The sequence below is a fragment of the Crocodylus siamensis genome, chromosome 8 (genome assembly GCF_052110815.1).
Source record: "Crocodylus siamensis isolate JL-2025a chromosome 8, ASM5211081v1, whole genome shotgun sequence".
Lineage (NCBI taxonomy): Eukaryota > Metazoa > Chordata > Crocodylia > Crocodylidae > Crocodylus > Crocodylus siamensis.
The window spans coordinates 55,104,163-55,371,139 of record NC_143402.1 but is presented as its reverse complement, the minus strand read 5'-3'; the positions used below and the strand labels follow the sequence as shown (position 1 = coordinate 55,371,139).

The following is a 266,977-nucleotide window of genomic DNA, read 5'->3' as shown; positions in this document are numbered from 1 at the left end:
GCCAGGACCCTTGTTGCTGTCCTGGTTTCACAAGACACACAGGAAGTGTGTGTGTGTGTGGCGGGGAACGAGACGGGGGGGGGGAAGGAGACCCAGTGGCCAAAGTTTGTCCTTCAGGAGCCAAACAGCAGGTCCCCAGATGGCTCCCAGCAGAACTGCACAGCTGCACCCTGCCCCAGCGCCCCACTAGTCCACACTTGAAGTACCTACAATTTCTGGGCACAAAATCCAACCTCTGGCCTCCATCACTACACTATTATCCAATGCCTCCCTCCTGGCTGCGCACCCCAGCCCCCTCCTCTCTCAAGGGGTTTGCAGTTCCACCCTCCCCCACCCTCTCAAGACTCATCCCTTCCACCCAGGAGGCTACCAAACCCTGGGGTCTCCTCTCTCATGTCCTTTTACACCCAAAACTCCAGCTTCCCTACCCCAACGACCCCATCCCCCTTACCCGTATCTCACAGCAGCCCCCTCCAGGCCAGCTCACCTGTGCCTGCAGATCAGCTCCTCCTGTGGATGGAAATGGTTCTCCCTTAGTAAGGATCTATCCAGGGCTACCCCACACCCCTCCCACCTCCTCACAGCCCTGCCTTGGCCCCCGCCTCTCCTTCAATCACAATGGCTTCATGACGCCCACATCCAGAAAATTTCTGCACCGCCCAGGAGGCCCATGGGCATCCCACAGGACTGGCTGCCACTCCCTGTCTTCACAGCCTCCATATCAGCCAAGGCTGGTTGCTACTAACTCAGCTACCTGTATAGCAACAGGTCCACCCAGCTCTGTGCACCTCACACCATGTGCACGCACCAGGTCTGGAGGTGCTGCCTGGGTGGTGGGTCTCTCTCTGCAAGCCTTGGGGTGCCCCATGACTCACAGCCTAGGGGTGGAGGAGATATTTGACCTGCCATAGCCTTATGGTCCCTCCCCCAGAACTGGACCTGCCCCACTTCCAAGGACTCCCTGCCAGGCTCCCACTGCCTGTCTCACCCATGCTGAACCCCTGACCTAGCTGTAAGGATCCAAAATGCACTGGGGTCAGCACTACGGGGTTGGTGCCACAGAAGTGAAGATAGCACCTGCCCTAGAGGCTCCAAGCCAACCAGGGGGTGCAGCCGCACAGTGGGGCCTGGCCAGGTGCAGACTGACCTGTGCTGGCCTCTGGCTCCAGCCTTCTGGGGGTTGTGTGGGTCAGACTGAGGGTGTTGCATAGTGAAGCCCAGGAAGTGGGGTCTGCTGAGCAACACTGGCACCTCTCTGCGCACCTGGATGAACCAGCTCCTCAATCATGCTGTTGGGAATAGGCTGAGAACCCATGAGCAGCAACAGAAAGCTGGTCAGTGTGAAAGTGCAGGATGCAGGAACCATCTGGTAGAGCTCGTCCTTGACCAGGAAGTTCTTGGACTGTTTCAGGAATAACTTTTTGGTACACATGGTGGAGAGGCCAATGAGGTGGGAAGATGCTCTTGAACATGGAGGACTTGCTCAAAAATGTAAAGGTGGAAGGCAAGTTGGACACACATACAGGAGGGGAGAAGTGAGGCTGTAAGGCTGAAGATGTGTAGAAATCAAGGATAACGTAAGCAGGACCAAAGAGCAGAGCACATACTTTGCTTCACACTTCCGTCAGGCTGAGGAAGGAACTGAGTGAGGGAAAGAAGGGAAATGGCTGAAACCACATGAGCAGGAGGATCATGGGTGCTGAACTGGCTCCATTTGAGATGGAGTTAAAAAAAAACCCATGGGAAAAAAAACACAAAGCGGCACCCAGCAGGTTTGCCATGGCTGCAGCTCCAGGAAGCCCCCAGGTAAGGCTGCTGGGGCATGCACAATGCTGGCTCCAGCCTCCCCTATGCCACCCAGGGCAATTTGCTGTGCACCAAAGCACATGTGGCATGGGTTTTCCCCAGGAACAAGAAGTGGTGGCACAAGGTGTACTGCTGCTATTTGTCCCCTGGGAACCAAATATCCATGCACATTTGGATGTGTCCTGTGAGGCTAATACGATCTTGTGCAGAGAATGAGATAGATGACTTAAGTTATGATTTGTGGTCCTGTTTGTTCTTTGAACAAATAAGAGGAAAATGGATCTCTCCATTAATGGAAACTTTAAATGCTGGGCTAATGAAGATAATCAATTTGGCTTCCCTCTACTAATTTGGAACCTGTGGTATACTTTTAGGTGCATTTGCCATTGGTATTTCCTGTGCTTCTATGCTTTGCTGGTTGCCCCTGCCCCCACCTTTCTGCTGCATGTCAGGGTTTTTAAGCCTTCCTCAGAGGCACTGAGTGTTAGCTACAGCCACAGCTGGGGACTTTGACTGAGCTGTACAAATGTTCCTGCTGGGACCAGAGCCAGAGATTCCTGGCTAGTCTTATCCCTTCACTTAGGGTCAGACATATGCCATATCTGGGGTCAGGAGGGAATTTCACCCCCTGGTCATTTTGGCATGGACCATGGTGGTTTCTGCCTTCCTCTGCAGCAAGGGGTGTGGCCCTCTACCTGGGATCTCTAGAGCATATTTGGGCAACCTTTTAATAGGACATTGGTGGCCATGGTTCTCCTACTTTACCTATGGCAGGTTCGGGCGTTTTGTCTTGTGTTGCGTTAGGGCTTAGGGTAATCTTATGAAGAGTTTAGATTATGGACTGTATAGTATGGTTTGGATAGAGCAGATCCCGCCTCATGCAGGGAGTTGGCTTAGATGACCTCTGGAGGTCCCTTCCAGCCCTACTTCTCTAGGATTCTTTGATGGGCTGGGTCAAGGGCACTGAGCTACACTCAAGTGATTGGTGATATCACATGAATAATCATGATCCAGATGTTAAAAGAGGCAGAAACTTTGGGGCTCTAAGGGACTGATAGATATCCCATCCCCTCAGATCCATGCTGTGGCAGGGAAGATATACTCAAGGCTCCTGTTTTCTGTTCCTGAGTGTTGGTGGGGACTCAAGGTTTCTAGTCCTCCTGGGGTTGGGGCAGCTCCTACCTTAAGGAGTGGCAGTAGTAGCTGAGCACTGGGGCCATCCTTCCCAGCTGGGACAGGCTGTACGGATAAGCCTCCAGCTCCCGATCTTTCATGCTCTGCTGACTGAATTTGGGTTATTTTGCCATTCAGGAAGCATTTCAGCATCTTCAGGGGAACATACATGACTAAGCTAAAGCCCCCCAAGCTCATGGGGGCAGAAGGGCAGATGCAGGTACATACTCCCATCCCTGCCAGCCACTGACTTCTGCTAGCAACGGGAAGCCCCAGAAAACACAGCATGGGAGCCTTCACACCTCCCACTTTCTTCAAACACCCATCTGGCCCTAGCACAGCCTGGATACTCCCAGACTTGCACCTTGTTCATCCTGATGAAGCTCTGGAGCCTCCATTAGGCACATAGAGCCAATTCACTCAGCTGAGCCTTGGGCTTGGAACTGGGGTGCACTGATATAATCGGTCCATATTGTATCGGCACTGATAAAAGGAAAATTGATATTATTGGCAATTGGCTTTTTTTTGGGCTAGTACAGCTGATAAAGTCACCGATAAATGCCATGTGCACGTGCACAGCATGCACGTGGCCAGGAATGCAGCCTAGCAGCTTAGAAAATAGTGTCCAGCCAGTAAGTCGGGGGGGGGGGGGCATGGAGAGAGGGGATGGTGGCAATTTTTTGGGGTGGCTGTCCCCTCTCCCCATGCCCCCCCCCTTACTTACTGGCTGGATGTTGCTCTCCAAGCTGCCAGGCTGTATATATCAGCCATCGAATTGGTATTGGCTGATATGGCTGGTTAATAATTGGCCATTAGTATCAGCCCAAAAAAATCTTTATTGGTGCACCTCTAGTTGGAACAGCCCACCCAGCCCCATTGGCATCCCTCCTCTCACCCCAGATATTTGCTGCGTCTCCCCAACCATGTTTGGAGCACCTAGGCCAAGGGCCTCTTGTTCTGTCTGGCACCCTTTGTCCAGCCCATATACCTACCTGATAATGCCCCTGTAACAGGGAGCCAGAAATCTCCTGTTACTTTAAAAGGAAAGTGTAACAGATTAAGCTGAACCAGGGAGGACTGGCAGCTAGGAAACCAGCTAGCTGCTAATGAACTGGCTGCCAGCAAACAGACAGACTGCGAGTCACAGGTAGAGGCTAACCCTGGGAAGGTAACTCACCCAGGGAATGGAGGCAGAACAGTAAAAGGTGTCAAGGGCAGGCAGGGTGGCAGCCCAGAAACAATGGGCTGCAGACAGCTGAGCCAAGTCCTAGGAAGGAGAGCAGGGGGCTCATCATCAGGAACAGAAGAGAAACTCCTGTGAGTGACTGCAGAGTCACATGACACAGGATAGGGCTCCTCTTAGGAGCTTCATAAAGTCAGTGGCTGAGTCCAAGCTGGCAGGCTGGCCCTACAAGCTACAAGGTGAAGAGCTCCTGCCATGGAAAGCTACAGAAAGAGGCTCTGCGGACTCCTGGAATGCCCTGATAATACCAGTACGGCACTGGATGCTTACTGCAGGGGGACAGGACCCAGGGCAGGGAAGAAGCCAGTTGGCTTGGAATTTTGTTAGAGCCAACACATTCTACACATTTCAACACATCCCCAGTACGAGAAGATGTCCTGGTTTGGCTTACCCTCAGATTCCATCAACCCGGGGGTTTAATGCTGCCTCCAGAACTTCCAACCTCCTCACTTGTGTTTCAGGTTCCTTTTCTTGTCCCTTTGGTCGCTTACTCCTGTGGAAGAAATCAAACTTCGTGTTGTGTTTGAATCAGAACTGACAGAGCCAGCTTCTCTTTATTTAGGGCTATACTGTGATCACAGGGAGGATTTCATGCAGCAAGGGGAATCACCCACTTGTCTGTTTCAAAGGATTTCTCAAACCCTATAAGTTTACAAGCATATTTATGCTTAAGACAGAAAAAGAGAAAAAAAAACCAGCCTTGGAGAAACAAAACGATAGTAAATTGCACACAGACATACAGGCAGTTTACTTGAAGAAAACATCCGTGCACAGGGTAGTATATCAAGACAAAACAAGGCATGCAGGATTCCTTATCTCAGAACATGTAACTGAAATAAGCAGTATCAGCACTTCTGGTCTCTGTCTGTTTTCCTAGTCAAGCAGGCCAGAAGCCTGACCAAATCCACTACCACACTCCCAACAATGACTAAATGTGCATGGTTGTGGGGCGATAACTGAAATCAGTGTCCTGGAAGTCAGAAGGGATGTCTCTGCCTTCCATGCCAGCTAGTGGGGGCCTGCTGAAGAAGCAGTTTTTTAATGCTGAAATGAGGCTCTGCCTCTGCCCCTACAGCATCCTTAAGCTCCAGTGCCAAAACAAACAATCGCTTCTGAGTCCTTGGCCCGTTCCATTTCTGATTTTCAGGAATCCAAGCAGCTCCTTGTGCAGCTCCTGGGACATCCTCAATGGCAGCTCTATAGAGAAAACATAGTCTACACTCAAAGTTACAAAAGTGTGGACAATGGTGGCTGGGTCTGAATTTCAAAGAAAGAGTTGCAGCCTTATCCTCAGACAGACTTGATGACGGCACTTCTATCAACTGCTGGCAGCTGAGAATCCAGGTGTAACAAAAGGTCCGGGAGCATGCTAAGGCTACAGATATAAGTAACAAGAAGAAATTCCCATCAGTGATGAGAATCCACATCCTCACAAGTCTGCCAGTTACTATCACCTCTCTCTTGTCCAGGTATTCATCCTTATCTGGTCCCCAGTTGTAGCCAGGCACTGGGTAAGGACTAAGACTGGGTCAGATGAACACAAAAAAGAGGGACAGGTGTCATCCATATACTGATAGCACCTACCTCCAAATCTTTGCACAGTCTCAGACACATGATAAATAAGAGTAGTGCCAGGATGGATTCCTGGGGAACCCCACAGGAAGGTCCCAAGGGGACAACTAGCACTTACGCATCACCACCCTCTGGAAGCTCCCAGGTAGGAAAGGGGAGAACCAATTAAGGGAATGTAACAGGGGGCCTGCTCAGGGCTGATCTCAGTGTGGCCCACCCACATTCTTACCCACCACGTCTTGTTGGTAATTAGTTAATAGATGTTAATTAAGTGGGAGGCTGCCCATTTCATGCCCTGATGCCAGGAGGTGGTATCTGCGGCTCCTTTCCTCCCCTACACCGCAGCTCAAGCCTCACAGATAGCATCATGCTGCTACATCATCACCGGCCCCAACACTGGGCCCCAGAATCCTCCTGATTAAACCCCACCTAGAATCCTCTCATCAGGTGGCCTCTTCCGCCGTCATACTGGGCAGCATATCTCCCTGAGCTGGTTCCCCTTCGGGTGTGATCCCCCCACCAGGACCTTTGGCTACTAGCCCTGGCCCACCTCCAGGCCAGTTGGGACCCCAGACCCTCAGCTCTGGGCATCCCTCACAGTGGGCCCCTGGCCCTTCGACCTCCTGGTCCTGGTCCTGGTCCCAGCATGGGCCAGTCAGGGGAAACTCAGACAGGCCTGAGTCTATGGCCCTTTCCTCATTCTCTGAGGGTCTGCCCTCTGGGCCCTCCAAAACAAAGGGTAACCCACCCAGTCATGGGGGCTAGGGGTTAAGGCACCCCGACCCACCTTTCACCAGGGTGGTGACTGGCCTGGCATTTCCTGGGGGCTCCCATGCCACTGGGAGCCCCACCAGGCCACCCACTCCTGGCAGGGTGCAGTTTTTGGTCATGCCCAGGGCCAGGAGCCTCCTATCCTTCCCCAACAGCTCCTCCCTTACTTCCAGATGACATCAGCAGCCTTCCGGCCAGGCGATGTTGTTGCCTGGCCTCCAACAGCAGAACTGCTCTATTTATATGGACAGCCCCAGATCCAAAATGGCTGCCCTCATCAGGCACCTGGTGGCTGCCAGCTCCAGGCCTTTAAAGTGGCAGGCACACACAGTTCCTTGCCACAGGGAGGTTCTGTGAACACCCATCAGGTCATACTACTGGGACATCATGATGAAGGGTATTGAAAGCCACTGAAATATCTAATAGGATAAATAACGTGTGGTGTCCCCTGTCAATATCCATGTGAAGATCACTGACCAAGGCCACAAGCACACAAGTATAGTTTCCACCCTGTGCTGAGGATGAAAACCAGACTGACAGGGGTCCAGGAATCCAACAGCATTCAGATGCACCCATAACTTTTGGTCAACCATGTGCTGAGTGAACTTGTCTGAAAAGAGGGGTTGGGGACAGGGCAGTAGCTGGCAGGGGAGTCAGCAGCAAAAGACTCATAGACTCATAGACATTAGGGCTGGAAGGGACCTTGGAAGATCATCAAATCCAGCCCCCTGCCCCAGGGGCAGGAAGTCATCAGGGATCATAGGATCCCAGCAAGATAAACATGCAAATGTGTCTTGAAGGTGTTCAAAATAGGTGCTTGAACCACCTCCAGCAGCAGTCTATTCCAAACCTTGGGGCCTTGGACAGTAAAGAAGTTCTTCCTTATGTCCAGCCTGAAACAGTCATGGAGGGGTTTGTGACCATTTGGCCTTGTTGGTCCTTGGGGTGCTCTGGTGAACAGATGTTCCCCCAGATCCTGGTGAGCACCCCTGATAAACTTATAGGTGGCCATCAGATCACCCCTGAGCCTGTGCTCTTCCAGGCTGAAGAGTCCCATGGCTCACAGCCTCTCATCATAAGGTCTGTTTTCCTGACCTGATTATGTGCGTGGCTCTCCTCTGCACTCTCTCTCAAGATTTTCCACATCCTTTTTGAATTGTGGCACCCAAAACTGGATGCAGTACTTCACCAAGGCCGAGTACAATGGGAGAATGACGTCCCAGGATTTGTTGAGAAGCATCTATGGATGCACGCCAGCGTTTTGGTTGCTTTACTAGCCGCAGCATCACACTGAAGGCTCGTGTTCATCTTGTGGTCAACCATGACCCGCAAGTCCCTTTCATTTGTAGTGCTAGCCAGCATAGCACTGCCAAGCCTATAAGCATGCTGCAGGTTTTTCCTCCCAAGGTGGAGAACCTTGCATTTTTTGGTGTTGAACACCATCAGGTTCTCATCTGCCCATTTCATGAGCCTGTCAAGATCTGCCTGGATCACCCTCTTGTCCTCAGGTGTGGATGTTTTACCCCAGAGTTTGGTGTCATTGGTGAACTTGGCCAGTCTGCTTCTGACACAAATGTCCACATCATTAATGAAGATGTTAAATACTATAGGCCGTAGAATAGAGCCTCGTGGGAACCCACTGGTCACAGCGCACCGTTACAATTGATTTCCATCAACCATCACCCTCTGGGTTCTACCACGGAGCCAATTCCCCAGCCAGCTGATCGTGATGAGGTCAAGGCCGCAGTTGGCCAGTTTTGCCAGGAGGTGATCATGAGATACCAAATCAAAGGCTTTTCTGAAGTCAAGATATATGACATCAATCTCTTCTCCCTTGTCCAGGTGATAGGTCACCTGGTCATAAAAGGAAATGAGATTGGTCAAGCAAGGCCTACCCGCAACAACCCCATGCTGGGTATCCCTCAGGATGTTGCCGTCAGCCAGTCTGTTAAGAATGGCCTCTTCAATAATCTTTTCCAAGCCCTTCCCCAGGATAGAAGTCAGGCTGATGGGCCTGTAGTTTGCTGGATCTACTTTCCTCCCTTTCTTGAAGATAGGTACCACATTGGCCTTCTTCCTATCTTCAGGCACTACGAGTTCTTGAAGATCCATGCCAGGGGCTGAGCTGTGATGTTTGCCAGCTCCTTGAGTACCCTGGGGTATAAGCTGTCAGGGCTGACTGACTTGAAGGTATCCAGCCTGTGGCAGAAAGCCACCTTGGTTTCTCCCCAAAATCTCTGCCCTGTGACAGTGTGATTAAAACTCTGTGCTGTGACCATTTGATGAGGATGAGCCCAACAGAGGAGATGCACCTTAGCCTATCTTTTTAGGTAACCTGAGCTGGCTACACTCCTGAGGGAGGGGGGAAACCTGCTCCCTCTGCCTACGTGACTGGTATCGGCTACCTGGGTGAGGGGCATCTACCTGGTGGGCTGGAGTCTGCCCGGCAACTAGTGATGTATTTCAAATTGGTTGGCTAACAGCTGACTGGAGCTGGCCTCCACTGGACCAGGTGAATGAGGTCACAGGGGATATATAAGTTAAGACTGCCCAGGAGGAGGGGGCAGCAGCCATGCGGGGGGACTCAGAGAAGTTTTACCACCTGAAACTGGCTCTCTCCCCATAACTCATGAGCAAGAAACTGCCTGCCTCCAAAGGAAAACTTCACCAGCCTTTGGAAGATGCTTGTGAGTAAGCTACTCGAGATCTGATTAGATATCTAGCTAGCAGTAACTCAGACGTGTGATCAAAAGGCTACCTCAGCCAGACTGTTTGCTCTTTAGGATTTTTAGGATATTGCTCAATCTTGCACCCTATCTTCACCCTACCCCTGTAATCAATAAAGTTCTCCTTTGTGACCGGTGTGGGAGACTTATTGAGGGGTGGGTCTAAATTATGCCTAAGAGACCCCTTAGGTCTGCGGACTAAGGGAGACTGTACTTTTTGCCCCCGGACTTGGGGAAGTGCCCCAAGTGCCTGTACTGGGTCGAGTACCCGTAGGACTTTAGGCCTGTGTTTCCCCGAGGACACAAGGCCGAGAGTGAGTCCATTCTCGGGGTGGTGGCAGCTACGTTACCCCCAGGCTAGCGAGGGTGCTCCAGGAAGGGGTCGGGCTGGATGTAAGGTGCCCCCAGGGAGGCATTCGGAGCCTGGCAGGTGGGCGGGTGCAGGGAGGTGGGCGGCTCAACGCAGGAGTGCCCCCTACTGGCCCACCACACAGCCTGTCAAGGTGTTCCTTCACGAGGTCAGCATTGATGGAGGGTAAGGAATCCCCCTCACCCGGGCCTCCCTGTCCCGTAGTGGGTGAGGGCATCCCATGGGACTGGTGAAAAACTGATGCAAAGTACCCATTTAGCAAGTTGGCTTTTTCCTGGGCATTGGTTGTCAGTTGTCCCATCTGGTTTAGCAGGGGTCCAATGTTGCTCTTGCTTTTCCTCCAGCTCCCCACATATCTAAAAAAGGACTTTTTATTGTCCTTGATATTTGTACGTAGCTGGAGTTCCATCACAGCCTTGGCTTTCCTGGTTCGCTCCCTAAAGGTCCAGTTCAGTGCAGAGTATTCCTTCTTGGAGGTGGATCCAGTCCTCCATCCTTTGTAGGTCTTTCTTTTAAGACACAGGAGGTCTGCTAGTTCCCTGGAGAGCCAAGGGGGCTGCTGTGCCCTTTTGCTGCCTTTCCTCCGAGACAGGATAGACTTTGCTTGCACATCCAGGATTGCTCCCTTGAGGAGCAACCACTCATCCTGAACTCCCCTCTCCTTTGGGTTGTGGCCCTTTAGGGCCTCACTGACAAGCCTTCTTAGCTTGTCAAAGTCAACTTTCCTGAAGTCGAGGATTTCTGTATTACTGACTGACTTGCCAGCTTTATGGCGGATGGTGAAGGTGATCAGCTTGTGGTCGCTGTCACCCAACTTCCCTTTGACCATTATGTTGCTGATTAGGTCATCCCCATTTGCCAGTACCAGGTTGAGCAGTGCTTTACCTCTCGTTGGCCCATAGATAGTGCTTGTCCATCTCATCAGCATCAGATAGAGCTCTTCCATGCATGAGAGAAAGCTTTGCAACCACTCGGATTTGGCGAAGTGCTCTTCCCACGAGATGTCCTGGGAAACTTCAGCTATCCAGACAACCATGCACTAGGAGCATGCGGCCTCAACCAATTCCCTGGCGAACTCCTGGTCAAGGTCTTGACTCTGGGTAGGGGGTCTGTAGTAGATTCCCACCATTGTGTCCCCTGTGCCATGTTCTCCACGGATTTTAACCCAGAGGGTCTCTAGTCGTCCACCCTGGACGCCAAGACATGTTTCTGAGTAAAGGTCAGACAATTGCTGATTTAAAAATATCCAATACTCACCTTCCCAAAGGGAGACACTGCCAGTTCCCACAAAAAGAGACCCTAATCTCCTCCATCTGTCTTTTACAAGCAAAGATCACAACTGGTCACCCTCTTCCCCTGAACACATCCTCTGCACTGATGGATGTTATGACCACTGGGACTTGCACCCAGAGCAGCCAAGCCAGTAGGCAGAGGCAAAGGCCACAGCACCATCAGACCCAGTCCAACCTGGTCCCTTTCATGGGGACATTGATGAGGAGTCTGTTGACCAAGAGGAACCTATAGGAAACACAAGCCTTAATAGGGGGACTATAAAACCCTTCCCACTTCCTGTGGGATTTGTCCCAGCAATAAAACTCCTGTGTGTGGTCCTGGATCTCTATCTTGCTCCAACCCAACTCCAGCCCTGTTCCTGGTTGCTCCTGCCTGATCCCAGCCTCACCATAATTCCTGCTCCTGCACTGTTCAGACCTCCTGGCTCTGATCTTCCATGCACCCTGACCATAATACCAGCTCAACCCTTGGTCTAATGACTTGGACTGCACCAGATGTGGTATCACCCCAGCCTGCCTATGGTGACTCATTAAGTGACCACCTACAGCCGAGTTAATCCTGACAGTGGGCAACAACAATTGAAACTCATCCACAGAAGCCAAACCAGAATGAGCTTCTCCCAACCCAAATTCAGACTCTGCAGCTGAAGTAGTGGTCCCCAAGATGTGCTGGATATGAGCAATTTTGTCTGAGAAGTAGGTGGCAGACTTGCCACAATGGACTGTCGATGACTCAGTTTCTGTGGAGACAACCTGGATTAACGGGCCATTCACCCTCTGGAACAGGCATAGTTTCATAGTTTCTAGGGCGTATCAGACTCCACTTTGCATGTGATGGCAGTGGAGAAGGAAAGCCCCTTTGCCATTGCCACTGCCATGGCAGAATCCTTGAAAGGGATCTCCTCTATGGTAGGTCATGTTTGGCATCTTTAGACTAGATGCTGTTTAGTTCTGGCTGCTTATCCTGTGACATTAGCTAATAGAATTTTGCTGAGGGGCTTGAAAAAAGATACTCTGATGACCTCTTCCTTCATCTTTCCAGGGGCTGAAGTCAGACTAACCACTCTTTGTTTCCCCAGACATGCCTTCTCTGCTTTTTTAAAGATAGGAGCCATATTTGTCCTTTTCCAGTCATCTGCAGCCCAGAAGCATAACAGCACGACCAGACGCAAGGGCAGCTGCCACACATATCAGCAGTGGCTGCTTCAAGGTTGTCACCACAACCTCCAGTGTGACTGTACAGCTGTGGCAACAGCCATTTTTTTTTCTGTCTCCCCTCCAAGTCATTGCCTGAGACAACAGTCCCAGTCATCCCGTCCTAGTTACATCACTGCTGGAACCTCACTTAATCCACACAAGTTCTCAGATATATTGTCAATAGCCCTCTAGTTACCTCAGCTAGTTCCTTGGGATAAAAGCTAAATTTAGCCCTGTTGACTTGAAAACACCCAACTTCTGTAAGAAATCCCTAACCTGTTCTTCCACTACGCTAGGTTGTTTATCTCCTTCCCTATCCTGCTGCCGGCTGTGCTTCTCATCTGGCAGCTGACCCCATTCATTAAGACCGAAGTAAAAAAGTCATTAAAAAATTCTGGGCTGCCTTTATTAGATTCCTTTTTGCATTAAGTGACCTACACTTTCCTTGGTCTTCCTCTTTCTTCTGCCATATTTGTAGAATACCTATTTGTTATCTGTTATGTCCTGTGCTTATGAACACCGCATGCCCCCAGAGGCTGGGGGGAGCACAGTGAACTTCCACAGGTGGTCGCAGCGCTGTCAGTGGTGGGAGCGTGGCAGTGGCAAATGGTGAGCTCCCACAGATGGCCATGGTACTGCCAGGGGCAAGGGGTGGCAGCAAACGGTGACTGCCCACAAGCAGCACCCGCAGTGTCAGCGGCATCTTTTTGCATGGGGTACACCACCATGCTCAGGGGGTGCACGTGCACCCACATGCACCACCTGCACATTGCCAATGCCTTTGCTGGATGCATCTTAGGAAAGCCAAGGCATGTGTTGATTTTTCTCCCTGCATGCCTGTGCTACACGTTTTGTGAGTTTCAACTCATTGGATAGCCTGCACTTCCTGTATTTTCTTCACATCAGGGTATCTTGCTCTTGCATACTTCATATGGCCTCACTAAAGTACAACTAACTCTCCTGGACTCCTTTTCCATGCAGACTTGCCTCCCAAGGGATCCCACCAGTCACCTGAAGTCTCCTTTTCTGAAGTATGGTGTCTTTATTCTGCCGCTGTCCTTCCTTCTTTTCCTGAGGAACCTGACTTCATCACTGCATGGTCACAGTCACCCAAGTTCCCTTCTACCATCATATTTTTAAGCAAATTCTTCTTTTCCATGAGCCTTTGGAACCAGACCAATATTGTTACTTAAGAAGAGGTCTCTTTCCCACCTACCCCCCCAAAAAACCCACCACTGGACTCTTAAAAAACTTAACCAAAAAGTTATTTCTGTACCAAAAATGTATGCCTTTCAGACTCTCCAGTGCTCCCACCACATTCCAACATTTCACCAACAACATTTTCTGGGATATCTTGGGTCAGTTTATGGTGGTCTAGCTGGATGATTCACATTTCCTCTGAATCCTAAGAAAGATATGACCATATCCACCTTGTTCTAGAATGGCTCCACTAGAACCATATGCATCAACATTAGAGAAGTGCAAGTTTGACTGTGCTACAGTGTTTTTTGGGGGCTATATCCTCAGTCCAGAAGGACTATGAATGGACCTCCACAAGATAACAGCTGCAATGAACTGTCCTCCCATCCCCCAAGCAATGTGTGGGGAATCCACTGGTTTTTGGGTTTCACAAAATTCTACCCTCAGAATTTTTCCAGGAGGGTCAGCCCCATACAACTGCTTCTCAAAAAGGGTCTGGTTCCAATGGATGCCAGCTTGATCTGCATTTGACTTCCAAAAGTGGGCTTTTACCTTTGCACCAGTCTTGGTGCATCCAAACCCAGCCCTCCCTTTTAGAGTAGAAAAAGATGCTTCTAACTTTGCCACCAGAGCAGTACTATACCAGCTCCAGGGGGCTCAGAAACAGCTATACCCATATGTTTTCTACTCCCAGAAGATGATCCCTCCCCAGACTAACTGTGACATTTGAAACAAGGAACTGTTGGCCATCAAAGAGACCTTTATAAAGTGGAGCCATGATTTGGAGGGATCCTGACACCCACTAGGGTCCTGACCAACCACAAGAGTCTGCAGGACCTCCACTCAGCAAGGAATCTCAGTCAGTGACAAGCGAATGCAGAAGGCAATCTAGTCATGGATGATGCAGAGAAGGCTGAAGTACTTAGTACCTTTTTTACTTCAGTGTTTGTGAAGAAATCAGCTACCAGATGACTTGGGAAATAGCAGCCAAGATTGGGAAGGAGACAAAGAGCCTCAAGCAGTGAAAGAGCAGGCTAGGGATTACTTAGAGAAGCTTTCAAGTCGGTAGGGATGGATGGGATACACCCTAGAATACTGAAGGAATTGGCTGAAGTAATTTCAGACCTATTTGCTATCTTCTTTGAGAACTCAGGGAGGTTGGGTGAGGTCCCAGGTGATTGGACAAGAGCAAATATAGTACCCCTATTTAAGGAAGGAAAAATAAAGGAGGATCTGGGGAATTACAGACCAGTCAGTTTGACCTCAATAATTACAGGGCAGGTCCTCAAAGAATCTATTGTGATGCACCTAGAGGAAATCAAAAATATCAGGAACAGTCAGCAAGGATTCATTAAGAGAAAATTATGCCTGACCAACCTGATAGTCCAAAACCAATGAGACAAAATTCAACAAGGACAAATGCAAAACCCTGTACTTTGGATGGAATAATTGCATGCACAAATACAGATTAGGGAGTGATTAGACAGGCTGCAGTACTGCAGCAATGGTCCTCAGGGTTATAGTGGACCATAAGCTGAATATGAGCCAATAGTGTGGTCTCATTGCAAAAAGAGCCAAGAGCCAACTAGGCTATATTAACAGGAATGTAACTTACCATACAAGGGAAGTGATTCTTCCACTCTCATGCTGCTGAGGCCTCACCTGAAGTACTGTGTTCAGTTTGGACCCCACTTTTCAAGCATGATGAGTACAGATTGGAAAGAGTCCAGTGGACAGCAACAAAAATTATTAGAGGCCTGGCAAGACTGAGGGGGGATTTCATAACAGTCTTCTACTACCTAAGGACAATTATGCAAAGGATTGAGATGTGCTTTTCTCCATGGATGCAGGGGACAGGACTAGGAGCAAGGGCTGCAAATTTAAATTGGAGATTAGGAGGAACTTTCAGACTATGAAGGTGGTCACACATAGGAACAAGCTATTGGGAGAAGTTGCGGAAATTTTCAAGAATAGGATAGACAGACAGACACTTGCCTGGGTTGCTTTAGTCAGGGATGATCTCATCTGCCTTGAGCAGGGGCTGGACTAGGTGACCTCAAGGAAGTCCCTTCCAGCCCCACTGTCCAATGGTTCTAAGACACTACAAACCGCATGCCACCGCTTTCTCACCCGCAGCCAGGTCAGCAGCTCCTCAGCCAAGAGCTGACGCCTTAGCAGCAGCCATGAAAGGGTTAATCCTGAACTGCATCTCTGCTGCTTCCTGCCTGGAAGGGACTGAATGGGTCTCATTGAGGCCTTGCAGACTTGAATTTAGGCTTAACCAAGCCCAGGACTGGTTTGGGGGCTTAATTAGGCCCAGGGTTGATTTGAGGGAGGATTCATTAGGCCAAAGACTGACTTGTAATTCAGAAAGTTCATGAGCCTTTGGGATCTATGGACCTGAGAGTCCACCAGCAGTTGGTTGCGTGGTCCTCCAGCCAGTGATCTCAGCTAGGCCAGACTTGGCAAAAATAGGGAGTTTTCCTAAGGAGTTGCCATGAGAAAAGCAGCTTTTTTGGAAGCTGGTGACTGGTGCCCTAATGTTTAGCTAGTGTCTGGTGCACGTGTGGCATTATTATTATTATTATTAATATTATTATTATTATTGGCCCCCCACCCTTTCCCTGAAGTGACTGATTAACAGGGCTTGCTCTGTGTGAGGCTGTCCCCCGGGAGCCAAGAAGGCACAAATGGCAACTGGGTCAGCAGCTGTCACCTGCATGGGATATGCTACATTTGTGTTCCTCCTGGAGGGTCAAGACCACGTAATCTGCACCAAGTATAAATTGGTGTCTGCCCTGGAGAAAGATTCAAAGGTTGGAAACAGGTATTCACGCAGCATTTTATCAAGAAAAATGAAAATTATTTGGACAGGTGTTATGAGAGGCCAGCACTGGAGAGACAAAGGGAAAAAAGAGGTGGCAGCATGCAACTACTAGAAGAAAGAGGGTCCCCAAAATTCAAGAGGAACAGATTTAAGTTAGCAGCTGCTTTCAGGAGAACAGAAAGTACAGGGCCCCAAGGAGAGGGGGTCTAAAACCGCTGCACCAAGAAGGAAGAGAAGGGAAGAGTGGTGGTAGTTAGTGACTCCCCAGTGGGAGACAAAAGCACCAGTTTGTCATCCAGGACATCACAGAACTGGACTGTCAGAGCTCATGCATCCCTCAGACCTACCCTTTCCTGCTTGTCCATAAAAGCACCAACTATGGTCATTTATACACATGCTCCAGGAGTGTGTGTGTGGGGGGGGGGGGACTTTAATTAGAACGGCTCCAAGAGCCACTCTAATTAAAGTACCCAGAGCATCACATGGATCAGCATCCCTGAGTGGAAAAATGGTGGAAGGGTTGCTTTAACTAAAGCTTGTAAAATGAGCTTTAGTTAAAGTGCCCCCGCTGCCATTTTTCAGCATGGGCACTGAAACACGTGATGCAAAAGTCTGCTGGAGCATGGTAATTACAGTTTTGATTAATCAGGTCTGCTCTGATGCACTGTAATTATATCACATCCAAGCAGCCTCACTGTACATGTATAGGCATCCATTGATGCCAGATATAACACTGAGGAGATCAGAGGATACTACAAGGCTCTTGGCAGGAGGGTATGTGTTCTCATCAGTCCTTTCAGTAGAAGATAGAGATGGCAGGTTGGCGAGAAGCCTTTGGATTCTTTGCCAATGGACAAATGTTCTGGAGAGGAGAACTGCTATCAATATATGGGATCCATCCAAATTGGAAAGAACTGGCAATAAAACTTTTGGGTATCCTCTGGCCAACCTAGTAAGGAGGCCTTTTAAATAGGTTCCATAGGGGACGGTGAACAAAACCCTCAAGCAACAAAGCAAATAATCCAGAGGGGAAATGACTGGAAGAAGCAGCTCAATTGTGAAATAGGGCCGGAAATCTACAGTTCAGCAACAAGTAATGCAAAAGGGAAATAAATAGGTTGAAATGAAAAATATATCCAATGTATGTTTATAAATGTGAGCAGTCTGGGGATTAAACAAGATCAGCAGGAAGGCACAGCCTGTGAAAAGAACTATGACCTGATTTGTATCACGCCACAGAGACCTAATAGAACAGCTTTTATGTCTGGAACATCAACACTGAAGGTTGCACTCTGTTTCAGAAGGACAGAGTTGGGAAAAAGGGAGTGCTATCACCTTGCATGTCAAAAACATATACACTAGTTCCCTGATTCAGAAGGAAGAAGATAAAAGATCAGAATGTATCTGGGTGAAGATAAAAGGTGAAAGATAGAACAACAATATAATGGTGGGGATTTATTGTAGGCCACAAAGTCAGGAAGAAGTGGGTGAGGCACTCTCCAAGGAGGTGACAACATTATTCAAAAGCTATGAGATGGTACTGATGAGAGACTTCACAATTCTGGACATCTGCTAGAACAGGGGTTTCCAAATGGTGGTACATGTTCTCCTGGAGGTATGCAAGACATCTCTGGGGGGGGTACATGGGAGAAATTTTGTAATGGATTTAATTTTCATAGATTTCATAGACATTAGGGCTGGAAGGGACCTCAGAAGATCATCACGTCCAGCCCCTGCTTCAGGGGCAGGAAGTCAGCTAGGGTCAAAGGATCCCAGCAAGATAAATATCCAAATGTTTCTTAAAGGAGTCCAGAGTAGGTGCTTGCACCACCTCTGGAGGGAGTCTATTCCAGGCCCTGGGGGCTTGGACAGTAAAGAAGTTTTTCCTTATGTCCAGCCTAAAATGGTCTTGAAGAAGTTTGTGACCGTCTGACCTTGTCATCCCTTGGGGCGCTCTGGTGAACAGGTGTTCCTCCAGATACTGATGTACACCCCTTATATACTTATAGGCAGCCACCAGGTCACCCCAGAGCCTGTGCTTTTCCAGGATGAAGTGTCCCGTGGCTGCCAGCCTCTCATCATAAGGCCTGTTCTCTTGCTCTCTGATAATGCACATGGCTCTCCTCTGAAGTCTCTCAAGCTTTTCCACATCCTTTTTAAACTGTGGAGACCAGAATTGGATGCAGTACTCCAGCTGTGGCCTCACCAAGGCCAAGTACAACAGAAAGATGACATCCTGGGATTTGCTTGAGAAGCATCTATGGATGCAAGCCAGAGTTTTGCTTGCTTTACCAGCTATAACATCGCATTGGCAGTTCATGTTCATCTTGCGGTCAATTATAACCCCAAGTCCCTTTCGGCCATGGTGCTAGTGAGCGTAGCACTGCCGAGCCTATAAGCATGATGTGGGGATTTTTTTCCCCAAGGTGGAATACCTTGCATTTTTCGGTATTGAACGTCATCAGGTTTATATCCGCCCACTTTCTAAGCTTATCCAAGTCAGCCTGGATCACTAGCCTATCCTTAGGTGTGGACACTATGCCCCAAAGTTTAATGGCATCAGAAAACTTGGCCAGTGCGCTTCTGACACCAATGTCCACATCATTGATAAAGATGTTAAAGAGAACCAGTCCAAGGATGAATCCTTGGGGGGCATCACTGGTCATGGAGGGCAATAATGATTCACTTCCATTGACACCATTCCCGGGCTGGAGTAGGTATGGATTCCCTTGGGTGCCCTAACCTGCTGGTTATGCAGTAGTTGCCTAGTGGGCTTGCACTGGCGGTTGTCCACCCATCCCCTGGCAGGCTTAGTTTAAAGCCGACCAGGGAATGGGTGGATAACCGTCAGTGCAAGCCCACTAGGCAACTACTATCATGGGATAAACCACTTGGGGGGATTGGCAAAAGTCATTTTTTTCAACTGTGTGCCAAGCCCCCCGCCTTCTTCCTCTTCTTCTCTTTTCCTCCCTCCTCACATAAAAATTTTGCAGAAGGAACTCACCAGGGACGAGCCCACAGGCCAGTAAGGAGTAAAGTGAACTGACTGATGGTCTCCAAATAACATTTTTTATATATATGTTTATTTTTGTTACATTTTGTATTTATTTTATTTTTATATAGATTGTCAACTTGTACATAGTTATTTTTGCTATTCATTTTTGTTTCAGTAAAGTTTTTTGTTCTACTATATAATAGATGTGTCATGTTTTCTTTGGGATGGTTGGGTTTGTTTTCAGAGACCGTGCCTGCCTCAGTAGTGAGGAAGCTGTGCTTGGTCGGTTTTAAGTCATGGTATTACTGGAAAGACTGGCGAGGAGTTGCAGGGTGAGCTTGTTAAGGGTGCGGACCAGCAATCAATTCCATTGAGAAATCGCAATAAAGCTAAAACAGTATGGACTTTCTACCCCCTATTAAATCTTTGGGCCCCCATGCCACCTATAGTGTATTCCCTCATGTTATGTACCCAAATCTGAATTAGGTGGTAGGTACATGGTCAGTAACCAGGTGCAGGGCAAGAAGACTATATGAAATGAGCCTGCAGAACTTGTGTGAATTGAGCTCATGCTCGGGCCAAAGCCAGTGAAGAAGCCACAGCTTCTGCCACTGCAGTGGTCAAAGCTAACCAGGAGGTGGGTAAGAGGTCTAAGGCAGAGACCAGGCAAAGCAACCAAGAAGGCCACCACAATTCAGAGGAGAAACTCAAGCTTTTTGTGGGGAAGAAGGCACCACCTGCAACCCGAGACTTCTGCCACAGCAAGGATAGCTCACGATCACAGCTTACTTGGTGGTCAGCAGTGACTCCAAAAACACAAGGGTGCAACGCAGAGGTGTCATAAGGCACAGGGCAAGTGGGGCAAAGAGGTCTTGGCCAGCGACTTCATAGATTTCATAGACATCAGGGCTGGAAGGGACCTCGGGAGATCATCGAGTCCAGCCCCCTGCCCAAAGGGCAGGAAGTCAGCTGGGGTCATAGGATCCCAGCAAGATAAGCATCCAATTTACCCTTGAAGGTTTTCAATGTAGGTGCTTGAACCACCTCCGCTGGCAGACTGTTCCAGACCCTGGGGGCTCAGACAGTAAAGAAATTCTTCCTTATGTCCAGCCTGAAATGGTCTTGCAGGAGTTTGTGACTGTTCAACCTTGTCATCCCTTGGGGCGCTCTGGTGAACAAACGTTCCCCCAGATCCTGGTGGTCACCCCTGATAAACTTATAGGTGGCCATCAGATCACCCCTGAGCCTACGGTCTTCCAGGCTAAAGAGTCCCATGGCTCTCAGCCTGTCATCGTAAGATCTGTTTTCCTGACCTTTGATCATGCGCGTGGCTCTCCTCTGGACTCTCTCAAGCTTCTCCACATCCTTTTTGAACTGTGGAGCCCAAAACTGGACGCAGTACTCCAGCTGCGGCCTCACCAAGGCCGAGTACAAGGGGAGAATGACGTCCCGGGATTTGCTCCAGAAGCATCTATGGATGCAAGCCAGCGTTTTGGTTGCTTTACTAGCCACAGCATCGCATTGCAGGCTCATGTTCATCTTGTGGTCAATGATGACCCCCAAGACTCTTTCTTCTGTAGTGCTATCCAACGTAGCACTGCCGAGCCTGTAAGGAAGCTGCAGGTTTTTCCTCCCAAGGTGGAGATCCTTGCATTTTTTAGTGTTAAACACCATCAGCTTCTCGTCCGCCCATTTGCTGAGCTTGTCCAGGTCAGTCTGGATCACCCGCCTATCTTCTGGCGTGGATGCTTTGCCCCAAAGTTTGGTGTCATCGGCAAACTTGGCCAGTCCACTCCTGACTCCAATGTCCACATCATTAATGAAGATGTTGAACAGTATGGGTCCAAGGACAGAGCCTTGAGGGACCCCACTGGTCACAGGGCACCACGATGAGTGACTGCCATCAATTACAACCCTCTGGGTCCGACCACGAAGCCAATTTCCCAGCCAGCAGATTGTGGTGGAGCCAAGGCCACAACTGGCCAGTTTGGCCAAGAGGTGATCATGGGATACCAGATCAAAAGATTTTTTGAAGTCAAGATATATGACATCAATCTCATCTCCCTCGTTCAGGTGATAGGTCACCCGGTCATAGAAGGAAATGAGATTGGTCAAACAAGACCTACCCGCAACAAACCCGTGCTGGCTATCCCTTAGGATGTTAGCCTGGGCCAGTCCATCAAGGATGGCCTCCTTAATAAACTTTTCTAAGATCTTCCCCAGGATAGAAGTCAGGCTAATGGGGGACAAGGCTAACCGGGGCTGGTCTGAGGCCTCCACCCAGACCGAGCCCATGGGGAAGCTGATGTCCCCCTACCTCCCAGCTTGCGGGGGATCCCCAGCAGGGCCGGGGGGGGCAGAGATTGGGAGCCCCCACACCTGTCCGGCAGGTGCCCGGCTTAGGGCTCTGGAGGCACAGGTGAGGGAGCTCCGGGAGGAGGTTAGCAGGCTGAGGGGGATCAGGGAGGCGGAGGAGGAAATTGACAGTTATTTCCTTTCCCTGCAGGACCAGGCACCCAAGGAAGAAGCAGCCCAGGGAAGGACCTCCACGGCAGAGTGGCAGACGGTCACAGCCAGGACCGGAGCGGCTCGCAGCGAGCAGGTACAAGCTTCTCCAGTCCGACTGGAGAACAGGTACGAGGCCTTGGCGACTCTGCAGGAGATGGAAAGGGAGGAGGAAACCCTTGGGCAGGAAGAAATGCCACATTCTTCACATTCCAAACAGATCAAGAGATCCGAGAGGACCCAGAAGAGGAGGAGACGCGTGCTCGTCATAGGCGATTCCATCCTGAGAGGTATGGAAGGGCCCATTTGTCGCCAGGACCCTTCAGCACGAGAGGTCTACTGCCTGCCTGGAGCTAAGATTCAGGATGTGACGGAGGTAATCCAGGCCAGGATCAAGCCCACCGATTACTACCCCATGGTCCTTGTCCATGTGGGTACTAATGATGCGGCCAGGAGAACCCCCGATCACCTGATGGCGGACTACCAGGCTCTCGGCAGCGTGCTGAGGGAATTTGGTGCACAGGTGGTATTCTCTTCCATCCTACCAGTGAACGGACGTGGAAGACGGCATGAGAACTGCATCCGAGAGACCAACTGGCGGCTTCGGCAGTGGTGTCTCGAGGCAGGCTTCGGCTTCCTGGACAATGACCCACACATTACAACGAGGGACATGCTCAGCTGGGATGGGCTTCACCTGTCCCCCAAAGGTAAGCGTGTGTTTTCTTCCAGGTTGGCGGATCTCCTCCGGCGGGCTTTAAACTAGGCTCGTCGGGGGGAGGGGAAGATGAGGGTGGGGGAGGCTGTGGACCACCAAACCAGGTGGCACCCACAAGGACAGCCCAGCCTGAAGAAAGAGAGCTTTGGGAACGTGAAAGGCAGGGGGTGGACAGCAATACGGCACAGGTAAGGAACGGGAAGGTTAGGGACAAAAAGCCCTTTAGGACTTGGAGCGAGGGGGTAGCAAAAGCACCAGTCACAGGGCTCAAGTGCCTATATACTAATGCTAGGAGCATGGGGAACAAGCAGGATGAACTAGCGCTCCTGGTTGCACTAAACGACTACGACTTAGTGGGGCTGACGGAAACCTGGTGGGATCCATCCCACGACTGGGCGGTACATATTGAGGGCTATAGATTGTACAGAAAGGACAGAGTGGGGAAAAGGGGGGGAGGGGTTGCGCTCTATGTTAAGGAGCAATATACATCAACCCTCATCAAGACAGAATCAAAGGATGAGGAAGTAGAAGGACTGTGGGTTAGGCTACATGGGGGGCAAGGAGAAAAGGATTTGGTGGTAGGGGTCTGCTACAGACCCCCACATCAAGGGGAAGAAATAGATTTGGGGCTCCTGAGGCAACTCTCAGAGACCATAAAAGCTAAAGAGGCGGTGGTCATGGGGGACCTAAACTACCCGGACATCTGCTGGGAGACACAGACAGCAAAGTCCCACCGTTCACGCAGGTTTCTAACCTGTGTACAGGACCTCCACCTGACGCAGGAGGTACATGGTCCCACTAGGGGGAATGCCTTACTGGATCTGGTATTGGCAACGGGGGATGACATAGTAGGGGACCTACAGATCGGTAGCCATCTGGGGGACAGTGATCACCTAAAAGTACAATTCAACATAAGGCGTCGAGTGGGTAAGGTAACCAGTAGGGTGAACGTGCTGGACTTTAGGAAAGCTGATTTCAGCAAACTCAGGCGATTAGTGAAGGATGCACTGCAGAGTAGCAGTTTTGAAACGATGGGAGCCCAAGAAGGGTGGCTGTGCCTTAAGGAAGCTATCCTTCTCGCACAAAGCGAGACGATCCCCGTGCGAGGTAAAAGAGGGAAAGGGGCCAGGAGGCTTCCCTGGCTGACCAGAGAAATCCAGGGCAGACTAAGGGCCAAAAGGGGAGCACATAAAAAGTGGAAACAGGAAGAGATCACCAAAGAGGAATATACCTCTTCTGCTCGTGCTTGTAGGGAGGCAGTTAGACAGGCCAAAGCTACCATGGAGCTGAGGATGGCAACCCAAGTAAAAGACAATAAGAAATTGTTTTTTAGATATATAGGGAGTAAAAGGAAGGCCCAGGGAGGAATAGGACCCCTGCTAAATGGGCAGAAACAATTGGTGACGGACAGAGGGGACAAGGCTGAACTCCTCAACGAGTTCTTCGCCTCAGTGTTCCTAAGTGAGAGGCATGACAAGTCTCTCACTGGGAGTGTAGGGAGGCAGCAGCAAGGCACCAGACTTCCATGCGTGGACCCTGAGGTGGTGCAGGGTCACTTGGAGGAACTGGATGCCTTTAAGTCGGCAGGCCCGGATGAGCTCCATCCGAGGGTACTGAAGGCACTGGCCGACATCATTGCAGAGCCACTGGCGGGAATATTTGAACGCTCGTGGCGCACGGGTCAAGTCCCGGAGGACTGGAAAAGGGCCAATGTGGTTCCCATTTTCAAGAAGGGGAGGAAGGAGGACCCGGGTAACTATAGGCCAGTCAGTCTCACCTCCATCCTTGGCAAAATCTTTGAGAAAATCATCAAGGCTCACATTTGTGAGAGCCTGGCAGGACAAATTATGCTGAGGGGAAACCAGCACGGGTTCGTGGCAGGTAGATCATGCCTGACCAATCTAGTCTCTTTTTATGACCAGGTCACAAAACGCCTCGACGCAGGAGGAGGGGTGGATGTCGTATACTTGGACTTCAGGAAGGCCTTTGACACGGTATCCCACCCCATACTGGTGAACAAGTTAAAGGGCTGTGACTTGGATGACTGCACAGTCCGGTGGGTGGAGAATTGGCTGGAGGGTCGCACCCAGAGAGTCGTGGTGGATGGGTCGGTTTCGACCTGGAAGAGTGTGGGCAGTGGGGTCCCGCAGGGCTCGGTGCTTGGACCGATACTCTTTAATGTCTTCATCAGCGACTTGGACGAGGGGGTGAAATGTACTCTGTCCAAGTTTGCAGATGACACTAAGCTATGGGGCGAAGTGGACACGCCGGAGGGCAGGGAACAGCTGCAAGCAGACCTGGACAGGTTAGACAAGTGGGCAGAAAACAACAGAATGCAGTTCAACAAGGAGATGCAAAGTGCTGCATCTAGGGAGGAAAAATGTCCAGCACACCTACAGCCTAGGAAATGACCTGCTGGGTGGCACGGAAGTGGAAAGGGATCTTGGAGTCCTAGTAGACTCCAAGATGAACATGAGTCGGCAGTGTGATGAAACCATCAGAAAAGCCAATGGCACTTTATCGTGCATCAGCAGATGCATGACAAATAAGTCCAAGGAGGTGATACTTCCCCTCTATCGGGCGCTGGTCAGACCGCAGCTGGAGTACTGCGTGCAGTTCTGGGCGCCGCACTTCAAGAAAGATGCGGATAACCTGGAGAGGGTCCAGAGAAGGGCCACTCGTATGGTTAAGGGCCTGCAGGCCAAGCCCTATGAGGAGAGATTAGAGAAACTGGACCTTTTCAGCCTCCGCAAGAGAAGGTTGAGAGGCGACCTGGTGGCTGCCTATAAGTTCGTCAGGGGGGCACAGAAGGGAATTGGTGAGTATTTATTCACCAAGGCGCCCCCGGGGGTTACAAGAAATAATGGCCACAAGCTGGAGGAGAGCAGATTTAGATTAGATATTAGGAGGAACTTCTTCACAGTTCGAGTGGCCAAGCTCTGGAACGGGCTCCCAAGGGAGGTGGTGCTCTCCCCTACCCTGGGGGTATTCAAGAGAAGGTTGGATGTGTATCTAGCTGGGGTAATGTAGGCCCAGCACTCTTTCCTGCTTATGCAGGGGGTCGGACTCGATGATCTATTGAGGTCCCTTCCGACCCTAGCATCTATGAATCTATGAATCTATGGATCCACTCTCCTCCCTTTCTTGAAGATCAGTACCACATTGGCCTTCTTCCAGTCTTCGGGCACTACACCAGAGCGCCAGGAGTTTTCAAAGATCCGTGCCAGGGGCTGGGCTATGACGCTCGCCAGCTCCTTGAGTACCCCGGGGTGCAGATTGTCAGGGCCAGCTGACTTGAAGGTATCCAGCTTCTCAAGGTGTTCCTTCACGAGGTCAGCATTGATGGAGGGTAGGGGATCCCCAGTGCCCAGATCTCCCTGTCCCACAGCAGGCATGGGCATCCCATGGGACTGATGAAAGACTGACGCAAAGTACCCATTTATAGGTTGGCTTTTTCCTGGGTGTCAGTTGTCAGTTGCCCCATCTGGTTTAGCAGGGGTCCAATGTTGCCCTTGCTTTTCCTCCGGCTCCCCGCATATCTGAAAAAGGACTTTTTGTTGTCCTTGATGCTTGAAGCTAGTTGGAGTTCAGTTGCAGCCTTGGCTTTCCTGGTTTGCTCCCTGCAGGACTGGACCAGTGCAGAATAATTCTCCTTGGAGGTGAATCCCGTCCTCCATCCTTTGTAGGCTTTTCTTTTTAGCTGCAGGAGGTCCACTAGGTCCCTAGAGAGCCAGGAGGGCTGCTGTGCCTTCTTGCTGCCTTTCCTCCGTGTTGGAATAAATTTAGCTTGTGCATTGAGGATTGCTTCCTTGAGAAGCAACCACTCTTCTTGAACTCCCATCTCCCTGGGGTCATGGTCCCTGAGGGCCTGACCGACAAGCCTCTTGAGCTTGTCAAAGTTGGCTTTTCTGAAGTCAAGGACTTCTGTGTTGCTGACTGACTTGCCAGCTTTACGGCGGATGGTGAAGGTGATCAGCTCATGGTCGCTGTCACCCAGCTTCCCACTGATCACTAGGTCGCTTATTAGGTCGTCCCCCGTAGCCAGTACCAGGTCGAGCAGCGCTTTGCCTCTCTTTGGCCCATAGACTTCTTGAGTCAGGTAGAGGTCATCCACGCATGAGAGAAAGCTTTGCGACCACTCAGATTTTGGTGAGTGATCTTCCCACGAGATGCCTGGGTAATTGAAGTCACCCATGACAACCAAGGTCCTGGAGCAAGTGGCCTCAGACTTAGAAGAAGGCTTTGTGGCAGTACCAACTCCAGAGGCACAAGGGCCAAGGAAGGATGCTGAGGTGTATGACACGGGACAAGTTGTACAAAGAGCCTACTACCTAGAATGAGAAGTAACCTGCTTCTTGGCCAGCAACCAAGAAGAAGGTTTGCAAGGGACAGAAATAAGGAACAGAGAAGTGCAAGGCACAGGGCAAGTACTGATGCTTGTGCCAAAGCATGTGAACAAACCTCAGCTTCTGCCACCTCCCAAGGAGAAAGGTGGGAAGCAGACAACACTACTCAGACCGCAGAGGTCTTGGCCAACAACCAAGATCTCCTCCGCAATTCAGAGGGGAAACTCAAGCCTCATCTTCTTCCTTAGTGGAAGGTCCCCAGTGCAACCTGAACCCTCTGCCACTGCAATGAGCACAGCTTGCTTAGTGCCCAGCAGCAATGACTCCAAAGCTACAAGGCTGCAATGGAGAGGTAGGTGCAGAGGTGGGCAAGTGGAGTGAAGAGCCCACAGTCCTGGTACAGATTTACCATGACCTGAGGAAAGCACTTTTTTTTTAATGGAAAAACTAAAATCTAAATCCTCATAGACTACTGTAGCAAGAATTATTTTTAAAGGTACACATGCTACAGTAGTCTATGAGGATTTTATGTAGCGATTTCCTCCAGTGCAGAAGTGCATTTTCTGAGACATGTCCAATAACAACAAAGGACTTGCTAGGGAGGGAGTATGCCAGAGCACCACCCTGGGTGCTAAGAGCCCCACTCATGGGGCAAGAGGGAGCTAGAGGTCTTGATCAGCAAACAAGAAGCAGGCTTCTTGTGGCCAGCACCAATTGCAAAGTTACAAGTGTGCAACAGAGAGAGGTCAGGTCAGGACGTGTCTGCTTAGTTGCTGAGGTGTAAGGCAGAGAGCAAGTGGGCCGAAGAAGAGATCTTGGCCAGCCAGCAACCAAGAACAAGGTTTTGTGGCTAGCACCAACTGCAAGGTTCCAAGTGGGCAATGGAGGGGAGGTCTTGGCCAGCAACCAGGAAGAATTTTTGAGATTAAGGAACGGAGAGGTGTTGCTTGTGCCAAACTGTGAACAAGCCTCAGCTTTTGCCACTCCTCCCAAGAAGAAGGGCAGGAAGCAGTCAGGGTCTTCCCCACACTCTAAGACGCTTTCCAGGTATAAGGCAGAGGGCAAGTGGGGCGAAGAGATCTTGGCGAAGGTCAGCAACCAAAGAGAAGGGCTCCGCCATTCAGAGGAGAAACTAAGCTGCAGGTTCCTTAGTGGAAGTCCCCCGCTGCAACCTGGGCCCTCTGCAGCAAATTCTGCAGCAATGAATGAAATGCGCTTGCACAACTTGTCCAGCTGGTATTGGTGCAGGATATGGCCAGTAACCAGGAGGAGGGCGAGAAGACTATGTGGGCCTGGAGAACTTGTGCACACCACAGCAAATAAGTGAAGCTGCCCAGCTTGAAATCCTATATCAACAGTACTGACTGGTTGGTTTACAAAAGTGGTCAATGGGCAAGATGCAGGGAGGGAGGCTAGGTATCTGTTCTATTCAATTCCCACCACCAACAGCCAACAAGAAGAGTTTGTGGCCAGCACTGATGGAAAAATATTCCAAGGGTGCAAAAAAGAGGTCTATATAGGCACAAGGCAAGTGCTGACACTCGTGCCAAAGCCAGTGAAGAAGCCTCAGCTTGTGTTCCTGGCTCCCAAAGAGAAGGCCAGGAAGCAGGCAGTGTTTTCACCACCCAGCAAGAAGCTCTCTCTCAGCAAGGATTCCAAAGGTAGAAAGTTGCAATGGAGAGGTGCAAGGCACAGGGCAAGTGGGCCGAAAAGCCTACTACCTGGAACATACAGGTCTTGGCCAGCAACCAAGAAAAGGCCTCTGCCATTCAAAGGAAAAACTAATGGAAGTCCTGCAGGTTCCTTAGTGGAAGTCCCCCGCTGCAACCTGGGCCCTCTGCAGCAAATTCTGCAACAATGAATGAAATGCACTTGCACAACTTGCCCAGCTGGTACTGATGCAGGACATGGCCAGTAACCAGGAGGAGGACGAGAAGACTACGTGGGCTTGGAGAACTTGTGTAAATAGATCTGATGGTCGGGCTAAAGCGCCTCAGCTTCTGCCAACCATGAAGGAATTGCAAGGGAGGGAGCATGCTAGCACCACGGTGCTAAGAGCCCCAGCCATGGGGTAAGAGGGAGCTAGGGAGGGTGCCAAGGGTGCAATGGAAGGGAGGCCTTGGCCAGCAACCTAAGAAGAAGGTATTAACAAAAGGATTTTAAAAAACCTTAAAAAGGTATTTTCAGATTTTACAAGAGATAGATAGCTATAAGGTAAGATTTTGACTTCCTGCTGAAATCAAAATATTATTTAATGTGTTCCTGGCTCCCAAGGAAAAGGCTGGGAAGCAGGCAGGGGTTTCCTCACACAGGAAGAAGCTTTCCCCCAGCAACGATTCCAAAGTTACAACAGTGCAACCAAGAGGTATAAGGCATAGGGCAAGTGGAGCAAAGAGCCAACTACCTGGCCCACAGAGATTTTGGCCAGCAACCAAGAAGGTAGTAACAAAAGGCATTAAAAAACCTTTAAAAGGTTTTTCCAGATTTTACCAGAGGAAGACCACAAGATGACATGAGCCTGCAATGTGATGCTGTGGCTAGTAAAGCGACCAAAACGCTGGCTTGCATCCATAGATGCTTCTTGAGCAAATCCCGGGACGTCATTCTCCCCTTGTACTCGGTCTTGGTGAGGCCGCAGCTGGAGTACTGCGTCCAGTTTTGGGCTCCGCAATTCAAAAAGGATGTGGAGAAGCTTGAGAGAGTCCAAAGAAGAGCCATGCGCATGATCAGGGGTCAGGAAAACAGACCTTATGACGACAGGCTGAGAGCCATGGGGCTCTTTAGCCTGGACAAGCGCAGGCTCAGGGGTGATCTGATAGCCACCTATAAGTTTATCAGGGATGACCACCAGGATCTGGGGGAAAGTTTGTTCACCAGAGCGCCCCAAGGCATGACAAGGTTGAACAGTCATAAACTACTGCGAGACTGTTTCAGGCTGGACATAAGGAAGAATTTCTTTACTGTCCGAGCCCCCAAGGTCTGGAACAGCCTGCCATCGGAGGTGGTTCAAGAGCATACATTGAACACCTTCAAGAGCAAATTGGATGCTTATCTTGCTGGGACCCTATGACCCCAGCTGACTTCCTGCCCTTCGGGGGGCTGGACTCGATGATCTTCCAAGGTCCCTTCCAGCCCTGATGTCTATGAAATTTATGAAATCTAAGACATTAAGTAATATTTTGATTTCAGCAGAAAGTGAAGCATCATTGTAAAGAATGCTACAGCCTGAAGGTCAGTAACCAGGAGGAGGGCAAGAAGTGTTTGCTATGCATCAGTGTGCTATGCATAAAAGCATCAGTAGCGTTGTAATGCTACAGACTGAAGGAAGGTGGGGGAAAGACCTTTTATTTTCTCCGCAGTTCAGAGGAGAAACTCAAGCCTCATCACCTTCCTTAGTGGAAGGTCCCCGGTGCAACCCAAGCTCTCTGCCAATGCCATGGCCATAGCTTACAAGAACAGCTTGTTTTGTAGCCAATTACAATCTAAGTTCAGACACCAGGAGGTGACCATTTCCTCCACCCCACTGGGGGAAAGAGGCAGGGAGGGTGGGTGCATAATCACCTGCCTTACACTCAGTATCTGCTTTCTCATGGAAAGGAATTGAACTGTAATTGTAATTCTATATTAGGCCTGTGGGAAGCGGTTGATATTCGCTTTGGATTCGGCTGATTCGGGGGATAGTGATTCGATTTGTTTATTCAAATCACTGTCTCAATTCGATTTGGCCGAATCCGATTTGGAGAGTCAGCTGCTGCGTTGCACTCTGACTACTGAGGACTCCGCCTCGAGCAAGGCTTTGCAGGACCCTCTCTGCTTGCTCCGAAAATCTCTGCAGCGCTCTGCTGAAGTGCAAGCAGGGCACCGTTCCCAGTGGCCACGGGTCGCAGCGGCTGGTAAACAAAGAAAAAAACAACGGTTGGCTTCCCCCCAAGAGGGGAAATGATGCTTTGGGACACTGTGCCTGAGAATTGTAAAAGAGAGTTTTTAAGTTTTAACACAATGTTAGAAAAACTCTGTTAGACACACACTTGGATGGGATGGTTTATGAGCAGGGGCTTAAGTTAGATGTGATCTCCTGCGGCCCTTTCCAGACCTACTTCTCTTTGATTCTATGATTCTAAGCCTTTTTTCCATGTACCCTGTAGTCACCCCAAATAACAAAGCTATGTTTACACAAAAATATGGAAATCAAAACAGATCAGTGGTGTTTGCATCTTGGCTGTTAAAGAATTTGTCTGTTAAAGTATGAATGATGTGAGGCCCCAGGCAGCCTCGGGACATGGCAGATCAGGAAAGGAACCTTGTGAGATTCCTTTTGGCCCAATCCTCCGAATCGTCCCAGCTTGGTGTCATCTGCAAACTTACTGAGGGTGCACTCTGTCATCTTCCAGGTTTTGATGAAGACACTGAACAAAACCAGCCCCAGGACTGACCCTAGGGGCACTCCACATGATACCAGCTGCCAACTAGACATCAAGCCCTTGATTACTATCCGCTGAGCCTGATGATCCAGCCAGTTTTGTATCCACTTTGTTTTCATGTCCAGCAGCTGTAGTTACTAAACTCATGCCCCACCCATTAGGCAACCCAGCTACACCAAACCCAGCAGATCCACCCTTCTCCAGGTCAAGGATGCCACAAGCCCCTCCCCAATGAACACAAAAGAGGAGCTGTAATTCTTGGGGCTGGTGGAAAATTCAGTCACTGCATGTGCAGGACAACATCCTTTCATGCAATATCAATGAATTTAGCTATTGACTGGTTTCAAGCAGTTGATCCAGTTAGTCTATACAGGATTCTCAACCAAGGTGCCACAGCCCCCTGGTGTGCCATGAGATCCTCTAAGGGTGCCGTACAATATTAGTGCTGCTAGATGTGCAAACACCTACCCATAATTCACAAGTTCAACCTAGAGCTTTCAAATAAGAATCCAGGGTCAAAACCATTTTGACCTATTGTGGGTTTTCTGAAAACTTTATTGCTCTATTATTTTTTCACAGTAATGGAATGAGTGGCAGCTAAGACTTGAGATTTTTCCGAGGGGTGCCTTGAGTCTAACAAGTCTAATAATGTTGAGAACCACTGGTCTAATAGAAGGAAAACATGAAGTACAGGATCAATAGATAAAGCAGAGTACCTTTTGCTGATCCAGGCAATGTTTGGAGTGTATCTATTCATATAAAAATGTTCAGCAGGAAGACAAGGTCTCACATACTGGTACTTGGGTAACGGACGGAAGTGTTGGCAAATATATTGGCTATGGTCAAGCACTGCTCACAGCTTCTGCTACTAACCTCTCCCAAGTAATCTCCTCTCACGTGCCTACTGATGTTCTTCTAGAGGCGTGACCTATTTTACAGCCCTGGCCAGCCTCAGGCCTACTCTTCTATCCTGCATCTGAATCCATGCTGGAAAATGTGGGATGGCTCCATTCCTGTTACAGTTTCTCAATTTCCTATGCCCACAACATGCCCTGCAGGTTATCAACATTGGTTTAATAAGGACATTCATTTTACTTGTGAATTGTGTAACAACCCTCTTGGCCTGATCACAAAGCCTGGGGTTTGACCCAAAAGAAACGTGGCTGATACAGGGATTGGCAACCTACGGCCCACAGGCCAGCTTGGCCCATGGAGCCATTTTATCTGACCTGTGGAACCAGGGCGGGCTTTGGTGGTGTTTCTGCAGCAGAGGCCTCCAGCCGTGTGGTGGCAGGGAGAAGCAGTACCAGTGGAACTGAGCGTGTTATGGGAGCATGGTGACTGATTCCAGCTCTGATAGCACTGACCAGGTTGCAAGCAGCCTGCACACACAGCTAAGCTACGCTCAAGAGACCGCTGCCCTAATCCTCCTCCCCCCCAACCCCAGCCACCCTGCAAAACATTGCTGAACCCTGTGCTAGGAGGCTCTGGCTTAGGCATGTCCCCATAGAAGCTTTTTCAGGGGGTAAATGCATTAATTAATAGTCTCGTTAACAGTACAGAAGAGTTGCTAGGACAGGTGCTGGTATTAGCAGTTTATTACATAATCACCAGTATTCCCTCACAATTGATAGCATGCATTTAATAGCTCGAAATTTCAAATATGTTCCTGCAACTACTGTTGCTACTATTAATAGCTTGCGGCATAACAGTATTTCCTTAGCAACTTCATGTGAAATGTACAGTCATAGAGTTGTTGATTTAGGTCCCTGGAAGATGTTATATTTAACTCATGATTAAGGTGTTAAGCATGAAATAAATTGTAACATGCTACACATTCAAGCAATTTATCACCCAGAAATGAGTCTAAAAATGGTGGTCCAGCCTCAAAGATGTTGCTTGTTAAATGTAAGGTGTCTTTGCAGCTTGTTTATATCAGGCTTTCAGTTGAATGTGTGGCAAGACATACATAGGGTGACAACGTTTGCCAGGTCCTCCAGCATCCCAGAGCAGACTGCACTTTCTCACCCCACCTCCTTCCTTATGATGACTCTTTGTGACTCATGCTGAACTCTGCTGCCTTGGCTCACTTCCCCTCCTCCCTTTTGCCAAGGAGCCCTCAAGGCTGTTTTTTTCAAAGGAGCCATTTATTACCTCTTCCTTGTGAAAACCAGTGTGTGAATACACTCAACATGCCAAGGTTTACTGGCACAGATAGGAATCAGTGAGGTGGGGAGAAAAGTAATTCAGAAAACTGTGGTCAGGACAAGATGGGGAAGAGAAGAACAGCATAGACAAAAGCATCTGGAACAAAAGTCCCAGGAAAGTGCTACTCCTGTTTGTCCCCTGTCCACACACCCCCACTCCCACCCTTCACCTTCACACAAGTCTCCCCTGCTTTCTGCAAGGGTCAAGGGGACAGCTTCTTCACCCAAGTTGGGTTCAGCGCTTACTTCTCATTAGGAGCATAACTGAATTGGGGATGGAGGGAGTAACAGCCCCTGCCAGCAGCTCTCCATCTCTCCTTGCAGTCAGTTTTCTCAGATGTGCCACATTTTGACATAGGCACCATCTTCCACTTGGGTTCACCAGAGGATAGAGATAAAAGCCCAAAGGTCAGGCTAGCAGGTAATCAGTCTTTGCCCTTTACTGGGTGCTGCAAACATGCAGAGCAGGAAGGCAATCCCAGCACCAGGAATGGTAACTGTGCCTATGCAATGCTGCCTGGAGAGATGCATGACCCTCACATCCACAATGATTAGTGCCATGTTCACCAATCCCCCCAGTTGTGTCACATAGCCCAGGGAGTGGGGTGAGCTGGACAGACATGGATGAGATGTCTCCCTAGAGAACTGGCAACCATAGGTCAGCACAGGGCTGGGGTCTGGGAGTCGGCAGTACCTACTGCAATTAGCTGCTGCCTAACAGGGAACTCCCAGCCCTGCTCCCTCAGAGATTGACTGGGCCCTGTTCCCAGCACAGATGCTGTCAATAGATAGAGCCCATTGGGGTCACCCCTGTGTGACAACAGACCTTTATTACCAAGCCAGCAAGCAAAGCAGGACACTGGGACAAAGACACCAAGAAAGAAGACAACAACCCCCCCATGGCACTACCCAGCTCAACCCAGGGAGAGCGGCCCAGGGCTGGGTGGAACCAGGGCCCCACCAGACACCATATGCATTGGGCACTGCCACTTGCCAGCTGTTCTAGTACTATCTTACAGCAATGTTAATTAGCTTACTGCAGCCTAACACCATTGCATGTGTCGATGGTGACACTTTACTCCACAGCTAATTAGTCTTCTCCACAGTACAGCACACATGTAGACATGACCACTGCATTACACCCTGCTCTCTTCAGCAAAGGAGAAAAAGCTGCCCTTCAGATATCTGTAGATTGCTCTCAGCACAGTTGGCAAACCAAGAATTTTTTTTTTCACTGACAGTCTGCAAACATGGTACTGAGAACCAAACTTTTTAGCCACATGCTTTTTTTTTTTTTTTTAACTGATATATGTTTTACATAATCTAAAACATAACTCTTCTGCTAGGCCCTGCTCTGCTGCCAGGCCCCCGTTAGAAGGTCTGCGTTCAAATTTAGGTCTTTAACACTAAGCATAGTTAAAAGTTTTGTTGCTAGTAAAAAGTTTTCTGTGTGTGTGTGTGTGCGCACACACACATATATACACACACACGTACATACATATGTACATATACATACATATATATATAGAGAGAAAGAGAGACAGACAGACAGAGACAGAGTCAGCAACACTGCTTAGCTACAGGAATGATTTTACACCATGATGTCCCTGTCTCAGGAGTTCCTTATTCATCCCCACACCCTGATGATCCTGACCAAACCCTGCACCATATTGAGCCCTTCCCCACCCCCACACCTTACCATCAACCAATCTCACTCTCACCCCAACCAAGGTATGGACTTCCTGAAGTATTACAGGACTGGATGCAGCAGCAGCACATCGCTAAGGGGGAGAGGTTTACAAAGCCCTGAGAGAAGGTTTGCTGCAGGGTGATGCTCTGCTGCTCAGACATCAGGGAGAGGGCATACAGATGCCATGAGGTCACAGGATGCACCACCACAATGTGTCCCAGGAATCCAGGTAGTGGCATTGCTGTAGTCTGTCTGTCCTTCAATGAAACTGGTTCTCCAGCCTTGTTCCAAGAAGTAGCTTCCCTCAAGTGCATCAGTCAGCAGCCTTGTGTTTTCACGGGCAGCTTAACTTTGTTTATGGATTTTACTGACAGACATTTTTAGACTTTTTTTAAACCAACTGTCAGTAAATTTACATGCAGTTGGAAACCCTAGCTATTATGTCCATTTCCCACCCCCACTCCTTATCATAAGCACCTTTTCTGCAAGCTAAACATACCTAGTTCTCTCAGCTTCTCCTCCTATGGCTCTCTTTCCAAGGTCTTCATCATTTTACTCACTCACCTTTGGGTCCTCTCCGATTTCTCCACATCCCTTTTAAAATTCAGAGTCCAGAACTGCACAAAATGCTCTTGATTAGGCCTAACCAGCACTAAGCAATGGCAAGATCATAGGCAATGCATAAATGCTGCCAGTGGGGGGGGGGAGGGAGCACAAAATCACATTGCCACCGCAGTGGGGGGACACAACTTTGCACTGACACTGCAGCCACCACCACTGCCCCTGCTGCAGTTGGACATTAGGTCCAGCTGGGCTGCAACCCCACACCCTGCTGTTGGTGCCAAAATCATGCTGCTGCTGCCATCCCCAACTGCTGCTGGGCCCTGGCTCTGACCAGACTGCAGCTGTGCGCCCCATGCCCTGCTGTCAGTGTAGAAATCTGGGGGGGAGGGGCGGGGAACACATGTTCTCCCCATTGCATCAGCAATAGGCAAGAGCACCTCCCCTATCTTATGTCTAATACAACTTTAGTTGGAGCCCAAAATTACATGCATAGCTACATCACATTTCAGACTCATGTGAAGTCTAAGGTCCCCCAAAATGCTCAGCTCTTTCACTGCAGTGCTACCACCCAACCCATTGTCAGCATTTGTATTTGCACTTTAGATTATTCTTTCTGCACCTTGTATTTGTCTGCACTGAACTTCATCCTGTTGTCTCTAACCCAGCTCTCCAATCTGTCAAGACCTGGATGTTTTTCTTGCTGGGATCCTATGAGCCCAGCTGACTTCCTGCCCCTGGGGCAGGGGGTTTGACTCAATGATCTTCTGAGGTCTCTTCCACCCAAATGTCTATGAAAGCTATGAAATTCTACTCCCATCCTTCAGTTGTTTGCAAACTTTCCAGTTTTGTGTCATCTGCACATTTGCTCAGGAAGCTCTCAATTCTGGCATCCAAATCATTATTAAACATGATGCACCAGATAGCACCAGACCCTGTGGAGCCCCAGGAGAAACCTCCTGCCATTCTGACACTGATCCAGCTATAATTACATAATGCTTGCAGTAATTGAACCCATTATCCATACACCTTGCGGTAATTTTATTTATTCCACATGGGCACGTCAAATATGCTTTCCCAGCAGGCAAGAAGAACACCGGGGATTGCACTCCTAGCAGCGCAGTGCCTCTTCATGGGGCAGGAGAAAACTTGTGGGGCTGGAGCTGGAGTGGCTTCTGCAGGAGACAGTTATACAGGGCCTCTGAGAGCAGGTGCTGGGCTCCATGAGCCAGGGGCACTTCCTCTCCCACCCCCAGCCTGGACGGCACACATGCTGCCACACCGCAGAACACCCTGCCCCAGTTCAAAGACAGATGGGAGGCACGCAGGGCCAACACAGGAGCCAGACCAGAGTGGCTTTGTGATCTACCTGGACTGTGTTTGGACTCCAAGAGAGTGGGCAGGAGCACTGAACTCCCTGGCCACAGCCATGTTGATCTCAGCTCCCCTGCACCCACAGGACAGCAAGTCTGGCTCATGCAGCCCAGCCCAAAGCATCTGCTTGGTGGCCCTGGAGCTGGGCAGGCTTGGCCTTGCATGAGGCCAGGCCATGTGATTGTTGCCAGACAGGCTGGTGTGAGTGTCACGTGAGGAGAGGACTGTTCCAGATCCCTCCAGAAGCTCTCCAGCACCTGGGCAGCTCCCTACCAGGCCTATCACCAGGACTAGCCCTGAGTACTCTGCCCAGCACAGGCTGGGACTTCCCCACCCCCATGATGCCATCTTCTCCTGGAACCTTGCTCTCCCAGGTGTCTTCAGCACAGGGTGTTAATGAGCTCCTTCTCCAGCAATCACCAAAGCACCAGCTCGGAAGGCAAAAACCCTGGCTCAGAGAAATCCCAGGATTCAGCACCCCCTCTCCCCCCTGCCGCCCCAACCCTGCTGGGGAGCTCTTAAGTGTGAGCGTGTGTGTGTGGGGGGGAATCTCCCCTCCCAGACTTTCCTGCAGGGAGCAGAAGGGGGCAGGAATAGCACTGATAGGGGGCTAGCCATTTGTACTTGTTCAGTGTCAGGTACCAGCCTGTCTGAGACCAGCCTCTGCCCCAGGGCCCTGGCACATCCTGTACTTGACAAGCTGCTTTCCTCCACCTCCCCAGGGCCCTAGCAGCCAGTGCTGCAACCAAGCCCCCCCAGCTCTTGTGCATGTATGGGCTGACCCTCCCCCCAAGTCTGCACCTGGAGTACTGGGGGCAGCAGCATGGAGCCCTGGGCTAAACAAGAGCTACCAACGCCTCTACCCTCCTACCCATCCCCTTTCGCCCCCCCACCTCACCCCTCTCTCACCTCAAAGTCAACCAGGTTCAGAAGGCGCTCAGCATAGCTCTGGAGCTGGAACAGGAGCATGTAGGAGAGGCATTGCAGCTGCAAGGGGTGGAGCGAAAGGTACTCTGCAGAGAGGGGCACACAGATGCCATGAGGTCACAGGACCCACCACCCCAGTGTGTCCCAGGAACCCAGGTAGAGGGAGGATCCCCTGGCTCCAGCGGGGCTCAGGGTCTGAGATTGGGAGGGAGACCCAGCCTCTGAGGGGCGGGGAGCCCTTGTGCTGAGATGCCACCAGCCCCGACTCTGCTGGGCCCAGAGGCAGGGTGGAGGGGTAAGGGAGGGGTTAGGGAGTCACCTAGGAACAAGGAGGGCTGGGTGGCGTTCATGAGGATGAGCTTTTCCACCAGCTTGGGGTACTGGGTGGCCAAGAGGCAGGTGCAGAAACCGCCCAGGTCGTGTCCCACCACAATGGCCCTGGTGGCCCCTGCAGTCAGGCAAACAGACATACACATGGACAGATGGGGTGGAGCAGAGATAGCAGTGCAGAAGGGCTAGACTGATCACAAGTCAGAACCAGACCAGCACCCACTGCCATTGGGGACCCCCTCTGCCCTTCCCATTCCCTTCCCCACCGTCTTCGCCCTGGACAGGGAAGCTGCTCTGCCCCTTCTCTCCACTCCCATGGGGGTCCCTTCTGCTGCAGGGACTTGTCTGCCCCTTCTGGGGCAGGACTGTGTGTGGGGAAAAGGGGACACAGCAGAGTCCTGCCCCAACCTGGGTTGGGTTGAAGCAGCCTCTACTCCCTGCCCAGCCCAAGCCCCAAGGCAGCCCCCAACCACAGCACACACTCACCCTTCTCATTGGCAGTGCCCAGCTCCTCGATGACCTCCCACACATCCTCCACCACCACCTCTAATGCACAGTCCTGCTCTTGGGAGGGTGCGTCCGAGGCACCGCAGCCCCGCAGGTCCAGTGCCACGACCTGGAACCACTTCTTGAACTCCTGCAGCTGGTGGTGCCAGCAGAACCTGGCACAGGCCAGCTCACACGCGTGTGGGTCAGTCAGTGGGGGGGCCTCCTTGCCCACAGAATTGTCAGGGCAGGAGGCTGGACTGTGACAGATGGAGCCCCATGGGGGATCTGCCCCTCACCACAAGGTTTCTGCTGGCATCAGGGCAGAAGTAGCAACTGGGGCTGGTAGGCTGAATATTTGCACCCCTCCCCCCATCTCCCTCCCCTGCAACATGAGCTCCTGGGCCTGGCTTCAGGGACAGACTCCAGAGGCCCTGTCAGACCCCAATCCCCAAAGCCAGCAGGAGCCTCTGCCTCAACAGGATCCCCCTTGTGTGGGTGAGTTCTGCCCCTTCCCCACAGCCCAAATCACAGGCCCAGCCTGCAAAGCCTACACCACGGCCCGGAGCCTGGCAGGCTGGGCCAGGCCTGGCATGGGGCTGGGCCAAACCGGGCAGTTATTGCCAGACAGGCTGGCACAAGCATCCCACATGACAGTGACTGCACCGCTCCCCTCTGGACGCCCTTGCTCCGCCCAGAGGCCGTGCCCTCAATCTCTCCAGCAGCATGGCTGAGTCCCCGCTGCCCCCACCACCTGGGTTGCCACCCCCCACACCCCAGAGCAGCTGCCCATGCCCCCCATGAGCCCCCCCCATCTGTTCCTTGTACCCACAACGCCTGGCACACAGGAACCAAGCTCAGCCGGTCCCTAAAGGAAACCTTCCTCAGAGGAGAGGAAAGCCCCATGCCCATCACCCATCTCCATTCCTGTGCCCCTGTCCACCCCCACCCTGGAGCAGCTGAATGGACCTACCAGTTCTGGGGGAACCCGTGTAGGAACAGCAGGAGCGGGGCCCTCTCCGGGCCGGCTGCGATGTAGTGCAAGTGCAGCCCCAAGCCCTGCAGGCAGGGAAAGGGAAGGGTCACACCATTTGCCATGCAAACCCTGCTGCCCCATATAAGCCACAGCATCTCTACTGAGACAGGCACAGTCCCCTGGGTAACTCGCACAGACCCTCCATATAGCACAGGAAGGAGCCATCACCACCTCAGCCTTCTTCCCAGCTCAGACCCTGCAGCAAGGGTCTCACAGACTGCGGGTGTGCCCTGGCTCCCCTACCCCAGACCCCCAGCCACAGCATGAGAGCCCAGAAAGCTGACTCAGCAGAGGCCTCAACCATGAATTTCAGCCCAGAGGCGGGTTACTGAGGAGCCATGGTATGAGGACCCTCCCATAGTGGCTTCAGTGCCCTCCATCCAGCCCTTGCGATGCAGCTTGAGCTACAGGTAGTAGTGCTCCCCGTAGGAGGTGTCCACGAGGCATGGTGGGGGGGTCTCGTGCGCATCCTAGGAGCTAACCTGCCACAGCCCCTTGGTCAGCACCAGCCACAGCACCCACAGCCCATAGGCAGCACCCACCAGGAGAGTGCCGAGGTGCACGGCCAGGGGGTGCAGCGCACAGTACAGAGCACGGCGCAGCCTCTGCCCCAGTCGGACGGGAACCAGCAACTGCTGCCTGACGAGCACCAACATCTCCAGAGCCCCAGGCTGCAGGGACAGAACAGCGGATACTGGAGTGGGCACTGGCACGAACCTATATCGTTTGGGCTGCCCCACCCTGGCTCCCCCAGGCCTTGTTGGGCCTGTGCTGCTCTGGTCAGGTTGCGGCCAGGTTGAGTGGACATGGCAGCCATTTGACCTGCCTCAGGCCTCTTGGCAGAGGTGAGAGATGGCGGCCATTTTGCCTGCTTTCAGGCCCCATAGGAGAGGGAGTTGTTGCCATTTTGGCTCAGGCCTGCGCTGCCCCCGGGACTGGTTCACACCCAACTGGTCCCACGATGCTGGTTCTAACCGTGCCTGGTTTGATGGTCAGGGCATACCCAACCATGTGGAGACAGCAGCCATTTTACCTGCCATAGGCCTGATGGCAGAGGTGAGAATCAGCACCACTTTGCATCAGGCTTGTGCTGCTCCCTGCTGCATTTGGGGTTGGTTCATACCCAGCCTGTGACGTGACCCATCACCAGGTTTGGATCCAAGCATGGTGCAGCCCCAGCTGGAAGCAAGGGGAACACGTCAGCTGCCGGCACAGGACGGCCCCAAGCTTTGGCCCGGGGCTGATGCTTGGCAGGAAGATGGCAGCAGCTGAGCACTCAGCTCCCAGTGCCCTGCTCCAGCAGGGCTCTGAGGCTGCAGGGAGATGCTCTGCCCCCACCCAGCATGTGCCAGGCCCCACTGCCCGGCACTGCTCACAGAGCCCATCCCTCCATCAAGACCAGGGCTTTGTAGCACAGCCCCGCTAGACTCCAGTGCTCCCACCCCACTCCCTGGGGAAACTGGCCAAGGACTAATGCACATCTCCATGGTCCTGCTGCCAGGCTGGGCACACACCATTTCCCTCTGCAAGGGGTGGGGGAGACCACGGAGCTGCTCACCCACCAGTGAACCATGAGCCCCCAGCACCAGTGTGTGCCAGTGCACAGCATCTGGCGAGGGAACTAGCAGGGGAAGGATACATCCCCCCAGAGCTTCCGCACATGCCAATGAGGGGGCAGCTGCACAAGGCCTCATCTACAGCAGGTTGGGGAGATGCCTAGCTTCCCATGGAGCCACTGCTCAGCCCCCGCCATGGGCTAGGCTCTCCTGCCACTCAGCTGCAGCTCTGGCAGGTGCTAGGCCCCACACTCAGCACCTTTCACACCCAGGACAGCAATAAAACAGGTAGGAAGTGGGAGCCAGTGGCCAAGGCTGGCACCCCAAGAGCCAAACAGCAGATTGCCCAGCAGAGCAGCATAGTTGCTCCCAGCGCCCCCATTACCACACAAATGAGGTATCTACAACCACCAGCCCCCCAAATCCAATGCCCACCCCCTTCACTAACCTCTCACCCCAACCCATCACCTGTTTCCTGGCTGGGCACTGCAGGCTTTAGCACCCACTTGCCTCACTTGGGTTCAGGGCTCAGCCCATCCACCCAGGAGGTTGCCAGGCTGTAGATCAGCCTCTCCCACACCCTTCCCCACCCCAAGCCACTCTCCCCCAGCTGCCTCCTGCTCATCATCTCCCTCCAGCCCAGCCTACAGTGGCTGCAGACGAGATGCTTCTGCACCCAGGCTAGAGCCAGAGAGATGGTTCTCGTTCTCTTGGGTTCTGCGAGGGCCACTCCATGCTCCTCCCAACTTTTCCCAGCTCTGCACCTGTTCCCTTCCCCCGCTTTCACCCACTTGTGGTTTCACAAGGGTCACGTGCAGGCACTTGCTGCACCAGACCAAGGGATTGGCTGCCACGCGCTGCCTTCTCAACCTCCAGCTGGGCGGGGCTGGCTACTCTCAACTTGGCTCCAGTACTGTACAACACTGGGCATGCCCAGCTCCGTGCACCTTGCAACACTGGTATGAACTAGCTCTGGAGGCAGAGCTCATCCATGTTCTGTCCACCTGGGTGGCAGTTCTCTGAGTAGCCAGTTATTTTGATGTTTGCTGGACTCCCTTTTGGTCTTGGTTTTCATTTTCTTTATTTGTACCCTGATAAGAGATTTATCTGAGTTCCAGTTTCTATCTGAAATTAAACCATTGTCCTATGCACTGCCATGATACAATCCACTCCCACTCAATGATTTGGCTCAATTCTATGACACACACAAGGACATGTGTACACACACATACACATATTACACACACACACACACACACACACACACACACACTTCTGGTATTGCTCTCAACTCCATACACTTGAAGATTTTGTTTTGGGGAACTGGAATGCTTGGCAAAATGATTCAGTTTCCGTTAAAACAGAGCTCTCCAAATGCAATGCAACATTTCACACTTGCTACTTGTCTTCTTGTTTGCTCTTTCTCCCTTAGCCTTGTTCTTCCCCATTCCTTTTCTGGCCACATTCTTTCTGGCCTTGGAAACCCTTTTTGTTCCAATAAGCTCTGCAGCCTGGGCCTTCACTGCTTCTGCTGCCCTGCACATTTGGGTAGGCTTTTCTAGGCACAGTCTCCCTCACACAACAGCCTTTCTTATAATGCAGTGTCTGCAATGCCACAAATAATCCTCCCTCTAATCTAAGACTGTGTTGTTCCCAAAAGCACAGGTCTTACACTGTCTCTCTAGTCCAGTGACATACCGATCTATACCTGGTCCTGGTAGAACTCTGGCAGCTCCCCAAGGTCTTGCAAAGGTAGGCCTCCCAAGTAGAAAAGCTGCTGGTCATATCAGAGTCTTTGGAGGTTGTGGTGGATGGCATGTCCTATGGGGCACCCCCCCGCAATTACCAGCTGTGGGTGTGGATGCAGACCAGACCCTGCCCTACCTCATGCAAAGGGAGGCTCAGGACACCTGCAGAAACCCAGCGACATGCTGGCCGGAACAACCTCAGTGCCCATCTCTGAAGGCTGGCCAGGAGCACGGACAGGGTGTTGAAGCAGTGTTAGAGCGTGGACCGGACCGGCTGGTTGCTGATCAGCACTATCCCTGGTTAGACACCCTGGTTTTGAGTTGATCTGGGTTGGTGACAAGAACCTCTCCAGCACCAATCCCTCCCTCTCCAGCTGCTCTCTGGCTATGTCCCTCTGCTCGGTGAGCCCCTGGGGGCAGATGTAGCACCAAAGCCTCACATACACCTTCTCCAAATCTCACCAAGGGAAAGATCCACTACTGCTCACGCCAGGCCAACCAGAACTCCTAGAAGGAAGCCTCAAAGCTCACATCCTTCAGCAGGTGGTTGTTGAGGTGTTAGTAGGCCAGCTCCAGGCACTCAGGCCACAAAGCAACCTGAGCATTGGCTAAGTAACAGTGACTGAAAGGGACTGGCCGAATGCCAGAGGTCTGGGCTTGGGCAGGATCTTAGCAGGGGGTGGTCTGCTTAATGCTTCTCTACCTTTACAAGGGGGGATGTGGTGTTGTCAGAAGAGTGTCAAGTATACCAGGCATCCATCAAGGAGTGCTCAGTAATGACCATCTCCACCTCCTCACCCTCCACCCCACCAGGATGTCTGCAGTGGCCTGGCTCCACTCCCTGACAGTTCAGTCCTGCAGCTTGAGGGCAATGTTAAAGTCACTGCCAAGGACCAGGCACTCATAACGGCTCAGGGTGCTGATATCATTGGTTACCAGCTGGTAGAACCATGTCTTCCCCAAGTCTTGAAGAGCAGTATTGGCGTTGACCAGTTTAGGAGGAATCCCCTATATTTGGGCTGAGACATGGAGCAGGCAATGTGGCACCACTTTGATCTCTGGCTGCAGGCCCAGGGAGAACAGGAGGGCCACCCCACACGATGTTTCTACAGGGTGGCTGAAGTAGACTCTGTCCTCCCCACTCCAGTTGCCAGCTGGTTTCAGCAGCCAGGGGCATGTGGGTCTCCTGCAGGAAGGGCAGAAAATGCCCCACCCCCTCCTGGAGGTGGGAGAGTACCTGGCATCTGTGGGGGTGCATCCAGCAGCCACAGACTTTGAAGCAGGGGGGCAACGGTGAGGCTCCTAGGGTTGAGGGGGGTGGACTACTCCATGAAGTCCTCACAAGGGGCAGGGCCAGTTGCTAGGCAGTGAAGCAACCCCTGCAACTTCTGTTCCTGGACAACCGATAGAAACAAGAATAAACATGGATGAACATGACTTGTTGGGAAGGAATCAACATGGCTTTTCAAAGGGAAATCACACCTCACCAACCTACTAGAGTTCCCTGAGGGTGTCAATAAGCAGGTGGATTGGCTGCAGTTGACAATTGATACAGTATATTTGGATTTCTGAAGAGCCTTTGACAAGATCCCCCCCATCGGAGGCTCTTAACTAAAGTAGGTAAGTCATGGGATTATAGGGAATGTCCGCTCATGGATTAGAAATCGGCTCAAAAATAGAAAGCAAGGAGAGAGTATAAATGGTCAGTTTCCAGGATTGGAAAGAAATAAACAGCAGGACTCCCCAGGAATCTGTGTTGGGACCAGGGCTGTTTAATAGTCATAAATCTCTAGAAAAGAAGGTGAGTAGCAAGGTGGCCAAATTTGTAGATGACACAAAATTATTCAAAGCAGTAAAGACCAAGGCAGACTGTAAGGAACTACAGAAGAATCTGGCACAATTGAGTGAATGGGCAACTTAAATGTCAGATGACCTTCGGTGGAGGTAAATGCGAAGTGATGCACATGGGCAAAAATAACCTACATTCCACCTACATTGTGATGAGCTCTACATTACCTGTTGCCACGCAGAAAATAGCTCTGGGAGTCACTGTTGACAGTTCAACAAAAGCATCAGCTCAGGGCTCAAGAACCATCAAAAAGGCAAAGAAAATGTTAGGGATTGTTAAAAGGGCATTGGAAACAAAACTGAAAGTATTGTGATGCTCCTTCATAAATCCATGGTGCATCTGCACCTGGAATCCTGTGATCAGTTCTGGTCCCTGCACCTCCAGAAGGATATAGAAGAACTAGAGAAGGCCCAGGGAAGGGCAACAATGATGATGAGTCCACTTGCTGGAGTGTCACCTCTATCAAGTGGAGTGCCCCAGGGGTCAGTCCTGGGAGTGGTTTTATTCAATATCTTTATTCAGATCATTAATGGTCTGGAAGATGGGATGGATTGCACCCCCCAGCAAGTCTGTGGATGACGCCAAGCTGGAGGGTGTAGTAGATACTCTGGAGGGTACGGCTAGGATTCAGAATGACCTAGACGAATTGGAGGATTGGGCCAAAAGAAATCCCATGGGGCACGTCCACACATGCAAGCACATGCGCTTACAGCAGCTCAAATAGAAGCGGTGCAAAGTTGAGCCAGGGCTTTTTGCCCCAGCGCACATGCTCAGACATGCGCTTTGTTGTGGAGCAAATTGTGCCACTTGGGGCAAAATAACCCTGCCTGGCTCCTCCTGGATCTGCAGCCAGGGGGAGCTAGAGCCCAGCCCAGCACCTGTGCTGTCCCCAGCAGTACAAAAAGCTGCCCTGGCAAATAGCTCAGGGCTACTCGCTCTCAGGAGCTTCTGGGGCCCAGCCAATTGATACCTGGGGACACTGCCCCTTGTGCCAGCTGGACTGCTGAAACAACCCCGAGAGTTCCCTGCACCCTCTACCCACTGCAGCAGTCTGGCAGTGGGGGCTGCGGCCTGGCTGTGACCTGCTGCGCACCTGCCAGAGCGGGATGAGGCATCTCCCCTCTGGGCCAGCTGCCAGTGAGGTGTGGCTGTAGGGTTGGCCTCTGTGCAGCACTACTGCCACGTGTGCCCCCTTCCTGGCCACCTGGGCAACTATTGCCCGGAAGATGTTCCGAGTGTGGTGGCCTGCTTTGTACTATCAAAGCACGTTCTCCTGACCCCACTTGGCCAGGTGGTCAGCCACAGCCAGCTCGGTCCCAGGTGCCAGTCTGAGCAGACAAGATCCTGCCGTTGGCCTCCCTAGCAGGAATTCAGGTGTTCCCTATTGGAAAGCTGAAAAATCCCTGATAAAAGAAATCCCAAAGTCACTCTGTAAAATACTGCAGAGGTCCAGGCTGAGGTGAGCAGGCTGTGGGGGATTCGGGTGGCAGAGGATGAAATTGATATGTTTTTTTGTTCTCTGCAGGGCCAGGAATCCACGGGAGAGACCCCCTGCAAAATGCCCAACTAAACGATGGCAGCAGGTTCCTGGCAAGTCCAGGGCCAAGGTGGTTCAGACTATCGCTGTGCCTGCTCAGATCCCCCTTGTGAACAGGTATGCAGCCCTGGCCACTCAGGAGGAGAGGGTAGAAGAACATATCCCCAGTCATTGAAGCTGCTCCACCCACATCGCAGGCGGTGAAGAGGAAGAAGACACACAGAGTTCTGGTCATCGGGGACTCCATCCTTAGGGGAACTGACGGCCCAGTCTGTCGCTCCAACCCCTGGTAGCAGGGGGTCTACTGCATGCCTGGTGCGAGGATTCAGGACGTCACAGAGACCATCCCAAAGATCATTAAGCCCTTGGACTATTACCCTCTAGTTGTGGTCCATGTCGGGACTAATGATGCATCTAAGGGTGAGACTGACTCCATCATGGAAGACTACAAGGCCATTGGTCATCTACTTAAGGAGATGGGAGCCCAGGTGGTATTTTCCTCCATCCTCCCGGTAAGTAGACAGAGTAGACGCCACGAGGCCTGTATCGGTGTAGTTAACCGGCGTCTTCGGAGCTGGTGCTACGAAGCGGGCTTTGGATTTCTGGGCAATGACCTGTATTTCTGGGCTGAGGGCATGCTGGGGTGGGATGGACTACATCTCTCACCCAAGGGTAAACACATTTTTTCCTCTAGGTTGCCTGATCTCATTCAGCAGGCTTTAAACTAGCTTCATCAGGGGAAGGGGCCACTCAAAGAGGAAGGGATGTTTCGCCAACTAGCAAGGTGACAAGAGAAACAGAAACCCAGGTAAGCAACAATGGGCACAGCAGTCCTGGGAGCAGGGGGGAGGTACGTGCACTCTCAGGAGGCCTCGCATGTCTGTACACTAATGCACGTAGTATGGGGGGCAAGCAGGAGGAACTTTACCTTCTGATAGCAGGGAAGAATCCAGACTTAGTGGGGCTCACAGAAACCTGGTGGGATCCTACCCACGACTGGGTGGTGGGCATTCAGGGATACACACTATATAGAAGGGACAGGACAGGGAGGAAAGATGGGGGGGGGGGGTCACCCTCTATGTCAAAGAGCAACTCACATCATCAAGAATTAGCTTGGGGCACAGGAAGGTCAGGCAGAGGCACTATGGGTCAAACTTCAAGGGGGGCAAGGCGACAGGGATCTTATGGTGTGTGTCTACTATAAACCACCCTGCCAAGGGGTTGAGCTGGACCAGGATTTCTCAGTACAGCTTATGGAGGCAGTTGGGTCTAGGGATGTCATTGTCATGGGGGACCTAAACTACCCAGGTATCTGCAGGGAGGAGCTGTCAGCCAGGTCTGACCGTTTGCATAGGTTCCTAGCTGAAATACAGGACTTCCACCTTATCCAGGAGGTGCACAGCCCCACTAGGGGAGATGCCTTGTTGGACCTGGTCTTGGCCACTGGGGATGACCTGGTGAGGGGACTGCAGGTTCTTGACCACCTGGGTGGCAGTGATCATCTCCTGCTGGAATTCACCATCCAGCGCAGGGTGTTGAGGGCTTATACCAAGACTAAAGCCCCTGACTTCAGAAGGGCCAACTTCAAAGAACTTAGGAGATTAGTGGGGGAGGCACTGAGAGCCCAAAAGGTAGAGGATATGGGAATCCATGAGGGATGGTCATACCTTAAGGGGACGATCCTCCAGGCTCAAAGTTTGACCGTCCCCAAGAGAAAGTAGGGGGTAAGAGTGCTCTGAAACCCCCATGGCTCAGCAAAGGCATTTGAGAATGCCTGAGGGCCAAAAGGGAGGTGTACACCTGGTGGAAGAGAGGGGCCATCACCAAGGAGGAATACTCCTCCTTGGCCCATGAGTGTAGGAGGGACATTAGGAAGGCCAAGCTGGGGGTGGAGCTCAGGCTAGCGACCAGGATTAAGGACAACAAGAAGTCCTTCTTCAAATACACAGGGAGTAAGAAGAGGGCACCGGGTAATGTAGGGCCCCTATTAGACTCAAATGGTAATCTTGTGGCTACGCCAGACAAGAAAGCCAAAATTTTTAACAAGTTCTTTGTCTCTGTTTTCTTGGACAGGGACCAGGACAGCTCTCCCACCACAGGCTGGGGCAATCTTGGGGCTAGCACTGCCAGGCCTCGGGTCTGCGCAGATGTAGTTAGGGATCTTCTGGAAGGGCTGGATGTTTTTAAATCTGCGGGCCCTGATGCCCTCCACCCACAGGTGTTGAGAGAGCTGGTGGGGGTCATTGCTGTGCCCTTGACCTGGCTGTACGAGCGATCGTGGTCCACAGGCCAGGTGCCCAGAGATTGGAAACTAGCTAATGTGGTCCCCATTTATAAGAAAGGGAGCAAGGAGGACCCAGGAAAATATAGGTCCAAAGCCTCACATCAGTCTTGGGGAAAATCCTTGAAAAAATTATCAAGGATCACATCTGTGAGGGGCCAGCAGGGGAGATCATGCCCAGGGGAAATCAACATGGGTTCATCAAAGGCAGGTCCTGCCAGACCAACTTGATGGCCTTTTATGACGAGGTAACTAAATCCCTGGATTATGGTGTCACCATGGGCGTAGTCTTTCTGGACTTTAAGAAGGCTTTTGACACTCTCTCTCTCCCCATTCTCATTAATAAATTGAGCGACTGTGGCATTGATGCCTACACATTTGAATAGGTCAGAAATTGGCTGATGGGGCGCACCCAGAGAGTGGTGGTGGACGGGTCGTACTTGACCTGGCATGATGTGAATAGTGGGGTCCCCCAGGGCTCAGTCCTGGAGCCTGCACTGTTCAACATCTTCATCAGCGACTTGGACAAGGGGGTGGAAAACACATTGTCCAAGTTTGCCAATGACACCAAGATGTGGGGAGAGGTAGGCATGCTCGAAGGGAGAGAGAGGCTGCAATTAGATTTAGACAGACTACAGAAGTGGGCGGATGGTAACAGGATGGGGTTCAATGTAGATAAATGCAGGGTGCTGCACCTGGGAGAAGGAATCCACAGCATACATACAGGCTGGGGAGCTCCCCCCTTGTGAGCACAGAGGCAGAACGGGATCTTGGAGTCACTATTGACTCCAAGATGAACATGAGCTGCCAATGCCAGACCGCAGCCAGCAAAGCCAATCACACCTTATCATGCATTCAAAGATGCATCTCAAGCCAGTCCAGAGAGGTGATACTCCCCCTCTACATGACATTGGTCAGGCCTCAATTGGAGTACTGTGTCCAGTTCTGGGCACTGCACTTTAAGAAGGATGTGACCTGCCTTGAGAGGGTTCAGAGGAGGGCCACCGGCTTGGTTGGAGAGCAACAGGGCAGGGCCTATGAGGAGAGGCTGAGGGACCTGAACCTGTTCAGCCTCAGCAAACACCAGCTGAGGGGGGATTTGGTGGCTGCCTACAAACTTGTTAGGGGAGATCAGCAGCAAATAGGAAAGGCCCTATTCCCCTCACCTGGGGTGACGAGCACCTGGGGTGACGAGGAACAATGGCCAGAAGCTGCTGGAAAATAGGTTCAGGTTAGAGATTAGGAGGCACTATGTCACTGTCAGGGTAGCTAGGATCTGGAACCAACTTCCTAGGGAAGTGGTCCTCGCTCCTACCTTGGGTAAATTCAAAAAGAGGTTGGACGAACACCTGTCTGGGGTCATGTGATCCCAGCATGTGCTCCGGCCATGTTCCTCCACAATTAAAACAAAAGACCACTATAAACAGAGAGAGAGAGAGAAAGTGAACCAGAGAGACAGCGATCAGTTAGGCAATGTTTTATTGATATATCTACAGTGTCAAAGTACTGGCTGTTGGGGGCCTATGGCCACACAGGGGTTATGGCCATCCAACAGGGGCCAAATGGTCCCTGCAGTGGCTACCCCCTGCAAGGCCCACATGCCCCACCTCAGCCCCCCAATTGCTGCCCCACCTGGCCCCATCCCTGCCTGCTGCTGCAGCCCCCCTGATAGCTGCCCCTCCCAGCCCCACCCCCCGCTCCCCCAGATTCCCCAATGGCTGACCTGCCTGACCCCACACCCCATTTGCACCCCTAGGCCCCCAGGTACCGAGGCTGCCCCCCAACCCCAGGCACCATCACTTTAAAAAAAAAAACAACCAAAAACAACCAAACAAAAAAACCAGAAAAAAACCCAGGAAAAAAAAATGGGGGAAAAACCCTCTACTCACCTTAGAAGCAGGGGGGTAGGGGGGGCTCCAGGGCCTCCTGAGACCCCCCCCCCACTGGGCAGCACAGGACAGCAGGGGACAGGAGGCCCTGGGCTGGGGCCACTGGGGCTGTCCCTCTGCCCTGCACTTTGCGGGTGGGGCTCCAGTCAGCCAGACGGCAGCTCCAACTGCTGGTAAGTGCCAGGGGGTTTTTTGTTGTTGTTTTTTTTAAACTATAGGGTGGAGGGGCAGGTATTGGGGAGCTTGGGGGGCTGAGGAGGATGGGGCTGGGCAGGGCAGAGTTTGTGGGGGCCTGGCAGGGGGAGGGGCCGGGCAGGAAAGTGATCGGGAGGCCGGGGGGGTGGGGCCAGGCAGAGCAGGGCCAGTGGGGGTCCCCCCCATGGTCCCCTCCCTTCTTCTCCAGCCCCCCCAACCCCTTACTTACAGGCACTGGAGCCGTGGTGCTGCAGCACGCTTTCTGGCCGGCCGCGCGCTTCAGCACCAGAGCAAGGGGCCAACCATGGAGATGTTCTGGCAGCCTCCAGTTGCCTGCCCCACTTTTTTGAACTTCAGTTTTTTTGCAGTGCAGAGAACATTTTTTTGTTCCTGCACATGCCTCTTGCCCCACCTCAAAGAGGTTTGAGACAGGGCAAGAGGCATGTGCACGCTTGTCTGAACACACCCATGAGGTTCAACAAGAATTAAGTGCAAAGTCCTGCAGTTAGGACTGAACAATCCCAGACACCAGTACAGGCTGGGGGCTGACTGGCTAGGCAGTAGCTGTGCAGAAAAGGGTTAGAGTGGACAATAAGATGGATACGAGTCAGCAGTGTGCCCTTGACTTCTGAGGAGAGGCTGAGGGAACTTCCGTCTGCAGAAGAGAAGACTGAGAAGGGATTTAATAGCAGCCTTTAATTACCTGGAAGGTGGTTCCAAAGAGGATGGAGCTAAACTGTTCTCAGTGGTGGGATGACAGAACAAGGAGCAATGGTCTCAAGTTGCAGAAAGGGAAGCTTAGATTGGATATTAGGGGGGGGAAAAACTGTCACTAGGAGTGTAGTAAAGCACTGGAACAGATTACCTAGAGGGGTGGTAGAATCTTCATTCTTGGTGGTTTTTAAGGCCCAACTCAACAAAGCCCTGACTAGAATGATCTAGGTGGAAATCAAAGAAAAGTTCAAGCTCCCAGAGTCCAGGGATGCCAGGAAAACCAAGGCCATCACTCACAGAGCCCAAACTGGTATGATTTGGGCCCTGGGTAAAAACCCCAGTGGCCTGGGTCCCTGTGCCATGCTCCCCTTCTCCCCAGCCTTCCGAGTACAGGATCCAGCTGCTGGAGAGAGATGGGTCAGTGCAGCCAGCGGCCAAGGGACAACTTGCCCCTTGCAGCTGCTAATGTTACCTGCCCCTCTTAGAGAGCCACCCTGACTCCCATCACCACAGGGGACAGACTGATTGGTTTTGCCACCCTGTGTGTGCCCCTGGCACTGGACAAGCACATGCCAGAAGAGACTGCTCTGTCAGAAGGGGCCAAACTCAACTTCTGGCAGCACACACTGCACTCAGATGCATCAGCCCCAGAAGTCCTGGAACAAGCTCTCCCAGGAACAGAGGAGCTGCTGGGCTGGCACCAGGCACTCTCAGGGCAAGGCGCCCATCCCAGATCTGCCACCTTTGCAGGCTGGAGTAGTGTTCTCAGGCAATTTCCACCCACAGGTGCTGCTCCCTGTGGGGCAGGGGTTAACTGAGGTAAGTTGGGCTATCATGCAGGGCTGGAGCGTGCCCAGATCCCTCCTAGTGATCACAGCAAGACATCAAAGACAGAGCCACCAGCCACAGCTCCAGCTCAGAGCCTCCCTCCAGTCTCCTCTGCTTCATTAAAGGGCTGAAAGTGAGCACAGCTGGGAGCCAGGGAGCCAGCTGGCTCTGTGTGCCTGTGTGTGGGAAGGTGACATGCAGCTCAGGGCTTACCTACTTCAGTAGCAGCAGGATCCAGTCCCACACCTGCCCTGTCAGCTGCATCTGCTACAGTCTAAGAGCTGAGCCAACTAAGCCAGGTGCTTTCCTCACAGGAGTGATGGAAGCCCCTGTGTCTGGCTCCTGGCACACGTGTTGGCACAGAGAAGCCTTCACCATTGCAGGTGGCCTTGCTGTCCTAGCTACAAAGACCAAGGCTATGATAAACCCCATGAGATGGGGCCTCATGATGTTGCCCCACCCCAGCCTGCTGGAGCCCCAGCTCCCATCATGGGGCCAGCTCACACCAGGGCAGTTCTCAAGGGTGGCAATGGCAGAACTGGCTGTGTCAATCATTGGCTCATGGACCCAAGGGCCCAGGAGCCAGTACATGAGCAGTGACTTCTGCCTCCCAGATGCACTCTCTGGCACAGGGGATGTAGGCACAGGCCTGTTTTCCAATTGGGCCACTGGGAAGGTGTGTACATAACCTGAAAGAGGTTGGGAAGGGGATTTGGGCTAAGCTGGAGCCAGATGCTGAGGCTCAGTCTTACCCAACAGGCCTTGGGATCTGGTTGCCCTTTCAGGCCAACCATGTAGCAGGGCTCCTGGCTCCCATCACTGCCATGATCTGGAGGTGCTAGAGGAGCATGGAAGAGCAAAGGTGTTATTCTCTCTCACAGTTACCAACCACCATCCCCAGGAAAGGGCAAGTAACTCAGTTGAGGCCATGGAGCTTGACAGTTTCAGAAACCACAGGTGAGACTGGGGCTCTCACTATGGGTCTGACAGCTCCCCATAGGGGAGCAGCTGCTGGTCAGAGTCCCTGGGGACTTGGGGAGCCTGAGAGGCTGCCTCAGCAGGGAGGGATTCTTGGTGGGCTCGGCCTTATTGGGGGACTGAGTCCTGTTGAGGGGGTGGGTTCCCCTGTGCGCCTCCCACATCCCTTCTCACCCTGGACCCTGCCCAGGGGGGCCGTGCTTAATACATAACCCAAGGGTTACCAGGGCTAGCACCAGTCACACCCATGACTACTTGCTGGGGTGTATAAGCAAGCCAGGAATCCAGGGCACCAGGGCCATCTTGTGCTGTGACCCCTGGTGGATCTGAAGCTCCGACCTGTGGGCCCACGGCCATGCCAGGGATCAGATCCTCTGTGTTTCCTGTTTTGGAGCCCTGGGAGCCAAGACCACAGCAGTGCTCACTGCCGAAAAAGCCGCTGTCACTTGGTATTCAGTACAAATGTTTATTTTTGCAATGAGAACCGCACAAAAAAAACCTTTAGTATATAAGTGAAAACTCTATGAATTCCCTTCTACAAATGTCTAAAGTGTTTAATACAAGTTTCAAATTCACTGACATAATTATTTGCCAAGCGTTCCGTGCAAAAAGTACAGTGGGATTGTACATTTCTTAATCTTTTGTACAGGACTAAAGGGGGGGATAAAAGAACCAGGATTACATCATTTAGACTAGACTTCTATAGCCAGAGGATGCATTCTAATGTTCATAACTGTTAAAATCATACACAAGGGCATGGGGTGAGGGAAATTAAATAGTGTATTATCTGTCTGAATTACAACCCAATTATAAACACACAAACATAGTAAAACAGAAACCCCATGAGAAGAGAAAAAAATACCTTTGGCAGAAAAAAAAAGAGACAAATCAAACAACCCAAGTGAACGAAGGGGTTCTCCAGCTAACGTCACCACTCTACTGTAGTCATCCAGCCATGTGGAAAAACAGAAACACACAGGATAGAACAAGGAAAGCACAGCTTCAAAAAATATAGTTAACGTTACAGAGTATGTAGGTGCAACCTGTAAACATTTCCAGAAGTTTGCAAACAATACAGAGGGGAGAGAGAGGGAGAGAGAAAGAGAGCGAAAACTGAATTAACCCACGAACCTAAAAACGCTACTGCTACCTGGAATTTTCAACTACTGACAATAAAGGTTTGGCAAATTTCAAATGCAAAAAGGGTTAAAACATTAAAAAAAGGACTAATATCGCTACTGACTAGATACAGGGGGTTTGTTCTTTGAATACATATAAATTATATAATATTTGTTTTCTTTATTTTACAACCTAGGGTGCTCTCAGAAGCTCCAGCACTTCCAATGGGTTTCTTGTTTGTGATGTGGTGGGTTTTATGTACAATCTCAACGAGTGTGTGTGTGGTCACTCTTACAGCGGATCCGCACTTAAAAGTACCCGGAAAACCCTGAGCTTAAAATTAAAGGAGGGAGATGACGATCATCCAAAGTGCTTTTGTAGGAAGAGGAGAGAGCTTGGGAAGAGAAATACTGCGCAAGGGGCGGAGGCAGAGGCAGCCTGCCTACAGGACTGCTGTGAGGTTCAGGGAAGTCGTTGGAAGAGGTTAGAGGAGCCAACGGGTCAGTTTTCCTCTCTAGGATCTCACAACACAATGTGTGACTGAGACGTGTCAAAAGCAAGCTATGGACCAGGGCACAGGTCTGCTCCGGGACAGATGCTGCTGGAGCCCTGAGAAAGGATGACTGGGGAGAATCAGTTGTTCCTGGTTCTGGGACCACAGACATGGCCCATTACCTACTTCTCTTGTCACTAGCCGATGCTGTGGGTTTCTACTCCTGCCAAGCCCTGGGGCTCAAACTACAACCAGGGCAGTCCTATTCCACTGGTTTGGCATGGCAAACAGAATCCACCCCAGCTGGGGAAGAGACTGTACCTTGCCCAACCTGCAGCCAACACCAGCCACTTGCCAGCAGCATTCAGGTGGTGCCTGACTTGCATAAAGCCATGTCCATCACAGCCATCCTCAACAGGGGACTCTGCTCAGACAAAAGCTGTCCCAGCATGAAATGCTCCTCATCAGGCCCCTGCAACATCCCAGAAGACCCACAGTCCTTCAGATGCTAGAGAAAGGTAGTTACAGGTTGCATCATATAGACCCCAAGCCACATGCCAGTACACAGAACCTAAACAAATCCCCAAGCTCCAAGACTAAGCTGCAGCCAGTTACCAGTCCTTGGGTCTCTGCCAACAGGGATGCCATGGCTTGTAGCCATGGGCAGCCCACAAGCCAATGGAAAATGGAGCCCTATATCCCAAACCAGATGTCTTCACCAGTGCTGAGCAAAGCAGCTCCCTAAGACCAGACAGAACCGAGACCCAAGCTCACACCAGTCACCAGACAGCTCCACACCCCGCTCCCTTAGGTTCACAGCATGGGGATCTTGCATGCTGACTCAGCTGATTTGGCAGTGCACTGCCTACCAACTCTTTAGTGAGGGGGGTCTGAGGGACTTGCCGGCTGTGCTGGGATTGTCTGCTGACCACAAGGGGTAGGTGCAAGCCCATCAGCAACCTCCTAAGTGACAGTGAGAGAAGGCTGTCGAGAGGGCCATAAAGTCATCCTTTACAAGGATGGTCGAGCCTACTGCCCTCGCCTTGGGACGCTAACAGGGCCATGCCCTTCACATGCATTTAGCCCCTCCCCCTCCCCGGGCAGTAGACACAGGAGCACAGCTTAGAAAACACTGAACTCAGCCCATGGCAGAAACAAGCCCTACAGCCCAAGGATGCTGCTTGGTCAAAGACAACAGCAGAGTGTTACCCCCTGCCTTGCCTAACTCCTCCTGCACCCAGCTCACACTGAACTGGGTCTGGAATGTGAAGAGAAGGCCCCCCCTGGCCGTTGGCCAAGCTCCTCCCACCCCTTCCAACCTAGAAAGCAAGCAGCAGGGAAGCCGCCCATACTCACTGCAAGCCAACAGCCTGGCCCCAGTGCACAGTTCCAGCACTGGCCAGGCTCTGGCCTTGTGCTGCATCATGCTACTATGCCTGCATCACAACTTGGAAGCAAATGCACTAGCTGAAAATCCTAGGGGTATCAGTGCTGAGTGTCCTGGGGCTGAGGGGAGAGGGCAGCCTGCTGCAGAATGAGGCATGACTATACCTTCTCCAGGGCTGCTTTACGGCAGCACTGCAGTCCCCGTGGCCTTGCAGGGGAGGACACAAACTGGGGCCAATACTGCCCCATGATGGTATCGACCTGAAAGAAGACCTCCCCACCTCCCGATCACCTCAAGGAGACAGGGCCAAGCTGTCCTAAACAATCCTCATCCTGCTCGGTGGCTTTGGCACAAGGAGGGTGGTGGAAAGAAATGTCAGTACAACACCAGCTTTTAAAAAAAAAGAGATGAGTTTATTCCATGATCAGTACAGACCAAATGCATATTCACCGTATTAAAGTAAAACCAATCAGTGACTCCAGAGCTCGCCCAATACTGACACGCCAGTATTGTACTGTATAGTGGGTATTTATGGCACATAACGTTCAACAGTTCAAAGAATAAAATTAAAAGAAGAACACACGCTGAATAGTGCCCAGGGTGGCGCGCTGCTGGCCAGGGGGCTGGGCCGGGCAGGGAAGGATTCTGGCACCGCAGCCCCTGCCCCACTCTGACCCTCCTCGTAAGTATAAAAACTTTTTTCTTTTTTTTTTTTCTTCTTTTTAAAACATATTTTATGACAAAAAAACCCAAAATGCAGCTTTCTGGTTTTACAGTTAAAAATATAGACTAAAAGTTTGAAACTGAGCAAAATATAAAGCAGTGTCTTTACACCAAGTTTGGTGGGCTCAGCAGAAACCTCAAACAAATATATGCCAACTATATTCACTATACAATACAGCCACAGTCAAACACTAGTGACAGGGTGGTAGCTTCCCCTGCTGTTACTGCTTCCCCACTCCACTCCACTCCATAATGAAGAGACAAATAATACCCAGGCAAGAGTTGAGCAGTGCCAAACTGTCTGGAGGAAGGAAAAGAGAGAGAAAAAAAAAAGGAAAAATAAGACAGACTGAAAGAAACTGACTTTGGTTGGTAGTCTAGCTCCGAATCCCGGACCTCCACACAACGCTAAAACAAAAACCTCACTCAAATGGCCAGTTACACTTGACACCTCCACTGTACTATTCCCTTTTTCACAAGCGAACACTTACAGAGAATGGCTCCCAGCTAAAGGCTTGTGGGAAGTTAAGTTAAAGGCAAAGCCAGTGATGAAAGGACCAGAAACAGCTCGGGTATGTTCCCAGCTGGACCCCGGGTCTCCTGTGCAAGCCAGGATTCTCTTGAACATGGCCTCAGTGAAGAGCGTCTTGTGCTGCGGTGACCCAGCATTTAGTCAGAGACATTCTGGAACGTAGGGCCCTTATGGATAGAAAAGGTGTGAAGAGAACATGACGTCCCGGAGATACTGTGAATACGTTTGGCATAGAGAGTGTCAGGTGATCGGGGGCACCCTTCCCAGCAGCTGCACGTCCAGTCACACCTAGCATGTCGTTGGCTTGTCTTGGTTGATCTTTCGTCAGTGTGAGAGGGGGCGAAGGTCAAACTGTAAGGCAGACTCTGCTGATCCTTCTGAGGCCTCGACTGAAAAATCCGCGACGGTCATGCATGCAGAAGGGCTGCAGGAACGCTCCCCTCCCAGCCGCTGTTAACACTATGGAGAGTCAAAGATTTGCCGGGAAATTAAAGAGTCAGGAGAAGAAAACCAGGCGCTATTAGAAAAGATTCTCTTCGAATATTGCCAACAAATCGCTCTGGAAATTCATGTCGATAGTAGCTGCCATCTGAAGGGAGAGGAGACAGGGTTAGTACAATGTTTGCAGCAACCGGCACGTTCAGGGTATGTAGCTTCACAGCACGGCTACAGTCCACAGCTCACTGGGGGCAAATGAGAGCCTGAGTCTACTATGCTACATAAGCTTATGGCCTGCTCCCTTTGCCCTACAGAACTGGCCCCAGGGGCCTGGCCCAATGACCTGCCACCCCACGTGAGTTGGGAGCTTTCATCTGGCTCACCAGGCCCAACAACTGGGGGAGCCTCCCAGCCTGCAAAGTGATATTCTGTCCCTTGAAACTGCCCAGTTGTTTCCCCTCAGGATATGCCAGCCACAGTGCTTGCGACCCTTCCCCTCACTCACCGCCTCCCTGCGCCTCCGCTCCTGCTCCCGTTTCCTGGCCATCTCTCTCTGCTGATCCAGCATGGACTGAGAGGACTGTGGCTGAGAGCTCTGTGCTTGAGGTGCAGAGGCTGCAGCTGACACCTGCTGCTGCTGCTGTTGCTGCTGCTGTTGCTGCTGCTGCTGTTGCTGTTGATGATGTTGCTGCTGCTGCTGCTGCTGCTGCTCCTGGCGTCTCCGCACTTCTTCATGGACTCGGCGAGCTTGCTCCATAGCATCCTCATCATCGCGACTCCTGCTGGAACCAAAAGGATGTGAGAACTCGGGGTCATTCCTGCAGCCACTATGCACCTGCAGGTGGTGGGGCAGGCTCTCCTCTTGCTCTCAGGGAATCCCAGGATGAGAATAAGCATCTCTGGGGTTCCTCACTGCAGGGTTTGCTGGAGTTGAGCCTCCCTGGCCTTCTGCAGACCACACTGGTCAATGGAACTGTGGACTCAACACTGGCCAGCAGGGCCCCAGTGCCTTGAGTGGGGTAAGCTAGGAACAATCAGCCCCTGGAGCTCCACTCTGCACAATGGAAGATGAAGCTGAAGTACTGCATTGGATAGGAGCACATCTCAAAACCCTATAGCACCTGTTCTCAACCTTACTAACTCAAGGCACCTCTCACAAGACTTAAGGCCTCCCTTTATAGCTTTTGCTCCCTTGAAGAGGGCCCTGGGGATCAGCCTGGCAGGGACAAACCTAAGCCTGAGTTTAATCTCCCACACCTCACGGCACCCTTCAAAGTTGTGGCATCCTGGCTGAGAATCACTGCTCTATTGCTGAGAACCACTGGCTGGAGCCCCCAGGGAGAAGGAGACGTGCAGGCCTCTCACCTCATTCTCTCCTGCTCCCGCCTCAGCCTCTCTTTCTCCTTTTCCACCTGCTCTGCCTGAGCTTTCAGAGCCTTCTCCCGCTCCTCCTTCTCCCGTGCTGCCCTCTTAAACTGCTCAAAACTGTCGCTGGAGGACTTCACTGTAGAGGACGGAGTTGTTGGGTGTTTCTGGACCAAACTTGCCCAGGAGCCCATGTTCTTGATTTTCAGATCCTGTGAAGGAAAGGAAGACATTTTGTTGAGGAACTGGCCACTCTTAGCTGACAAAAACCTCACAGCAGCAGCATAGGGCATGCAAAGGAGTGCCAGCCACTGCAAAAAGCCTGTGGCCTATCCAGATGGCCCTGAGGGCTCTGAGCTGTATTTGGCAGTATCAGATTCTCTTTAAGTCATTTTTAATACTGAACACCTGGCCCCAAATCCTGTGCTCTGCATATGTGAGAGCCAAGGGTATTCCCAGAGGATCTTGTATAAGCCAGTAGCAAGAGGCTCTCACACAAAGCTGGATGGACTCTAAGTGGGACCCCATGGACATTCCAACCCCCAATGAAACATACATTAAGAGATGCCCTTGCCACAGCTTCCCCAGCCAGGAGGGTTCAAAACAGGTCACAACTGGCTGTCCCTGCACCCCCAGCTGCTAAGATGCAACAGAGAAGTGTCACTGATATAGGCCATGTCAAAAAGGTACTCTGCTATAACTGGCCTCCTGTGTGAAGCAGGCTGCTCTGCTCCAGCAGCAGGCCAGGAGAGCCCTCTGCTGGTAGTAACAGGCCCACGGATACAGTCCATTTGGGAGCCTCCTCATCTTCTGCTCACAAGGACAACTGCTGCCATGGCGACCAGCAGGAAAGCAGAGAGGAGCCCCGGCCAGAATGAAGTGGAGGGCACAGCCCAAGAGGGCTACTGAGTAATCACACCAGGCCAAGTCCACCTGTGGAACAGAGACTCCCTCCTTGTCCACATCACTACCAGGCTGCCATGGGCAAGGTGTTGGTTTTGCCACAAATCAGGCAGCACTTCGCACAATCTCCAAAGGGTTTTGCTCTAATTCCCACATCTCAGAAGCTGCTGCAGGGCCAGACACTCAGTGACTGACTGACAATCAGGAAGGGAAAATACTAAAGCTAGATTTGCTCTAGGGAGCCTTTGGTGACAGGAAGCTAAAAGGTCTGATGAGTCCAGTCCTGGTGTTCTTGGGGGCAGCCGGCTGTACCATACATACAGCAGCACACATAGGGACCAGGGATCTATCTGAGCTGACACCACTGTTAGGGCCGTAAACAGCCCCCAGAACTCGAGCATTTTCAGGGATTCTGCATTCCTGACGCGCTCCCACAAGGAGCCAGCTCTAAGTGCTGGAGTGCTGCAGTTTAGACGAGGGAATTAACTGCTACCTGACCCCAGAGGGTCTGTATCCTGGTGCAGCAGACTTACCTTTTTTGGAGCAACAGGTGTTTTTGGTTCCTGCTTCTGCCTGTCTTTGTCCTGTACGCCAGGTGGCGGTGCAGTCTGCTCAGGGGGTCTGATCACCGGCCGCCCGCCCTCTGTTGACTTCATCTCTGCTCCTGCAAAAATTGTCTTGGTAGGAGACTGCCTTCGCAGGGTGCTGGAACGTCCTAGAGCTAGCCAGGGAGAACCTGTCCCTCCCTCCCACCCTACCAGCAGGCTGAAGCGTGGGTGCTTGCACCATACTGGACAATCTGCTTTCCTGGTATCCCTGGTGTTGGAACACCCCAGCCTGCGGTGTGATCAGAGCAGCACCAGTTTGGACTCACTTTGTTGGATATGTGCAGGAGGCTTGATGCTCTCAGGGTGCTTGGGAGGGTCCTGCCGCAATGTGGGGCTGAATGTTTCATTTCTGATGACGGGCGAATGCATCTTCTCCTCTTTCACCACCAGAGGCTGGGACTGTACGACAGAGGCTGCTCTCATCTCCTGCCACAGGAGAGTATCGAGACACATCAGTCGCAGCCCGGACAAGCCCCTTCCTCTAGCTAAGCCCATCTACACTGTAGAGCCATCAGCTTCCTGAATAACCCACCACAAGGGGCCCTCGGTTAGACTAGCCCTGTCTTCATATAGGGCCTCAAAAGTCTGTGCATCTGTAAGCACACACCCTACTTGCCCACACAGGGAAGGGCACAGTGGCCTGAGTCTGCACTCAGACTCTGCCTTTCTTTACCTGCTTCTTCGGCTGGATGTTTTGTTGAGGTGGTGACTGGTGGACCAGACCCTGGAACTGTGGCATCTGCGGGGAATGCATCATGAGAGGAGAAGGTGCTTCCCTCAAGTGACCTGCAAAAATTCAGGACCAGATGGTTATCCCGTCATCATGACTGCTGTGTCAAACATTCACCAAGAACTGGCCCTCAGGCTGGGCAGCATGCTACACTTTAAGGCTTGCCATGCTACAAGCTAGATGTGATCCACGCCAGTGGCCTAGCCGTAGGAAGACCCTGCACCAGCATAGCAGTATCCCCACCGCAGCATTACCTCCCAGGCACTACCAGCTGCCACAGGGCTGCACTGACATAATATGTGCTAATTCAGAAGCAACCTCTCAACTCCAGGCTAGTGGATGGATGGACAGATAGACAAGGAGGCATTTAATCATGGCTTTCTTGGCAAGACAAGTACCACTAGCTCTAGATCTCTGATGAATGAACATGAGTCACCAGTGTCATGAGGTAATAAAGCAAGGCTAACCGCACTCTTTCTTGTGTCAGCAGGTGCATCACAAGCAGGTCTAGGGAAGTGATAATTCCCCTCTATGCGGTATTGGTGAGACTACAGCTGGAGTACTGCGTCCAGTTTTGGGCACCGCACTTCAAGAGGGATGTGGATAACCTTGAGAGTGTTCAGAGGAGGGCTACTCGTATGGCTGAGGGCCTGCAGGTAAGACCCTATGAAGACAGACTGAGGGACCTGAATCTCTTCAGCTTCCACAAGAGAAGGCTGAGAGGTGATCTTGTGGCTGTCTACAAACTCATCGGGGGCAGGGGGCAGCAGGGAATAGGGGACACTGTTTACCAGGGCGCCCCTTGGGGTTACCAGAAATACTGGCCACAAACTGAAGAATAGATTTAGATTGGGCATAAGGAAGAAATTCTCTTTAAAACCCTTTATGGTAAGGGTTGCCAAAATATGGAATGGGCTTCCAAGGGAGGTGGTGCTTTCCCCTACCCTGGAGGTGTTCAAGAAGAGATTAGACAGGCATCTGGCTGGGGTTACTTGACCCCAGCACTCTTCCCTGCCTGGAGCAGGGAGTCGGACCCAATGATCTACCAGGTCCCTTCCAACCCTAGAAAACTATGGAAGTGACCTAGAGCATGCTTCAGATTTCATTCAAGGGATGGCACCTCAGGATGGGATGCACAACTGAAGAAAACCACCTTCCAGATCACCAAGGGGGCACTAACATTCCCAGCAGTATCTGCAGCTGCTTTGGAAAGCTCTTCCCCAAGTGCTATCCACCAAAACCCTGCTTACCCTACCGAGATCCCAGCAGCTGACCCACTTGCACAGTGCAATGGTGAGAATGGGAGGGAAGCTGAAAGCACATCCTAAAAATAAAATGTTCTACCAACCACCGAGATAAGTTATTCAGCCTTTTAAAGTAATGTAAGCATAAGGCTAATCAGCCTGCTGGCCACACTAACATTCTGACACAAGGAGACAAGTCCAGTTTTCTTAACATGAGGGCAGAGAACCCATCTCCTGGCACCATGCTCTCCTAAGTCAGTGGAATAGGGATGGCACATAAAACAAAATAACAGTTTTGCTCAAAGCATTCCAGAAGTGCAAGACTACAGCACAGGCCGCTCAAATGATCCCAGGGAGAATCTGATAAGGAACTCAGATTACAACAGAGACAGAACTTCTTGCTGGGGAGAATGCACTCCTGCTGTACTGCACTCCAAGAGCTGTAGCTCCAGTGCACATGCTACATCTCTAGCAAGCAGGAAGTATTCATTTTCTACCATGCAGTGAGAGCTCCCTCCCTTTCTACAGCAACCCTGGGCATTTACATCTTGTAGAGGGGGAAACTGAAACAGAAGGTGAGCAAGGGAACACATTCTCACAGGCAGAAACGGGCCAATGGAGATGGCTCAGCAGAACCTCCTAAGACAGGCCGGCTCATTACGTCCCACGTGCCTAACTCAACATCTGGTCAGCATGGCAACCCAAAAACAGCTGCTTTCCCAGACATTGCCCATGGGTGAGAGGGATCAGATACAAACCAGAGGCACGCACAGGAGGCTTGGGTGGAAGCACTCTTAGTCCTGGGCTCTCAAGGCCTCGCACACACCTGTCAGTGCTGCAGCATCTGCTCAGCTACCTCTAGGAAGGTCAACCTTTCCCAGAGACTGTCTGCCATCAGTCTAATACAACAGTCAGCTTCCCTACCTTGTCTGCTGTCCTCCCTCTTACTGGACACTGGCCTAGCAATAAAGCAACTTTCACTAGGAGCTTCCCACCATACTGCAAACTGCAGAGCACAAAATCCACAGAGAATCTGGACCCCGGGTCTGCTGCTGGGGAGGAAGATATTTACACAGCTGCTGTTCCAGTGGCTTCCACTCGTTTCTTGACTACAAAAAATACTAAAGCAATTCTTCTGTTGAAAAGAACTCAGATCACAACATGGCAGGAAGCTGTTCCTACTGGATATCACTGGGTTGATCTTGTGAATCATGCACAGATGTTTGTACACCTAACAGTACTAATGCTGGGGCACCCAGTGGCACTCTCAAAAGGATCTCAACAGTACCTGGTTGAGAATCACTGTACTATGTAATCACAAACCAAGCCTCACATCAAGGTGACCCATGGGACCCTTTTCTAAACTGAGTTTCCTAGCTGTCAGCTGAGCTTCAGTGTAGAAAGGAGCTGGTTAAGCCTGAGCAGAGAGTGGCAGCACCAGCTGAAGAGCTTGCTCTTGCCCTGAAACCTTTACAACCATCAGGTTTCCCCTTTGGAAAGAAAAGCTCAGAGGCCTCACCAGCCTCCTAGCTAGCAAAGGATCCTTCAGACTGAGCATAGCTCTCAGATACCAAGCCCTGCTATAGGGCCAAGGTGAGAAGACCATGACAATGCTGCCCAGCAGCCTCCCCACCCCAGTCCATTACCAACACTAAGTAGCTCTTCTCTGGCCAAGCATCACTCACCAGTCGAGTAGGGGTCTGGCTTGTGATGCCGTGGTGAAGGGTGGTGCTGGATGACTTGCTGAGGTTTTGCCGGCTGCTGTGCTGGCTGCTGTGGTGGTGGCTGGGGCTGCTGCTGTGGTTGCGGTGGCGGCGGCTGCTGTGGTGGAGGTGGGTGCTGCTGTGGAGGTGGCTGTGGGATGTGGGGAGGGAACTGCATGGGCTGCATGTGCATGGGCCTCTGCTGCGGCTGGTGCTGCAGCTGCTGCACTGAGGGGTGAGCAGGAGGCTGCAGGGGTGGCTGAGGCTGCGACTGGACCTTCACTGAAGGGAGGAGAGGCGTCTGTGGCTGCACTTTCTGCAGCTGCTGAAGGTAGAGCTGCATCTGACTGGTGCTCAGAGACAGGCTGTGGTGAGGGGCAGGAGGCTCCTCGTCCTCCAGCAGGACCTGGGGAGGCTGAGGCAAAGGCGGCTGGGGGAGCATGGGCTGCTGGCTTATGGCTGGTGACACGGCCGGTGGACGCGAAGGCTTCGGGGGTAGTGCTGCAGCTCGGTTACTGGGTCTTGAGGGCTGCTGAGGCAGGGCATTGTGCAAAGCTGGGGATGAAGAGCATGGACACATGGCATCACGCAGCAGAAGGGGGAGAATGCCCCACTCAATGCAGGAGCTGCCACTATCCCACCCCAGTTCCCCTGGGCCCAACTGGGGCAGACCCTTCTACCCCAGTTCTGACAGGCCTGCCCATCCTTCCTCCTCCACCACGCCCAATCACACCCCTGCTCTGCCTGGAAGACAGTGGTGCAGATGCACAAACCCAATTCTGCAGATGAAATGGCCTGAGTAAAACTCTGAACCATAGGACTGGCCATGATGTGCTCACCTGGAGGAGAGACCACGGCATGTTGGTTCAAGTGAGGAGGAGTGCTATGCTCAGGCTGCTGGGGAAGATGGGGAGGCATCTCGGATTGAGGAAGATGCATGATAGGCTGGGTGAAATGTGTCATAGTGTCGAACATGTTCCCCTGGAGCGGGTGCTCCATAACCGGGACCTGCGCAGGGACAAAAGGAGGCGGGGAGGACTTCATCGGAGGCGGTGCTTGTTGGGGGACAGGCAGAGGTGGTGGCGGCGGCGGCTGTGGTTGCAGCTGCTGCGGCTGCTGCTGCGGTTGCTGCTGCACCTGAGGATGGTGGTGATGGTGATGCTAAGGAAGAGACAACTGGTGAGATGAGCAGCTGTGGGGCCCCCCACACCCCTTACTTTACTCCCTGTCCCACCTCCTCCTAGCAGGGCTGGACCAAAACTATTCCAGGAATCAAACTGGACACTGAAATCCTACCTACAAGGGAGCCCAGAAAGCAGTGTACAATTAGCTCAGCAACTCATTGGCTTGGCCTGACTGTCTCAGTGCTGACTTGTGGCGTGGGCACTAAATTTAATGCCAGCTGAGGAAAGCAGCCTCTGCTGTCACTCACCTTTTTTTGCTCTCGCCCAGAATGCCCTTTCTTCTTCATTTTTGGTGCCATCTCTGTGGAGAGAGGAAGAGGGAATAACGAAGAGTTAGCCTCTAGGTACTGCGGGGCCAGGAGTCCCTGACACTCGCACAGGAGTGAGTGATATTACTGATCTCAGTCTTAAAGTCATCCAGATCAAGGCCTCACTGGTAAAACGCTCGGAAGCATGCACCAAGCAGCTTTTCCCAATATTACATTTGGAACTCACTAGAGACTCCCCAAGGATAAAAACTGAGTTCCCTGGTCTGCCTCTTGTTCCTACACAGAACTAGTCAGGATCCTCAATTCCCAAACATTAATCACAATTACAAGGAGCTGCTGCAACTGGACTGGCAAACAGCAGCTTTCCAACCACTGGCTTCTATCACACATGTGACAAAAACACACAACAACAGAGCCTTATCTCTACTAGATATTGCTGGAAATCTTCCATCGTTTGCAGCTCCAATGGGAGCTAAAGTAGGAAAGCTCAGGCAGAGGGGGCTGTCTTGACCTGCTCTGACTAGTCACACAAGGGTGGTGAAATCACCAGGGTCCTGCTTACTCGGGACGCTTCCATCACTACCCCCAGTAATGATAAAATGGTGGGAGCTGCCTCTGGAGTTCAATCAAGAAGCATAAGAGCCTTCAGCTGAACAATACAATGGTCAAAATGATGAAGAACAGGAAAGACGTTAATTTGGTGGGAAATATGATAAAACAGAGAGGTGACCCAGAGACCTCCCTCCCAACCAGAGAGCAGCTGAGTTTGGGAGAGGGGGCGGGGCCTTAAAGGCACTACCACAGAAACAGCTTCTTACACCAGACCCAAAAAAACCCACATGCAACCACCAGCAGCTCTGGCTAAGCCACAAACTTTTGCCACTGACATTTGTTTATAGAGTACAACTTCCCAATTTGATACCTCCTAGTCTTTCCCAACAATGCCGTGAACAAACTGAGCCACTAGGCTTATAATTATTTCCTGGTAAAATCCCAGATCAACAGCTGGATCATCCACCTGCCCCTAGCTGGTGCTATTCCACCTGTATTAGGCATGCTTAGCAGCGCAAAGTCATGGTTCAAGCACCACCTCTGAATGTGGTTCTAAAACTATCCCTGCCAAAACTGACCTTTTCCATTCACATCCCAGGGATTATTAGGTGGACAAGCAAAGGATTCCTAGTTTTGTCATCTTAAGCAAGTATTCTAGAATTTGTACTCTGCATGGTATATTTCCATAATCTTATAAAGGTCTGTATGAAGCCAAACTCCTCTGCAGCTAAATTTAAAACCTAGTTAGTCTTTGCACCCACCCAGATCCAACACTGCTGTCAGTGCAGACAAACAAGTAGGTCTGTTTCTCACTCTGACATGGCAATTTTGGCAGCTCAGAAATACAGCCTCATGCCCAGTGAGCCTGGAGGGTTTAGAACGATGCGGATTCCCTGAGCTTTTCAGGAAACTATCAGACTTCAACTGTCAGTTAATGCCAGCCAGCACCTATTCAACTGCTCACATTCTCACCGGCTCAGACGGTTCTGGTGACCACAAGGTTGGCACTAGAAGAGCTTGAGCTCAGCAGCATATCTGAACATGCGCCTGAGATGGCAAGGATTTGGGTAGGAAGATGGCACACATTCTCAGCTGCAGGAGCTGAAATGCCAGTGTTTAGGATGAGGGTATTAATTTTCTGAGGACAACTGTAAAGATCTGATGCTTTGAGAGGCAAGTTCAGAAAGGTGCTGCCCTGCATTGAGGCTTATTGAAAGCAGCACTGATGGGCTAATAAACTGACTGCCTCATCAGCCCAAAGGCAGTAATACTTTTGCTCAAAGAAAGCCATGTCATATGATGCCAATGGCAAAGATGGGAAAAAGTGAAACACCTGTAGAGGTTAAATGTCTCCACAGGACCGCATGGGAGAGCGGAGAACAAAATCTATCCAGTGCACTGACCACTATCACAGATCAACTGCTTGCAAACATCTGTTTTCAAATACCAGTAGCTTTTGACTTGGATGTGCAAGCACCTTATTCAGCCTGACATTATTTTGCCATAGCAATTCCAACCAGAGTGACCTACATTTTCTGCTTTTAAAAATCTGCCCCCATATTGCCCGAGTCAAAGAGTAGGTACTAGGCCAAGAGGAATGAACATGGTAGAATTAGCCAATGGGAAAAAAAAAACCTGTGGCACTCAATGATAGAATCACCACCAAGATACAGGAAGGCCAGAAGAAAAAGCCCAACCGCACACAGGCCTTTCAGAATAATTATGCTGGACTACAATTCCCTCATGTTCTTCAGAACTGGCATGTCAAAAGGCCTAATGCAGGTGGCAGAATTTGGAATGCTTATGCTAACTGGTACTTGAAAATTGTACTTATGAAAGGAGAGATAAGGGGACTGACAAGGGCCCTGTAGTACTATTGCATCCAAGACACTGGGCTGTTTTGCTGTGCCTGAAACACTGGTGTAGTATGTGCTTTGTAGCCCATAACTGGTACATTCCTGTATGCTACAAGTGTAGTAATGTAACGGGAAGAGAGAACACCATTTTCTCTCTTTTATACATCCTACTCACCTAAGGCTATGGTGATCCAGGCTTACCATGCCTATACTGCAATATATCCCACCCAAGTCAGTACCCATCCAAAAACCAAATGGAAACTGAGCAGGCTGTGTTGCCTGAAGACGACAGGATTGAAAGAACCAATATTCCTGCTTGTTCTGTTTACTCAGGAGGAAAGGACAAGACTGATGAGAAAAAAATCCAACAAGACCAAATGCACACAAAAGTGGGGAGGAAAAGGAGCCTAGAACAAGGATTCATCTCCCTATGAGAGGAAGAGATGCCAGAATCTTAAAGGATTGATACTCCTTTTGCAAATCTCTGGGATCTGAGAGAATTCTTCTCCATAGCTTTCAGACTAGCTGCATGTGTCAATACACAAGCTGAACTAAGTAAACATTAGCAGCAAAGAGGCAGTTAAGCCCATGCAACTCCTGAATGCTTGAGACTAGAAATGGGAGATACCCAGACAATCCCCAGGTTCAGGAGTCAGACTGACTGCTCTCCGAGCTCTCATCTGTACTTTTATGGCAGACACATGGGCGGAAGTATCAAAAAGTCTTATAGGGATGTGTGCAACTACCAACTCCAAAGAGCTCTGAACTGCTCCCAGCCCCTCAAACTGGCGTAAGTATTCCTGGTGCCATTCTGCTGCTCTTCTTTGTAGAGGTAGTAGTGTTTACTCCTGCACCCAAGCTGTGTGCTGGTTAGCTAGGCCCCCAAAAGGGAAGTTATGGTGTTTGCTTATTGGTGTGTATATTCCTTATACTGATACCATCCTTGGTTTAAACTAAGTGAATATATGACACTAGCATGTCCGATGACAAGATCCTGGACCATTCCCTGCCAGCAGGTAAATACAGCTGTTTCCATCCATCTTGTCAATGCCACCCTCCCCTCCCACACCTCAACCAGATTATATTTTATAGTGAGCCAAAGGCAGTGCACAATTCACGGCTTCTCAGAGATCAGCATTGCTGTTTAAGAGTGAACAGTACCATGCCTGTGAGTTAAGAGACTGAGAAGCTAAATCACTGTTTGGCTTCATTTTAGCCACCACAGCACACAAACCTCCTGGCCAGAGAACAAGTAATTTTCAGAAGCCTCCAAATGAGTCAAGGTAGTAATAAAACTAAAAATGCACAGTATTTCTACACCTAACATGCTGTTTTACTCTGAAGAGTAATTATGTAAACCAAGCCACAAACCACCCTTTCTGACTGCTTCCTTTCCAGGGACATACAGATCATGTCAGCTGATTGTAAAGATGAAAGTTTACTGCTTTCTATAATTGTAGTTCTGCAGAGCCAAAGACTGAGTGGGCTGCTGGCTGCACTCCCTGCTGTGCGCTTACAAAATTTGGATGCTTTCCAATCACTTACATCTGTGTAAGCCCACAGAATGCAACTGGGCTGACTGGTGCCCTTGAGAAACTAATGTCCCAGGGAATCTTTATGATTGTTAAAAGGCCAGAATCACAAAAAAACTGATTAAACCCTCAAACCCAGACTAGGCTTAAAGCTAGCAGTTTTTTGGGGAGGAAGTGGGGGGGGGAAACACACACACACACACAACTTCTTTACACCTATTCACTGCACACATGGAATACGGTAGCCAAAATGCAAGAAACATGGGACTCCACTACAGTCTTTCAGTTTCCAGTAAGTGAAGAAGCCTCTGCCTACCCTAAACTTTCTCTGTCTAATCTATGCCCATCCTGTATATCCCGGTGTGTTCCCCCCCCAACTAATACATTTTTTCAAATGCTAAGTAGTCACCTCTTCATGCTTTCACACGATTGCCTCCAATTATGTACTTGGCAAAAATACTCTTTCCATTTTGAAATTGTTAAAACTGTAATTTCATTATACAAAAGGTGCATTTTCTGTAGCAAGCCAAACACTTTATTTATTTTTATTATTTAAAAACAAAATTATAAAAAAACTATACAATTTGTTGGATTTTTTTTTAAAGAAGATTGTGGTTACATTACTGTTAAATCAAAAAGCATGCAGATAAAATATAAAAATAAACAGATTTGTATAAAGTAATTATTTGTAGAGGATAAATGCTAACTGAAGTGCCTTAAAGAAATCTGAATAAAAATGGTACGAAGACAGTCCATTCGTTGTCAAATGCATTCTGACTTTCAAACAGTTCACACTTATGCATTAGAGAAAACAGAATTACAGGTTTGCTAAAAACATGCAGTTATACATTCCAATAAAAAAACCAATCAATCAATCAATCCCACACCCTCTATAGCCCATAGAAAAATAACACACATCAGAAACAAACATGTGATCTGGAAAAAGAAAAAAACATTTTAACATTGCTAAAAGAGACTCAAGTTAAAAAAAAAAAACTTTACAAAATAGTTTTGTATAGAGAACTTCCCTTGACAAAAAAAAGAGAACCCCTGAAATTCCTCCAGTATGTTAGAACAGCTCCAAAAAGTGAGGCCCTTAAGTGCGACTTCCGGGCTCAAGACAAGGAAGCTTTTTCTTGTGGTGCTCTCTTAGCTTTGTGGTGGAAGGCATTAGACTTCACTAACGGATTCCCTTCCTCTCTTGCGCAGGGACAATGGATTAACTCATCACAGCACAGAGCCATGCAAAGGGAGCAATTTCCCTAAAGTGGTGGCTAGAGAAGTTGCCAGTAACAGATGGAGCATGAAGGCCAAGATTCAGGTTGACTTTGGATAGACATCTCAAGCTTTACACAGAAGGGGCAATGAACATCACTGGCCTATCCATTTACTACATATCAAAGGGAACTATCACTTCAGTAAATGAATGACATATTGGAGAAGCCTCAAACTTACAGGGCAAAATAAAACAGCAGTGGGACCCTCCCAAGTTCCAATTCAAGTAATTTAAAAGACTAGTCCCATTGCCCTGGAAGGTGCAGAGGGTTGGTTTGCACTGCAGTTCTGAAGAACAGCCAGAGCATGGATTGGCATGCCTGAGCTAGCATGACTATCTAGCCTTGGCACTGATAGCAATGAAGACACAGAAACATGGGTTTTAGCACAGGGTAAATTGTCTGACCATATACCCTGGGTCTCAGAAAGGCTTGTGCCACCTGTACTGAAGCCTGTGTGTTGGTACTAGTGCTGGCTTGATTAAACCTAGCTTGGTTGAGTCTCCTCTCCCAGATGCAGTGCATACATCTGTGTACTTGAGCAGCCCCACGTTACAAAACAGGACTTGTGTTGTGTACAGGTATCCTGAACTGGGCCCTATATGGCATTTATAACCCCATGTACCTTACTAGTTAGTTCTGCTTCCCCAATACAAAGACGCTGGCAGCAGTAAGCAGAAAATGGACGTGCAAGAGCAGATCTATACAAGAGCTATGCTCTCCTCCTGGCATCCAGTTACAAATTAAAGCTAGTCTAGGCAAAAACTGCTCGTAACTATTCTTCTCTTACCTCAGTCTACTGGAACTGGGAAGGGGCTACTTGGGCAAAGGACGGGTTGGAAATCCTGTCTACATTAATCTCACTGCCATTCTGGAAAGCATTTGCTTTTGCTGTCTGTTTCACAGCAGATGTCAGCCAAGCAAGACTTTGTAATCAGCTATAGTGAAAGTGGCTGACCTCACTAGAAGCCCTATTCACTTCCACTTAAGTCAATACAAGAATTCATGTTCTACAGGGGGCAAATGCAGCCCTTCCCTGGCACCTTCATTCCAAAGAAACTCCTCAGACGTGGAAGGTTGCTAGTAGAACACACGCTCCTTCCTTAAACTCCCAGCAAAAGAGGCTATTTAAAAAGTCACTAAGTTAAAATAGAATGATGAACGAAATATGATACAGGTAACAAAATAGGAAGGATATGAAATGTAATCAGTCAGGCAACCTTTGCTGTTGAATTATAATAGCTAACTTCTACAACTGCAGCGTTATAGAGGCTAAGAATTCAACCTGTTAGTCAACAGAAAACTGACTTCTTCCCTGATCTAAGATGTTATTACAGCTTGCACCTTAAAGACAGAAAGAAAAAACAAAGCTTTCACAGCAGCCCTGAAGAACTCCCCCAACCTAACTTCGTACCTAACTTTCTGTAAATGGCTGTGAAATAGAGCTGTTCCAAGTACCTACTCATGTGGCCTTCAAGATGGAGACAGATATGCTCAATCCCCTCTACTGACACACAAAGAAGAGAGCCCCTCATATCGCCCATCCAGGGTACGGATAGGTGAACAAGCCACACAGCTTTAAAGGCGGGAATGGGATGGGCGGGACTTCCATGTACTAACTGTTCTCTAGTAAATGCTCCATGTCCTATTCTGTATTAAGTGGAATCTAAGCCACAGTAACTTAGCCCTGTTTGATTCAGAGGAACAGCACCCTAGTTTTGCTTCCACTTATACTGGAGCTAGAGCTGAGGCGTAAAGTAGCTACCACATGGTGGCTGACATAGCACACCTTCCCTGCACCTTCACTATCATAGGACTGGTTCATCTGTCCACACCCAGGATTAATCCTAGACATTACTGAGAGCAGATTTATCTCCCCTTTTCCTCCCCTGGTTTAGTGCCATTCAGGGAGACATTACAAAAGGAAGTCTGCACAAGGTCTTTTTGATCTGGATGCCCAGTGAGTCCTGGTGAATTCACTCACTAGAGCTCTCATCATTAATAGCTTTTCAAAACCACACTGAAGCTGGACTGAAAAAGGCAATGTGGGCTGAACAGGATTCTATACTAATCTGAGTTATTAAAAAGCTACCTGATGCCTAGCAAAGACAATACAGATGCCCATTAAATTCAAATGGACAGTCCCTTTGAAAAGGGCTGTATTTTCCAGATTCATACCCTCTTCTTTATTAGAATCTGGCCCCATATAGGGTCTGGATTTTGAAAGGTTAAACATTTTACAGGAGGCATAAAAAGTATATTATAAAACACAGAAGTGCTTAACTCACAGCTGAATAGATTTAAGGCAGAACATCTCAAACTTTTACCTCTGGGCTGGACAGCAGCTTAGGTCTCAGAACATAAGGAAAACTTGTAAAAAGCGTAGAAGAAACAAGCCACGTAAAAAGTTGAGCTCTTGTGCTTACTGCAACAGAAACAATTTCAGGTGGTTGCCAAATTCTCTGAGGCCTTCCCAAGAGACCTTGGGTCTGCTAGATAAAATCTGGCCAAAGTAATACATGAAGGCTTTTAGGTAAAGTATGAATCAAAATATCACTTCATTCAGCACTAAAGCCATGAAAGATGGGAGAAAGGCTGTGAAACATGAAGACTACTCTTTGTTCTGAATGAAAAAAACAAAACCAAAAAAAGCGCATTTCTGCATTGCTTGGTTCACCAGAAGCATTAGTTCCTGCATTTCTAGAGTATCAAAACCTTGAGCTTTTCACCCTGTACTGAAGAGGAAAGGGACATACTTATGCCAAAAGAAGCTAAGCAGGCTCTCAGTTTTTCTAAGAGTTAAGTGTTACAGGATCACTGCATACTTTCTCACTGATGTACACTTGGTCTTGCCTACACTTCAAGAGCCAGCATGTACGATTGGAAGAGGCAACTCATAGTAAATTAATAAAGGATGTCAGGAAGTGAGGATGTAACTTCCAACTAATCTGATGGCAGAATGTAGTCTGTCACCAACCATGTTTTCAGGGTGGATTTCAATTTTGTTACAGATCATCTTGAGACTGCTAAATCCAACTGAGGATCAATTATACTACGCTCTTCATTTGGCACTGACTTTCACAAATGTTAGAGCTAAGATCATCCAGCCTGACATTCTGCATAGCCCAGGCCACATCTCCCCCTCTGGTATTAGTTTTTCTACTATAGTTCTTGATCTTCACCATACAATACCTGCAAACACTGATTTCTAATAAGCGCTCATGACAAGAGAGAATGCTTAACAAATTCAGTCAGAAATTCTAAACTGATGTTTAAAGACATCAGATTAATAAGAGTGAGTTGGGGAAAAATGTCAACCCAGAACTTTCCACAAGCTCTGGACTACAGAAGAGTCAGACAGCCATAAGAGACCACCACTCTGCTAAGTGAAGCAAAACCTGTGTGCTGTTTCTATTGAGAGCAATCTGGAAGAGACTGGGACAGAAGTGCAATTTCAACACAACTTTTTCACACTTGTTATAACATCTGTGATATGATGTTGCTTATACATGACAAAATTAACTATCTTGCATGTTTACATGTATCAAAGTGCTTTATGAGAAGCCAAAGCAAATCCAAGCCAAGGTAAAATAAATTAAAGTATCAACATTTTTAGCTGATTTAAGGCCACAAATAGATTGCACAAAAACAAAGTAATCTCACCAAGCAGCGGCTTAGTGGGCAAAAAAGAAGGAAAAATTAAAGCAAAGTCATTATATAAGAGAGCAAGATACCAGATCTCAAATTGTGGTACAATTTTTGGGATTATCAGTCAATTTTAAAACTAATTTTCCACTTAGCCAGTGCAGGTGTTTCCAAGATCATCCTATTAGCAAATCAATATATTTTACAACAGAAAATGACAGCTTCTTCAGACTCATGCTGCTCACTTAAACATTACAGAGAAAAGGAAACGGAAGGGGGGGCAGCAACAGGGCTGTTACAATAAAGGCATCGTGAACTAACAATATGATACAAAGTTACATAAAGTTATCAAACATACAACTCTAAAAACAGTTCAACAATTACATTTCAATTCATGGGAAACAGCTTTCTATATGTTAATAGTGAAAGTTACTACCCTCTAGTAAAGGGTCTTCAACGACTTTTATATTTGTCAGAAAAGCAAGAGAATTTTACACACACACACACACACACACACACACACACACACCCCCCCTATGCAATCTAAACCAGGAAAGGTTTCATTTTTGTGGGTACCTACATATTATAAAATATAAGTATTCATCTCTATATATTAAAACACTGTATATTAAAAAGAAATTCTGGAGACTAGTTTTACTGTTTTGGTTTTGTACCTGAACATTTGATAAAGATTCATCCGTTATCATGCGAAGCTGCTACGTTCTGAAAAAAATAGTAATGGAAGAATGATACCGTAGGATTCAGCTTTTTTAATAAAAAGTGGAAGTTTAAGCCAACAGAAAAGCTGTTAAAGGATGTATCTGACCGGAAAGATTCCATTTCAAACTCCACCTGAGAAAGAGGTGGCTCACAAAAATACTGTTAACTGTACCAAAAGGCACAGTATAATCCATTGGCTCTGATGAAAGGACCTAATTTCTCCAGCAATAACGTTGTCAAAATACCTGCTATTTTGGTGGCCATTGTGGCCTATCTTGGACTTGACTTGTAGAAATGCTGAGCACCAAGACTGCCAACTCAAGTCAGAGATGCTAGGTAGGAGGTGCTAAGAACCTCAGATAACTCAAGCCCAAGATGGACACATATGGAGTGAGGCAACCAAACTAAGGAGGCCAGTTTTGAAAAGGGTAGCCTGGTCACCCCTGAAATGGTATCCAAGGTGCAAGAGAGAGAGAGGAGTGGTTATGGGAAAAAGAGTTTTACTGTCAATTTTGTTGTTATGGAAATGACAACACCAAGAAAAAGGCAAAATTCTTCTTCAAGCACTTCCAAAGAAGTGCAGCAGAGTACACTGGAGGCACTAATGTCTGTGACAAGTTACACAGCAAGGAAACTGAAAGCTGCACACACTGTCAGCTTACAGGAATACCGCAGACATCAAGCTAAACTTGCACACAACTAAGGCTTTAATTACATCTGTCTAGGAACTCCAAGCTGCTATGGTACTCTGCCATTACCAGAGAACCCTATTGACACATACCATTTCAAGTACAATTGGTACACATTGTGCTTATGTTAGAGACCTGGGTATCTGTCTATACGAAAACCCCAGAATCATAACTAAAGAAGACACGAAGCACTTATTTTTCATTTAAAAGGAGAGGCTATCTGGGGCTCAAGTCGGCTAAGAATAAGCAGGAAAAAAACACTTTCCTTTAGTTTTCATCTGAAAGTGAAAGCTTAACTAAATATCTCACACAAACTAACTGGATGCTGTGCTTTCTTGTGATGCTGAGACTGTGCCAGACAATGAATGCTGCCTGACTTGCAGGGGCATCTATGAACACACTGTTCTAAGTGTTCAGAAAAATAAAGGGCTTTGGGCAGAAAAACAGGAGGTTTTCCCTCCGCACTAACTGCAATAGCTGGAGCCAGTCACAGGGCAGCAAACAAACCATTCAATTATATTTCTATCTACTCAGATGGATCAAACTGCAGTGCAGCCAAAGGAGGCTTTTCAGAACAGCTTGTAAAGCAAGCCTTTTTGCCGAGGTAACTTCTGCTTGCTAAGAACGTTTACATAAAAGCAAGACTGTTCTTTGCTTTTCGCCCTACACTAGCACCTTATGGCTTATACATTGGTTGTCTAGTAGTTTAAACTCTACTGACTTCGTTAAAACTGGCCACGGTATCAATGCTTGCAACTCTGCAGATAATAAGACTAGGCTGGGAATAAGTGGCGGGAACAGAAAGGAAAAGCACCCTGTTATCATACCCACATATCCAGAATAGAATGACTAAAGAAGCAAAGAGAAGGAAAGACAGAAAAATCTAAAGGTTATTCTAAAATTTTTCATGGGAGCACTGGCAAGTCTCACACAGCATTAACCATTTGACATAATGGAAAAGAAGCCACTGAAATAAAACAAGCATAAAACACCTTTTGCAAGAGTGTACAAGTGGCAGCTCTGATTCAAGTCTTGTCTAACAGCAGAAAACCATTTTTCTATATCACACTACTATTACCACAAGGGTAGGATTCAGCACCAATAAAAGGTACCTTTTGACCAGCAGTAGAGGGAATGGCGTCTAACGCATCAAATCTCTGGAGTTCCTCTTAAATGTATACTAAAAATAGACAAAAGCATGCAACTCAAAATGTGTTCTGTTTAAAGACAGTTTTAGTCCAGATTTGTTCCAAAGAAAATACAGAGCTGGAGTTTGTTGGAAGTATCTCCAAAAAGGTTCCAAAATTACTCCAAGAAATACTAAATGCTGCTCTCTGGAGGGCAGAGAAGGTATTCACGTGACATTCATGCCGGGCTTGTTCTGAAGTTTTGGAACTGTGGCCTTACATTCCTACTGGCCAAATGAAAGACCTGCAAGCTTATCCTCTGGCCACAGCACTTCTAACAATGCAAACATGTTTTATGGCAGGGGAGGGTGTTGCACCTTTTTTGCACTGCAGAGCCAATCCAGCTATGGGAAAGGAAGCAGGATTATTTTCTGTCTTATCCAACTGCAGACTCAAATAATTTCAAGTAGTAGAATCTTTGTTGCTGGTGATTTATGTGGCAGAAAGAGCCTGGTTTAACTTTCAGGATCCATCTGAGTTGGCAGCTAGAGAAAAAACACCTTAACTATGCAGCTCCGCACACTAAGACAGACAGGGAATGCTATAACCAGTTTACAGGAACATACACATTACACACACACTCTCTCTCTCTCTCTAAAAATCTTATTTCAGAAGTGTGAAAACAACCTCAATTTAATGTGCCCAAATCACAGAAATTGGAGGCTGTATCCATTCTAAAAGGCTAAACGGAGTAGTTTTGCCCTCTACCATCACACTTTTTCCAAAAAAGGAGAAGTTTGGAGTCTTTATTATTTCTTGGACACAAATCCATTTCTTCAAGCATTCTCTAGCAGACAGCTCTGGTGCAGGAGTGTTTTGTTGTGAGAACACTTTACACCCCATGAGCAAACTATACAGAGAATGAAGCTCCTCTAGAAATATGAATCTAAGTCTTGGGCTGGACATAGGTACCTTGGCATATATTGTAGGTTGGCTCCTGCAGCCCATCTGGCTCAGAAGAATAAAGCTATAAATGATTTTGCGGTGCTTGGAAAATGCCAGAGGCAGCCCCCTTATCTCCAAGTTTCATAGGTCGGGTCCAAAATGGGTAGTTGCAACATGCAGAATCTACACTGTGTACATTGTTCCAATTACAAAGATAAAAAATTAAAGACCAAGCCAGTACTGAAAACATATTTATTTATACAGAAAACAGGTATAGGACCGAGTCTTTAAATAAGCTGCATCTAACCTGTTTCTGAATCTTCACTGTCGGAGGAGCTGGACTCACTGGTGCTCTCAGACTCTGAGGAGGAGAACCCCTTCATTTTAGAGGAACCAGCAATTACATCCACTTTCTCTGCTGCAACAAGATAATAGTACAATATTGTCAAAGTGTGACAAAAATAACCCAGAATCCAGTCTGTGCTGTGTGGTCTTCCCACATCAGTGCTGCTCCTAAAAACAATTCCAAGGCTTGGAGACTGCTTACATGCTCATGTTTCAGGGCTGGGGTCATAGCTAGCTGGCTAACTAAAGTGCTGCTGCAGCTGAGTACAGCAAACTCACCGCCTTGCCCTCTTCTCCTACCTCTTGAATGTTGGCAGAAAAGGAGTACTTGCCTTCCTGATCACTTTCCTGGCAAAGGAGGCAATAATGCAACTTGTCTCTAAATAACCTTAAACATACACTTAACAGATCCTCAAGAAAGTAAAGTGTGATAGAAATATTAGAAGAGTGCTATTTACCCAGTGAACTACAGTGGCTCCAAAACTCCATAAACATACTCCTGGGACAGAAGCCAGTCCTTCTGAAATCTGTGCTAGAAAAAGCTGATCATGCACTTGCAACAGCTGGCATTTACACTTCAGCATCTGGGCTGATTTTCTTTCCAAAACACTAAAATCCATTTACAAGTGTTGCTAAGGCCAGTAGCCACCATGTACTACTAAGTTTGACATTTTAAGGCTGGTGGAATTTCTATTTTAAAATCCCCAAGGTTCTCTCACAGTACAAAGAAAACCTCTAGAAATGGGCCGAATTATTTTCTTCTTGCATTTAAATACTGTGACTTAAGGCTCAGCTATGGACCCACTGGAGGGTCTTCTACAATCTTGCTAAGGCCCCAAGCCCTGCTGGCCAGTCTTGGACCCCTATACCCGCATCCATATTTGACTCTGTAAAAGGATTTGTTTTAACTTTTAAAACACTTATCTGAGCATTAGCTACAGACTGGCTCATTAAAATGGAAAAAAAAAATCTTTGTAGCTCCAAAATCTGGTGGGGGAAAAAAAGTGTAGCATAGAACAGCTCATACCCGAGAAAACGTAACTTTCAAAGACGCAGGGTCAGGGTTATGCATTTGCAAGCCATTACACATACTAGGACCCTAGTCTGGCATGGAAGCACATTTCCATTATAGGAAGTATGAGGTTTTGGCAGGGAGGGGAAGGAGGTTTGCACGTTCTTATAGTGAGTTTGCAGCCCAGAGCAGTGTGTTGCACATTAAAAAGAAAAAAAAAAAGGTTCTCACAGGAAAAGGCTGCACAGATTGAAACAGCATATAATATTCCACTTTAACTAGTGCTATGATAGGTGTTCTTTGCATTGATATTGTTCAGAGTAAAGGAACTATTTACAGTACAGCTCAAAGTACAGGGACACTAAGATCTAATGGCCTGATATGATGGGCTGAAGTCCAGCAGTAAGATTTAATGCATATGCTCTTATGCTGTTAGTCAAATTCATGTTTTGACTGAAAAGTAGCAGTTTTTAAATCAGATCCTCTCTTTCACTGAGCCAAGGTATGACACCTATATACCCAGGATGGGCACCCATCTGTCTCTACACATGCCCATGTCACAAGATTGGAAATACATCGCTGGAATGTGAAGTAAACTGCTTTGAGGGTGAAAGGTACCTTGAGGTTTCCTCTTCTTCCGTAAACATGATGTTACATATCTCTCCAGCTCCCGTAATGTGGATGGCTTTAATGTCTCAAAGTCAATTTCAATCTCATCCGGATTGGAGTTTTTAAGTGAGGGTTCTCTCGACTGGATGATATGGACAACTCGGCCTAGTTTCTCACCAGGGAGCTTATTAATGTCCAGGCTCAGCTGCCTCTTCTCCTCATAGGACATTGGCTTACACTTCTCCTCCTCCTCAGACTCGTAGGCCGGAGGGGGCTTGCTGTTCTTCACTGTCACAGGCTCCTTCTTACTACTTAAGAATAATTATAAAACATTATTATAGAAAACACTAAAATACTGTGATGTTCAAAAAGCTGCTCCTTGGCACTAATCTGTTAAATGTAACCTTGACTACATTACATTAAGCTGTAAATGTAACTACCATGTCTGGTAGTTGTTTGTTCATAGCTTGTTAGTAGAAGTATAGCAGGGGTTTCTGGGTGAGAGGGCAGAGGATGATGACCAGGTTCTGCCTGGTGACATTCACTTTCAGTTTTAAGCAATTTAGATACCTCTCGCTCACATACTGGTAGCTGTGTGATAGGGGAAGCAAGCAGCAGAAAGCATTAAATAAAGGAAAAAGGAAAAAGAATCTTCACAAATCAGGAACAAGCTGTTAGGGACTTGCAATACCGTGGGACTCTGGCTTTACTCTGAGAACAAGGAAAGTAGATCTGTTAAGGACTTTGTGACACTAGGTTTATTTTATGGTTACAAGGCAGCCCAGTTAACTTGACAGACTTATTTTGGCCAGATTCCCAGCACACCAGCACTAATGCATCTAGTATGAACAGCTTATTTTGCCAGAGGCCTATGGCATTAGAGAAGGAAGAGACTGATGAGGTCAGTCTGCTTCCGTGCAAATGATTTACAGCTGTGCCCCCACCAGATCTTTTGTTGGTTTCATCTAGTCTGAATATCTGAAGTGGGAAGTGGGGGCAGAGTATAAGGAAAGCTCCATCCCTTATGTGGGGGCAAAGCTATCTTCCTACCTGAAGGTTCTTCATTTTAAAATGTTTGTGCTCACACATCAACATTTTTCTCTTTCTACATTGCACCCCATCACTGCCTCTATTGCACCCTAGCTACTGGTAACCTGTCTCTGTGTGGGTTTTGTACCCTTCAAATACTTGAAATTATCATGTTCTCTTGTGCTGTCACTTGGGAAGCTGTAAATATTTAAATCTTAGCTCTTCCTTCATGGGTTAGTCCTTACAGTTCCAAGAAAGGGGTGGGGAAGAAAGCAAGGGAACTTCAAGAGTCTGGGATTCAGCAAAGGAAAAACAACTGCAGCTCTCTGTCATGTCTCATATAGTGGCAGCCAGTATTTCATATCAGATACTAATGGCAGCTTCCATTAATGAAGCACATTCCAGTACTCCCACCATGCAATACAACCACCTGGGTATTGCACTTGCATTTGCTATCTGGAATTACAGTATGAGTGCCAAGGTCCTTCCTGAGGCAAGAACATTTGCAGCGAGGTAGCAACCTAACGTAGCCAGGAGGTGTTACTGTTCCAAGTGATCCCAACAAGAGCAAACCAGCTAAATTAAAGCATCTGCAACACTTCCTATTGTTTGCCAATGCAGCAAAACACAAAAACTGCAGGATGAGAGAGACAGGGCTGACCTGGAGTTACTGCTGTTGCTGTTACTTTTCTTGGCCTTCTTGGGTGGTGGTTCCTTGGTTTTGCTTTTCTTACTCTCTTCTAATTCTTCCTTCTTTTTGTGCTTCTCTTTTTTCTTTTCTTTCTTGTCTTTCTCCTTTTTCTTTGGTTTGTTCTGCTGTGGCTGGGACAGGGCAGCAAGCTGTTCATGCACTGCTTTAAGCTAAAGAGGCGAATACACAAAGATCAAGATACTTTTGCACAGTCTCACTTCCTCATCCACGTTAATTACCTTTCCCTCTGATGCCTCTCCCCATTTCAGTACCACCGTCTCTTGTTTCTTTATACCTCTAATGCTAAATGGGCAGGTTTTTTGTTTGTTTTTTGTTGTTTTGGGGGTTTTTTTTTTTACCGTAAACTGATTTTTGTATATGATGTCTTAAAAGGGCCCTAACCACCTTGCCAGAAAGCAGGCAGTCTAATCATCTGTTACTACCTCCCCCATCAAACAGGCTGCTCATCCCCACAGCACCAGCTACACTCTCTATGCTAGTGCTGAGGATGTGATGGATTGGGAGGGAAGCGGAACTGAGAAAGCCAGCTATAGCAATCCAGACAGAGGGCTTCTTGCCTGTGTGCTGGACTCGCTGGATATTCTCCCCAGAGGCAAGGGTAGCTGCAGACCACATGCTAACCTTTGGGCTTCAAAGTCCAGACAGTCCCCCACTGCTGGTAATGGCAGAGAGTTGCTGTGATTTCTAGACATTTTGCATGTTCTGGAAGGTGCTGCAAAGCAACACCTTATGCTTATACAGTACTTTGCCTATTGTTGCTCTAAATGCTAGAGGCTGCAAGTGGGAGAGGAACAGCTGGAAAAACCCCAATCATATACTGTTCACTCTCCCTTTCAGCATCCACTCTGTCACTGTGCAACACAAGATACTGGGTAAGATGGACCTTTGGTCTGACCAGTAAATGGCAGTTCTTATGTAAATCGCTTTCAGCTAAGGATTTCAAAGCACTTAATAACACATGGGAAGTTGTCAGCTCTGATTTACAGACAGACAGACAGACTAAAGCACAGGGAAAAAGCAAACTGTCCAGAGTCCCAAGTCACTAGAAGAGTCATGACTCCAGCCCTAGACTCTCACACCTACACCCAAAAGAATACAATACCTGTTCCTGGAGTTCTGCCAACCGCTGAGCTCGCTCTTCCTCAGAATCGTCCGATGAGCTGTCGCTGTCGGAGGAACTATCACTGCTGCTATCGCTGGATGAAGGGGGAGCCACCTTGGTTGGGGGTGGGACCACGACCGGAGAAGAGGCTGGAATCACAGGTTCTTCAGGTTCATCTGGCATTTTAGCAAAGCGCATCTCAAACACATCCTGGGGGAGAAGCACACAGCAGGGCAGGACATGATGATGAATTTGGCAATGTACTGCACAAATTCATACTTACAAACTGTCTATATAGGGGCAGTTATTTCCAAGCCATCCAAGGTGTGCACACGAGCCTTTCTTTTCAAAGGGAAGAAGGAAAATAGACTATGGTTCAATGGGCCTTACATAATGAGGACTATGTCTGCACTACTGGGATGCTGCTGCTTTAAGAAAAGCAGCTGTATTCCAAAGCCAGGCGCTAAGTGTAGATGCAGCTGAGCCAGCAGGGTGGCAAGCACATCAGGGGGTTGGACACCAGAACCATGCTGGCTAGGGGATGTGGCAAATTCCCTAAGTGAATTCTCGAGTGCTGGCAGAATTCTAATGTAGATATGAACTAAAAGGAAAAACCAGTTTAACTGATGGTACAATCTACAGAAGAAGTACAAACAAACCTATTGGAAAAGCAGGACAGCTCCATGGATTTGTAGGAGCCACCTTTTGGCTGGCCAGTTTGGGACAGAACCCATGCTGCTTTCTGGAAGATATTCCAAAAGAAGACTACTACCTCAGACTGCTGCTACAGCCATTATCCTCAGACCCTGGTTGCAGTGACATGCTGAAAACTTTAACTGATTGAGCACAAAGCAGGAGATTGCTTACAGTGCATCACTTGCACACTCCTTTTGCTTGTGTGCCAGCAAAGGTTGTGATTCCTTCTTGAGGGCAGAATTCCAAGTTTGTGACTCAGGTGATCAGAAAAAGTCTTATCAACTTATCCACAGTCTGTTGCAGTAATTCATGACCAAAGGTCAATGTGAGACTGGGAGATATGACAGAAAGCCCTTTGGGTGAATTACAACTATAACTGCAGGGTCAAAATCCTAATGCAAACCCAGTAGAAATACTGCAGTGTCAAAGACATTTCCCTCCAAATATCTAGCACTTAACCTTTATTAAAACTTTTCTCCAACAAGTTTGGTATCTGGGAAGAATACTCACACTGAAAAAGCTCCTCCCCAGTGTGAACTATTCCTCATTTATGGTTAAACAAACTTCTCTGCAATTATTACTTAAATCAGAACAGTCCGAGCTACTTAGAGTATGATTCACACACACAATGCAAAAATGGCATTTTCTTACTCAACTGACCTCTGTACACAGTATGCATTGTGCATACTCAATAACCAAATAAGATTTTACTATTGCTATTAGGCTTGCAAAGCCATGGAGGCCATGAGGGTAGGGTGGGTAGTAGGACAGATCTTTATTCTAGTTGTCACCATATTCTCAGTTGCTCACTAAATTCCAGTTGCATATTAACTGTTAGCAAAGCTAACCAAATATAACTATCTTAACTTTCCACTCCCCAACCCCAAGCTGGCATTTAGAAACACTACCTTTGTATATGTGAATCAAATTAACATATTATGAAGTCAATGAGACAGAGCCTGGGTGGATGAAAAGTCTACACCTGTGAGATAAGCACTAAGTTGGTGTAAATAATGGCAATGGACAGATGAGATAAGCCCCTAAATCAGGGTAACATCCTCAGCCGGGTGAAGAATTACCTCTGAAAAAAATGAGGGATAAAACAAACAAAAAAACTCCCAAACCCTCTATACTGGTGTGAGTTAGAGCAACTTGGGATTTTCCTGCCCACTTTGATCTTGAGGTAGTAAATGGCTAACAGACTTTTTACCAGTTATAGGTGAAGGGCTGTAGTAGCATGTGGTACCCAGAGTGAGCCAAAAATCTCTTCCTCCCCTATCCTGTTGTATTCTATTCAATCTACAAACCCAATGTAAATTACACAAACGCATGTGAATGTCTGGTCTCCACTTCTGAGTGGAACTCAGAAATATTATTTACAAAGAAATGAACTTTTCAGAGAATAAAATCATTTTCAACTAGATTCTCAAAAGCACATCCTGATTGCTTAGCCAAGGTTAGCTGCCTCTAATTGTTATGGAAGGCTAGAATTCACAGTAGACGCAAAGCGCCTCCTTATAGTACAGGAGAGAACAGCATAGTCCCAGGCTCTGAGTTACCAGTACGTTTCAGCAAATAAAGGATGGGCCTGGTATTCCTTTCAACCAACCAGACAAGAATTTTCTAGTGCGTGTCTAGAATCATATGGCTGAAAGGGACTTAAAGGATCACTCCCTGAGCAGATATGCAGCACATGCTATTCCTAAGCCATCTCAGATGGAGACCTATCCAGGTTCTTCTCAAGGTTGATACCCAAACACTTGCATGTAACTGGGCTTTACATTCAATTTTAAGTAAAAGCTGATAAAAGGGAATACTGCCCTGGCAGCAAAGTTAAAGGCCAAGATCTCAGACCCTACTGCACGATGGTCTAGTTACCATTCTGACATTTTAGTTTTGAAATGCAGGATCCCAAATGCACTGGCTGTCTCAGCACAAATATTGAGGCTCTTTGAAGTTGAGTATGTATCACATATTACAGTCAAGGTAATGTCTCCAAGACTTTGCATTGACGTTAAGAGTACAGCTACAATGGCTTTGAAGGAAATGGTAATAACAACAGAGAAAGTGAAGACAACAGTTAAAAAATAAACTAAAGAAACCCAACTCCTTTGGCCTGCTAAAATTTTCTACCCCAAGTTGGGCCCTCTATGAACAGACAACTCAAAACAGGAATTATGCAAATAGCCTCAACACTAGCACTACAGCAGCAGCTGTTTATGGCTTTTGTCAGCAGAGGTAACAAGCACCCTTTCCCACAGATAAAATTGTTACTGTCAACATCCAAGTGGTTACAGAAAGTGAATGCCACCTCAATTACATTTACCACTTGAGCAAGCAGCTTTCAATTATCCTTCCAGTGTGAATCGGAGCACGATGCACAGGGCAGTGACTCTAATTCTCACACATGGCAAGTTTTCAACTAAACAGTAGCACTCGCACATAAAAACACTAAAACTCAAGTCAGTAATCTGACAATAAATTCCAGAGAGCTACAATCTTAAAGGGAGTCTCATGTGAAAGCCAGGGTATATGTACTCATCAATACCTATACATTTTGTTTGAAAGGTTAATTGCAGAGCTGGTCTGTCCATCCCCTACCCACCACCTTTAATACGCCAAAGGGAAAATACAACCAGTACCACTCGCATAGGATTACAGCAACATTTGAGACATCTGTAAGTATTGTTAAATCTGGCTGAGGACATTAGCTTTTTATTTTACACCAAGTATTCTTTTCTCTTTCAGAAAACACCAAATACCTGCATCCGATAAAACTGACCTAAAGAGCGCAACTTTGCTGGCACACATTTCCAAACTAGAAAAAGGCTCTCTGTCCCGGGTGCTGGAGGGGAAGAATCAAAACAGGTACATTTTAACTTAACTTTTGGAGCTCAGTTTTTAATCCCTTTCTACAAAATAAAAAAGATTTTACAGATGACATGTAGTTTATGAATAAAGCCTCTTAATCTGTAAGTAAGGTTTAAAAATACAGGATTTATTTCAAGCAACTTGTTTCTAGTTTTCTGATCAAGTGTTATACAAAGAGAAAAGATTCCTGATGTGACTAGAATGTAAATAAGCAATGATCAGAAACCAAAACAAATACATGAATAAAATGGGAGTGAGAGGGCAGTGCTGATTAACTGCTTTTGCAACACCAGGAAGTAAGAAATTTGGTCCTATTAAAAAGCTCCTCCTCCATGCATTAAGTTTTCAATGAGTTTTAAAATGTAAAGCAACAGTTCTCCTATAAAAAGCTTAAATTTTTAAAACACATACAGAATGTTAAGTGCTTTAATTGTACTGAGATTAAACCCCTTGGGACAGGGTGTGTCTGGTTCTCAAAGTGCCAAAGACTCTGTTGGTATATAATACATATTTAACAAGTACAAGTTTGCAAAACTCATTTTATATCACTCACCCAGTAAAATATATAACAGTATAAAATCTGGCATTCTACACAGTAAACACAGTAAAATGAAATAAACCAATAACCTCAATTCACTAAGCAGCTCTTAAACAGTATCAAGAAGAATGTTTGCACAAGCAATGAATGACTCCTTTGAAAAATGTTAAAGGGCTTTTTTAAACAAGGAAACTGAATAAGAAATAGCCAGCTTCTCCTTTCTCTTCACCCTGCATTAGAGTGTCTGCAATTTTCCCTACCCACACCCACCACTCTGGTATCTGATACATGCTTCGTTTTTTTTCAGAAACTTCCCGCACTTTGAGCACAGTCTCACCTTTCTCTGAACTAGCAGTAGCATAAGCATCAAAAACCCACATCTGGATGACACCCAGCTTCTCTGTGTTCCAAAATTGACTGCAGGTTTGAATCATCACAAATTTTGCAACGGCTGCTACCATCTAGTGGCATATAAAATTAACCTGTCAGCAGAATTCACTTACAGGAGCAAACATATGTACCCATTTTTTCTGAACATGAAACAGTAAGCCAAAAAGGTCAAAGTCATAGAATCACAGAAAAATAAAGCTAAAAGAGATCTCAAAATATCATCTAGTCCAACCTGTTGCTCTGTCTTGGGCATAAGGGAAGACAGCACTGCAGGAAATGGAGCACTAATGATCTGAACTGTAATAGCAGCAAAATGGACAGGATATAAAAACTCTAGGAGCCAAAAAGCCTACAGACAAGTAGGTACAATCCTGTTTGTATTAGCATACATTCATTTTCCAGCACTTACAAGGGTTTCTGAGTTCCATCTTGTGCCAAATGAACCCAAACCAGGCCCTTTTCAAAAAAGCAGTGAATTAATGTGTGAATTCCTAACAACTCACCATCCACAAACTAATAAAAATCCCACAAAATGGAAATTAACCCAGAACCTACTTTGAGCTTTGCCCAGCAGGACAACGCTGATGTAACTTCGTGTGTTTCTCAAGAAAATGCTTACAGTTTAGGCTGTCTATAGAAGAGACCTGGCCTCACTCTTCCTAGCTCTATAGCAGGACATAGCCACATGAGGAGGCTGGCCCCAGACTAACTTTCAGATTCATTCTTTAAGCATCCAGAGAAGAAAGAATAAATAGGAGGGTGCCTTGAATAAACAAAGGAGGCTGGAGAGGGCCAACAGTGACTTTCATGCAGTCTTTCATCTGGCACAGCACTTAGATGTAGGACAGTGTTCAGAACTGAGCACTACAACTGAAATTGGAGGGTTCTGTCCCCCGCCAGATACATCTAACACTTCCAGCTTCTGTGGCAAATCTACCAGTTCCATCTCAAAAAAATACATCTTTTTCCTTTCTGGCAGCATCTCTGAGCTGTAAGACAACCTAAAAAATTAAACAGAGCACTCAAGGGTATAGAAATTCAATGTGTGATTTTAGCTACCACTGTAAGTAGACACTCATGATGATAAATTGGCAAGAAGCTTGAGAGGCCCTATGCACTGTGCTGAAGTAGCCAAAAAGATTCATACTACTTGGTCTGGATTGCAGAGTTCTTTATACATGGTTTAAGGAGAACATAAGTAACTTAAGTAACACCACCACATAGTGACAGGATACAGCATGAGAAACACGAACTTTACATTCACAAAAGGTGAGTAAGAAACATCAGCAACACTTTCCATGTAGTTTAAAGACCCTGTTTTTAAACAGAATTTTTTTAGGCTTTATAAATGAGAAGTAAGCCCCTACATATAACCTACTCTGACTTGAATCTGGAGGCAGGACCACTGTGCAGGTGAAACCTTGACAATTACAGTCACCAATGACACCAGTGGTATTTTGCCACTGATTTCAATGCAACCAAGATTTCAGACATTGCTTCTGGCTGCTCAGCTCAGGACTTTAAGCACAGCTTGGTGAAATTAAGAATTGATGCGCTTTTAGCGCAGCTCTTCAGATCTATTTAGGCTTAGGTAAAAGTGATTAGAGCTTCAGAATCAAACAACTGGGCTTACTCTTGTGTTAGGAAAAGCCAAAGGAAGCAGCAAAAAGCAACAGCATTAAAAGGGAAGCAGGGTCTAAAAATGTAAGTAGCAAGGAGAAGAGAATGGTCTTCAAATTTATCACCCCTACTTGCTTTGGAGTGCAGGATCCAGCACAGATTTGCTGTTGTGTGCTACTGCTCTTTGATCTCAAATGCTGCATTCCCAGTGACTGCTTTAACTAAGGAATGCAGCTTGACAGGTCCATCAGAAAGTAAGCCTGAAAACCTGTGATTGTGGTTCAAGGTGAAAGCTGTTCAATAAACTCTCTGGGGGAATTCCTGTTAGTGGAAACTCCTCCACGTTGCATGGGTTTCCCACATAAATAAATAGCTTCACCCTGCATTTACAGCCGCCTCAGGGATTTACAGGCCAAAAGTGACCAAAACTTACATAAAACCTTCTACAGAAATCCTCTAATGCTGCAGAAATTGGAAGGTAGTTACTCTCACTCTAAGTGAGAAATCAGCAGCCCTATATGACATTAGGATGTGCTCTGTTCTCTGAGGGGTTCTGCTGGAGACAGATGCCTTTATAACTTCTTGTTACTCAAGTTCCTACAGCACTGTGCTGAACATTAGCCTCAGCACCCTGGCCAGCCTCCTATTTGATCAACTGCATTCTGCTGCCCCCAGTTCTCAGTCACTTGCAGCTGAATGCTGGGCTCTACTTCTTATGCCAAACCCTGGTACAATTTTGCTGCCTGTGCTTTAAAGCACTGTCACATCCTACCATAACAGTTCCTGTGCATGCAACCTGTAAGTCCTGGGCTCCTTTTGAATGATAAATTCATAGCTCATGCAGTAATATGATGAAGCCACTATTTTTCACATGATGAAAACCTGGTTTTTACCCTTAAAATACAAAAAGAACCATTTTGTCCATAGCACCCTAGCAATTATTTCCCTGTACAGAACAGAAATAACACTGCTCCCTCAATAGTTCACTCTGAAGTGTGAGAAGGGCTGTTACCTCTTGAAGACATAATAGAAACGGGTTTCAGTTTGTAGCTCTGGTTAAAGACCACAATTTGCAGGAATGCAGGACTGGAAAGGACCTTATGGGTCAAGCTCAGTTTCCTGTGATCAAAGGCATATGATTCTTTTCATGACATAAAATCCCTTTCAGAAACCAAGATCCACCTTACATTTAGATAAATGCTTTGCTTTACTATTCTTACCAGGGCCTTGCTGCTCTGATTGTTAGATACATTTTTTGATTTCCAGACCAAATTTATTCATGGCCAGATTATAACCAAATTTTCTTGTGCTAACACGATTCTTAATCTTAAATTGCAGTTCTTCCTCCATGGTGTTCACCCTACTGCTGTGTCCAGGCTCTTGTATGACCCTTTAGTCTTTACTGTGCCAAGCTGAACAGCTCAACTCTGAATTTCAGTATGTTTCACACACTCCCCATTCTCCTGATCATGGAAGCAACTCTTCTCTGTGCCTGTTCAAATGATTTTTGCTTGAGCTGTGGTGACAATAATAGTATACAGTATGCCAGATGAGGTTTCATTGGGACTTTGACTGATGGCATTACTATCTCCCTATCTTGCCCCACACAACAAATCCATGCAACTTTCTTCCCACTGTATGTTCAAGGTGTACACAACAAGGACTGCGAATGCTCTGAACAGCAATTAATTCTTTAACTAAATCCTATAATAATATGGTAGAACCTAGATTTTTCATAGCAAGATGGTTTGGCAACCCACTTTGTTCACGGAGGGCACGTCTACATGTGCACATTAATGTGATGAAATAAACTTCAGTGCTTATCGCAGCACACTGAGTTGGGTCAGAGCAGCCCTGGCTGGCGGTGGGTCCAGGGGAGTCAGCCTATGGCTCAATGTGCTGTGGAGGGGCTGTTCCCCATGGCTCAATGTGCTGTGGAGGGGCTGGCTGGGGCACAAGGGTGCTTTAGTGCAGGAAGCCCCCACAATGAAGCCTCCTTGTGCTCCAGCCATCTGAGGCAACATCTACATGAGTGTTGCCATGGAGTAAAAACTCTGCACCAGGACAGTACTTGTACGTACAAGTATTATCTTGCTGTGGAGTTAATTAATTTACTCCAGCCTAATTGGGGCATACATGTAGACATGCAACATTTACTGCAGAGCTAATCAGTTTACTGTGCAGTAAATGTCTTGTATAGATGCGCCCAGCATGTTGAAGAAGTAAGAGTGAGCCACTCAACTGCTTTTATTTCAAAGGGCATCACTTCTGCAGTTAGCTGGAGACTGCTGCATCCTGCACAGCTGATGGAAGAAGCACCCTGTAAAATAAAAGCCACAGCAAACAGCTGGCCCATCTCTTTGGTTCCAAGCAGCTGTTAGCTGTATCTATACATATGCACTCCTGGCTAATTTGCAAACTTGCACCTTGACAGGGAAAAACTTAACCCCAGGAAGAATCTGGGTTCTACCAAATAGCAGAAACCACAAAAGCACCAAACATGCTTTTGAAGGCAAGTAAAGAGGAAGCAAGCAACCAGTGTGGAAGAAACTAAACAGTGACAGTTGGACTGGCACTCTAGTCCCTTCTAAGTAGCCTAGGTAGCATTTTTAGCAATTAGCTGTAGGTGGCAGACAGCTATGCATGCATAGCTTGGCATGCACTGACCAGACACAGCTGGGGCACATATGTACACACCTCTTGTAGACACTGTGGTCTCAGGTGCCCCAAAACATAGTTCAACCAAAACCAACCATTAGAGTCATTGTAGACTTCCATCTTTCACCCTAGTAGCTGAGCAGCAAATACACTCAACTAGGAGACTCCTAGGATCTCATCAAGGGGACTTGAACCTGAATCTCTCTGACTTCCTAACACAGCACTCTAACCACCACACCATAGGTCAGCCATTACCTAGGCTTTTCTCCAGTGCTCCTTGTGAAGCTGGCCCCCTGGGCACCCCTTAGATGGCAGTCTGTGGGAGATATATTGGGGCCAAGAAACAAGCAAGCCAGAGAACATATAGCTTAATGAAGTGACTGCTGGCCTAGAAAACAAATAGCCCTGGGTTCTAGTCTAGGCCCTTACTTGCAGTGAGCTAGAAGCTTCTGCCCTGAACTTCCTTCATTCAATTTTTAACAAGTAACTCGGCTTCAAAAGAGCAGGAGATAGGTCAGACTTTAAATCAGTGCTGTGGTGCAGTGGTTACAACACGAGGTTAAGAAGCCAGAGACCCAGGTTCAAACCCCCACTCTGTGTACAGAAGGCCCATGACCCAGGTCTACTAGTTTTCCCAGATGGATGGGAATACTCATTCATTCAATCTTTTTGTTGCCAGTGCATCATGTGCAGAGCTACATGGCCAGAAACAAAACTCTTACCTACACGCAAATGCTAAAAATACCACAGACAAACAACTCTAGACATTCGGGCAAAGGGAAAGAGAACAAAATTGCACCCTTTCTGTTTACATTCAGAAGTTATTAAAGTCTTTAGTCCAAACAGATCTGCTGGAACTTTCAATTTCAACACCAAGATTTCATTAGTTGGTAGGGGTGGAAGGGACCTGAGCAGATCATCAAGTCAGACCCCCTGTTATGGGCAGGAAAGAATGCTGGGGTCAAATGACCCCAGCTAGCTGTTGATCTAGCCTCCTTTTGAAGACCCCCAGGGTAGAAGCAAGCACCACTTCCCTTGGAAGTTGGTTCTAGATCCTAGCCACCCTGACTGTGAAGTAGTGCCTCCTGATATCTAGCCTGAACCTACTCTCGATGAATTTGTGGCTGTTATTCCTAGTTACTCCGGGTAGCGCTCAGAGGAACAGGGCCTCTTCCATTCCCTGCTGGTCCCCCCCCAGTAAGTTTATAGACAGCCACCAGATCCCCTCTCAGCCTTCTCTTGTGGAAGCTAAACAGGGTCAGGTCCCATAGCCTCTCCTTGTAGGGCCTGCCCTGCTGCCCCCGATCATGTGAGTGGCCCTCCTCTGGACCCTCTCAACACTTTCCACATCTCTCCTGAAGTGCGGCACCCAGAACTGGACGCAGTACCCCAACTGTGGCCTGACCAATGTCGTGGAGGGAGAGGATCACCTCCTTGGACCTGCTTGTGATGCATCTGTGGATGCATGACAAGGTGTGGTTAGCTTTACTGACCACATCCTCAGGCTGGCAGTCCATGTTCATCTTGGAATCAGTAATGACTCCAAGATCCTCTTCTGCCTCTGTGATGACGAGAAGGGAGTTCCCCAGCCTATCAGTATGCTGCTGGTTCTTCCTCCCTAGGTGCAGCACCTTGCACTTGTCAGTACTGAATCCCATCTTATTCTTATCCACCCACCCCTGAAACCTGTCCCAATCTAATTGTAGCCTGTCCCTCCTTTCTAGCAGGCCTCTCCCCACATCTTAATGTCATCCATGAATTTGAACAAGGTGCTTTTCACACCCCCATCCAAGTCGCTGATGAAGATGTTAAACAGTGCGGGCCTGAGGACCAAGCCCTGGGGAACCCCACTGCCCACATCCCTCCAGGTTGAAAATGACCTGTCCACCACCACTTTCTGGGTGCGGCCTTCTAGCCAATTTGTGACCCATCTGACTGTGTAGGCATTGATACCATAGTCACCTAATTTTTTTTTTAATGAGAATAGTGTGAGAGACAGCGTTGAAGGCCTTCCTGAAGTCCAGAAAGATTACATCCACAATGACTTCTGCATCCAAGGATTCTGTGACCTCGTTGTAGAAGGCAACCAGGTTGGTCTGACAGGACCTGCCCTTAATGAACCCATGTTGGTTGCCCCTAAGCATAATCTCCCCTGCTGGTCCCTCGCAGATGAGCTCCCCTGCTGGTCCCTCGGAGATCTGCATTTGAAAGCCTGAAGAAATCACTGAGCAAAATCTGAAGAAGGCGTGAGGAACTTCTGACTGACTAGTCACAACTTCAACATGACCATCCAATGGCTGCTGTCTCCTGGAATGTTTTCCCAAAAAGAGTTTAGTCTCTCAAAGCAGGTCTTGGAGTGATCCAACACTACATGATTCTGAATTGTGGTAAATGCAAAATTCTGACCAGGAAAAGGGTAAGGTACTATGGGGATTTTCTTTTTCTCTTGGAAAGGAGGAGAAAAATACCAAGCAGCCAGTAACCTCCAAACAGAAGCCTCTGTCAAAGCCATCCTGGTGAGGAGATCGAGTCTTGGCAGAAAAAAACCTCAGGTTTATCAGAGTACTCAAGAATACAATATAGTCTTGCGCACAAACCAGCCCACTGGAGTAGATCTCATGCTAGTTAAAGGAGGCCTAAAAATATTCTGATCTAAGGTTGAGAGAATATTCGACATTCTTCTCCAACAATATCTAGAGGCACCAAGCCAAAATGCCAGGTGTACATTATGTGCCAAAAACACCACATGCGTTGTTAAGTATGCTTTCTTTCTGAAAGCACTCACTTTGGGAATTGTTCCAGAATGCTTTGTCCTTTTTGTGCTGTCATTTAGGGTCTTCTTCCCATTACAGCATAGCAAGTTGAGCCATTATGCAAGAATGTGAAATTATTGATAAATGAATGACTGCTCTGCCACACAGGCACAGATAGGAAATCCAGTCCTGTTGTTCTGAATTAAGGGACCAAAACACTGGAATGCAAGTAGACATTTTCTTGGGAAACTTGTTTCTGTATTGAATGTAAACTGTCTCTTTTGTAAGCTATACTATTCATAAACCTTTCACCATGAGAGAGCCAGTGGAGAGCTAAAAGGTTTGATAAGCAGCTCTAACAACATTCAGTAATTCTCCAAGTCAAAACTGAGAGTGATACAAAATAGTGAGCAGAGAGATAAAGTTATTGCCATGCTGCTCAGCTTTGTCAAATGGGAAGAGACATTAACATTTTCAATTCAGTTAAAATGCTAGCCACGGAAATCAATCTTTTTTTTTTTTTAAATGTAGCTGGAAAGCACTTCTTCATGCTAGAACTGCAATCTGAAGGACTAGCCTTGAAAACTGCGTGCATCATTCTGATATGGTGGTATATTCAAATGTGTATTACTTCTATGGCTGGTGTGTGAGCTACAGTGGTCATTTAATTAAACAATTTAGCATTCAAGCAAAGCTGGCTCTTTACCTGCAGCTTTCGTGCCATGGCTACCACCTCATGGTCAGCAGGGTTGTATTTGTAACAATTGGAAAACATCAATCGGACATCGCCTGCAAATTCCTGAGCATCTCTGTATTCCCGGCTCTCCAGCTTAGACTAGGAGAAAGGGACAAAAATCTGCTATTAACAGTGGAAATAGAACAGAGAAACTTACAAAAAATGGCCAACTACTATAGTATCCATAGAATTTGGGGCTTACACCAAGTCTCTATCCAACCTGCAGCATCCAAACCCTTGCCAAAATGGAGGGCTGCAGTAAAAAGCTGCTTAGACACAAAATCCCAAACTGTTTGAGAGAGTTAGAGATATGGCTAAGGCCAGTCCATCTCAGCTGCGATAACCTGGCTATAGTAATTATAGATCAGGACAAAGGACCTAATAATGCCAGCATTTAAGGCAACAGTCTTCACCTTTTCTGTCAGACAAGAACACTGCCATAACCAGTTGGATGCAAAGCTTTTGAGAGTAAGAAAGTAGTGTGGGGACTACTACTACCTCCTCTAAGGTGCTAATGATCAATTGTGTACCCACCTCCAAAGAAGAGAAAGTGAGCTTGACCTGAAAGACAGTTTAACCACCCCGGCTTAAGTCTGACCACTGCATGAGACTGTTTGGTACTGGAACAACAAGTCTCAAAAATGTACCTCCCACACAGCAACTATTTTACTCTGGAGAGTGTGTAGAGGTGCAAAGCCCTGGAGCATGCAGACTTCCATTTGTCAACACTACATTTTTGCCTGAAAGAACCAGTGGTAAGGGCAGTTCTGTCTTAATGGCTCATTCAACTTTGCCTTTCTGCTATGCCTGCTAGTAACAAAGCCAAGAGTGATGATGTTTTTGAAGTGGACATGTGACCACCAGCAATAGAAACAAGACATTTCACATAAACAAAGCAGCTGTTGCGGGAAAAGATATTTGCTTCCAATTAACCTGAAAAATATTTAAGCCAGTGACCCAAGATATAGAGTACCTTGTTACTCCATTATCAATGCTTGAGCCATACAGGGTCTTTTCTGTACTGAGATTTTGAAAAATTTCAGCACTGATTTCTGTTCAATTCGGAGAACACTGCAGAATTCTCCAAATTATTACATGCATTTTAAAAAAGAAGAAATACTTTGTAGAGATATTGGTACCCAGTTGATCTTTACTAGAATTATTTTTTCTTTCACTCTGGTTATCCCCTTTATTCACTTCATAAGGGAGATGGGGGAAGGATTTTTCTCTGCACTATGCTTAACATTTTTTTAAAAGAACTTATGCAAGTTGTATGAGTAAACAGGTTCCAATTTAGGGAAGTGCACTATAAAGATGCATCCATTTTTAAGTTGTGAACCTGTAGTTGCAAACAATGACCAGACACTTCCCACAGAAATAACTGCTTTGCATTAATTCTGTCACTTAAACCCACATGCTCCACTAGGGGGTGCTAGGTGTCTTGTAACAGCAGTAGGCTTTTTTAAAATCGAATACTTTTAAATAAAAGGGAAAGGGGCTTATTTATTTATTGGCTTTTTCTTTTTAAATTCCCCTACTACAAATGTGCTGATAAACCCTATTACTGAGATTGAGTGCATTTAGCGTTAATTAAAACAAGAGGGCAAATTCTATTATAAAATACTCAGGCAACTTTAAAAAAAAAGGCGGCTCTCCAAATAGCAACACGCCATGGACAGAGGGGAAAAAAACCCCCCACATCTACCAGAATTCTAAGCATCAGTTAATCACAAATGAAGTTCCAGAGGAAAATCCCATCCTTTATGCCACAAATTTTGGGTGGAGAGCTGAAGAACACCAAGCATGCAGCTACATCTGTGTGCAGACACCACACACACACACGCAGTGAGAGACAGGCAAATAAAATAGCCTTTCCCCAGAGAAGTTATTCCTCCTGCGTAGTCCATTTCCCCCCCTTTATTTCAGTGTGAAGCTGAGCTTACTTTGATTGTGCTCAGATCCATGGGATGTTTAATGATATCGCAATAATCATGCAGTCCCAGCGCTTCCACATCCACAGGTTTGTAGAAGGGCCATGCGTAGGCAGCATGCTTCTTGGCAAACATTTCCTTAATAATGCTACTGCAATGCTTTAACTGCTCTGACACTTTGCTGCTCTTCTCTACCACATGCTGCTGAGAGTCCGGAACATCCTTCTTTGGAGGTTTCACTGGCCGGCTGCTTTCCCTTCGGGGACCCAGCTTGCTGGTCTTGGTTTCAGTGGGCAGTGATGACGATTCGTGAATTGGGTCTATTGTTGTTGGTGTCGTGGTGTCTGCTTTCCTCTTCACCCCCTTTTTTGTCTGTACAATACCGAACAAGTCAACAACATTATACTGCAGTTATTTTGCCTTCAGTTCTTTTATCATTCTTTATAATATTAGCAGGATTCACTTTTGCTTGTATATGGAAGGATCACAACTGAGTAAAATGTTCAAGTGAACAAGGGTATGGATAAAAAAAGGTTTCTATAAAAGCGCATACTGGGATCAATTTGTACCAAGTCCTCTGCAAATGTGCAACTATAAAATAATTACCATTATCCAGAGCCTTGCCAGTCTAATGGCTCAATGAGGTAATTCAAAACCTCTTACTTAAAAGCTATATAAAGGATCAAGTGAGTCTCCTAGTACAAGTTCCTATACTTTATACCCGTGTTGTTCCAGAGATCCTCTCTAAACGTTAGGTGGAATTTTGAAAAGCACCTAAGGGAGCTAGGCAGAATCACAGATTCTACTCAACTTCTTTTGGAAGTAAATGCAACTTGGGAACCCAGCTCCCTTACACACTTCAGAAAATCATACCTGTCAGCCACAAAGTGCAGTGCCTGAGGGGCAAAGAAGTAATGTTGCAGCAGTAAGACTGCTAATGTCTTCAGTCAAAATAACAGCCATCTAGGTAGATTCAGTTTTGCTGAAAACCTCTGGCTGTATCCTTAAAAACAGCTACTGAGATTCTGGGTGCCTAACCATGTAATTAAGGAGCCCAAACTTAAAACACTTTCTGAATACTAGGCCCTTAAGACACGCCAACTTGAACATCCAAACAGACAAAAATGGTGGTACCAAAAATCACGAGTTGCTTTTTGAAAGTGTTTTAGCTCTACAGTGACAAGCTTTGCCAAAAGACGACCCAGAACACAAGCACTAGTCCATCCCTGTACACTAAAGTTGCTGGCTAAGTGTCCAGTGGCAGATCAGACAGGCAATTTCTCCTCTTCTCAACAGCTTTGCTACTGTCAAAAAGCTGTGGCATATGCAGATTCTACTTTTAGCTGATGAGCCAGTGCTTTAGTTTGGGGCGTCCAACTTATGCACGAGCAGACATCCCCTCCACAGCTCAATGGCCACAGGCTCTCCCAGTACTACAAGTTGTGTCATGCTACCTGGGACAGGCACAGAAAGCAGATCCCAGAGTGGAAGCTCAGAGCCCCAAGCTGCTGCTCCTGTAGCAAATCGGGGAGTGGTGGCCAGGTGGGATTGCAGGGCTGTAGATTAACCTCTGGCAGGGTGGGTGCATAAGCCTGCAAGCTGCCTGCTGGACAGCTCTGGTCTGGTAAGAGCAAGAGGAGTAGCAGGAATCAGAACTCCTGAATTTTAAACGGCGGCTCTGTCCCAGGCCTGCCATACAAACTGGAGAAATGGTCCGTATCAACCAAATGAGATTCAACAAGGACAAGTGCAAAGTCCTGCACTTGGGATGAAAAAACTGCATGCACAAATATACACTGGGGAATGACTGGGTAGGTCGCAGTATTGCAGAGGAGGACCTGAGGGTTACAGTGGCCCATAAGCTAAATGAGTCAACAATCTGCTCTTGTAGCAAAAGACATTAGCAGCATCCTGCGTTGTCACAGAAGGACCATCACTTGCAAATCAAGGGAAGCGATTCTTCCACTCTATTTGGCATTGGTGAGCCTCACCTAGAGGTTTATGTCCAGTTTTGGGCCTACACTTCAAGAAGGACGTGGACAGTTTGGAAAGAATCCAGAGCAAGGCAACAAAAATTATTAGGGGTCTCAGAGGCAACTTAAGAGGAAAGGCTGAAAGAACTAGGGTTATTTAGCCTGCAAAGAGAAGCCTGGAGGCAGATTTGATGAGTCTTCAAACACTGGATGGGAGATTAGGGCAGATAAGATGGAGATGGGCTTTTCTCTGTAGCTGTAGGGGAAAGGACTAGAAGTAATGGTCTCAAGCTTCAGCTGAGAAAATTTAGGTTGGCAATTGCAAGGAACTTTCTGCCTGTAAGGGTGGTCAAGCATTGCAACAGGCTGTGTGGAGAAGCGATGAAGTCTCCATCCAAGTTTTCAAGAGCAGGTTGGACAGACACTTGGCTGGGATAGTTTGGTTAGGAATGAACCTGCTTTGAGCAGGGGGCTGGATTACATGACCTTTTGAGGTCCCTTCCAGCCCCACTTTCCTATGATCCTGTATGACAAGTCATGCATGCCAAGTCATGTATGCCAGGTGGCATTTTCAAAAGTAAATTAAGTATTTAGGAGCCCTCATCCCCTTATGCTTCAATTTCTCTAATCTAACATCTGAAAAGTAATTGTAAATGGTGGATTTTAATACAAGAAGCCGTTACATTTCCAGCAGTAGGAAATATACACTCCTTGCAATGAGTGGAACCTAAACACAAAGCAATCCTGACATAACTCAAGCATTTTTGCTTACTTACCTTCACAGGCTGTGCAGCCGTGGGGATGACAGATGGGTGTGCTTGGATGGGTTGGGGGGCTGGGGCTGGAGGAACAGAAGCCGGGGGAGCAGGTGGAGGAGGTGCAGGTGGTTGTGGAGGCACCACTGTCATTACTGGCGTCTGGACAATAAGGTCAGGGGTCACAGAAGAAAAGGAATGAGCTGCCTGTGCAGACTGAAGGTTCTGTTGTGGGGGCTGCGTCTGGACTGGGGATGATGCTTGAGTTGTATTCTGTACCATAGATGATCCTGGCTTGGATGTAACTGCCAAAAAGAAAGAATAACATTTTATTTAACACTTCAACTCTGCCAAATCTTGGGTGAGGAAAAGTTCTTGTTTCACAGTAACACTGTGCTCATCTGTTCAGTAAGTGGGAGCTCAGGCAATGACCCTTGGAGTGCCCTTCCCCAAGGAGTCAGATAAGGAAAAGTGCTGCTACAATCACTTTTTAAAATCGAGGTGGTTTAGATAGGACTGAAAATGCCAAGCTCCAATTCTACTAGAATTGCCCAAGCAGAACCAGGTCTGAAGACATGCCTTCTTCCTCCTGGGAGCATGACTGGGAGAGAAAGAATAAAGCCTCCTTTTTCTGACTTTTTCCCTGCAGTTCTGGTACAGGATAGGATAGAACTCTAAGGCCACAATAGAGACTGCTATATGCTGACAATGGACAGCAGTCTCACCAGTCCTGGAAAAAGAGCACTCAGTAGAAGATGGCAGGTCCACGCACTATGTCTGTCAGGTACTGATAAGCTTAGGGCTTCCTCATCACAGTTATGGGAAAGGCACCCTGAAACATGCATCTCCAAGTAACTCAAAAGTTCCACCATACTTTATGCTTTCCAGGACCACTGCCTTGTGCTGACAGAGTAATCTAATCCCAAGGAAGCAGAGCTTCTAGAAATGACTCCCAGCAATGGCAGCTGTTACAGGAGTCTCTCCTTGCAGAGAGATGCATTTCATCATGCTTGCTGTCAGCTTCATTCACTCTTATTTACCATGGTTCATAAATACATTCCACCTGAGGGATCCCCCATTCTCCAACTAACTTCAACCTCTGACTATTCTACGAGCTCTGCTTTCCTCAGTCACTAAGACAAACAACTTATGAGCAAAGAAAAAAATGCCTGTCAATGGAAAGAAGTCCTAACTAAGGCTATGACTGAGATGGTCATAGAAAAAGGCTAGTTATATTTGTATTTTAGCTGCTGTTACCCAGCACTGCTCTTTGGACTGTGCGGTGGACACTCTTGAGAGCCATAGGTTAAGATGTTGCTGCATTTTCTGCTTTAAAAACCCAGATAGGGCTCTCCACTTCACTTCTCCAAGCAGCGATGCAGCCAAATAGATTTTGTCACTTAAAAATCTGGTTATAACTCCAAGTCTAATATAACAGCACTACATTTGGGACAGTTCAAGTGGCCAAACTATGAGTAACCAAACCAATAACAGTAGAAAAAAAGCCAGCCTTAAAAACCCCACCGCCTCAAGCTCCAAACTAACCAACAGAATGGACAGAAACACGTTCTCCTACTCTTACCAATAAATGGGTCCAGTACAAGAGGAAACAAGTGAACACACATTTACAGCTGAATCAAGGCACTGAGAATAAGAGCAACCCAGGCACCGGAGGATGCTACAAGACAAAAAAAGTCTGTGATGGCCCCAGGCACCAACAGCAGGAGCTCAGGCAATAAGAACTAAAGCATCCTATTTATGAGCTTACCCTACAAGGAATTACTGAAGCCTGTTGAAAAGATCTATAGGACTAAAATGTTAAAAATCCTTGGTTATAAAACATACTTATGACGACTATGGGGCACATACTATACCCAAGTGTCACCTGTACTGAAAGACAGCACCTGTTTCCCAAGTCACAAGCTGATCTTATAGGATTATTATGGATCACTGTCTTAATACAGTGGTGCTCATGGTTTTGGCCCCATAGGTCAGATGAATAGTGCAGCCTGACTGGGCTCCAGCTGGCTCTCACTGCTCCTGCCTAGCCCCTGCATGCTAAAATTAGGTCTCACACTGCCCTACCTACAGCACAGGGCCACAGCCCACAGAGCCCCACAGGTCACATGACATGGTGCCATGGCCTGGGTCTGGCTCACAGGTGGAGGGTTAAGCACCTCTGTTCTAGTAAGTCACCCACAAGACAGGGTTATAGTTGAGAAAACAAAAAAACCCAGATGACTGACACTTACCCATAATGCAGAAAAGAAAACTTGTGTTATGAAGGATTTACGTGGAGGATCTAGAGTGATTATGTTGGAGGCTCACAACATAGCACTATGGTTGGTTGTAGCCGTGTTGGTCTAAGGACATTGGCAGGCAAGTTTCTTTGGGTAGATGTGATATCTTATATTAGATCAACTAAATAGTTGAAAAAAGTAGTAGGCATGAGTCTCCCTATGCTTAATGAAAGGCGTTTATGCCTGAAAACTCACAAATAACCTTTTTCCAACTATTTAGTTGGTCTAAAAGAAGATACAACATCTACCCAAAAAACCTTGCCTGCCTATGTACTATCACATTCTCAGAAATTCCAAGTACTACAAAAAACAATCCTCTATCTCAAAAATAGGTCTCCAACGCAGGGGAAACAACTGTAACAGAACTCACTTAGATAAAAGGAAATTAAAATCACAGAACTATAAACCCATAGTGGGGGCAGGTATGAGTGGTCCCAATTTGATTACCCCGATTGAGCATGAGAAATGTCAAGTCTCACACACCTGACACTAAGCTACTTTCTTCAAGATGCACAAAACCAGGCAATACAGGCAGATCCATCAAATCAAAATGTAGTACCATCACTAGAGCCCTAACCCACCAAGAGCCTAACCCAGTAAGATACATATCTGGCACCTAAAAAGGTAATTTCAAGAAAGCTGAAAATTATGAATCAGCACAGCAGGCAAGGAGAATATGAACAGCATAAAATGTCAACAAGGATGAGAATCATGTCTGAACAGTTTACTAGATGCCCCAAAACCTACAGTTGAGGAGATTGCTGTTGCTGATTAAAAACCCACTGAGGTTAGATGGGAAAGAGAAAGTAACTATCAAATGTTATTTAGACTAGCAGAGCACAGTGTGGTCTGTCCATTACTGGGACTTCACTGTGCCATGGGTTCAGTAAGCAAACAACTGGGAAAGTAGGGGAGGCTACTAACAATGAATAGAGCAGGCTTGTCTAACATATGGCCCGCCAAGGCATTTTCTGAGGCCCACGGTGCTGTAACAGGAAACAAAAGTAAACAGTTTACTTTTGTTCCCACCCTTCGTCCCTCCCCCAGCCCCTCAGCAGCTTCCTAATGGCTGCTGAAGGGCTGGGGAAGGGACAAGGTTCCCACATGCACCACATTAGCTTGATGTTGTCGACACGATGCATGTGGGAAGAGGAGTAGCCATGTGCCTCTTGGGACAGGATGAGCCCAGCCGGAGAGGCAGGGGCTCAGCTGCACTTGCCCCCTACCTGCTCCAGTCAGACCCAAGCGGCACACGGCTCTGCTACCGCCTCTGCCAGCTGGTGCCGACCTGGGTGGATCTGTCCCATCTGGAGCAGCATGCAGCTGAAGCTAGCTTCCCATGTGATGCTGGGGATGGGAAGAGGCCAGCCAGGTTGGCACCAGCCAGCAGAAGCAGTGGCGGAGCCATGTGCCACTCAGGACTGACCAGTGCAGGCAGGGGGAAAACGCAGCTGAGCCCCTGCCACTCCGGCTGGGCTCCTCCTGTCCCAAGCGGCACACGGCTGTGCCGTCGCTTCTGCTGGCTGGTGCTGACCTGGCCAGCCTCCTCCCGTCCTCAGTACCATGTGGGAAGCCAGCAGGCGGGATCCTGGCGTGACCTCTGTGGGGCAAGGCAGCGGGAGCCGGAGTCTGCCAGACCCCGCGCTCCAGGCTTGCAGCGCTGAGGCCACTGGGGCTGCGTGCACGGGCAGCCAGGCAGCACGGTGAGCAGGGCCGTGCGGGCAGGTGGGCAAGGGGCTGCGGTGCAGCGGCCGCCTCGCTCCAGCCCCCCCTCAGGCAGCGCCAGCTCCTGGGGCTATGCTGCTCGGGGGATAGAGATGTGGAGTTATTTATTCCTCCCCTTCAGACTCTGTGGCAGTAGCTAGCTGAAGAATGGGTCCCTCCTGCCCCTGCCCACCAGCAGCTACCATGAACCTTGCAGTAACAGGCAGGTGCAGTAAGGCTACACAGGCAGGATCTCTCTAGCCCAGGACAGTGTGTTTGAATATGGCTCGGCAGCCCACTGGGTGACAAAAAGTTCATGATCTGGCCCCACATTCAAAAAGGTTGGACACCCCTGGAATAGAGATTACCAGAGAAAAATACTCATAAGGGAAGCAGAAAGGACTTAAGGAGGAGAAGCCTGTGGCCAACAGACTGGAGGACAATAACAGTATTTGTTTTAAGCTTGTTCTTACATATGTTAAAAAATTACTTTTAATAGCCTCTGTTCAATTCTATAGGAAAAAGTATTAGACCTGTCAATAAAGATGCAGAAAAGGCAGAAGTTGTCATAAAAACATTTCATTTCTGAGTTTGGGAAAGAGATATATAATCTGCTATGAGTGCACCCAACCCTTTTCCATTCCAAAAGTGATTCTGAAGGATATTAAAATGACAGCTAAAGCCAGACATTTCTAAGCCAGGAGGCTGGAAAACTTTCACCCAAGCATTAGAAAAGGGGGCCATTGCACTGATGTCGGCGTTGACTCTCAGTGAGTCTTCAAGCACTGGGGAGGCTAACATCATGCTAATACTTAAAAAGGGTAAACAGGATGATGCAAATAACCAAATGCCTGTCAACATGACACTTATCCCAGGCAGAACAGAGCAACTAATACAGAGTTCAAAAATTAAAAGGAGGGTAATAATTACAACAGTCAAAATGGGTCTATTAAAAAAAAAGATGCTGAGGTTTTTTGACAAGTTGATCTTTTTTATTTACAATTAAATTATATCTTCAAATCAATCAAAGCTGCAACTGTGTTGATGTGGCATCTTTAGATTTCTATATGGCACCTGCCTTTGTACTACATTCTATTTTGATTAGGAAAATAGAAATAATACAAAATCAACAGGACATGATGCATTATTTAAAAACTAGGCAGCTCACCAATAATTAAGTCCAACTGCAAACAGGGAATCACCACCACCAAGCAGTTATGTTTTTTAGTGTGGTTTTACCACAGTTTGTCACTACACTGTTTAACATACATTTTTATTACTGAACTAGATACAGACAAACAAACATAACTATTTACCAATAAAGTCTGCAGAAGATGAACAGATTTGTAGGAAGGGGAAAAACAGAGAACAAATCACTAAAATGGAGTGATCTGAACCACTGCCACACAATGCTTGAGTTTACGTGAACACTGACACAAACATAATCCACATTTCAATCCAGTCAAATGTGGAGTCTGGGACAAAGGAGTGTAGCTTTACTTACAGAATAAGAAATTCTGCCATGCAAAGCAGTAAGGTTTGGGGACACTGGGGATAAGTCAGCTGAACATGAGGGCCTAGTGTGATGTTATGGCCAAAAAAGGGCTTATGCAATCTCTAGAAATATAACCAGGGCTTGGGGAGAAGAAACAAAGCTACAATACCTCTGAATTTGGCAGGGGTGACTGCTGGTGAAACCCAGTTCTTATTTCCACCATTCAAAAATGCAAAATGTTGGAAGATTCAAAAGAGCAGCACAGAATGAAATTAAAAGGATGGAAAACATGCCTTATTACTAGAGTTGAAGGAGCCTTATCTATTGATCATGTGGAACAAATATGAGTCTTCACTTTAACAGATAACATAATTAAGGGAAAATGGCTTGAGTTGATACAGGAAAAATGTAGGCTAGAAGTAACAACCTTCACCAGGAATATTAACTGCTGAACCAATTTACTGAAGACTGCAGAATAACTCTCCATTGCTGGCTTTTTTTTTATTATTATTATTATTATTAATCTAGGCTAGATGGTTTTCTTTTAAAAAAAAAAAAAAAAGTAGTTTAGTTCAAACAGAAGTTAGTTCAGGAAAGTCCCACAGCCTGCAACAGGGTACTTCAGACCAGAGGATCACAACAGTTCCTTCTTTCCCCAGAATCTATATAAACCTGTTACTAATGTGTTCTAATACACAAGACCACACAAGAACACGGAGTTTTAGTTTATATGAACTGTTTTACAACCTAGAATGCAGCATGTTGAGAGCTGTTTAGCTCTCCAGTATCCAATGTAGAGATGGTAAAAACATAGCCCAGCAGGATAGTCCCAGTAACCCACTGTAATTTTTAATAAAATGAGAAATAATTTAAGCAACTGGCTAAGCTGCACAGGCATCTGCACAAAGCCTAGTTTCCCACCTGCAGCTGTGTTGAAGGCTGACATCTGACCACAGGGTATCTACCTACCCTAATGGCAGCTCTTCAGATGGGAATGTACTCTGCAAATGGCTCTGACAGCCTGAGTTGTGCATCCTTGACATAACTCATTCAAGCTGACATAGTACACCATGCAAAAAACCAATGTAAGACTAACATATCAACACAGCCACCAAAATAAGGCTCAACTGGGCTTTAAATGTGGTGCAGCCAGGTGTAAGATGCTGGCACAAACTTGATTTCATGTCTACTGAAAGTTCAAATCACAAAAAAACCCAGCAAAACACTCAGTTTCCAGTAATGTCAGATTATTACAAAAAACAAAGTTTATACATAATCTTGTCATCAGTGCAAGTGGCTCTTGGATACAGAGCAGGTTTGGTGCACTGTAATGCTCCGATCTCGGTTTTCAAAGAATCCCAACAAAGCCTTCATAGAATACTGGAGTATTAGGGACCAACAGGGTCATCATAAAGCCTAGCTCCCTCCAATCTCAAGTGTGAAATACAAAGCAGTAAGTAAAAACATCCATGGCACGCCATAAGCATCCCCCTCAGCCATGCACAGTGCCTGAAGCTCAGGGACCCCAAAAACTACAATGTACCACAAAAAGATCAGGAAAGGATAAAGGTATCACCCATCATGGGCTTCTGCAATGACAGGGAATGTGTTCTGTAAAGTATGCCGGATGATCTAGGACAGGGATGGGCAATTATTTTGCGCGGGGGGCCGCCTCTCCAGTTTTGGCAGGCTGTGGAGCCTCACATGGGTAGTCCCGCCCCTTGACAGGTGTCCCACCCCCTGGTCACTATCTTGGGACCAACGTCCCAGGGCCAGCACTGGTGGGGTCCAAAGTGGGGCACAGGCTGGCAGGGGTCTGTGGAGCCAGGCTGGGCTGCACTAGCAGGGAGAGGGGGGTGCTGGTGCAGCTCCATATAGCCCATGCCAGCTGGGACCCTGCGCTCCTGCCACCGTGCTCTGGGCCCCAATGGCACTGGCCCCGGGGCACCAGTGCAGGCCCCATGCTCCCATTGGCTCCCCACCCACTCACATCCAGTGCTCCCCAACCCCGTAGTACAGGCAGGGGGCAGCGCACAGCCCCAACCCCCTGCTTGCCAGCAGGGGAGAAGCTGGTGCTGAGCACGGAGAAAAGCGGCCCCTCACCCACCCCATGGCCAGTGCTCCCTGCTGCAGCCACTTGCAGCCCACGCAGGGCTGTCTGGAGCAGGCACAGGCAGCCCCACATGGGCTGCAAGCAGCTGCAGCGCAGGGCACCAGCCACATAGTGGGCAAGGGGATGCTCTTCCCTGTGCTCAGCACCAGCTTGTAACCCAGCCCCACTGCCAGCTTGGCAGTGGAGCCAGGTTACAAGATGGTGCTGAGCACAGAGTCGGGGGAAGCAGCCCCTCGCCCACCCCATGCCTGATGCCCCATGCTGCAGCTGCTCGCAGCCAGCTTGGGGCTGCCTGTGCCTGCAGGCTGCAAGCAGCTGCAGCAGAGAGCACCAGCCATGGGGCAGGGGAGGGGCCACTCTTCCTGCCATGCTCAACTTTTCCCTGGGTTCCTTCCCTGCGCAAGCGGCCCCTCGCCTGCCCCATGGCCAGCGCTCTCTGCTGCAATTACATGAAGGCACAGTAAGACTCAAGGTAATGACAAACATGGCAGACCCAGCTCATCTATTTTGACTACTGGAAGCTCTCACTGAGGTATTTTACAGGGCACAGTTGGTATATTTAGCAACAAACAACAAAATGATAAATCACTCTCATTACTAAAGCTCTTAGCTTGGAACCTTTGTTGAAAACTAGAGAGTGTTCGCAGATACAGCTCCCTGGAATGTAAGCACCTGGTATCAATACTGAACATTGCATGCTGGAGGCCAGGTACTGCACCAAGATGAGGGTGGCTGTAGCTTTAGTTATCTTATATAAAATTGTCCTTAAAAACAAACTAACAAAACAAAAAACCCACAAGTGGCCAAAAACAAAAAACAGTCAGAAAGAAGGACAAAACTCAGAGCAGTCAGTCAGTCCAGTACCTACCTGCTTCCTTCCTCCCACGTCCTCTTCCTTTCGTCTGGGATATTACAATTTCCGTTTCTTCCTGGGTCATTTCAGAGATTTTCTGCAGGAAAAGCTTTTCTAGAGCTTCTGCCATTAAGACTATGTCATCCCCTGGCTGGAAAAACAACAAATAAAATGAGCGAGGCATGGTATGCACTTTAAAGATTTGTATTAGATTGTACCCTATATTATGGTCTAGAAAAATTAAAGTGTCATGTTTAGGATTTTTCCTGGCGTTTCACTCTCTGATACTGAATGTAATCATCCCTGGGAATTCAAAATTCAACACAAAACCATCTTAGCACAGAGGCATCTTTCATTATAGTCTGGGCGCTATAATACTTCCTGATCCCACACATGTGGTTTCTCTAACTTTACTTTAAAAAATATTTTGCTCTTCTTAGCAATAGTGTTTACACCAGGGGTGGGCACAAATACGGCCTGTGGGCCACATCCAACCTGCAAGACCATTCTATCTGGCCTGTGGGGCCCCTAAAAATGTTTTGAAAATTAAAATTTATCTGTCCTTGGTTCCTGTCAAAAGTGACAGGACACAGGGGCAGTAGGACCCAGGAGAATCCTCAGCAGGCTCCTGCACCAGCAGGGCCCGCCTGGCCTTGAGTCTTTGAGAAAAAAGGTCACGTATTAGTTTACCAGTGCAGTTGGCAGCAAGGATATGGGAGGAGATAAGCAGCCTAGAGTAGTGGAAGAACAGGTTGATTTGTTACTTAGGGAAAGTAGAGGCTTCCAAGTACTTCAGGGCTTGATGGGAGGCATCCTACAGTACTCAAGGAATTAACTGAGGTAATTTCTGAACCACCAGCTCTTATCTTTGAGAAGTCCCAGAGGTCAGGTGAGATACTGAATGAATGGAGGAGGGTAAACATAGTGCTCATCTTTGTGAAAGGGAAAGAGAATGCAGGTTAATTACAGACCTGTCAACACAACCTTGATACTGGGCAAGATTATATGGTAGAGCAAAGAATGTATTTCTAAGCACCTGGAAGAGAACACAGTCTTCAGGAACAGCCAGCATGGACTTATCAAGAGCAGGTCACACTTGACCAACCTGATTTCCTTCTACAAGATGACAGGTTCTGGAGATGGGGGAGAGCAGTGGATGTGATAGATGGCATACCTTAACTTTAGCAAGGCATTTGACACCATCTCCCATGACACTGTCATTAACAAGCTAAGGAAATACAAACTAGATGAAAGTACTGTACAGGGTATACAGCACAGGTTAGATTATTCTCAATGAGTAGTCATCAACAAGTCAACATCTAGCTCAGAGAGAGGATCAAGTGAGATTCCCCAAAGGTCTGTCGTGAATCCAGTATTATTTAATATCTTCATTAATGATATGGAAGATGACACTGAGTGGAGTGTATATTTAGCAAACTTGCAGATGACACCAAATTGGACAGAGTTGCAGACACTCTGGAAGGTAGGGCTAGGATCCAGAAGGACCTGGATAAATGGTCCAAAATTTGAAGCTCAGTAAGGACAAGTGCAAAGTCTTACACTTTGTATAGAACATTTGTATTAAAATACAAAGCAGGGACCAACTGTTTGGCCTGCAGTTCTGCTGAAAGAGATATGGAGGTTATCACAGACTATAAGCTGAATCTGAGGGAAGTGTGTGCACTTCCTGCAAAGAAAAAAAAGGCAACAGCATACTGAGCTGTACAGTTAGGAGTACAACACAAAAGTCAAGGGAAGTAACTCCTCAACTGTATTTAGCACAGTGAGGCCTTGGACCTAGAGGGCTGCTGCCGGTTTTGAACACTGCACTAGAAAGTGTTCAGCAGACAGCAATAAAAGTGATCAGGTCTCAGAATCATGACTTACGAGTAAAAACTGAATGAATTAGGATTATTTAGACAAAGGTGAATTAAAAGTTACATTTTTAAAAAGCATTAAATAAATCTGCATTTTATTTAAATTAAAAAGTTTCCTTTTTAAAAATAAACCATCTGAAAATGAAATATGAATGTAATACAGCATACGTATACACTTAGTACAATCTATTAAAGTAATTTAAATAAAATCTGTTGAGTCAATGACCTTCTACTAAAAACTCTGTGGAGTTAAAGACTGATTTTCTTCTATGTAGGAAGGAGGGAGAAAAGACATCCAATCTTTGAGGTTAAGTTTTAAAAATATGGCACAATATCTCACATATTAGAGACCTGACCCTGCAAGGGATGCAGGGTCTATACTACAGGGGATGCAAAGGATCAGCAAAGCCATCACAGGTGTTAGAACCTGGCCTCTAACTCCAGCAGACATCATCACATGAACTCCTTGATCAGGATTATCCACTGAGCCCACCTGGACAGTATAAAACTTCTATTTTATCCTCTCTAATCACTCTGATTAGTTCAGCCTCAAAGTATGAATATTTGATTCTGCACGCAAAATGGAGGCTTCTTCTCTAGCTCATGGAAAAATACAGTTAGTTTGCTCAGTAACTACCAACCCTCAACTTCTGAATAATTCTGGGTATTTCAGTCTTTCTTAGTCTCTTTGGATATATAGGGAAATGTTAACATTAACTTCAAGTGCTCTATCCATGTCTCTATACTAATATACTGCAGCATGCAAGGCCGGGGGTTACATTAGTACAAAATCATGGACTGTCAGGGGAGAGGCTTTTATTGTTTTGGGGAGGGTGGGAAGGATAGCATGGTGGGTTATGTCAGGAGAAGGAATCTTGGATTTGTTCTTAATTTCCTGAAGTGCTGGTTTAGTTTGTTTAATTAAAATTCAAGTTACCATGTTAATGCAGCTTGATACAAATATGAGCAAAGAGTAAAAATATATATTTCACGATTTTATAGCATAGTAAGTTGTTTGGATTGTTAGAAATCCTACATGTTAAGATGGATCTACCTGAATCCATGTACCTTGGAAACGTGCATCCCAAATCTACTGTTAAAACTATTTAATTGTAAATCAACATGCTTTAATTATATCAGTTAATAAAAAGACACCTTTCTTTAAAAAAAGGTATATAATGGGAAAGTTGATAAAAATTATTTAAATTGGGCTTTCGGTTTGTTGATTTAAATCATGATTTAAAAATCAACTTGATTAATATGAATCCATTCTGATTTAGTTTGGAAATAAAGACTGAGGGGGGAAAATCATAACAGTCTTCAAATACCTTGAAGTGTGCTTGTAAAAAGAAAAGGATGAACCATTCTCTGTGGCCACATGGGACAGGACAAGGGAGGAATGGTCTCAAATTGCCATAAGGGAAATTTTAGTTGGGTATTAAGATAATTTTCTTGCAGTGAAGGCATATAAGCGTTGGAACAGTCTGCCCAAAGAGGCTATGGAATCTCTAGCCTTAGAAATTTAAGAGCAGGCAAGGCAAACACTTGTCTAGCATAGTTTAGTCAGGAATCATCCTGCCTTGAGCAGGGGGGTTAAACTAAACTTCTTGAGGTCCCTTCTGGGCCTGCTCTCCTAAAATTAGGAGTCAGCTAGATCAATGAAGCCAGGTGGAGAATCAAAAACAGAATAAGAGAACACCACACAACATATCAGCCTGGAGACAAAGGGATAAAGAGCAACTGGGCAACAGTCTGGCAGGAAAGCTGGTAGGCTAAAGCATGGTTTTAGCACAAAGGAAAGAAATCCAGGAAGAGTGGATTTAGACTGAGTGAACTGAGACACTGGGAAAGCAGAAAAACGAGAGGGTAGGATCACCTGGTAACAGTGGTGAGCAAACAAAAGGCCCTTGTACCAGTGACTGAGAAGGAGTATGTACTAGGATAAAGGGGCAAAAACACGAAATAGCAAATACTGCCTGATTTTACTGAGGTTGATTGAAGATATCAGCAAGACCCTGTGTGGCAGCTACCTTGCTACCTACGGAGTCTACCCATTGACAGAACTGTCAGAAAAAAAGTTTCTCTTGAATATCGAGTGCCTGGTTTAGCTTACACTTGTTTATACACTATTATGCTTTCCAAAAATTTGCTGACCTCTATTTTCTACCTCCATAGTTTCATAGTTGGTAGGGTCAGAAGGGACCTGGGCAGATCAAGTCCAAACCCCTGCCATGGCAGGAAAGAATATTGGGGTCGAACAACCCAGCAAGGTGTTTATCCAGCCTCCTTTTAAAAGACCCCCAGGGTAGGAGCCAGCACCACTTCTCTTGGAAGCTGGCTCCAGATCCTAGCTGCCCTGACAATGAAGTAGTGCCTCCTGATATCTAGCCTCAATCTACTCACTGCCAACTTGTAACCATTATTTCCAGTCACTCCTGGGAGTGCTCTGGGGAACAGGGACTCACCCAATGCCTGCTGGTCCCCTCCGACTAGTTTGTAAACGGCCACTAGATCCCCCCTCAGCCTTCTCTTGTGGAGGCTGAACAGGTTCAGGTCTCAGCCTCTCCTTGTAGGGCCTGCCCTCCTGCCCCCTGGTCATGCAAGTGGCCCTCCTCTGGACCCTCTCCATGTTGTCCACATCCCTCCTGAAGTGTGGCACCCAGAACTGGATGCAGTACTCCAGCTGCAGCCTGACCAGTGTCGCATAGAGGGGGAAGATCACCTCCTTGGACCTGCCTGAGATGCATCTGTCAATGCATGACAAGGTATGCTTGGCCTTCCTGACCGTGTCCCCACACTGTCGGCCCATGTTCATTCTGGCATCAATAATGACTCCAAGATCCTTTTCTGTCTCTGTACTGACAAGAAGGGAGTTCCCCAGCCTGTAGGTATGCTGCTGGTTCTTCCTCCCCAGGTGCATCACCCTGCACTTGTCAGTGCTGAAACCCAACCTGTTCTCATCCACCCACCCCTGTAACCTACCCAGGTCCGATTGCAACCTATTCCTCCCTTCTAGCGTGCCCACTTTTCCCCACATCTTAGTATCATCTGTGAATTTGAACAGGGTGTTTTTTACCCCTTCATCCAAGTCGCTGATGAAGATGTTGAACACTGTGGGCCTAAGGGTCAAGCCCTGGGGTACCCCACTGCTCACATCTGGGGCAGAGCCAGGACTAGAACACAGACGTCTTGAGTGTCACTCCCACACATTCAGACCTTGGGGGCTCAGAACAGCCTGCCATCGGAGGTGGTTCAAGCACCTACATTGAACACTTTCAAGAGTAAATTGGATGCTTATCTTGCTGGGATCCTATGAACCCAGTTGACTTCCTGCCCTTCAGGTGGGGGGCTGGACTTCATCTTCCAAGGTCCCTTCCAGCCCTAATGTCTATGTCTATGAAATCTATGAAGAGCGGCCTTTTAGAGCTGTCCTTCTTATTTTCTGTATCTTTACTAAAAGTCCAGAGAATGGGATGCTTGAGACTCTAGGTTTGGTGGTAGGGAAGGGTGACAAGTGGGGTGCTGTAGCGAGCAGTTTTGGGCCCAGTCACTATTTCCATTTTAAGACTGGTGTCTGGGAACCATATTGCAGCAGGAGTGTTAACAAATTGGGGCAGGGGAAGGGAACCCAAAAAACGAGAAATTCATAAGGAGGGAGCAGGACATTTATACATGAGATAAGCTTGGGAGGGGAGGGATTTGTTTCTCTAAAACAAGTCGGAGAACTTGGTTGAAGTCTGACATTTGGTCCTCAGGTTTGACATGTTGGCCAAGAACATCTCACAACATTCCCTCATTCAAGGCTGTGCTTGAGATGCCTTCCAAACAAGAACACATGGTTCAAATTTCTGTTTTAAGAAATGAGAATATAGCTTGTAAATTCAATTGACAATTATCCAATAATTCTAAGAGAATGCTGAGGATTCAAGGCCAGACTGGGCTCGCTCTCTTTACTTGAGAGAGATCTGAAATACTATAAAATTAAAAACAATCACTTTGATTTAGAAGCCTTGCTAACCTTAAATCCTTTTATAGGACTGTTACTACAAGAAACACATGAACCTACAATACAGAATTCTGAAACCATACCAAGATTGTGGTAGATTCCTTTGGCAGGCTTCCTACCTTATTGTAGATGTAACAATTTGTAAACATTGTATTGAAGTCCTGGATACATTCTTGAGCATTCCAGTAATAGTTATTCTCCAAGCGTTTCTTTATTGTTCCCATGTCCATAGGAGTTTTAATAATCTTATAATAATCCTGCAACAATTACAAAAGGGTAAAATGTCAGTTTGGAACCTGGAACTATCATAGAAGTCTGGTTCATACAAAGTGCATTTTACTAGTACTACTATAGTTAAATGTAATGCTTCAAAACAGAACTAAGGTGCAAGCTAAACTTTACTGAAGACCCTCATCATCACCTAGGAGATGGGAAGCTTTTATGTGAAAAACCAGTTCTCAAAAAACAACATTGCGCTGTGGCTCTCAACAGAAATTTACAGTGAGTTCTACAGACACTTTCAGAGAGATAATTAGCCATGTTAGCCTGAAGTCAGGCAGAAAGCAAGTTAAAGGTTCACATTATATACTTACTGAATCAGAGATGCATAAGTTTTTGAGAGCCACAGCTTATTTCATCAGATGCTTATGCATCTTGGTTTAGTTAGTCTATAAGTGCAGACATTTTCAACTTCCAAACTGAATTTGAGAAACAATACAGCAAGAAAGGGAAATAATTTCCACTCCAGTGTTCACATTGTGATTTCCTGCTCTCTACAATAGGTGAAGACCACACGATTAAGTGAGATTCCCTTGTGTTAGAGCAGGGATGCTCTAACCCTGGCCCACAGCACCACATCATCTGGCTTCTAGGGTTCCCCACAGATTTTGAAATTTCGCAGCAGGGGAGTGGTGGATCCATTCCTCTGCTACGAAATTTCCAGACCCATAGAGAGCTCTTTGCCCCAAGCACTAAATGGTATGCCTGATCCCAGCACACTGGGCCAGGCAAGGGCAGTGCCAGGCCCCAAGACCCAATCATGAGGGGTGGGAGGGGGCAACACTAGGCCTGCAGAACCCAATCCTGGCACATAGGAGACAAGAGGGGGTGGTCCCAGGCCCTCAGAAATCTCACCACATGGGGGGTGAAAGGGGACAGTGCCAGGCCATGAAGACACTGTCCAGCATATACCATTCATCCAGCCTATGGGGCCAAACGGTTAAATGTCACTGTGTTAGAGCACTTTTGGTAAGAAGTGCCATACTGGGTCAGGCCAATGGTCCATCTGCCACTACCAGAGGCAGGATACAGGGCTAGAAGAGCACTAAACAAGGTATCTCTACAGGGATCTTCAATACTCTCCCTGGCATCTACCATTATAGGTTTCAAAGTATTAGAGGAAGCACTGCCATCCATTCTATTTGATAGCCATTAATGGATCTATCGTCCATAAAATTTATCGAGTCCCTTTTGGACTCTGGCTATGTTATCTACCTCCACCACTACCCATGACAATGAGTTCCACAAGTTATATTTTTAAGCAATACACAGCAACTCTCTCGTTAGTTTTAAACTTGTCACCTACTCATTTCCATGGGTTGCTCCTAGTTCTAGTATTCTGGAACTTGGTGATCAACAATTCCCTGTTCACTTGGTCCATACCCTGCATGATTTTATGAACCTTTATCATATCCCTTCTCCCCCCACCCAGCCCTCTGCTTTCCAAACTAAGCCATAGCCTTTTTAGTCTGTCCTGGTATGGCAACTGATCCAGGCCCCTGATGATTTTGATTACACTTTTCTATATCTTTTGCTAGAACACAACAGTAGTTTCATTTCTAAGTAATAATTTCTCTGTGCAAGTTAAGCCACAAAGCTGTCCAAATCTGGTTATTTGGTTTCAAATGGAACCAACCAATTTATAGAAATCTTGCCTGAAAAATAAGCACTCTTAATTCCCAAATGTAAACAGCTCATACTTCTAAAATAATGTAACAGAACAGTGGAGGAACATCAGATTTACTACCCTTTTAAAGCTTCCTGCTAGACGGAGCAGCAACAGATGCTCCTACTCTAGCTGGAGCTTTTAGAAAAAAAGAACATTTTTTGTTTCTTACAGCACTGGTATCTTTGCAAGTGCTACGAAGAGGTCATAGTTTCAGTTGGTAGGGTCAGAAGGGACCTGAGCAGATCATCAAGTCTGACCCCCTGCCATGGCAGGAAAAAATGCTGGAGTCAAATGACACAGCAAAGTGTTTGTCTAGCCTCCTCTTAAAGAACCCCCCAAGGTAGGAGCCAGCACCACTTCTCTTGGAAGCTAGTTCCAGATCCTAGCTGCCCTGACAGTGAAGTAGCACCTCCTGATATCTAGCCTCAATCTACCCTCTGCCAGCTTGTGACCATTATTTCTAGTCACTTCTGGTAGTGCTCAGGGGAACAGGGACTCACCCAATGCCTGCTGGTCCCCTCTGACTAGTTTGTAAACGGCCACTAGATCCCCCTCAGCCTTCTCTTGTGGAGGCTGAACAGGTTCATGTCTCGCAGCCTCTCCTCGTAGGGCCTGACCTGCTGCCCCCTGATCATGCGAGTGGTCCTCCTCTGGACCCTCTCCATGTTGTCCACATCCCTCCTGAAGTGCGGCGCCCAGAAATGGATGCAGTACTCCAGCTGCGACCTGACCAGTGTTGCGTAGAGGGGGAGTATCACCTTCCTGGACCTACTCGAGATGCTTCTGTGGATGCATGACAAGGTATGCTTGGCCTTCCTGACCGCATTCCTATATTGCTCGCCCATGTTCATTTTGGCATCAATAATGACTCCAAGATCCTTTTCTGCCTCTGCACTGACGAGAAGGGATTTCCCCAGCCTGTAGGTATGGTGCTGGTTCTTCCTCCCCCGGTGCAGCACCTTGCACTTCTCCATGTTGAAACTCATCCTGTTCTCATCCACCCACCCCTTTAACCTGTATAGGTCTGACTGCAGCCTATTCCTTCCTTCCAGCATGCCCCACATCCCCCCACATCTTAGTGTCATCAGCAAATTTGAACAGGGTGCTTTTTACCCCCTTGTCCAAGTCACTGATGAAGATGATGTTGAACAATGCGGGCCAGAGGACCTAGCCCTGGGGGACCCCACTGCCCACATTCCTCCAGGTCAAAAAATGACCCATCCACCAGCACTCTGGGTGCGGCCCTCCAGCCAGTTAGTGACCCATTTGACTGTGCAGGTGTCGACTCAAGTCTCCTAGTTTTTTTAATGATAATGGGGTGAGAGACAGTGTCGAAGGCCTTCCTAATGTCCAGAAAGACTACATCCACTGCTACCCATGTCCAAGGATTTTGTGACCTGGTTGTAGAAGGGCACCAGGTTGGTCTGACAAGACCTGCCTCTAATGAACCCGGGTTGGTTTCCCCTAAGCATAACCTCCCCCGCTGGCCCCATGTGGACATGTGCCAGGATAATTCTCTCAAAAAACTTGCCCAGGATCGAGGTAAGACTAACTGGCCTATAGTTTCCTGGGTCCTCCTTCCTCCCTTTTTTGAAAATGGGAACCACACTGGCCTTCTTCCAGTCCTCTGGCACCACACCAGAGCACCACGAGTGCTCATGAAGCCATGCCAGGGGTCCCGCAATGACCTCAGCTAATTCCCTCAGCACTCTGGGGTGGAGATCGTCCGGAGCAGCTGATTTAAATACGTCCAGTCCCTCCAGAAGATCCCTGACTAGATCCCCACTGACCCTAGGCCTGGGTGCACCTCCCCTGGGGCCTGAGGGGGGCCTGGTGGGGGGGGCTGATTCAGTCCCTACTCAGGAAAATGGAGGCAAAGAAGTTGTTAAATAGGTTAGTTTTGTTGTCTGGTGTGACGACCAGATTTACTAGCGTGTCTTGCAGGGTCCCCATGTTACCCGGTACCTTCTTTTTGCCCCCTCTGTTTTTAAAAAAGGACTTCTTATTGTCCTTGATCCGGGAACCTAGTCCCAGTTCCATCTCCTCCTTGGCCTCCCTGACTGCCCCCTGCAGCCCCAAGCAACCAAGGCACAGTCCTCCCTGGTGATGGCCCCTCCTGAAAAACATATACACAGTCCCCCCAAAAAATATACAGAGTCCACTATCGTGCAAATAACTGAATACATTTTTAAAATATGCTTTATGAAAAAGCAAACTTATTATCCCTACGATGCATTTCCTAGAGAAGAAATTAAGGCAGAAGAATGGAGGACAAATCTCTCCTAGTAAGCAAAAGGAATGAGCAACGGTTTTAAAGCTTCCATGGCCATGTCTAACTAGAACATAAAAACCACTTTCTACAAAAACGCTCTTACACGTTGGGCTTTTTTGCCCTTCTCTCAAACTTCTCATGTTGCCTGGGCTCCTGCAGAAAGAGAAGGGAAGGGAGCAAGGTACATGTGTCTAACCCCTGTAGATGCACATTCTCTGATGAAGAAACAGGGTCCCCATGTCTCTTCTCCATTGGGTGATGTCTCAGTTAAGGCTAACTGTAAATTTGACAACATACCCAGAAGCAATTTTGAAGGTGAGCAGATAGGAAAGCAGTCAGCATGCAAGCAGAAAAGGACTTTAAGCAATCTACTAAAAACTTATGTTTAAACATCTCCCTTCATAAAAAATGCTGGATATTACTGAACAGTGCTAGGAACCACTACAAGCAGAGCTGCAAGCAGTCTGCAGGCTCCAGCAGCACCGGGGGTATTCTAGCCTCTACCAATGTCTACACAAGGTAGAGGGGATCAAGCAAGAAACTGTGAGGAATACAAGACTTTATACAGAGCTAGAAAAGAGAGAGTTCAAGTCCAGCTTAACAACAACTTTACTCTCCTATTAATTCTTGCTACATTAACCTACCTAGACTGATATAAATAAGAGGGAACAATTTTAACATACTAAACTACTCTGAAAATACATAATCCTACTTAGTTTTCTGTCTACTTCCTACCCAGAAAGGCATTATTCCAAACTTATAAATATGCAGGCCACCCCCACAATCTACAGACCAGCTGAGTCATTGAAAAAAGTTTCCTCCTCCCCATCTCCATCCCCCAAAAGACAGATTCAGTGATTCCAGAAGCAGGGAGGAAGTGCACTAGACACAAAGTGCTTCATGCTTTAGATGACTTTACCCACATAGTGAGTAATCCAAGAACAGCAGCAGATTTCTCAATCTGTACTTACAGGGAGGTTTAGCTTGACAGCATCCACAGGCTGTTGGAAAGGCCACGCGAACTGGTGTTTCCATAGTGTCTTGAGCACCACTTTGAGCAGATACTGCAGTTGGTTGGTCTGTCGCTTGGGCTTGTTAGGGTTGGAGGTCTCTGGTGGAGGAGGGTTAACGCCTACAGTACTGCCTTGCTGAGGTTGGGCCTGTGACTGAGTTGTAGACATTTGGGTAGTTTCTAGTCCATCCCCCATTACTGGTAAATTTCTCAGTCTTGTCCCAGGGCCACTCTCCACAGACATGCTATTGATCCCATCGCATTCCTCGCCAGGTACTCTGCAAAGCAAATGCAACAGTGATAACTACCAGGCAGCATACTACCTGCTGTTTAAATAAAAAGAAATGAGTAGATCTCTACAATCTTCAGAGGTACCTGGATATCTCTGTGACAGCCTGCACCCAGCATACATGGTGCGACTCAGTAAAAGCATTTTGTTGTTTCATAGCAGCTATTAGCTGAACAACTCTCATTCCCCCACACTGAAAAGCCATCTGGAGCCATTTATGGTCCAATTTCCTTCTTTTCTGAGATGTAACTAGCTATTTTCTTCCAGGTCTTTACAGAACATCTTAATCGCTCAATTTGCCCATGTTGGAGCAAATTATTGCCACTGAAGAACCCAGAATTAAAACAGAATATTCCAGCTCTACTCTCATTAACAGTCTTGCCTCCTGTCTGGTCTCAGAAACAAGAACAAAATTAGCAAGGCATCATTAGCACCTACTCAGATGAGGTTTGATTAACCTTACCATTTAAATCCTTTTATCTTCTGTGAAGAACAAGAAATTACATTCTCATAGTAAGCTCTATGCTAGGGGTCAGCAACCCCCAGCACATGCGCCGAGTGTGGCACACAAGGCCATTTTGCTAAGCACGCTACCACCAGCCTGGGTTCTAGGCAGCTGCTGCCAGCCACGAAGCTCGGGCTGCTCCCAGCAGCCGACTGGGCAGCTGCAAGCCCTGCTGCAAGTAGACTGGGCTCCATGGTTGGCAGCAGCTAACCAGAGCCTGGGCTGATGGCAGCTAGGAGACTGCAAACATCTGCTCCAGGCTCCAGCATTAGCTCCATACTGGCGGGTGCACACGCGCCTTGAAGTGGACAGTGGAGGGCAGGGCCTGAGGCAGCACAACCCCAGCCTCTCCCCTACTGCTGGCACAGAGCTGATGAGTAGGCTCTGGAGCCTGGCACACCTGTTTGTAGCCAGCCTGGGCTCTGGGCAGCTGCAAACAGCTGCGCCAGGCTTCACAGCCCCAGCATCAGCTCCATGCTGGCAGCGACTGAACGCAGACCTCAGAGTGGACAGCAGGAGGGCTGTGCTGCCTCAGGCCCCATCGCCACCATCTGCTCCGAGGCATGCATGCACCCACCGGTATGGAGCTGATGCCAGAGCCCAGAGCAGATGTTTGCAGCCTCCTGGCTGCAACCAGCCCAGGCTCTGGGTAGCTGCTGCCAACCACAGAGCCCAGTCTGCATACAGCAGGGATTGCAGCCGCCTGCTGGGAGCAGCCCAGGCTTCATGGTTGGCAACAGCTGAGCCCACCTGACTCCCACCCGCTCTGAGCCCATCATTTGGTTCTGGGCTTTTGCCTGCCTCTGTCTGGTTCTGCATGTCTGTGCACACACACGTGTCTGGTTGCAGATGTTTGTGTGCATGTGTCTGTTCTGAGTGTGTTCTCGTTCTCTCCCTGCTTTCCTTTTTTTCCTCTCTCTCTCTCTCTCTCATTGCAACATGCTCAACAAAAAGAAATACAGAACAAAGACAACATTTCTGATTATTAAATATACTAATATGCAGTGCGTCCTACCATGTACCCCTCACCCCAGCCCCTTAATTTTGTTTTTCTGGCATGCCAGCACTCCAGCACCTTCCAAGGCAGACATATTTTTTTCAGCACTCTGGCCAAAAAAAGACTGCCTACCTCTGCTCTATGCCTTCCTACCTACTTGTCTACGTTAAAGAGAGAAGCTGAGCTGGGGTCAGCTAACATTACTTATCACAACTAGTCTTCCCTCTCTAGCACAGATGCAGGTTTCAGCTCAACCAGCTCATCAAAAATGTTAGCCAATCCCTACCCAACCACAATGCGTCAGCTAAACTCAACATTAAAGCAAAACACTTTTCCTAATTTAGACGAACCTTATGGGAAGTGCACCTTAAAAATATCTGTAGTGTTTTGACTGAACTAGCCAGCAGATGTACACAGAACAACCCATCTGCTTAATCTGCTAGTCCCTATCACTTTTAACATTAAAAAAAAAAAGACGACAGAAATGCTTCAAGCTACAGAGTTCTAACAGACATTGAATATTTTAATTTAGCAACTTAGTCTCAGTTTAGCTTTGTCTCGTTAGTGTGTTCAAGAACCCCAGGAAGTCAGGAAAGGAACTCTGGGAACAGATCAGTGCTGCTCATCCAGTTTATTAAGTATTTACCGCCCAGACATTTGTTGTTCTAAAGCCTAGCCCTTCTCTTTGTCCTGTGGTGTTACATGAAACAGCTGTGGTAAATGGGAATAACCTGCATTCCAATAGAGGCTATATGGATCCCATCTGGGCAAGCTATGCCTCTGAATTAAACTTCTCCCTCATAACTGCCCAGCTATATACACATTAAACGTCATACATCACATCACCCTCTTCAAGATCCTCATCTAGCCTCCAGCCTTTGCTTTAAATTCATCTGCTTTTTCTTTCATGCTTATTACATGTAGGAATGTTAAATGTACCCGACTCACAGACATACATACTGGCCTCTGCCTGCTTTACTACTCCATCCAGGAAGAGCACAGACCATCTGCAAATGCTTCCTCAGCCTAAAGGGTGTTTGTGCCCAAATGCTTGCTACGAAGAATTTTTCCAACTATATCAGTTGATCTAATAAAAGATACCATATTTATCCATCCACAGACAGGAAGCTTTTCATCTTGAAAAGTAAGACATGCTAAGCAACCATCACCTGGCTATGCTGTTCAATCTCTTCTATATGCAGTAAAGCACATCTTGCCTTCACTAGACAGCAGAGGACAACCATAGAAAAGTGGCTATTATGACACTTTAATGTGGCACGAGGAAGTCAGTCATCTGACCATCATGGTTCTCCCCATCAGTAATGCACTTAAAGTCTTTCCACTCCACAGCTCTGTGTTATACACCCCTGTCCATAGATTGGTCTCAGGAGAGAGAGCTCTCACTCCAAGTTGGAGGGTCAATGACTGGAGATTTGCCTTAAACATTTTTTTTTTTCAATTTGGCATCTAATCTGTCCAGGTTACATTCCACAGTACCTACAGCATGAGAAATGAGGAGTGCCTGGCTTTAAAATGACAAACCACCCCTTTTAACTGGCTATGCAAAAGCATTCACTGCCTATCGCTACTTTGTCACATATCTTGCTGCAAAACTACCCCAGAAACTTTTTTCAGACACCAGAAGATGTGCATCTATCATCCATGGCTTTCAGCACAAGCACCTCCTAGATACTTAGGCTTGGCAGGATTCATAAACCTTGATTTCACCTCAGTCAGACAGAAGTGAAGAATAGAAAGAGGTCACAGAAGTTTAGAGGATCAGTCTCTTTAGAGGAAAAACAGTAAATGGGTGGGTGGCCTAATGACTCATCAATTAAGCAATTAGCTATTTGTTCACAAGTACCAAGACATGGCTGGAGGGAAATAACAGGCTACTTAAAACCCTACAAGAGGGGGTGGAAAGCAGAAGAGCATTAGAGCTGGATGGAGAAAAGTGTGGGAAGCAGTTTCCTGATGCCTGAGTGGGACAACTCAGCTGCAGAGAACTAGGAAGAAATTGTAAAGTAGGTAAAGCAACCTCCTTGTGAGACTGGTAAGTGGAAAGACTCCAATTAGAAAGGATACACATTTTGGTGTTTTCTTGGCTTTACCTTGGTTTTTTTGCCATCCTGGGAGCAGAAGTTCTTTATATTATAACTTTTATATAACAGATAAATGCTTAAAATAGACAAACATCAATATTATCTGCCAAAATAATTTTAAGAAAAATAGAATCCTGCCAAACCTAAACATACTGCATCTAATGCAACAGACAGCCTATTTAAACTGAAGGCACTAAAGCCATGAGTGGGCAAAATGCAGTCTGCTGGCCCCCAAGCAATTTATCCCGTACACTGCAGGAACCTCAGCCACACCCAGCCCAGGCACAGGGGGCAGACCAGGCCAGGCCAGAAGCCCCACCTACCCTGGGCATACATGTGCTGCCAGGCACGGAGCACAGCCTGCCCTATGCCCATGTGCAGCTCTTGGGCACACCAGGACTTGTAGCCCATGGGGCCAGGCAGGAGTGGTGTAGCAGCCAGACTCTGCTTCCTGGCAGCCCCTTCCAGCTGCTACTGTCATTATCTCCACTGCCACTAGTGGAGAGAGTCCTGCTGCATGGGGACCCCAGCACCCACCCACCACCACAGGCACTGAACAGAGTAGGTAGGCAGGGTCTCCACGGAGACCAGCCTGAGATCCCCACAGGTAGGTGGGGAGTGCTGTCCAGCAGTGGGACAGGTAGGGAAGACCAGGGCCAGTAGTGTGGTGCAGTGACAGCTCAGGGCTGAGGCCTGAGGCACAGCCAATGGTTCCCTCCCCATACATCTGTGATAAGCACCAGTTCTGTTGCAGGATCATGCAGGCAGGGGACTGCAACTCTGCCCCAGGCCCCAGCCCTGAACTGTCACCACCACGCAAGCCCAGGTCTGCCCACTCCCAGACATCACTACCCACCTGCATAGCCAAGCAAGCCCTAAACACAGGGGCCTGGCCCCGTCTCCATCCAGTGCCCCCAGCAGTGGATAAAAAGCAGACAGACCCAGGGTCAGATAGAATTAAATCCCCCCCTCCCACCCCCCAACATGCCAGGCAATGTAAACAGCCATGACAGGGAGGAGGGGTGAAGCCAGGTCAGCACCAGTCCCACACCCTGGCCCTCAACAGCTTACCAAAACTCCTTAAGTGGCCTTCCAGCCCAAATAATTGCCCACCCCTGCATCAAATGAACAGACCAGAAATAAAAGATGTTGCCAGGGAAGCTGTATTAATTATACAACTTGTCTAGTAGTCAGGCAGGACAAAAGAACAGGAATCTACAGACACTTGCATCCTAGCACTGTGCGAGTCATTTGTAGCACTCTCTTCATTGCTTGATGCAGGAAACAGACACCATATTCTGTAGCACTGCCAAGTTCAAATTTTTGCATGAAGGATATTGTACTAAACTTACATATCTCAAACTAAGTCATCTTCTCTTGGATATGACCTTAGCCTTACTGCTGTTTAAATGAAGGCAGAAAGCTCTGTGCCACAGGTGCTCACTCATTTTCCAAACAGAGATAAAAACTGACCAAAAAAAAAAAAACAAAACAAAACCCAAAACCACTTTTTCTCTAATATCACATCATACAATGAGAAACATTCTTGGCAGACTTCTACTTCTGCCACAAGGAAAAAGCAGAAGCCATAGATCAGAGACTTGCTACGTGCACATAGTCCAACCACCCCAAAATCCTACCAGAAGAACTAATCCATCCCATACCTGGTTCTTACTGAAGCCCCCTGAAGAGGACTCTTCTTGAGAGAGCAGAATGGGGTTGGACAATTTTGAGTCCAACAGAAATCTTAAAGATCCAATTAATTGCAGATTTAGTAGAACAACAGTACTGTGAAGTAAAATTTACAAATAGCAGCCACATCGTGATAAAAAACACATGTTCTACTATGCTTTAAACTAGCCAGTACACCTGGGTTGGGCAAAATACAAAGCCATTCTATCTGGCCCATGGGGCCCCTAAAAATTTTCTAAAATTATTATTTCTCTGCCCTTGATTCCTGTCAAAAAATATGACAGGAACCAAGGGCAGTAGGGCCCAGGGGAAACAGGGCAGGCTCCCAAAACAGTAGGGCCTGCCCAGCCCCACCTGGAAGCCCCAGCTGGAGCTTCTGGCCTAGGACCACATGGCTGCCCTGGCAGTGCTGGAACCACGGGGAAGGGGTGGGGAGGACCTCAGGGAAAAGCTGAAAGGGGGGGGGGGAACCAGCCCCTCTGCTGCCCTGTGGTTGGCACCCCACACTGCAGCCTCTTGCAGCCTGCCTGGGACTGCCTGCACCTGCTCCGGACAGCTCTGTAGGCTGCAGCAGTGAGAGTCAGCCACAGCTGCATCCTCCCCACCACTCAGCTTTTCCCCAGGCTCCTTCCTGGCACAGAGGAAAGCAGCCCTTCCCTGCCCTGTGGCCAGCACTCCCTGTTGCAGCCACTCACAGCCTGCACAGGGCTGTCTAGAGCAGGCACAAGACAACCCCATGCAGGCTACGAGCAGCTGCAGTGCAGGGCACCAACCACAGCATGGGTGAAGGGCCACCCCTCCAGCACTTGGCACCACCTTATAACCTGGCCCCATGAGCCTGGGCCTTGCACTGGCTCCAGGCTCGCCCATCAGGGCTGCACATGGCAGCAGCAGCTGTGGCCCCCCGAGTGCCACGCTGGGTAGTGTTTGCCACCTGCCTCTGGGCTGCCCAGCATGCGAGCGGGCTCCGGGCGGGCAGCAGCAGCTAACACTGCCTGGCACAGCAAGTGGGGGGGCCACAGATGCTGCCGCCGCATGCAGTCCCAATGGGCGAGCCCAGAGCCAGCGCAGGGCCCAGGCTGGCAGCAGGGCCGGGTTACAAGCTGGTGCCGAACGCAGGGAAAAGCAGCCCCTCATCCGCCCCATGGCCAGTGCCCCATGCTGTAGCCACTCACAGCCAGCCTGGGGCCGACTGTGCCTGCTCCAGACAGCCCCGTGTGGGCTACAAGCAGCTGCATCAGGGAGTGCCGGCCATGGGGCAGGTGAGGGGCCACTTCTCCCCACTCAGCACCAGCTTCTTCCCTGCCAGCTAGCTGGGGGTGTGTGCTGCCCCCCACCTGTACCACAGGACTGGGGAGCACTGGGAGTGAACAGGTAGGGAGCCAGTGGGAGCACAGGGCCTGCACCAGTGCCCTAGGGCCAGCACCAGTGGGGCCCAGAGCAGGGCAGCAGGAGTACAGGGGTCCCAGCCAGCAGGGGCTCTATGGAACCAAGCCAGCTCCCCCCTCTCCCTGCTGGTACAGCCCAGCCCAGCTCCACAGACCCCTGCCAGCTTGGGCCCCACTTTGGGCCCCACCGGTGCCAGCCCTGGAACACTGGTCCCAAGGTGGTGACCAGGGGGCGGGGTACCTGTCAAGGGGCGGGGCTACCCATGCAGCCCTCAACAGCCTTCCAAAACTGGGTAAGCTGCCCTCCACCTGAAATAACTGCCCGCTCCTGCAGTACACTAACTTCACTTTGCACCTGTCATCCCAGGATAAAAGGGCAAGGTACTAAACAGCTTAACTGGCACAAATATGAATTTGTGCACCCATAAAATATTAAATTGGTCTACCTAATAAAAAAAAATATTTTAATGCTTAGTTTCTCCGTTGACAGTGGGAATTCCCCACCCCCAAATAAGTGGGGGGTGGAAATCAGGGAAGAGTTGTTGCCTAGATAAAGTATAATCAAGGGGTTCAAAGAATTGCTGCTGTGGCAGGATGTACCATCCCTACAAGGCATGGTATGAAGGAACCACCAAGGAAGGAAAGCTGTGCTTCAAGCTGGCGAAGCAAGGGCTGATGAAGAAACTGAAGCTAGCTGGGATCAGCCAAGTAGATCCTGAAAAAAATGCTACTGGGAAAAAAGAGAAGAGTTGTGTGTAATGGGTCTGAAAAGAATGGCTGCGTGCAAGACAAGGCTGCAAAAGAAGACTCATCTTCTGATTTGCATTTGTGTGTTGACCAGAGCTGGTCTGGAATGCCTTCCTTCAAAAGGTAGATTTACTAGCCAAAGAAGAGAAGTCCATATAGCCAGCCATGCTGCAGCTTGCTCCTCAGCGGTTTATTACAATTCTTCCAGCCTGTCCTGGAGTGTTCTCAGAGTGTTTCCTAACTCTAGCAAAGTACATAGCTGCAATATCTCATGTCAGTCAGTAGAGGGTGCTGACACTGCACAGAAAAAAAGCTCCCACCAAAACGTAGCCATGTTAAAGACTTTGATGATCCATGAACAGAGTGGGGGAAGGTGGGGGGGGAAGAGAAGATACAGGCACACACGGGTGATCACAGGGAAAAAGGAAAATTGGGACATCAAGGCTGCATTCTTGGTAGGGTGACAAGCAACAGTTAAATAAGGAGGGAGAAAGTTCTGAAGCAGTTTGCTTGGACAATCTGAGGCTGCTGGTACCCACCACAGAGATCTATGGGGAAGGGAATTTGAACATGGAGCCAGTGAAGCAATGGATGAACACTCTCAGAAGTTCTGAATATAGTGGCGTGGCCAGAAGTGATGGGATGTGGCTGGAAAGGCTGGGGCACACAAGTCTTGGCCATACTCAATTTATGCTGACAGAACATCCAAATACTTTGAAAAACTGCAAAAGTTAAAAAACAAGGTTAAAAAAGACAAACAAAGAAAAACAACTGCCAAATGGAAAGAGAAGGAAATGCAGCAATCCAGCTGTAAAGGGCCATGTTAGGACTGCTGCAGCAGGGTCTGACCAAATGAAGTAAATTTGGCCCTGAAAATTATGTTGGAAAAAGCAAAGCTCCTAAAGAGGGTAGCTTACAGGTGCAGGTATAAGGAAGAACTCCTTCAGTGTCACACATGCCAGTTATTTTAGCTCTGCCAAAAAAGGGTATAAAGCTGCAAAACTGCCTTAAGGTCACAAAGCCCCTATTTCTGTTCTTGACCTGTGCCTCAAGGGTATGTCACCAACTCATACCGCATCAATAAAATCAATCAGAGTGGGTGTAGAGAAAGGGTAAGGCTCTACCAGGAGACATGCTAAATGAGTCATCATTTATGCTGCTAAACAGATCTAGGAACAACAGCAGAGGCTGGAGAGCCAAGTAGTGCCAGGCCATGCGTAGTGTTCTAGAGACAAGTTGGTGCTTCTGTACATAACATTCAAAGGTGCCGGTCATTTTTAAAATGAGAAAAGAGCCAGCATGCTGAATAAGCTGTCTAAAAATACTTGTTCTTTTTATCTGTTAGAGCAAAAAAAGCATAAGCCACAAGTCTGAGACTACTGGTAACTAGCCATTAAATGGACTCAAGATTCCTTCAGCTGAGCTTATCTGAGGCTGTTTGTGCTCCAGCACCATATAGTGAAAGGGTCCTTCAGGGTCCACTTTGTTTTCAGGTGGGTGCTAGGATGCATCTAGAAAGCCAGCAATCACTCACTTGCAACTCCTGGAGACTTAATTTTCTCAACATATACACATGAAAGTATGATCCTATCTATCCACACTTGGAAGTTTAATGCAGATTATTAAGGTAAAGTGCAAATTCAAAACTACTGTTCCTGATTAGCTGTGTGTGTGGACACACTGGGTGCGTCCACACATGCAAGCACATGCGCTTGCAGCAACTCAAATAGAAGCTGTGCAAATTTGAGCCACAGCTTTCTGCCTCAGTGCATGTGCTTTGTTGTGGAGCAAATTGTGCCACTTGGGGCAAAATAACCCTGCCTGGCTCCTCCTGGATCTGCAGCCAGGGGGAGCTGTCCCCAGCAGTATAAAAAGCTGTCCTGGCAAGCAGCTCAGGGCTACTCGCTTTCAGGAGCTTCTGGGGTCTGGCCACTTGGTAGCTGGGGACACTACCCCATATGCCAGCTGGACTGCTGCAGCAGTATCCCAAATCCATTTTTAAAACGTGTGTGTGTGGTACATGTGTGTGTGTGGGTTCTGTTTCAATTGGTATATTTAAAATGTTAAAGCAATGCGGAAGCCTACCAGTGTCTCTATCATGATGACAAAATAAATTCTAAATATCTGTGTGCTGATGTGTACTTTTGGTTGTCTTTGCACATGATGGGTGTGTGATGGGGGGGAATGTGGTGTTTGCAGGAAAAGGGTGGGAAGGAATGTGGAGGAAGGCAGGTGGGTGTGTGTGGACGGATGTGGATAGGCATGGAGCAATTGCTGGGGGGATTGTGGGTGTGGGGACCTTGTGGAGGGCTGCTCAGGAGGGGTGGGTCCCCTGGCCCCCACAGCACATGGAATGCCCCCTCCCCCCAGGTCCCAAGGCACCCTGGAGGGCCACATCCCTCCCCAGCCCAGGCCTATAACTTACTTTTAGCAGCAGCAGCAGCAGCAGCAGGAGTGGGGCACTCCAAGCCATGGTGGCAGGACCTGGCAGCAGGCACCAACCCAGGTCCCTGCATGCCACACCATGTCCTGCCACCAAGGGCCCGGCCTGGCTGGGCAGCAGAGGGGCCCCAGGGCTGGCAGGACCCAGCACAATCCCCATGCACCATGCCAGGTCCTGCCTCTGCCCTGCTGCACCTGCAGGGGGGTGGCACACAGAGGGACGCGGGCCAGCCCCATGCGACTCGCTAGTTCAGCTTTGCACCAGAGCAGGTCACATGGCTCCGGAAGACATGCGTCCTGTGCGTGCATCCTGGTGCCCTGCAACCCGCTCCAGTGCAAAGCCAGACTAGTGAGCCACACGGGGCTGTGTTGGGTGCATCCCCCCGGCAGCCCCAGGGACATCCCCCCCTGCCATCCCTCACCCACCCACACCCATGACCCCCCCCACCCCCCTTACCTTGGACAGCGCCAGGGGCCAGAGGCAGCAGGAGAACAAAAGAGATGCTCTGGCCAACAACAGAGCTTCTCTTTTGGAGGACTGAGTCTTTGGCACAGTCTGGGACCATACCTTGCTCCACTCTTCTGCAGAGCAGTTTTTTTAGACCTCTGGATATCCAGGGGTTTAATTTTCTCCCCGCACTGCAAACGTGCAGCACAGGGAACCTTTTTTTGTTCCCGCACATGCCTCTTGCCCTGCCTCAAAGTGGTTTGAGATGGGGCAAGAGGCACATGTGCGCTTGGTCTGGATGCACCCCACTTATTCCAGAAAAAACACCTTGCTTGTGTGCCTACATGTGAAGCTAATCAAGAATAACTCCAGGTCAACAAGAATATTAAATTCTTGTCTATACCAGAACCTCAACCACCTCAATGATTTGTATTCATGACATGCTTCTACAGCCAAAAAACCCCAAAACAGGCCACCCCTACAATGGACAGAACACCCATCCCCATGTATTTTCAGTTTAACTGACTCTTTCAGTGGTGAGACTGAGCCAGAAGGGCCCATCTGTAATTTAGGGGAAAAGTAACAGCAGCAGGTTCTCTCTCTACCTGAACCACCCCCACCCCCCGCCCCCGATGTTTTCAGAAATGCTCAGGAACTCTTAAATACCACTTCCAGAAACAACTGAAGGTTTTGGGAGCTTTTGTCCAAAAGCAAACTGAAGATGTAACTTTGTCATGTAAATGCCAGCCTATGTTACACATTAACAACAATGTAGAGAAGCTGGTACAGGCTGGCAACCAAAGCAGGTACACAGGATCCCTGGAGAGCCTGTGGACTGGCTGCCAGCCCACATGCCATACCTCCACTGCTACTGTTCCCTGAAATGCCTGGGTTAAGATATACTTACCTGTGCCACAACTGCACTTTCATTTTGTGGTGCGTGTGCAGCCTTAAAGTTAGTGGGACTTATGTGATCAAACTACTTAGGGTGATGATTTTTTTTTTTTTTTTTAAAGAGTAAATGCCATGCTTGGGCAATGATTACAAACAGATGCATTTGACAACATCCATTATACACACTAGTCTGTCTGCAACAAGTGAGATCAAAAGCAGTTACCAGCTCCCCAGAGGCTACCAGAAAGAAAAGCCAGTGCAAGTGAAACACCTCCACTCTAAAGGAACCAGGGAATGAAGCACTAGCCCCAAGTAAACAGGAAGCACTGTCCTCTGGTTTTAGCCTAAGGTTCTCCTCCACCTTTCTGTTCCTCTCAGCTGTCTCCTACAGTAAGAGAATGTGACTAGCAGCATGACTCACCCCCAAGTGCTGACTCACTCTGCCAGCAAAGGAACCCAGCCCTGCAGACTGCCATGACCTTAAAGCCCTCAGGTCATTTTATTGTGAGAGTAGGCTTCTATCACAAAAATAAATATAAAATAGGTGCATTTTAAAACCAAGTGCTGTTTTTCTAGTTTTAGAAAGACTGTTCCAATTCCAGGACATGTGTATTATTAACTAACTTACACTTACAATTCAGTGAAGGAATGCTTAAAGTTTCCGTCTTCCCCAAAATCCAAGTGTGCTTTGCTGAAGTCACACATGTCATTTGAGGAGCACAATACTGCAGGAATGGTGCCAACTGAAAGAAAAGGCAAATGTTGTTCATTATTAGCAACTTAGTTTTGTAAGGTAAAATTTAAGGTTTTGCCACATATATACTGTTCTCAACCACTTCACACATAACTAAGCAAACATGCCAGCTGCTGCCCTTTGAATGGGCTCCAAATGCAGTGTGCCACACCCTAAAAGCCCCATTGACAGACTGCAGCTCCAACAATACAAGTACCTACCACGATTCGCACAAGTGCTGTTCTGAGGCCTAGGAAACATTTTCTCAGGAAGCATCTTGCTGCTGTTGCTTTTGATATGCAGGATGCTGGGATGTGTGTGTTCTGGAAGGCTGAAGCTGACAAGCCATCTTCTAGATTTCAAGGACGACAGAAAAAACTACTCGAAGCAGCATTCAGTAGCAAAAGCTCAGACAGTAGTACACCAGCCAATCTGATTAACAGTTGATCCAACTTAAGGAAGCTCAACACATAATGACCCTGGGTTTGTTTTTTTTGTTGTTGTTTTTAATCACTCCCCAAAGTCATTCATTACACAACAACCCCTGTATTATACTTGAGTGCCCTCCGTCTTACACCAGTTCCCTCTGAGATGTTCATCTCCACTTGTTTCTTCTGCAAAGTTTATACACCTATACTTGCTTTTTTAAATCTCTGCCTCATTACCGAGTTTACTTTTTACATTTGTTCTGGATTTTTCAGCTGCTGCTTTCTCACTCCATTCTTTTAAATCACCGTCTTTTTGTTCATGAATGTGTTTTTTATTTTTCCCTTTAATCAGGTTATCCAGCAATCATGACTCCTTAGCTCACTATAGCTTAGTACAGGGGTTTTCAACCTTTTTTAGTTGGTGTACACCCAATGGCTAGTTGAGAAGTGGGGGGAATCCTCCGTTGGCCTGTAGACAATGGGGAGGGGAGGCCTGGAAGTGGTAGTGAAGCCACAAGTGCTGGATGTGTGCGGCACTGGTGAAAATAAAAGCAGCAGCAGTGCGTGGCAGCACAAAGTGCTGGCGGCACCACCACATACCCCCTGGGGCCTTCCCAAGTACCCCCAAGGGTACGCATATCCCTGGTTGACAATCCCTGGCTTAGTGCAACTATGGCTTAGTGCAGTGGTTCTCAACCTTTTTTGTACCAGGATCCATTTGTAAACATCCATGGCCAGTTCTGACCCAGTGCCCCCCTCACTCCCAACCCGCTGCCCCAACCTCCCAGCATGTGGAACAAGGGGTGGGCGTGTGGGGAATGGGGTGCCCAAACAGCCCCTTGCAGGCTGGAATTATGCTGGCCTAACAGGGGAAAAATCCATGGTTTCCTAGGTTTTTCTCCTTTAAAGGAAAATCCATTTTAAAAGTTTGTTCACAATCCTTTCATATATTCTTGTGACCCACTTGTGCGTCATGACCCATGGGTTGAGCAATGCTGGTGTAGCACAACCAGAACTCCTACAAATAAGTGCTTTACTCCTAGGTAGCATTCTTTTACCAAGACAAGGACTTAGACAGCCAGAAGTTAGACTGCAACCAAGGGTCTTTTGGAAAAAATGGATCTTGTAATTAATGGCCGCTGCATAACACACAAGCACAAGGTCACAAATACTAGTTGTGTGGGCAACCAAGACTGGCATTTTCTAATTTCCAAGTACCTTACCCTCACAACCCAAATAATACTGGGCTAATAAGGATCTTTATTTAACAATTCCAGGTTTTTGAAAAAGGGATGAAAAGAAGTTTTATTATGCATCCCTGTAATAACCACTGCCTCAGAAGCCATCAGCAACCTGTAACCCTCTGAACTTTCAGCATTCTGGTACAGACAGCCACTACTGAAGATGGCAGCAGTCTTGCTCATTGGTTGGCTGTTTTACTACAAGAAGGGAGATAGGCTGTTGGTCCAGTGTTTGAGCTGAAGGAGGAGAGGAGAGAGCCAGAGCACTAACCCAAGCATGGCAGGCTTCCTTCTCAAGGTCTGCTCACCCTATTCAGCCAGGAGTGGATGGGAATCTTGCCTTTTCAGAGGCCAGGTTGAGCTGGGGGTACTCAGGGCTTGAGTTCTTGGGCTTCCCCTTTATGAAGACAGGAAGCCCTGGAGATGCCTAGCTGGAGGCATTCATAGGCACACTTGGGCTGCATTAGAGCTATAAAGGTCTGGCCCTAGGACAGCAAGGCTGGGGTGCCCTGAAACAGCACATCCCCAAAACCTGGGCTTCTCAGCTGCTCACCGTAAGAGCTGGCAGGAAGCCAGGACAGTTTCCCCTGGCAACATGCCTGTGTCACAGCAAAAATATCTGTTGAAACAGGAATTTCAACAGATCAGCATTTCCCGCCAAAACAGCTGCATCCCAAAATGCCCCTCCAGCTCTATGTCATGCTAGCTCCACCTCTACTAAGCAGCACTTTTATCTTTTAATGCATGTAGTTCAATCTCTTCCACTACCACCTGCCTCTAACACACACAAGATTGCAAAGATATCCCTCAGGTACCGAAGTAGAAATGTGGGGAACAAAAGGGAAGGAAGCGCTGCAGTTTCCTGTTGCTGTTTTCACCTTGGTACCTTCTACCCATCCCCTTAATTCCAGAAGCAGCACGTCAAGGGGTTTGTGTAGCTCAATCCAAAACCTGCTGAAATGGCAGCATCTCTAACCTGTATGCTCTGCAAACATGGAGAGACAAACAACCAACACAGAACCAGGTGCTCCAGCCCCTAGCCAAGCTCCAAGAGCCAGCCAACATGCAGGACAAGCAACCCACGTACTTTCCTAACCCCTAAATCCCAGAGGCTCCTCCACAGCACTTTCTCTACATTCCCTCCCAGTACTCAAAAGCAGCTGTGATGTACTGAATCCTACTACTTGCCACAAAGGATTATGGAGTTTGGTTTGATCACAGTAATAAACGGTAACACCCACAAGAATTCTTGCAATAAATCATGACTGCTGAGGAAAACGAAACTGAATAAAGACTGCCTTTTAATATCAGAATAAGTGCACACCAACAGACTTAATATACCAGAGATAGGTATGCAAACCATTCTGTGTACAAAGAATGTTTTCTAGGTTGTGGGTTGGCAACCCGTAGCCCACAGGCCAGATCTGGCCCACAGAGCCATATGATCCAGCCCGTGGATATAGGGCTTCTGCAGCTGGACTGATGCACCTCGGGTCAGAGGAGCTGGCACTAGGACCCAGCCATCCCTTCTGCTGCTTTCCCCAATAACTGGACAAAAAAAGCGCCCACCCTTTTTCCTACAAAAGCATGGGGGATGTATACACAGCCAGCACTTGTCCCAGTGGAAGCAAGGGAAATCAACTACTGCTAAAGCCCCCCAGTGCTGTGGAGGAAGAGGGCCAGGTGCAGCACAGGCAGATTAACACACGGGCCAGCTGGGCCCAGGCCCTCCTGCCAAACAGGGGCCCCCAGATGCCTGGGGGGGGGGGGGGGGAGCAGCCTGGCACAGACAAAACCAGTGGCCAGGCCAGGCCAGGCATGTGTGTGTGACATGGCAGGCCATGGCCATCAGCTACCGGGTGGGACGCAACCATACAAGAGTCCTGGGAGCAGTCAGAGCCACCACAAGCAGGGAGGAGAGGACCTGAGCATGGTACACGACTGGGACCTGCTGGCAGTAGAGCAGCCCCAATGCAGCCAGGTCATAGCCCATCCACGATCCCACACATTGGCCGGACACTGCTGCAGCCGGACTGAGCCATGACAGGACAAAAAGCTGACTTCGGACCACGCTGCACGCACCCACAGACAGCAGCTACACACATCCAGCATCACCCGGTTGCAGGGAAATGCTGTGCAAAGTCCTGCATGACCAGTCCCAGGCTCCAGCTCCAGCCTGGACCTGCAGGCAGGGACGGCCATGGCTTCTACCCCAGGCCTAAAGGGAAGCATGTCCTATTCCAGCCACTGTTTCTGCTGCACTGGGTGGGGATGGAGCCTGTAGTTGTGGGGCAGGGCCATTGGGGGGTGCCGGGCCCAGGCCCTCAGTGCATCTTAATCCACTTCTGAGCTGCCAACACTTTCCCTACGCCACCCTACAGTAGGCAGTTTTCCCTGCGCAGCTGCTGGGTAAAGTAATAGTGGTGGTGGTTGGGTCCTAGAACCTATTCTCTCCCCACCTTCCCATCTGCCTCTGACCTGCACTGGAGTATATCTGGCCTACAACCTGAAAAGGTTGCCAACCCCCTGTGCTAGGCCAGCCAGACATAGCGAAGGCTGACAGCTGGGTGGATGCATCCCCCATTCCTTCCCCCAGCCGATGAAAAGATTCCATTAGTTGAGGGCCACAGGAAAAGTGAAGGCGAGAGATACTGAGCAAATGATTTACGGATCTGTCAAGCCAAACCCAGGTAAGTTAAACCAGAGGTGTCAAAGACACCATTATTTGCCCCACAATGCTATCTGTGGACCTCTGACTGACCCCCTTATTCCACATACAGCATGTTCCAGACTGATCCTGCATGCTACAAGAAGCATGCACAAGTCCCAGTCCCAAGTGCTGCATGCAGGAACAGTCCTAGGTAAACTGTGCATGTGATGTGCTGCACTACACCCAGATCAGGGATCACACAGCAGATCCAGCAAGCAAGGCCAGTTCAAGGCACATGCTGCACATGGACCCAAACTGGGCCCACAGAACAGCCTCACATGCCAGATCCAGGATGCAGGGGAAGTCCAGGGCATGAGCTGCATACAGTGCACTGGATGTGGGCCTAAACTGGGCTCTTAATCTGGAGCATATGCTGCATGTGGGCCCCAGGTTAAGCCCACAGGCTACCAGGCCTGTGTGCTGGATCCAGAAGGCAGCACTGGTCCAGGTCGCAGGCTGCACAAGGTTGCCATCTGGGGCATGGACAGCATGTTTCACAGAGGCCTGGATGAGGCTGACAGGACAGCCTCATGCACTAGATCCTGCATGCAGCACCCATACTGGCCCAACCCTACAACCTGGAGGCAGTGCACAGGGCCAGTCTAGGTGCCTAATCTGGTCCATGGACCAGCCCCAGTCCTCTCGTGTGGCCTGCACAGCCTGATGAATCGACATCCCCGATTTAAAAAGTCCTGTGCGGACTAGGTCAGGTGGCAAACCTTCTCACAAACTTGGTTTGCAGATTCGGTACATGGGACTGGGGAAAAGGATCTCCCTGCAATGGTTAAGCCTTGGTTTTTGCTTGTTTGCACTGAAATAAAACCACCAATGGCAAATTTATATTTCTAGTACTGCTACTGCCTTCCTGATACCAACTGCAGCCTAAAGATAAACTGAAAAGGAGAACTTCCCAAGTGGTACTTCCAGGTTTGTCTTATTACCCTGCCCTGCACCAATAAGACAAGCCTGGAAGCATCAATTACATTAAATTAAGTGGGTAAAAAGGGTACCATGGCTTTACACAGCAGGGCAGGCTGGGAAACCTCACCAGACTACACAGGCAGAGTTAACAAGCTGCTACTCAGTCTGGTGCAAGCTCTGGTGAAGAAAGGACCGGAAGGCACAATTTGACAAGCACTAATAAAGGTTACAGAGGTCTGGATTGTGCCTGCTTTGTCTTTTTCATCTTGTGGTTAACAAACTGGGCTTGCCCTTGAATCTTTTGAATTTGTGAACTCTGAACTAGCTGTGAAATTACTTGCCTCATCTCACAGCAAGAGTTATCATGACTGCCCATCTCATTTTAAATTACAGTTGGTGCGTCTGATAAAATACCAGCATATGTTAATATGCAGAGAAGGTTAGGGGAAGAGATCTTTAACAGTCTTTAATTGGGGGGGGGGGGAGAGGAGCAGTGAAGAAATCTTTAATAGTCTTTATTTGTGCATCAAATAATGGAAAAGTGGGATTCATTCAGTTGTATGGTGCTAAAATGAACAGCAAAACTGAACCAAGTGAGATGTATAAGCTGCTGCTGCTGCGAGCCAGCCGCTGGATCATAAAGCTATGTTGGTCAGAAGGAAAGGTGCCATTACGTTTGCATGCAAGAAAATGTTGCATCAGAGTACAGTGAAATAATGGATTTATTTCTTATTAAATACTGTGGTAGCCGCCAAAGGGTGAAAGGTAACATGTCTGCTACTAGTTGTGGGCTTCACTTAGGCAAGAGAAGAATCCAGGGCTCCAAAATGAGCTGAAAACAGGACACCTAAGAAAGAAAGAAGCTGAACTATACAGCTATCAAGTGGCTGCAAGACAAGCCACTTCAGTTTCTATTTTTCAGGTAGCTGCTAGATAAAAAACAAACACACCCTTACATATTGGGGGAAAACCACTGTGTACAGAATGAGCAGCTATGAGCTCAAGTTTAATTCTGGGTACAGCTGCATGTTAAGTAATGAAGGTTGGAGACATTACTCATCTATTGTTCAAGTTTATAAATCAGAAAAAATTAAAACCTATCCCAGACACCCAAGAGCTTTCTACGAGTGAAAAATAGTGATGTATAGGAGCCTCTTATTAACAATTCCGGCAAAGAGCAGGAAAGGCCGGACAAATTTCTCACTTTGGGAATAAATCACACTAGTGGATGCAGCCAAATCGCTGCTCTTACCGAATTATGGAATTCCCCTGAGCCTGCCCCTTCTGGGAGAAGTAGGTCTAAACCAAAATGCTTGGATTTCTCACTATTTACACCTGGTCTTCCAGAACACAGGCACAAACCTCTCCACTAGTATTAAGTCAATTTAATTTGGCTTTAGATTCAACAAACAATAACTGCAGGGGTAGACAGGGTAACTACTTGAAGTATGGTTCTTCTGCTCCCCCATATCCACTACCTGGCACAGCTTGACACCACCACCTCAGGTCTCCTGTGTGAAGCAAGTTTCATTTCCTTGTTGCTGCCAAGTGATTCCTTAACAACATGCCCCAATGGTGGTGGTCTGTCACTTATCTTTAGCGCAGCACCTGCATAAAGCACTAGGAGCTTAATAGTTATACCACAGCGATCTTCTCCAAGGACTAACAACAGGGCTTTCATCAGAGTGACAAGGGGGCATCTTCACAGATCCAAATATAGCCGAACTTAAACCCAGAGCATACATCAGCCCTTCAAATCCAGTCTCAACTTTTGCAGGCTTAGTGTTAGCCAGGGCATATAAAACCTGGTTAACTCAAAATGAGCAAACATATGTACCGTAGTGACAACACTGCCACAGCATTTAAGACTCATTTTGTTACCAAAATGAGATGAGCGAGAATTCAAGTTTCAACTTAGCAGTGTTATTCATTCCTGAATTTGGTACTGCTGTAAAGGGATGCATGTGTATGTGGTCACATACAGCATCAGAAACTACTGCAGGCTTCTGCCTTATTTTTGTGATTTTATACTTTCAGTAGGCACACGGTCTTTCTACATAACGTAGAAAGCTTTGAACACAACTATGAAGAATCTCACAGCGATAGGTTTGTACAAAGACTTAACACACAATAGGAGCAGGCAGTTTCGTACTGGCTGTGCCATGTTGTGGGTAAAGAAAACAAGATTTTCACCTAGTTGTGCAGTTCCACAGCTGCTTTCTGCAGTGTTTGTTCACTGCTACACAGTTAAATTACATAAGAACAGACAGATCCTCAGAAGCCAACCTGTCTATATTTGTAATTACTGTCGCATGGATACCTACCAATTTTGAGGTTCAAAGAATTTTAATTGCATCTGAAAATAACTGAATTAAACATGCCTGCAATTTGCAGATACCAGAAGGGATGTCAGGCCTGGTGAAGCTTCAGCTGAAAAATTCACCTGGCATTTATTAGGATAGTATCAGAGCACAATTACAAATCATCACTGGTTGTACCATTCTTGTGTGGCACGACAATTCCACAAATGTGACGTATACACAAACATTTATCTTTATTTTAGAGGGGGAAAAAACCCAAAACTAGAGCAGTAATATCACTGAAGACTGAAATGCTTAGTAAATCTGAACAATACTTAAAAATGGGGAGGATTTTTGGGGGGGGAGAGGGGGGGGATGCACATGTGCAAAAAGGAAAAGTTACTTTCCAATAAACAGAAGAAGGCTTTAGAGAGAGATTCTAATGAGTTGTTACACCCATTCACAGGAGTGGTGAAACTGCCTTCTCAGACCATATAGCCGAGACAGAAACAAGTTATTTTGACAGGCACAGGTCTGTGGCAGAGCTAAGACTAGAACTCTGAACTCCCATGTATAGGACCACACTTCCTATTACTGGCAAAAACCTTTAAAATATTTAACCTTATGTAGCTACAGGGATGTTTAAAGACCCAGCAATAAGCATCAAATTGTAGGTCTATTTAAGTATTTATCCATCTTTCTCTCGTGGAAAAAATCTGTGTCAACTACACACATCTAATCTTTACCGCAGGTCTAAACCCACCCATAGCTTGTCTGTTCAGATGTAGCTTCCACAACTGTCTGGGCATCTGCTTGTAACAAAAAGACAGTAAAACAGGGTTTGCAGTGAACTGCTGCTTCAACTGCACTGCAAGAATCCTTAAGGTAAGCTACATGATAAATGTCAAAGCTTTAAGATCCAAGGCCACAGAACTGAAGAAAGCTTTGTCATTTTGTACAGTATAATTTAGTAACATTTGGCATTAGTGTGGTACTCATGGACTTTTTTGTTCCAGACCAGGGTTGTCCAACCATAGTCTGTAGACCCCTGCCATCTGGCCCCCGCTGCTGCCCCTGGGTCTGATCAGACCCACACAAGGCATGCCCGTGGCACAGGGCAGTCCACAGGCTGGATCCAATCTATGGAGTCCCTCCCCTTTCCCCAGCATGCCCATGTAGCAGCTGGAACACAGCTTGTGCAATGAGGCACCCACTCTACAATGCTACACAAGGCACTTAATTCCAGGCACTCTGGGACCCATGCTACATGTAATGCTTATAGGCAGTGTGTGTAGCATAGGTCCCAGAGCTGCTAGGGCAGTCACTGTGTGCAGCGCAGCTGATGATCCAGCTAGCCTGTACTGTACACAGCACCTGTTCTGGCTCCTCCAGGATCTGCAGTGCAGATTCCAGAGCAGCTGGAGCATCTACTGGATCATGCATGCTGGGAGAAGCGGGGAGGAGATCCATGGACCCCGATGTGGTCTGCAGACTGGCCCCACATCACTCGTCCAGCCCACGGGGCCAGATGAGTTTGAAGCCCCTATTCTAGACAAATCAGCAGTCTCAGCAAGTCTCTTGAACAAGATTTAAAAGCCTCTTGCCCCTTGTGATTATTAAACATCCAGTAGCACCTTTGGTAAGAACCTGGATGTTTAATGCAATGCCCAAATTTCAAGTTGGGTCAGTGGCACAAATTTGTACACAATCTGTTAATGTAAATCACTGTTACTACATAACACAGTTGCTCCAACATACTGACATCAAGAAATTTAAAGATATGTACATATTTAACAGCTGGAAATAAGGGTTACTTTCTACAAGTCACCAGCAAGTCTTCCTTGGACAAATATTCAAGAATCCTCAGCTTAGGTCAGCAGTAGCCATCTAAATTGGCGTGGCAGTTTCAACTGCAAGTAACACTTTTCATCTGTTGCCCTTCACTTGCATAGCCTTCCTGGGTGCCATTTAAAACAGTTATCATACACCAAAGAGGATTCATTTGCAATCTTTGGCTATAAACACAAAGTTTAATAAGTTCCAGCTACTAATATTTCATTTGCCCCAATTTCTTGATAATTCCTTTCAAGAGAAATGGGGTGAGCTTCATGTAAAATTATACAAAAATAATTCGTACACCACTAAACCTGCACTGGATACACGTCCATTAGTTAAGCCAGTATCAGCACAATTTCACCTCAGAAGTACAAGCCCTCAAATAAAACACTACTACTAGCTCATTCAAATTCACAGCAGACCTTCCCCATTTTCATTACGCAATCCATGTCAGTGAGGAAGCACAAATAGGATTACTTTTCTATCTGACCAATTTAGGCAGCTGGTGAGAACAGCATTTGTGCCACCAGCCAGACTGCATTGTCTGGAACAAATCCAATAGTCACACACTGTTATTAGAATCCTTAATTCTTGCTCCTGTGGCTGTGGAAGCTGCCCTCTACAGTTACCTGCATACTTTTTCCTCTCAAATGAACCATACTGATAGATCTGGTACATGGCTGTTACTGCTCACCAGTTTAAAAAGTCCTGTTGCCCCACAAGATGCAGACTGCTCCATGCTCATGGTACAAACTCCTAAAACTTCAGAAATTAAAACATGAGAAAGTCCTAGGGTCCTAATCTTAAGTGCCTGAAATGGGGCTTCCCCTCTTCTTCCTAAAGAGGACTATCCATATCAGAAGACCTCATTGCTAAATGAAACAGAGAAGACACTTACCAGTAATTCAAGTTTAATGTGCAATGTTCATATGCACTTTCCACTATTGGTATGTGCACCTTAAGGACTCCAAGTCAGATTTTCAAGATAACCTCCCCTCACCCCCCATGTATTCTGCTCGAAGAAATTGCTCACTGCCAGACTGTCATCTAGGAAAGGGTAGGAACTCCAATGCCTTTTCTCCTGAAGTGGTTGGAAGTCCTCAAGACTTTCTAGAAACTGACCCAGGAGAGCTGAATTTGTAAAGGTCTTACCTACCATAAAGCAGACATATTTTCAGTGGCAATATGTAACAGGTGTGCTACATAAGTGTCCTGAAAACGGAGATGTAAGCCAGTGCCTTGGTCCCAGGGATAGGATTATCATGGCTAGAATTAACATCTTGAAAGTGTGCTTGTAAATGAAGGAGTCAAGCTTCCTTAAACCCAAGACTAAATGCCATTCTCCTTTTCATTTTGGGATCAAGCAGCAACTGCCACAAAACCCCTTTCCTGTGCATTACAGAGGTATTTCTGTGGACAATAATGCTATAATAGAAGTAACCTCCTCCCAAAGCAACTCTGAGAAGGGCCCCTTTAAAAAGTGCTGGAAAAATACATTAGGATTAGACAGCATGTTAAGCTAGACTGTTTAGCCAACAATGTCAATGTCTAAGATCCACTGGGGTTGTCACACTGCAGACCCATGCAGACCAGAAGCAGGCCATGCGGTTGCCAAAGGGAAAGGAAGGAAGTGATAAAGGCTCAAGAAGCTGAATACATCAAAAGCTCCTTGCTTCGAAAAAACTTGGTGAGTTAGGGGCTACAGGAGAAGAGTTCTTTTGAAAGCTAACACTTGGAAAAACAGAACACTAGAAAGAGGCTGTGATAGTCCCTGGACTGAAACATGGCTGCCGTTTATGATCCCTCTTCAGGACAGAGCTGTAAAACTTGAAGATCCCAAAAAGCAATCTACAGTCCTGGCTTCATAAGTATACATGTAGTGTTTCATCCAATTTTGAAAGGGAAAAACTTTTCAGTTCTAAGGGAAGGTTCGGTTCTCCACAACATATTGCAACTCCCTAGTAAATGCAGAAAACTGAAGCCAGGACAAGCATCTCATGAACACAACAGCGGCAATGGTCAAAAGATGCATCATCAGCTGTGCTCAGGCTAGCCTGAAGCAAGACTGTAAGAGATTCTCTCATAAACATACAGATTTTCATATCATACCAGATAAATAAAGTCTGCTAGCTTGCAGCTCAGAGCACAACTTTTTTCCCCCCAAAGAATCCATTTCTGGCTCTGTGTAGGCATGTAGAGCAACTCTGCTTTTTGCTTTAGTCTGGCAGCTGCAAAAGAAGAAAATGAAGGTTGAATACAGACTCTACATGCCTAGAAGAGACCTGACAGTTTTGAATCAACTGCACAGAAGCCTAATCAAGGTAACAGGAACCAACCATACAATTCTTTAAACAAACAAACAAACCCCCCAAATACACACACACACCCCTGACAGAGAGGACTATTCATACTGGGGTGCAAATTACTGGAATATACAAGCCTGCATGTAGGCTCTCTAACTTTCCTAAGTATTTCCAGGATTTAATTACCCTGAATATGCCTCTGTCTGTGGTGCTGCAAGAAGGACAACTACTTCCTCAGAGATGAAGACTACAGCAGGCTCTCATCCAAGAGATCATATTCAGATTCCTCACTTTCCAGAGAAGCAAGAACCAGAGGGTGAGCCTGTTATACTGGAGGTAAATGGGATCTTAAGTGGCACAGAATCTCCCCAGTCACTCTGACGTGGAAGGACTACACCAAAAATGTCTGCAATAAAAAGCAGGAAGAGACCCAAAGACACCTGAGCTAGAAATGAGACAGGAGACAGCAACAAAGAGGTCCAGGACTTCTATCCAGGAAGGGTTTCATAGCCCCTGTAAGCAAAGGAGAAAGTGTAGCCAAAGCCATGGTCACTGCCAAATGAAAAGTGAAAAGGCATTCCAACTTGAAACCCAGGTCATTCACCTGAATGGAGTTAGAACTGGTGGGCACATTATATCAGCGACTGGTGTCAGCACAGCAAGGGAAAGCAGCAGACTAAAGTCCCAGCTGGATCACTAAGTTACTCAGACCCAAAGATACCAGTATAGAATCATAAAATCAATGAGTCGGAAGGGACCTAGACAGATCATTGAGTCTGACCCCCTGCCATGGGCAGGAAGGAGCACTGGGGGTGGCAGGGGTCATAAGGCCCCAGCCAGGTGCTTATCCAGTCTCCTCTTGAAGATCTCCAGGGAAGGTGAGAGCACCACCTCTCTGGGAAGCCTATTTCAGGCTCTGGCCACCCTTACAGTGAAGTAGTTCTTCCTAATATCTAACCTAAACCTATCCTCCCTCAGCTTGTGGCCATTGTTCCTGGTGACTTCAAGGGGGGCCCTGGTGAACAGACTTTCCCTGAGTCCCTGCTGCTGGCCCCTGATAATGTTGTAGGCAGCCACAAGATCCCCCCTCAGTCTCCTCTTGTGGGGACTGAAGAGATTCAGGTCCCTCAGCCTCTCCTCATACGGATGGCCACGGAGGCCCTCAACCATATGAGTGGCCTCCTCTGGACCCTCTCCAGGTTCTCCACGTCCTTCTTGAAGTGCAGCACCCAGAACTAGACACAGTACTCCAGCTGTGGCCTGACCAGCGCCACATAGAGAGGGAGCAAGACCTCTCTGGACCCATTAGTGATGCCCCTGTTGATGCATGACAGGGTGCGGTTGGCTCTACCTATTGCTTCGTCGCATTGGCGACTCATATTCATCTCTGCCTCAGCGCTGCTGAGACGGTCAGCCCCTAACCTATAACCATAATGCTGGTTCCCTCTCCCCAGGTGCAGCACCCTGCACTTGTCCTTGCTGATCCGCCCACTTCTCTAACCTATCCAGGTCTGCCTGGATGCAGTCCCTGTCTGCCGGTGTATTCACTTTACCCCACAGCTTGGTGTCATCAGCAAACTTGAACAGGCTGCTCTCCACACCCTCGTCCAGGTCACTAATGAAGATATTGAACAGCACCGGCCCAAGGACCGAGCCCTGGGGGACTCTGCTGCCCACACCCTCCCAGGTCGACATCAACCCGTCCACCACCACCCTCTGGGCGCGCCCCTGGAGCCAGTTTGCCACCCATGTGACTGTGCATTCGTTAATGCTGCAGTCCCTCAGCTTGCCCACCAGAATTGAGTGGGACACTGTGTCGAAGGCCTTCTGGAAGTCCAAGAAGATGACATCGACTTCCTCCTTCACGTCTAAGCTCTTTGTTACCTGGTCATAGAAAGAGACCAGGTTAGTCAGGCAGGATCAGCCTGGCACAAACCTATGTTGGTTACCCCTCAACATCACTTCTCCTGCAGGGCTCTCACAAATGTGACCCTTGATAATTTTTTCCAAAGACCTTCCCAGGATAGAAGTGAGGCTGACTGGCCTGTAGTTGCCAGGCTCTTCCTTCCACTCCTTCTTGAAAATAGGGACCACAGTGGCCCTTTTCCAGTCCTCAGGAGCTTGGCCCGAGCACCAGGGGTCCTCGAACAGCCGTGCCAATGAATCCGCGATGACACCAGCCAATTCCCTCAGCACCTGTGGATGAAGGTCATCCAGGCCTGCCGACTTGGACACATCTAAGCCCTCCAGGTAATCCTTAACTAGGTCTCAACCAACAGTCAGGGGACTCACATCCTTCCTCGGCCTCTCTACGCTATCACCCAAGAGCACCCCATTCTCAGCAGACAGGAACACGGAGCTAAGGATGTGAAGGCTAAGGATGTGGTAGTCATGGGGGACCTGAACTTCCCGGACATCTGCTGGAAAGAGCAGGCAGCCAGGTCAGATCATTCACGTAGGTTCTTAGAGTGCAGGACCTCCATCTAACCCAGGAGGTGCACAGCCCCACCAGGGAAGATGCCTTGTTGGACCTAGTGCTGGCCACGGGTGATGACCTGGTGAGAGGGCTGCGGGTGCTCGACCACCTGGGCGACAGCGATCATCGCCTGCTGGAATGCACCATCCAGCGCAAGGTGGCAAAGGCAGGCAGTAAGGCAGTGGCCCTAGATTTTAAGAGGGCAAACTTCAACAAGCTAAGGAGGATAGCTGGAGAAGTGCTGAGATCCCAGAGGGGAGGGGAGCCAGGTGTCCAAGGTGAGCGGTCGCTCCTTAAGGAGACGATCCTCCATGCCCAAAGGAAGGTAATCCCGACAAGGATCAAAGGGAACAGGAGAGAACACAAGCCTCCATGGCTCACCAAAAGCATCTGGGAATGTCTCCTTGCTAAAAAGGAGGCTTACACCCAAGGGAAAGAAGGGGTCATCTCCAGGGAGGACTATTCTGCAGTTGCTCAGGGATGTAAGGGGGTAGTTAGGAAGGCCAAGGCAGACATGGAACTGGGACTAGCTTCCCAGACTAAGGAGAATAAGTCCTTTTTTAAATACATAGGAGGTAAAAAGAAGGTCCCAGGTAATGTGGGGCCCTTGCAGGACGTGTTGGGAAACTTGGTTATTACACCAAACGACAAAGCTAACATGTTTAACGATTTCTTTGCCTCCATCTTCCTAAGTAGGGACCAGGACAGCCACCTCCCTGCTGGGCCCACCTCCGGCCCCGGGGGAGGCACACCTAGGCCAAGGGTTAGCGAGGATTTAGTTAGGAAGCTTCTCGAGGGGCTGGACGTTTTCAAGTCAGCCAGTCCGGATGATCTCCACCTTAGAGTTCTAAAGGAACTGGCCCAGGTCATTGCAAGTCCCCTGGCATGGCTTTATGAGCACTCGTGGTGCTCTGGAGAGGTACCGGAGGACTGGAAAAGGGCCAATGTGGTTCCCAACTTCAAAAAAGGGAGGAGGGATGACCCAGGAAACTATAGGCCAGTTAGTCTCACCTCGATCCTAGGCAAGCTGTTCGAGAAAATTATTCTGGCACACATCCACGAGGGGCCAGCAGGGGATTGCATGCTTAGGGGCAACCAGCACGAGTTCATCAGTGGCAGGTCCTGTCAGACCAACCTGAGGGCCTTTTACGATCAGATCACCAGATCATTAGATGCAGGGGTAGCAGCAGACAGTCTTCCTGGACTTCCGGAAGGCTTTTGACACTGTCTCTCACCCCGTTCTCATTAAGAAACTGGAGGGCTGTGGCGTAGACACCCACACAGTCAAATGGGTCGCCAACTGGCTGGAGGGCCGCACCCAGAGGGTGGTAGTGGATGGGTCCTTCTCAACCTGGAAGGACGTGGGCAGTGGGGTTCCGCAGGGCTCGGTCCTTGGGCCTGCACTGTTCAACATCTTCATCAGTGATTTGGATGAGGGGGTAAAAAGCACCCTGTTCAAATTTGCTGATGACACCAAGATGTGGGGGGGACGTGGGCACACTAGAAGGAAGCAACAAGCTACAATCAGACCTAGACAGGTTACAGGGGTGGGCAGATGAGAATAGGATGGGTTTCAACACAGACAAGTGCAAGGTGATGCACCTGGGGGGGCACAACCGGCACCATACCTACAGGTTGGGGAACTCCCCTCTTGTCAGCACAGAGGCGGAAAGCGATCTTGGAGTCATCATTGACTCCAAGATGAACATGGGCCGGCAGTGTGGGGAGGCAGTTAGGAAGGACAGCCGTACCCTGTCATGCATCCACAGATGCGTTTCAAGCAGGTCAAAAGAGGTGATCCTCCCCCTCTATGCGGCACTGGTCAGGGTGCCGCACTTCAAGAGGGATGTGGACAGCATCAAGAGGGTCCAGAGGAGGGCCACTCACATGATCAGGGGACAGCAGGGCAGGCCCTATGAGGAGAGGCTACAGGACCTGAACCTGTTCAGCCTCCAAAAGAGAAGGCTGAGGGGGGATCTTGTGGCCTGTTATAAACTAGTCAGGGGGGATCAGCAGGCATTGGGGGAGTCACTGTTCCCCCGAGCACTGCCAGGAGTGACCAGGAATAACGGTCACAAGCTGGCAGAGGGTAGGATTAGGTTAGACATCAGGAGGCGCTATTTCACAGTCAGGGCAGCTAGGGCCTGGAACCAACTTCCAAGGGATGTGGTGCAGGCTCCTACCCTGGGGGTTTTTAAGAGGAGGTTAGATGAACACCTTGCTGGGGTCGTTTGACCCCAGTACTCTTTCCTGCCATGGCAGGGGGTCGGACTAGATGATCTGCTCAGGTCCCTTCCGACCCTAGAAACTATGAAACTATGGAGCCAAAGAACTTGTTGAAGAGTTCTGCCTTCTCTCGCGCATCCGTCACCAACTGCCCTGCCCTGCCCTGCCTCGTAGGGGTCCAATGTTACCCCGAGACTTCTTCTTGCTACCTATATACTTGAAAAAGGACTTTTTGTTATCCTTCATCCCAGAAGCTAATCTAAGCTCTAGTGCTGCTTTAGCCTTCCTTACCAAATCCCTACACGCTCAGGTCAGGGAGGTGTACTCCTCGATTGTCCCTGCCCCCTGCTTCCACTGCCAGTATGATTTTTCTTTGCTGTCAAGCCAGCCTGGATATCTGTGCTCAACCATGAAGGTTTCTTGGACCCTTTTCCCACCTTCCTGCACAGAGTAATTGCACCCTGCTGTGCCCCAAGGATAGCCTCCTTGAGGAAGGACCACCTTTCCTGGACCCCCATACTAGCTACACCCTGGGCTCCAAGTGCCTCCCTGACGACTGCCCTGAGCACATTGAAGTTGGCTTTCCTAAAGTCAAGCATTTGCACTGTGCTAGTTACCCTCCCCACCTTTCTCTGAATAGCAAACCAGATCATTTCATGATCCCTGTCCCCTAGTCTCCCTTGTACTAGCACCTCCCCCACCAGGTTGTCCCCAGAGGCTAACACCAGATCCAGTATGGCATTTTCCCTAGTGGGGACGAGTACCTCCTGCACAAGGTGTAGGTCCTGTATGCACGTCAGGAACCTCCATAAGTGGCTAGACCTGGCAGATGAGATGAGAAGCCTCCTTCTACCCTAGGTCTACTATCTCTCGAAGTAGCCAATGCCAAAGTAGCAAATCCATGAAGAGAAGATGATAGCAGAGGCAAAAAAGAGTCCCTCTGGAGCTTATATTGGTGCTGCTTTGGTATCACAGAGATAGCCTCTCTAGAGAGGTACTAGAAAGGCTCTGCACCCTACAATAAGAAGCCTATTTCCATGAATTTACCTGGAGTCTGACCTAAACCAAAAACCATTACTGAACCACTGTTGTGTGTCCCAGCCCAGCCGGGAAGAGCCCAGCACAGCCCCCAGCCCCAGTCCAGTGGCAGCCCGCCCCGTGCACAGATGTGGGGGCACATGTCCCCAATGCCCTCCCAGGGTACATGCAGCAGTGGGAGGGCTCCCCCCACCTCAAAAATGACCCACTTGCAGCTGTCCTACACCCCAGCTGGGCAGCGCCTGCCAATCCCACTCCCACCCTCATCACGAGGGCCTTGTTCTGCCCCCTCACACACATACCTCTTCCTTCTCCCCACCCCTTCCCCACACCAAACTTACCAGCCCAACGCTGGTTTCCACGTTGCCCTGCTGCACATCAAAATCAGATTGGTATCGACCAATACAGTGCCTTTAAAAAATAAAAATAAAGTTGGCCATCGGTATCGGCCAAAAAAAAAAAAAAAAAAAAAAATCTATTGGTGCACCCCAGCCAGAGACCAAAAGCTAGAAAGAATAATTTTCAAGGAGAATCCTAAAACAAGCAAGCAGGAAAACCAGAAAGGAGAAACAAATGAAGGGCCAGGAAATTAACACCTTTTCTGACCTTGGCAGAAGGTGCACAGAGAACTGCTAAGGCTGCCCGCCCCCCCCGCAAAAAAAAGTCTCTGGGTTCCTTCTTGTATATAAAACATCAGTCTGCAACATCTTGGCAACACACCCACATACCCTTGTTACAGCCCAACTGCACAAGTAACAAAAGCCATGGATGCCACTTCTTTAGTGAAATGATCATGTTTACTGTATTCTGGATGGCTGGAATGCACTGAAGACAACAGATCTTAATATAATCAGCAGCAGCTTGAACAGGATCTACAATGCCCAAAGACACCCAAACAAGCAGTAAGGTTTACCCTGGTAACAATGTACCACTCAGCAAAGTTCATCTTCTCCAACTGGCTTAGAATGGAGGAGAGTTCTGTGCATGCTGATGACTCAGAACTATTCTGCACACGTAGTTTTGAGATGGAGGCATTTTCTGTAACCTCATGATCCTGGAAAAGTTTTACCACCAGTATGCAGTTGGTCCAGGGGGAAAAAAAAAAAAAAAAGATATCACCCACAAATATCCTTGTCCATCATCAAGGACATCTATAGCTCAATAGGTAGAAGTGCTTCCTCAATGTTTCATTTGTACAGTCACCACATGTGTCAAGATACACTGTTCTCTAATGGCACAGCCACCTCTCCCATTGGGGCATTCAACTGAATAGGACACCAGCACTCTCAGGGTACAAAGAAACAATGAAGAAAAAAAATTGCTCCTTGAATAAATCTACAGGGAGGACGATTCCATGTGCCAAACCTCAACACTGGCCCTGGTACACACTCCTGCTGAATACTGCTTTTGTGGGGGGCAGCTGCACACACGAGAAGAGTGGATGCTCAAACAACAATAAACAGTGTATGCTCACAGGCTGCCTTTGTACAACCCTTCTTGGCTACTAACTAGTTCTTGCTGGGGCCCTTCCTGTAGGCCCTAATATGCTTAATGGAAATATGGTTTATACAGTATTTGCATGCATACACTTGACCAATGATTGGTTAAGGGAACAAGCAAAGGAAATTAGCAACAAGAGAATGACAGGTGGGAATAATTTTAGAAAGTGCAGGTGAAGTCCAAAGTAGAGTAAAGGTGATTTAAAGTACATTTAGTTGTTTTATGCCAATTAAATCTGGTTTACAACAAAGTATAGCTTAAATAAGGGACAAAAATAAACAGATGAATATTTAGAGTAGAACCTATTAGAGAACTTTAAAAAAAAATGTGGCTTTATTTAGTAAGTTCACCTAAGAATCTTTGTTCTTCAGCCTTGAAGTATGGTTTTTGCTAAACAGCCCATGTACCAATGAAGCAAGGAGAAGTGCTTTTTTAAAACTTAAATTTTAAACCTTGCTCTTTTTCTTAACTGGCTTGTCCCTCCCCCCCCCCCACACTGAAAGGCTTTCCAAGACTTAAAGTCTTTAAGTTCAAGATTAATGTGTCTCAAATGTTATCAAAATTGTTATTGCTTTAGAACAATGCACATTTTACAGATTATAATCATTTGCTCCCTGTGCCTTACTTGTACTGTTTGGTCAATTATATCTTATCTGCAATTCATTACATAATTTGCTATTAGCCTTTATTTACATTTATGCTGGTATTTAATTTTGTGGGACTGGTTCTTCAAATCTTTCTGTGTTCCCCAAATACAAGGGGGAGTGTTGACCCCCAAAAGTAAGTTGAGAAGCCTTTATTAGACAGGCAGATTTTATATCATTGTTCAGGAGACAAGTTAAATTCTCCCCATGCCTAAAGTTCCAACCACCATCTGTACAGAAGAGAGATCTGTCTTTTTACACCTAACAGCAGGCAGACACCAATGGTACACTAGCAGATGACAGGAGGAACACCTACCTAAACTGCATTACCTGGGTACAAGTGCCTGCAATACATGCACACCTACAGTAGTATGTTCATATATACAAGCATCTGAAGGAGAAACTATTTTATTCCAATTGCCCTAAATTGTTCCTTGTTATTCTCCCAAGGTGACCATATTTGTACCTTTCATTTATTTCTAGGCTTATTTTACCTAAGCCCCATAAAAGAATAACTTTATTCAGGAATTTGAAGGACTTCATAAGTACGTAAGCAACCCTAATTCATTCTGCAGTAGACCAGATCCAAGTTCTGTGGCATTATTAAAAGGTGAGCAGTAAAAAAAGACCAAGTTGTGGTCATTATTTTGCTTCTTTAGGGGCATTTCCCCCTCAAAACAGCTTAATTTCCCCCCAGTAGTTGCAGGATAAAACAAAACTTCCCCATATTGAAGAGAACAGACATGGGGAATCTCAGCCTGTACTCAGAAGGACAGTGTGGATGCTTTTTATGAAAACAGTTCTCCCTAATGATTGAGAGGTAAAGCTTTAATTTTAGTTTTAAACAGCTTGAAATTTAAATCACATCCTCCGTCAAAGATTCAGGTTCTCAAGGCTGCCTTTCAGCAACAGGGAAGTAGAAGGTCTTTTATAAAATAAAAGCTGCTGATTTAAAGTAACTTTTTTTTAAAGCTGTATACACCTTTCAGGCTCACACACTGAGCTTGATACCATTTATTTGTAGTGCTATAACACAAAGGAGCTCACCCATATCAGGTCTCGATTATGCTAAGGACCAAATAAAAAACTTTAAAAAAGAGTTCCTGCAAAGAGCTTGCAAGTTCAGTAATAATTATAATTTTCCCTATCATAAGCAAGTGGCTAAACAAGTCTTTAAATCATTGTAAAAAGGTCAGCAATACAATACTGTCTCTTGTTTTAACATTTAATTAAACCAGTTCTGACCATCTCTAACATACTTCCACTGACACTTATATTTACTGTAGGTCATTATATGGGTCAGTACTGTTCTATAAGCAACTAGCAAGGGAAATCTACATTTAGCAGTCCAAGAAAAGAAGTGCAACTCAGATGGAGGAGTCATTCAAGGGAGGAGTAGGAGAGAGCCTAGCTATGACCTCCAACACAAATCACAAAGAAATGGGATTGGGAAGAGGGGCAGAAGGAAAAAGAGATCCTTCTCCATGGGGCGGGGTTTGAATGTCCAAGAATCCTGTTTGGCCCAAACAACAGCTCAGAGCTTCCATGCAGCTGACATCTTTCTTCCAAAGACTCCTGGATGCCAACACTGCTATTTCACAAAAATGGGCCCGTGCTGACTCAGCCTCAGAATTCACATGTGCAATTTCTACAACTAGTTAGGTATCATTTTATCTACTACTTCTTTCCAGGCTCATCTGTTAAATACTTTAGTCACTTATTTACAACTGACTTGTCCTCAGTCACATTCAAGACCCAATATATATTTCAGCAGAGTGCTCATTTTAACTGAATATATGAAGAACTCCAGAATTAACTAATGACTTCAAGTGAAGACTGACTTATTTGAAAACTGAGGAAATTCACCCCAGTGTGACACCAAGAGCAACAGGTAAAAGCAAAGTGATATAAGAGTCAGAATCAGAGATCACGTTGCACCAAAACTTTCCAAAGTGCCTACCATAGCATCTCCACAGAAAAAAAAAAAAATTAACAAGTAATGTTCATTTGCTTTGAGACAAAGAATGATTTTGCTTCAAAGAAAAATGTAAATTAACATTTCTTGCTAAGAGCGATTTGTGTAAAATACTCCCCAAAATTAGATCTTCTACTGACGATTTGAAATAAATACTCTCTCTTCAACACCACCCACCTATGCTACATCTACTCTCAAAGTCTAAGTTAACTATCACAGTACTGACAGCGAGTTGAAAGTAAAAATGAGCAGAACATTCCTCAGATATTTATTCCAAGACCACAGACAATCAGAGCTCTCCAGATTACCTTTGCAAGTATGTCAACCCACTCAAGTAAAGAGGCAGTTACTTAGGAAAATCTTAAATTCATCTTATAAACAGGCCCTTGGGACAAGATCCACCATTGTCCATCATCTATACTAAAACAAAGCAGGTATAACATAGTACAGGTCAAACTATTCCTCCCCGACACTGAGGGAACTGAACAAACAGATTTAAAAAATAAAATAAAATAAAATAAAAATAAATCATGAACTCTGGTTTTATTCCCTCCCCCCCGCCCCCATCAAGTGGTTTTCTGTGCATTACAGAACATGGTCTCAAAGTAAGGAGATGGAGCCAAGGCAAACAATATGGGGGAGCGAACTCTGAATTTTGAAAGCACCACAAAAGGTGCCAAGCCCATATAACAAGACAGCATAAATTCAAAAACAGGGTAGTATCAAAATACAAATACCCAGCAGGACAGGACTTACTGCAGTGCTTGGTATGATTAAACAAATACACAGAACTGATGTATGAAATACAGTCTTATGTCTAATTGACAAAAGTTGCAGAGTCAGGCTCACCAGTAGCAGCAACAAGAAAGACAGGAGGCAGAGGCTGGGAAAGAAATTAAGCTTGTTATCCTGTTCTTGTGTACCACTCAGGCATGCATTAAACAATGCAGAGAATCCTGGCACTTTGAAGTATAGTACGAGACTGAGACTGATTTGTTTTCTCTGGTTTCATAGACCTGTTCCTCTTTTCGCAGTGGCAATACAAATAACGCTGTTACTTTAGCTATATGCCTCAGTACTGAGTAAGAACAGAATTTCCAATACATGTCTTTAGTCAGATTATTTTGCATTTGGCAAAGCACAGAGAAAGTCTGATCTCATATGAACACTGCTCCTACTCTTAGTTACATCGGTGAATGCAAGACTGCCACTCTGCGAAAAGGTTCCAGCGCATCTGAAATCACATAATCAAGTCCCCATCTAATTATGTCAACATAAGCCAATGCATTCATCTTAGCACAGGTGCATAAATTGTATAAGTAACTCACAAGCCAAGGTAGTGAAAGGATATGCAGAAGCTCCAAATTAAACACAACTGCAAGCATAACCATCACAATGAGAAAAGCGAGATTCTGAATGGCAACATATGCTCATACGCCATGGGTCCCAAATGGCACAGGAAAACCCAACAATAAAGTTGCATTTCCATGAGGAAGTATTATGGCCAGACCCACAAAGTGGTAAAATTTATGACAATTACCTTGAATAAGAGCTGACCCTTGTGTGTTCCGTTTTTCTTCAACGACATTACCCTCTGACCTTCATTTTTATTTTATTTTTATTGAAAAAAATATCTGAAGAGAAAAAAAAAAAAGATATATTTTACATGGGAATCAAGCCTAATGATGACAATCATTTAAGATGCTCTAATCTTGACACCACTTCCTTCATAGACCCATGCTGTCCCTTTTAAAAGTTTCACTTCAAGGCAGGCTAATGTGACTGTACTTGTGAACCAAAAGCAGGCTGTTTTATCTTGCAGAACAAATTATGAATAGGCCCTATTACTAGTACATTTCAGTCCAAAAGGGTGACAGCCAACTGGTGAAGAGAGAAAGGCTTTCAACACTATTGCCTGCTGTGGGTAACAGGCAAACAACATGCTGTTAAAAGCATATTCAATAAGCTCCTAAAAGTTCAGGTCTGGTCTGAAAACCAAGTAAGTCACCTTGCTCACAGAGACCATCTGAACCTACATGGACTGAAGTCCAGTATGTTACAACCACCACAAGATGCACTGCTCAGCATCACACCTCATGAGCCATACACAGATCTTCCCGATCTTTCAAGTAATTAGTACAGTCACAGACTGGGCTATTTAATCTTCCTACAAAGGTCCTCTGCTGTAATAGGAATTATAGTTGTAATGTGCACTAACTTTCCAAGCACCCAAGAAAAGCCCAATTTCTACAGCTCTCTATGAAGCAGTTTCTAAGAGATGAACTCAGATGGGATTTAAGCAACAACTGTACTGATAATTTTTAATTACCTTAAACTACTTTCGTTTTCCAGCCAAAAAAACAAGCAATACACCTGCAACTATTCCTATGAGAGAACTGCTCATTCTCAAGTGGCTTGGTTGGAAACCTACAACTGCAATTGATTTTACTTGTGGAGGCTGATGACTGCAAGGCACTAACATTGAAAGCTAAAACAGGCTTGCTGGAGATGTACAGCAGCATTACTGTTCTGCAGGGGGACTGAGCCAAAGAACAAAATCAGAAAAAAAATTTAAGCAGCCAGTGGTATATATGTGCCAGAACAGATCTGATCTGCCTACCTGCCTAGACTATCATATACTCTAGCAACAAAATGCACAGAATATGAAATACCTATTTCAGTCACCTTTGGGTCTTCTATTACCTATAAAAACTGCAAGGGAGAAGTATTTTACAGAAACATTAATACACGTTACAAAAACTTTCTCCATTGAGTAGCATATTTCAAGGATTCTAGAAGTTTATATAGACATCAATTAAAAATGCTTAACTTATTAAATGAAACAGTACAGTATTTGTTCATTATAAGATTCACATCCAATAAGCATTTGCTTTTGTAAAACTGGCACCTAATGATTTAAACACAGGAGACAGTTAAAGCCCTATTATCAAGCAGGTTTTTGTGGGCAGTTTTTTAATTAAAAGAAGACAAGACACTACACACATCTTTTGCTCCCAAGAGAAAAGGTCTGCTACACAGATGTTATGACCTTTTGGAACACACAGCTGATTCACTTCATACTTTTTAAGCCAGGGGGTCAAAACTTATCTAGCCTACCTGCAGCAGGACCATTGCATAGTACATCAGGCACAGTGGCTACACCCAGTTCTGCAGGTGCTAACTCCTGGCACCAGAAGCCAATACAGGGCATGCATTGCATGCAGTGCCTGCCTAGACAGCCCTGTGCACTGGCTCTGGCACAGCCCAATCTGGACCAGCCCTAAACCCAGCGCACATGATTGGTCCAACGCAGGTGCCCCACACACCTTTTGCCCCAACCCTGTCTCACAAGCAGTGTCTGCAGTACCAGGTCCAACACACAAGCCTGATCTGCTCTGCATCCAGCATGCAGGTGTTAATCCAAGACCCACAAATCAGATCACAGCTCTTCAGGCTGGATCCACCCCACAGGCTATGTTTGAGACCCTTGTTTTAAACTAAAGAAAAACTAAAATGGAAAAAGAAGTTATCATGATTTTCATTGACAAAACACATTTATTTTGTTATGGTTTTAAAAAAGAAAAATAAAAGTGTGTCATTACAACCACTTTAGCCTTTCAAGCAACTTCCAATGAACTCTATGGCACCTCTATTCTTTTTACTTTTTCCTCCATTTCCCTGCCTCCTCACAGACACAAATTCGCTATGTACCCCACAAGTAGAAAGACAAGTTTAGACATGTTAGTCTGAAAGCAGGATAGGGTAATAAAGCAAGCTGTCACCTACAAAAGCTTATGCCTTTTTGAACCAGTTATGTTCTAAGATGCTACGCTACCCTGTTCTCTTCATAACCTGGTGCTTCTCAGACTGGAGTGGGGGGCATTTATTTATACTTTGTGCCCTTCCACTACTACAGTATTTCAGAGCCAAGTTTAAAAATGCTATAAATGGTACACAGGTTTAACTCGGTGCAGACAGATTTTACTGGCAAAAACAGTTTCCTTTGCAAGTAATAATCAAACAGTCAATAAGAATTCATTAACTAACACTGCTGTGAAGAGCTGAAGCTTCTAATACAGGCCTGGCCCAAGATGAAAAATGAATGATGAAAGACTTCCATAATTACCTAACTGGAAGAAACGTTAGGAGTAAATAAAGGCAATAATGGATTGCTAGTTACATATATGTAAGAGGTATCAGTAAACTACTCCTTGATTCTAAGGTCGTCTATCTTGGCACATGGCACCCACGGTTTTACTGGAGGTTTTTTGGGTTTTGTTTTTTTCTTGGGGAGGTAGGGGCTGTTTTTAAACAAAGATCATCCATCTTTTGGGCAACAGGGTGCTTTACTGACAACTTCCAAAACTCCTAGGATGCACTTTATTTCTACAATGATGTTAAATCTCTCTGACAGGAAGGCTTATGCCGTTAAAAGCGTATGTTCTAGAACATATTTTTCCATGTTTGTCATGGTACATATCAACTGTTTAAACCAGCAAATAGTAGTACAGATTTGGGCCTGCAAATCTCTTAAAACGGAAATGCACAAAATGAGGCCATTCATGGCTCACTGGCTGGTCTAGTTTTATATAAAGTCAGTTTGGGGGGGGGGGGGGGGAGGCGGCGGTGCAGTTGTTTCTGTTTTTTTAAATAAACCTCCTTCAGCCTTTAAACAATCTAACACTAATATTGGATACTCCAGACATTGCATTCTACCTTTAAAGTACTTATCATGCTTGCCTGAAAGGCATAAAAGTTTGTTAAGAGTGAGCGATTAGAGACTCCTGTATACTATCCTTCCAGGTCCTACACACAGCTTCGTATGCTATGTTAATCTATGAAATGTAAACAGCACCACCTTCTCCTCACAAAAGAATCTCTTGTTCAGCTAAAGTAGTTTTCTTAATTCTCTTATATTACACTACTGGGAACAGTGTGTGAACAGATCAACAAGCTAAGCCACAACATGAATGGGAATTACCCACAACATGAATGGGAATTACCACATCAGGTGTCCCACAATAATTTCTGTGGGTCTACTCTATCCTACAACACAAAAAAGTTAACTCCCTGAATTTAATGGTTACTTCACTCAGGGATAAATCTACTGTGGTTTAATTTCCACTTACCATGAGACAGAGTGGACACACGAAAAATTACTGCAGACCATCTGACATGATCAATCCCCTCATTTTCTCAGTAAAAATTTGTTCATCTGTCCATGTCCTCACCTTTTCCTCTGAAGCTTCTTCACTGATACAGCTGTACAAATGTCAGCAACCAGAAGACTGCCAATGTAGATGAGAAGCTAATGACAATTAGTATTTTAGTTACGTCCTCCAGACCAGGGGTATCAAAGTTACAACCCACAGGCTGGATACAGCTTGTGGACCCCTATTCATCTGGGCCCCAGTACTGTCGGTGGTTCAGTTTTACTCCAGCAACTCCAGGGCCATGTGTCCTGTCATTCAGTATAGCAGCAGGAACAGGCCAGCATCACTGATGATCTACTGAGTCCATTTCAACCCTAAAAGTCTATGAAGTCGCACATGGTATCAACTGGATGCTCCAGATACAAACTGGATCTGGCATGTGGGGCTAGGTGAATTTGGACATCCCTGACCTTGATCATCTCAAAATACCACTAGCTGTGTTTTAAGTGACAGTAACTGCTGGGATTCCATCTATATTAAAAGTTCCCACTGTTACTAACAGAAGTGACACTGCTCCAGAAAAAATGACAAATTGGAAGGGTTATGAAGAAGGGAGGCTAGAACAGACATTGGTACAAGGGATTAAACAGTTTCAAATATATGCAGGCAAATCACAAGCCTGCAGAACAATAATCTCAACAAGGAAGCCTCAACTGTTTCCAAATATGTAACTTCCCACATAACACTACATCTGTATAAAATAAGTCAGCAATGAGTTACTTGCAAGTGACATAATTTAAACAATGTTTCATGAATTCTTGTTTTCCATTGTACAAAAAAAGTCATATACTGCAGCAGAACAAATGCCAAAAGGCATCCAGTTCACTCCCTTGAGGAAATTTTGACATGCATTTCATGTTTCCTTAAAGCAAATATGGCTTACCCCAGCACAATTAAAAATGCACAGAACAATGCACAGGACAAGCTGCAGCATTTAATATTACTGTAGCATTTTCTTGCTTATTGAAAAATCACCTCCAGCACAGCAGCTATTATCCAGGCCCCATCCTTAGAATTTCTTTCCGTATTTGTTTAATATCAAAACAAACAATGAAAAATCATAATTAATTTACATGCGTTTGTGGCATTGACTTCTTACCTCAGTGGTCTGAAAGACTGTCACTACCTTAATTTACAAGGCCAGCTGGTCCTGTGCACAGAGCAGAGAATGGCGTAAAAACATGGCTTTATTTTGCCTAAAATCTCTTTTGGATAATAAGAGAAGGCTGTACTAGAGAACGAAGGCCACCCTCACAGCTGATTTCACTGCTGCAGTAATAGAACCTGCATTTGAAAATGCAATCCCCATATCCTGTAATATTTTCTGATTCCAAAAACAGGCCTCACTAATCTCAGCCATCCAAACACGCACGCATTATTTCTCTATAAAGGGATGGCTAGGACACAGTTTATGCACAACAGTAACACTTCAATAATCGGGGGGGGGGGCGGGAAATATGTACAAACCTTGTCTGAAACTTCAAGACTACATTGACAACTTTGTAAGGAAATGTCCAAGCTAGGCAAAGTCAGAAACCTATACACAGGCCAAGGAAAGGTAGAAAGTTTTTCATCTGTTAGCTGCACTATCCACAAAATACAGTTCTGAAACACTGAACAAGAAAACATTTGAGAAAAATTCTACAGGGGTGGTGCATTCCCTCTACTTGCTGACTGATTAGCCTCTGAGGAAGCCAGACAGAAAAGCAGAACTCCGGTCAGCAAGACCTGCTCCACAGAGCCTGGCACTTCTATAACATCTTACACACTATCAAGGGTATTTCCTTTCACATGCTTAGGTTGGCTCACTCTTGGCATCCTCTTGACTTCCTCAGTGCTACCTGTATTCAAGGTAGACGCTACAGCAGGAAAACACCTACTCACACATGCAAAAATGACAAGATCACCATCCACTCCAGCAACCAATCTGGCTATAAAATCCGTATCTGATGCTCTATCCAGATACAACCATGGAGTGTGGGAAGGAGCGGCACCAGACACCAGGACTGGATCCCCAGGGGGCCAGTACCACCCCCTAGGGGGACAGTCTTGGGGGCCTGACACCAGCCCCTCCGCACTGGGATTGGGCCCCAAAGCCTGGCTCTGCCCCTGTGATCAGGCACAGGACCTGGGGCTCCCCATGCATCTTCAGGTTTGGCAGCAGGGCAGCAGTATCATAAAGCTAAAACAAAGTTGGTATCCCCCACCACCCCAGTATTTCTGATATAGCCAGAAAGGCAGGCCATGCTAGTAACTAGGTTATAACCAGGTAGGCACAATACCTGACAGTAATATGTTTAGAATTTCTTTTTTTTTTTTTTTTTTTAAACACAATTCACTCAATGGAGAACAAGTGTGGTAAATACGAAGGAATATTCAAAAGTTAAGGTTGCAAATCACTTGGTCAATGCCATAATTAAGGTTGTTTGTTCATGTGTTACAAGAGACTTGAATCACATGACAATACATTTTTCCATGGGACTCATGCTGTATCCAAAACACAGGATAAATGGTGCCTGATTTATGCAGCTCTCAGTACTTCCCAGTCTCAGGCAACCTCATGCATTTATTACTATATAGCATTCAAACCCTGAACTGAACAATACAAATTGGATTATTTATATACAGCACTCACCCTTGTGGCATCTGCTTCAGTGAATTCACTTATTTTAAGTGACACTTTGATTTTTACTATGTTATAAAGCCTGAGGCAGACACATAGTAGGGACAAAAAAAACAAAACAAAACAAAAAAAATATACCCCACTACACCCCACCCCCAAAAAAACCCAACCACAACAAAAATAGACAGCATCCACTTATGACACCTACCCAACTTGAAACACTCAAAGCACTCTTTTCTGGGTTAGCATTATATAGCACTTGATGTTCAAAGCACAGCTCCTAGTGACTTCCTTTGAAATAAAATGTTCAGGACTGCAAATCAGGCCCCAGCAGTCTCAAGGTGTGCACTCTACAAAGGAATGCAACCACTAGCCAAAATTACATGGCAAGTACTTTTCCTAGAACAGGGGTAGTCAAAATACAGACCCTAGGCTGGATTCAGCCTGCCAACTGACTGGATCCTGCCCATGGTTGCCCTCATGAAGCTCTGCATGGAGCCGAGCCCCACCCATTCCCACTAGGGCAGCCGGCATCATGCTCCCAACCAGTGCATGAAGCTCCAGCCAGGACTGTTCCTAGTGCTGCTCTGCTCCCCTCACCTCCATAGGAGTTGTCTGGATGAAGCTTCCGGATCGCTGTCAAGAGCAGTGCAGCAGGAGTGGAAGGAGCTGCTGCTGGAGATAAGGGGAACAGAGTTGCACACCCAGTCATTTGCAGCCACACCAAGAACAACCCTGAGGGGTACTAAGCATGCTGGCCAGGGTCAGGGCCAGCAGGCCTGTTCTACTCCCCTCACCTCCAGCAATGGCTCCTCCTCCTGCTCATGCCCCTGCTGTGTGCTCTGAGCTTTTGGGGGGGGGGGCAAAGAAGCTTCAGCCAGGTAGCTCCTGCCTCCAGCTCCCAGTTGTAGTCCACCCACACTGCCCAGCCCCAATTGGCTGTTCATCAAACCAGGCAGACAGAGCAGGTGGAAGGCATCCGGGAGCTGGAGGCAGAGCCAGTACTGAAGCAGGAGCTGCCCAGCTGAAGCTTCCCCCACCACCATACTTGAAATGGCATGGCAGGAGCAGGGTAGTCCTGCTGGCCCAGGCCTAGACCCGTCAGTGCATGCAGCTTCCGGCGCAGTTGTAGCCAGCCAAGTGCTGCTCCGCTCCCCTCATCTCCAGCAGCAGCTCCTTCCTTATGTTCCTGCTCCTGTCCTACCACCCCTGCAAGGCGGGTGTCAACCAAGCGACTCCCACTGGAGGTGAAGGAAGTAGAGCAGCACCCAGCCAGCTACCACTGCACCAGAAACAGCCCACTACAAGCCACACACTGCAGTACAGTGGGCATGGGCAGGAGGGCAGCACAGGCTGCCCTGGGTAGGGCTTGGTATCCACAGATCTCATCACCCAGACAAGCTATGCTGCATGCACCCCCTCTCCCTCCACTGGCTGGCTCCAAGGACCTAGAGCCCAGGTAGCACCCCCCACCACCACCACCACACACACTCCAATATACACCCCCTGCACCAGGCAGAGCGTGCAGGCAGTGGCTTGGCCTTGCCTGCCCATCCCACTCCTGAACACTGCTTCCTGCCTGCCGAAAGCCCCACAGGAAGTTTTGATAAGTTGTTGCAGGGAGGGTGGGGAGGACAGACTCCTGACCTGGCCCACAACAGTTCAAACTCCCTATGTGGCCCTCAGTCCCAAATAACTGTCCCCCTCATTCATAGCAGAAGTAAAGCAACATGGAATGAGGCAATTATCTCATGGAGAACAGCATGACCAAGCAATACAAGGTTCTATCACTATCATATCTAGGCACCAAGGCTAAATTGACTGAATTGCCACTATTCTCCTTTATAAAGCCTAAAAATTGCAACCACATGTCAGTAGGGCTGAACCTTTTGTTCAGAACACTATCATTTATCAGGTTTCAGCAGCAAGTCATTCTCCTTCATGGACCAGCTCTCAGAGATGACTCTTTAGTGGACTTATGAATTAGACACCAGGAGGAGGAAAATATGAGGATTCAGGAATCTGGAATCAACTCAGGTTCTAGAAAGAAGTGTATCCCAGTGATCTCAGGCCCTTCTGCCATTTCTCTGTACCCTAGTGAGTTTCCCCTCTCTTTTTGTCTCACCCTGCCATTTCCCAAGGGCTGCACCTGTCCCCATTGTTCATCCTTCTGCATTCAAGTCAGGCTTCATTCTCCTCCTCATTTGTGCAAGAACCTCCCTGCTGGAGTGCTGCAGCCAAGAAGCAGCCCTATGTATATATAGTACAGGAGCAGTTCTGCTCAGCCCCAGGAGAGAAAAAGTTCAGCAAGCGCTGTGGAGGCAGAGTGCATGCAATGCGTCTTGCAGCTGAAAAGCACTGCTTATTACAGCACTCAGGAGAACATTGTGGCCAGCCTCCAAAAAAGGCCTAACCACAGCCTTTTAAAAAAAAAAACAAACCAAGAGAACCCACAACCACCATCATGCCCTGGCACTACATGATCCCTCTTATACAGGAGATTTCATCTTCCTGATCAAACCATTTGCAGGGAGGTTTTTTGTTTTGATTTGTTTAACAAAGAAAAATACTATGCTTTGAAGAGTGGAACTCTCCAAAATGGCTTAGCTGTTTTTGCTGACATTCCCCAAAAAGATTCACCCTAAAAAATGTCTGCCTACTCAGCTAAAGTGACAGAGTTCTAAGCAACTAAAAGAAGATTTTGCCAGTAAAAAAGTGTTAGGCAACCTCTTTATAAGTGACACCATCAGCTCTCCATCTCGGATGTTTTCCTAGGTTTATAGAACTTTGGCAGGTCACTCATGTCCAAGAGGTACGGTACAAGCACACAGGGATGGATAGGCAGGGAAATTCATAATTACTGCATGAAGGCTACAAAAGAGTTAAGGCAGTAAGCCATAAATTTACCCAAGCATTGCACAAATATCAATATAATGCCCAACATTACAGAAATGAAACAAGCAGGCACAACTTAATGCAGTCAAAGGAAGACTCAAAGATCAGCCAAAACAAATGGATAAAAATTATGGTTGAATTAAACACTGAATTTCACACAAAATATGTAAGAAAAACCACAAAGTATTGCATAGACATGAGGGCCTGACAAAATAAAACAACTAGATACCTTCAAGTCAGCCGGCCCTGACAATCTACACCCCAAGGTTCTCAAGGAGCTGGCGAGTATCGTAGCCCACCCTTTGGCACGGATCTTTGAAAACTCCTGGCACTTTGGTGTAGTGCCCAAAGACTGGAAGAAGGCCAATGTGGTACCTATCTTCAAGAAAGGGAGGAAAGTGGATCTGGCAAACTATAGGCCCATCAGCCTGACTTCTATCCAGCGGAAGGTCTTAGAAAAGTTTATTAAAAAGGCCATCCTTAATGGACTGGCCGACGCCAACATCCTAAGGGATAACCAGGACGGGTTTGTTGCCGGTACATCTTGCTTGACCAATCTCATTTCCTTCTACGACCAGGTGACCCATCACCTGGACAAGGGAGAAGAGATTGATGTCATATATCCTGACTTTAAAAAAGCCTTCGATCTGGCATCCCATGATCACCCCATGGCAAAACAGGCCAATTGTGGCCTTGGGTCCACCGTGATCTGCTGGCTGGAGAACTGGCTGCGGTCAGACCCAGAGGGCAGTGGTTGACAGAAGTCAATTGTCATGATGCCCTACGACTAGTGGGGTCCCTCAAGGCTCTGTCCTTGGACCCATAGTGTTCAACATCTTCATTAATGATGTGGACACTGGAGTCAGAAGTGGACTGGCCAAGTTCGCCGATGACACCAAACTTTGAGGCAAAGCATCCACACCAGAAGACAGAAGGGTGATCCAGGCTGACCTGGACAGGCTCAGCAAATGGGCAGATGAGAACCTCATGGTGTTTAACACCAAAAAATGCAAGGTTCTCCACCTTGGGAGGAAAAACCTGCAGCACCCTTATAGGCTCAGCAGTGCTATGCTGGCTAGCACTACGGACAAAAGGGACTTGGGGGTCATCATTGACCACAAGATGAACATGAGCCTGCAATGTGATGCTGTAGCTAGTAAAGCGACCGAAACACTGGCTTGCATCCACAGATGCTTCTCAAGCAAATCCCGGGACGTCATTCTCCCCCTGTACTCGGCCTTGGTGAGGCCGCAGCTGGAGTACTGCGTTCAGTTTTGGGCTCCACAATTCAAAAAGGATGTGGAGAAGCTTGAGAGAGTCCAAAGAAGAGCCACGCGCATGATCAGGGGTCAGGAAAACACCTTACGACAACAGGCTGAGAGCCATGGGGCTCTTTAGCCTGGACAAGCGCAGGCTCAGGGGTGATCTGATGACCACCTATAAGTTTATCTGGGATGACCACCAGGATCTGGGGGAACGTTTGTTCACCAGTGCGGCCCAAGGGCTGATGAGGTCAAACAGTTATAAACTACTGCAAGACCGTTTGAGGCTGGACATAAGGAAGAATTTCTTTACTGTTCGAGCCCCCAAGGTCTGGAACAGCCTGCCAGCGGAGGTGGTTCAAGCACCTACAGTGAACACCTTCAAGAGTAAATTGGATGCTTATCTTGCTGGGATCCTATGACCCCAGCTGACTTGCTGCCCTTTGGGCGGGGGGCTGGACTCGATGATCTTCTGAGGTCCCTTCCAGCCCTAATATATATGAAATCTATGAATCTACTGATCTTTAAAGCAACAATTATATGTAAAACACGTTTAAGGCCTACTCCAGTGCAGGAGAACAAAGACAGACCTGTTATCTTTGTGACAAATGGTTAAACTGCTTCTCCTTCTGAAACTTATAAGCAAAGAACTGAATGGCAGTTCCCATTCTTCAAGTCACCCATGTCCACTTCAGTGAAGCACACAACCCTCTCAATTCCTCAGCTGACACCAGCCAAAATGGTTTTAAAGAATTTCATAATGGCCAAGTCTCACCCTACCCACAAGCAGTGCTTTGATCACATTAAATACTTCACAAAATTTTAAGGCGAATGCATTGACACAGGTTGAGCCTTAATACTCTATAGTAGGTAACTAAGCTGTCTCATGTTGCAATCATAGAATACATAGAAAAAAAAATTGAATCATCATAGTTAATACACCTCTACACTTCAGACTGCTTTGCAATCATTTGCTCAAGCAGAATCTGAACTAGCTGACATGAATGGCTTTATCGTGCTTGTATCTGGCATCATTGCTTTCAGTTCCTTTGGCTTCTTTGGATTTTGAGACAAAAATTAGCTACTACTCTTGTTCAGATTTCAAAATTCTAGTTTAAATTGAAACACTTTCAAGTCTAAAACTAGTGCTCCCCTTCCCCCCCGCCCCATTACATGTCTTCATTTGAGACATCAAGGATATTTTTGAGGTGGTATCTTTTAGTCTAGCAACAATATAGACAGATGGAATCAAGTTAGACCAGCTTTTAAATGTAAAGCATTCCTCTTCAGGTCTGACGAGGAAAGCAAGCATGAGACTTTCTAGTTCAAAGAGCACAAAAGTGGTCATATTATCAAAAAAACTATTTGTCTGCACGGAGCTATACAAGACAGCTCAGCACAAAATGGAAGCCATTTAAGGTACTGCTAACACAAAAGCTCAATACCCAAATGAAGAATCTGAAAGAAAAACAGCATAACAGGAATTTAAAAAAGAAAAAAAATCTAGCGCCAATAAGAGATGCTATATGTTCCTGAAAAGCCTTGCATCCAAATCAGGTTTGGTTTAAGTACATTCCTAACCCCCCGTTTTAAACCAAAAATATCTCAGAACACAAACATGCTCCAAAGAAACAGGGACTAGGAATTTACAGATGCCACATAGAGACAACCCTAAAGATTTTTTTTAAACAACTAAACAGACATAATGTGAAATAGCCTTGCATGCTCTTACTAATTGTCCTGCAGTCTAAAGGGACTCTAAAACAGTGGGGGCCAACCTTTTTAGCAGGCATGCCATAAATTAGCCTTGCACCCTCCCCAAGTGTCACTCCAAAAACTTTCCTGTAACTATCTGCTGGTCAGTTTTCTGCTCCCTTGTCCAAAATTTGTCAGCTTTCTTCTCCCTGCCCAATCTGCCATCCGCCACATAGACAGCCCATGCCATGCGTGGCACCCATGCTGCAGGTTAGCTACCTCTGCTCCAAGAGAACTGTGGACCATAGAGACCAGATTGTGAACAAATACCAGCTTCACACCTTTTATATTGACTTCTATAGCTAAGTGAAGATTAATTTAGGGCTCACAGCAAACAATTTTTTGGCTCAGGACCACACCATAATGCGAATGCACACTGTAAACTATATTCAGTTTTTTCCAAAAAACATTAAAAAGATCCCACATACTATTGGGATATTAAGTCATTTAATTTGAACAAAACACCTAGCGAAAGCCAATTAGAGGCTTCTCATTTATGGAAGTCTTCTTTAAACATGATGTCTCCCAGCAAACCAGATTGTAGTAGGGCTTATGCCAGAGCAAAAGAAAAACAAAAGACCAATCCTTAAGTCTAAGACAGGGCTCAGCAGAGTAAGAGGTGCACTGGTGGTACCAGCATTATCCAATTCCTGGAAAATACAAGTTTTTGGTACCAACAGCCCAGAGGGCTGTCCGATCCATACAACAACTAAGGCGGAAGAGTGTCCCCAGCTAGTTTATTGTAAGGGTGAGAAGCACAAAGACTCCAGAAGCCAAAAGGGACTCCCAGGTTAGGATACAGGAGGAACAGGCAGGGAAAGAGCTACAGTTATGTCCCAGAAGAACTAGACTGTTCATCAGCAGACCTCAACACTGAGTCAAAGAGGTATACACATGGTCGCAAAGAGCTCCTTCTAGGAATGCAAATATTGTTTTAAAAAAATATCCATTTAAACCTGCTCTAATTATATTGGTTAAACAGTTATACAGCTTCTCAGACACAGCTAATGCTGGGAGCCATTGGGGGGGGAGGGGGCACAGGAAGGAAGTCATGGCAACCCCCACCAGACAACACAGCCCATTTGAAGCCACAGGTAGGGGCAGCAGCAGGTGAGGGGCTTTCCCAGCCCCCCTGCAAGGTACCCTGGGATGGAGTATTTGTAAAGGAGCAATTGCTTAATTGATGAGTCATTAGGCCAACCAATGTTTTCCCTCTTTAACAGCAGATACAGGCTATGGGTACTAGTCCCCTTGGGCCCTCCCCTCCTCCTCCCACCTGCCTGCCCTGCTGCCTTCCTGTTCCTGAGGCACTGAACTGCAGGGGGAAAAAGGGGCCAAGAGGCTTCCTTGGCTGACCAGAGAAATCCAGAGCAGCCTAAGGGCAAAGAGGGGGACATACAAGCAGTGGAAACAGGGAGAAATTACTAAAGAGGAGTATGCCTCCTCAGCTCGCAGTTGTAGGGAGGCAGTTAGAAAGGCCAAAGCTACCATGGAGCTGAGGATGGCATCCCAAGTTAAGGATAACAAAAAATTGTTTTTCAGATATATAGGGAGTAAAAGGAAGGCCCAGGGTAGTATATATAGGACCACTACTGGACGGGCAAAAGCAATTGGTGACAGACAGGGGGGACAAGACTGAACTCCTCAACAAGTTCTTTGTCTCAGTGTTCCTAAATGAGGGGCAAAACAAGTCTCACAATGGGATGGTAGAGAGACAACAGCAGGGTGCCAGACTACCAAGCGTTGACCCTGAGATGGCACAGAGTCACTTGGAAGGACTGGATGCACTTAAGTCGGCAGGCCTGGACAAGCTCCACCCAAAGGTACTGAAGGCACTGACTGATGTCATTGCACAGCCACTGGCAAGAATATTTGAGCACTCGTGGCACACGGGCCAGGTCCCAGAGGACTGGAAGAGGGTCAGTGTGGTCCCTATTTTCAAGAAGGGGAGGAAGGAGGATCCAGGCAACTAAGGCCAGTCAGTCTCACCTCCACTCTTGGTAAAATCTTTGAAAAGATTATTAAGGCTCATATATGTGAGAGCCCAGCAGGAAAAATTATGCTGAGGGGAAACCAGCACGGGTTCGTAGCAGGTAGATCATGCCCGACTAATCTAGTCTCTTTTTATGACCAGGTTACAAAGCACCTGGATGAAAGAGTAGGAGTGGATATCGTTTACTTAGACTTCAGGAAGGCCTTCGATATGGTATCCCACCCCATACTGGTGAACAAATAAAGAGGCTGTGACTTGGATGATTACACAGTCCGGTGGGTGGCAAATTGGCTAGAGGGTCATACCCAGAGAATGGTGGTGGACAGGTTGGTATCGACCTGGAAGGACATGGGCAGTGGGGTCCCGCAGGGCTTGCTCCTTGGACCAGTAATCTTCAAAGTCTTCATCAGTGACTTGGACAAAGGAGTGAAGTATACTCTGTCCAAGTTTACAGATGATACAAAACTGTGGAGAGAAGTGGACACACCGGAGGGCAAGGAACAACTACAGGCAGACCTGGACAGGTTGAACAAAATGGGCAGAAGACAATAAAATGCGATTTAACAAGAAGAAATGCAAAGTGCTGCACCTAGGGAGGAAAAGTGCCCAGCACACCTAGTGTCTAGGGAATGACCTGCTCAGCAGCATGGAAGCGGAAAGGGATCTCGGAGTCTTAGTGGACTCCAAGATGAACATGAGTCATCAGTGTGACCAAGTCATCAGCAAAGCTAACTGCACTTCATCATGCATCAGCAGATGCATGACAAAGAACCAAGGAGGTGATACTTCCCCTCTATCGGGTGCTGGTCAGATTGCAGTTGGAGTACTGCATCCAGTTTTGGGCGCCGAACTTTAAGAGGGATGTGGATAACCTGGAGAAGGTCCAGAGGAGGGCCACTCATATGGTTAAAGGATTGCAGGCCAAACCCTAAGAGGAGAGACTAGGGCACCTGGACTCTTCAGCCTCTGCAAGAGAAGGTAGAGGTGACCTTGTGGCCGCCTATAAATTCATCATGGGGGTGCAGAAGGGAATAGGCGAGGCTCTACTCACCAAGGCGCTCCGGGGGCTTACAAGAAATAATAGCCATAAGCTAGCAGAGAGCAGATTTAGATTGGACATTAGAAAGAACTTCACCATTACAGTGGCCAAAATCTGGAATGAGCTCCCAACAGAGGTGGTGCTCTCCCCTACCCTGGGGGTCTTCAAGAGGAGGTTAGATAGGCATCTGGCTGGGGTCATCTGAACCCAGCACTCTTTCCTGCCTATGCAGGGGGTCAGACTCAATGATCTATTGAGGTCCTTCCAACCCTAACATCTAAGAATCTATGAACAGCTTCCCTTCCCCCACCAGACTGTGCCCCACCCTAAACATTAACCAGTAATGCATAACCAGTATAATATATTTATTGTTTAAATGTTTAACCTTTCACAACCCTGGTCCTTCCACTAGACTGTTGACTGTTTGGGTGACTGCAGTGCCACTTATAAAATAAAAATGATCAGCTGTGCTAAACCAGTCATAAACCTTAACCCAGGCAGATTTGGAAACTGAGCCACTCTACCAACTATCTAATCCTTGGCACTAAACAATGCAATTTATATTCTGCATACACTTCTGAGTAGGATTCCCCCCCCCCGCAAAAAAAAAAAAATAATCAATGCTGGACTTAATGTCAGCCTTCATCAAGGAGACATGAAAAACCTGCTCTTTCAGTAGGGTGTGAAATGACCCTGGCTAGCCTGTGACACAATCATTCTTTCTTTGCTGTTTTAAAAGATGGATAAGCAAAAAGAAAGAAACTGACAGCATTAAGGTCAAACAAACCAAAAGACACCCGCACCCTTTCTATGGCATAAGCACTTATTATAAAGGAACTGAGAGGCAGGTAAGGGCCTCCCCTTTTATGTTCACAAACCTGGGCAAGGGGTGAGGGAGGGAGGAGTGACCTGACCACCTTCTTTCTGCTCTTTTAAAAGATAACCAAAAAAAGAAAAAAAAAAAACCAAACAAACTGACAATGTAAGGAGCAATTAACCCTTGCAAACTCTGCCACAGAGCACTTCAAGTCTGCAGTATATGTTCCTGGAACCAACAAGTGTAGTAGGGTCCACCCTAAAAGATCTGAAAATGGAAGTAATCCTGGAAACATCTGCAGCTACTAATGCTGCAAAGTTGAGCAAATCTGATCTAGAATCAAGCAAGTAACACGAGGCCCCAAAAACCACTGTCATTTTTTAGCCAAATATACATTAGTAGGCCACAAAAAAACTTGACAGTACTAGTACCAACTCAATCAGTACATGAATTACATGAATAGGAGCACCACTCATCATAAAACTACAACCAATTCATGGATGTATAAGTAACGTAATTAGAAAAGGGTTTTCTGCCCTTCTAGTTAGCAAGCAGTTCTCCAAAACAGTACAGAAGACTATTACAGCTGGAGGAATCAGTATAAGGAGTAAAAGCATAGCTCACCTGAAAGACAGACAAGGCTCTTTTGGCACCACAGGAATCCAATTCCTCTCTCACTTGCCCTTGCTTACACCAGTGTTACATCTTTGCAAGTGCACTCAGGTAACCAGACTCTTCTGGAAGCCGGGGTGAGCAAGCACACTGAAATTACTACATGTGCAATGGTGCTGCATGAATGCACAGTTCATTTCTGAAGACCTGTCCCAGGGTACCCTGTGCTGCACCAGTATGATTGTTTCCCCAAGACATTACAGGAAAATTACATCTGTTCTTCCAGGCACACTGAGAAACTGTGGGAAGGTACTTAAGAACTGTCAGCACTAAAATCATTAGCTTGTGGTGTCCTACATGGATTATCAGTATCAACAAAAGCCTCATTTGGGTGTTCATCTACAGTACATGAGCCACCTAGCCTGGGATTAAAGAATCACTATACTTAAATTAAACGTTTCTGCATGGGAGAGGGGCTACGAAACAAGACTTAGTAACAGGCAGGTTAAAATTTGGAAGCGATAAACATACCCCAAAGAGACTCAGACCCAAGGTTTCAGTCAGAGCTCCAGAATGTTTTGGTATGATAGACAAATGTCTCTGCACAATCCAAACTATGTAAAATTAGGCACGAATGGGAGTCACACCAGGGTTCAAAAGAGTGCTGTCTTAGCCACACAATGTCAATAAATAAGAATAAACTACTAAAAAAAGGTCCCATCACAATTTATCATGAATGGATACATTAAATTAGCATAAGAGGAGAGAGGGGGAGAGAGAAAAAACTACCCAACTATCAGAAAATACACAAGTCAAACCACAAAAACAAAATGAACCTGGCTTCTACACACACACACACACACACACACACACACACTACAAAGGCAACTTCTGTAGGTGAAAAGCTGAGGCTTCTGCATGTTCACATGTCTTTAGGAACTGGATCCTTCATATATTAAGGACCACAAGAGTGTCACCAATATTGCTGTTTTCTATACCATTAGCACAGTCTGCAGCATACCTACCTCCATATCGGGGCCTGCCGACAAAACTTGGTACAAAGTCCAGTTTAGTGTTCTATTACATAGACGGGAACAAAGAGTCCAAACTATGCTCAGTATTACAGACTTTAAGAGATGTTATGATCTGATTTTGTAATACAGGTAAGAAGTCACTACTGGCTAAGTCAATAACATCACACAAGGAATATTTTATGAACAGGTTCTTTAAGCTCATGTAATGCACAAGTTCTTTTCTAAGAGAACTGACCAGGTGGGCATAAGTTTCCAATACATACATATAATCTAAAGCAGGCTTGTCCAACATGTGGCCCGCCAAGCCATTTTCTGAGGCCCAAGATGCTGCGACAGGAAATGAAAGTAAACACTGTTTACTTTCATTCCCACCCCTTGTCCCTCCCCCAGCCCTTCAGCAGCTTCTTAATGGGGGCGTCCTTTGGCCGGTCCACTGGGTGATAAAAAGTTCATGATCCAGTCCCACATTCAAAAAGGTTGGAAATCCCTGATCTAAAGTGAAATCAGAGAGAAACAGTGAAGTTCTTTTGATCCATAAAAGGTCTCAGTGTTTCCTCTTTCCCTTCCCCCGCACAATTCTACTTATTTTTCATATCAGAACTTTTACTTCCTCAGCTGAATTGGAGAGGTGGTTAGCCACATTAGTCTGAAGTCTGACAGAAGGCAGGACAGGCTGGTACCTCAAAGGCTAAAACATTTCCAAGATGCACAAGCTGTGGTATGCAACCACCTCTTGGCAGATGCCAGGAAATTGCCCATGGTCTACTGCCTACACAAGTCCATACGTCTCCAAACCAGTTTGTCTCAGGTGCCACCCTGCCCTACAACTGGAACTGGGAGAAAGTTAACTTAAAAACCACACACCCATTCAACAGACGGCAGATCACTTGCTTCAGCAGGGCTTTTTTCTGGTACTTTTATCTAATAGCTGATTGAATCAAAGTACCAAAACCTGCTGAAGCATGCAATCTATACAGATGCTATGGAGCCAGGTCAAACCAACACACTGCTTCTTCCAGTAAAGTATGTTTTTTTGTTCGGGGATAGTTGGGTTTTTGTTTTGTGTTTTGCTTTGGTTTGTTTGTTTTTGGGTGGTGTTTTTTTTTTTTTTGGGGGGGGGGGGGGGCGGGGAAGGTCAGTGTTCACACCAGTCCACATCCTAAAGCTCCTATTAAAATTTAAAAGCTGACAAATACCTGGGAGAAAAACTTGAGTGAACAACCAACTCCAACATTTCAGTAAGGGCTCAATTCCTACTCCAGTGCTGAGGTCTCACAAAAGAAGTACTCTAAGATACAGCTGACAAACTCGAGCAGAAAGTATTTCTAGGAGAGCATTTAGCCTGTGTGTCAAACTGACTTTTAATGGTAGATTCTGATGCGCTGCAGTTCAAATCTCATGTAATACATTACCCATATCTGCATACTCTATGAATAGGTCAAAAAACTCCTAAGAGCAGCTCCTAAACCAGACTCAGGTCTCCAGACAACTGCACAGCAGCCATTTTACACTTTGCCCCTTGCTGCTCTCACTGGTGTCTCATGTTCCATTTTAACCTTCTTTTACCACATGCTTTCTTTTCCCTTCTGTTTCTTTTTGTTGCGGAACAAGGACCAGCACTGTGCACTGTCATCTACTTCCAGCACACTGACTCATATAAAAGAACACAGCCTCCCAAACAGTAGGTTTCCTGGAGAACTGATTGAATACAGAGAACAAAGGGCAATTACAGGTCAGGTCAAAGCAAACATCTGAAAAATGCAGATCAAAAGGTCAGGGCAAACTGAAGACCTGCTAAAATGTGAAAAATGCAGAGTACTTAATGGGTTAAATCTGTACTAGACCAACTTAATCCCAGCAACAAAATGAAGCTGACCAGGGTAGAACAATTAGTTGCATCAAACAATCCCCAAGTTATGGTTTGCAGGGGAGCTGCAGTCAAATTTAAGATATTATTCAGGCCAAAAGCTATAGGCAGTGCAATATTCTGACACTGCAGAGACATTGGGAGTCAAAGTGTTTACACGGTTCACTTTCCCCTGAAGCATGTATGCACTTGCAGGGCCAGAGGAGACACAATATATGTCCAACAAAGAAACAAGGAATTATATATAGCCCTGCACTATGTTAAACTAGTGGATTAACAACTATGGAGGTCTAGTACGTGACAGGATAAACCTAAGGCACACAGACAGCTTCCAATCAGGCCTAGGGGCACTGATCTTTCAAGGCTTGTCTACAACTGAAAGGTATGCTACTTAACTATATACTGAAGTGAGAAACCTCTAGTGTGCTTCCACTTGTGCTGGTATATAACACTTCTTTCAAAGCAACAGCTTATTCCAGGCTAGGAGGTGCTGGCATAAGGAAAAATGTGAAGGCACTGGCAACAGGGGTTCAGGAAGTAGGCAGACAAAGAGCCAGATATCTATATGCGCGTGGTATTTCTCCCACAGACTAAACAGCACCCATTTGGGGTTATACAAATAAACAGTGTCAATATGCACAAGGTCAGGACAGCTTGTAAACAGATGCCTCCAAATTAACATTAGCAGCACAAGGCAATGTTTCTTTGTTGTAACATGATGTGGTTTACAGAAGGCAGTTCTTGATGGGACACATGAGTCTCAGATGCAAGACAAAAGCAATAACTTCTAACTGTCCCATCCCACAAACCCTTCCCCCCCCCCAGTCACCCATATAATATTTGTTCATGCTTGGAGAAAGTGGCTCCCTTATTCTAAAAGGGAGCAGTTTTACATCCAGGTTTTCATCAGCAACTAATTCAAGAAACAAGTCTTACTTCTGCCTTCTTTCCATATTACATAATCTATGTCTCAAATCCCCCCACACACACACACCCTCACCCCAGCCATTTAGCTTCAGGAGGAGTCATGAGAAAACAAAGCACTCCCCAGACTCCTGGGTTCCTCCAATTCTGCCAGTTTAGGGATCACAAGATGACATCCTGCCTCACTATGCACTTGGTTGAAAAATTCCCACAGCTGCCCACAGCATCTTTTCCTTCCTAGTGTTGCCAAATTCTCTCGTTACACCCCTAGGCAACCAGAAGTACAGGTAAATTATAGGCAGACAAGGTTCTTCGGGTAAATCTGGTATTAGACCAACTAATAAAATGATAATAAAAAAATAACAACAGCTAAATCGTATGTTTTCCTGTAGTAAGGGAGCAATAGTTAACCCAACATCACAGAGGGGATGAAAACTGTTATTTGGAATACAGCTATTGGGCGTACTGTTGGGGGTACAGACTTTTTAGGGGACAAGGGACTAGTTGTGGATATTTTGTATTTGGAAAGAAAAAAGTGCAAGCACTATGCTTCTGAAGTCAAGGACCGTTGCAGGACATACTTTTAAATCTAGAGTTACAAATAAAAATATGTTGCCAGTAATTTCATTTTTTTCCCCCCCACTTACACCTACAAAGGAATCACATATCCATAGCAGCAGCTTACACCAATAACCGTCACAAAGGAGGCAGCCATTCTTTACTGACCTGGGTACAGTACTAGGAACAGCTAAGCTTGAAAGAATCAGATTCTGCACACAGGAGTGATATTCTTATACGTAATGCACAGAATTGGAACTTCCAAATGCAGAATATCCCTCATATCTGGCAAATTACTTGATCATTCCCTCTCACCCACTGTGCCTTTTGATCAAGTGGACCATGAACTCTGGACTGCAAACATTATTTGCAAAGCCAAAGCAAAACTATTTTGAAGTCATGGCTCCAATGTTCTCACATACAAAACTGAAGTAGAGAGATTAGTCAGATGTAAGTTTTTATTTTTATAAGCTCCATTTTCAACAAAACAGACGTGTGTGTTCTCAAGAACAGTTATTCTCCTAGGCAAGCAAACAGCAAATTAAATTAATTCTATGCAATCAGGGTGCACAGCAGAGTTAAATTTAAAAAGTACCATTTTAGTAAAACTGGAGATGGTCATCTGCACTGAATACCAGCTGCAACAAGGCAAAGAATATCCACCTCAATAAAAAGGTGGTTTATAGGGAATTGTTTCCCTAGCTCTCTGAGCTCATTGCTTCAAGAAGTGCCTAAAATAAGCCGGCTCCCAGCATTTAGGAAAGAACGACTTCATTTAAATTTAGGGAAGGAGGAAGTAAGTCTTTCTTCTGAAAAATTCCCCTCCGAATTACACTGGACATGGAAAACAGAGGGAGCAGCTGTTTCCTGTAACTCAAGGAAAGAAAGCTCTCTTGGGACCTACAGTCACTATAACAGGCTGATAAAATGAATATATGGAAGTGCCATAGTATTTGTGCTTGAAGATGCCAACAACTCATTCCATAAATGTCTAATCTAAGAGAATTTACCACCAGCAAAAGACTCTTTGGCTGTTTATACCAGATTCGATGTTGAGTGGGACAGCAGAGGCAATGTGAATCATTAAACTCATCTGCCTCCTGCATGTGCCAAAGGAAATCCAATCTGAGAACAGGAGACTAGAATACCAGCTTTCAAACACCTGAACAATACCGCCTGCTCTTCTCCATGCTAACTGGCAACCGCCTTGCCAACTAAATTAACCAACAGTAGCACTGGACAGAGTCAGAAATCAAGACTTGATTCTAGGCCTAGAACAACTTTTTAACTTGAAAGGCAAGGATATATTTTATTGGGCCAACCATGTAGCAGAGCTAGACAAGCTTTCAAATGCTTGAACTTCTTGGTTTATCTGAAATGATCCAACTCTAACCTACTAATATTGAGGAAGATCAATCAAGTACGTTTAAGTAAGTTGGGTTTCTAAGCATACTGTAGGGACTGGAAAACCAGCAGAACACAAGCTTCATTGAAGGCCTGCATGTGGAAAACTTCCACTGGCTTCACATTTTTTAACTAATGCAGAATAAAAAAGACAGATTCAAGTGAGGAGTCTCTATACAGGAATCAAGAAGCATCATTGCCACAAAGCTTTGAAACAGAGCTTTTCTATGTAAAATGTAAGACCAATATTGTAATCATGACGGTCCAGAAATTGTGAAGCAAGGATTTCTTAGTTGGTTCAATAAAAACAATACCACCTTATGTAGCTGGGATAAAAGTTGAACAAGCTTTCAAATGCAAGACATTCTGTCAGCTCTGAGACACCTGACAAAGAAAGTCTTGCATTTGAGAGCTTATCTAACTTCATCCCAACTACACAGTTGGTCCAATAAAAGATATCACCCCAAGAAATCCTTTTCTACCTCAAGTCATTGAAAGGGCCCATGCAGGACATCAGCTGAATGAAGAAACAGGCCCTTTCCAACAGCCACCAAAACACAAGATTTAAGTTCTGGTCCAACTACTCACTGACGTGATTTAAAAAAAATGTTTATTTATCCACAGTATCCTGTGGTTTACATGCAAAATGGGCCTTCCACAAAAGGGAATTATGATAAAGTATTGTGGGAATTTCCTCAACCAAGCACAAGCAGTGGGTGCAGCTTTAGCAGAATTTGACTAGGAAATTCTGAATATGGAAAATATCAAGAGGACTAGTGGTTGAGATGTACAGGTGGCTGTTGCCTGTAGAAGGATACAAAGGAAGGCAAGACTGCAGGTCACCTTGCTACGCTCTATTTCAGAATTAGTGGTAACAGAATCAAACAGCCATCTCCAATAATCTCAGCACTCAAATTGACAATATAAAAATTAAAAATGAAATTCAAGACCAGGTTAACCAGAGGCTGTAGATGAGGAACTGCAAAGCTGGCACAATTTAAAATACCAACACTACTGAACATTTACTGCTATGGGAGGAGCATAAAATCAAGTACAGTTGCACTGAATCACTAAAAATATATACAATATCTTGCCTTCAAAATACAAGATGAGATTTTAGAGTTAAATCATTTACTTTAATATTTGTGTCCTTAAAACACAACTCATGTTTTCAAACTTTACTCTGCAACCATGAGCAGAACAAACTTTAAAAATAAAAGCAGAGATTCTTATTCTTCCAGGAAGTAAAGGTTTTTTCTTTTATAGATATGAAATAAGGTATTGCAGTAAGTTCAGACTAGAAGCACTAACTTACAAGAGGAAGTTAAATAGCTGAGGTTTTATAATGATTCATTTTTAGTTATATAATCACATCACAACACTTAAAAGGACATAGCAGCTTGTTTGCTGGAGGACTTCAGCCGTTTTCAAAGCTGGTCTTATTGCTGTCTGTTTCATCATCTACTCAGTGGCAGACTGCTTACGCAAATCCAAGTTTAATCACTCCAACGCTACAAAAGCACAGAAAATTAAGCCACAGACCAGAGGACGCGGATTTATTAAGTAGCATCCCAGTGAAACACAACTTCTGTGAATGCAGTTTTCAAGATCCTTAAATGACATATATCCACTTGTTTATAAACAAGTAAAACAAGTGGCTGGTGACTAATTTCATGAATACTGCACCATTTATCTGATGCCCCTCAAAAAGGGCAAAGCAAACTGGCACACCAACAAAAGATACACTTCCCAAGAAAACGTGCTTCACATCTTGATTATTTTTCACTAAGACATGAACATTGACACAAATGTTTCCAAGTGATTTTTCAGAAGTGTTTAGAACTTAGGCAGCCCATAACTGCAAACACAAAAGACTTTGATACACTCCATTTAGTACTGGCTCTTGAAGTTGGAGCTGAAAAAAAAAGTAAGACTCAGAAAAAAGAGCATATATATCTCTTTTTTTGGAAAGCGACAAACACACACACACTATAGTCACTCTGCAAAACAAGAGATCTGTATCTATATATTTTCGACCCACTATTATTTACATAACCTAAATTAAAGTAACAACCAACCAACAAGATCTCCATGAATTCTGGATTTTAAGCTAGAGACAAGAATGGAAATGGAGGAACTAGCGTTGTATTCCTTATAGTGGTGTTAAGTCCAGCCAGAGGATCAGGGTAGCCTTCTGACAGCTTTAACTCGGTGTTTTTCAGGCTGTGGTCCGCAGACTCCCAGGGGCCACAGACCATGTCTAAAGGGATCACAAAGGATGACTAATCAAAATTACATGAACATCCACACTTGCAGATCAAAGGGGCCCACACCTCCATTTGAAGTTTAGGGATCTGCAAATGAAAAAAGGTTGGAAGCCACTGCTCTAACTTTATATGCAGCTTCTTAGTTCTCCAGAAAGAAGAAATTAATCACAATAAAGGAAGCTGTCTTTGTTTCCCCTATACAGGGAGCTACAAGCAGAAGTAGCACACAACCATCTTGCCAATTTTGTAAGTCAGAGAAGCCTCTTGCTTGGGTACTGTAATTAGCCGTTATTTCTACCTCCTTTAATGTCTCTTCCCACTCCCACAGCATCTTATGAAGACCCTTGTGTAACGGAGAACTACGTGCCATAACTTTCCAAAATTGAGCTCACTTAGGCATCTTACTTTGTTTATATATGTTTAGCATTTTAACTTATGTCTGAGAGTCTTCTGTGCAGGTTTCTGAAGTGAATTATAATTCTTCACATCTAGAAAGAAATGCAACTAAAACTAGTGCATTTGAGGAAACTGGTATCTAAATGCACATATAAGAATTATTTTGATGCAATGTCACTAAGCCTATCAAATATTCTGCATGTTTCTTGTTTCCAAATCCCCTTGCAGGACAATCCCATGGAAAGAACTGCACCACTGCCACTTGTGTGTGCGCAAAGTACTGCCATTGGAGCAATGGCATTCAAGTCAAAGTTATATAAAACTTAGTCCATTTCAGTTTCCCAATCCAAAACTGCCTAGACCAAACCCTACGCAGTAAAATTGCCTGGCATTAATTCCCTGACTCATTCTGGAAACCTAGAGGGAAAAAAACTGATCTGTTTTGCTCTAGAGCAAATGGCAACATGACTGAATGGTGTTGAGGAAAAGTAAAATTAATAGTAGTGAAAAGACTAAAGAAAGAAATATACAGGTAACCCCCACTTAACACTGTTTCACTATAAACACTCCTTTTAAATGGATACCCAATTCCACTTAGTGCTTAGCAAGTTCCACTATAGCGCTCATGGTCCCCCCCTTGGGTCATTAAAAAATAACACTTGCAGTTGTCATCTTGGCTTGTTAAAAAACTTGGTTTTGCTTAACATTCATTTAACTTAAACACTTGTTTTTTCAGGAACCAATTAAGAGCACTAAGCAGGGGTTGCCTGCATCTCTATAGAAAGAAAAATGAAACTAGCCATCAAAAACAAAAAACAGAAAAGGAAAGAAAGGGGGGGAAGGGAACTACTAAAATGATTCATTTTGGAGAAAAGTACTACACCAATATGGCTCTTGGACCTGAATGGCATACTTTTTCCTTAATGTTTTAGAGCAGGGGCAGTCGAAGTCTAGCCTGCAGCCACATTAGACCAATAGCACACCATTTCCCAACAGCCTCTGCCCACCCGCCCAGGGCGCACAGCCTTGTAAGATCCCAGTCCCAGCCCTACAGCACCCCCCTTGTCCAGCCACACACCCTGCCAGCGCTGCTCAGGCTGATGTCCATGGAAATCCTGACCCTGCCTGCCATGGCCCTGCCACTCTTGGGGTCTCCATGGAAACCAGCCAGAGTCTGGTAGGCAGGGGCTGCCGGGAAATGGAGTTAAACCGCTGGCCAGATCCACCGTTTTGCCCACCCCTGTTTGAGAGCAATGCAATCAGACTCCCTCACGTTTAACTGGCCATTCAACTTGTATACAACTTGCATTTAAAAAATGTTTGTTATGAACATAAAGGGGGGGGGAAGGAGGGGGGAAGGGATGTCACACACTGCACACTTATCTAAATTCCTATTCACGTATCACCAAAACAAAAAAACCTGCAATACTTTAGCCAGGCTACCAATGTTCACTATGTGTTCATTAGAAACCTATATACAATGCTCATGCTAACTACACATTTCCTTCATGAATTCTTCCCCATTTCAGTCTGTAACAGGAACAGCAATGCTTGTGGAACTTATGAATGAACACGGCTGAGGAAGTAATACATCTCTTCTCTCTGCACGTTAGATCAGCAAATGCTTCTTTTTCATAAGTAAAAAGAATTCACTGCACTACAGTAACCTGGTTTGACAGCAATTTTAGTCACTTTCTCTTGACAGCATGCATGATGGATAAAAAGCATTTTATATTAAAGGTCAGTATTACTATAGCTACCAGAAGATGGGCTGATGCAATAACATTTTCCTCTCAGACCAGTATTCAACATGAAATATCAGATATTGCAGTTGCCAACATTTGGATTGGCTCCCAAAAGTTTACTCTTTAGTAGTCCAACAGATTACAGTGTTGCACATAAGCCTGCTCACAACCATTAAGCTTTAAAACAATGCATATAAAAATGCTCTATTCAAGTTTCTTAAAGAAAAAAACCAAAAACACCAAGCAAACCATATATTGAACAGATTGTTTATGGTTAATAAGGCAGGGTAGAGCTGCACCTCCAACTCATGAATTGGCAGCCTACAGCCCATCCACTCACCTCTGACCTGGTATGGGTTGTTTCAACCTGCACCCTGAAAAGGTTGCCTACCCCTGAAGTAACCAAAGTAGAAGTGCATAAGCCAGACCTTACTTACTTCAACAGATGCTATAAAGAGAGACAGCTGGGAGCAGAGCTTCTAAATAGAAAGCAGTGTTTAATCTTAATTGTCTAGTTTAGATTAGATTAACTTTCAAGATATTAGAACTAGTAGGCTTACATGTAGTTTTGAGACACTCACAAAAAAAAAAAAAGCTTTCTGGCTTTCTTCAACCGCCTAGTGGTTCTCTCAACTCTGAAAGAACTAGTCATCCAACTAAAATAATTAAAAACTGAAATAAAGAAAAGAAACATTCTTGCCACAAACATAAGCAACCACTCCTGTCAAAAGCTTGTTTATCAATTGGAACTGGTTTTCCACCTGCTTAGCTAGTGCCATCAGTTCGGTAGTTTGAATCCCTCTAAAGTTCTAGCAGTAAATATAAAGCTAAGTATTTTATATAAAGTGTTTTAATACATTATGGTAGGGTCAGCCCCCAACATTGGTTGTGATAATAAAAATGTAAACAATTACAAAAGATTTTAAAAATAATTTTGTTTAAATTATCAATTTCCATCCCGGACAGGACAACACGACACGACAAGTCAAGGCCCCTTCAGTGAGGGAGGGAGTGCAGCTAGGGCAGACACTGCCCAGACAGGGCAGGGAACAGAACCGCAGCAGGTCCCTCAGTCGCAAGCACAGGGGGCAGTCCAGGCCATGACACATGTGGCCAGTCCCACTGCCCGCAGGGCATGCACAACAGCTCCTTCCGGCTGCCACCCCTAGACTCGGCCCTGACTTGGCCCCAGAGAACTGCATCCGGGGCCGGGGCCTGGGCAGAGCTGTAATCCGCTCCCAGCATGCTCCTGTCCACAAAACCCATACCTGACATAGGAGCACAGTCACAACCCCACACCATCACCACCCCAGGCTTCACCCGTTCATCCCACTCCCGAACACCACTCCCCACCTGCCCATAGTCCCACATAGGAAGTTTTGGTGAACTGTTGCACTGGGGAGTGGGAGAAGAGTGGACTGACCTGGCCTGCAATAGATCAGCAAAACTCCCTATGTGGCTTGCAGGCCCAAATGATTGTCCACACCTGCTCCGAGCTCTCACAGGCACATCAGTTACAGTTGTTATTCCCTGTTAATGCACATCACCAAGCAGTTTAAGAAACTCCCAGTTCTCATGTTCAGGAATTCTACAGTACAGATATATAGCTCAATTCTGTTACCACAGGAACGTGAACATTAATGAATTCTGTGGCTATGCCTGGCATGTTCCAATTTTTCTAGACTTGCTTCCTTATGCATGTCACCATGTGGTCCTCGATTTGCTATTATTATGTTTAACCTCCTCATAGGCCACTTTACACCTTATGATTTTCTCCCACTATTGTTTTCTGGCTGAGTGAAGTTCCAGCTCAGTAAATTGCTTTGAAATCCCATCTAGGCTTTCTGGTTTCCATCCAGAGCATGGGGATCTGCAGCTTCCAACTGAACTACCTTGGTAGAAGCAGCCCCACTTGGTATTGCTGACCTATAAAAATCAATCAGATGAGGAATTATTCTACAGGAAAAAAAGTGTGGATGACTGGAAACAGTCAGAGGTTAAAAACCTGCCTCAATGCTGGAAAATTTCTACTAGTCTTCTGGCCAGGTATAGTTCTGGGTATTAAAAATGAAATTGCATGGCTAAAGAAGCTATTTCTACACTACACAGAACAATAAAACATCTTATTTTTACCCTGAACATTGTAACCTTACCTCCACACACAGTGCAAAATAACTGAGCTGGTACAATTCCCCCCTGAACTTGGTAAATGTTAACAGAGGGACAGGAAAGCAAACCTTGAGAAACACGATACAACTTGCAACATCAGATTCACATCACTGAAGAACTTGTTTGGACAGAGTATGATAAAAAAATCATGCTAGGGCAGGGATGTCCAACTTTTTTGAATGTGGGGCTGGATCACAAACTTTTTATCACCCAGTGAGCTGGCGAGCCATGTTCAAAGACTTCACAGGAAGTGGTATCGCATCAGGAAGTGATGTCATGTGACTTTTGACACCAGTGAAGTTGCAGGAAGTGACAATGAAATAGGTCTAACCAGTTCAAAACTCTCCCTCTATAGCATCCACCTCTGCCACTGTTTGGGACAGGACACTGAGCTAGATGGACCATGGGGCTGACCAAGCATGACACTTTTTATGCTCTTATGTTCAGAAGCTCTTATATTCTTTAGCTGAGCTTCCAAACTATGGCTGAGATTTGCAAAAAAGGGGTAGATAGGCATGTTACAAAGTTGTCATAAAAGATTTGGAGCCCTCTAAATCCCATTCATTTTGGCCTTTTGACTCAGCTTTGAAAAATCTCAGCCCAAGTTGCCAACCAAATAAGTCAAAATATATTTTGCATCTATATAGAGCTCTCCAAGCATTTTACAAACATTAAATGAATTTCAGGATAAGCCCAGCCAGAGCAGCAGGGGTTCAGCTGCACTTCCCCCTGTCCGCAACTGGTCAGTCCTGAGCTGCACACAGCTCCGCCACCACTTCTGCTGGCCAGTGCAGATCTGGCCAGGCTCCTCCCATCCCCAGCAGCACATGAGAAGCCAGCTTCAGCTGCATGCCACTTTTCCTGGCCAGTGCTGACCTGGCTGGGTCTGTCCCATCCAAAGCAGCATGCAGCTGAAGCCATGTCCCCACAAGCTGCTGGGGACAGGAGGAGCCCAGCCAGGTTCTGCACCAGCCAGCAGAAGCAGCGGTGGAGCCGTGTGCCGCTCGGGACTGACCAGCTGCGGGGGGGGTGCAGCTGAGCCCCTGCTGCCCCAGCTGGGCTCATCCTGTCCCGAGCAGCACACGGCTACTCCTCTTCCCACACGCACCACGTCGGCAATATCAAGATGACACAGTGCATGTGGGAACCTTCTCCCTTCCCCAGCCCTTCAGCAGCCATTAGGAAGCTGCTGAGGGGCTGGAGGAGGGACAAGGAGTAGGAACAAAAGTAAATCATGTTTACTTTCGTTTCCCATTGCAGCACCAGGGCCACAGAAAATGCCTTGGCGGGCCGCAAGTTGGGCAAGCCTGTGCTACAGGAAACTACAGAATATGTACAACATGTCATGTCTAGACAAGAGCTGAGACACAAGAGCCCTGATGACATGCACGTTTCATAGATTCATAGACTGTTAGGGGCTGGAAAGGACCTTGCAAATCACTGGGTCCAGCCCCCTCAGCACTAGGCAGGAAGCCAACTGGGGTTAGGTGACCCCAGCAAGACAACTATCTAGTCTCCTCTTGAAAACCTCCAGGGTAGGGACTGCACCACCTCTGGAGGGACTTTATTCCAGTCTGGACACCCTGTGAAGGATTTTTCCTGGTATTAAGCCTGAAGTGATCTTCCAGGAGTTTGTACACATTGGTCCTGGTCTTCCCCAGGGGTGCCCTAGTGAAGAGTTGCTCACTGAGCTCCTGATGTACTCTGATACAGTGGTAAGTTGCTACCAAGTCCTGTCTCAACCTTCTCTTCTTTAGGCTAAAGAGGCCCAGTTCCCTCAGCCTTTCCTCATATGGCTTGCTTTGCAAGTCTCCAATCATACGGGTGGCTCTTTCCTGGACCCCCTCTTTTTTTCACATCCTTATTGAAGTGTGGCAACCAGAATTGGACCCAGTACCCCAACTGTGGACTCACTAGTGCCAAGTACAGCAGGAGTACCAGTTCCTTAGATTTATACAAGATGCATCAGTTGATGCATGCCAGCGTGTTGTCTGCCCTGTTGACCACTGCCTTGCACTGATGGCTTATATTCATATGATGGTCAAATCATTACCCCTAGGTCCCTTTCAGCCATGGTGCAAGTCAAGCTGCCACCACCAAGCATGTATGCATGCATATTGAGGGTTGTTTGCCCCCAGATGAAGTTTGACACTTCCAAGTGTAAGGTGCTCCATCTGGTTGTGGTCTGCCCAACTCTTGAATCTGTCCAGGTCCTCCTGTATCTACCGCCCATCTTCAGACATGACCACACTGCCCCATAACGTGGTGTCATCTGCGAACTTGGTCAGCGAGCTTTTCACTCCCCCATCCAAATAATTGATAAAGATGTTGAAAAGCACCAGTCTAGACCCTTGAGGGACACCACTGGCCATTTCGTGCCAGGATGACACAGACCTGTTCATGAGAACTCTCTGGGTCCTACCCTGTAGCCAGTTTCCCACCCACTTAACCATCAAGCAGCTGAGCCCACAATCTTCCAGTTTTTCCACAAAAATACTAGATTAAAAGCCTTTTGAAAGTCTAGGTATATAATGTCTACCATGTCTCCCCTGTCCAGGTGGCAAGAGACCTGGTCATAGAAGGAGATGAGATTGGTGAGACAAGACCTAACTGTGACAAAGCCATGCTGGCTGTCATTCAGAACCTTACCTTCTGGGAGTATATTGCACATAGATCCTTTAATGAGCTTTTCCAGGATTCTCCCTGGGATAGAGGCTGGTTGGCCTATAGTTGCCTGGGTCCTCCCTCTTCCCCTTCTTGAAGATAGGCACAGTGTTGGCCCTCTTCCAATCCTCAGAGATTTCCCCTGTACGCCATGAATTCTGAAAGAGTTCTGTCAGGGGTTCTATGAAGACCTAAGCCAGCTCCTTCAGCACTCTCAGATGGAGTCTCTCACATCCTGCTGACTTATAAATGTCTAGCTTTTCTACTTAGTATTGTAACCACACAGCATCCACAGTGGAGAGGCTGTCAGTCCCAGCATGTCCCCTATGAGCTTTATCTTGCTTGTTTTTTCCCTTGGTCCAGTGAAATACTGAAGCAGAGTGGGTATTCAGGAGTTCAGTTTTTTCCTTGAGGTGTTAAGTAGGGGCCCCAAGCTTCTATTTGTTTTCCTTCTGCTGCCTACATACCTAAAGGACTTCTTATTGTCCTTGACTCCCATAGCTAACATAAATTCTGTCACTGCCTTGTCTTTCCCCAATCATTTCCCTACAAGTGCTGACCACTGTTGTATAGTCCTCCTTGAGGACCATCCCTAAGTTCTACTGTGCATACACCTCTTTTTTTCTTTAAGCGGACTGCAATGTCCCTATTAAGCTTGCTAGCCCTTCTGCTGCCTTTCCCCCTTGCAGGAACAATCTTCTTTTGTGCTTTGAGGATCATATCCTTGAGCAACAACCACTCTTTGTGCACCCCATTTGTCTTGCCTACCTGGTCCCACCCACATCACCTCTCCTAATGCTCTGAACCTGTCAAAGTCAGCATTTTTGAAGTCCAGGACTTTAATCCTGCTGGTTGATGTGTTAACCTTGCAGCGGACAATGAACATGATAATTTCATGGTCACTGTTGCCCAAGTTACCCTCATTGTTCAAGCCACACACCAGATCATCTCCCTAGGCCAAGACCAAGTCTAGGATTGTTGCCTCTGGTTGGCCCTTGCACTTCCTGGGTCAGGGAGAGTTCCTCAATCAGAGTCAGGAAACTGCATGAACAATCTGATCTAGCCAAGTGTTCCTTCCTACCCATGTCAGGGTAACTGAAGTTACCCATGACAACTAAGTCCCTTGCACGTGCTGTCTCTGTCAGTTCTCAAAAGAACTCCAGATCCAGCTCCTCCCCTTTGATTGGTAGCCTGTAGTAAATGCCTACAGGTAGGTTTCTCTTACCTTGCTGCCCCCCAGCCTGACCCAGAGGGTTTCAAGCTGCTTATCTTTGGAGCCAATGTCAGCCTCCAGGGAGGTATACTGCTTCGCCTTTCCCTACATTCTCTCTCTCAAAAAAAAAAAAAAAAAAAAGCTTAACCTTCAGTATGAAAGTCAACCTGTTCGAGTTATGCTGGACCTTGAAAGAATTCATATTTTAAAAACAACTGAAATCAAGGGTGATCAATAAATTTGGCCCTCTTGGGCTGGGTGCAGACTGAGGGGCTTCCTGTAGACCAGAAAAACCTATGTCTAGTGGCAGGGCAGCAGCTTGTCAGCACAGATGCCAAAGCTGCTGTGTATGTACAGCTCCAGAACTCAAGAAGATGAACACCACTAGTACTCATCCCCTTTCCCCCTGCTGCTGATATTAACTAGCAACAGTAACCAAGGACCCCAAATTCAACAGCAAGCAAAGGTGTGGAGAGGCAGGCAGATCCAGAGGCAGGTCTAAAATTAAACATTAAGGCATAAATGTTGAATACTCCAACTTGTCCCTTTGGAGCGCAAGAATAATATAATTAAGTCTGCATTTAAAGAATTTGGCATTCGCAGATCAATACATATGTAGTCAAGAGTTTCTCTATAGATTGGATTCCAAGTTAACATACAACGAGTACCTCTCCTACAAATCTGACAGCTATTTAAAGGCATTAGCACTGCAAGAAGTTCAGAAACTAGTAAGAAAGAATCGAAAGAAGTTGTAAAAAGAAAAACTTCTGGATCATTTTCCCTGAAATTCAATTTTTCAATAATGCTAACACAGACTGCTGTCTCAGGGTAATGCTACATAAGTGTAATCTAGTTTCCCAGAACAAGATCCTGAATTCCCCTACAAGCCTGGCATATGCATTCTAATCTCTGTATGTTTGGCAAGTAGGTAAGACATTAATACATACATGCTGCTAATGCTCAACAGGTTTCTAGAATGGAAGATTCCAGTGGTGTGGGGAGGGGAGTTTGACAAGTTTAATATTAAAGAATTGCCTTTTTAAATGTGTCAGTTTTGACAACAAAAAAAAAAAACAAAAAAAACCACTCATGTTTTTAATCTCAAGATGCCACACACAAAGTGTCATGTTTCAGAGTACTTGGTGAGTCTTCATTGCTATCTGAACAGTTTCCACTTTCCACCTTTAGCAATATACTACATTTTGTCATGATAGATGCCATTTTGCTTCTTGCTTAGGCTTCATAGTTACACTAATAGCAGCCATTCAGGAGGGAAAAAAAAGGGTTACAAATTAGTAACCTTACTTATGCATGGCAGACAATATATAGGCAGCCAGAGTAATTGGTTGCAAGAAAAAACCAAGTGTTGGGGAAAACACCCCCTCCCCCCAAAAAGGGGAAGCAAAATACTTAGAAACAGGGCTAAACAACCCAACTCCTTTGAAAAGGATTAGCTAGCAACAAGTGCAAAAAACAGTAGTATTTAGCAAAACATTGCGGTTCTAAAATGTGCACGTCTGTATGCCTATTTCAAGATAAAGACCTAATATAGAAGACTGACAATGGCTTACCCTTTTACTTTGTGGGTGAAGAAGTTGTACCCACAAGCCCCAGTATTAATGACATATAAAGACGATAAAACACTGGGTTTAGCAAGATACCAGTTAAAGCAGAGTCACCGCATCTTTGGAGTTCCTTCTTGCATATCATCTGAAACTTGGTGGCAAGTTGCTAGGTATCAAATAGAAATCCAGCAGTCTTCTCTTACTGCTAGCAATATACATACAGTCATTGTCATTTTTTATGGGCCATTTTATTTCTGAAATAGATATTTCTCTGTGTTCAGAATGGATTATTCCATTTAGTATCAGGATGGATTATTCCATTTAGTATCAGAAGCACAAAACTCAACAAGCTAAATCAAGCCATCCACTACATGGGAAGAAGAGAAGAGCTAACCAATCCATTACAAGAAGTGTCAACTTGCATTAAGAAGTAAGGTCCTGATGCTCTTGGGTACAACAATTTTTTTGTCAGGAAGATGCCATGTTGTCTTCTGAAGTCTGCAAAGAGCCAGCTCTAGTATCTAGACCACTATTCAGAGCTCTTACAGAAGCAGTGTTCAATCATTTACCATCACTGAAAGTAGAATAACTATACACACAGATTAACAGTGACCTCGATTCAAGGTGACATTTGGGGAGCGTGCAGGCAGGAAGATTGTTGGTTTCTGTTTGAGAAGATCCCTTCTACGGTACAAATTATTATCCATGTTGCAAATTCTCAGGGCTCTCTCACAAATTGAAAAGCGTTTTCAAGGTCCACATTTCTATATATAGCCACTGATTTAATTAACACGCAGCCATTTATTCCTACATGAAAAAAAATTACTGAACTGTAAAGGCTACTGATTTCATAAACTGAAATACACATCACAATATTGGATTTATTATGAATGAAAATGAATGACTCAGCCCTTTCTATGAAATCCAGGTTAACACACTCTGGTGCTTCAAACCATAATATGTTAATTTCTAATATTTTACCTAAGCAAAATGAAGGAAACTCACTGGTTATACAGTAATCCTCAAGACCTTTGCTTAAGTGGTCTGTAAATTAAAAAAAAAAAAAGAATTTTTTTTTTTTGGTACAATGCAATTTAAGTCATTTGAACCTAAAGTTACCCAAAGGCTTACTAATTGCATTCTCTTCTGAATGACAAACTACCTTCACCACATTTTGAAATATTTGGGCACTGCTCCATTTAATACAGTAATGACTGAATGAGCGAGTACCTTTAGAAGTCTGGCCTATAGCTCTGAAGTTACTGCAGCAGGTTTATGTCATTATTCCTTGCCTGTCACCCTGGTATCAAACTTCTAGTTTACTCTGGTGACTCAAATAGTAATTTCAGTATATTTCCTATGCAACCAAGACCAAAAAACTTAAAGCAGGCTTAAGGTCAGCCAAGATGCTTGCCCTCTTCAAAAAGATCCTTTACAAGACTTTGAATGATCTACCCAAAAGTTCTGAAAAAACATGAAAGGGTAGTCAAGGTATCTTGTTAAGTCAGGTTCACCTTCTCACCTCCTTCCAAGGAATTCTGAGGTTGAGCTCAGCACTTGTTTTTGCTGTTGGGATAGGCATTATTCAAGCACAAGAGCAAAAGCACAAAGCAATGCTGATTTTTCTCCAATTAGTACAATACTTTTGCCACAAAGGAATGATTTATGGTAAAGTTTAAAGAACAGATATCCTGTTCTATTTAGCACTATTATGCAAGAGTCTACCAGTTCCCTCAGAATGCTCTGGCAATTCATGCAGCAACCTGCTCATATAAGATTTGGCATCCAGGCCCATTTGATCCTTTTTCAGAAGTCACTTTACAGCTGAACAGCAGAATCCTTACTTCTCAGTAAATATGAATCAAGGAAATACAGGAGGTCAGCATGACACATTTTTAATTAATACCTAGGGATTCTACCCACTCTTTAACATTCCACGTTTAAAAACTCAAGACCCTTACTAGCCAGAAAAGCAGAGATTGATATGAATTCTCCCTCAAGGTCAAGGGGTTTCATAGGCAACACTAATGACAAAAGGCCAACTGATGTCCCACCTAACTGCGTTTGACACTCTTTTACAACATTTTCACAGGAATCAGCCTCAAACAACCTGCCATCAGATAGAATCTGGAGGGACCGTGCATAGCTTTTAAATCAGCTGCATCTTCCACCATACACTGAGGGCCAGCAGCTGAGGAAACAAATGTGTACCAAGTATGTTTCAGTACTAGCCCGTTTTAGTTTCTTACCTAGTCTTTCATCCTCTTCTCCTCCTGCACTCCATTAGTGTACCACTGAGCTCCCCCATATTTACACGTTGAGTCTTCAACTAGAGGTGCACCAATGCTTCAGCCTAATATCGGATCGGCACTGATACAAAGAAAATTTTCTGCATCAAAAAACAGCCCAATGCAGCCGATAATTTGTCCAAAAAATACGTACATGTGCACAGCCGCAGTGCAGCAGGTAGGCAGCGAGGAGCAGAGTCGGCAGTGTAGAGTGCTTCGTGCAGCTGGTAAGTCTGGTGCGGTAGAGGAGGTAAAGGGAGAGGCATGGGGGGCAGATCAAGGCCCCCCCAATGAGGGAGGGTGTGGGGCTGGGGCCAGGGCTGCTGGGGCCCAGGGCACAGCTCACTGAGAGGGAAGGCGGCTCCCACCACTCATCCAGGAGGGCATAGGAGGGGTGTGTGCCCCCAGACCTGGGCGGGGCAAGGCTCTACCCAGCCAAGCAAATCCAGGGCCACATTCTCCCCCCCGCCCCCAAGCAAGTGGCAGGAGTAGCCAGACAAAAACCAGATGAGCAGTTCGCAAGGGCAGGAGCAGCCCCCCCATGAGCCACACCTATGTCCTGTGCCCCCTCTATCCCACAGATGCAGCCTGCCCCGTGCTGCAGAGATCCAGGGAGGCACACACCCACCTCCACCCTTCGATGTACCACTTTTGGCTCTGTCCCGCATCCCATGGCCCAACCCCATTCCCTCCCTCACTGCAGGGACCTTGATCTGCCCACACCCCTTCCACCACACCAGACTTCCCAGCTGAATGCAGCTCTTAAAACTAAAGAGCTGCATATCGGTAATCAGATCAGTATTAGCTGATTTTTAAGGAGGCATATCAGCTGTTGGTATCAGACCCCAAAATCTCTATTGATAAACCCCCATCTTCAACGAATTCTAACTTGTAGCTATTAGCAGTGGATAGTCTGTGGGCTTCACAAACTACAGGGTCCAAGTTGGATTTCCTGACCAAGTGAGAATCATCTCCTCTTTGCCACACTCAAAAAGAGGTCAAAAGCAGCAGAAAAAAGTGCACCAAAACAAGCCTGGAGCTTAACAGGATCCAATTGCTCTGCTTCTGCCAATTTCAGTAGGTTGAAGCCATGCTTTATTTGCAAGCATCTTCTCAGAGGGATTTTGTAATGCTCACAAACAATTGTACTGTGCACAAGATAATGCTAAAGGAGCTGCTTACTTTTCTGACAAGCATGTAGGTTTCTACACTTTCCATGCATTTCAATGTTTCATTGGTCAGAATAAGTAGTGATGAAGATGACGACCACTTCATGACAACGCAGCAACTTGGCTATAAGGAAAGCTTGCAACTTCCTGCAGCAATAGCACTATTGGTTTATTTTAGATATACTGTCAGATTTGGAAGGGCAGAAGAACATATCTAATATCTATGATCTTGATCCCATGATGCAATGCACTGTGATCTCAGGAGTCTATCCTCAGACTGTATTAGGGCTCTGTACAAATGCAGGGATCCACCCACAGAATTACATCATAAAGCCAATTGCAGGATCCTTTTTTCAGCAGTCACTTTGTATCAGCCAAACAAGAAGTGGTTCTCTTTTTGTCAAGTCCCAAGTAATAAGGTCAAATATTTTTGCAGCTTAAGAGAAACTTGCAGACAGAGTGATCTAAATTAATGAAAATCTACAAAGGTAAGCCAATACAGCTCTGCAGAAAGCAATTTAGTCTTTAAAAGTACGGAGAAAGTGTGATAAATATCAAAAGCCTAGCAACAGCATATCATTCTGTGTAGAAGAGTGTGTACTGAGGTACTGAGAACAGTGAAAACAACTTTTACTGAAATGCAGCTAAATGACAAGAGCATTATGATTATCATCTCTTTTTCCAACAGAGGATCAATTCCTACACCTGCTACTTTCCAGTCACAGCAAAATCAGCACCAACTTTTGAATATATGTAAATATTGTTTACACAGACGGTAGGTTTTCTGACAACAGTAATTCAGTTGCAAGCCAGTCACCTCTATTTAAAGAAGTTGTGTTCTACTATTTGAGTAGTGCAAGAAACAGTTATTTGGCAGTCATAAGTAAATGCTCCAGAAGGAGACACTGATTTTTGTGTCTCTCTCAACTATTAACTATGCTCATTTTGATTAAGCATTTCCATCATGTGTCTTCAGAGGCTGCAAAAGAATGCACTTTCAAAGGCAGTTTTCCTTTTCTAGTTATTTTAAGGTTGAAACTGTTTTAAATTCATTGAGGGTCTTTCAATAACTATACTCAATGGTAGACTATGATTTTAAACTATTACAAACCCAGATCAAAAATTCTGCACTACTTATATCAATAGTCCTTTTTGGGTTTTGTTGCAGTCTCTCAAAAAGCACTGACCTCTAACATATTAAAAACACTAAGCTTTTCAGCATTAACACTAAGATGAGGTTCACTTTCAATAACAAGTATTTTTGTTCCACTTTCCTTTTATAAGAGTTTTCCAAACACTTACTTTTAAGAGTCTTACTGAACTCAAGCTAATCATACAATAAAGTTACACCCATGTCCATGCAGAGGATGGGGGTTGTAATTTTCAATATTTTATTTGACTAAAAGCAACCCTGTATCATTAAGATTCTTTCATTCCTTGAAGTCTCAGACCAGCAGAGACTCCCCATGCCTGAAGAAGGGTGACTGTGCCTGAAAACTTGCAAAGAACTTTTTTCCAACTACTCAGCTGGTCTATAAAAGATATCACATTTACCCAAAAAAACATGCCTGCCTCTGTCCTTACTCCAACATAGCTGCAACCAAAAAACCAGCAAGCCTGTATCATTAAGACATCTAAAAGGCATTTTCAGATGCAAATTTCACAATGAACATTAAAGCCACAATACTGTGTCATAAATATTCAATCAAATTAACTTGCTGTAAAAGTAGTTAATTCACTTCAGCCTGTTTTATGCTATGAAGACTGACATGTGAAGTAGAGTAAACATACTAATAAACCCAGAATAGCCTAGAGTTATGTTTACATGCCTTTCATATAATGGTAACCATCTGAAACCAACTATAACTGCATCTTACATAAGCATTAGTGACAAGTCAGTTTTTGTCCAAGAGTTACTCAAACTAGTAAACATTTGCTACAAAACCTACCTTTGTCATCATACTTCTCTTGCAGTATACACCAATACCACTTCCTAATTTTTTTCCCCACTACTAGGCTGCAATCTGCTTTTACAAAAACCTACAGTAAGTCTCTGAACAGTAACACTACAAGTTTAGATTAAAGCAAGTTTTCCGGAGGAATGTTTTCAGACTTCAAGGACCTACCAAGCTTCAGAAGTGTAGCAAATAGTAACTGATGCATATATCTGTGTATATTTTTAAAAATAAAGATGACCTGTGAAAACATTTATTGAGGAAAACTAGTAGTATAAACAAAATTATCAGGTTTTGAATATAAAACTGTACGCCTGACACACACTTGCCATCAATTCAGTTCAATAACAAACAGCAAAAAATTATCATAAGCTGCATGTCCTGTTTTTAATATACTCATTAAAATAAAGAGTTGCTGTCAAAGTATTACATATACAATTAAATGCACTTTTGCTGCACCATCAAGAATGGAATATGCATTTTAACCTCTTTAGCAACACTGCAAGAGTCCCTGGTTATTTTTTAACAAGACTTCACCAGTCAATCATAAGCCATTCAAGAACAAATAGGCAATCAATTTTGATTCTCCTCTCAGTGTAATTTGAACCATATTCCTTTCCTTCACATAAGCTGGCCTGGGATGAGGGAGAAAAAGCTGGCTAACTACAAGGTCTCCTGCCTGAAATAAAGGGCCATTTCTGGCCATCAAGAATTGGTTCTTGACAAGAGCATTTAAATGCTAGAGTCATTGTACAACCTAGAGAGCAATTTGAAAAAACAAAATCTGTTTGGAAGTGATAGAGCCATTCGGGGCACAGACAAAGTGAATGAGCCAGCACGCAGCTGGCCTGCAGAAAGAGAGCATCCACAAGCATTCTCCCCTTAGCAGGAGTTGGACACTGATGTTTCAGAAGCCTGTGGGAAAACATTACGCTATCAAAGCGCGCACCTGGAAAAAACTTGCCAGCTACTTTCCAGTGACCCAGGGCACAAAACAAGCAGCTGAATCCATTTCCTACACAGCTCCAGCAGCATGGCTCAGGAAGCAGTTTATGAAGCCGCAGGGCATTAGGACTAAGGCTTGGACAACTCCCACTGCCTGTAGGCGCTCTCCATGCTGGGCACCCCCGCTGCTGGATGGCTACACCCATATGACGCGGTGCTTCCGCACCCAACTACAACACAGGCTTTTCATCTGGTCACTTAAAACCAGCTCGAGAAGACTGCAAGGCACCAGACCCGGCTCCCTGGCCCGTCCTGACCGTGTGGCAGCTCTTCCCACCACGCCGCAGGAAACCTGGCGGGGGCCGGGCAAGGAGGAACCGACCGGCCGGGCCCCGCTCCCCCCCGCCTGGGCCAGGCCGCAGCACGCCGGGAGCTCCGCGCTGCGCTTTGAGGGCGGCGGCGGCGGCTGCAGCAGATCTGGGGCGCGCGACGCAGCCCCCCCCCCGCACTTATTCACTCACTCACTCACTCACCCACCCACTCCCTCCCTGCGGGTCCGGGCCGGGCCGCTGCCGCTTCCTCCTCCTGCTCGATGAGAAAATGGCGGCGGCAGGAAGTGCCATCAGCGGCCCGCCCCGCCCCGCCCCGCGGTCCCGCTCCCGGACACCGAGCCGCCACTACGCCAACGGCGCAGCCGCCCGCCCGAACCCCGGGGCCGCCGCTACGCAACCCGCGGCCCAAAGAGTGCTCCTACGCCAACAGCGCACCTCTTCAGTTATTCAGCACGCGCCAGGTCACGGCAGCACTACGCAAACGGCGCACCTACCCTCTCCTCCCTCGACAACAGCCGTCCTCCAGTTCACTCCGCAACCGGCGTACGTAAGCTACGTAACTCGCCGCGCGCGGAAAAGATGGACTTACGTCAGCGGCGTACCCTAGAGAGGGGGCCGAAGATCTCCCACGCAAAGTGCTAGCGCCCTTGCGCAAATTGCGGCCCCCGCCCAGGCGAGCCGCCTGCAGCCGCTTCCCGCCGCTCCAGCGCGATCTGTGCCACCGCGCCCAGGCGCTGCTACGTCAACCACGGAGAGCCCTGCAGGGGCCCCAACCGCCGGCAGCGCAAAATGCGTAAGCTGCACAGAAAGCCGATCCCCTTCATCTCTCCTCGCGCAGCATCTGCGCAGCTTACCGGCCTACGCCGATGGCGCGTGATGAGCGGTACGTGAACGGCGCAGCAGTGGCCTTGAGAGTCCCCTCCCTGCTATGCACGCAGCGTAGCGCCCCCCTGCCCCGCAAGAAGAGCGAGGATCGCCTACGGCGTTTACGCAGCAGGCCTCAGCCTGAAGCAAGCGCCGCAGCGTAGATGGCGTAGCCTCCCTGACGCAGCGGCCGCATGACGCAATGCGGGTTACGCCGGCAGGACAACGTAACAGCGGATGGTGAATACCGACACCCCCGCCAACCTTCGGCCGCGCCCCCCGCTCCAGGGAGCCGCTCCCCTCCCGCGCGGCCTGGCTCTTACCTGAGGCGACGGCAGCGGGAAGGAGGGCGGCCGGGCCGCGCTGGGCCTGGCCGCTTTCGCCGCCCTCCCGCCGGGGCCGGGGGCCAGCGAGCGAGACGTCTCCTCCACCTGGCACCGGAGCAGCAAGAACCAGGCCGGGGCCCTCGGCGAGGGAGGTAGATACAGAGGGGCAGCGGGACCGACAGCGGCGCCGCACTGACCTCACCACGCAGCGCCCTGCGTCACGGCGCACAGGCCACGCCCCCGCCGCAACGGCCGCGGCTCGCGCCGGCCACGCCCCTCCGCCCCCGGCCGCCGCCGAGGGGCGTGGCGTGCGTGGGGGCGGGGCGAGGGGCCTCCAAGCTGGCGTTCCAGCGCGTGGAGCGGCCGCGCAGTCTCGGGGGATTCACTGCAATACAGGGGAAGGGGAGGGGTTGAGCAGCCAGAGGCTTACCGCACCGCACGGGTGGGGGCCTCTCGGCAGTTCAGGACACTGCAATACGCTGCAGTGGGAAGGGGAGTCCATGTGGCCAGGGCACACTACATTGCATTGCACTGGGGGTCATCCCTTGGGGATGCAGTGTAATACACTGCAGGGGGAGAAGGAAGCTCTTCGGCCAAGGGGCAGCGGGAAGGCTTCTCAGCAGCCAGGGGACACAGGGCATCACATGGGACTGCAGGGGAGGGGAATCCCTGTAGTAGCTGGGGCTCCCAGTTGGGTACTGCAGCCTGGAAGGAATTTCTGCAGTGGGTCACACTGCCCTGCTGAAGAGAGGGGATTCTCTACAGGACAGCCTACACTGCAAACAGCAGAGGATTCGTGCAGCCTGGCCTTGGTACTGCTTCGGGTAGGAAGAGTATCCGCAGCTGGCACTGCACTACTCTGGCGGGGGGGGGGGGGGGGGGGGCCCGGGATACATGGTTGGGGGTGTGTCAAGTAGAGGAAAAGGCCTGCAGGTAGGTGTGCAGTAGTGTAGTGGGGAAGGGGTAGGGAAGCCCCTGCAGCTACAGAACTGTGAGCAGTGGTCTCATTCCACAGGGCATGCTGTGCATGACAGGAACAGGGCATGCAGTGAACAGAGATGAGGCCTTTGTGCTGCAAGCAACCTGCACCATGCCCAGGGAGAACCCTGCAGGGCACCAGACTGAAATGCGTGGCAGGTCATAGATCTGCTGACTCCATTCTGCCCAGCATTTGGGTGACTCTTAAATCTAAGAATAACATAAAGTTGAGCACTCTTAGCAGTTTCAGTAGGAGACAAAAAGCTCCTCCGACTTTCTGGGTGGCAGAGACCAGCTCAGCTCTGGGTAACCCCATAAGTGAGGCTGTCTTAGTTGATATGCATGCAGCAATCCCCAAAGACAACCACCCTGGCATCCTGACTCAGGGCTGCACGCTGTGGCATTTTGCTTCCCAGAAATGAGAGCTTGGGAGTTACAGTGGACAATAAGATGAATATGAGCCAACGGTGTGCCCTCGTTGTTACAAAGAAGGCTAACAGCATCCTGGGCTGCATTGGTGGGAGTGTTGCCAGGAAATTGAGGGAAATGACTTCACCAGTGCAGGAAGGGAAGAATCACATCTGGAGTCCTGTGCCTAGTTTTGGGGTCTGTCACAGGGAGGATACAGGGGACAGACACCAAGGGGCCAAGGAGGAAACGGGGGCCAGAACATACCAGAGAAGGCAAGGGAGAGACAGCGACAGAATCCCTTACCTGCAGCCGACGCTGTGGCAAAACCAGAAGTGGTGGCAGGACCTGCACAGCTTCTTCATAGATTTCATAGACATTAGGGCTGGAAGGGACCTCGGGAGATCATCGAGTCCAGCCCCCTGTTCCAGAGGCAGGAAGTCAGCTGGGGTCATAGGATCCCAGCAAGAGAAGCATCCAATTTACTCTTGAAGGTGTTCAATGTAGGTGCTTGAACCACCTCCGCTGGCAGACTGTTCCAGACCTTGGGGGCTCAGACAGTAAAGAAATTCTTCTTTATGTCCAGCCTGAAACGGTCTTGCAGGAGTTTGTGACCATTCGACCTCGTCATCCCTTGGGGCGCTCTGGTAAACAAACGTTCCCCCAGATCCTGGTGGTCACCCCTGATAAACTTATAGGTGGCCATCAGATCACCCCTGAGCCTGCGCTTTTCCAGGCTAAAGAGCCCCATGGCTCTCAGCCTGTCATCATAAGGTCTGTTTTCCTGACCTCTGATCATGCACGTGGCTCTCCTCTGGACTCTCTCAAGTTTCTCCACATCCTTTTTGAATTGTGGAGCCCAAAACTGGACGCAGTACTCCAGCTGCGGCCTCACCAAGGCCGAGTGCAAGGGGAGAATGACGTCCTGGGATTTGCTCGAGAAGCATCTATGGGTGCAAGCCAGCGTTTTCGTCGCTTTACTAGCCGCAGCATCGCATTGCAGGCTCATGTTCATCTTGTGGTCAATGATGACCCCCAAGTCTCTTTCTTCTGTAGTGCTATCCAACGTAGCACTGCCGAGCCTATAAGGGTGCTGCAGGTTTTTCCTCCCAAGGTGGAGAACCTTGCATTTTTCGGTGTTAAACACCATGAGGTTCTCATCTGCCCATTTCCTGAGCTTGTCCAGGTCAGCCTGGATCACCCGCCTATCTTCTGGGGTGGATGCTTTGCCCCAAAGTTTGGTGTCATCGGCAAACTTGGCCAGTCCACTCCTGACTCCAATGTCCACATCATTAATGAAGATGTTGAACAGGATGGTCCCAGGACAGAGCCTTGAGGGACCCCACTGGTCACAGGGCACCACGATGAGTGACTGCCATCAATTACAACCCTCTGGGTCCAACGACGGAGCCAGTTTCCCAGCCAGCAGATCGTGGTGAAGCCAAGGCCACAACTGGCCAGTTTGGCCAAGAGGTGATCGTGGGATACCAGATCAAAGGCTTTTTTTCTTAGCCACATCTTTTTAAAACTGCGGCCAGGTGTGGGGAGAAGCGAGCAGAGCTGGCGCTGGAGGATAAAAGGCAGCGTGGGCAAAGGAGAGAAGGAGGGAAGACCACAAGGAGAGTCAATGGGGAAGGTATCCCTGGAACCCCAGTTAGGGGTAAGAGGCAGGACTGCCTCTCACAGGACAGAAGACTGCCTCGAAGCCCGCCAGAGTGAGGACGCCAGCATTGGCACGGAGAGAGAGAAGGTGGATGCATCTCACCCAGACGAAGGAATCAAGGGAGAGGATCTAAGGAATCAGGATGAAGAAGCTGACAGAGATTGCCCCAAAGAAGAGGAGAGTGTGAAGGAACTTGAGATGTTGACCCAGGTGGGATTGGTGCGTGTTCAGGAAGGCTCCAGGAGCAAACCCAGGTGGGGAACAGAGAGCCTAAGCAGTGAGAGGGGCTGCAGAAGACAAGCTCAACTGCATAGAGCTGCCCGGCAGGGGACACAGAGTGGGTGGAACCAGAGGGACTATTAAGTGTCTAGCTAACACACGGGGGGGTCCGCAGCGTGGAAAGGAGAGTGTGATAACGGCCAGATATATGTGTATTCAACAGGGCCAGCTAAAAATTCTCAGGGCTAGGCTAGCCCATTTTATGTAGTCAGGAATTTACTAGTATTAATAGTGTTTCTCCTTTTGTTTCTTTCTGCTTCCAACTTTTGGAGGGGTTGGAAGGCCTGTTGCATAGGGCAGTAGAGTTGGCTTAATCAGGGAAGGGTGTCGCCGTAGAGGGAGTCAAGACGACAGGATAGGCCTCTGAAGTTATAACTCAGATTTGGGGGTTGGGTCACGTGGCGGGCCAGTAGGCGGCGCTCCTGCATTGAGCCGCCCACCTCCCTGCGCCCGACCACCTTCCAGACTCCGAATGCCTCCCTAGGGGCGCCTTATGCTTGGCCGACCCCTCTCCCAGAGCACACTCGCTAGTCTGGGGGTAACATAGCTGCCACCACCCCGAGAAGGGACTGCCTCGGCCCTGTGTCCTCAGGGAAACACAGGCCTAATAGTCCGACGGGTACTCGACCCGGTACAGGCACTTGGGGCACTTCCCCAAGTCAAGGGGGCAAAAGTAAAGTCTCCCTTAGTCTGCAGCCCTAAGGGGTCTCTTAGGCATAATTTAGACCCACCCCTCAATAAGTCTCCCACACCAGTCAAAAAGGAGAACTTTATTGATTACAAGGGGTAGGGTAAACTAGGGTACAGGATTGAGCAATATCTTAGAAATCCTAAAGAGCAAACAGTGTGGCTGAGGTAGCCTTTTGATTACGCATCTGTGTTACTGCCAGCTAAATATCTAATCCGATTGAGTAGCTTACTCACAAGCATCTTCCAAAGTTCTCCAGTTTCCCCTCTGGAGTCTGGGGGTGAGAGAGAGAGCTAGGTCCAGATGGTAAGGCTTCTCTGTCTCCCCTGCTTTGCTGCCGCTTCACCTCATGGCCGAAGAGAGGAGAAAGAGCCTCCTCCCCCCAAACTATATAGCCCCTCTGACCTCATTCACCTGGTCCAGTGGAGGTCAGCCCCAGTTGGCTGTCAGCCAACCAATTCGAAATACATCACCTGTTACCAGGCAGATTCCAGCTCCCCAGGTAGAAACCCCCCACCCAGGTAATTGATGCAAGTCACATAGGCAGAGGGAGCAGGTTTCCCCCCTCCCTCAGGACTGCAGCCAGTTCAAGTTACCTAAAGAGACCGGCCAGGGTGTGGTCCCCTGTTTTGGGCCCACCCTAATCAAATGGTTGCTGCTCAGAGATTTTAGTCACAGTGTCACAGGGCAGAGATTTTGGGGAGAAATAAGGTGGCTTTCCACCACAGGTCAGACCTTGTACGTCTCTACCGGAGAGCCCAGAACACCCATAGGCAAGGGTCGGGCCAAGAGACATCAGCGACTCGTCAAGGCTAGGTATCAGTGAGGTCTTTGAGAGGCTGGAGCCTCGTGAAAGACTGCCATCTAGAAATCCCAGACATTGGGTGAGCCCCAGTAGTCGGACCCCACCACTGAAGGCAGAAAAGGATCTTGGAGTCATCACGCTGCTGTCCCATGTTCAGCATGAGGATGCAGTCAGGAAGGCCAGCCGTACCCCATCATGCATCCACAGATGCATCTCGAGCAGGTCCAAAAAGAGGTGATCCTCCCACTCCATGCGGCACTGGTCAGGCTGCAGGTGGAGTACTGCATCCAGTTCTGGGCACCACACTTCAAGACAGATGTGGACAGCATAGAGAGGGTCCAGAGGGCCACTCACATGATCAGGGGACAGCAGAGCAGGCCCTATGAGGAGAGGCTACGGGACCTGAACCTGTTCAGCCTCCAAAAGAGAAGGCTGGGCGGGGAATCTAGTGGCCTGTTATAAGCTAGTCAGGGGGGATCAGGCATTGGGGGAGTCCCTGTTCCCCCAAGCACTGCCAGGAGTGACCAGGAATGACAGGTCACAAGCTGGCAGAGGGTAGATTTAGGCTAGACATCAGGAGGCGCTACTTCACTGTCAGGGCTGCTAGGATCTGGAACCAACTTCCAAGAGAAGTAGTGCAGGCTCCTACCCTGGGGGTGTTTAAGAGGAGGTTAGATGAACACCTTGCTGGGGTTCTTTAACCCCAGTACTTTCCTGCCAGGGCAGGGGGTCAGACTAGATGATCTACTCAGGTCCCTTCTGACCCTAGAAACTATGAAGGAAACAAGCAGTCATGGCAGGCGAGATTGGGGTGGAGGCTGCCCTGGGGCAGGATGTCTGTACAGTACAATCACAGCAACGGACAGTCCTACACACCCAAAGTCAGGCGGTACGTGACCGGATGATCAAAGCCCAACGGGTACAGGGTCCTTACTACAAAAAGGACGTGGACAAATTGGAAAGTCCAGAAGAAAGCAAATGAAGATTGTTAGGGGGCTGGGGCACATAGCTTATGAGGAGAGGCTGAGGGAGCTGGACTTATTTAGTCCAGAAAAGAGAAGACTTAGAGGGGATTTAATAGTAGCCTTCAGCTACCTGAAGTGAGGTTCAAAAGAGGATGGAGCTGTTCTCAGTAGGGGTGCACCAACAGAGATTTTTTGAACCAATAGCCAGTTTTTAAGGAGGCATATCGGTCGATACCAATTCAATTTCCAATACATAGCCCGGCAGCTTGAAGAGCACTGTCTGGCTGGTAAATTTGTTGTGGGGGAAGGGAAGGGGCATAAAGGGGTGCAAATTGAGGCTTCTGCAGTGAGGGGGGGAGTGGGGCTGGGGCAGGCACTGCACAGCTAGGGCAGGGCAGGGCATGGAACAGAGCTGCAGTTTGTCCAGGGGGAACAGGGGGCAGCTCTTGCCACTGCACGCACCCTAGGAGGGTACAGAGGAGGACTGTGCCCCCAGATCTGCAGGCTGGGGCTGGGGCAGGGCAGTGGCTCTGAGAGAGGGGCTATGGGGGGCTGCAGCCACTCCAAAATTCACTGTAGCCCCCCCAAGCCCTGCCTCCCAGCACTGCCACCTTCCCCACCCCGAGTGCAGCATGGATATGCCTCCCACCAGGAAGAGCCTTGGACAGCCCAAAGCAGCAGCCTGCCCACACCCCACACACAGATCCAGGGGCACACCCCTCCCCCATGCCCTCCCGGACTGCGCACAGCAGCAGGAGCCACCCCCTTCAGATGAGCCGCACCTGTCCCATGCCCTGCCGTGCCCCCACTAGGCAGCATCTGCCCCAACCCCACTCCCTCCCTCACAACTGGGGCCTTGATCTGTCCCTCCCCTTCCACCACAACAGACTTAGCAGCTGGACCCAGCTCTCTACACTACCGGGCTGTGTTCCTCACCACCTACGTGCTGCAGCTGCATGCATGCACAGAGCATTTAATTGGCCATGAGGCAAAAAAGCTGATTTCCAATAGTCAGTTTTCTTTATATATCAGTACTGATCTGATATAGGACCAATGTATTGGTGTACCTCTAGTTCTCAGTGGTGGCAGATGACATTACAAGGAACAATGGTCTCAAGTTGCAGCAAAGGAAGTTTAGGTTGCATATTGGGAAAAACTCCCCCCTGGGAGAGTAGTATAAATACTGGAACAGGTTACCCAGAGAGTTGGTGGAATTCTTGGAGGTTTTTAATAACCTGGCTAGACAAAACCTGACCAGGATGATTTAGGTGGGAGTGAGTCTGCTTTGAGTAGGGGGCTGGACTAGATGACCTCCTAAGGTCCCTTCCAACACTAATTTTCTTTGATTCTACAATTCCCTTTCTAGCATTCCAATACCATGCCTCCCAGTGCCAAGACCCAGCTGGGTCTCAGCAGCCACAGGGTGCAACTGCAGTCTCCCCACCGCAGGGATGCATCAAACCCCTGGGGCAGAGAGATTGTTGCTGCAGTGATCTCCGTGCCACAGGAGTGCATAAGCCCCCCACCCACCCTCTGGAGGCAAGCATACACTTTGCTGGCTGGGGCAGGGATGACTATTGCCTGCCAAGCAGGCTGGTCCCCTGAATGGGCTGACTGCCTAGCCTTATATCACTGGAATGTAGTGGGGCCATTTCTAGCAGGCCCAGTGGTGCCTCTGCTCTTCCAAGGTTAATGTTCCCGTGGCCTTGGGGACCTCATCCCCTCTTGGTCTGGAATTCTGGCTGCATTCCCAGAAGATGGAAGGCAAAGCATGTTCCCAACTTGCCAATACAAATGGGGAGAGATTGAAGCTAACACCCAGAGCCATGTGCAGCTACAGTGTGAATTATCAGCTGTCTGCTGGCCACATAGGGCAGGGCAAAGGAGAAGGCATTTGAAAACTGCACCCATGGCACTAGAAGCATCACCCAGATGAAGGCAGAAGTGGCTTTTAATTTCCATGTCCCCAGCCTCCTAGGTGACCTGCAATCATCCCTTTTCTGATTTGGGCTCTTTCAAGTAGCAGGAAACAGTTTCCCACCAGGCCTGTTCTGTCAAGCAAATGGCAGACTTTGGATGGCTGTATGCTGTAGTCTCCATGTACATAGCCTCAGGACTGAAAAGGGGCCACAGCTCATCTGGCATCTGCACTTACTCAAACTCCTTAAATAGGGGAGCAGCCTGGGAGAAGCTTTTCACACCTTATTAGGGCTCCTTCCCTTGTTTCTGAGTACCTCTTCTCTCTGGGGGCAGCCTTGAAATTGACAGCTTCACCTCACTTCCAGCCAGCTTTAAAAAGCCTTGAAATTGACAGCCCCTTGTCAGTTTCATTAAGGATGTTATTAAGGAGAATACAATTACCTGACAGAGGAGGCTAGGGGGCTAAGGGTTCCCATGGATGAAAGCAGTGTATGCACTTGGCTAATGTGCAGAGAACCAGACTTTGTTGCTAAAAAAAGCATAAGTAAAAAAACCTGGGGCCAGCATTATATTCTGCAGGCAGATGAATTATATTCTTAGCCAATGTGCATAAATCAGTAGTTCTCAGTCTTGTTAGACTCAAGTTAGGAGTTAGAGGTATAGCTTCCAAATCAGAACTTCTTAAACCTTAAATGCTGGAGGCTGCAAGTGGGAGAGGAACAGTGGGGAAAAAACCCTGGTCAAACCCAATTCGTTCTCCCTTACAGCATCTGCTGTCTGCTGCAGTATGACACAGGAGACTGCACAAGATGGACCTACGGTCTGACCCAGTAAATGGTAGTTCCTATAAGACACCTCCCCTGCCCTACCTGCCCCCCCACCCCACCCCACCAGAAAGTGCCAGCTCTCAGCTTTCCCTCATTTAAAAACAAAAAACAAAAAAACAAAAAAGAGAGTCATTCTTCTGATGCAAAGAACTCAAGAGCCCATAGCAGGGCAGACGGTTTGTGACACTGGATTCCTCTTTGAATTATAAGAGTTTAATCTTGTGAGTTGTGTGTTGATGTTTGCACACCTAACATATTGTGGGGCATCCCACAGCACATTTAACAAGGTCTCACAGCACCCTAGGGTGGCATATGCCCCTAGTTGATTGAGAATCACTAGGATGAGTACATTGTAATGTACCCAACTCTGTATTCAACCTTGAGTCTACCCATAACAGAGGGCCGAAGGCTGCAATGACTTTTCCTTCAGACAGAACTTCTCTTAAAGATCCCCAGGCTGCAGCCAGCCCTAGTCAGCAGGCCTAGGAATTCTTCTCAGCCAGTAGAACAGCTGTTTGGCCTCTGGATGAAGTGAGTTGCGTGGCGCCCAGCCCCAGCTGCTACACCCAGGCTCAGTGTCTTGCTTTATGGTATATGGTTAATTCAGCAATAGGTTCTGGATATAACTGAAAACTGCACCCTACTGGGGTTTGGGGATCACTGTGGTGGGATGGTTTCTGGTGGTATAGCCCCTAGAAAGGGTCACCAGGACCAAACCCCAGGGAAGGGAAAGTCTGGGGCACCCTAAAACCCAAGCCCCCTTTGCCTTGTAGATTACTTCTTGGCAAGGAAAGGCTAGGGCAGGGCTAGACTGTTGACTAGAGTGGACAGCTACACCTGGCTCCCTCTGGAAAGTCTTATTTGCTGGATCAGGCAGCCAAGGAGATATGCTCATCTCCCCAGCTGTGAAGGAAGATGGGAAGAGTAGTGTGGACAATGTGGGCATCAGTTTGCATGCTGCAGGGCCCGATAGCCATCCACTGCATCCAGACTTATCTCCAGAAGTCTCAACTCTGTTGTGCCATTGGATGCAGACAGGCCTGGGCAAGAATGAAGGTGACTTGGTGCAACTTTCCCTCACTTAAGTCCAACTCAGACATGAGTCATGACATCATTATATCCCCTGTAGACACACTCAAGTTGTGTAGCAATAGGCAAGCAGCAAAACAGGTGTGGATGCACTGGAAGCTGTGTTCAGGTCTGCAGCTACAGGCAGCTCAGGGCATAGGGTCACTTTTCATCACACCAAAGCAGCAGTGGAATTTGGTAGTCCCCTGGGTGACTGAGCAACCCTATTTAGGATCACACTGCTCACCTCTGTAGCATGGAGGAAGGGGCTAGAAAAGGTGCCCTAAATATTGTCTGCTTCACTTTAACCCTAGTCAGCATAGCACCACTAACAAAGGAACACACACACCATCAGGTGCTTGGAATGTGTGCATGTTAATGGACTGTACAACAGAAGATAGACCAGAGAGAAGGACAGCTCTACTTCATAGAGTACTGCCCAGATTCAACATTCAGACAGTGGCCCCGAGTGAAACTCAGCTAACTGAAGAAGGACAACTCACTGAAAAAAAGAGCTAGTTGCACCTTCTTCTGGAGTGGCCATACTGAAGAACAACATGAAGCTGATACTGGGTTTGCCATCAAAACACAGCTAGTCAGCAAGCTTACAAGTCTCCCAAAGGGAGTGAATGACAGACTCATGCTAATGAGAATCCCATTTTCTGGACAAAGATATGCAACTATCATCAGTGCCTATGTAGCCACTATGACCAACCAGATGCGATTAAGAGCAAGTTTTTTATGAAGATCTGGAGTCTTATCACAGAAGTCCCAAAGACAGGCCAGTTCATCATCCTTGGTGACTAATTCAGTAGCACCATACCTAGACTCCTGGAGGCCTCAAGTGAACATTTAGTATCAGGCCCCCCTTCACCAGAGATGATGATAATAATTTTTTTTCACCATTTCTGGGCCCCTTTTCTGTCCGGGCCCCAGGCAGCCTCCCAGTTCATCCATGCTTGTGTCTGGCCCTGGTTGGCAGAGATTAGAAGGCATCATTGAAAAATAATGGCCTTGGGAAATGCAACAGCAATGGGCTCCTGCTGAGGAAATGCACTGAACAGGACCTCTTCATCACTAACACAGCTTTCCATCTGCCAAAACTACAAGATGTCTTGGGTTTACTCACACTCCAAGCACTGGCATTGGATTACATCATCATCAGGAAAAGAGACAGACATGATGTCAAAGTGACAAAGGCCCAAGATGTGAGTATCTGGCATTTTCCAAGGGAGGCACTGGTTCTAATGAGGGAGGGCCAGGAGTCTAATGAGGTTGAGAACTGCTGCTTTAGCTAAATACAAGTCATGAGGATCAGTGTAAGGGGAAGTCAGGGGCAATGAGATAGCCTTAAGGGATCTTCAGAGGTCATCTAGTCCAATCCCCTGCCTGAGGCAGGATCAGCTCTATCCAAGCCATCCCATACAAACCATAATCTAAACTCTACACAAAACTACTGTTAATCCTGACACAACAGTATAAATGTATCACCCTAACCTGCAGCAGTAAAGCAAGGGAACCACAGCAACCAATGTCCTGCTTCTACGAAATGCTGTCAATATATGCTCAAGAGATCCCAGGTCAAGGCCACCCCCACAGTCCATACAAAGCTGACCATTAAAATTTCTTCCTGACTCCAAATATAGCATCAGTCTGACACTAAACAGAGGGGCAAGACCCTCTAGCATAGCTCAGTCAAAGTCCCCAGCCTTCCCCTCTGGGAAGGCTTAAAAACACCCTGACACATAGCAGAAAAGTGAGGAAGGGTAGGGAAGACAATTAGCAAAGCCCAGAAGCATAGGAAACACTCATGGTAGAATATAGGCACAGTTGCACCTAGATCATCCCCAATCAGAGCCTGTCCAGCCTATCCTTGAACACCTCCAGCAATGGAGAGTCCACACCTTCCCTGGGTGTCTATTCCCACTGTTCCAACAGTGAAAAAGTTTTCCCTAATATCCAATCTAAACTCACTTTGTTTCAGATTCAGGCCACTGGTCCATATCTTCCTCTGCAGAAGGAGAGAAAAAGTGTGTTCCCTCTTTATGGCAGCCCTTCAAGTGTTCAGAAACAGCTTTCATGTCCCCTCTTATATGCCTTTTCTGCAAGCTGAACATGCCTAGCTTCTTTGGCCTTTCCCAATATAAACTTGCAGCCAGGTGTCCCTCATTTTGTATTTGTGCTTTGAATTATTCCTCCTGTAGTGTGGCACCTTGCATTTGTCTGCACTGAACTTTACCCTGTTAACTCTAGCCGAACTTTCCAGTCTCTTGAGATCCTTCTGAATTGTGTTCACATCCTTCAACATATTTGAAATCCTTCCCAGTTTCATGTCATCTACCATCTTGCTCAAGATGCTGTTCAATGTGTTTATTAATGATTTGGATGCTGGCATAAGCACCAGGCCCAGGACAAACTCCTGTGGCACTGCACTTGAGACTTCCCACCATTTTGACATGGATCCATTAATAACTACACATCGTTTTTGGCTATTGAGCCAGTTATCTATTCACCTTGTAGTCATTTTATCTAGTCCATGTTTCCTCGGTTTGGTTACAAGAAGGTTGTGTGGAACTTTGTCAAAAGCCTTACTGAAGTCCAGACACTAGATCCACAGCATTTCCTTCATCCACTCAGGTGGTTAGTTTGTCAAAGAAGGAGATCATGTTTGTTCAACATGAATTGTTCTTGCAAGCAGCCAGCATGTAATCAGCTTTTCCTCCTTCAGATGCTTGCAAATGGCCTCAATATGATCCAGTATAGTTATTTAGGTGAGATTAACTAGTCTGTAGTTCCTCAGGTCATCCTCCTCCTTGCCTTTGCTTTTGTATATATATACACACACACATATATATATATATATATATATATATATATATATATATATATATATATATATAAAAACAAGGGGCACTACATTGACCCTTCTCCAGTCCTCTGGTACCCAGGCCATCTCCCGGGACTTCCAAGAAAATCAATGCCAAGGCTTCGGAGATCTCCTCTGCTAGTTCCTTCAAAACCCTGGCATGAAGCTATTCTGGCCCTGCTGACTTGAATTCATTCAGACCCAATAAAAGCTCTCTAGCCCTCTTTTGTCATCTCCTCCCTCAGCTTGCCCCCTTCCTTTATCCAAATAATCCCTATTAGGCATCTGGCAGCTTAATTTTGTTTGTGAAGACTGAGGCAAAGTAGCTGCTGAGTAGAGCCACCTTCTTTGCATCTTCAGTTAGGAGTTCCCCCTGGCTTCTTAGCAGAGACCTACAGCTTCCCTGGTCCTTCTTCCTAGCCAACACACTTATAGGACCTCCTGTTGTCCTTAACCTCCTTTGCCAGGTGCAGCTCATTCTTTATATTTACCTTTCTGATTTTGTCCTTGCAAGTTCTGGCTATTTCCTGGTATGCTTCCTAACCGACCCTTTTCTTCTATTGCCTGTATGGTTTCCTTTTTGCATTTGAGGCATTTAGAAGCTTCTTGCACAGCCACATTGGTCTCCTGATGTTCTTCTTGTGTTTCCTTTGTAAATACTTTGTGGTTATCAGTGATACAACCTGGGTAGCCAGGGGTATGCCCTGGGCACCTGTCAGCAATCCCTACAGAGGCCCTGGGCTTTTCAGAATCCCATGATGATCCCTTGAGCCTTACTGAGCCCCACAGTTTTGGGGCCCTTTCCAGTTCTGCCCCAGGCAGACTCCACAGAGTGCCCCACTTAAGAAAGCCTTCAGTAGCCTCCCCATCACCCCTGCAGCTGTCTCCTGCCTCATTTCACACATGAGCAAAAACCTCCCATAATAGAAACCTGAAGTTTTTGCAAAACTTCACTGTCCTTCCAGGGTACCTCACCCCTGCCAGAGATTCACAGCAGCCCAGCCCAGCCCTGCCAGGCTCTATCATACATACCACTGCTGTCCTCTTAGGAGCTCTTTCCTCCTTTGTGACCAGACCCAAACTAGCTGAGGCTCCAGAAGCCTGGTTTATATTGCCCTGGGCTCCGCTTCCTCCTGGTCACCTGATCTCTGATCCTCAGGACAGGGCACAGGTTTCACATTAACCAATCTGCAGACTTGTTGCTCCTCTCCCTGCAGCCAGGTTCACTGTGAGTTGCCTTTTGCACTGTCTTGCACTACTAAGCACTGCTGCTTGGCCCGCCTCTTAGCAGCTGGGGTTGGGGCTCTGTTACAACTTCCCTCCCCCAAAAAGGCTCTGAGCAGCTACCAATAAAAGCAAGGTTAGTCAGGAGGAAGCAATGTATTGAAATGGGGTAAGGGGTGTTGCAATTAAGTTAGCTCATAAACTGTGCTGTCGCTGTGCCTGTCACCACTCCCTTCTATAGGATCTTGGGGCCACTTCTCTTTGCTGATGAAGCCCCATCACTGCCAAAGGTCTCTGGCTCCATGAGCTAGATAAAATGGCCCTGCTGGCCAGGTCCAACCCATAGCTGTAGGCTGCCGACGCCTGAGATACGTCATGAAATTGATTAAACATTAAAATAGTAAGTGAGGAGGCCTCCCTTGGGCAGGCTGCTTCATAGCACTTCTGCAGGGCACCCAAACCCTGGCTCTAACAGGTCTCAAGGTGGAGGGAGCTCCAGAGCTGAGAAGCAACTGTTGAGAATGACCTCCTGTGGGTTTGCACCCAGTGCACAGATGATGCTTGCAGGATATTGCTCTCAGATGACTTTAGCGATCGAGGTGGGATGAGAAAGGAGGTATCCCTCAGCTACTAAGGGTCCAGCCCTTTAGGGCTTTGTCACTCCATCATCCTGGCACATTTGGAGATGGTGCCACCAGTTTCCCATCGCAGGAACAAGCCAATAGCCCTGAAATTGGTGGTTGTAACCATGCCACTGCTGGTGAACAACCCCCCCCCACACACACACACACACCACCACACACACACCAGGGGACAGGCCACCACTGGCCAGGGCCTGGGCAGGGCACATCCCAGAGGGAAACTCTGGTGAAATTGCTGTGCTACCCTCCAACACCACCTTGCCAGGGGAATGGGCATGGATCATTTTCAGAGGAAGGTGTTGAGATGTCAGGGATGTGGAGGCAGACTCAGAAGAAGAAGCTAGGACCAGGCCCCTGTGGGATCTGTAGTGCCGAGAGCTGGGTTAATGCAGACCTGTAGTGACCAGCAAGTCTTGTACTTTTCCAGGACATCAAAGGCATTAACTTGTGCAGCAGAGGCCAAAAGGCAGCTGGGGTCAGCATGACCCATACAAAGTGTATCTGACCAGTCCCACTCATGCCAAAACCATGGGAGTTGAGTTGTTACTACCCCAGCCATGGCATCATATGGTAGCTCATATGGCAGCAGCTCCTGTCTCTGTGTGAAGTTCTGCCTGCAAAAAGGTCATAGCAATGTGGGAAAAGGTCCAAAAAAGAGCAACAAGGGTGATGCTCAGGGACATGGAAAGATTTCTGTATGAGGAGATACTCAAGAGCCCAGGACTAGTTAGCTTAGAGCAGTGGTTCGCAACCCCAGTAGAGTCCAGGACTCCCCTTGGAAAATGCCAGCTCTTTGCTTTCACTCATTTCTTGACTACAGAAAAATACTAAAGCAATTCTTCAGTTGCAAAGAATTCAGGCAGCCTACAGCAGTGCAGGGCATCTGTGATGCTCTGGATTCCTATTTAAAATCTCTGGGTTTGGCTTGTGACTCACATGTAGATGTTTGTGCTCCTCACAGGGCTAATATTGTGAATCACCCTTAAAAGCAACTCACTGCCCCTGGCTGAGAATCACTGCCTTGGAGAAAAGATCCCTGAAGGGCATATACAAGAGGTCTGAAAAATCATGATTGGTGTGGAGACTGACTACTGAACTGTTTACCATCTCTCACAAACTAGGATCAAAGCACATGCAAGGACATCAATAGGGGGCAGGTTCAAACAGCTGCCAGGCTGCCATATAAAAAGGGGAGAGAGACTGCAATTTCAAGCCTTTGCTTCACGCCCTTGCCGCAGAGGCAGGGTGTGAAGCAAAGTCTTGAAATTGCAGTGCAGTAGGTTTAGATTAGATCTCTGGAGAAGCTTCCTCACTGTCAAAGCAGTGAGGCAGCAGCACCAGCTGCCTGGGGAAGTGGGAGAGTCTCTTTCACCGGGAAGAGGAGGCTGGATCAGACTTGGCCAGGGCTGGTTTAGGACTAGCCTTTGGATCTGTGCAGGATGCTGGAGCAGATGGCCCCAGAGGCCCCTCTCAGCCCTTGAAATTTCATAGATTTCATAGACATCAGGGCTGGAAGGGACCTCGGGAGATCATCGAGTCCAGCCCCCTGCCCAAAGGGCAGGAAGTCAGCTGGGGTCATAGGATCCCAGCAAGATAAGCATCCAATTTACTATTGAAGGTGTTCAATGTAGGTGCTTGAACCACCTCTGCTGGCAGACTGTTCCAGACCTTGGGGGCTCGGACAGTAAAGAAATTCTTCCTTATGTCCAGCCTGAAACGGTCTTGCAGGAGTTTGAGACCGTTCGACCTCGTCATCCCTTGGGGCGCTCTGGTGAACAAACCCCAGATCCTGGTGGTCACCCCTGATAAACTTATAGGTGGCCATCAGATCACCCCTGAGCCTACGCTTTTCCAGGCTAAAGAGTCCCGTGGCTCTCAGCCTGTCATCATAAGATCTGTTTTCCTGACCTCTGATCATGCACATGGCTCTCCTCTGGACTCTCTCAAGCTTCTCCACATCCTTTTTGAATTGTGGAGCCCAAAACTGAATGCAGTACTCCAGCTGTGGCTTCACCAAGGCCGAGTACAAGGGGAGAATGACGTCCCGGGATTTGCTCGAGAAGCATCTATGGATGCAAGTCAGCGTTTTGGTCGCTTTATTAGCCGCAGCATCGCATTGCAGGCTCATGTTCATCTTGTGGTCAATGATGACCCCCAAGTCTCTTTCTTCTGTAGTGCTAACCAACGTAGTACTGCCGAGCCTATAAGGGTGCTGCAGGTTTTTCCTCCCAAGGTGGAGAACCTTGCATTTTTTGGTGTTAAACACCATCAGGTTCTCGTCTGCCCATTTCCTGAGCTTGTCCAGGTCAGCCTGGATCACCCGCCTATCTTCTGGCGTGGATGCTTTGCCCCAAAGTTTGGTGTCATTGGCGAACCTGGCCAGTCCGCTTCTGACTCCAGTGTTCACATCATTAATGAAGATGATGAACAGTATGGGTCCAAGGACAGAGCCTTGAGGGACCCCACTGGTTACAGGGCACCACGATGAGTGACTGCCATCAATTACAACCCTCTGGGTCCGACCATGGAGCCAGTTTCCCAGCCAGCGGATCGTGATGGAGCCAAGGCCGCAACTGGCCAGTTTGGCCAAGAGGTGATCATGGGATACCAGATCAAAAGCTTTTTTGAAGTCAAGATATATGACATCAATCTCATCTCCCTCGTTCAGGTGATAGGTCACCCGGTCATAGAAGGAAATGAGATTGGTCAAACAAGACCTACCCGCAACAAACCCGTGCTGGCTATCCCTTAGGATGTTAGCCTGGGCCAGTCCATCAAGGATGGCCTCCTTAATAAACTTTTCTAAGATCTTCCCCAGGATAGAAGTCAGGCTAATGGGCCTGTAGTTAGCCGGATCCACTCTCCTCCCTTTCTTGAAGATCGGCACCACATTGGCCTTCTTCCAGTCTTCGGGCACTACACCAGAGCGCCAGGAGTTTTCAAAGATCCGTGCCAGGGGCTGGGCTATGACACTCGCCAGCTCCTTGAGTACCCTGGGGTGCAGATTGTCAGGGCCGGCTGACTTGAAGTTATCCAGCTTCTCAAGGTGTTCCTTCACGAGGTCAGCATTGATGGAGGGTAGGGGATCCCCATCACCCGGATCTCCCTGTCCCATAGCAGGCATGGGCGTCCCATGGGACTGATGAAAGACTGACGCAAAGTACCTATTTAATAGGTTGGCTTTTTCCTGGGCGTCAGTTGTCAGTTGCCCCATCTGGTTTAGCAGGGGTCCAAAGTTGCCCTTGCTTTTCCTCCAGCTCCCCACATATCTGAAAAAGGACTTTTTGTTGTCCTTGATGCTTGAAGCTAGTTGGAGTTTAGTTGCAGCCTTGGCTTTCCTGGTTTGCTCCCTGCTGGACCGGACCAGCGCAGAATAATTCTCCTTGGAGGTGAATCCCGTCCTCCATCCTTTGTAGGCTTTCCTTTTTAGCCGCAATCTTTGATTCTGGTCTTAAAACAAACCTAAGGCCATTCTTTTTCATGCCACCTGTAATGAGATTGTGGAGCTCATCATTGCAAGTTGTTGTAGAGCAGGGGCAGCCAACTTCTGTGTGTGGCACATGGCAGATCAGGGAGAGGACAAGCAACAGAGAGGGCAGGGTGTGGCAAGCAGAGCAGGAAGATGGGGCAGGAAACACAGGGAAGGGAGCAGAAAACAGAGCAGCAGATTGGACAAGGGAAGGGAATCAGAGTGATCACAGGGAAGGACCACATGAGCAAAGAAAGTTGGCCCATTGTTGTAGAGGTGGCTAATTTAACAAGGCTTAGACAAGATGTGTCCATCCTGCTACGTATTCAAATTAAAGTTGAACAGAAACCAGCTACAGAGTTGTTTTCAAACGCTAACTGTATAGCCGGTTGGCTCTTTTTATAGCTGGGTGGCCATTTTTATCTGGTGATAATTATTTACATGCGTGGCCCGCTCTAAATTTATTGAGAGATTAACCAGTTGTGTAATATATGTAAGGTGTAGCAGGGGCCTCAATAGGGTGCATCTACATGAGACGCTTTACTGCGCATAAGACTTATCTAGTTCACAGTAAAGCATCACTGTCTACATGTGCACAACATTTACTGTCCAGTAGATTAATTTTAAGTGGCATTTGCTAGTGCTGGCTACAAAGGACCAACTCATAGGATCTTCATAAAATTCTAGTTTATTGGACGGATGCAAAAATCAGACCATAATCCTTGGTGCTGATCCCCTCAAACACACATTCACACACACACACACACTCACAGTAGCTAGCTCTGAACACTAAGCACTGGTGTCAAGATATACTTATCCCCAAGCACTGGAGTCCGCCGTCAATGGCCAGTTGAGGCTTCTTTCAGTGCGATGTTGCTGCAGAAAGGGGTCGCCAGCTGGTCCTTCTGGCTGGATATGCAGGGTGCTGGTCAGGTTAAAGAGGGTGCCCTCGGGAGTCATTCTTCACTGCCTTTTATCCCCCTCTGGCAGACTTTGGTGATTCCCCAATTCTTGGACTTACCCAATCCAGGGGTCATTGACCTCCAGGGACATCCCTCTTGGTAGCTGCTGGATGGCAGCTCTCAGCCGAGGGGGCACATCTGCATGTAGGTGCAGTCTCAGGAGTCCATTGATGAATTTCGATTGATTCACTGCCATGATGAATAGAGCTCTGGAAGTGGTTGATCATGGGGTATTTCAGCCCCAAGGATCTGTTTCCAGCATTGATGAGTTCAAACAGGGGCTTCCCTACCTTTAACTGTGAAGTTTCCAGGAATTCCTGGCTCTTTATTGATTCTTTCTTTTCCTTAGTCTCTGATTTTGTAGGTGTTAATTGCTACTCATTAACATGCTTATCCAGACTAGCTACTGTGCTACACAATCAACTATGATTCATTCAGGGGCCTGTTCCATACAGAGATTCCTGCTCTTGTTAACACTGTTACATGGTACAACTTACTTTTAAACTTGAAGTACATTTGTAAAAGCATCTACGAGCTCTATTTTCACTACAAATACACCTTATATAACAATAATAATGATATAATAAAAGAAAAAGAGAGAGGAAGGAAGAAAAGGTAGAAAAGAGAAAGCATCCCTAAAAGAGGGGCTTTTGCCATATGGAGGAGCTTCACATTTGAGGCAGAGGGGCAGACAAAAGGGTTTCTTGCTATACTAGTACCGACAAATACAGGTACTAGAAAACAGTGCTTAAACTAATGTGCAGGAGTGCATGTCTAAATGTTAACCCTGTGCAAATTGCTCCCTGTCAGCCCAGGTAGCAGGGGGCCACAACTGTTGCTTGGCTAAACCTTGTGGGGCAGCTGGCCCTGAACACTGGGAAGTGGGGGGGGAGCTATCCCAGTCCAGGCCTGACCCCCATGCTCACTGTCAGCTCAGGACTGGCACCTGAGGGAGCCTGGAGCCCCACTGGCTGCTGCAGGGGGGACAGAGCAGAACAGAGCCTGGAGCTGCCCTGGACTAGGATGCTCTTGTCAGGCTCAGTTTGCTTCCAACGTGGGCACACATGCAGACGTGTACCCTAATGCACCTGAATGATCTGCATAGAAAATTCAGGCTCATTAATTGCGTGTGTAGACACACCCAGTGGGTGTTAAATGCAACCCTAGGGCTGCAACCTCCAAATGTAGATTCCCCAGGCCTCTGATTGCTGGCAGGTGCAAAGGAAGAGGATGGTTCAGTCTGGACAAGCCCTGCATGATTAATCTCCCCCCCTTAGCACTGGCTCCATGTCAGGCAAGATACAAAACACTGGCTTGGATGGGCTGGTGGGCAGCTCTGCCCTGAAGACAATATTTTGTAGACGTCTCAGGGGTGGGTTGTGTCAGAGAGCTGCCCTCTCTCATTGCTGCCTGCCCTGCTGTGGGCTAGGATCATTGGAGGAGCTGGGGCCATGGCGCTCACAGCAGGGTAATGGGCAGGGAGATGAATCTTCTCCCAGAAAATTCCCACACTGGGGATTCCCAGACACAATGGGGCACTACAGGGCATGAGTAAGTGCTGGGAAGTCTCAAATGGACCTTTGAACCAGGGGACAATGGATACTGTGGTAAGCCCTGAGCTCTGACAGCCCACCTACCAGCTGGGGACAGGCATCAGGGGAGGCAAACTCCACTTCATAGAAGGAAGGGCCCTGAACAACCTCAGGGATGTGAACAGACCCATCCACCTCAATGGGCTGTTAGCAACTGGGGCAGAACAACTAAGCCCGTTCGTTGGGGGACAGGGGGACTACCGCCACCGCTGGCCCACTGAGCAATGCTTGCAAAGCCAGCAGGCCAAGGTGCTTAAGGGAGCCTACCCCTGCCCCAGCCCTGGTACAATCTGTGGGCAAGGCAAGAGCCCCCAAGGGGACACTTGCCTGCCTGTACACAAAGGCCAAGAGCTTGGGGAATAAGCAAGAGGAGCTCGTCATCCTGCTCAATGCAAATATTTATGATGTCATAGGGATAACGGAGACCTGGTGGGACTCCACCCATGACTGGACCACGGGTATACCTGGCTATACCCTGTATAGGAGGGATCATGTAAATAAAAGGGGCGGGGGTATAGCTCTCTATGTTAAGGAAAGCTATGCGTCCCTGCAAGCTGATGTTGGTGACCAGGGTGGACGACTGGAGACCCTCTGGGTTAAAATCCATGGGGAACATGGCACAGGGGACACAATGGTGGGAGTCTACTACAGACCTCCCACCCAAAGTCTTGAGCTCGACCAGGAGTTTGCCCAGGAACTGGCTGAGGCTGCATGCTCCAGGACCATGGTTGTCATGGGTGACTTCGATTACCTGGACATCTCGTGGGAGGATCACTCAGCAAAATCCAAGCGGTCGCAAAGCTTCCTCTTGTGCTTGGATGACCTCCACCTGACTCAAGAAGTCTATGGGCCAATGAGAGGTAAAGCGCTGCTTGACCTGGTACTGGCCATGGGGGACGACCTAATCGGCGACCTAGTGATTGATGGGAAGTTGGGTGACAGCGACCATGAGCTGATCACCTTCACCATCCGCCGTAAAGCTGGCAAGTCAGTCAGCAACACAGAAGTCCTTGACTTCAGGAAAGCTGACTTTGACAAGCTCAGGAGGCTTGTCAGTGAGGCCCTCAGGGACCACGACCCCAGGGAGAGGGGAGTCCAGGAAGAGTGGTTGCTCCTCAAGGGAGCGATCCTCAATGCACAAGCTAATTCTATTCCATCTCGGAGGAAAGGCAGCAAGAGGGCACAGCAGTACCCCTGGCTCTCCAGGGACCTAGCAGACCTCCTGAGGCTAGAAAGAAAGGCCTACAAAGGATGGAGGATGGCATTCACCTCCAAGGAGGATTATTCTGCACTGGTCCGGTCCTGCAGGGAGCAAACCAGGAAAGCCAAGGCTGAGACGCAACTCCAACTAGCTTTGAGCATCAAGGACAATAAAAAGTCCTTTTTCAGATATGTGGGGAGCTGGAGGAAAAGCAAGGGCAAATCTGCTGAACCAGATGGGGCAACTGACAACTGATGCCCAGGAAAAAGCCAACCTATTAAATAGGTACTTTGCGTCAGTCTTTCACCAGTCCCATGGGACGCCCATGCCCGCTACGGAACAGGGAGGTTCGGGTGAGGGAGATCCCCTGCCCTCCATCAATGCTGACCTTGTGAAGGAACACCTTGAGAAGCTGGATACCTTCAACTCAGCCGGCCCTGACGATCTACACCCCAGGGTACTCAAGGAGCTGGCAAACATCATAGCCCACCCTTTGACACGGATCTTTGAAAACTCCTGGCGCTCTGGTGTAGCGCCTGAAGACTGGAAGAAGGCCAATGTGGTGCCGATCTTCAAGAAAGGGAGGAAAGTGGATCCAGAAAACTATAGGCCCATCAGGCTGACTTCTATCCCGGGGAAGGTCTTAGAAAAGTTTATTAAAGAGGCCATCCTTAATGCACTGGCGGACACCAACATCCCAAGGGATAGCCAGCATGGGTTTTTTGCAGGTAGGTCTTGCTTGACCAATCTCATTTCCTTCTACGACCAGGTGACCTATCACCTGGACAAGGGAGAAGAGGTTGATGCCATATATCTTGACTTCAAAAAAGCCTTCAATCTGGTATCCCATGATCACCTCTTGGTGAAACTGGCCAATTGTGGCCTTGAGTCCACCACGATCCGCTGGCTGGGGAATTGGCTCTGTGGTCGGACCCAGAGGGTAGTAATTGATGGAAGTCACTCATCGTGGTGTCCTGTGACCAGTGGGGTCCCCCAAGGCTCTGTCCTTGGATCCATATTGTTTAACATCTTCATTAATGATGTGGACACTGGAGTCAGAAGCGGACTGGCCAGGTTCGCCAATGACACCAAACTTTGGGGCAAAGCATTCATACCAGAAGACAGGAGGGTGATCCAGGCTGACCTGGACAGGCTCAGGAAATGGGCAGACGAGAACCTGATGATGTTTAACACCAAAAAATGCAAGGTTCTCCACCTTGGGAGGAAAAACCTGCAGCACCCTTATAGGCTCGGCAGTGCTACACTGGCTAGCAGTATGGAAGAAAGAGACTTGGGGGTCATCACTGACCACAAGATGAACATGAGCCATCACTGTGATGCTGCGGCTAGTAAAGTGACCAAAATGCTGACTTGCATCCATAGATGCTTCTCAAGCAAATCCCGGGACGTCATTCTCCCCTTGTACTCGGCTTTGGTGAGGCCACAGCTGGAGTACTGCGTTCAGTTTTGGGCTCCACAATTCAAAAAGGATGTGGAGAAGCTTGAGAGAGTCCAGAGGAGAGCCACGCGCATGATCAGAGGTCAGGAAAACAGATCTTACGATGACAGGCTGAGAGACATGGGACTCTTTAGCCTGGAAAAGCGCAGGCTCGGGGTGATCTGATGGTCACCTATAAGTTTATCAGGGGTGACCACAAGCATCTGGGGGAACATTTGTTCACCAGATCGCCCCAAGAGATGACAAGGTTGAACTGTCATAAACTACTGAGAGACCATTTGAGGCTGGACATAAGGAAGAATTTCTTTACTGTCTAAGCCCCCAAGGTCTGGAGGTGGTTCAAGCACCCACACTGAATACCTTCAAGAGCGAATTGGATGCTTATCTTGCTGGGATCCTATGACCCCAGCTGACTTCCTGCCCTTCAAGCAGGGGCTGGACTTGATGATCTTCTGAGGTCCCTTCCAGCCCTAATGTCTATGAAATCTATGAAAAAAACCCTGGGACATGGACACAGCCTGACACAACATCTCTGAGGGTTTGAACTTGTCAGCCCCTCTCTCCCATAGTCTACTCCACGGGTAGGCAACTTTTTTGGCTGGAGTCCCAAAAAAAACCACATCTACCTTGGAAGGTGCTGGAGTGCCAACATGCTAGAGCCCGGAGCAGCTGTTTGCAACCTCCTGGCTGCAGCCGGCCCACGGAGCCCAGTCTGCTTGCAGCAGGGCTTGCAGCCTCCCAGCCACCTGCTGAGAGCAGCCTGGGCTCCGTGGCTGGCAGCAGCTGCTTAGAGCTTGGGCTGGCGGTGGTGTGCAGTGGCAGCAGTACTTTGATAGCCATGGCAATGAACATTGCCCCCCCCCCCCGGCAACTGCCAAATCTCCAGACTCCTGGGGAGCCCCCAGGGAACAGCTGACATGGCCCCAAGCACCAGATCGGACTGGTACATGGGTTCAGTTCACAGCGAAACTCAATGCACAGGCTCAGACCTGGCACATGGCCCCAGCCTCAGTGCTTGAGCCTAAAGGAGTTTGAGTTGTGCTAGGCCATAGTTATGCTAAGTTATGGTGCTGAAAAGCAGCATGGAAGAAAGGGGCCTCCTGACCGCTAGATGACCCAGTAAAAAAGAAAAAAATTTAAAATGCACAAATGAGCAAAAAGACACTGAAGGAAGTACAAAAACAGCAGCTACAAAACTCCAGGACAAATGTAAAAAGCAAGACCCTGCTAATGAGATAGAGATAACAAGTGCAGGTGTGTAAACTTCGCAAACAAAACAAGATGAGATGAACAGCTCAAATGAGAGAGGTAAGAGTTGGCATAGGACTGGGGACTGGGGTGCACAAGTATAAATACAAGGATTGGGAGACCTGCCCCTTGTGGAGACCTAGGGGAGCATGAATAATGTACGGTGTCTCAACCTGTCAAGGACAAGCTGCAGTAAGTTGGACTGACTATTAATCAGACCAGCCAATGCACTGTCCAACAACAATAAATCTGCCTGATCTTTCACCACCAAATATGTATCTGAGTTGTGTTTTCTGTGCCACCTTTGGAATCTGGAAGGCAGCATGTTAGCATCAGCCATCTAGAAGACACAGGCCCTGTGTCAGTAGTGACAGCAACAAGATACCACCTAAGAAAACACTCTGCACATCTCAGAACAACATACCCCAGACTCAGCACACTGGATCAGGTCTCAGTTTGTGGCCCAAATCCCAGAAACCCCAGACCTCAGGCACTTACCTATACTCCAGGGTAAGATCCTTTGTGTCCTTTCTGGGGCCTTCCCAAAGCAGGGTGTGTATTATTTTCAGGGATGTTCTATATGCATGAAAATATGGTAATGCAATCATGCTGCAGTCCTGGGTTCTAGGAGAAGCTGAATATTAAAACAGCTCCTTATTTTGGCTGCACCTTGATTCAGGACCCCAGACCTTACCAGGAAGCACTTCCCTGCCAGTGTTGTAGGAGGCCAATGGTTATGTCACTGGGCTTGAGGACTGTTTCAGAAAGTCTATTGCAGTAGTTCTCAACCTTCTTGTCAGACTCCTGGCTCCATCCACAACCTTTCTTAATTTAGCAGCACCCCGTTTTTTTAAAGTAATTTTACTTTTTTTTTTTTTTTTACAATGGAAAGTACTTGAGCAATTCTTCTCTTGCAAAGATCTCGGAGAGACCAGAGCAGGGTACAGTGTTTATGATGCATTGGATTCCTATGAGAAATCTCTGAGATTATCTTCTGAGTCACAGAACTGGGCTAATAGCATGTGATACCCTTAAAAGGATGTAGAAGAAAAAAATGTAGAAGAAAATATCTTACAACACTCCAGGGTGCTGCAGATCCTGGTTGAGAATCATTTTTTTATTGTCATTTCTGCACTGGCTGATCATGCTACATGAGTCCATAGAGGAGAAAAGCTCATTTCTGGGCTGCTACGATTGTTTTTAAAATACATTTTTTCCTGTTTCCTGACACTTTTGCCATCTACTGAATGAGCTTCTATCCTCCCACTGTTGAATAAATGTTATCCTTCCTGACTGTATTTTTCAAGCCTGAACTTGCACATGGATTTTTTTGCCATTGCAAAGAGGAGTTTGCTTTCAGGGCAAACATCTGGAAGGTGCCTGCAACTAATGCAAGTATCCAGTAAGCAATACAGCCTTAGAGTGCGGCCAAAGTCTAGGCTCAGGCTCTGACTCACATTGCATAGTGGGATTACCTCCCATATTTACTTACATACCACATGGACCTTTTTTCACCAGAAATCAACTCTTCAAAATGGATGAGGGGAGGGTCTTATGGGAAGCCGGCTTCTCTTCACTGGAACTGAAGCATGGAGGAATAGCAGCATGGAGATACTGTGCTGTAATGGCTGATGCTTCTTTCCAGGCCAGCAGGGGCGGAGTTCAGTTTTAAACCTCTCACCCGGTCCACTATAACCCCAGGTTCGATCCTGCAGTCCTGCAACTGGGCCAGTCACTCTCCAATTTGTATTTGTATATCATTGACATGTTCTAACTGGTTCTGGCTGCAAACGTGGGCAGCAAGGATGGCCTTTTGCGGCATGCTCAGACAAGGCTGCACATACCCCTTGCCATGTCTCAAAGCAGCTTGAGACCCGGCAAGAGGCACGCTGGGAACAAAAAAACATTCCCCACGCTGCATATTTGTAGTGGAGGCTCAAAATTGGATATCTGGATATCCAAGTATCCAAAAAAAAAAAAAAACCCCAAAGAAAAAAAGCAGGGCAAGGTTTGGTCCAGGGGACTGTGGATGCAGGAGTGGGTAGGGGCTGCTCAGGAAGGATGGGTCCCCCATCTGCTCTTGCATGGCCCACAGCCCCCTCCATCCCCCCCACAGCAGCATCCCATCAGGGCGCTCGGGTCCCTCCTGGCAAAGCCCCCCACAGTGCAAGGCAGTATAGTTTGGCTCCGGCTGCCTGGTACTGCCTGTGCCATATCACGCAGACCTGACCTGGCTTGGTGCAACGCTGTGCATCTTTGGGCAGCTCCAAGCTGCTTGGGTTGTAACTTGGGGCCCTGTGCCGCTCGTGGGGACCACCTGTTGCACTTGGCCAGGTCCTGCATGCACAGGCCCTGCACACCATCAGGCCAGGCTGCTTCTGTGCATGCAGGACCCAGCCTGGTGTGACAGGCAGTCCCCATGAGTGGTGCAAAGCCCAGGTGACAGCCCGAGCAGCCTGGAGCTCCCGAAGGTGCACAACACAATGCTGAGCCGAACCAAGCCAGGTCAGGCCGGCGCAATATGGCACAGGCAGTGCCAGATGCCAGTTGGCCAGGGCAGAGCTGCACTACTGTGGCGGAACTGTGCTAGGAGGCCCCTTGTGCCCCGATGGCCATTGCTGCTGCGAGTGAGCTGTAGGCTGTACAGGGGGGCTGGGGCTCTGGCAGGGGGACATTTGGGCCCTGTGAGGGGGCTCTGGGCCATGTGGGGAGGCATGTGGGCCATGCAGGGGGGCTGTAGCCCCTGCAGAAAGGTTCTGGGCCCTGCAGGGGGTGGGGAGAAGAGCTTTTAGTCCCTCCAGGGGGGGGGTCTGGGCCATGTGAGAGTGCTGTGACCCTGTGTGGGGGGGGGAGTCTGTGAGCTGTGCAGAACTCCTGAGCAGCCTCCCCCCCATACCCCCAGTCCCCTCACAATCCACCCACAAACCCCACACCTCCAAGCTACCCCCACAAACCCCTAACCCCCATACTTGGTCCTGTGGGTCAGGAGTGAGAGGACTGGGGTGGGGGGCAGGCTGTGGGTTGGAAGTGAGGGGCAAGGGCAGGCACAGGGCACTGGCATATCAGTGTTGCTCAGCGCTGCACATCTTGGTGAGCAAAGGGGGTAGGGGCAGCTCTGATTTTTCTATGACAAAAAAGCCAAAAGTAAATGCCAAAGTGTATAGATATTTAGAATCCATTTCATTATGATGATAGAGACACTGGTAGGCTTCCAAATTGCTTTAAACTTGTAAATATATCAATACAACATTGCCCAACTGATCTCTCTCTCTATATAGTGGCATTTTGTTTTAATAGTGAAAGAACACTGTTTTGGGTATTTTAATGAGAGAATTTGAGTTTCTTATCAGAGATTTTGCAATTTTTAAACAGGGAACACCAGGATCTCTGCTGGTAAGACAAGTGGCGGGACCAAGGCAGAGGAGTCTGTCCAGGCCCAGCACTGGGGGCCCAGTTGGAGAACAGATGAGGTAGCTGACTTTTTAGCCATTTGGACAGTTCAAAGCAGGCCACCGCATGGAATACATCTTCCGAGCAATAGCTGCCCAGATGGCAGTGTTGGCACCCCTTCTGGATCTGGCAGGCACACAGCCATGGGGGCCGCAGGTCCAAAGGGGAAGATGCTGTTGGAGGTGGCAGCAGGTCACATCAGGCAGCAGCCCCCACTGCCAGACTGCTGTAGTGGGTAGAGGGTGCAGGGGCCACTCCAGGTCAGAGCTGCTTCAGCAGTCCAGCTGGCACAACGGGTAGTGTCCCCAGCTACCAAGTGGCTGGGCCTCAGAAGCTCTTGAAGACAAGTAGCCCTGAGCCCTTGCCAGGGCAGGTTTTTATACTGCTGGGGCCAGCACAGGTGCTGGCCCCAGGCCCTAGCTTCCCCTGGCTGCAGATCCAGGAGGAGCTGGGCAGGGTTATTTGGCCCCAGGTGGCACAACTTGCCCTACACCAAAGTGCTTGTCCGGGCATATGCACAAAGGCAGAAATCTCTGGCTCAAATTTGTGCTACTCCTATTTGAGCTGCTGCAAGTGCATGTGCCTGCATGTGTGAACACGCCCTTGGTGTGCAACTGACAACCCTGAGCAGCCAAAACCTGCTGTCAATTTGGCAGTGACCATGAAATGCTTAATGCTGTAGCTTTTGTCTGATTCAGCTATTGAGCAGATATAGATAGCAGCTCTCAGCCATGAGTCAGAAAAAATCTTTTCTTCTACATTCTGCTTTCTAAAACACAAAATGCATATGTGTGGTATGCAAGAAATTACAGCCTGCTCTCGGTGAGCAAGCTACCTGCAAACACTTCAGCTTGCAACGGAGCCACCAGGCCTGTCACCTGTACCTGTTCGACTTTTTCTTTAACTCATCAGCCACACCACACTGGAGATCCAACTTGTACTACAAATAGCTACTTGCGTTATTTCCCCCAAGGAGCAGTGGACACTGGACCCCAGCACAGATCAGTGCTGGATCAGGCAGGATTAGAGCCAATGTTTGTGCCCCCAATGTGCGGAGGAAGTGCTAGAAGCAGCATCCAACACAGATGGTTTTTGGGGGTGTTCTCCCTAGGACCGTCAAACGGGCACCACTGATCCTCCACCATGTGACATGGCCACCTGCAAAGTAGCTGGAAAGAACATGTTGAGCCTAGAGGACTTAGAAATATCCTATGTTAAACAGGAAGCTAGTCCCACCACAATCTCTTTGAGCAGGGGGCCTCTCTCATCCTAGAGTAGGTGGGGCTCCCAACTCTGTCCTTCAGCAGTGACCCAAGCTGTAGGGTGATGCAGACTCTCTTGGGAGGGGAGATCCCACAGCTGCCTGGAGGCAGCCTCGTACCTAGACTCCTGGTGGTCCTGGGCAAACTTTTAGAATTGGCTCCTTTTGCCAGAGATTATAATAATAATAAAAATTACCATTTTGGGGCCCCCTTTCTGTCTGGACCCTCGGCAGCTGCCCAGTTTGCCTATGCCTGTATCCAGCCCTGGCTGGAGGTGGTGATAGCAAGGGTTCCCAAACATGCTCAGTTCCAGGCAGCTGTGTTCTGCCAGGGCGAGCTGGGTTTGTTTGGAAGGGGCTGGTGCATGACTCCAAGGGATTCTGGGATCCAAAGATCATTACAGACCTGGGCAAAGCTAGGGAAAACCAATACCCTCCCTCAGTTCAACAGAAGCAGCAGAGTCTCCGTATGCAGTAAGGCTGCGGGGACTACTCAGAACTATGGGACAGGTTAGAGCTGAACTGTGCAGCCACCGGGGCAAGGAGGGGACAGTCTCCCTGATCACAGTACAGGTGCTAGGAGTCAGCGGCAGGCTAGGGGCACGGCCGACAGGAGCTGTACGATCCTGTGTGGGCACAGAACATACTAGATGGGCAGGCATGTGGAAGCAGAGCCAGGAACCTGTCCAGTGCTCAGGACTCCTGCAGTGTTCAGGAAACCAGGACGCCTCACACATTGCTTCGAAATTAAATCACAGAACATGCAGAACTGCCCAGGCCTGCACCACTGAGTTCTCCAACCAAAGGCAACAGCACAGAACCCCTGTAACAGGGCTGCTGGGATTAAGGGTCAGAGTCCCCAGCTGGCCAGTTGTTTAGTCAGCCGACTAGGCTAGGCAAGAGAGCAGGATTTGAGCTCACACTCTGAGGAGGATGGGAGGAGAGTACCTGTGGGCAGTTGCAGAGAGAAGGAGCCTGTGCTCCAGCTGTGGTGCATGGCTCCGGGCACTTGGCACCTGAAGAGCAAAACTGCACCTCGAAAGGACAGTCTGAACAGGGAGGGGAAAAGGGTGGTTTTCCATTCCTGGGCTGGGGAGACTGCTTACCTGCCCTGTGGCCCTAACTCTGTAACTGCACCAGAGGTGCAACACCCACAGCTCTCTGAAATCATCCAAAGACGTGCCAGGAAAGTACACGTATGTGTGTGCATGAGGTTTATGCGATATGTGGGTATATATGCTCACGTTCAGCTATCACAGCCCCCAGTGCTGCTCTGTGAAGGACCCCAGCCCCTTAAATCAGGCTAATGCACATTAAATGCATGTGTAGCTACGCCCTGCATCTCAGATGATCTGGAGCCACAAGCTGGGTTGAGCACTGTCAGGATGATGAGGGCCAGGTCCATGGCTCTGATTGATGGCTTTACTGGTAAAGGTAACCAGTAACCTTTAGCCTCAGGCGTGTAACATAAGTTTAGCTACAGTGAGGGATCTGGGGCTGGTAGCCCAGCATTCACGGACCTCATGGAGCCTGCAGCCCGCTCACCACAGCCATGGGGATAAGACTAGGGTCTGCTTTGAATCTCCTGCCCAGAAGAGAGGCAGGGAAAGCAGGAAGCAAACCCTGTGTTGGGGTGGGGGATCCTCAGGCCTTACTAGGGTGCCTTGGAAGCAGGGGCAGTCTTCTCACTCACTAAGACCCAGAAGAAATCAGACATGGGGCTATCCCCAGCCCTTGACTGACCCCAGCCTCCTCAGTGCACCCTATAGGCCTGCCCTCAGCCATGAAGGAGGAAAGTTATAGGCTGGGGAACTACCTTCTCATAAGCACAGTGACAAAGAGATCTTGGAGTCATTATCAATTCCAAAATGAACAACCACGCCTTGTCATGCATCTGCAGATGGATCACGAGCAGGGCCAAGGAGGTGATCCTCCCCCTTTAAGTGGCATGGGTCACAGCCACAGCTGGAGTACTGTATCCAGTTCTGGGTGCTGCACTTCAGGAGGGATGTAGCCAGCACTGAGAAGGTCCAGAGGACGGCCACCCGCATGATCAGGGGGCAGCAGGGCAGGCCCTACGAGGAGGCTACGGGACCTGAACCTGTTCAGCCTCCACAAGAGAAAGCTGAGAGGGGACCTAGTGGCCATCTATAAGCTTACCAGGGGGGACCAGCAGGGAATGGGGGAGTCCCTGCTCCCTGGGGTACCTCCTGGAGTAACAAGGAATAACAGCCGTAAGTTGTTTGCAAGTAAGTTCAGGCTGGATATTAGAAGGCACTGCTTCAGTCAGGGCGGCTAGGATCTGGAACCAACTTCCAAGGGAAGTGATGCTGGCTCCTACCCTGGGTGTCTTTAAGAGGAGGCTTGATAATTACCTAGCTGGGGTCATATGAGCTCAAACCTACCAGGGGTCATGAGCCCAGTATTCATTCCTACCCAGGGCAAGGGGTCAGACTTGATGATCTACTTGGGTCCCTTCTGATGCTACATTTATGAACCTATGAAAGAAAGCAGGCATTGAAAGGAGCAAAGGAGGGCTGCAAACTAAGGACAAAGCAAGAGAAACAAGCTGAGAAACTGAATCAAACTGATGCATGTCTCTTACTCTGAAGCAACTTCTCTGTTTGTTTGCAGCCCTCATCCACTCCTAGCTCCTGCTTCACATAGAAGCTCAAGCCACTGTTTGAGCTAAGCTGTAGCTTAGACTGCTCCCGCTTCTTCCCCAGACCAGAGGGAGGCACATGGTGCCCTAAGCTTATCTAACCTCTCTTCCACTTGTACGGCTGGTCCAATAGAAGATACTGACAAACAAACCTGGATTTTCACATGCTCCTTGGCTCCAACCCAACTCAAACAAGTCCGCAGCTCCGTGAGGGGTCAGGAGGGCTGCAGCAGTGCTGCGCTGCAGGTGAACACTGCCACCTAACGGAAAGGAGCTGCACTCAAGTCCGTCTCCCTGCCCTAGGCCCCCTGCAGCACAGGCTCCCACGTGCCTGCCAGTGCTGTCCTGGGGTGAGGGTGTTGGGAGGTCACAGACTCTCAAGCTCAAAGCCAGAGGTCCTGTAGTTTAAGTAGCAGCCTCCTTTGCATTTTGACTCAGAAGCTGACAGACTTTCTATGTGATACAGGCTGCAGCCCCACAGTTCGTGGCATTTAGACCATGCACTCCACTGAGTGTAGTGGGCTTGGAATCCAGGCATGTGGCCGTCGCCACCATTAGTTCCCGTGAGCAGTGAAAGATCAAAACCTTGCACTTAGTGACAGCAGCAGGACTACTGCAAGAACCCTGAAAAGAGCATCATTACGACTCCACAGGCTGGAGCCCCCAGCTGGGTCAGACCCATAGAACCCACAGCTGAACTACAGCACCTCTTTCAGAAGGCGCACCCAATCCTGATTTACAGGCTGCACATGAAGAGGAGGATGCCCACATCTCTGGCCAAGGATGGGTGTCTGGCTCACAGTTGAACATCTACAAATCTAAACTTCCCATCTGTGCAGTGTCTCACTTCAGGGTGTGCTGGGAAACCAAAGGGAAAATGTAGGCTGCGAGGACTGGCAGAGCAAACCAGACATGACCTCTCTCAGAGGACAGCACATTTCTTCCAGCATCCAGAAAAGAAGCTTGGTTACCTCACTGGCAGCAGATGCATTTACACACCTCCTCTGATTTGAGCTCCCCTGAAAGCACTGCATTAATATTCAGGCTCTCCAACATGCGAATATGCTGCAGCAGAATTTGCAGCCCACTGGAAAGGGAACGTGAGTGCAAGACCACTCTTCCCCCAAGACAGCCTCTATCTACACAGCCAGGCTTGTGTCTGTCCATATACTCACGCCTAGCTAGTGTGATGCTGAATACTGTGCAGGCCTTGCAGCACAGCCTTACAATTTGCTACAGTCAACTATGAGGTTTAACCAACATGTGGCCAACCTGAGTAGAGACTGCACAAGCCAACTGCTGGCAGGATGTCCATGCAGTAGGCCATTTCCTAGGGTATGGCCATTATGGGTGGGCATGGCTGCTTTAGCTTCTTGATGCAGAGTGACTGGGAGGCTGTTACTCCTCAGATCTTAGGTTCCAGGGATTTCAGGAGAGGGAGAAAATGTGGTAACAGCTGAACTCAACTGCCCACATTTGATCGCTTCCCCTTCCCAGGTAGAACTGGTGTTACCAAGCATACTGTTCTAGCAATCAGAGACAGAAACAGCTTCCCAAAGCATTGGAGAAATGTGAACATCTCCTGCTGTCAGTCTTTGTCAAGAAGTATGCATTCCCATCCCAGCACCACAAGCAGAGCTGGCAGCTTGCAATTCAAATTACAACTGGAGATTGTTTTTTTTCCAGATTGAGAAGTTTATTTAAACTTTAAGACCAAGAACTCTGGGTTTATCCAAAATGGTAGAGGAGCTATATCAGACTTAAAACACTATACCACAAGCATAGATAATAACACTTAACAACAGGTCAGCAGCTCTTATTTGCTGATCTTGGTACTGTTTCATTAATCCTGTGACAGCATTTGGCAATTGGTTTCAGATTGTGAATGAGACTGTTGAGACCTCAATAAAATTTCTTCAAGGACAGAGAAATAGGTTTGACTGGAGGTGCAATGTTTTCCCTCAAAGCTGCCTCCACATGGGTGCCCTATGGGAAAAGTGACCTGATTTCTAGTTGTAACCAAGTTGGTGCTTAACAACAAAAAACTAGACCCTAATTCTCATGCAGTACTGGAGCCTGGATGAATGAAGCCAACAGATCCTGTGACAAAAAAGTCTCCCCTTTGTAAGGAGCATTTCAACAAGTAAATATTCCCTGAAGGAATTTGAGATGCCTGAGGTGCTTAGGTTGGAAACAGATCAGTTAAGTCTCTGTCGCACAAGAAAACACACAGCTTGACTGCTGCCCTTAAAAACCAAACAGCTGTCAGGATCTAATGACATTTTTATTTTGCAAACCCTGCTCTTCATTCTAAAAATCAAAAAAGGTGATGCCTCTCAAGTTTCTTGGGGAATGTACAGCTTCCTGCAGTCTTCAACCTAAAAAAAAAAGTTATGTAGAAAGCAGAACTAAGCAAGTCTACAGAACAAGACAGTTAAGCACAAGGCTGTTCCCATCACAGAACAGCTGGGTCCCTCCCCTTAAACAGAAACAAAACCAGCCACACTTCTGGCAATGCACATTCAGGGACTGCATTCAAATAAGATGGGGGGGGTGGGATGGGGAGGGGAAATTAAAAACCAGAGATTATACATTTGTGCAGGACAAGTCACCTCCACACACACATCCATACGGCTACTCCTGCTGTGGCTCCTCCTCTTCAGGCAGCGCCTCCACCTCAGCCTCAGCGCTGCTGGCCACTGCTGCCTCACTTGGTTGCTCCTTCTCCTCCTCCACCTCCTCAGCTTGTTGAACCTCAGCATCACCTCCAAAGGAAATCACTGGCTCCTCTACGCTTTCTTGAGACTGAGATGGTTCTTCTGAAGCTGCTTCTACTGCTTCTGCTCCTTCTGATCCCTCCAGTGCCACCACCCCATCCCCTGCTGCTACATCTGCTCCAGCTGCTGTTCCTGCTTCGGCTTCCTCTTGTGGAAGCTGCTCCATCTCTTCTCCCTCATTTTTAGGCAATTCCTCATTTCCAGACGTCTCCTCAGAAACCTTTTCTGTTTCTTCCCCTTCTGCACTAGTCGCTTCAGTGGCTTCTGTGGCTTGTGCTGCATCCCCAGTGCCTTCCTCCTTTGCCTGGGCAGCCTCTACAGTAGCACTTTCATTAGCCCCTTCACCACCACCACCATCGCCTCCTCCTTCCAAAGCTTCTGCTTCATCAACATCTTGGTCAGCAATTTCATCTGTGAATGGATCTTCACCCTGGTAAAGAGAAGGGAAGAACAAGGTGTTACACACCTGCAGGCAGTTAAAAACTCCTCCTATAGGGAACCTCAGACATGAAATTCAGAGGTTTGCAACTGAGGTTGATTGGAAATGGAAGATCCTCAACTTCAGGACAGAGCAGTGAAAATCCATCAGATCAAGCCCCCAAACTCCTACAGAAATAGTGCGCTCTACAATGTTACATGGAAAGCCCCCTAAGGAAAGTGCTTGTTGAGGCCCCAAGTCCTGCTGGGAAAACCTGTCCTGCAGGAATGGAATGACTTGGCCTGCAATCTGTCCAGCGAGCGGTGACCCAGGTGAAGCCCTACTTAGAACTGTGTGCGCTGCAATGCCTAGCCAAACCAGGGAGGCTGTAGTCTCAACTGAGAGGAACTCATCTTGCAAAAAGCAATTACAAGTGCCTGTCCAACCCCACTTGAGCACACAGCCCAAAAGGCAGAGGACTCTTTCCCGGGAGAGGTCCAGGTCCAGCTGGAAGTTTTCAGTGTCCCTGCTCTGGGAACCAAGAAATCCAGGTGATTTTCTGGTCTCACTAACAGTATCTCAGCTATACACAGCCATAGTAGTCTCAGTGAGGAGCTCTTACTTTAACTTTCCTGCACTAAGTGAGACTAATTTGGTTTATGCCCTAGACCAAGGATGGCCTTGCTGGCCTTAGGCTGAGATCAGTGCTCACCTCTGTCTGCTCCTGCTTGGGCAGCACCCCTATTTTATTATTTGGCTTTGGTTGGGTTTCAGAGTTATCTGAGGGTGATTATCGTGCAGCCAGGGGATGGACCACTTTAGCATCGGCCCTGCCGGATATTGCGGCCATGGTTTGTTCTGGATTATAGCATGTTGACTCCTAAACTCCCTTTCCCTTTCTCACCGGTCACCTTGGTGTGCAGATAGCCTGCAAAAGATGAAATGTGAAGGGGGGAGGGTAGCATGCCAGTGGCAGAAACCTTGCCCAGAATCTGATCGAGCACAACTAAGTTTCTGAACTCTCATGCCAAGGCTGCAATGGAGGCCAGGAGAGCACATTCTCTGGCTCCACCACAGCAACTGAAGTCCTAACGAGTGGAACCATGCTGGGTAGCGGATGGCCTAGCAGACCCAGGCTGTCTCCGCTTAGCAATAGCTAAATGTGTCTCGTGAGTTTTCTGCTCCAGGGACCAGGTCGATCAGATTCAGACCAGATTGGCTGCCCCCACATGAGCAGATCCATGCAAGTGGAGGACAAACATAATGTTTTCTTCCCTGGCTGAATTTCAGCCAGTCTTAGTGAGGGATCTTAGAGGTGTTGGGGGAACTTCAGGCTACACCCTGCGATCTGGACCCACGTCCATTATCGCTGGTAAAATCTACAGGGGGACATGGAATCCACTATTGGTGGAGACTGTCATGGCCTCCCTCTGGAAGGGCAAGGTGCCAGCATCCCTCAAAGGAGGAATCATTAGGCCCATGTTCAAGAAAATCTCTCTTGATGCTGACAGTCTTGTCAATTATCACCCTGTCTCCAGCCTTCCTGTCTTGGGGAAGGTTGCCGAGAAGGTTTTGGTGAGGCAGCTCTGGCATTACCTGGAATCCTCAGATTTCCTCCACCCCTTTCAGTCTGGTTTTGCACCTGGGTATGGTACGGAGACCGTGCTGGGATGGGTCGAAGATCTCCTCCTGCCGGTGGACAAAGGTCAGGTGCCCATGCCGAATCATTTAGATCTGCCGGCAGCCTCTGATACAGTTGGCCATGAGGTGGCGTTGACGTGCCTGCGGACCCTGGCAGGGGTAGACGGAGTTGCACTTGAGTGGTTCCGTTCTTTCCTCTGAGAGATCCCAGAGGGTAGCACTGGGCAAATTGCTCATCTGCCCCGAGGGCTCTCTCGGGTGGGGTACCGCAGGGTTTGTCACCCTCGTGTTCAACGTGTATGAGAGGCCGCATGGGGAGGCAGCCTCCCTTTTGGGGCTGCAGTGCCATCATGTGCTGATAACTCTCAGCTCAAAGTCTCTTTCACTGGACCCAGAGGGTGGAGTCTCAGTTTTGCTAGTGTCTAGCAGAGACTGGGGCTTGGATGAGAGCTTGCTGGCAGAGGCTCAATCCAGATAAGACCAAAGTGATGCCGGTGGGACAGGGGAAACATCTGCTCCCCCATGTGAGGGGGTTTGCTTGCCCTGTCAGCCAAGTGCGCAATCAGGGGTCCTGCCGGATCCTTGGCTGCTCCTGGACTCCCAAGGAGCAGCAGTAGCCAAAATGCTTCTCTTCCTCTTCACCTGGCAAGGAGGTTGCAACCTTTCCTTTCAGATGGACCTCGACAGTTACCCACGCCCATGTCACCTCCAGATTGCATTACTGCAATGAGCTCTACATAGACATACCCTCGAAGGCCACTTGGAAACATGTGGGCAGGAGATGACTGCCCACTTACTCAGCAGCACTTCTGCATGGAACATACCGTACCCACACTCTGAAGACTACGCTGACTTCCAGCTTCTTTTGAAGTGCAATTCAAAGTACTTGTTTTGGTCTACAGGGCCCTACCTGTATGGGCCCCGACACTCCACCTGCTCCATCCCGACAGGGAAGACTGGCTGGGGTCCCAGCTCGGGTTGAGGGAAGAGGAGAGGGGTAGAGGGAGCATCTTTCCACTCTGGAACTGGAGTCCCCTGTTGGTGTGCTGACCTGCTGGGAAAGCTGCATAGCCTACCTGTTTGCACAGGGTCAAAAGCATCCCTATGCTGGGGGTCAGCAGTGCCTAGACCCCATGGGATTGAATTGCCTCCTAGGCCTCATGTATGCCCTTTGCATTGGGGTGAGCTTCACCCACGGGCCATTGCTTGAGGGGTGGATATGGGCACTGGAGTTCCTTCTGCCAGTTTGTCCCTTCCGGTATGATCGGTTTGGAAAGTTCATAACTGATTTAGGTGTGCCTGGGGCTGCAAGTTAAAACAATACAGAGAGAGATAAACTGCCTAAAAAGAGAATAAAGGATCCAGACCCGACTCAGCCTTCACGGAAGAAAGTGAAGCAGCATCTATGCTTCTGCCCAATGTACGAAGAAGTGTTTTGTGATCAACGTGCAGCACACACAGTGATACTCAGCTCGGTGCTCTGTACCAGGCCAATGTCCGGGACCAAGTCGAAGTCTGTCCCCACTGCTCCAGGGATGCCAGGACTAGCTGGGGGCCTGCCCGCTCACTCACCTTGAGATACTTCTCCAGCATTTTTACAATGTGCTTGTTATTTAGGACACTCTTGGCAACATGGAGACTAGTTTTCTTGAACTGCTCAGCTGCCATCTAAAAAAAGGAACCATACTGAGGTTACTGTGCTGATCAAGCTGTTAAATAAGCACATGAGGCCCATCACAAGATACAAGCATCTTCCTTGTTTAAACACACCTTCAGAACTCACTCCCAGATTCAAGCTCTATTATGTGTTGACAGTTACGCTAAGGGGAAGGATGTTTAGGTCCTAGCACAAGGGAATACCCCATGTTCACCTCTGACAACGCAAGCCTGGGAAGAAACTCTATCTGGACACTTAGCTGGCCTGGGTGCCAAATGCATGAGTGGCGGGAGAAGAGAGCTCATGGAGTGACCCAGAGAAAAGCATCAGGCTTGCATGTCTCTTGCATCCCAAGGACACTTCCTTTCAGGGAGGAAGACAGTAGAACAGCTTTTGCTGGGCTGCCAACCATTACAGCTAACCCCCAGGAGGCTTCAGGACACTTCCACCCTCCACTTTCAGTTCTGCTTGAACCTAGGTCCTACCCTCAATCTGTACATGCATTGAGAAGCAACACATCTCAGAGCCCAACTACCCAACACAGAACCTCATGTTTAGGGAGGTTATCTACAAGCCCCAGAAACACCCAGTGCTAAAACCAGAGACAAGTAAGGACTTGGAAAACTAAACATGGAACACTGTGCAGGGAGGATTTTAACTCTGAAAAGGGCACCACTACCCAATGGTGAGAACCCCAGCAGGTGGGCTAGCACCAGGTGACCATGTATACTGTGCCTAGCAGCAGCAGCAGCAGAGCCATGGAGAACAGGAAGTAACATGAAACAGACAGAAGAAGCTTCCACGGTATTTTGGTTTCAGAAGCTCAGTCTACCTTAGCAGATGTAAGCAGCAGCACCTGGGTGCCCAAGAGCTGCACTCAATACACAAAGGAGAAAAGGACTGCAGAGTCCTCATATAGCGTTCCTTTGCACTAGGGCTGAGGACTGTTACAAGGCCCACTCTCTCTCAACTCCACTTGAGCGAACACTTACCCAGGATGACGGCTTGCATTGGAATTCACTGTACCTGCTAAATGCTTCATTAAGAAAAGCTTTGAAAATCTTTTTGAAGATTTTTGAAGCTTTTCTTAAGCAAAAGCTCTAAAAGATACTGCAGGTTCAGACAAGAAGTTTTATGCCCGGGCTCTGCAATGTTTTTGGGCAGAGTGCCAAGAACACCTGGAACCTCAACTTCATGCCAGGGTCAGACAGCAGAGAAGCCATAAGGGACTGAATCCTTGTTGGAGCAGCATAGTCCCAGCCCTTCCTTGCTGTCTGCCTCACTGTGCACAGACTCACCATAAAGCTGCTCATAGCAGGCGGCAGGGAAGCTGCAAGCAGTTGCACTGGGGTCCATGGAGCCCTGGCCAAGTTTGCTGCTGATGGCAGACGCATGTGCACCTCAAAGTGGGCAGCAGGGAAGGGGCCAGGGCTGCACTACCACAACAAGGATCAGGCCCCTTGCAGCTTCCCAGCTGTCCACCCTGAGGCATGTGCCAAGCAAAATGCCTTCACATGCCAGTTGTGGCATAATTGCTGAGAGTTGCCATCCCTGGTTTATGCCATATTCCAGAGCAGTCCAAATCCAGTGGAACAGGAAGGCAGAGCCCCAGAACCCCGCCACAGACAGTTTCTTCAAGGTTTGATAACTTACATTATTACAGGCAACCAAAGTCTAAAATGTCTCTTCTGGCCTGACACTCCCAGAATCCATCCAACCCCTTCCCTCCCCCCTCTGGTTTGAAGTGTCATTCCTGATCCCCAAAAGACCTCCCTTGAGGGATTCAGTTCCCACATTTTACAGTGAGCACAGGAGTGTGACAGCCAGTCCTTGCAGTCATTAGCATGCTGTGGGATTAACAGGGCACAACAATCCTCCATCTTGTTTTCAACTGTTCCTGTTCACCTCACACCACACAAGGACTTCAGCTGCTAACAGACCTTCCCTGCATGAGAACGAAACTCATACTCTCAGTTCCATGATCCTTCCACAGCCCTGGGGAACCACTGCTTCAGAGCCACAGAAGAAAATGGAGGATGAGAAGGGCTGCTCCCAATGGCTGGAAGCAAGTGGGTCATTCCTCCAGGCAAGTGCTTGAAGTGGCAAGAAATCGTCAGTTCTAGACAAGTGCTCCTTACTAGAATCTTCAGCCTTAAAAATTAAATCCCTTTCTAACACTTAGAATGAAGATGAAGCACATATTTCCTTACCCTGCGGTTCCTGTTATGGTCAGCAGACCTCAGGTGTCTCTGGAGAAGATGGTTCTGTGCAGGAATCAGCATGTCACAGGCCATACAGTGAGCTGCCTCAATCTTCTTGAAGAAGTGTTCCTGGCCAATACCTGAAATGATGCCAACATGTCAGCCAGTGATCAAAGCCACTGCTTGTTAGCTAGAAAAATGTTCTGCTATGTAACAGGCTGGAGTCATGCTCCCTCCACCCCGACACTGTGAAGCTCTCCCAAGAATTCCTCCCACTCTATGCGACGTTCCTCCCCCTCTGTGTGACGCTGGTCAGGCCACAGCTGGAGTACCGCATCCAGTTCCGGGAGCTGCACTTCAGGAGCAACGTGGCCAGCACCGAGAGGGTCCAGAGGAGGTCACTCGCATGAATTGGGGACACTAGGGCAGACCATATGAGGAGAGGCTAAGGGACCTGAACCTATTCAGCCTTCACAAGAGAAGCCTGAAAGGGGACCTGGTGGCTGTCTATAAACTTACCAGGGGGGACCAGCAGGAAATGGGAGAGACCCTGTTCACCCGAGCACCTTCCGAAGTAACAAGGAATAACAGTCATAAGCTGTTTAAGAGTAGGTTCAGGCTGGACATTAGAAGGCACTACTTCACAGTCAGGGCAGCTAGGATCTGAAACCAACTTCCAAGGGAAGTGCTGCTGGCTCCTACCTTGGCGGTCTTCAAGAGGAGGCTGGATAGTTACCTAGTTGGGGTCATATGAACCCAGTATTCTCTCCTGCCCAGGGCAGGGGGTCAGACTTGAAGAACTACTTGGGTCTCTTCCGACCCTACATCTGTGAATTCAACCCCTGCATCTTTTAGCATTCCCCAGTCTCCAGACATACAGGGACCTACAACTTACCTTTGAAAGGGTCTGGTTTCTGTTTTGTGCCCTCCTTCTCAGTCAGCTCTTGACGGCGCTTCTCAATTTTCTTATTCCTGTTCACAATATACTCCTGAGAGGAAGAGATGGGAAAAGAGAATGAAGCTCACCTTCCTTTACATTGGTATCAGCAAGCAACCCAATCTCCTGCCCAGCATTCAAATGGGAAATGAGATCTCCAAAGAAAATGTGCAAGGAGAAGGAAGGACTACTACTGGGTAGCTAGAAGAGAAGATAAGCATGTTACTTTCATGCCCACACCCTGAAGAACCCCAAAATCAATTTGCCAGAACCAGACTGCAAGTGAAAGCACACTAAAGAACTTGACAGCTGCCATATCAACTGCCTCTTTAGAAACCTCCAGGTGAACAGTGCTCCATGAAGTTGCCAACAAACAGTCATGGAGTCATCCAGGACAGGATGCAGCTTTGGTAGAATGAATACCTAAAGCACATCACAAGAGCTGAGGAGAGAGGTGGTCGTTCTCCGTGGTTCACTTGCTCTGCTAAGCCAGCCAATCAGAGGGCTACTCATGCAAGAGAGACAGGTATGTAACATGCATATATGCTTTATGAGGAATCAGAGAAACAACACCACATCTCACAAACCAGCACTACCACATGCAGATGTGAATGGGATACAAAGTATGTCTCTAATCCTTTTACACCTGCTGGCTCCATGCCTTCTTCCCCCCTTCCACCCAAACATGACAGAGAAGGTAACATAATCCCGTAATTATTCCATGTCCCCTCCCATAACCTCTGAATACGACGAAACAAGGGCTTCAGAAAGGCTGGCAGATCACATACCTGAAGAAATTCCACTGTTTTATCAGGGAGTTTGGTGCCAATGTATCGCAAGGTCTCTTTGTGAAACTTGCTCTGCAAGTGTTTCTGGATCTCATCTTCTTCAAAGCTGCGAAACTTACACACAGAGCAGGCAAACTGGATTCTAAAAGAGATCAACGGATCACAAGTTAGCAGCAGTATAAGACTCTCCTAAAGATTACTAGTTGCAGCATGTGGATAGAATTCCAATTTGGGGAATTTTTTCCGTCCAAGTGACATAATACACTGTTCTCAGTTCCTAGTTGTACAACTACTTAATAATAAGCACGTGTATTTTATGGATCAAATGTCGAAGCTATTATTTGAAATAGAAGAGGTGAATTCTCTCAGAAAACACTCATGAATTAGTCTGTATGAGTTGCTCAGATAATACAATATTTATGTAAATTTGTCAGTCATTTCTTCTTTAGAACACTGAAGCTTTTGAATGGAAAATCCTTCAAAGTAGCATAGGACTATAACGAATTACTTCCCTAACAGTCTGTTAGATCAGTGGTTCTCAATCTTTTTTGCACCAGGACCCATTTGTAAACAAACAGTGACCAGTCCCAACCCAGTGCCCCGCACTCCTGATCTGCTGCCCCCGCCCCCCATGTGTGGAGCAGGAGTGGCCATGGGGGAGCCCTCTCAAGCAGCCCCCTGCAGACTGGAACTCTGCCAGCCTGCAAGGGAAAAGCCATGGTTTCCCACTTTCTTCTCCTTTAAAGGAGAATCCTTTTCTGAAGTCTGTTCGCGACTCTTTCATATATTCTTGTGACCCACTTTTAGAGGATGTCTATCTTCCCCTCTCCTTACATGGATTTACAAAACACCAAGGGCAGAGAGCTGTGCTGAATCAGAATACCGAGCATGCTACGCTGATTTCCAAACTTACGTTTAACCCTGGGCAGAACACAAGCAGGAGAGTTCAGCTCTCCCAACAAAGAGAAACCTGCCAGCTAGGCAAGGTGATGCTACCTGCAGATACCTTGGATACTTCAGCCAAACAGGCAGGGCAGGGATAGACCAATTATTGTTCCCTGTGTATTCTCTCACCTATCCATAGCACGATCGCGCATTCTATCCCTTCTTCTCTGTTTTTCCCTCCTCTTTTTCACCTCTTCATCTTCCTCTTCACCACCATCGCCAGATGCTACAGAGAAAGATTTAAAATAGATTTGTAACAGCTCAGGCTGATGTCTAGTTGGAAGAAATGCATGCACTCCACCTTCCCACTCTGATACCAGGGGTCTCTGGCCACTCCTCAGACTTGTTTTTTCAGAGTTTCTCTACCAAGAGGTGTAAAGCAGCATTTCTTGCCTTGTTTCTCAGTTCTTCATGAGCACCCAGGTGATACAGGCTCTGGCCCCTAGCTCTTGGAGCCCAAATGCCTAGCAGAGAAGTTATCTCCAGCATGGCACACCTACTCTGTCTGCAGTACAAACAACCAGAAGCAGAACTCAGCTCTCTTCAGGGTATCCAAAAAGGCACCAATCCCCTTGAGGTAGCTGCGCTGCACTGACACACCTGTACTGGATTCCCCTGCAGAGCTACCATGCCCCATAAGCAGCAGTTTCCTTGGGTGGCCGAGCAGCATGGATGAGCACTCCGATTCATGGCTTCAATCCAAGCAGTGCTGTGCAAGGACACCAAGTATCCTGCCCTTGCCTTTTTCCTTCTTGCTTTTCACGTTTGTGACTAGATAAAGCCTTGGCTGGGATGATATAATTGGGGATGGTCCTGCTTTGAGCAGGGGGTTGGACTAGGTGACCTCCTGAGGTCCCTTCCAACCATAACTTTCTACAATTTGTGGAAAAGCAGGTGGGGGAGTTTGAAAGCACCCTGGATGCCATTCCAAGAGGTGGCTCACAGAGCAACACTATTGCTTTCTGGTCTCTCAGAGGAGTTTCTGAAGCCAATGGAGTACTGGTTCTCCAATATGCTTGAGGAAGCAATATTGGGAGTCTTAACAAGCTTGTTGAGAGGGAAAACAGCAGGGCAATCAACTAGTCATCCAAGATACTTATATAAGTAATTCAAAAAGCATGAGGCAGAAGCATAAAATATTGGCAAGCATGGTATGATCACAGAAGTATGATGTAATTGGGTAACAGATATGGTGCAATAGTTCACATGACTAGAGTACTGTTGTTGATGGGTGCAATATGTTCAGGAAGGATAGGCAGGGGAGAAAGAAAGGTAGCTGCTTTATTTGCGAGATGTATACTTGTTCCAAGGTGTGGTATGAAGCAGGAGGCAGACCTGGTGAAGGTATCTGAGTCAAGGGGAGAACAGCAAAAGTAATGTCATGGTGGGCATCAATCTGAGATCACCAAACTAGGGGGAGGTGGTGGGCAAGCCCCCCACTCACCCAAACAACAAGCTGAAATATCTAAAATCAGAGAACATAGTGTTGATGGGGGGGACCTTCATTCCAATGATATCTATTGGGAAGATAACACAGCAGTGCATAGGCAGTCCAGCAATTTCTGGAATGCTGGCAACAATTCTTCTCAATTTGCTGCTTGTGAACAGAGAGGAGAACTGGGCCAAGTAGTAGTTAACTAACCTCATGACAACCATACCACTTGCCAGAAATTCTTCTACATGCATTTGCAAGAGGTGGGATTTTAGAAACACCTAACATTGATTTCAGTCAGAGCAGTTAAGCCAATGGTCTAACTCCCATTTGGTAAAGCCAGAACTAAGCCATTCTGAAAGCCTTGCCCATGAAGGTACAGCATGTATATCCCACTCCCAACCTATTTCTGCAAACAGCACTATTCCAACAGGCTTCCGAAGCATGCTGAAAGCATGATTTTTGCTGCACCATGCCTCAAGCAGCAGCATGGCACCTTTGCAGAGCACGAAACAGTTGTCCAGTTGCTAGGGCCTGTTCACAATTTGTCTCAAGGAACAAGTCAGAATTTAAATCAGCCTTCAATTGAAAAACTGACCACTAGAGCATTCCTGACAAAGTAAGTAGGCCAGTTGGGTGCATTCAGCCCACGGGAATTCCGTCTGTGAGACGGAGAAGTCACCCTACCTTTCTTCTTCATATCTCCACCACAACCCTCATTCTCCTGCAAAAGAGAACAGAAAAGCCATCAACATCTTGTACCACGTAGCTGCTCCAGCCCAGCTGTACCTGCACTAGCCTGAGTGAATCAGCACAATACAAGCTATTAGGTTTTTGGGGGAATAGCTTGTATTTAAACAACATTTATACATGGTTTTGCTAAAAATATTTAGAACAGAGATATAGACCTTCAGAATCTTAGCATTACATATATAGTACCTTTCACTGCCAAAATTCAAACATGTTGCAGCACATTTAAGAGCATGCTGCTTCAGTTTGCAAGGCAAAAAATTGGTGATGACCCACACCAAACAACAACTGACCAGAGGCTGTTAAAGTGTGAACTTCTTCATGAAGGGATGTGACCCCAAGAAGGCACTAGCAGAGCCAAGGACAGAAACTGGGAGCTTATTTTGTTGGCCATTAGTGGTTGGCTGCACTCCCTCTGTGCAGCAAAAACAACAGTGGAGCAATAGCACTGTGCTGGCCTTGGTAATAGAATGCATAACTAGGAATCTACCCTATTTGTGATTTTTGTGGAAACTGAGGAAAAAAAGCAGTTTCTGTGAACCCCAAGAAAATTGCAATCCCTGCAATTTTGGCATGAAATCACCTGGGGGGAGGGGGAAAACCTTGAAAATAAAGTTGGTTCCCCAGTGGGAGCCAGTGGTCCTCAGAGTCACTGTAGCTCAGCCTCGCAGCCCACAGCGCACCAGTCCACAGCATGAAGGGGAGCAGCAATGATGTCCCCATATCTTGTTGCTGATTGGCCAAGGGCTGCCTGTCATGCAGCCCTACCCCCTTCTGCCAATCAGTGATGAGGGGCACAGCTGCCAGGGCCCTTCAGCCAATCTGTGGTGGGAAGATCACCGCAAAACAGCACGGAAATGGATTTTTCCCTTGCTTTAGCCTGAATTAAGTAGATCCCTATGCATAAACTAGGGACCTACCAAAATCATGGTGGAAGTTCACAGCACAACAGCAGCTTTAATCTTGCTCTTTTCAGCATGTGCCCCCTCCCCAAAAAGAGGCTAAGAGGCAAAAACCATGGCATTAATTGCTTCTCAGCAACTCAGTGCGTGTGTGGGTGAAGGGTATGCGAAAAAGGAAAAATTAAAACTGCTGCTGCCCTGTAACTGTCCACTTCAGTTCAGGCAGGTCCCTATGCATAACACCCCAAGGAGAAAGATGATCTCTGGCACTCCTACTACAGTCAACAGAAATTCTTGGGGGCCCAGAATTTTTGCAAAAGAAGTAGGTGACTAACTATGGCTGGAGAAGTTTAGAGATTTGTATTGGGACTAGCGACAATACGAGCTGTAGTTGTATTAGCTGTACTGGCACTAGCAAGAAAACTTTCGTATCATCTTTACCCCCAGGTAGGACTGACAGAATAAAGGCAGATAGGAAGAGAGTCAAGGAGACACTCACAAAGAAATTCACATTTGTTCCACAACACAAAGGCTTTGGAAAAAAGTTACTTACACCTTTGTCACCTTCATCTCCAGATTTCTCCTCTCCTTCACCATCATCTGCTGTACACAAGAGAGATCATTTAACCGGTGTGGGGAAAAAATTCCTTTCCCCCCCACCTATTAACATATGTTACTGAGTAATAATATAAGTCTACTGTCTAGCACTAAATAATCACTTGCATGGAATTCTATCTGGCAGTTTCTGCTACAAACTGTTCATTCCTCAATGATGGATTTAGGGCACTTGTGATGAAACCCCAGAACACTGCTGTAAAACCTGCATACCAGAAGAAACTTTCTAGCAATATCACAGTAACAGGCAACACACTCACCTTAAATGAAAGAGTGTGTCAGGTTTAAAAATCTAACCACCAATATCTATAGTGCCAGTCTTGGAGAGAAGCAGCACAAACTGAATCACTGCTATTCACTACCAGCCTTATTAGAGTCTCCAAAAAACAGGCCTGTACCATTCTCAGTATCATCTCCTTCGCTGTCAGTCTTTGCCTGTTTGCTGTCTGGCTCATCTCCACTTTGGGACTGTTTCCGTTTACGTCCTCCTTCGCTATCCGACCGCCCTCCTGAGCGGTTGCGGAAACCCCTCCTCTTGGGCTAGAAATACAAATCAGGCAAAGTCAATAACACCAATCAATTAGCAAAGCATCTCCAAGTCTTCCACTTCAGCTCCCATAGCTTCCTTACACTGCAGCTCCCAAAGCAATTTGAATGGAAAGAATTTCTCATGACCTCCACATCCCTGTAACCTCCTCTTTAAGTTTAAGAAGACTGACTTGCTTAATTAGAAAGAGATCAAGCAGATGAGTGTACCAAGAGACTCCATATACTGTAAGTGCCTTCCACATAGTCATTTTGAAAGGAGCCTGCCTACTCAGCAGCTCTATCCAGTTTGTACAGAAAGAACAGTATATCATGCTGTTGACATTCTGCCAAATTTCACAGGGTAACTCTTCAATTATTCAAAGCTGAAAGCAACCCATGTTGGCATTAAGAGCACTGCTTCTCCGCTAGTCTTGGTCACGCCTGGATTAACAATACAAGCCTGCCTATTAAAGATAACCGTGCAGAGAAGCAAAACAAACTGACAACCATTTATATAGAGAATTGATCTGATGATTCTTACCATGAGCATGTTGAGATGCCAGGGCATCGTACTCACTCTGTTCCGTGGCCTGCCGTATCCATAAGGCATGTTACCATACCTTCCCATCCCCATTCCTGACATTCCCATCATGCCATAGTCATAATCACCATAGTCGCCGTAGTCACCATAGTCGCCATAGTCCCCGTAATCACCATAGTCCCCGTAATCACCATAGTCCCCGTAATCACCATAGTCAGGAACCAGGGCTTGGGAAAAGAGTGAAGGTAGCCTGTTGGGACTGGGCCCACCCATGCCCCGCCCACCCATATAGTTCAATTCATTCCAACGGGCAGACAGTCGCTCTGTACTTGAAGACGGCATGTAGTGGTCATTGCGGTTGAAAGCATTTAGACGCCCCCGGTTTTGGACGCGGTTCTGGGCTCTCCCTCTCATGACATTGTAGTTATTTCCTCTATTGCGGGCCTGACGGTTGTCATACTGGCTTCCAAAGGAATCATTCTGATCAGTTCCAACATCACCATAATCGTAACCAGCCCTATTATAGAGACTGCGGTCGGTCATCGCTGACCTCGAATCATAGGAATCAAAAGACTCAAACCTGAAAGAACTTCACAGCAAACAAGAAATCCAATCAGCAACTAGTAAGAGATGTGGCTCTACCAGATTTAAATGCTTTAAAGAAATTCACACCCATTTTGTTTGGATCTAAACCAGAATCAAGATGCCAAGAATGAACCAAAAATGCTCAGAATGTTACTGAATAAAAACTTAACTGCACTTTGTCCTTACTCTCAGGACAACTGGAAAACCACCACCCCCACATATCCTGAAGTCATATTTCAGATCAAACTTGTTTGATCATAAATATTTGATAAAGTTAACACTAATATCCTGCTCATATTTTTATTCCTTCCAAGTAGATACCTGCTGGCATCTCAATCAGGGGAAAAAAAAAAAAAAAATCTACCTTAATTCCACGCAGAGGTACAGCTGAAAGATTTTCACTGTCAGCATGTCCAAGATAAACATTACTAGCCCACAGAAAGCCCTGGCACAGCACTGCAGCTCCAAAAGTGTAAAAAATTAGCCTGAGAATAAATTACATGCAGAAGGGGGAAAAAAAAAAAGCAGGCGTCTCTCCTTGAAATAAAGAGCCCCAAGCACTCTCATGTCTTGCTGCTGTAGACACAGAACTTAGGGATTCCCACGTGCTCCTTATGTTTCTGATATAGCAGGAGGAACTCAGCAACAATTATAAACAATTAAAAAAAAAAAAAAAAAAAAAAAAAAGAAAGTTCTTGGCTGGCGTGGAATTAAGGCAGATAAACCAATCAGTATCAAGGCTGACAGAACAGCAGGTATCAGGGACAGATTATACTTCATTCATTCAGCCCACAGCTGCTGTCTTGACGTATATTACTGGTTGAGTAACAAAGCCAACATCTGGAATTTCTCTTCTGATTGATATAGTTTATCAAATGTTTAGATCACAAGGCAGTAAGAGAGAACCTACAGCACTTAAAACTATTGTTGAAGACTTAACACCTATTTCAGCTTCTCATGTTCACTAAAGAGAGAGCTGCTAACAATACACAAACTAATTCTGAACAGAGAAACCAACTAGAAAATGTCAGGTAAATGGCTGTTTAGCCATTCTCCTTGCTATATAAAGTGTCAGGGTTAATTTGAAATTAAAGTAATTAAAGTAAAAACTTAATTTCTCTGAGAAACAAGAGCAGCATATGTCACCTTTCCTGATCCTCCATTCCTTCCCCAGTTCCGCCACTGCCCTCCTTTGACAGCATATCCAGGCGCTGGTTTATTTTCGCTATGATGGAGTCAGAGTTTTCATTAGTCACGGTCTCCGTACTGTAAGATGCAACTGGCATAGTGCTGCTGACATCAGCTGTCATGCTCATGTCGGTAGCTTTGGGGGTTTCCCAGGTTGTGGTAGTGGCAGGAGCTGCAGCATAGTTGTATGTGGCTGCTGTTGTTGCAGCACTTGTTTGGGTGCCGTAATAGTCATAGTTTTCATAGCCTTGCAGAAAAGGAAAATAAATGTTAATGCAGCGCCACTGAAATGGAGATTTATGGTGAGTGTCTGGATTCTACTGGACTCTACCAGTCAAGGTTGCAGCTGGATTTTGCTATTTGATGAAAACCAAATAAAACTGTCAGCTTCACCCGGAGGGAAATAGTTTCTTAAAATTACAGAAATTTCTTGGTTTAAATCAGTAATTTCTCAAGGAACAATATGCAACTATTATCTCAGGGCTTTGTCCAGCCTGGTTTCAACTGGTGAGAGAGAAGGGAAGAACAAGAGAGAAGCCCACACCACTTTTTTATTTATTTATTTGCAAAGTTGAGTATTACTTTGCCTATTTGGGTTAGCCATGTAACATGACTCCAAAGAGGTTGAACTAAAGTTTATAAGAATCACGCTCATGGGCTCGTAACCATGTGTCCAAGAACAATGAATACAACTCTGACAGAATTTAGCAGATCAAAGAGAAAATTTGTAGTAGTATTTTAAATGTGGACAATACCATAAAGTCAGCCACCTTGTGGCAAGACATCACAATGCTAAAGAACAAGCAAGGCACTACAACTATGTTTGTGTCACTACTGGGCACTACTACTCCCAATACAAACCCAGAAAAAGACATGGGATGTGCACGTGCCATAGGATTCTTGTAGTAGCATGACACCCTCCCCTGCCAGTGCGCTACAGGCTGTGCATTGGACCACCACCCAGGGCTGTGCTCACTCGGGAGAGAAAATGCATTCTGAGCCCTGTGCTAAAAGCAAGTTCTCTCTCACAGCTCTTCCGCTGCTGCTTCTGACCTGTCATACCCTTTGCTATGTCAGTCCTAGGGCTCTCGTAATATGACTGCCAAATCTGCCATGAAGATCCCTCATAATTCTCCTTTGCCGTGATGCCTACAATAAAATTGACAACAGTTAAGGCCATTGGTGCACTGATACCACTGCTGATTGTGTTGACCTACACTGTCTTATTGTTTCTCTGAACTTCCCCATCTGGCTGTATCCATCTGCTGTCTTCTGTCTTTAGTTAGATTGTAAGCACAGATTGTTTTTCAGTTCTGTGCTGCACACTGCTCAACACAAGGGTGGCCAAGGCCACAACTTGGGCTCACTAATATAGTCTAATACATGTGATAGAAGAAGAAAAACTCACGTTTGCCAATGACTTGATCCCCCGTTTGAATCTAGAGCTACAGCCCAGTGTGTGATGCCAGGCCTAATTTTTCAAACAATGGCTAGAGAAATAGTATATTAAGCAGCCCAGTTGAATGCATGAAAACTAGCTTTAAAAATATATTCCAGATGAAGGCCCATTACATTAAATATCAATCCAGTGTGAAAGGTTAAATTCTAAACCCAGTAGAAGAGCTCACTGCAGAAGTGCAGACCAACCCTTCAGCAGCATAAGCAGGTAGGCACAGCTGTACTCATGATCTATAATTAAGGTGTCATTTCATGCAAGAACATAATCTGAGGTTTTCAGGGGAGGACCTGGTATCCAGTCTCACAGCTCGCTACATGTGCACATGGCCTGCTTTACTGAGCTAAACAAGAAGCATGGCCAAAAAATAAATGTATGAACGTCTACCCCTAATCTCTGAGCTAATTTTTCTGGCTGGCTTATTTTGAAAACAGATTGATCTCCAGCCAGAACAGCCCCTTTGTTTAGCAAAAATAAATCAGCACAGAATCACAGAACATGGTAAAAAAAACTGAGGGCTCCATCTTGTAAACTACTTTGCACTTCCTGTGCATAACTACACACAAACGGGAAGTCAGCAAAGGGTAGGCAGTGTGCTCCAAGTCTGGTGGCTGTTTACTGCACACTTCCTTTTGCATGTAGACAAATCTTGACTTGAAGAATATCTTTAAGTATTGCAATAAACTCAAGGAGTTAATTATGGTTTAACACAAAGGTAATGCATTTATAAAACATACCTTGCCAACTTGCTGTGTTTGTTGTATATGTGCCTTAATGAGATAAAAAGAAAAAAAATTACTCCAACATCAGACATACTAGGCAATGGTATTCTGTCTTCAAAGACTAAATGAATGTAATACAGTTTAAAGATAGCAAAAAGATTTTTTTTTTGTATAAGAGGAGAAAGAAGTTGCTCTTAGAAGTTCTATAAATTATTATGTGATAACTAGTAATTGAAAATTCGGTGGAAAATATTAGTACATGTATAGGTTATTTTCCTTTTATAAATTAGGAGAGGCAATAGAAATAATGTCTGACCCAAGACTTGAGGGCTGATACACTCTTGCCATACACTTAAAAACAAGCAATCTTTCTACATTTCCAATTTGTGGTTCAAAAGGACATATTTTTGCATTTTAATGAATGCTAATTATAACAGTTATCCCTACTCCATATTCACCAGAAGCAGGTGCAAGACTGCTGGCCATCTACTACTACCATCACCTCAAAGGAAGAAACCCACAGAAAAAAAAATGCTAAAGTATCAAACTGTCATAACCACACCTTAGTTCAAGATTTTCTTGGTAGAGGCTAAGCAAGAAAAACCTTAGGAAATTAGAAGGCAGCTGTAAGAACTCCAATTTCACCACATGGTTCTTAGCTCCAATTTGGCTAACAACATCTAAAAGGACCACAATTTAAACTAAAAACATCCTGTTTTTATCTCCTTAGCCTGCGTTGGGAACAAGTTATATAAACAAATCAAAGAATTGCCCTGTCCTGGGAACAACTTTCACAAATGTTTGCCTCTTATTACCCAAGTAGTATCGTATTATAAAGGTAGGCATATGCCTAAAATGGATTGAGGGCTCGGTCTGAAAAATAAGCCTCTGATATAAGATGGGGAAATAAAAGGCCACAACACAGAATCAAAACCGTTCCACAAAAGGCTCAACTAAACAGTACTGAAAAAGCTATTCAATTTGAGGCAAGAGAGGATGAAAGCTACAAGCCAAAAAAAAAAAAGAGAAGAAAACCACACTGTCAGTTACTGGGGGGAAAAGGCACAAGAAACAAGATATGTTATAACACTGCAGTTTCCTACTTTAAACTTCATATATGCACCAGACTTACCTTGTGTATTAGTGGCCCCTGTATTCCAGGTGCCATAACCTGCAAGAGAAATAGGAATGTTATTTTGGGGAAAGGCTAGTCTTTTTCCAGAATGTTATGCAGTAAAGAGATTGACAAGGGTTTTCTTCCCCCCCCCCCCCGTTTTTCCTTTTACTGGTTTTAGGGACAGAGCTGAGTCTGCACTGATATTGTTATTACTTGGCAAAAGTATCTGTAGCACTGGACATATGCTTTGTAAAATATAAATGTCTAAATAAATACATTTCCAAAGAATTGTATTTTAAAGGGGAAAAAACACCACTTTTTGTGAAGTGCTTCTTGGCAATTTTAATTCTCCAGAGGCTATTTTTACATGATAGACTTCTGCTGGTATAGTTTTGTTGACCAAGGATGGTAGAAAGGCAGAACCTTTGACAGAGAGATAGCTTAACTGGCTTAAACCAGCACAGATGCAGCTCTAGCAGTAAAACTCTACCAACATGGCTGATACTCTTGCACTTCTGTGATCTGTATCAGCATAGTATTCTGGCATTCCAGCTTTGGACAAGAACTCCTAAAGCAGATGATGACTCAGCCACTACAGTGACCCTTCATCTCCTCTGATTGAAAATCAAGTTTTGTATTGAAAGCAGGACAACTACTACCCAGATTCAAGGAGCATGCTGGCCATAAGGCTCCAATCCCTGCTGAAGCCAGGTGCACTCAGGCAAGGTACCATGCAAGATTCTGGTGACTTGAGGGAGAAGCAGCAAAATATTGGTTTCCTTTTATTTCTTTTGGGCTACTAGTCCTATATGGAAATTTCAAAGAAGCTAATGCAGTTTTCACCCTAAAATAAAAAATTCACTTCCCTCAAATCTGGACTTCATCCCTTTTTCCAAAACTTCTAAGATGGAAATAGTGCTTCCACACTGCTGTAGGGGTACATAGCCATGAAAACCTTGCCCTCTCTCCCACTGAGCTGCAAGTTCTGTGCTTCACTTTGCAGACTGGTCCCCCAAGCCCACACCTCTTGATGAAGGCTTCACTAAATTAAACAGATTTGGTTGCTACGTTTACAAGACATGAACAGAAAACTGTGTTCAACTAGCTATGACACATGCTGACACTTAACTGACAGAAATCAGAGACATTAGGTTTTATTGTACAAGAAGAGTTCAGCAAGTGAAAAAAGTATCAAAATTTATAGCATATTTATAAACAGGAACAAGGAAAGAAATCCCTCTCTAAAGGCTACTGTAGAGTGTGTGGTAACAAACACTACAGCAAAACAAAAATAGCAAGGTCAGGAGTCATGCAAGAATGTTTTCAAAATGAGATCTCAGTTACAAAGGAAGCATACTTTCGCATGCTTGTATTTGAACACACTGCTCCATTTCACTTTTGCTCAGCAGCCATTTCACTTTCCAGTTTTATTTATATGCTACCAGTTTTATTTATACGCTACCAGTTGGCTGCAATATTTAAGGTACTTACAGGATAGCATGTGGAAAATTTAAATCCAGTTGAAATAAGCAATTTTTAAAAAAAACACGATAGCACTTTACACTTATAAGCTTTGACAGCTGCACAGAACACCATTAATTTTAGTTTAATAGTCTAGTTTATCCCATTAAAATGTAACACGGACTGTCAAAGGATCAAATTTGTATTTGAGTTAAACCTACAGCCCCCACCTGACCCACTGTCCTACAGACCTTGCAAAAACAAGTTCTCAACCAAAGCATTTACAAAATAAGGGGAGAGGACAAACAACAGGACTGAAAACAGTCAGAAGGGAAGTGATGTGCCTCTGTGGTTCGCCTCTCCTGTCACCCAGCAGTTCAAAGTGAAGACAGTAATAGAACCCAGGCCCCAACTCCTGGGCTTACTATTCCCCTGTGCCCTGTACAAAAGCAAGGGAAATCAGCTCAAGCATGAAATATTAGAAAACCCTAATCTGGGGGCATTTCATATAAAATGTAAAAAAGAGGTGCTTCCTTGATAAGCTTAGAATATACACAATGCGGAAGATCACAGTGTCTCAGTAGTTCCACAACACAGCCTAGAGTCATCCTCAAATCCAATACACAAGTACAGTCTGCAGAGACTATTCAGTGCTGTAACAAACAGCAGCAAAGCAGCTGAAAGGGATCTTGGAGTCATAGTCGACTCCAAGATGAACATGAGCCAGCAGTGTAACAAAGCCATCAACAAAGTCAATCGCACCTTGCTGTACATTAGCAGATCGAGGGAGGTTATGCTCCCTCTATGCGGCATTGCTCAGGCCGCAGTCGGAGTACTGTGTCCAGTTTTGGGCGCTGCACTACAAGAGGGATGTGGACAATTTGGAGAGGGTTCAGAGGAGGGCCACTCGCATGATTAGTGGCCCTCCTTGCAAAACCCTAAGACGGGAGGTTGAGGGATCTGGATCTCTTCGCTCTTCACAAGAGATGGCTGAGGGGTGACTTTGTAGCCACCTATAAGTTTATCAAGGGAGGAGGACAACAGAGAATTGGAGATGCACTATTTACCAGGGCACCCCTAGGAGTAACTAGGAATAATGGGTACAAACTAGTGAAGAGTAGACACTAGGAAGAAATTTTTCACAGTAGGGGTGGCCAGAATCTGGAACAGGCTGCCAAGGTGGTACTCTCACCTAAATTGGACGTCTTCAAGAAGACGCTAGATAGACACCTGGCTGGGGTCATATGACCTCAGCGCTCTTTCCTGACTGGGGCACGGGGTCGGACACAATGATCCTTTGCAGTCCCTTCTGACTCTACAATCTATGAACACAACTTTGGTCAAAGTGACCAGACTGCTTTGCGCTGGAATCTGATGTCTTCACAGACTGCACCTCTGAATTAATTATGGAAGCAGCTAAAGTGAGTTCTACTGCATGCAAACCAGGAGCGCACTTCTCAGTTTCATGACTGCTGTTAATTCAACAGAGTAAGGTTTGGAAGCAGTGGTGTAATGGAGTCACAAAGTCAAACGCTTGTGACACATTTATTAACAACTTGTTAAGAACCTGTAATCCTGGCTTCACTGAAGTAAACATCTGAGGGCAGAACTTCTCATATGATGCACTTCCAAAATATTTAAGTTTGTATCTTCAATTCATGCACCACCTAGGGATCCAATTCTCAACACTATAAAGAACAGGATTCTTGAGACAGATCATACATCAAGGTGAAAAAGCAGCCTGTCAAATTTTCAGTTTTCCATTAACAATAAAAGCAACAGTATTAATTTGTTATATTTTATTATTACTAATAGTTTATTATATATATTATTCTTTTTATGCTATTATTTTGGCAAAAACTGTAAATAAAATTTATTTTTTTTTTTTTAACTGAAAAAGGAAGGAGTCAGAAGTAAAGGCTGGTTTTAGTATATGTGATGTTAAGTTAATACCTAAAATTTGTAAAATTATAAGGGTACAGGCAATCCTCGACCTACAACGTTTCAAGTTGCAACATTCTGCACTTACATTTATAAATTGACACCGCTTCAACTTTCTGACATCAGTTTCGACTTTACAACGCTTGATTTGACAGCACACCAGCACCCACCTCCCTGGAGAACATCTGTCCAAACTTCCTTGGACACTTTCTTTAAGAAAGCAGACAAGACTCCAAAAAAACTTGCAGCCAGGACTTCTGAGAAGACTCCAGCCAAGAACCCTTCCAAAAGTCCAACCAAGTCACCTCAAAGAAGTCCTTCCAAATCAATACGATTGCTATTTACAATATAAATACATTCATGTAGCTATACTACTCATCTATAATTGATTGAGTACAAAATCCTGGGTTATTTTTGGTGAAAATAGGGTATCGGTCCTTAGTCCAGGAACCAATTCCCCATTTATAATGTTTTTTCCTATGGGCAAATCGGTTCAGAGTTGCAATGTTTAGACTTAAGACACAGTTTTCAGAAACCAAGTGTGTCATAAGTCCAAGAACTGCCTGTACTTGAATTTTTATTCAAGTTATTAGCTTATAAAGAAAGGTAGTTAGCTGTGTTAGTATAAAGTTAGACAGAAGGCAGAGCAAATGGCAATTTCTAGACTAATTATGAACAAATTAGTTTATAAGGTGCCACCCTGTCTTGCCTTACAGCAGTAGGTTTTAGAGTACAACACTGCAGTGTGTCCAACCCAGATTTTTGGAAACTTCAGGTAAACATCAAAACCATTTTTACAGATGGTTAACAAAACATCTGAGCCAGAAACAGCCTAAGCACCTTGAGTCCAAGCCCTAAATCCTGCTTCAATGACTGCCTCTCCAGTTTTACAGAAGCCAGATAAGTTGCATGTGTAAACAATATCCACAACCAAATTCAGCCATAATACCAAAGACAATATGCTAAGTAAACTGTGGTCTGCTTTCGTTATACCCTTCTATCTGAGCTCCTTGGCAAACATTACAAGACAGCAAAACATGCTTTGCTCAAGGCAGCATTCTGAATGGCATCACAGTGGGAAGAAATTGATTTCAGGTATAAACCAGACATGCTGAAAGCTGTATTTAACTGATTTGTATATAGAAGTTTCATCAATCTCCAGAGAAAAACAGTCATGAATTAAGAAAACTCCAAAATTTGTCAAACAGATTAGAGAATAAGTTTAAGAAACTTCATATGATGGGTGCATTTGTCTATCCAAAGCACTGCCAGAATACAATTCATAATATTCATAAAAATAGTTCATGGGTAATCAGGATAGGAGAGCTGCAATTCTTAAAATGGCTTATGAGCAGATTAAATTTAACTGAGAAATATACAGGTTAAATAAACACCGCCCCCCAAAAAAACCAAAAAACAAAAAACCCAAACCAACCATCCAAAATCAAAAGGAATATTAACGTTTGGAATGATGCATCTAAGGGTTTTTTTCTTAGTATCATCTGATACTAGAAAGTGGTTGTTTGCCATTTGGATGAAAAATGACAAAAATGCTTATTTTGCTGTGCATCTCTCTGCTTTAATGTTTAGATTCACAAAACAAGGAAGAGGCTAACATTAAAGTTTTATTCTACTAGAATATTCATATAAATAAAGGGTAGTTGCTCCTGGTTTTGACAATAATACTACTTTTGGGATGTAAAACCTGCTTCCATAATTGTTCTAGCTTTAACTTTCGCTAAAATGCACATATTGGTTTGTTACCATTATCATGAAAGAGAGAAAAGAGATTTAGCTAATGAATAAGCACATAAATACATATTAAAAAGCAACTGGCAACAAGGTTACTGTTTAAAAACAGCATTCTGTAGTGCCATCTGGCCTATTCTGTCACTAAATTGATTAATTTGTTAGATTTTCATGCATAAGCTTAGTACATTCAGAAGTCGACAAACAACCGAGAAACAAAAACAGGACTACTAGAAACATAACAATGATCTGTCCAGGACAGTTTCCCTCCTTTAAAATACACCTTGGTTTCACATCCAACAGCAGTGGCTTTACGGAAAACATCACGTTTGGCACACCTAATGGTTTAAACCCTAGCAGGTTGAAAGGCTGGTGATCCAAGCTAAAGAGGCTGGAGAAGTAACTCAGAACCGGGAACAAAGAACCAACTTAAGTCTCATTAAGCTGAACTACTGCACTGTATGCAAGACATGCTAAAGAGGCAGTGCTGTTAGAGGACAGCATAAAGACTGCTATCCTAGCAGGACACAGCAGATGAGATGAGTGCGCAGGAATCAACACGCTTTGAAGCCTTGTGGTAGGATCAGGCATCGGGACTGAGCCACAACCCCTTGCTCCGTTACAGCAGGCTTTGGCTTGCTTCAGCAAACAGGACACGCCACAGCACATCTCCTATTAGACCCATGTTGCATCAGGACTGACAATAACACAGTTTGGCTACCAGACTGTATTGCATGGTTTGGACACGGCAGCCTCTGTGGCAGTGATGGACCCGACATGAACTTCCACCTCTATCTAACTCTCTGGGATACCATGCATCAGCACTGATCACTGGCTCCAGGGGAAGCAGCTCTGCAGGAAGTCCTGGCTGCCAGCTCTCCCCACCAGGAGAGCACCTCGACCGCACTAACCACCCGCATCAGGGAGAGCTGATCCTTCCACCCCAGCTTTGCGCTTGCACCTTTCAGTGGCTCGGGGTGGCCCTGGGTGAGGACCTGTGCAAGTGCTAGAGTGCCCTGCCGAGGCGCGGGAGGCCCGAAGGTGGGGGAGGGACGGGGGGATGGGGGAGACAGAGCGCAGGCCGTAAGCGGCCGGCCCCCCGGCCGGCGGGCGCGGTGGGGGGAGGGGCAGGCCGACCGCCATTTTGTGTCGTCTTCAGAAATGGGACTCGCTCCATTTCCGCTCGGGCCGCGGGGGAGGGAGGTGGAGCCGAGCCCAACGCCCACGTACTCCCCAGCGCCCGCGCCCCCCGCTCCCACCCGCGCCGCCGTTTCACCCCCACCCAGCGGTGTGCGGTTGCCAATCCCAAGAAGCTTCCCGAAGACGGACGGGGCCGAGGGCCAATCAGCGCCGCCACCTGCACACGGGAGGTGAGCCTGCTCACGCCGTAAGCCGACCCGCTCCCCGTCCCCGGAAAAACACCGCTGAGGCGCGGGAGGGGGGTCCTGGTGTCCGCGACTCGTCGAGCGCCCCGGGCTCCGCTCCGCTCCTCCCCTTACCTACCTCCGTATCCCTGATCCATGTCTCCCTCCGCCCTAGCCAAAGGCTCCGCACTGCACGGCTGAGCGCTCACGACGCAGGCTCCCTACGCCCACACCCTATTGGCCGCCGCCGCCATCAGGCACTAGCCCCGGCACACCCTATTGGACGTGCTGCGGAGCCCCGCCCGAGCTGGCCTCCATTGGCTGCCGTTCTCAAGAAGCCCCCCTCCTTCTTTCTTCCATTGGTCAGGGGGCCTGCCTCGATGCCCCTGTCCCAATTATGTTATTGGTTCAGATACCTTCTTTTTTTTTTTTTTGGCCCTCTTAAGCTTTCTCATTGGCCAGGATCCTTGCTCCTGCTCGTCCATCAAAGGCAAGACCTGCCGTGATTGGATCGCATTGGAGACACGCTGAGCGGCTAGAGGTGAGCCGCCGCCATCTTGGGAACCACAGATGAAGCAGAGGGGGGTGGAGCGAAGCATTCTGGGAGCGTGGTCAACCCCTTTTCCCCCGGCACATCACGACCTTGCAAGAAGGCTGCTGGCCCTCTGCCTGAGGGAGAGTTGGGGGCACGGGGCGGGAGCACAGACTGAGCAGATGTCAACACTGAATTCAATTTAGCATTTAGTTTCCCAGCTGTGCAGCAATGCACAGGGGCAAAAATAACCCAAACTCCACCAACACTGTGATGGGCTTTATGGTAGCTGTTACCACACCGGAAAGAGATCTGGGAGTTGCCGTGGACAAGTGACAAAAAACAGCTCATGGCTCAGCAGCCCTCAAACAGGCAAACAAAAGATTAGGGATTATTAAGGGAATGGTGAACAAAATAGAAAGCATCACTGCCTCTATCAATGCATGGTGTATCGACACCTTGAATCCTGTGCCCAGTTCTGGTGCTGTTAGCACCTCAGAAAGGAGATAGAAGAACTGAAGGAGGTCCAGAGAAGGACAAGGTTGATGAGTGGTATGAAGGGAGACTAAAGAGGCCAGGTCTGTTTAGTTTAGAAAAGAGACAATGGAGGGGGGGACAGAAGGAGGGTTTGCAAAATAATAAATGGCAAAGAGAAAGTCAACAGGGATTATCAACTCCCTCTCCTGATACAAGAACTAGGGGTCATAACATGAAAGTAGTACATAGTAAGTTTAAAACTATCAAAAGGAAATTCCTTTTCATACAGCACGTAAAGTGTGGAACTCATTACCTTCAGATGTGGTAGAAACAGAGTTTAGGTAGATTAAAGAGGGGATTGGACAAATTCTGGGAGGAAAGTGGCATCAGCAGCTATTGAGCATGGAAGTGAGGGGCACAGCCTCTGAATCAGAACTTCCTAGGCCTTAAATGCTGGAGGCTGCAAGTGAGAGAAGAACAGTGAAAACCCCGGTATTCCTATTTTGCTCTCCCTTTCAGCATCTACTCTCTGTCCCTGTATAACACAGGATACTGGGCAAGATGTACCTGTGATCTGACCCAGTAAATGGCAATTCCTATGTTCTAGACTTTCCAGTGATGAGGAAAAATACTGGAGCAAGCAAAATAAAGTTAGGCCATAATAAGGAGCATAAGTAAAGGCCAAACAACAAAGAGACCTTAAAGATTAGCTTATCGGGAGACAGCTGGAGAAAACGCGTTTAGTCTAGCAAGACTCCAGGGTGAGTTACTATCAGACTGCCAAGAGTATATTAAGGGGGAGGCTGATCTGTGTCTTTTTCTCACAAGTATATAACAGAACCTGTGTCCTGCTTCTGTTGAGCATCAGCCACCTCTTGCTGATCTCCCATGGCCATGTAAAATAAAGCACTTCTGTTAGCCAGACAATGATCCTGTCGTGATTTCCACATCATCCTGGAGGCTTCATCCAGGATGTGTTCTTACACAGACCGCCCCGAGTAGGACCCTTGCCTCAGCTCTTTGACTCCCTTGCTCCAAGAAGGCTCTCCTCAACTCGGTTCTTCTGCGGCTTTGACGCTCTGGACCCGGATCTACCGTCTGCCTGTTTGGCTCTGGAAAAATCCCTGGCCAAGATGAGTACCTGCCTGTTTCGGTGTCAGTAAGTCGTAGGTGTGACAACGGGTGGCAGGACCTCTAAGGTCCCGCAGTGGGATCCCACCCGGGTTATGTTTCTAAAATATGGGCCCAGTCAACTCAATATCTGATTAAATGGAATCGGTATACCGATAACGACCCCAAATTGTGTTGGCCCTTAGATGGGTCCAGGATCATCAAATTCTCAAAAATCTCCAGGGAAATTTAGAAAGCAAGCACCCCGTTCAAATGGAAGCCTGGTACCTGTGGGAAGATGAGTCCGAAAAGTGCCATAAGTGCTCCCTTATGGCTTCCTACAAGGAGAATGAGGAAAAGTTTCAGAAACAGATTGATCACCTTCAGAACCAAGTTAAGGATTTCCATTGTCAGGGACCGACCCTGTTCACCACATCCAGCTAGGCGGTACCCCATCTTGCCTCCACCACTGGACGATCCACCTTGAGATGACCTGTTAGATCATTGGTTTCTGCCGCCGCCACTGCCTCTGACCCCTATCCCGCCACAGCTCGCTCCGGCCCTTGCTCCGCCGACAGTTGCTGGTCCTGCAGCCTCAGGCGCTGCTGCGTCTGCTGCGCCGACTTCTCTGATAACTCTGCCGACCCTTGCCTCTGCCTCATTGCCTCCTGTCACTGCTCTCATCTTCAATTCTCCCAAGGGGGACCAATTTGAGGTTACTGTCCCCCTGGACCCTGTAGGCAGGTAGACCATAGATTCGACTGCCCTAGACCAACATGACTCCCCGATCAGGTTGACTCTTCGGAATCGCCACAATGCTACCACCGACATAGACACAAGGGGAGCCGCTGTAAGAAAGATTATTACTCGCCGAGGTGGAAATCTTGCTGTGGTGCAGTATCCTCTCCAAAAGTACCCTGTGCCGGGAGGGGCGGCAATCTGTGGTAGTCCATGTCCCCTTCTCACCCTCAGAAATCATCTCCTGGTCAACTACTTTCCCAAGGCTCCGTGAAGACCCTACCAAGTTTGCTCAAAAGCTTAAAGCCCTTTTTGAAGTCTATAAGCCAACTTATGGTAACATTCACGTGCTCCTCAGTGGTCTTCTCTCTGGAGACCAAAAGGATACTCTCCTCAAAGAGGCCCATTGGCCTGCTCAGGACCCTGGCAATGCTGGTCTGTGGGACCTCTATAAACAGGTCCTAGACACTGCCCCTAAGGTATCCCCACAAAAGACAGACTGGTCCAAAATTTCTATGTGTAAACAGAAGCTGGAAGAACACCCCGCCGATTATTGCTCTCGCCTGATCCAAGCCTTTAAGGCACATTCCGACAATGAAGACCCAGAAACTAACCTTTCTGCTGTGATCATCCAGACCTTTGTTTTAGGGCTGTTACCAAAGATTTCTAAGCCCCTGCAGACCACTGTAATCAGATGGGGAGCTAAACCCATCACCGAAATTCTAACTGCTTCTACTCATTTCTATACTAAAGCTCAGCAGCAAAAATCAAAGGCTTAATAAAAATTGATGGCTCTGCAAATCAGAGGCCTTCAAGGTGACACCAGACCACAGCGCTCTACCAAACCGTTTCGCTTGGCCCAACCACCTGGTCTCTTTGACATTCCTAATGATGTCTGTCGCTACTGCAAATGGAAAGGCCACTGGAAGAATGAGTACCCAAATAAACCCCGGGGGCCCCTGCTCTCAGCTAGTGCCCCCGTCTGTCTCAGCCAGGCGTCTGTCGAGCTCCACCATCCAGACCAGCTCCTCTCCAGTCCTTCAAAGGTGAAGATCAGTATTAGGACAGCCAAGAAAACCCAGAGACTCTAGCCCCTTTGCTTTCTACCTTTCTCCGATGCTACAATACCTGATACTGTGAGAAAACAAACTGTTCCCTTTCTTGTTGGTACCAGTGCTTCTTTGTCTATGCTTAGCTCTGATTTTGTTTCTAAGGTTCCTGTTTCTGATAAAGTAATCACTGCTGTAGGTATTGGGGATCAACCCATTGACCACCCTGTTATGCAGCCACTCTCATTTACCTTAGGTTCCCTTACTGAGCAACATGCCTTTTTGTTAAGTCCTTGTGCTTCTGTAAACCTGCTGGGGCAAGACCTCCTTTGCAAGTTGCAAGCAACAGTTGATTGTTGTCCGGATGGGGTTTTCCTCTCTACCCCAGACCCAAATTCCTGCCTCGATGATGACACTAATGGAACAAGAACCCGAGTCCAATTCTTCCTCGTTGCAACAGGAACTATTGGCTCACCTTCCTGAGTCCTTTTGGTCCCACTCCACAACCGATGTGGGGCTTCTTAAGAGTGTCATCCCAGTTTCTATCAAGGTTAAACTAAGAGTGTCTCCCCCATCAGTCCCGCAATATCCGCTGTTAGCTGCTGCCTCTTGAGGCATTGCACCTGTCATACAAGGGCTCCTAGAGCAAGGAGTTCTTGTACCTACTCGCTCCAGTTGTAATACCCCAATCCTGCTGGTTCGCAAACCAGGGAAATTCACCCCTGAAGATTACCTGTTTATCGATTTGTTCAAGATTTCCATGTTATTAACAATTTTGTAGTTCCCTTGACAGCTGTGGTGTCCAATCCTGCCACTGTTCTCTCTCAGGTACCTGCTTCTGCCTCTGTTTTCCTGTAGTAGATCTCTGTGATGCTTTTTTTTCTATACGAGTTCACCCTGATTCTCAGGATCTTTTTGCTTTTACTTATCAGAGCCAGCAGTATACCTTCACCCATCTGCCTCAAGGTTTCCATGACTCCCCCACCATATACAGCCAACTCCTCAAGTTTGACCTTGATACAGTCCAACTGCCTCATGATTCTGTGCTTATTCAATGTATAGATAATTTGCTCCTCTGCTCTGATACCCTCCCTCATTGCCAGGCTGATTCTGTTGCCCTTTTAGAACAACTTGCAGCACGAGGCCACAAAGCTTCCCCCTCTGAGCTCCAATTCTGTCGAGCTTCCGTTACCTACCTGGACTATACTGTTTCTCACAGTACCTGTCACCTGTCTCCTGATCACCTTTCTGCCGTCCTTTCTCTGCCTCGCCCACAGACTAAGCACCAGCAACGTGGTTTCCTAGGTGCTGCGAACTACTGCTGACAGTGGATTCCCAATTACTCTAGACTTTTCAAATCTCTTACCCTTTTTACCTGTGACTCTTCCCCTGACTCATTACCCTGGGATGAAAGCCATGAATCTGCCTTCTGCCAGCTCAAGCAAGCCCTTTCCTCTTCTCCTGCTCTCAGTTTGCCTGACTTTTCTAAGCCATACACTCTTTTCTGTCATGAACACCAAGGCACTGCTTCTAGTGTCTTAACCCAGTTTGGGCCTTCCCCGCACCATCCCATTGCTTATTATAGTGCCTCCCTCAACCTGGTTGCTTCTAGATTTCCCCCTTGCCTCCGCGCTGTTGCTACTGCTGCCCTGCTGGTTTCTAAAACTGATAACCTTGTTCTTGGGCACCCCCTTACTGTTGCTGTCTCTCACACTGTCCTCACCCTTCTTCAGCATGGTAAGACTCAGCACCTGTTCCCCGGCTGCTTAACCCACTATGAGGTGGTCCTCCTGGCAGCGCGCCACGTGACCCTTGTTCGCTGTAACCCCCTCAATCCCGCCTCTCTTTTACCCTCCGATGGTCAACCCCATGACTGTGCCCAGTTAGTGAATTTTGTTTCTCTTTCCCGTCCTGATCTTTCTGATACCCCTCTGACTAACCCTGACCTCATTCTTTATGCTGATGGCTCCTGTTTTTGAGATAGTCATGGTTTTCTCCGAGCTAGTTATGCTGTCTGTTCTGACCAATCTGACATTGAATCTGCTCCTCTTTCCGTTACTAGTGCTCAAGCTGCTGAACTCATTAGTCTGACTCGTGCCTGCGACCTTGCCACTAAACAATCTGCTAATATCTATACCGACTCTCGCTATGCCTTTAGTGTCTGTCACTCTTTCGGGCAGATCCGGAAGCAGCAAGGTTTCCTTACTTCTTCTAGAACTCCCATTTCTCACCACTGCCTTATCACTGCTCTCCTAGATGCTATTCTTCTTCCCTCCGCCCTTGCTGTCCTATAGTGCAAAGCACACACTGTTGCTGATGATCCTGTGTCTCTAGGAATTGACAGGGCAGATGCCGTGGCCAGGACGGCTGCCCTGTCTGAACTCTCGGCTCTGGTCCTTCAGGCCGATCTCTACCTCTCTTCCCCCATCTCCCCTGACCCCCACTCTCTCCAAGATGCTGCCCTGGACGCCGAAAAAGACACCTGGATTTCCACAGGCTGCTCTCTCCACTCTGATTCTTTGTGGGGACACCTGTCTAGTCGCCTTGTAGCCCCCCGGGCCCTGTTGTCCCTCTTAGCCCAAATGGCCCACTCAATGGCCCACTCGACCAAAGGGGGGATGATGGCCGAGGTAGACCGTCATTGGTATGCCCCGGGTTTTTTTGCTGTGGCAGCCCACTTTTGTTGCCAGTGCCCGCAGTGTCAACAACACAACCCTGGCCAACCACTCTGCCAGCCACACACATTCAACAGACCTTTGGGGCATTATCCCTTCTCCCACCTCCAGATGGATTTTATTAAGCTGCCCAGGTCAGGACCCTGTGCTGGTCATTGTCTGCCTTTTCAATGGCTGGCCTGAGGCATACCCTTGCTGACAAGCTGATGCTCTTACTGTGGCTAAGAAACTTATTTTTAACCTGGTGCCCCACTTTGGTCTACCTGTTCCCTGGACTCAGACCGAGGCCGTCATTTCATTGGCCAGGTAGTACAACGTGTTTGCAAGGCCCTTTCTATCCTATTCCAACCCCATGCCCCAAATCATCCTCAGAATGGAGGTAAAGTGGAACGGAAAAACCTTGATATTAAGCTTCGCCTGGCAAAAACTTGTGAACTTACTGGTCTAAAATGGCCAAAATCCCTCCCCTTGGTTCTTTTCCAAATCCAAAATTCTGTTCAAAGGTCTTCGGGTCTGACCCCTTTTGAGATTGTTATGGGTCAACCCATGAGGGGGCTTGCCAGCCCTCCACCCCAACACCAGACTTCTCTCCATGATTCCCTATTAACCTACTGCCAAGGGCTCACCAAGGCCCTCAAGGTTATCTCATTGCAGGTTAAAGCCACAGCATCACATCAGTCTCTAGATGGTGACTCGGTTGTCAATCCGGTCCAACCGGGAGATTGGATCCTGATTAAGGTCCACCAAAGGAAGGATTGCCTACAGCTTCAATAGAAGGGGCTTTTCCAGGCTGACCACCCCAGCTGCCATAAAGGTTGCCAAAGTTCCTGCTTAGATCCACACCTCCCACTGCAAAAAGGTATCTGCCCCGATGGCCTGGAAAGTTTCTCTCCCCGGCGATACCTCCTTGAACATTCAGAGAGTTCCTATGAGTGAAGATCGGACAATGAAATGTCAAAGAGTTCCTGTGAGTGAAGATTAGACAACGAAGTCTCAAAAATAGCCTAACCGGCTAGCCAAGCTTCATTTGAATCTATGAACTTTAGTTTTGTGTACTAATATACTTTAGTAATATTAGTGTGAATAGCACTAACCCATGGGAAAATTGGAGGCAATTACGTAGATTTAGACACTCCCCCCCTCCCAGGGAGTGACACTGTTTTGTATTCTTGTGATCAGTGTTTTGTTATTAGTAGTGTGCTGGAGGCTGAAGTTTTAGTCAACGAAAGTTCCTCAGGGTTCCAAGAGATAGCTGCGCTGGGATAGCGCTCGGGCAGGCCCTAAGACATTGTCCCTTCTTTTGCTTTGGCTCTTGCCAGGGGTTCCAGTTGGGGAATGTGTAGAAAACAGCGTTGTATTCCTGGGACAGAGCATTGCTCATGCAAGAAATCTTACCAATTGCTAGGTATGCATACATGAGCCCACGCATCTGACCAAGGGAATCCCAGTGCTTGGGGTGCCAATTCCCCTTGAGGTTTGGGGAACTGACTCCAATACTAGCTTTGTCAGGTTTCCCCCCTGTCTAGCAGAGACCAACTGTCAATACCTACATGGTAGAAAACGGCTCGAGCCACTTGAAAATTGTCCTCAGGGCTGGAAGCAGCCCTCTGTTATAAGTTTAATAAGAGAAGAAAGACGGGGAAGGCTGGCTACTTTGTAGGGCATTACCCCAGATGCAAGGTGACCTTCACCTGGCCATGGGCTGAGCAAAGAGGAAAAGTGTCAAGAGACGTTCAGTCCCATTTTTGCGACAAGGCGCCAATCGCCATCTTTACACCTTTAGATGGGAACTACAGTGTGATGTGTAGTTTAGTGCTCGATGGCTTTGATTTTTTATGTAATATTAGGTTCTGTTTCCTGTAACCAGTTGATATCCCATCACAGAATGGTGGAGAGCCAACATGCCCCTTCTTACACCCTACAGATCAATCAAAAATGTTGAGACGGGAACACACCCTGTAGGAATCTTAGTACTGCAGCAGCTCCCGGTTTGTACTGGCTATGTGGGGATGACACCCATAAGACTTTGCCATAGAATTAGGTCAGCACCTGTACAATGGGCAAAGTCATCCCAAAATTTGTCTTGCACGCTAACCTCTCTTGGCATGAAGTATCTAACTTCCCTCCTGGCTTGCCCAGACATCGTCGTGCAGTTGAGAACCCACTGGTTCTCCGACACACAGGGTTTCACCAATTCACCAGGGCATTCCTCTCTTGGCTAGGTGTAGCTGAATTAGAAAACTCTATTATAAATATTTCAAGAGTCATGGAGAACTTTTTCAATGCTAGTGCTGATGCTTTAGAAGATCTCGATGATGAGATTACCCAGGTGGGGCAAGTAGCTGTTGAGAATCGTATGGCCCTGGACTATCTCCTAGCCGCCCAAGGGGGAGTATGTGCTGTTGTGAACCACACCTGCTGCACTAGATAGATCAGCATCAATGAGTGGAAGGAGATCTCCACACCATAAGGAAGCAGTTGCAAGTAATACATGCTGTTGCCAAAGAGAAATTCTTTGATTGGTGGGGTTAGCTGCCAAATATAGGGGGATGGGTGAAATCCCTATTGAAGTGGTACATTATAAGTGTATTATGCCTTTTTTGCTCTTTTTATTATTATCCAAATGATTTTGTGCTGCTCACACCTTTGCTTATCAAAAACCGCCCAGAGTGTTTCTAGGTTGTCTGCAACTGAGTTGCAGATGATGGTGCTCAGAGAAGTGGCCTACAAGTGTGAGCATGAAAAAGAGGTCAGAGGTCTTATAAATATAGAGATGTAAGCACAAACACTTACAAGGGGAGAATGATGAGGAAAAATACTGGAGCAAGCAAAATGAAGTTAGGCCATAATAAGGAGCATAAGTAAAGGCCAAATAACAAAGAGACCTTGAAGATTAGCTTATTGGGAGACAGCTGGAGAAAACACGTTTAGTCTAGCAAGACTCCAGGGTGAGTTATTGTCAGACTGCCAAGAGTGTATTAAGGGGGAGGCTGATCTGTGTCTTTTTCTCGCAAATATATAACAGAACCTGTGTCCTGCTTCTGTTGAGCATCAGCCGCCTCTTGCTGATCTCCCACGGCCATGTAAAATAAAGCGCTTCTGTTAGCCAAACAGTGATCCTGTTGTGATTTCCACATCACTAGGATCCTCTTCTGCTGGCACCCTGGGTACCCTCTATAGCTAGGAGGCTTCTGCCTGATGCCTTCCCAAGGACATGGTTGTATGAGAAGAGCAGGGCTGTACACAGGTAGCAGGGGGTGTACTGGGAGCTCAAGTGCCATGGTGCAGCTGTGCTGCGGGGAGACTGGGTTCAACTGCCTGTGGGACTCCTGGCACCTCCAGGTAGGCCTGTGGCATAGGGCTGAGAAACGTAGCCTGGGTCCCTGGTAGGCAGTGTGTCCTGAGACAAGTAAGCCCAGTTCTTGTGCTATGTCCTCTTCCCTTTCACAAGCCAGCTATGGTAACAACACCTTGTGCTCTTTATTTGCAGAGCTTCTTGTCGGGTGGGAAAGGGAATCAACCAAGGGGCCCCAGATGAGTGGTGGCAGAGCCAAGACTAGAACACAGATGTCCTGAGTGTCACTCCCACATTCTGCCCACTAGGATCTAAGGCAAGTATTTCT

The 266,977-nt window shown here is 47.3% G+C and overlaps 3 protein-coding genes and 2 long non-coding RNA genes across 24 annotated transcripts; 2 read left to right on the top strand and 3 right to left on the bottom strand.

Annotated features, from left to right (window-relative positions):
- Positions 1-21,506: 21,506 nt before the first annotated feature.
- Positions 21,507-24,388, top strand: LOC149858631 (uncharacterized). The gene is made up of 4 exons (XR_016443893.1): positions 21,507-21,806; positions 21,898-22,053; positions 22,226-22,384; positions 24,315-24,388. It is a non-coding gene; the product is annotated as an uncharacterized LOC149858631 (long non-coding RNA).
- A 13,497-nt stretch (positions 24,389-37,885) lies between these two features.
- LOC149858630 (epoxide hydrolase 4-like) lies at positions 37,886-40,781 on the bottom strand. Its single transcript, XM_090061566.1, has 6 exons — positions 40,746-40,781; positions 40,253-40,441; positions 39,708-39,793; positions 38,735-38,910; positions 38,238-38,366; positions 37,886-38,004 (listed from the first exon to the last, which is right to left on the bottom strand). Exons 1-6 carry the CDS (start codon positions 40,779-40,781, stop codon positions 37,886-37,888), a joined length of 735 nt encoding a protein of 244 aa, XP_089917692.1.
- Positions 40,782-56,735: 15,954 nt separating this feature from the next.
- Positions 56,736-197,647, bottom strand: BRD4 (bromodomain containing 4). Of its 14 annotated transcripts, none has more exons than XM_090061425.1 (23): positions 197,420-197,647; positions 155,069-155,162; positions 132,152-132,282; positions 131,832-131,940; positions 119,653-119,971; positions 114,581-114,718; positions 108,594-108,729; positions 100,135-100,418; positions 97,398-97,757; positions 95,425-95,553; positions 83,193-83,402; positions 82,040-82,239; positions 80,359-80,660; positions 78,691-78,801; positions 66,023-66,075; positions 65,430-65,751; positions 64,573-65,145; positions 61,587-61,699; positions 61,180-61,339; positions 60,839-60,969; positions 59,403-59,614; positions 58,543-58,819; positions 56,736-58,188 (listed from the first exon to the last, which is right to left on the bottom strand). In XM_090061425.1, exons 3-23 carry the CDS (start codon positions 132,204-132,206, stop codon positions 58,120-58,122), a joined length of 4,263 nt encoding a protein of 1,420 aa, XP_089917551.1. In that variant the 5' UTR covers positions 132,207-132,282; positions 155,069-155,162; positions 197,420-197,647; the 3' UTR covers positions 56,736-58,119. The 14 variants fall into 14 exon arrangements, with proteins under 14 accessions (XP_089917551.1, XP_089917553.1, XP_089917554.1 ...); XM_090061427.1 differs by having other exon boundaries at positions 58,543-58,816; XM_090061428.1 differs by having other exon boundaries at positions 80,359-80,657.
- Positions 197,648-230,727: 33,080 nt separating this feature from the next.
- AKAP8 (A-kinase anchoring protein 8) lies at positions 230,728-257,036 on the bottom strand. Of its 7 annotated transcripts, XR_016443725.1 has the most exons (16): positions 256,913-257,036; positions 250,274-250,312; positions 249,157-249,189; positions 248,017-248,112; positions 246,922-247,210; positions 245,191-245,779; positions 244,520-244,661; positions 244,062-244,109; positions 240,552-240,648; positions 239,478-239,619; positions 238,648-238,741; positions 237,762-237,892; positions 235,467-235,562; positions 233,850-234,044; positions 232,966-233,181; positions 232,129-232,265 (listed from the first exon to the last, which is right to left on the bottom strand). XR_016443725.1 is itself a non-coding variant. In XM_090059054.1 (15 exons), the coding sequence occupies exons 1-14, from the start codon at positions 256,929-256,931 to the stop codon at positions 231,693-231,695; spliced, it is 2,388 nt and encodes a 795-aa protein (XP_089915180.1). In that variant the 5' UTR covers positions 256,932-257,035; the 3' UTR covers positions 230,728-231,436; positions 231,671-231,692. The 7 variants fall into 7 exon arrangements, 5 of the variants coding, with proteins under 5 accessions (XP_089915180.1, XP_089915179.1, XP_089915181.1 ...); XM_090059054.1 differs by lacking the exons at positions 232,966-233,181; positions 233,850-234,044 and adding an exon at positions 230,728-231,436 and having other exon boundaries at positions 231,671-232,265; positions 256,913-257,035; XR_016443726.1 differs by lacking the exon at positions 232,966-233,181 and having other exon boundaries at positions 232,133-232,265.
- On the top strand, positions 250,349-266,445 carry LOC149858627 (uncharacterized). The gene is made up of 3 exons (XR_016443727.1): positions 250,349-256,779; positions 257,220-257,314; positions 258,771-266,445. It is a non-coding gene; the product is annotated as an uncharacterized LOC149858627 (long non-coding RNA).
- The last annotated feature ends 532 nt before the right edge of the window (positions 266,446-266,977 follow it).

What these genes read in the sequence shown, in the direction of transcription:
- LOC149858630 (XM_090061566.1), bottom strand. Translation starts at nt 40,781, where the DNA reads ATGGTTGGGTATGCCCTGACCATCAAACCAGGCACG. An exon ending in TGACCAAGGGGCTGTGGCAG is followed by an intron (nt 39,794 to 40,252) that starts GTTAGCTCCTAG and finishes CCCTGCCTGCAG; the next exon opens with GGCTTGGGGCTGCACTTGCA. An exon ending in GGGCACTGCCAATGAGAAGG is followed by an intron (nt 38,367 to 38,734) that starts GTGAGTGTGTGC and finishes GCCTGACTGCAG; the next exon opens with GGGCCACCAGGGCCATTGTG.
- BRD4 (XM_090061425.1), bottom strand. Translation starts at nt 132,206, where the DNA reads ATGCTTCCTGAGAAAATGTTTCCTAGGCCTCAGAACAGCACTTGTGCG. An exon ending in AAGCATTCCTTCACTGAATT is followed by an intron (nt 119,972 to 131,831) that starts GTAAGTGTAAGT and finishes TTTGCTTTGCAG; the next exon opens with AGTACCTGGCGAGGAATGCG. An exon ending in AGCGGAGGCGCAGGGAGGCG is followed by an intron (nt 58,189 to 58,542) that starts GTGAGTGAGGGG and finishes CTCTCCCTTCAG; the next exon opens with ATGGCAGCTACTATCGACAT.
- AKAP8 (XM_090059054.1), bottom strand. An exon ending in AGGGGCCACTAATACACAAG is followed by an intron (nt 249,190 to 250,273) that starts GTAAGTCTGGTG and finishes TATCTCATTAAG; the next exon opens with GCACATATACAACAAACACA. An exon ending in AAACACAGCAAGTTGGCAAG is followed by an intron (nt 248,113 to 249,156) that starts GTATGTTTTATA and finishes ATTTTATTGTAG; the next exon opens with GCATCACGGCAAAGGAGAAT.